Genomic DNA, 288,358 nt, shown 5'->3' with positions numbered 1-288,358 from the left:
GCGCTGTTCAGTACACGGAGGAAACATATTACCGCAACACAGCTCCCCAATGGTGAGCGCTAATGTACGCAAATTTAGACACATCAGCACTGAGCATAACGGAGCTGTTTTGAAGTTAGGGGAAGGATGGCACCTGCGCTGAAGAGTTGTATGTTAAGCGCAGCTCTTTAGCACATGCTCAGAACACCAGAAGGGGCAGGAGGAAGTGGAGCTGTGGTTTGCCCCTTTTGCTATAACAGGGCAACCAAAGGATGCAACTCTGGACAGGAGAGTGGCACCACCCAAGGGTGTAGCTATGTGGGGCCACGGGGGCCTGGGCCCCTGTAGATTTGGCCCTGGAACCCCCTGAGAACGACCTTCTTGACCCCTGCCCCCTCCCGCCATCAACCCACTGTCGCCGTCTGCTACCTTTGCTGGGGGGGGGGGGGGGGGACTCCAACCCTCGCCAGCCGAGGTCCTCTTCTTCCTTTGTTCTGTTTCTGAGTCTGACGTCCTGCATGTTGACCCTACCTGTCCTTCCAACTATCGACCTATCTCCCTCCTCCCCTTCCTCTCCAAGATACTTCGTTCACCGCCGCCGTCTTGACTTTCTTTCATCTCAAGCTGTTCTTGACCCACTCCAATCTGGCTTTCGCCCTCTTCATTCAACTGAAACTGCACTTACAAAAGTTTCCGATGACCTGTTACTGGCCAAATCCAAAGGTTTCTATTCTATCCTCATCCTTCTCGATCTATCCACCGCTTTTGACACTGTTGATCACAGCTTACTCCTTGATACGCTGTCTTCACTTGGATTCCAGGGCTCTGTTCTTTCCTGGTTCTCCTCCTACCTCTCGCTTCACACCTTTAGTGTACACTCTGGTGGATCCTCTTCTACTTCTATCCCTCTACCAATCGGTGTACCTCAGGGTTCTGTTCTCGGTCCTTTCCTGTTCTCCATTTACACTTCTTCTCATGGCTTTCAATACCATCTCTATGCTGACGACTCCCAGATCTACCTCTCTACCCACGAAATCTCAACCATCAACCAGCATCCAGACCAATGTTTCAGCCTGCCTATCTGATATCGCTGCCTGGATGTCTCACCGTCATCTGAAACTTAACATGGCCAAAACCGAGCTTCTCATCTTTCCCCCTAAACCCACCTCTCCTCTCCCCCCCTTTTCTCTATTTCTGTGGATGGCACTCTGTCTCCCTGTCTCATCAGCTCGTAACCTTGGGGTCATCTTCGACTCCTCTCTCTCCTTCTCTGCTCACATTCAGCAGATTGCCAAAACCTGTCGTTTCTTTCTCTATAACATCAGCAAAATCCGTCCCTTCATCTCTGAGCACTCTACCAGAACCCTTATCCACACTCTTATCACCTCTCGTCTTGATTATTGCAACCTGCTTCTTACCGGCCTCCCACTTAGCCATCTCTCTCCTCTTCAATCAGGCCAAAACTCTGCTGCACGACTCATTTTCCGCCAAAGTCGCTATGCTCACATTAGCCCTCTCCTTAAGTCACTTCACTGGCTCCCTATCCGTTTCCGTATTCAGTTCAAGCTTCTCTTATTGACCTATAAGTGCATTCACTCTGCCGCTCCCCAGTACCTCTCCATTCTTGTCTCTCCCTACGCCCCCCCCCCCCGGGGTACTCCGTTCTGTAGATACATCTTATCTGTCCCCTTCTCCTCTACTGCTAATTCCAGACTCCGTTCCTTTTATGTCGCTGCACCTCACGCCTGGAATAGACTTCCCGAGCCTGTACGTCTAGCCCCATCTTTGGTTGTTTTCAAGTCCAGACTAAAAGCCCACCTCTTTGATTCTGCTTTTGAGTCCTAACCACTACTCACTTGTCCTTTTATCCCCACCTCTTTATTCCCTTACCTCTTAGTTCTGTCTGTTTACCTGTCTTATTTAGATTGTGAGCTCTTTGAGCAGGGACTGTCTTTTCGTGTATGATGTACAGCACTGCGTATGCCTTGTAGCACTATAGAATTGATTTGTAGTAGTAGAGTACATAACCGACTTTACACCACTGTTCTGCAAAATGAACGCTTAACTTCTGTCGTGTGCAACTACAAAGGGGGTGTGGCCAAGGGAGGGGGAGGGGCATTCCCAGGATTTAGGCATGGAGTTACAGAATACTTCTTTCCCATGCCTAAACTGATAGGTGTGAGTATTTTACACCAGCCTTTGACGGCCGTAAACGCTTGTGCCGAAGCTTAGGGCAGAAATGGCTTAAGCTACTCCACGCGGAAGTGCCCTCATAGAATTTGAGCTTAAGCCCACATGACCTCGACAACTAACTTTTGCCCTGATGGTCAGAAGCAAACGCAGGCCCTAGAGGCTGTTAGCGCCATACTAGCGCCTGCGTTTGCTACCACCCCAAGATCAGAGCCCTTGAACGCAAATAGCATGCAAATGCATGCAAAACAGGGCTGAGCGCAGATTGCATTCAAATGCATTCTAAACCTATTCATCCCCAATAATCAGCGACCAGTGTGCCAAAGATTGGCACACTGGCTGTGGCAAACCCTATGCCAGCTCGGAGTTGGCATTAGGGGTTTGCAGACCATTGGGGAGGAACGGTGAGCCCTGTGCAGCATGCATTTGCATGCTAGCAGGTCCCCATTTCCCCCCAATGAAGTAACCCCCTTCCCCCCCTCCCCAGCGACAGGGGGCTGGAGGTCCAGTGGACCTCTGGACCCCCCCCCCCCGAACCAGGTTCAGGGAGGGCTGGAGATCTGGTGGGTCTCCAGCCCCCCCCCCCCCAACCCTCCTCCCTGCATTAGCAAGAAGTCCCTGGTGGTCTGCTGTCAATCCCCCCTACCTTGAGTTGGAGAGGACTCCCTTATATGGTGTGAAGCCTCGCCCAGCACATCCCAGGATACACAGAGTTGGGTGCTGCCATTTTGCAGGCAGCATCGAAGGAAGAGGATGGAGACCACCTCCCTCTTGCAACTCAAGGTAGGGGGGATTGACAGCGGCCTACTGGATTACCAGGGACCTTGCTAATGCGGGGGGGGGGGTTAGGGGGGGACTAGAGACCCACCAGATCTCCAGCCTCCTGTTGCTGGGGGGGGGGGGGGTCATCGATCGCCCACTGGTCCACCAGGGACTTAGAAATGCTGCAGGGGGGTTAGGGGGGCTGGAGACCCACTGGATCTTCAGCCCTCCCTGAACCTGTGTCGGGGGGGGGGGGGGGGGGGGGGGGTTGAGGGTACTGGAGGTCCGTCAGACATCCAGCCCCTGTTTTGCCTTGCTCGGGGCAGGGGTAGTTGGGGTCTGGTGGTCCCATGGACCTCCAGCCCCTGTGTTTGACAGGACTGGGCTTTTGACAGCTCAGACCAGTCAAACAAGTGTGGGAGAATCCTCCCGCACTTCTACCCCATGATCAGAGAGAATTGCGTGCTTAAATTTGCATGTCGTCATGTCTGATCATAGGTCCGATAACGCCCTGCGCTGTTCCAGCACTAGTTGGAATATCACGGGGCTTTTGATCATCTGTTTGAGTATCATTTATTGAAGCTACTCCTCAGTGGGCTATTTGGTGATTTATCCTCTCTGCAGATAGTAACATAGTAGATGACGGCAGAAAAAGACCTGCACGGTCCATCCAGTCTGCCCAAGAAGATAAATTCATATGTGATACTTTTTTTATTTGTACTGTCCTCTTCAGTGCACAGACCGTATAAGTCTGGCCAGCCCTATCCCCGCCGCCCGGCACAGACCGTATAAGATGAAAGAAATGAATAAAATCAGGGGCATAGTTAGGGGGCTGGTCCCCCCCCCCCCCCCCAGGGTTGCCAGATGGATGGTTTTCTGCAACCCGCTGCAGGAAACTTTTGCCCGCGTCAGGTTGCGTTTTTTTGGGCTTGCTTTTTTTTTTCACGCGGGTTTTGGGCGGTTTTTCGGCCGGCAGGGGGTGGGGCTAACGGCGACAGAGGCGGGGTTTGGTGACGTATTGGGCGGGGCGATGACGGGGGCTGGGGTGATGACGGAAGGGGCGGGGTTGATGGCGGGGGCGGGGGTGATGACGTCGGGGGTGGGGTGTGTGCGGTTTTGGGTGGGAATTTTTTTTTTTTTTTTTTTATATGGCAACACTGTCCTCCCCTCCCCCCCCCCCCCGGCAATATTGTGGTCATAGCTGGGAACAAGGACCTCTCATGTGATCCAGGCATCTTCCTGTCTTCCTTACTCCTCCTGCATAGCTGTGGCTGCAAAAACACTGGCCTTGGCATTCAGGTGCTCTGCCCCCCCCCCCCTCCCCCCAACCCAAGCAACAGAAGTGTGCACCGTAGGGGTCAGGGCAGGCAGAGTCTTCCAGAGCACCTGGATTTAAAGTTGAAGTCAGGATGGAAAATCTAGAGAAAATGCTGAGAAGAGAAAAAAAAAACCAGGAACAGAAGAAAAACAGACTATGGTAAAAGCATCTCTCCTGCCACCCAGATTAATACCAAGGACTCCAGATTTTCAGCAGAATTATGTGGCTAGTGCTACTGAAAAATCCTTTCAGAATAGATAAAAGACCAGCATGGGGCGGGGGGCGGGGGGGGGGGGGGGGGGGGGGACAAAGAGCATCAAATTTATCTGAAGAGCTGTTACATTTCAGTGCCATTATTCACGAACTATCCGGATTACTTGCAGTGAAAAAGCTGGCTTAAGTTATCTGGATAACGCTGGCATTCACTGCCATTTCGGGATATTTAGCGCTACTATCCGGATGCTGGTTGTCGCTGAATATTTGAGCCTGTGTTTAAATCAAAACACAGACCATGGAACTTAAATATTGACCTCTTAGAAATAAGAGGGGAGAGAATGTGGACAAATGAGAAACTATAAGTGTTTATGTGGATGACAGGCCTGGGGAGGAGGGGGTGAGAGAGAAGCAGATATTAGCTATGAAAAGGAGAGGAGAAGTCCCCCCCCCGCCCCCCCCCCCCCCAATAAAGCAGTCAGATTCTGCCTCAGGATAAAATGCTCAGCCCGTTATTTTGATGGCTGTGGGGCTGTTAGAAGTGACACTTCAGCCTGTTTTCCTGCACTGCGCTGTGTCGTTGCTTGTCACTTCAGCCCCTCCCACACCAATATTGCTTTAATTGCAGTCCCCAACCACGGTCTCCCTGCCCTTTTCCTTGTATTTTTATTTATCTGAGGAGGTGGCACGGAAATCCTCCCCAGAGAATCATTTGTGCCATCACGTTCTGGTTGCTAAGAGGTTTCTGGGCTCCTGCCACATGGCTCCTGGATGTCCGCATTCCAGCTCATGTTGCGCAGATAAAATTCAAAGTGGAGGTAAACAGGGGGAGGCGGGGATGGAGGGAGCCTGAGTTTTGGTGTTCACATCCTGGGGCTGCCTTAATGACAGCAGCTCCCTCCAGCCCAAAGGACTGGTTAATTAGGGGGGAGAGAGACTCCGTTCAAGTGGGATGGGAAGGGGCAGTGAGCCCTGGCGACTCGGGATTCCCTTAGCCAGCCTGGAGTTGTGGCCGGAGGACCAGGAGTCTCCCCAAAAGACACTGAGCTTAATTATTGGAGTGAAGCCGGTAGTGAAATCTGCTGTCCTGCCTTTTTGTCCGAGGCAGTCAGTGAGGGTTGCTTTAATTCTGCCTCTTCCCCCCCCCTGATCTTTAATGCTGCGCTAACTTTACTGAGGTTCTTGAAAGCATCCATGATGTGTCGTGTCTCTCTCACCCCCCTAAAACTGCCTGTTCATGTGGGTTGCTGAAAGGAGCTGTGATCTGTCTGCCCTCTCGACTCCCCTAAGCCCCCCCCCCCTCCTGTGGATGTCAGCAGAGCTGCTTTTTAGAGACTCTGGAAAAGCTTGACCCTGTCACCCCATCTTTTGGAGGCTTTTCGACAGCCAGACCCACCTCGGGACACTGGTTCTAGCCTCCCCTTTCTCCTCATAGTCTTGTGGTGTTTGTGTATGACTTTGTTTATAAAGGGGACAGGAGCAGTTACAGAGGCTCGTAGGCGCAGGGTGGCTGTGCTGAGTGACAGCTTGAGCTGACAGCAGCTGCTATCTATACCCATGACTCAGTTTTTGGAAGGTCTTCTCCAGATTGCTTCCATCCCACCTTGTAGGCCACATGGTAAAAGGATGTAAACAGACCTACAAGTAGTTTCAGGGAAAGCCTCCACCCCCTGCTTGCTGGTGTCACTTGTAAATACTGGGTGCAAACCAGGGGTGTAGCCAGACCTCGGCAAGGGGGGGGGGCACATTTTAGCCCCCCTTCCCCAGCCGCCGACCCTCTCCCGCCACTTTCAACCCCCGCCAGCAAAGGAACCTGGCAATGCCGGCGAGGAAAGGCTCGGCGGTGGTTGGAGGAGGGGGGTCGAAAGTAGAGGGGGCCAGGGCTAAATCTGTGGGGGCTCATGCCCCCGTGGCCCCACCTAGCAATGCCCCTGGTGCAAACTGATGATTATGGAGAGTTTCTTGCATTCCTTCTCTGGGAAGGGTCGGATCCTTTATCAAGGGGCAAAGGAGGGAACCCCCCCCTTCCTTTAGGAAAGCTGTGCACTAGCAGGCATTCCTGTTCATCCTCACCCAGGCAGGAAATATTTTTAACCTGTACAGAAGGGTCAAACTTCATCCAGTTCCCCCCCCCCCCCCCCCATCATGGTAGGGGAGGTTTGGATCTCATTTATTCTCCCCACTTGAGAGGTTGGAACCTTCTCGTTTCCCTCACTAATACTATCAAAATGGTTGTTGTAAGTGGTTTAAATAAATTCTTATAGAAAGACATTTTGATGGCAGTAAAAAATTTAAAAAAACTGCACTAGGATGCTTCTTAACCTTTTACTCAGTTATCTCTTCCCATGGGAAGGAAGCGTCTGACTCCCGCTCATGTTCATCCCTCATCCTGTGGGCAAAACACACGCCCCCCCCCCCCCCCCCCCCCCCCCATCTTTCTCTTTTAATCTGAAGGAGAGGGTTGGTCCCTTGCTTATCCCACTCATCTCCTTGATAGGGAAGGTTTTAGTTCAATTGGATCATATTTTAGTCTCAAATTTTTTAATGCAGCGACTGGACAAACACCTGTTTTTTGTTTTTATTTTTTGTGGTGGTATCTAGCTAAGGGCTCATGGTTATTTGAGGTGTAGCCAGGGCCGCCGAGAGACTGGGCCGGGCCCCTTCCACCCAAACCCCCGCCAGCAGAAGTGCTGTCTTCTGACTCCGGCGTGCGTGGCCCACACAGACATGCTCCTCTCAGCTGATCTTTGCTGTACTCTGCAGGGCTTCTGTGCGTCTGACGTCCTGCACGTCAAACGCACAGAAGCCCTGCAGAGTACAGCGAAGATCAGTTGAGAGGAGCATGTCTGTGTGGGCCACGCACGCCGGAGTCAGAACAGAAGACAGCACTTCTGTTGGCGGGGGTTCGGGTGGAAGGGGCCCGGTGGTGGGTGGGACTGCGGCGCCTGGCCCCCTTGGAGGCCCGGGCCCCGGGAATTTTGTCCCCCCTGTCCCCCCCTCTCGGCGGCCCTGGGTGTAGCCCACAGTTTTTAGGTGTTCCAGAGCCAGATTTTGGGATTTCTACGTGCCCACCTGCTTTGGGACAGCTGTAGGCCAGGTAATAGCGGCAGGAGACCACATAGGACTGAAGAATGCAGCCCCAGCTGAATAGAGGGACTCTTCGCTATCAATTAAAATGTTCTGTTACGTACTGTGTTGACATTGTGAGTAGTATACTGTGCCATACTTTTTTATCGTTGTTTTAATATGTTTACTGCTTTAATTGCCTATTGCTTGTGTTTGATTTATTCTTACTGTACACCGCCTTGAGTGAATTTCCTTCAAAAAGGTGGTAAATAAATCCAAATATATAAAAACCCCCTACATCAAAGCTCGGCTTGAATCTGGTTGTCACAGTAATACAGATGTCTGCTTCACAAAGCAGTCGGTCAACACAGACAGGAACGCCACGCAAGGATCAGGCCTCGGGAGGTTACGCTGTGGTGCTATGTTGAATATGGCTAGGTTGTATCAGATTCATCTTTTAAAAGGCAGCGTGTGAAGGGCAGCCTGGTCGTGGTGTGTGACAAGACAATTTCAGTCTTTGGGTGCCTTGCTTTTCTTGGCAGAAGAAAACACTCCGCAAGCCAAATGGGGAGGGAGGGAGGGAGGGACGAGAGCGTGATAATGAAGTACGTCACTGCTGTTTGCTTCATAGTCTGAGCAACTGCAGATGTCACAGGCAGGCATCTGAACACAGGCTGTGAAGACGTGGCCCCCACCTTCCAAGACACAGGCGGATGGGTCCATGGAAACCCACCACACCATATATGTGTGTGTGCGCTGTCATGTGTTCAGAACTTGCCGTTCTGTCTTTCACACACTGTTCTTCCCGCGGTAAGTATCCTGCACGCATTTCACCGGAAAGCAGTGAGCACTTCATGCGTCATATGAAGTACTTCGTGGTTTAGTAAACCGAAGCGTTTGTCTGGCAGGTACACAGTGCAACTACATTCAAAGCGGTTTACATATATTCAGGTACTTATTTTGTACCTGGAGCAATGGAGGGTTAAGTGACTTGCCCAGAGTCACAAGGAGCTGCAGTGGGAATCGAACTCAGTTCCCCAGGATCAATGTCCGCTGCACTAACCACAAGGCTACTCCTCCACTCATTCCACCAATAAGAGCCAACCTCATCAGTGATGTCACAATGGCTTGATTGCCCAATACTTGACTCACTTCTGATATTGTGATGTCATAAGGGAAAGGGGGAAAGGGAAATGGGACTTGATATACTGCCTTTCTGAGGTTTTTGCAACTACATTCAAAGCGGTTTACATATATTCAGGTACTTATTTTGTACCAGGGGCAATGGAGGGTTAAGTGATTTGCCCAGAGTCACAAGGAGCTGCAGTGGGAATCAAACCCAGTTCCCCAGGATCAAAGTCCGCTGCACTAACCACTAGTCTGTTCACCCTGTATAGCTGCCATAGGGTTTCATCTCTGAACTGCATGGCATCCCCAAATATTATGTCAAGGGCAGAGGGAATCGGGACCACTACAGTGCAGGCAGAGAATGTGTGAGTGATAAATACCAGCTCTTAAGGGAAATGGGAATTACGTATGAGAAGACAGAGCCATGCATGGCGGGGAATGAGGATGGGGGTGGAATATAATGAGATGAGATGTGAGGTTATACTCGAAGCAATTCACATGCAGAGGCGGATAAAACAGACAGCCAGATCAAGGGTATGGGATTAGTAGGTAAGCAGAATAAGGATTGGGGGGAGGGGGGGCTAGGAGATGAAGGAAAAGGGGATGACAAGGTAACCATGGATAAAAGACAAAAATAAGTGAGGTAGGAACTTCGTAGTGTAGATTTAGATCTATCAGTATATATTTGCTCCTCCAGCTCATTGAGATGACGTATGGAGAACATCTGTGTTCCTACGTTGTTGGGGGTTTTTTTCTTCAGTAATAGGTCCTCATGATTGGAATGACCAGGGTTGCCAGGTGGAAAATTTTTTCCCCACCCAAACCCTGCCCCCGCCGTCATTAACCCTACCCAAAACGCCACTAGCCCCGCCCCCTACGGCCGAAAAAACCACTTAAAAAACCGGCCAAAAGACCCCAAAAAACGCAACCCGCCGCAGGCAAAAATTTCCTGCGGCGGGTCGCGGAAAACCGCCCACCTGGCAACACTGGGAATGACCTCCCACCAGGAGAGCCCTGAGCCAGAATCACGCCCCCTAGGGCCTATGCCCCACCCACTGCATCATGGCTACCGCAAGGGGACAGGGAGTGTCTTTTATTATTTTTTTTTTAGCATCCTGTGTGGTCACACAGCTCCATGTATAGCTCTTTGGATTGCTCTGCCTCCTATTATGTTATATGGGGAGGGTAACTTGTAGACTTTTCATATGAAGCTGGAAATCCCATTTTTTTTTCTTTAGAACTTCTAAATCTTTGATTGTGGATGTTTAGGAGTTTATTACGTTTAATGTATGTGTACCCAATCACGTATTGATGAGTTTTGTGACTTGTCTAGTAATGATGCACATAGGTAAGTTATTAAAAAAAAAAAACAACAAAATCAAATGACAAGGAAATGGATTTTAAAAATGAATTTGCATTGATATATTTGACACCATCGAGAACTAGAATAAGGGGGGGACTGGGCAAAGGAAAAAGCATTCTCCTGTCTAGCGCTACGTTTGCGGAATGATTATATCTAAAGACGTGCAGAAATAAATTTTTAAAAATTTTAAGGCTAGGCTTATAACTTTATTTTTGTCTGCTGCTGTTAAATGAATAAACCACCATAATGTTTTCAGCAAATTACCAAGTTAATAAAGTTAACAGTGGTGTGACATTTTCATTTACCAACTCATATAACACATTCTAGCTGAGTCAGTATTCAGGTTTTAGTCAACCTCACCTACAACACTTGATCGTATTAGTGATAACCGATGCAGAATATAAGTACATAAGTAATGCCATACTGGGAAAAGACCAAGGGTCCATCGAGCCCAGCATCTTGTCCACGACAGCGGCCAATCCAGGCCAAGGGCACCTGGCAAGCTTCCCAAACGTACAAACATTCTATACATGTTGTTTCTGGGATTTTGGATTTTTCCAAGTCCGTTTAGTAGCGGTTTATGGACTTGTCCTTTAGGAAACCGTCCAACTCTGCTAAGCTAACCGCCTTCACATTTTCCGGCAATGCATTCCAGAGTTTAATTACACGTTGGGTGAAGAAAAATTTTCTCCGATTTGTTTTAAATTTACTACACTGTAGTTTAATCGCATGCCCCCTAGTCCTAGTATTTTTGGAAAGCGTGAACAGACGCTTCACATCCACCTGTTCCACTCCACTCATTATTTTATATACCTCTATCATGTCTCCCCTCAGCCGTCTCTTCTCCAAGCTGAATAGCCCTAGCCTCCTTAGTCTTTCTTCATAGGGAAGTCGTCCCATCCCCGCTATCATTTTAGTCGCCCTTCGCTGCACCTTTTACAATTCTACTATATCTTTCTTGAGATGCGGCGACCAGAATTGAACACAATACTCAAGGTGCGGTCGCACCATGGAGCGATACAATGGCATTATAACATCCTCACACCTGTTTTCCATACCTTTCCTAATACCCAACATTCTATTCGCTTTCCTAGCCGCAGCAGCACACTGAGCAGAAGGTTTCAGTGTGTTATCAACGACGACACCCAGATCCCTTTCTTGGTCCGTAACTCCTAACGTGGAACCTTGCATGACGTAGCTATAATTCGGGTTCTTTTTTCCCACATGCATCACCTTGCACTTGCTCACATTAAACGTCATCTGCCATTTAGTCTCCCAGTCTCGTAAGGTCCTCTTGTAATTTTTCACAATCCTGTCGCGAGTTAACAACTTTGAATAACTTTGTGTCATCAGCAAATTTAATTACCTTGCTAGTTACTCCCATCTCTAAATCATTTATAAATATTTGTATTTATTTTTTATTTTATTTGTTGCATTTGTATCCCACATTTTCCCACCTTTTTGCAGGCTCAATGTGGCTTACATTATTCCGTAACGGCGATCGCCATTTCCGGAATGAGAAATGCAAAGTGGTATATTGCATTAAAGTTCATAAGTGACCAGAGTAAATTAAGCAGCCAAGTATAGAGAATGCTCTTAATTGCCTATTACTCATGTTTGATCTATTACTGTACACCGCCTTGAGCGAATTCCTTCAAAAAGGCGGTAAATAAATCCTAATAAATCAGATCTTTCTGCTTCAGATATTTCAAGCGTTGCAATAGTTGCAGACTGGTAAAGGATGCTTATACAACTGTTGAAATATTTCATGTTAAATATTGGTTCTAAACCCAGTCCTCGCATTAACACCGAGCGACTTGGGTTTTCGGGATACTCCACAATGAGTGTGCATGAATTAAATGCCTTTGATTCCATTGTATGCAATTTTCTTGCCCATATTTATTGTGGATATCCTAAAAACCTGACTGGGTGTTTCCCAAGCTTTGGGTTGAGAACCTTTGGTCTAATACAGGGCTAGGCAACCACAGTCCTAGAGGGCCCCACCCCAGTCTTTTTTTTTTTTTTTTTTTTTTAGGAATTACCCAATGAATATGCATGAGATCTATTTGCATACAGTGGAGGCAGTACATGCAAATAGCTCAATCATATTCATTGGGGGAAGCCTGAAAACCCGACTGAGGTTTGGCCCTCGGGACTGAGGTTGACCACCCCTGGTCTAATGCCCCTTAACAGTTTCAAAGAAGCACTATTAGGACAAACTCCCGACTCTATTGAACCCAAGAGCTACTATTTTTCCTGGGATTTAGCTTATGTTAGAAGCCAACAAGTCCACCACACCAGTCAAACTCAAATTCAGAGTCGGTATCCCCACTAGAAAACAAAAGTAAATGTCAATAGTAAAAAAGCAAAAAACAAACAAAAAAAAAAAACCCCAAACATTAAATTTCTGAAGTTAAGTGGCAGAGTGGACTTAAAATGTCCGTTATAAAAAGGGATAATACTGAGTTCTGTGGGACCCCACAAGGAATCCCAACAGGAGTCCAGCAACTGCCTTTCCAACAAATCATCTGACCAGGTCAGCAACCCTAACCTCCACACAAGGTGCTGAAGAAAGCAGTCCATGGTCTGTGTTGAAGGTTTCAAACAAATCCAAGTGCACCAGCAAAGAATCTCTGTCCTTGTCCACAGCCATTTTCACATCATTCTCACTGGACACAAGATCAATCTCAGTAACATGGCAGCATCAGATCCCAAATGTTACCAATAGATCAGTTTTTCAAACAATTCTTCCCAAGGGAAACTTTCTGTAACATAATTCAAACAATGGTACTATCACATGTTGACTACTGTAACGCCGTATATGCGGGATGCAAAGAACAGATCTTTAAGGAAACTCCAGACCACACAGAACCCGGCAGCTAGACTCATTTTCGGAAAGACAAGATTCGAAAGTGCTAAACCCCTACGCAAAATACTGCACTGGCTACCAATCAAGGAACGAATAGCCGTCACAAAATAATCCTTGGTCTGGCCCCAACCTACATGACTGAACTTATCGACTTACCAACTAGAAACATCATTGAATCATCAAGAACGTTTCTAAACCTGCATTACCAAAACTGTAAAGGACTAAAATACAAATCAACATATGCATCCAGCTTTTCCTACATTTGCACCCAGCTCTGGAACGCTTTACCTAGAAACATTAGAACTCCGAACACCCATCTAAAATTTTGAAAAGACCTCAAGACTCGCCTCTTCTGGAAAGCCTACCCAGCAGACCTAAACTAACTCATGATCAATGCATCACATCTTTCGATCTAAGAAATGAACAATACCCCCTTCCACATAATCCTATTCAAACTGTACGAAATTTACTCCAGTTATAATTAAGTGTACTTCTACCCTCACCCTACTCTGTATTGCTCACTAGAAGTTGTAGTCCCATCCCCGGAGACTATCATCCTCATTTGGATTACTTCTCTGTATATGCTGCTATATATTCGTCCCAGAGTTGTATTCTCTTTCCCGGAACCTTATCAGCTTCCTTGCAGCTACTGTTACTCTGTTTTCCACTCTGTATATATTCCCGGAGTGGTAGTCTTCCTCTCCGGAACCTGTAAGCCATATTGAGCCAACTGCTGTGCGGGAAAATGTGGGATACAAATGTAATAAATAAATATTGTCCTGCAGTGGGCCTTGGTCTGGTTCCTGCCTTGCTTCCAGACCTTGCCTTGCCAAGCTCCAGTCCACCATCTGGTCCCAGCCTTGTCTGTCTTGTCTCTTGTTTTGTCTGGTCCTGTTCGGTCCCATCCAGATCCAGTTCTAGCCCCATTGGCTTGTCTTGCCTGGTCCTGTGTGGGTCTAGTTCTAGCCCCGTTGACTTGCTTTTTCTTGCCTCGTCTAGAACTGGTTCCTGTTTTTTTTTTTCTCTTGTCCTGCTTTGGTTCCAAACTTGCTTCAAGGGCTCATCTCCCCTGAGTTTTGTGAAATATATATTGTGTTTCCCATCCTACATCAGTATATTTTTCCCTCCACCTTTGGTACAATATTAAAAGCTAATACAAAAAAAAATACATCTTAAACAATCTTTTAAAAGCCTTAATTTTATTTCTGCATGAATATTCTTTGGAAGGTTCTTCCAAAGCATTGGGACCAACCCCCCCCCCCCCCCCAAAAAAAAAAAAATGCACCGCCTCCCGCCAAACCCTAGAAAAGTGTGGCAGCAGTAATCTAAAATCCCGCAAGGACCTAAGCATCCTCTCGGAAGTAGAAGGAACAACTAAAGATATTTGGGGGGGGGTCATCTCATAATAAGCTCTATAAACTAAAGTCAAAAACCTTAAAATACAGAATTGTACCAGTAACCAATGAAAAGTCTAAAAAGAGGGGTAATAGGATCATATTCATCTTCCCCAAGAACCTCGGAGCAGTATTTTGCAAGGCATGACCATTGGTGCCACGTCAATGGCAGGTATAAACGGGTTCACCTACATGCGCCAAGTGATACCCTTAACTAATAGTATTCTATAAGTTGTGTGTCAATTGAAGATGCCCATTGCTCTGCCTTCGTGAACGCCCCCCCCCCCCCCCTGCAGTTACTCGCTACCTGTTTGCATGTCAAGTGGTGCTTAGGTGGCGACTCCTGGCTGTATCAATAAGGCCGGTGCTGTATGGTCTGAGTCCCACATATAGCAGTCCGGTTTAGGATGGGCTGGAGAGAGCTTCGATAGAAACTCTAGTAATATGGAAAGTGAGGACAGGGCCGGGCAGACTTTACGGTCTGTGTCCCGCAAATGACAACAAGACTGATAGGCTTTGACAGCAACTCCAGTAGTTGGAACATAAGAACAGAGCCGGGCGGACTTTTACGGTCTTGTGTCCCAGAAACACCAAAGAAAGACCATGATCAAGTATATAATATGTTAATTGCTGATTTACACCAGTGGCATAGCTACGTGGGCCCCTCCCCCGGCGTCGCCAACCCTCCCGGTTCACCGTTGTGGTAGCAGTCGTACCTGTGCTGGCGGGGTTCCCCAATCTCCGCCAGCCGAAGTTCTGTGTCTTCAGCCCGTCGCTGGGCTAGCGCGTTGCTGCAGCAGCTGATCTGATTCTGCCAGCGGGAAGCCGATTCTCTTTGCGTGGTATGAATCGTCCTGAAGTCGCGCTCATCTATTTTTTTTTTTTTTTTTTTTTTTTTTTGATAATACGGTTTGTGCCGGGCAAATGCATTGGATTTGTGCGGATTTGAGCTGGGCGGTTTCGATTTTCAGCGATAATGGAAACTGAAGGCGCCCAGCTCTAAAACGAACAAAGCCAAGGCATTTGGTCGTGGGAGGGGCCAGGATTCGTAGTGCACTGGTCCCCCTCACATGCCAGGACACCAACTGGGCACCCTAGGGGGCACTTGTAAAAAGTAAAAAAAAAAAATTAAATACCTCCCAAGTCCATAGCTCCCACCCCTTGGGTGCTGAGCCCCTCAAATACCCCCCCCCAAAACCCACTGCCCACAACTCTACACCATTACCATAGCCCTTATGGCTGAAGGGGGGCACCTACATGTGGGTACAGTGGGTTTTGGGGGCGGTTTGGAGGGCTCCCATTTGCCAGCACAAGTGTAACAGGTAGGGGGGGATGGGCCTGGGTCCACCTGCCTGAAGTGCACTGCACCCACTAACAACTGCGCCAGGGACCTGCATACTGCTGTGATGGAGCTGGGTATGGCATTTGAGGATGGCATACAGGCTAGGAAAAAAAGTTGTTGGTTTTTTTTTTTTTTTTTAATGCTGGGAGGGTGTTAGTGACCACTGGGGGAGTCAGGGGTGATCATCCCCGATTCCCTCCGGTGGTCATTTAAGGTACACTTGTTAGTGAAAAAAAAGGGTAAAAAAAAAATGACCCAAATTTGCGGTAAAAACGCCTTTCTTTTTTCGATTATCGGCCGAGGGCGCCCATCTCTCCTCGGCCAATAACCACGCCCCAGTCCCACCTCCGACATGCCCCCGTCAACTTTGACCATTTCCGCGACAGATTGCAGTTGAAGACGCCCAAAATCGGCTTTCGATTATACCGATTTGGGCGCCCATGGGAGAAAGGCGCCCATCTCCCGACATGGGTCTAAATCTGGGCGCCCATCACTTTTGAAAATAAGGCGGCTAGTAACATAGTAAATGACGGCAGATGACACCCTGAATGCTCCATCCGGTCTGCCCAACAGTCACACGTTATCAATTCATGATTAAACCAACAATGAATGTGATAGAAAATGCTGAACAAGGTAGCCAAGGTTTCAGAAGTACGAACAGGGTTGGGTGTAAGTCGTGACTGACTAATTCAGTGCTTTAGTGCGTTTCTTCCAGGCAGATGGGGGTGCACCTTACAGATTAGGCTCGAAAGATCTCACCCAAGCCAGTTTGCAGCCAAAAACATGGTAGGACATTAGCAAGGGGATGGGAGATCAGATTCCAGTTAAATTGTACTAGCTGTTCTGGTCTTGGCAACTCACTTGCTGAAAAGGAGTGTAAGGGGTGCTGAGGAGGTTTTTTGGATAAGAAGCACCTGGGGGCTGATGGTGAGTGTTGCTTCAATTAAACTCAGGACCCTGATAGAAAGGGATAGGCCTGGTTAAGAGACTTTTGCAAAATGCATTTACTTACTCATATTACAAAATACAGGAAGTCATGGTGAAGTCAATGTCTTTGAAAGGGGTTGCGGTCAATCAGACCATACAGAACAAGTATAGTTGCAATGTGTTTCATGTCATAGACATGCAGGAAGGTGTCTCTGGATGAGAGCCAACAGCTAATGAAGGTTGATGTCTCCTTGCCATGGAGAGCTGTCCTCAGTGTCTGCGTTTGCAGATATGTAGGTATATACTGCTGTGACCTGTTCATCTACTGGTAAATGTGTTAAAGTCAATAAATGCAAATAGGGCATATGAGAGGGAGGGAAAGTGAGGAAGGAAGGCCGAATGGAAACGAGCATAGGAGCTATGCTATGGGTTCAGGAGCACCCCTAATATTGAGCAAACTCTAACTTTAAATATGTCCAGGGAGGGGTAAGCTTCTAGGGATGAGCAGCCAGAACATTTTGGTTTCATAACATTTCCTGTGTCATTTCCAGGACTGTTTGTTTTATTTTACTCAGGTTTCATTTGGCAAAAAACATTAATTTTCATGTTTGTTTGTTTGTTTTTAAAGTTTAATTTACATAAGTACATAAGTAATGCCACACTGGGAAAACACCAAGCATCCATCGAGCCCAGCATCCTGTCCACGACAGCGGCCAATCCAGGCCAAGGGCACCTGGCAAGCTTCCCAAACGTACAAACATTCTATACAATCAAGCCATTGTGACATCACTAATGAGGTTGGCTCTTATTGGTGGAATGAGCCACTATGACATCACAATAGGTTAAGTCACTGCTCTATGTAATAAAAGTGAGCCAAGTAGAGGACAAAAGTACATACGTAATGCCACACTGGGAAAAGACCAAGGGTCCATCGAGCCCAGCATCCTGTCCACGACAGCGGCCATGTTATTCCTGGAATAACATGTTATTCCTGGAAATGACACAGCCATTGATTTTATTGATTTTCAATACAAACATAAGTAAGAGCTCACAACGTAGCAGCAAGTAGCATTGTACAAAGCATGGCAATACCGGAGCTCACAATTAAGAGAAAACTAACCACAGCCAAGTACAAAGTGAGTGGAAAAAAAAAGATAGAAAAGAGGGCAAAAAAAAAGGGGGGGGGGGGGGGGCTGGAGGATACAAGCCATAGAATAAAGCACGCATAGGCCTGAAGATACATCCAGTTTAGTGCTTAACTCTGTACAGTGCCAAAATAAGAAACAAGTGGTAGCCATTTCTCTCTCTATTTAGCAAAGCGAGAAGATTTTGGGTTTTTTTTTTCCTGCTTATGACGTACAGTGACATGGGATATGTTTAATGCGACAACAGTAGCCTGTATCAACAAGTGGTGGGGGTGGGGGGGGTGGGGGGGGGTGGGGAGGAGGAACTGCAGTAGCCAACTGGCTTGGGAGGCCGCCCTGCTGATGGTCTGGGCAGAGTGGGCACATCGCGGGAGACCTCAACGTAGAAGCCAACTTTCTCAGTTGTCATACTTTGGACCCCAGCGAGTGGGAGCTGTCTGCAGAGACGTCCCAACTGGTGTTTTATCGTTGGGGTCTCCTTTGCCTGGACCTTATGGCCACGAAGGCCAATGCCAAAGTTCCACAGCTCTTCAGCCGCCGCAGGGAACAGGATTCCTTGGGTCTGGATGCCGTACTTCAGTGGTGTGTGTCTTCCCTCCTTGGCTAATGCTGGGCCGACTGTTGAGAAGGGTGGCGGCCCATTGAGGCTGAGTGATCCTGGTGGCTCCAGGCTGGCCCAGGTGTCTTTAGTATGCCAACCTCGTCAGGCTCCTGGACTGCCAGCCACTCCGGCTTCCTCAGGAGAGGGGTCTGCTCCATCAGGGCCCGGTGGCCATGGAGGATCCCTCCCCCTTTGGTATTATGGCCTGGCCCTTGAGAAGGACAAGGAATGGATCCTCAGAAGCTTAGCGGAGATTGGGTGGCAGAGCCGGTGGTGGGAGGCGGGGCTAGTGATTGGGAGGCGGGGCTAGTGCTGGGCAGACTTCTAAGGTCTGTGCCCTGAAAATGGCAGATACAAATCAGTCAGGTATACACACAAAGTAGCACATATGAGTCTATCTTGTTGGGCAGACTAGATGGACCATACAGGTCTTTCTCTCCCGTCATCTACTATGTTACTTCCTATATTTTTGCAAGCAAATGCCCAGCCCTAGTAATTTCCATTGGGTTTGGCACCTGCAACCAGGGCCGGGCCTAGGGTCCCTGGCGCCCCCCCCCCCCCCCCATGAAGACTGTTGGCTCGCATGCGTGTGCCCCCCCCCGCCCACATCTCCTTTCTCTCTTCTCCCACCCTGCCTCTGTCCAGCGATTCTCCTTCGCCCCCATCCCCCTCCCATTTATGGCCACCTGCCCGCCCTCTTCTCCCACCCAACATCCCCCTTTTTCTTCTTGCCACCCTGCGTGGTTTTAGTCTTTTTAAATTTACCTCCGTCCCAGCAGCCCTGTCTCTAGCCTTCCCTCCCTTCGTGAGCTTGTTCCCTCAGAGTCCTGCCCTCGAGGAAATGACGTTAGAAGGTGGGACTCTGCGGAACGAACTCGCAAAGGGAAGGAAGGCTAGAGACGGGGCAGGGCTTTGAAATGACGCGGCTGCTGGGACGGAGGTAAATTTAAAGATTTAAAGCCCCAAGGGCAGTGTGGTGTGGCGGCGCAGCGGCGCCCTTGAAGGCAGGCGCCCCCCCCTGCGGTGCTTACCCCGCTTACCGGGTTTGACCTGCCCTGCCTGCAACCATTTTGAAAAGTTGGCTTCTAAGGAAGCAGTGTTAACTGGGAGAGAGCCACCCATTCATACAGCCATGAAGATTCCTAATGGTTTTAAAAGTGAATAAAATGGGTCAGGGAGAGAGGGGAAGGGAAAGCAGCAAGTTCTCAGTTAGATCCTTCCTTAGAACTGGTGCGCCCTTGGTGTGGAAGGAGTCCCACTGTTCTTGCTGCAGATCCCCTTGCTGCTGTTTCTCCTCTCACGGTTATTCCCTTGCCTCCCTAATAATTGCTGCCAGTCACACAGGAGGCCCCCTTTTAAGTTTCCAGAGAGCAGCCTCTCTGTGTCACATGATGGACGTGATATAATGAAGCAGCTTTTGGCAGAGGAGTGCTGGGCAACCCAGGGCTAAAGCGACAGAGCGCTGGGCTGCACTTGTTCCTGCGGGATTCAAGAGCTCCTCTGCAACTTCTCCAATCCTCACCGCTCCAGGGAGCACGGAGGAGAGGTCGCCAAACTGTGAGTCCTGAGGTCGCCCTCCTCGTCACTTTCTTTATGTTCAGGATTATTGTATGGTGCTGTTTACTTTTAAAACGTCACCCCTGAGGATAAAATAAGTAATGGCATGAAATGCTTGGCTTGTTGTGGGGATGCTTGTGAAGGGATTGTTAGCAATCCAGTTGTTTTCAGAGAGCTGATTGTTTTCCTACGCAGTGCTGCGTATGCCAGAGCTGTTGCTGTCCACCCCAGTAGTACCTCATTCGCAGTCCCCCATCCTTGTCTCCTGCCCTTTGCCTTCAATTCCACTTTATCTGAGGAGGTGGCACGGAAATCCTCCCCGGGGAATCATTTGTGCCATCGCGTTCTGGTTGCTAAGAGGTTTCTGGGCTCCTGCCACATGGCTCCTGGATGTGCGCATTCCAGCTCATGTTGCGCAGATAAAATTCAAAGTGGAGGTAAACAGAGGGAGGCGGGGACGGAGGGAGCCTGAGTTTTGGTGTTCACATCCTGGGGCTGCCTTAATGACAGCAGCTCCCTCCAGCCCAAAGGACTGGTTAATTGAAGGGGAGAGAGACTCCGTTCAAGTGGGATGGGAAGGGGCAGTGAGCCAGGGCGATTCGGGATTCTCCTAGCCAGCCTGGAGTTGAGGCCAGAGGACCCGGAGTCTCCCCACACTCTAGTATTTGGAGATGCTGATCCTTATTGGAGGGAAGTGGATAGGCAACTTGCTTTCCTGCTCTTTCCAAGGAAGTGGGAGTAAGGATTGTTTTATCCCTCCTTCCCTTGCTCTTTAATGCTGCGATAAACTTTACTGAGGTTCTTTGAAAGCATCCCTGGCTCATTCCTTCTTCATCTCCTCCCACCCATGCAGGTTCCTGTGCACTACTTATGCTTGTGAGGTCCTGAAGATAACTATTCTGTGGCTCTTGATTCTTCTCCCCCCCCCCCCCCCTTGGAGGCTGTGGAAGGCAAAGACCTTCCAAAAGATTACTGCTTTTCTGCTCATACTGTTCCACCTCTTCCCCGCCCCCCCCCCCTTCCCCAAAAGTTTCCACAGTAATCTTAGTGTATATGTGTGTTTATATTTGTGTTTGTGGCCACATGGTTCTGCCTTGAGGTTATAGAGTTAGCAGGAGCTGAAACAGGTAACCAGAGTGGCTTTGCAGAGTGACATGTGAAATTATCATGCCAGTAAAGACGTTTTAATCCGGATCTGACGGCTGCAGCCAGCAGTGGCTGCAATGCTCATAATTAAGGGTTTAGGGAAGGCTCCTCTAGACAGTTTCCATCCTGTCTTGTGGCTGTATGACAGACCCAATCACCCCCTATACACCTACCTGCTGGGATAGCCTCGAGCCCCTGCTTGATGGTGTCGCATGTAAATACTGGTCCTACAGTATCTTGAGGGGGAAGGAGGAACAGGCGACTGGACCCAACCTCAATTCCAAGTTAGTGTATCAAACTCCAGAGAAACTGATGGCTCCAGTGAGGTTTTTGCTTGTTCCTTCTCACAAAGGGCTGGGCTCCACTTTCTCACCCCACCCTGCTCATCACATCCCATAGGAAAACATTACCCCCCCCCCCCCCAATCTTACCTTCAGATGGATTTTCACTTTCTCACCTTACTCCCCCCCTTGAGTGGAGGAGTAGCCTAGTGGTTAGTGCAGTGGACTTTGATCCTGGGGAACTGAGTTCAATTCCTACTGCAGCTCCTTGTGACCTTGGATAAGTCACTTAACCCTCCATTGCCCCTGGTACAAAATAAGTACCTGAATATATGTAATCCACTTTGAATGTAGTTGGAAAAACCTCAGGTGGTATATCAAGTCCCATTTCCCTTCCCTTTCCCTTCTCTTCCTCCTCAGATGGATACCTGGTTATCCCTTTACCCCCATTTGGAAGGGCAATGTCACCTGCTTATTTTCTTCTACCCCCACCATGAGGAAGGGTCAGACAGACTCCCATTCTGTAATAACAAATGGCCCCTGTCGGTATATAATCTGGGTTACCACCTCCAGTTTGCCAGGTCCTGGTGTTTCAGGACCAGGTTTTGGACCTCTCTTTGTATTCATCAGCACTGAGGGTTGGATAATGACGGTAAATCTTATTAGGACTGAAGTCTCCGACTATGCTGAATGGGGACTATTCCTTGGTCCAAGGCTCCTTACGATGAAGTGGAAAAAGAGCACATGCCTTAGCTCCAGTTTGTCGCAATACATGTGCCCCGATTCCCAGTGCACAGCCAGTAAACGGTCGAGCATGTCCATGTAAGAGTCAGGCCTTGGGAGGGCTCATGGAGGTAAATGGTTCTAGTATTGGTGTGCTGAATGTTACTTGTTTGAATCGGATTAGTGACGTATGGTAGGATGTGAGTGGAAACTTCATCAGGGTGCGTGACACTACCATGTTGAAGTGCTGCCGTGGAACATATGGCTCGGATCTTCTCCCTAAGTTGGAAAGGCACGCCTGTAGGCTCTGCTTTGTTCCAACTATGGCCCCATTGAGCAACTTCCTTTTGTTTCAAAATTAACTGAGTAAATCGTTCATTTGCACTTGGAGGAGCATCTTTAACAGCGTTCCGTGCTCCACCCCCACCAGACGGGGTTTAGAAAACCGCAGCGCACATACTGCCCTGATCTCGTTAGATCTCTCTGTGGCATTTGATAGTTGATCAGGGCTGCTTTCTCGACTGTTCAGGGCCTTGCTTTACACTTGTTTCAGTGAGTCCTCTCCAGCAGGCCAAACCATGTTTACACTTCCACCTCTTGTACCTTATCTTGTGGCATTCCCCAGAGCATGGTCTTTGGGGGGGGGAGGGGGCCCGGGGGGGGGGGGCCCTGCTATTCAAAGTTGTTAAATTACAAGAGGACCTTACCAGACTGGGAGACTGGGCATCCAAAGTGCATAGGATCTAAGAAGAGGAAGGGTTAGTAGATGATATGGATGAGCAGACTGGATAGGCAACATGGGACTAGATTCAGTAACTGGCACCCCAATTTGGGTGGCAAAAAAAATGAGCACGGAGTTCTATTGTATAGACGCTGTTTTTATAGAATAGTGCATAGCGGTGGAACCCACGCCCAACTTCAGGCATGAGGATTTACACCAACGGAAAACTGGTTCAAATCCTCGTATGTAAATTAAGACACGGATCCCCCAAAGTCTGTAATACTGCGTGCATCTTTAGTGAAAGCCCCTGACACACCCATGGCCACGCGCCCATTTCAGTTGCATGCTAAAACATTTACCCGCACATCTTTATAGAATGGCTCGTAGCAAGATGTGTGTGTAAATACAAATTGTTGCCAATTAATGCAATAATTGGCACTAATTGGCTCATTAAATTGCATGCACAAATTGGGTGTGTGCCCAAATTTGTGAGTGCAATTTTGAGTGCTATTTATAGAATTTGGGGGATGGTCTCTTATCTGTTTAATTTTTTTTTCTGTGCAATGTGTCTACTGGTATCTGTAATAATTAGAAATAATTAATGCTTTCTTGCAGATTGGCAAGTCTTATGTTGGACTGTTTTTTGTTTGTTTGTTTTGTTGCCTGTTTGGGCTGAATTGTTGATTGGGACACCTGAAACAAGATGTCTGTCTCTGCAAAAGGCAAACTTGAAATATAAGTATAAATGTCAAACCCGTGATGTAGACATTCTCCATACCAAAACTAATGCACGAGGCACTTTTATATGTTTGAGATTTACTTGGTTGTACTTATATTCACTCAATGTGTAATTAAACTCTGGAATTCGTTGCCAGAGAATGTGGTAAAGGTGGTTAGCTTAGCGGGGTTTAAGAAAAAGGTTTGGATGATTTCCTAAAGGAAAAGTCCATTGCCAAGTGTTTGTGACCTGGACTGGTCACTGTTGGCAACAGGATGCTGGGCTTGGTGGACTTTTGGTCGGTTCCAGTATGGCAATATTTATTTATTTTATTTATTTGTAGCATTTGTATCCCACATTTTCCCACCAATTTCCCACTTATGTACTTAACTTTTTCGTACTTGACGTGGGTACGTTGCTGAAGCTTTTCCGTGAAAGTTTGTCCTTTGTGACAATGTATAACCATCATCAAGGAATTGACTCGCTATATATTTATACGGACCAGAATTGTTCAATCCAATTTGTTTGCTTTTGCTGGTATCTGGGTGCATTTTATTTTTGTTTCTCAAAAAGGCAGACAGCAACCAATACAGGGTCCCTAAAATTATGCAGCACAGTTCTCTTTCTTGTGGGAGTTTTATAATTTTTTTTCTCCTGACTGTAAAAAGTCTGCATCTGTCCCTTCCTTCCATAGCAGACAACCTTGATCATCTGCATAAGGCATGACATGCCAGACATCTATTGGGACAGGCTTATTTAGTGTAGAAATGGCACAGAATATTTGGCATGTCTTGTTTTTCACTTGTCTTGAATTTAATTTATGCTCAGAAACTGATGTAACAGTTTGTCGCAGGTTTGCAATGTATTTGTAATGGCCTGTGAAACAAGGTGGTAGCTTGTTCTGCATGTAAAACACAAAGACTTTTATGTTTGTCTAAGCATTTTTTTTCTTTCATACTTGACTGAAGCTAAGATTGTGATGTCCTAAGTGAAAAATAGTTTGTAATATTTTCTGGCATAACTCGCGAACGGAACTATTTTTAAATGCTCAGTGTTCCTTCTTGAGCAGCATAAGGGGGATGGAACTTGAGGTTGAAAAGGGACTATTCTCTGAGCGGAGTTTGGAGACCCTTATTAAAATGATGCAAGTTGGTGCAGTGGTATATCATCTCCTTTGTCTGATAACGCTGCTTAATGTTTTGTTTTTTTACTGAAGCTTTTATTGAAGAGTATAGAATTTATTGCACACCGCTCTAGGGAATTATTGATTTTGACTTAGCTGTTTTTCTAAGATTTTTTTTTTTTTTTAAATTAACAATCTTGTAAGAGCGAGATTAGTTCCCCCTACACATGTTTAAACTAATCTAAGATGAACTGACTTGGTCTAAATTTAGAAATCATGAGCCACACTGTTTCTGCATTTCTGACCATCTGCACTTCCGCCTTTTCCTGTGTGTACGTCTGCTTTTTAAATAAATAAGCGAAGTTAGGCCTCTTTCCATGCCTACTTCCTAAAAACCGTATCACGTTTTTACAGTTCAAGTCTTACAAGTGTCACTCTGTACAGTCTAAAAATGGCAAAAGTGCTTGCAGGCTATCATTAAGATGTTACTTTCATGTTAACCCCAGTTATTAGTAACTAGGTCTCATTGCATGAAATGGGACCTGTGCTAAAATAGCATGAGTTAATGGTAAAATATCCCGTCTTTAACAGTAGCCCACGTTGATAACTCCCCCCCCCCCCCCCCCCCCCCCCCCCCCCCCCCCCCCCCCCCTTTAGTGTGAAGAGTTTCAGTTTCTGGTAACCAGAGCTGATATTGTGATGTCATAATGCCTCATTCCACCAATGCCTAAGAGCCAACCTCCTTAGTGATGTCACAATGGCTTGATTGTCCTGTACTTGGCTCACTCTTATTACATTTCAACTTCTAGACACATTTGTTTTTTTTCTTTACGGGGGGAATTATCAATGTGGGCTACCATTAAAACATGTTATTTTACTGTTAAAGCCAGTAATTAGTAAGTAGATCTCACTGCATAAAATGGCACATGTGCTAAAATAGCATTAATTAGTGGTAAAATAACATGTCTTTTAACATTGATAACTTCCTCAGTGTGAAGAGTTTGTCTCTGGTAACCCGAGCTTATATTGTGATGTCATAATGCCTCATTCCACCAATGCCTAAGAGCCATCCTCAGTGATGTCACAATGGCTTAATTGTTCTATACTTAGCTCACTTCTGATATTGTGATGTCATAATGCCTCATTCCACCAGTGCCTAAGAGCCAACCTCCTGATGTCACAATGGCTTGATTTATACTTACCTCACTTTTATTACATATAGCAGTGATATCTAGAGACATTTCTTTTTTTTCCTTAAGAGAAGTTATCAACGTGGGCAACTGTTAAGACGTGTTATTTTATTATTAACCCCATCTATTTGTAACTAGATCTCATTGCATAAAATATGGAACCTGTGCTAAAATAGCACGCGTTGGTGATAAACTAACACACCTTAACGGAAGCCTATATTGCACTACACCCTATGCAAATTTTATGTAACACTGTCAAAGGATGCAATAAAAAGTGATGATATGGCTAATGTAAAACTTTAGAATTGTGATTTTAATGGGAAAGGAGGACACATCTCTGAAACATTTATTACTGTTTCTGTAATATGGTATACCAGTGTTTCTGAACCTAATCCTAGGGGCACACCCAGCTAATTGGGCTTTCAGGATATCCAAAATGAAGCAGAGTATGTATTAGAGGGATTCGCATACTGAGCAATACATGCAAATCGTATTCCATTGGACCGGATTCAATAAATGGTACCCAAATGGGCACTGGAAAAAAATCGACATAGAGCGCTGTTCTATAAAGGGTGTGCCGAATTGAGCTTTATGGGATAGCGCATAGAGCCCATTCCTGCGCCCACATTTGGGTGCCGGTATTTACGCTAACTGAAATCTCATTTAAATTCTGGCGTGGGAATGGCACTATTCTATAACTCCACACACAATCTTTTTTTTTTTTTTTGGAACTTCTTTGCTCTGCTCCCTAGCCACGCCCCTCCCCCACTTTTCAGTTGCACGCTAAGGGATTTAGGCGCACGGGGTTATACAATAACACCCAGGAATTTGCACGTGCATATATTCAATGTCTATTAACTGTAATAATTTATGCACACAAATTAATTGATGTTACTTTTTGATCAGCACCCAAATTTGGGAGCCATATATAGAATCTGGAGGTTAGTGGATATCCTGAAAACTTGGACTGGCTGGATGTGCCGTGAGGACTGGGTTGAGAAGCACTGTTATACTATAACAGGACGCTTTCCTGCTTTAGTTTTTAGTTTTACATATGCAGTAAAAGCTACAGACGTTCAGGAGGAAGCTGTGTTAGTGGATGTGAACAACATTCTAATTAGCAGCAGACTGTAACGTGTGGGCAGATGCAGGATCTCCTAAGTCCAGCAAGGTTAATGGCATGAAATCTCCTCCTCTCTTCCCTCCTCCGCTTCCTTATTCTTTCTCTCCCACCCCTTCAGTGTTGCCAGGGTTTTCAACACAAGATACCCTGCTGTACTAGGCTTTTGCAAGGCTGTTCTAACCTTGTGCACCAAATCTGGAAAGCCTCTGAGGTTCCTGCAGTTAGGATATTTATTTGTCACATTTGTACCCCACATTTTCCCACCTATTTGCAGGCTCGTGAAGAGAAGAACAAGTTATGAGTATGTTAAAACAAAGATTTAATAGAGTGGAGGAGTGGCCTGGTGGTTAGGGTGGTGGGCTTTGGTCCTGGGGAACTGAGTTTGATTCCCACTTCAGGCACAGGCAGCTCATTGTCACTCTGGGCAAGTCACTTAACCCTCCATTGCCCCATGGAAGCCGCATTGAGCCTGCCATGAGTGGGAAAGCGCAGGGTACAAATGTAACAAAAAATAAAATAGATACTATTGGAGATTCTACATGGAATGTTGCTACTATTGGAGATTCTACATGGAATGCTGCTATTCCACTAGCAACATTCCATGTAGAAGGCTGCGCAGGCTTCTGTTTCTGTGAGTCTGACGTCCTGCACATACGTGCAGGACGTCAGACTCACAGAAGCAGAAGCCTGCGCGGCCACATTGGTGATCAGCAAGGGCCGACTTCTACATGGAATGTTGCTAGTGGAATAGCAGCATTCCATGTAGAATCTCCAATAGTAGCAACATTCCATGTAGAATCTCAAACAGTAGCAAAAGTGGAGGAGTGGCCTAGTGGTTAGGGTGGTGGACTTTGGTCCTGGGGAACTTAGGAACGGAGTTCGATTCCCACTTCAGGCACAGGCAGCTCCATATGACTCTGGGCAAGTCACTTAACCCTCCATTGCCCCATGGAAGCCGCATTGAGCGGTAACTGTTCCTGGTAGAGGGAAGTGAATGAATTATTAGTTCTTCACCCTCCCCTCTCCAGCGGGAACTTAACCTTGCTCCTCAACCAGTGTGCCATGGGTGCCCCCAGGTGTGCTGTGGGAGTCTTGCTATTCCTGTTCCGTCCCCAGCCAGCGACCCTGCATGATAACGACTCTTCTGTAGTCGGTAGCAGTGGGCAGCCAGTCAGACAGCCTGCTCGTGCCAAACCCAGAGTCTTCTCTCTGACGTGACTTCCCGCTTCCGCGTAGGTGGGAAGCGTCAGTGAGAAGGGCTCGGGGTAAGCATGAGCAGCCTGTATAGCTGCTGTCGCCACTGACCACTAAGGGAAATACACAGGCTACATTTTTTTCAGTTTGTGTACCCAGATACCATGAGGAAGTTAACGGAACCACCATACATTAACTGGCTCAGTTATAGTGAATCCTTGAGTTTGATGTGTGTTCCTGTGGTAGTTTACTAGTTTTCATCAGGGGCTTAGCCAGACTTTGGCGGGAGGGGGGGGGGGTCCAGATCTCGAGGTGAGGGGGCACATTTTGACCCCCCCCCCCCCCTTATCGGCCGCCGCCAACCCTCCCACACCACCACCGTCGGGTACCTTTGCTGGCATCAGGACGTCAGACTCACAGAAGCCTTGCAGTTCAGCAACACGGCCGCTCCAGAGAAGAGGACTTCGGCTGGTGGGGGTTGGGGACCCCCGCCAGCAAAGGTACCCGACGGCAGCAGGTGGAAGGGGGGGGGGGTTGAAGGGGTTGGCGGCAGGGGGCCCAGGGCCAAATCTATGGGGGCCCATATCCCCGTGGCCCCACGTAGCTACGCCCCTGGTTCTCATCACAAATTTTGACCAGATTATATAGTGAAAATTGTGAGACATTCAGATTGTGTCCATTTGGTATGATCTCATTACTTTGTCATTATGGGGATAGTTCTATATAAGGAGGTTTAATGATGGGTGATGGCATGACATCAAAAAGCTGAAGCTGTCTCCCTCGGGCTGCTGCCATATTGGTGTACTTCAAACAAACGTATCAGCTAACTGTTACCGAGAAGAAAAATCCAAATTCCTGACTCCGCAAACATGAAGAATAGGTACAAAAAAAGAGAGAACATCTATAACTACCCGGATGAGACGCTGCCTTCATTTATTGCCACCTAAGCACTTTTCCTTCTTGCCTCCAAATCGATGCGTGGCACCTCGTCCAATTTGAATCTTCTGTCCCAGACGCTCAGGTTTATAGCTGAAATGCTGACAATTTTTTTTATGCTGTTTTAGTGATTTTTAAATCTTATTTCATGATACGTATGGGAAGCTTTAAAAAAAAAAAAAAAAAAAGCTGTCAATAAAAAAAAAACACACATCATAAGCATTTTGCTATTGTTTTTATATAGAAACTAGTAAAAAAGCCCCGTTTCTGATGCAAATGAAACGGGGGCTAGCAATGTTTTCTTTTGTGTGCATGTGGGAGTGTGTGTGTCCCTGCCCTCTGGCCTCTCTCCCCTCCCCCCACTGAGTCCTTCACTGTTACAGAGCCAGCGATTTGATTTTGTGCTCTGCTGTTTTCCTTCACTGACTGTGTTACAGAGAGGGCGGGGCAGACACTCATAGGGAAACCGGATATCTCGCCCCTTCACACTTCCGGCTGGAGGCTTCATAGAACGTTGGTGTTGCCTTTTATATAGAGAGATGTGTGCATGTGGGAGTGTGTGTGTCCCTGCCCTCTGGCCTCATAGAACGTTGGTGTTGCCTTTCCAATAGTGTCTGCGAATGTTTGGGATGTTTGGGATCACTCAATATGGCGGCAAGCTCCGCCCACTGCCTTCAGCCCAGATAATGGCAATAAAACCTCCTTGCTTCTATAAGAGGGGGGGGGGTCTTTTACTAAAGATTAGTTTTTCATTATGTGCAGCCGGTCCCATTTTATTCCTGTGGACCCTGCTGCAGATAACTCGAGCTAATCTTTAGCAAAAGACCCCCTAAGAGTGTTGTTTTGTAAAATAATTTAAGCCTACAGAAACTCAAATGCGTAAAACCATTCTTCCCGAGGGAAATATTTCGTAACCTGGTTCAAGCCATGGTATTAAGCCACGCAGATTACTGTAATGGAATCTATGCGGGATGCAAGGATCAAATCATAAACTTCAGACCGCCCAAAATACAACAGCCAGGCTTATATTTGGAAAAACGCGTTTTGACAGCGCCAAACCACTCAGAGAAAAATTGCACTGGCTACCAAACAAAGAACGCATCACTTTCAAAATCTGCACGACTGTTCACAAAATTATTTACGGCGAGGCACTGGGATACATGACAGACCTCATCGACCTGCCGACCAGAAACATCACAAAATCTGCACGATCATATCTAAACCTCCACTACCCAAGCAGCAAAGGACTCCAATACAAATCCACCTATGCATCCAGCTTTTCCTACCTAAGCACACAACTATGGAACGCACTGCCAAAAGCAGTAAAAACTACGATCGACCACCTAAATTTTCGGAAAGCACTAAAGAAAGACTTGTTCAGAAGAGGATACCCCCACCGACCCAACATAAAAATACCGGTCACTTGCGACACAACATAACCAAAGACTGCAACGGACATTACCTGACTCTTCTTCCCCCTTTCCCTCTCTAAGTTCCCCCCCCCCCAACTGTTTCCTACCATACATGTACCTCATTATACCGCAATATCACTTTGTATTCATTCATACTATGTATTTGTTCAAACCGTAACCGGCTAACGCCGTCAACGGTTATATGTAAGCCACATTGAGCCTGCAAAAAGGTGGGAAAATGTGGGATACAAATGTAACAAATAATAATAATACTAATAATACACATCGGATGCAGTGAAGGGATGTGTGATCACCACCAGCACTGTGGGGATGGGTATTTGCTTTAATAATAATCATTGTTGAATGCGTTTTCTTCAGTAAAAGTGCACCTCCTCAGTGTTGCTGTAAGTTGAAAATCACTGATATATTCAGCTAGAAACTTAGGTCCTGTCAGAGGTGTAGATACCGAAAAGGAATTAAGCTACTTTAAAACAACCCTAACAGGGAAAGATAAAACTAGAACAAAAGGTAATATATGCTATTGCTGTTTATTTGTACATATAGGGATCGATTTTATTCAAAACTAGTGGAACCCAGCCCGTTTCCTCAACAATGAAACGGGCCCTAGAAAGGCTCTCTTGTAAGCGATTTTTTTTTCTCCCCTTTCCTCCCCTCCATGTCTAGCGATTCTCCTCTTCCCTGCCCTCCTATCCGTGTCCCACGATTCTCTCCTCTACTGTTCTCCCATCCGTGTCCCACGATTCTCTCCTCTACTGTTCTCCCATCCGTGTCCCACGATTCTCCTCTGCCCTGCCCTTCCCTTCCTCCCTCCCTCCCTCCCCTCGATGTCTTGCAATTCTCTCCTCTCCTCGATTTTGTAGCTGAATGTTACTGGCTGGTGCTGGCTTCTGTTCCATTCGTAACATCCCTCCTGACGTCACCTCGCCTCCAGCGTTCCCTTCCCTCTCACTGTCCCGCCCTCTGATGTCATTACGTTTTGACGCGTGAGGGGGAATGGAACACTGGAGGCTGGCTGCCGTTATCAGATGTTACGAACCCAGGCAGCCAGACAGCGATGGAACGTTGGAGGTGTAAATTGATTATATAGGATGATCTAAATGGCCAGGAGAGGCTCCTGGCTGTTTAAATCTCTAGTCTGGAGCTAACCAGCCATATTTAGTGGCATTAAAGGGTATAGTATAGGGTATACCTCGGACACTTTTGAAAATACTCGGTGTCACACTCGATCGCAACCTTACCCTCGAGAGCAACAAAGAAAATGTTCTATTCAATGTGGAAGCTCAAACGATTAAAACCTTTCTTCCCAAGAGCAACTTTTCGATACCTAATATAATCAATGATCCTAAGCCATGCGGATTATTGCAACGGAATCTACGCGGGATGCAAAGAACAACTCATAAAAAAACTCCAGACCGCCCAAAATACAGCAGCCAGGCTGATAATCAGCAAAACATGCTTCGAAAGTGCCAAACCCCTCCGAGAAAAGTTGCATTGGCTCCCAATCAAAGAATGGATCATTTTCAAAATCTGCACCTTAGTCCACAAAATCATGTACGGCGTAGTCCCAGGATACATGACAGACCATGAGGCATATTTTCAAAGCACTTAGCCTTCCAAAGTTCCATAGGTTTCTATGGAACTTTGGAAGGCTAAGTGCTTTGAAAATATGCCTCTTTATAGACTTACCAACAAGAAACAGTCAGATCGTCCAGATCCTACCTAAACCTATACTACTCAAATTGCAAAGGACTGAAATACAAAACAACTTACGCAGCCGGCTTCTCCTACAAAAGCGCACAACTATGGAATGGACTCCCAAAAGCTGTGAAAACAATCCACGACCACTTGAACTTCAGGAAATCACTAAAAACCAACCTCTTCAAAAAGGCCTACCCCAACGACCCCACGTAACCCTCTTCACCTACCAACACAGCATGACTATGATCGAACAGGACAACACGCAATCTTCATCCATTCTGACACCAATGACCCCACGTAACCCTCTTCACCTACCAGCACAGCATGACTATGATCGAACAGGACAACACGCAATCTTCATCCATTCTGACCCCAACGACCCCACGTAACCCTCTTCACCTACCAGCACAGCATGACTATGATCGAACAGGACAACACGCAATCTTCATCCATTCTGACCCCAATGACCCCACGTAACCCTCTTCACCTACCAGCACAGCATGACTATGATCGAACAGGACAACACGCAATCTTCATCCATTCTGACCCCACGTAACCCTCTTCACCTGCCAGCACAGCATGACTATGATCGAACAGGACATCACGCAATCTTCATCCATTCCGACCCTCCACTTATACCTCATACGATCACTATACAACTTTGTATTTGTTATCCACCGACTGGGCAAACGCCTTTGACGGTACTATGTAAGCCACACTGAGCCTGCAAATAGGTGGGAAAATGCGGGGCACAAATGCAACAAATAAATAAAATTAAATAGTACTGCTGATTGTATCTATTTAAGCACCTAAGACAAAACCAGGTAGTTTGTGGGTGTTCCGGGGTGATGTTGGCATCCAGTTAAGTGCCGCTAGGTTCAACACTTACCCAGATAAGTAGGAATGAATATCACCCTTAAACTGGGCAGGGACGTAGCCAGACAACAGATTTTGGGTGGGCCTAGGCAAGAAGTGGGAGGGCACCAAGTGTTCTCCACCACCACCACCAAAACAAAAATAGCTGGCGAAAACGCTTCTTTCCACCTTGACAGTCTGCAGTAGGCATGCGCTGAAGACTGAGTATGCGCAGCTGCCAGTATCAAGGAGAGTAGCGTTTTCATTACCATCAGGGGGAGGTCTTTAGCTGGTGGAGCTGGGGATCCCCACCAGCTACCACTAAACGTGTGCTACTGTTGGGTGGGCCTGAACCGTATGTGGGTGGGCCCTGGCCCACCCAGGCCCACCTGTGGCTACGCCACTGGCATGGGCAAAGGCATTCCAACTAAAACTCAACAATGAAAAAAACACACTGTCTCATCCTCTCATCCCAGTACAGCACAGACAACCCCACAACCATCAGCATCCTGGATCACACCCTCCCAATCTCAGACAGCCTGAAAATCCTTGGTGTAACATTGGACCGCTACCTAACACTGGAGAACCAAGTAAAATCCACAACAAAGAGAGTGTTCTTCACAATGTGGAAACTCAAACGAGTGAAACAATTCTTCCCGAGGAAACTATTTCGCGACCTGATACAATCAGTGGTGCTAAGCCATGCTGACTACTGCAATGGAATCTACGTGGGATGCAAAGAGCAAGTCTTAAGGAAACTTCAAACCGCTCAAAATATGGCGGCAAGACTCGTCTTCGGAAAAACACGTTTTGAAAGCGCAACACCCCTTCGCAGAAAACTACATTGGCTCCCAATCAAAGAACGCATCGCCTTCAAAATCTGCACTGTGGTTTACAAGATCATCCATGGTGAAGCACCGGGATATATGATGAACCTAATCGACCTACCAACCAAAAACACATCCGCATCAGCACGACAATACCTGAACCTTAACTACCCAAGCTGCAGAAGACTAAAATACAAATCAACCTACGCATCCAGTTTTTCCTACATCAGAACGCACTACCAAAAACCGTGAAAACCACCTATGACCACCTCCAGTTCAGAAAAAATCTGAAAACCCACCTGATCCAAAAAGCTTGCCCCCCCTCCCCTGACCCAACTTAAATGCCTGAATCAGCGACACTACACCACCACCAAACAATCTCATCTGTTCTTACTATCCTCTATACGGCCCCACCACACGTTCCTTCATGTGGTCCCTACCCTTCCCACCCCAACTTAACCATTATCTGTATTTGCTTTACTCCGGAGTCTATTAACACCTCTCCGGTATCATGTAAGCCACATTGAGCCTGCAAATAGGTGGGAAAATGTGGGGTACAAATGTAACAAATAAAGAAATAAATTCATGCTATCACACGGTCTGTTCCACACCGACAAAAGCAAAATGTTAACTCCAGCTGCATAGGGTATAACTGTTCTTTTTTGGCTGGCAGGTCTTGCGAATCCCTGCCAGCTCAAGTATTTTCTTTTGGTTTGGGGGGGCACGAGACAGATGAGGAGGGTGGAGGAAAGATTAATTTTTGGGCTCAGGCCCATCCTAAAATCAGTACTGCCATCTCCATTCTATACAAATCTGTTTCGTGCATATTCATCGTCAATATCCTGAAAGCCCCGACTGGCTAGGTATATCCCGAGGACTGGGTTGAGAACCCCTGCTGTAGGCACTTCGCCTCGAGACAAAGGCTAGTTTTTTTTTTTTAGCCAGCTTATGTGCATTTTGACGGTATAAAAAGCGTATGTGGACGAATAGTTTCATCATGTAGAAAGCAACATCCACCCCTCTGTGGGTACTTTCTGCAGCAAAAAGGGATGGGTTTAGCGGGGCAGATGTGCAAAGGAGATATAACATCCACAGGTAATGTACACCTTACAGGGACTTTCGTTTTGAAGTGGAACCTGTGCAGAGTGCCGGATTCAAATCTGGCCGATGGACTGTGCAGGTCTTTATCTGTCGACATTTACCATGTTACTATGTGCTTGTGGGTCCAGGGGAAGTAATCCGCAGGTCTGTACACCCCCTGCATGCTACTGCCCCATTTGAGTACATGAAAAATCTCAGTACATTGGCTACATAAGGGCTTGTGATCTGCTCTCTATGCCTTAAATTGTGTCTAGACCATTCCTTGCATAAGAAGTATTTCAAAGGAAGTAAGTTATGTAATATAAAATCAAGCCATTATGTAAGAAGCCACATGGAAAGGATCTAATTTCCTATCCTCACTAAATCCACATGTTTCCACTATAGCATATCAAATCCATCCTGAGGAAAACTCAGTTTCATAAAAGCAAACTTTTCTTGAAAGATGATTATCCAATAGTCATTTTTAATATGTCTCGGTTGTGATTGGCAAGTTACTGTCTTGAATTCAGGCCACCATTACTACCAATGTGGATTCTCTAAAAAAAACAAAAAAACAACATTCCTAATACGTGCTTTTTTTTTTTTTTGTTACATTTGTACCCCGCGCTTTCCCACTCATGGCAGGCTCAATGCGGCTTACATGGAGCAATGGAGGGTTAAGTGACTTGCCCAGAGTCGCAAGAAGCTGCCTGTGCTTGAAGTGGGAATCCAACTCAGTTCCTCAGGACCAAAGTCCACCACCCTAACCACTAGGCCACTCCTCCACTGTTGCTACTATTTGAGATTCTACATGGAATGTTGCTATTCCACTAGCAACATTCCATGTAGAAGTCGGCCCTTGCAGATCACCAATGTGGCCGCGCAGGCTTCTGCTTCTGCGAGTCTGACGTCCTGCACATACGTGCAGGACGTCAGACTCACAGAAACAGAAGCCTGCGCAGCCTTCTACATGGAATGTTGCTAGTGGAATAGCAACATTCCATGTAGAGTCTCCAATAGTAGCAACATTCCATGTAGAATCTCCAATAGTATCTATTTATTTTTGTTACATTTGTACCCCGCGCTTTCCCACTCATGGCAGGCTCAATGCGGCTTACATGGGGCAATGGAGGGTTAAGTGACTTGCCCAGAGTCACAAGGAGCTGCCTGTGCCTGAAGTGGGGATCGAACTCAGTTCCTCAGTTCCCCAGGATGGAAAAAAGGAGTGTTTCACTGACTCCCTCCTGCCACTCATCCATTTTGTTTTTAACTGATTTGGGGGTACTTTTACTAAGCTGCGGCAAAGTGACAGCACGTCCTTAAGCAGGTCTTTTCCGCACACTGAGGCTGTTTTTTCTGCAGCCATAAAAATGGCCCGTTTTCCATTTTGTTTCACTAATGGCAATGCACTAGGGTTGCTATTAGCTTTCAGCCATTTTGTCAAATTACCTCATGTGCTCTTAACGTCCATTTTGTAGACGGCAAGGCATCGCACGCAGTAAAGTAGCTGCACTAACTGGGTAGCACAGGAATGCCCACTCTCTCCGTCTGACACCCCCTCACAAAAACATTTTAGCGAATGCCACAGGACGCTACAGCTCGACCTACGATATGCCATTTTAAGCTGCATTTTGCGTCCATGATGTGAAAGCTGGCTTTGATTTCATTAGTGATTTCTGTTAGGGTGGATCTGTTAGGAATGTAAATAGTAACATCGTCTGCATAGATGAAAGGGTTAAGGCCATGGTTGGATAAGGTCTTGGCTAATGGGGGGTCATCATTAGGTTGAAGAGGATTGGCGATAGTGGTGATCCTTGTGGTACTCCACAGTCTGCTTTTCCTCATCTCCCCTTAAGTCCCTACCCGTAACCTCCGCTCTCAAGACAAATCCCTCCTTTCAGTACCCTTCTCCACCACCGCCAACTCTAGGCTTCGCCCTTTCTGCCTCGCCTCACCCCATGCTTGGAACAAACTCCCTGAGCCCATACGCCGGGCCCCCTCCCTACCCATCTTCAAATCATTGCTCAAAGCCCACCTCTTCAATGTCGCCTTCGGCACCTAATCACTTCATCTCTTCTCAGGAAATCTCATCTACCCCAACTTGACATTTCGTCTTTTAGATTGTAAGCTCTTCTGAGCAGGGACCGTCCTTATTCGTTAATTTGTACAACGCTGCGTAACCCTTGTAGCGCTCTAGAAATGTTAAGTAGTAGTAGTGATATGCTTGCTTTTGAGTTTACTTGATATGTTCTCTTGGTTAGGAAACCTTCAAGCCATTTGAATGTTTCCTCCAATCCCGATCTTGTTGAGTAGCCTCAGTAGTATGTTATGGTTTACCATGTCGAATTGGAGGAGGAGGATGCTATTGCCTATTGCTATTTGCTGTTTGAATTTGGCCAGGAGAGTGAGGAGTACTGTTTCTGTGCTATGTACAGGGTGAAAGCTTGACTGTGATTCATGAAGTATTGAGAACTTGTTTATGTAGTCTGTAAGTTTGGTCACCATGCTCTACATCATTTTGACTGCCAGCAGTATTGTTGCTACTGGCCTGTAGTTGGTGACTTCACTTGCTTTTTTTCGAGGGGTCCTTTGGAATTGGGGTGAGTAGGATATTGCCATGTTCTCTTGGGAAGGGACCGTGCTGGAGCATGTAGTTTAGATGGGATGTAAGGTCTTCTGTGAAGCGGTCAGGGGCGGATTTCAGTAGATAGGGTAGGTATCTAGTTTGAATTTCAGGTGACGTGTATTTTGTTCAATGAAGGTTGTTGGAGTGGTTTCCAGTAGGTATCTTGGGCAAGTGTCTAGCGTGCAGTGAGTTGTGGAGGAGCTTTTTCCTCTGTTTTGGTTTTGTTCCATAGTTCGTCTTTCCTTCTGTATATGCTTTTTAGTTTGCATAGTTCTTGGTTTGGAACTTGTACGGAGGGCAGTAGTGGGACAGGTGGTGGTGTGAATAGCTCGGGTCTTGGGGGGGGGGGGGGTGAGGTTGTTAGATTAACATATTCTGTTCAATTTCATTTTGGCACTTGCAACAAGAGAACGTATGAACAAAGCAACTAGTTAGCTAGTCCCATATGGATGAAGCAACTAGTTAGCTAGTCCCTTATACAAGGACTGACATCAGCTGCACATGTTGAGCAGGACTTGCTTATCCACTCCTGCTCTAGCCAAAATCATTTTCCTGCACCTTATCTGACTTCATGGGCAATTTTTCTTAAATTTAGTCACCCTTATCTTCTGTCTTATCCAGTGGTGTAGGCAGAAACTTTTAACAGGAGGTGCAACCCTCCCCCCCCCACCACCCGTACTTTAAAATAACACTCATAGGCTGCCTGCACCAGAACGTCCTCTGTGAACAGTCCCTCCCCTTCTGACAGCTTCCTGGTTTGTGAAGGGCGGGACAGTTCAGAGTCCCAGTTCAGGCCGCAGGCAGTCTGAGTGCCACTTCTTCTAAATAATGGACCTTCGGCCTTTCAAAAACTAGGTCCAGAGGCCTGAAGCTGTCAGACCTAATCATTTTGGCCACTGTGTGACCCAGAGTCTCATGAGCTCTGGTGACAGGCGTGCAGAGAGAGGAACATGAAGCAATTTTCCGTGCAAGGTGTTTACTAAAGAATGTGGTTTAGGGGCTTCTTCTGTTACCAGGTATGGAACAAATGGTTGCTGGTGAAATGGACCATGCTAATCAGTATGATGTTGCTTTAGCCCTGTCCAATAATCTCGATCAAGTGTGGTCGAAACTAATGTTAGAGAAATGTTTGAGCTGCGTAATGGTAGAAGAGTATAAAAATGACAGCTGGCAAGACAAAATTGGAGATGTACTCAGAGATAGCACACATGTGCTGCGTTGTTGTAACTCTCTCATGAGAAAAGAATGTCTGTTTTCTTGCTTGGTAAGTAATACAGGGAATATTTTCTCATCTCTACGTGGCCTCCACTTCTTCTCTCCCTAACTGTATGAGTGTGTGGGTTGGGGAGGGCAGAAGGTTAAACATTCTGCAGTCCGGGCAAAGCCTGGAGGGAGATGATTTTAAGGCATGGGTGGTGGTGATGAGGGCAGTCTGAGAGGGTGCGTACGCAACACACACACCTGGAATAAATACACTACTGGTCTTATCTATGTGTTTCACCTCAATTTACACCCTGTGCTATCTATTAAGATGTTTTAATGTGTAGTGTTGACATTGTAAGTGGCTTGTTGTGCTATAATTTGGCCTGTTGAATGTTTACTGCTGTAACTGTTTATTGCCTTTGTCTGAGTTATACTTGCTGTACACTGCCTTGAGTGAATTTCTTCAAAAAGACAGTAAATAAATCCAAATAAATAAATAGCAGGGTATGATTTAATAATACAAGACAGAGAAAATGAAATTCAAGGGAAACAATTACCACCATTTAGCCCAATATTGGGGAAGAAGGAAACCAAGGCAAACCCTCGAGCTGGGTATAAACACCAGAAGGAAAGTTGTTGGGTTGTTTTTTTTTTTAAAGGAAATATAGAGATAATCCAGCATTTAAATAACACCGCCCAAGCTCAGACTCAAGAGTTTAACCCAGAGGACCCTAAAAATGTTGTAGCTTCTTGGCATTTAACAAACAAAATTTCTCAGGCTCAAAAAAATACACACTTAGTACTGGCAAATATTATAGCATATTTACAAGGCAAACACTACTACTACTACTTAACATTTCTAGAGCGCTACTAGGGTTACGCAGCGCTGTACAATTTAACAAAGAGAGACAGTCCCTGCTCAAAGAACTTACAATCTAATAGACAAGTGAACGGTCGGTCCGATAGGGGCAGTCAAATTGGGGCAGTCTGGATTCACTGAACGGTAAGGGTTAGGTGCCGAACGCAGCATTGAAGAGGTGGGCTTTAAGCAAAGACTTGAAGACGGGCAGGGAGAGGGCTTGGCGTAAGGGTTCAGGAAGGTTGTTCCAAGCATAGGGTGAGGCGAGGCAGAATGAGCGGAGCCTGGAGTTGGCGGTGGTGGAGAAGGGTACTGAGAGGAGGGATTTATCCTGTGAACGGAGGTTACGGGCGGGAACGTAAGGGGAGATGAGGGTAGAAAGATAGTGAGGGGCAGCAGACTGATACTAGTAATACTAGTAGTGATACAGATTTGGACACACATATCTAATCTCTGCACTTTTACGTGCATTTAAAGCCTGTACGTCTAGCTCCATCTCTCCCTGTTTTCAAATCTATGCTGTAATTTATCCAGTTGCAAACTATGCCAAAATATTTCACAGGACCCCAAAGTCATCCACAAAGGAAAGATATTCAACATAAAGGGATCTTTCACTTGCTCATCTTCCAATGTGGTATATATCATTCAGTGTAAAAAATGTAACGAAGGATGCTATATTGGAGAAACAGGCCAGATGCTTAAGACAAGATTCAATTTACATAGACATCACATGAACAATACTGGTGCCAGTAGGGCTCCCACCCCTGTTGGTCAACATTTTACAGGACCAGGACACTGTACCAGTGACTTCACAGTGAGAATCCTGAAAGGTAACTTTAAAACCATACAAGAACGTAAGACCTTTGAAGTCAGAATGATTGAATATTTTAACACCCAACAGAAAGGACTTAACAAGGACCTGGGGTTCCTAGCCCCTTATAAACCATAAAGCTGTATGTCTCTGTTGATCACCCCACCCCTCACCTATCCACACCCATTCCTGTTAGAATATCAATGATATGCTTTGATGTCCCCATGCATACCTCCGACCCACCCCCATCCTCCCACCCTGTCAGACTGTCATAGTAATGCTTGAATGTTTTCACTTATACACTGTCAGCTAGCACATTTGCTTATTTCCGATCTAAGGAAGAAGGGCAACCTTCGAAAGCTAATCAAGAAATGTATTAAGTTATGTCCAATAAAAAGGTATCATCTTATTTTCTTTCCCATGTTTTATTTTGTTTGATTTCTATTGATAACCTTAAGAGTGGACTAACATGGCTACCACACTCCTCTACAAATCTATGCTGAAAACCCACCTTTTCACTGCTGCTTTTGGCTCCTAACCACTACTCAATTCCCCTATCCTTGTTCCTTCTCACCCAGTACTTCCCTCACCCTCAATTGTCTTGTCTGTCTGTTTTTTAGATTGTAAGCTGTATTGAGCAGGGACTGTCTCTCTGTGTCGGGTGTTCAGCGCTGCGTGCGTCTGGTAGCGCTATACAAATGCTAATAATAATAAAAGCAACTGCAGTTCTGAAAACCATCACTAGGTGGAAACAGAGACCACATTGTAGTAGCATTAGTATCTTACAGTGATCTGTGATGTGTGTTTCTGTATGTGATTATCACATTGGAACAGAATTCTTCAGAAAACAATTTGGACTGTTTTTATACTAGTGTTTTTGAAGTGTTACGGAGTCAAACATTTTATAAATCTTTCTGTGACTGTGACCTCGTTTGTATAGCCATAGAGAGTGTGGGTCCCCTGGTGCAGGACATTGATATTCTATGGGTGGACAACATATATGTGCCCATCTGTGGGAAAAGGTGACTAAAATTTCTAGAAACAAAAAATGAGGCTCTAACTCTGTTTGAGCAACCAGTTTGTAGTACAGTAGCCCCAAACCGCATCCTTTTTATATGGAAAAAAAATAAACAAGTTACAGAAAGTTAGACATGTAACGTTTGCAGACTGCTTATGGACCCATGACATGAAAAAATCAGCCGTTCTCAATGTTTTAGATCTAGACTTTAGTCATCTTTTCCCAGAGATGGTCACATATTTGAGGTGGCAACCCCCAGTTTGGGAAACGCTTCTTTAAATAGTGGGAAAATTATCCGTATAAAAACATGACTGCAGATAAAGGCCATATGACCCATCCTCTGTAACCCCTAATTATTCCTGTTCCTAAGCGATCCCACATGCTTATCCCATGCCTTTTAAAACTCTGGAACAGTTCTCGACTCCACCACCTCCACTGGGAGGCTATTCCACACCTCTACCCAGTGGTGTTCTAGGGGGGCTGACACCTGGAGCGGATCGCCGATGCGCCCCCCCCCCCTCCGGGTGCACGCCGCTGGGGGAGGTGCTGCGCGCTTGCCAGCTCTTCGTTTTCATGCTCCCTCTGCCCTGGAACAGGAAGTAATCTGTTCCGGGGCAAAGGGAGCATGAAAACGAAGAGCCGACAGGCGCGCGGCACCCCCCCAGCGGCGTGCACCCGGGGCGGACCGCCCCCCCCCCCCCCCCCCTTGGTACACCACTGCCTCCACCACCCTTTCTGTGAAATAATACTTCCTTAGGTTACTCCTAAGCCTATTCCATCTTAACTTTGTCATATGCCCCCTCATTCATTTGAAAAAGGCTCTCTTCCTGTACATAAATGCCCTTGAGATATTTAAACGTTCCTATCGTGTCTCCTCTCTTCCAGCGTATACATGTTGAGGTTCTTAAGCTTGTCCAATTTTTGCATTCAAGACCGCTTACTGTACGCAAACACCGGAGACTTATACAACGGCACTATCACCTCCTTTTTCCTGCTGGTCATGCCTCTCTTTATGCACCCAAGCATCCTTCTGGCTTTGACCGTCACTTTTTCTACCTGTTTGGAAGCTTTAAGGTCATTGGACACAATCACCCCCAAGTCCCGCTCTTCCTTCGCACACTGAAGCACTTCACCCCCTATACTGTATCATTCCCTTGGAGTTTTGCGACCCAAGTGCATGACCCTGTATTTTTGGGGATTAAGCCTTAGTTGCCAAATATTGGTCCATTCCTCTAGCTTTGCTAGGTCCCTCTTCATGTCATTCACACCCTCCAGGGTGTCCACCCTGTTGCAGAATTTAGCATCATCCGCAAAGAGACAAACCTTAACAGACAGCCCTTCCGCAATATCGCTCACAAAGACGTTAAAAAGAGCCGGCCCTAGGACCGATCCCTGCGGTACTCCACTGACGACATCCTTTTCTTCAGAGCAAGCTCCATTTACCACCACCCTCTGTCAGTTACTGTAGGTCCCACACCGAGGGCACTCAATTTATTTATCAGTAGGATGTTTCAGAAGTTGTACAGCGAGTGATTTAGTTAAGAATTTTTCTGTACTCGCGTATGGTCAGCCAGAGCAGGTGCAAAGACAGGCAGGCTTACGCACACCAACAAACACTCCATAGATTTAGGGGGGCTGATAGACCCCAGCCCAACTGTCCTGTGGAAGTCCTGGTTTGGATCAAATCTGTTTAATCTACTGTAGAATTGGGCAGCGTTAGTGGTTCATTTTCAAAATAAATAGTCCAAAACGTAAGGTGGCAGAAGGATGCTTTTCTCTCAAACGTCCAAGTTGCAAAATCACAAGACATCAGTGATTGCAATTGATGTAATGGAGCGTAGTTTTGCACTGCGTGCGTCGCATATGAAGAGGATTTCTGGCGCAAAACGTTATGCGACATGAAAAGTAGCTTTGATTTTATACGATAAGCAATTGGCAACCGCTTCAAGCTTTTCAAATGGAGTGCAATCCGCTTAAGTGCAAGGGTCTGGGACCAAAGAAATACACGCAGTTAACCGGAGCGTGCACTTAACCGTTGTGACCCAAAGAAGCTTGACATCTGATAAACATATGTACAGTACTGTTTATTATACGTACAGTATACAGTCTCCGTTGACTGACGTTAGGCTTACTTGACATAATCAGTCATAGTCCTCTGTACACTCTTGTGTCTGGGAGTTCCATAGACTACGTCTGCCAGACGGTAAAAACTTGTCATAGCACTGACATCCAGTGGCCTCCAGATAGGTCCGCATGGTGTTGAGACTGTCCAGCGCTCTTGCAAAAGTGACAGGAGGTTGTTGAATTTCATCAGCATGTGCCTCGCTGCTCGTTTCATCATCTTTGATCATCAGCCGTTGCCTGTGTGTAGGCGCATATCTGGACATCAGTGCTGTCATCAGCTGTTTGTAGATCATAATCAACAGCTATGTAGTGATGAATCTCCTCTTCAGTAACACCAGCTGGGATGTCAATAGCCTGTTCATCTGACGCGTTTGCAACAGCTGCATCTGTTTCACCCCTCTCCACATCCCTAACAAAGCTTGCCCGCTTGTAGCAGTTCACAATGGTTGCCTGTGTAACATGATTCCAGGCTTCTTTCTGCATATGTAGGGAATCCAACAGTGTTAGATTATGAGCTAGTTCAACAGCACGTTTATCCTTGCCAGTCTGGTCATCCATAACGCTCAACAGATGACGTAGCACAAGAGCCCGATAATATTGTTTGAAATTGGCTGTTATGCCCTGATCCACCAAGTCCATTTTAATAACGGTTATTTTCATCATCGTCACACAGTGTCAGTTCTGCTATCACAGTTTTCTAGCAAGTTTTGACGGGTTCCTTAAAAACACTGCATTTCTAATAAAAAGCCCTTTGGCCACAAACCAGTTAGGAAAAAGGAGGTTAATAGTGATAGTTTTGTTATAAGTCAGGCCCTCCGCATTGCAAAGTGGAGGAGTGGCCTAGTGGTTAGAGAACTGGTCTTCGCATCCAGAGGTGGCCAGTTCAAATCCCACTGCTGCTCCCTGTGATCTTGGGACAAGTCACGTAACCCTGCCGGAGAAGGTAGTGACGGCAACCGGCCTTGCTGAGTTTTTAAGGGGGTCTGGACAGATTCCTGAAGGGAAAGTCCATTGATCATTATTAAATTTGGGGGTTTTGCCAGGTTCTTGGGGCCTGGATTGGCCGCTGTTGGAGACGGAGTGCTGGGCTTGATGGACCTTTGGTCTTTTCCCAGCGTGGCAGTGCGTATGTACTTTATGTATTGCTTCATGTACAAAATTAGATTGTGACCCAGTGTACCTGAATGTGTAGCTCGCCTGCTGCTGCTGCTACTACTGAAAAAGGTGTGAGTAAAATCCAAATAAATAAATATCAGTGCGTACATTTTACTCTGTGCTGGCCAAGGCTCGGAGGAAAAGTTGAAAGAGAAGTGCATTTGCATAGAACCGAGGTTCACTACATTTAGATATCTTTCACGATTATCTGTCGCCAGAGTGAAACAGACGTAGAACAGTGCATCATAAGTGGTGTTGTCAGATCTTTCTCACTGCCTGTAACTTTTTTTTTTTTTTTTTTTTTTTTAAAGCCACCTTCCTTGTTTGATGTCGTTTTGTTTTCTACAAATCTGTAGAAACAACTGAAAATGGCAGCGTGTGAGAATACAAAAGCCCGTTGTACTTTGTAGAGAGCCAAATAACAGGGAAACTGAAAATTGTGAAATATGGTGGGGGTGAAAGGTAGAAAGTAACTTAGCAGGAAGCAGTTGTACCTGCTTGAGACAGGGAGAGACTTTAACGTTTGGCATTTGTAAAAGTCTTTTTTTTTTTTTTTTTTTTTTTTAATAATTACATTCACATTTATCACATAAATGTAAGGAAATACAGAAATCAGTATAAAAAGGAAAACATTTTCTCTCAACAATATATATTTACATAATTGTCCACAATTGGAAGATCCAAGATCAGGAAAACAATCTTAAAATAAGAAAACCTCAAAATGGTTGATCTTACACTTCACATTTTCTGAGGGAGGAAGGTTAATCGGTTATTGCAGCCGGTACAGTGGTAACTGAAGGAAGTTGCTGCAGAGGATTCTTCGTCTGTTTCCACAAACTCTTATAATTTCTTAGGTTCAAACACTTACAAGGGAATCGCGCTAGGAAGGTCCCACCTGGGGCAATGATTCCTGGCTGAAAAGCCAAGACTTCACACCTCCCAGTCTGCGATTCCCTTGATGTGTCAGGAAATATATTCATCTTTAAACCCAAAAAACTATCAACCATGTATCGGAAATACAATTTCAAAACGTTGTTCCTATCTAAATCCAAGACGAAAGTCACTAATAATAACTCTATCTATAACTTCTGAATTTTCCAAAATGTCAGTTAAACTTACATCTCTTTTCTCTGATAAAGAAGATTTTAAAGGAAATATAATTTTAGGCACCAAAAGGTGGCTATCAAAAGGTATTAGCAAAGTATCAGAGAAATATTTCTTCAAGAATTCAGTAGCTGATATTATAGGTAAATTTATCATTCTCAAGTTATTTTCCCTTAATTGGTTCTCCAGAAATTCCAATTTTTACAAGAAAGATAATTAGTAAAAGTTGTTTACAGCAGACAAAAGCAGGACACGTAGAAAGAGCTTTTGCTGATGAGCCTTGCTCATCACAGGACTTGTAAATATTGGAGCAGCGGCATAGCGAGGCCGGCTGACACCCGGGGCGGGTCGTCGCTACCCCCCCCCCCCCCCCCCCCGGAGTGCTCTTTACCGCTGGCGCCCCGCCGAGTGCACGTCGTCTCTGGGAGCTGCATCGGCTCCGTTGGTTCCCTGCTTTCTCTGCCCCGGAACAGGAAGTAACCTGTTCCGCAGCAAAGAGAGCAGGTAACCAGCGGCGCCGACACCCCACCGCCCCCCCCCCCCCTTACTACGCCACTGTATTGGAGGTACCCACTTTGGGTTAGTTTCTAATAGCATGAACATTGCAAGGGAGGGGGGGGGGGGTCTATCACTTTCCACCACAAGTGTAATAGAGTGGATTATGGCAGTGGCATAGACACAGGTGGGCCTGTGTGGTGGGCCAGGGCCCACCCAACAGTAGCACACGTTTAGTGGTAGCTGGTGGGGATCCCAAGCTTGGCCAGCTGAAGACTTCCCCCTTATGGTAATGAAAACGCGACTCTCCGTGATACTGGCACCTGCGCATGCTCATTTTTCAGCGCACACCTGCTGCAGACTGCCAAGGTGGAAAGAAACGTTTTCCCACCAGCTGAGATCTTTTTTTGGGTGGTGGTTGGGGGGGGGGGGGGGGAGAACACTTTGTGCCCACCCACCCACTTCTTGCCTAGGCCCACCCAAATCTGTTGTCTGGCTACGCCCCTGGATTATGGGTCTGGGTCACCTTCCCTTCTCCACAGTGCGCTGACCACTAGGCTATTCCAGGAACCTGCTCGTTGCTCTATTAGGACAGGCCATAACATCTGAAGCCAGTGGCTTTCCTAGGGGGGCTGACACCCGGGGCAGATCGCCAGTGCGACCCCCCCCCCCCCGGGTGCATGCCGCTGGGGGGGGGGGGATTGTCGCACGCGCCTGTCCTTCGTTCGTTCCATGCTCCTGCTCTGCCCCGGAACAGGAAGTAACCTGTTCCGGGGCAGAGGGAGCATGGAACGAACAACGGACAGGCGCGCGGCGCCCCCCCCCCCCAGGAACGGCACTGTCTGAAGCTGTCATAGAGGCTGGTATGTACTGTTTCATTTACATCTTTCTGGGGTGGGAGGGGGTCAGTGACCACTAGAGAGAGTAAGGGGGTGTCATTCCTTTATTCCTGCAGAGGTCATTTAGGGAACATTTTTGTGGCTTATTAATAAAAACAAGTCTAGACCAAAACGTCCAACTTACAGCCCTGGATATTTTTTGTTTGGTTCAGTTATGGCAGAAAAACATCCAGACATGCCCCCTTCTGGTTTGAACGTACTTCTGATGGACTTCATAGAAAATCATCTAAAAATTGGTTTCCAAAAATACCAATTTGTATGTTTTTGTGAGAAAAATTTATGGCCAAATGCAGATTTATGGCACTACTTGGATGTTTTTTCACTTTTGAAAATGAGCCCATTAGTCTTCTGCAATGGGGGAAACTCCCCAGGCAGATGTAAATGAATTGAGCTGGAAAACGAGTTGACTTCCTCTTTAAAGGAAGGATTCGCTTATATGCTGAACAGAAATTCAGAATGTCACATATTTTAAGCAAATGTGCTCAACCTGCACAAGTTTAAAATAAGACCTCCAAGTTGGTTTTAAAATGGTTTTAAGCTGGTCCTCCAACATGAAAGTATTCCCCATTTCATGTGAGCATTTCTGCATGTGCTCCTTAACGGTACTGTATGGGATACAGTGGGAAAAGCGTTGGGGGGTTTTTCTCTCCCCCCCCCCTCCCCATTTTAAACATTGAGTTGCTTATCTTCAAATCTCTTACGCTATTTCCATGCTGTAAGCATGGAAATGGGAGTGGAGGAGTGGCCTAGTGGTTAGGGTGGTGGACTTTGGTCCTGGGGAACTGAGGAACTGAGTTCATTTCCCACTTCAGGCAGCTCCTTGTGACTCTGGGCAAGTCACTTAACCCTCCATTGCCCCATGTAAGCCGCATTGAGCCTGCCATGAGTGGGAAAGCGCAGGGTACAAATGTAACAAAAATAAAAAGGATACTATTGGAGATTCTACATGGAATGTTGCTACTATTGGAGATTCTACATGGAATGTTGCTATTCCACTAGCAACATTCCATGTAGAAGCCTGCGCGGCCACATTGGTGATCTGCAAGGGCCGACTTCTACATGTAATGTTGATACCACACCTCTCTCCATGTAGAATCTCAAATAGTAGCAACAGTGGAGGAGTGGCCTAGTGGTGGACTTTGGTCCTGGGGAACTGAGGAACTGAGTTCGATTCCCATATCAGGCACAGCTCCTTGTGACTCTGGGCAAGTCACTTAACCCTCCATTGCCCCATGTAAGCCGCATTGAGCCTGCCATGAGTGGGAAAGCGCGGGGTACAAATGTAACAAAAATAAAATAAGCATCATTTATGGTACCATTTGATACTTGTCTTTTTCCTGCTAAGTTGAAATATCTTTACCGACTCTTTCGTTACAATGGAATTTGTTAGCGTGTAATAAGTTGATTTATATCAATCACTGGCATGTGAGCTGTGGTACTTTACCATTGCTTCTTCCCCCCCCCCCCCCCCCCCCCATAGTAATAGCATTAACGTTCAAAATCACAAAAGGTGTGTGCAATACAGTGACGTTTACCATGTTTTGAGCGTTCCAGCTCTCCTTCACTCGAGTTTTGTGACAAGTGTAAATTTCACGCTCTGTGATGAAATAATTATTTTCGTAACGGGGTGCTTAGGGTGTGAATTCATACAGGCGCTTACGTTGTATCTATTTTGTAAAGGTGAAACAAAATCCAAAACTCCCTAATACCAAAAAGAGCTTATAAATTAAGTTGCACGAGCAAGTTCTAAATATCTGTTCTCAACGGCATAAAAAATATATTTAAGGAGCTTTATGTAGAACTAGTAAAAAAAAAAAAAAAATGCCCGTTTCTGGAGCCAATTAAACGGGCGCTAGCAAGGCTTTCCTGTGCCCCCCCCCCCCCCACCTGTCGTCGATGTTTGTGAATTGCTCCGCCCTCAACGTCATAATGTTTGACGTGCGGGCGGGGCCCAGAGACTGTGAGTTTCGAGGCTTCAGAGCTTCGAACATACGAACCTTGGCTTCAGTGACGTCAGAAGCCAATAGAAAGTTGAGGGTGAGTTTTATATATATATATATAGATCACACTAGAAGAAATACCTCTTACATGTGTGATTGCAAAGAATAATCATCAGTGAAAATTCAAATGTAAAAATGTCTCACATTTAACACTCAAAATATAACATGACTGTTTGCAAACTCTGATTAATAAATTTTCATTCTGTTTCAAAATATTAAAACTTGGGCTATTATGTTAAAGTTTTACTTATCTCTCTCGCCGCATATCTTAACAGACAGGACGTTATGTTTTGAGACTATAACTCTGCTTCAGGGTTAACTTTCCATTTATGGCTGTAAAGTTGGGACATGTTTCTCCTGTTTTCCACAGTATGGTGTCTGCATGTTTGGTTGGTTGTTTTTTTTTTTTTTTTTTTTTTTAATCTCGCATTATAAAGAAGAAAAAAACAACCCATAAGAAATCAGTATCGCAGCCTGGCCAATCCAGAAGCAAACGGTTTAAATTTGACACTTCTAGTCCAAACAGACCAAATCTTGAAACGGATTGGCCATCGCTAACATTGTCTGTTGCTGGATTAGCCAGGCTGTGATGCTGATTTCTTATTGGTTGTGTTTTTCTTTAGAATGGAAAATAAAATTGCTGACACCATATTGTTGAAGGACGTGAAGAAGAAACTTTAACTAACTCTGCTTCAGGGTTAACTTTCCCCCCAACTTTACCGCATTAGTAACATGTCATGTCAGTTGAGTAAACATGGGCTAACATATTGTGTAAAGTTTGTATACTTTGAGAAAAAAATGAAAATTTAAGTTCACAAAGAAAGGGTCATGTTATGTTTTGAGACTTCGATTTGGGACATTTTTATGCTTGAATTTTCACCAAAATAAAGTGAGGGTGATTTTTATTTTCTGGTCCGATGCTTGATTATACTTTGAGATCACTCATAAAGAGGTGTTTACCTATATCAGGGGCGTAGCTAGACACCCAAGTTTGGGTGGGCCTGGACCCAAGGTGGGTGGGCAGAACTCCATCTTCTTCTACAAGTGATTTGGTTTCTCCCTCTCTCGCCTGCATGCCATATGGTCTTTCAAACATCCCCTCTCCCCCGTATACCTTTTAAATAGCAGATTTTCACCAGCAGCAAACAGTTGTTGGGAGTTTTTGGCTGGTGGGGCTTGGGGTCCCTGCCAGCCACTTTATAGGTGTGCTGCTACTTGGTGGGCCTGAACCTAAAGTGGGTGGGCCTGGGCCCACCCCAGCCCACCCTTGGCTACGCCACTGACCTTTATGAAGTTGCTTACATACATGTTTGTATGCCATTGAGAAGACATATTTAGTTGCTTACTATTGCTTTTTGTAAAGGTAACATATGTACCTGTGTAGTGAGGTTACAAATATAGCATCCAGAAACAGTTGCAGTTTTTCCCGATCCTACTTAAATTTACATTACCCAGATTGCAACGGCCTTAAATACAAGTCTACCTACGCATCCAGCGTCTCCCTCATAGGAACACTTTGGAATGCACTACCCAAAAGCTTAAAATCAACTCGGAACCATCTAAATTTCAGGAAATTACTGAAGACCACCATGTTTATGAAGGCTTACCTTCCTGACCCAACCTAACGTACCTCTTCTTTGACACAGCTAAATCCATAGACATTATCATCTTTTTCACTTTTATTATCTTTGTTGTCCTATTTGATACCTATATGTTTACTGTTTTACTATTACATTGTTTAATTGTATTTTTCTGAACTGTAGCCTGCCCTACGGTCTTGTGAAAGCCACATTGAGCCTACAACTAGTGGGAAAATGTGGGGTATAAATGTGTTAAATAAAATAGCAGATAAAAAAAAAAAAACTATCAAAGTTTAGAGGGTAAATTTGGGCAACTTCCATTTTAATGTACTAGTCAGTAGAAAGGGACTATGCAAGTTTTTTTTGTTTCTCCCCCCCCCCCCCCCCCCCCCCCCCCCCATAACTTCCTGTGGATTACAGGTATAGATGTGTTGGGTTTTGCTGTTTTTCAAATGCATTTTTCTGACAAAGATTTTATCATGTTTCACATTTTTGAATAATACTCATACAAACGGCTATTATTTTTCAGCTACTTTTTGGATATCCACATATAATCAAAAGTAATCACATATATCCAACTACAGATAATTTTGTATATAATTTCCAAACAACACCTCTTCCACTTAGATCACAGTTCATTCATTCACAATTCAGACTTTATATTTAAATGACCTCAGCGATGTCCGTTGCCACTTTCATTCTTGTAATGGCAGCGTTAACAACATCCGTCATCTTCACAGGTCAACTATAATGACTGATTTATTATCTCAAAAACTTTTAATAAAGTCTATTGAACTTATCTTTTAAATATCCATCTCTTTTCAAACCCAGGGGTTGAAGGATGTCCGACGTATGTTTCGCCCAAAACCGGGCTGTCTCAAGGACCACCCCCTGAGAGTTTTTTTTAGCGCCAGCTCTGCCTCAGCCCGCCAGCCTACCCGTTTGGCCAGAAATCTGGACAAACAGGCAGATTACTAGCCTCCCCTCCCCTTTACTACTGCCCTGGTGGTCTAGTGACCTCTTCCGCCTTCGGGGCAGGATAGAGCCCCCTCTTTCCTGCCCGGAGGGCTGCCCTGCATGCTTCCTTCCTGTTGCTGATCTCAGTGCTGATTCAAAATGGCCACCGAGAGTTCAAGTCTCGTGAGGTCACTTCAACTCTCGGCGGCCATTTTGAATCGGCGCCAAGATCAGCAACAGGAAGGAAGCATGCAGGGCAGCCCTCCGGGCAGGAAAGAGGGGGCTCTTTCCTGCCCCGAAGAAGTCGCTAGACCACCAGGGCAGTAGTAAGGGGAGGGGGGGGGGGAAGAGGAAAATGTAACAGGGGGCGGAGCGAGGGCATGAATGGAGCAGGGTGGGGTGAGAAAGGGGGTGGGCTGTGTGGTGGGGGCCAGGGCATGTGTCCTCCCTTTTTGGGGGACAAAATATGGTAACTCTGTGTTTTGGGGACCATTAGACTGGGTGGGCCTGTGTCCACCCATAGCTACACCATTGGATACGATCACCCCCAAGTCCTACTCTTACTTTGTACACACAGAAGCACTTCACCCCCTAAACTGTACAGTTCCGTATAAGTTTTTGCAAATAGGGCTTCTGAAATAACCCCCTTAAGCTTATGAGCATAAGACAGTGTTGCACCACAGAAATACTCAATTTAGCTTCAGGATCTCTTCTTGGTAATTCACCAGTTATTACTTAAAAAATTGAGTGGGGCCTTCTTTTTCCTTTTGAGGTTTTAAGCTTGAGCAGAAAGCATTCATAAGTGGTCTTGTCGGTTTTTCTTTGGAACTGAATATCTATTTTTAAACATCTGTTCGTCTATCGATTGCCAGATTCTTTGAGGGTTAGGTGTAACCATTTATAGCTTTTGCTCCGATTCATTTTCCCAGCGACTTTAGTTTTATTTTTCAGCTTGGTTGTTTGTGTGCTCCAGCTGCTGAAACGCGCAGTATTTTCAAAAGTACAAAAATTGAGGAACTGAATGGCACGCAGTTTTAAAAATCACACTAATGAAAATGTACCTATTTTCGCACATAAACACAAATTAAATACATATACACAGAATTTTTATAACAGGGTGTTTAAAAAATATATATATATTATATATATATATAATTTTTTTTTTCTTAGTGGCAGATCCTAATAAATTAACAAGACCCACAACACCAGCATTATATGAACTGAGCATGTGTGGAAGTCCCAGCATCAGTGCGTTGCCGACTTCCTTCTGCTCAGGCATGGGCAGGGCTCCGCCAGCGAACCCCCTCAGCTGATGGGGTTTAAGCACCCGTACCAGCCATGTTTTGGCTGCCTCAACGTTTCAGGGGGCTTGAGCCTGAAAGAGGGGGTCAGGTCCCCGGGCCCCCCCCCCCCCCCCCCCCCCCCCCCCCCCGTGGCTACACCACTGGTGTGTACTTTTGAAAAATATGAAAGTACATGTGTTCAGCTTCATCACCAGGGTGCCCTACCTCCCCCCACCCCATATGCAGTGTTGTGCTGTGTGTACTTTTACTCACATACAGGATAATTTTTTCTTCACAGAAACCGCATTGAAGATTTCCCTCTTGCAGTCCAAAAGGAAACACATCTGTGAGGTCTCGGTGAAAATATGTATCGCACACTGCCAAGACTGAGCAAACATTTACATGGAAATCAGATGCAAGCCGTGGTGCCAAGAGAAATAGCCCTGTCGCACACACTAAGAAACACTCCTGCATTCGCAAGTTGCTTTGCATAGATTGGGAAATATTACCCCCCAAAAAACAGTTTGCCACTTAAAAAAAATTTTTTTTTTTCTTATCCAGTACCCTGATAGCTGAGCAGAGGAGATGTGGAAGTTTTTTTTAATTTTTGTTACATTTGTACCCCGCGCTTTCCCACTCATAGCAGGTTCAATGCGGATTACATATTTATATACAGGTACTTGTTTGTACCTGGGGCAATGGAGGGTTAAGAGACTTGCCCAGAGTCACAAGGAGCTGCCTGTGCCTGAAGTGGGAATTGAACCCAGTTCCCCAGGACCAAAGTCCACCACGCTAACCACTAGGCCACTCCTCCATAACTTTGTATAGGTCATTTAGGCAGGAAAATGGAAGTTTAGGTTTCATGCTTCTTAAAACTAGACTAATGGTTTATAAATGGCTCAGTGAATGTGGAGCGACATTTCAATACACCTGATTCTTTGGTGGTGGTTATAATCACCACCAAAGAATCAGGTGTATTGAAATGTTGCTCCTGAACTTTTCAAGTGCCTTTTTCACTAGGTATCAAGGGTACCTCCTGCTGGATGCTGGGAGGAAGTAGGAGGGATGGGGGACTTAGTACTGACCTGGCAGGGCATTTCAGAGGGAGGCTTGGTGTTGGGTGGCAGGGTGGTCTTAGGGAGTGATCTATGCCTACGGAGGGGGGGGGGGGGGTGATGGATCAGAGAGGGGATCCCCATGCCCTCGTTCTGTCCTTGTGTATATCAGACTTGTGAGTTCTTGTACCAAGTAGAGCGCTGCTGAGCCTGGTACTTGGACCAGGTTCTGCTTGGCGGCTGGACAACACCGGGTTTCACCTGAGCTGACCGCCGTTCCCCAGAGGTTGAGCCCCTAGGTGCAGGTGGCCTGCAGGACTTGCGGGACTGAGCTGGAAGCGGGGTGATGAATGTATTGGCCAGGCAGGCAGCAGGTCAAGAGATTAATCCAGGTACAAGTGGCACTCAGTAGGCAGGCGGCAGGCAAGAGAGTAATCCAGATGCAGGTGAAAGTCATGGGCCTGATTTGCATCTTTCCATTGATGTGGCAAGGAATGCAAGCTTTTCCCAGGTGCATCAAGATTTATATTTACCGTGGTCATTCCTGAAGTACCACAAGTTAGCAACTTGCGCAGTAAATATTGTTACGGTAAAATGTGATATTTTACTTAACTTTGGTGGCACTTTTAACTAATATGTGGTAAGTATTTTGCATTTACTGCAGCTTAAATGCAAAACTTAGGGGCCCTTTTTCTAAGCCACGTAAGCGTCTACGTACGTACGCCAAAATGGAATTACCACCCGACTACCGCTTGGCTCTTGCGGTAATTTCATTTTTGGCGCACATCCGATCCGTGCATCTGAAACATTTTTTATTTTCAGACGCACGTAGGTCATTACCACCCAGTTACTGCATGAGTCTGTACCGCTAGGTCAAGGGCTGGCGGTAAAGTATCGGACCCAAAATGGACGTGAGGCAATTTTCATTTTGCCGCACCTCCATTTTTGGCAAAACTAAGAAAAAAAGGCATTTTTTTGCAGGCGCGCTGAAAAATGGATCGGCACCGCGCCTACACTACTGCAAGTCATTTTTCACTGCGCCTTTGTAAAAGGACCCCTTAGTGTGGTAAATGCATGGAGCATGATCAGCATCCGCCCTCCCTGCGCTATTAGCCAGTGCATGTAATGTGGTGACCAAACTTGACATACTAATACTTATCATTTCTATAGCGCTACTAGACGTACGCAGCGCTGTACACTTGAACATGAAGAAGACAGTCCCTGCTCGACAGAGCTTACAATCTAATTAGGACAGACAAACAGGACAAATAAGGGATAAGGACAAAGAGTAGCAAGATTCCGGAATCCCAAAGAGTAAAAAGATTCCAGAATCCCAAAGAGTAACAAGATTCCATGCAGAATCTCAAAGAATAGCAAGATTCCGGAATCCCAAAGTGTAACAAGATTCCATACAGAATCTCAAATACTACTATTACTACTTATCATTTCTATGGCGCTACTAGACATACGCAGCGCTGTACACTTGAACATGAAGAGACAGTCCCTGCTCGACAGAGCTTACAATCTAATTAGGACAGACAAACAGGCCAAACAAGAGATAAGGGAATATTAAAGTGAGGATGATAAAATAAGGGTTCTGAAAAAGTGAACAAGGGTTAGGAGTTAAAAGCAGCATCAAAAAGGTGGGCTTTTAGCTTAGATTTGAAGACGGCCAGGGATGGAGCTTGACATACTGGCTCAGGAAGTCTATTCCATACATATGGTGCAGCAAGATAAAAGGAATGGAGTCTGGAGTTAGCGGTGGAGGAGAAGGGTGCAGATAAGAGAGTTACCCAGTGAACGGAGTTCCCGGGGAGGAATGTAGGGAGAGAGGAGAGTGGAGAGGTACCGAGGAGCTGCAGAGTGAATGCACTTATAGGTCAATAAGAGGAGTTTGAACTGTATGCGGAAACGGATAGGAAGCCCCCCCCCCCCCACCCAAATCCAGATCAGAATCCCATCCCCCTTGATACGAATTCCCCTGGTTTAAGCGCACCTCCCCCGCATCCTTCGCCATGCTTGGCTTCAGTCTGGTAGTCTGACGGGCTGAGGTGGGAGCAGACGCCACCCCCCCCCCCCAATTCCCGCCCTCAAGCAGCTGGGCTTCAAAATGTTGCGTACTACCCCTTGTAATAATCGTGCGCTATGACTGCTAAGGGTCAGCCTGCCTTATAAGTGGTCATAGCATTAGACTGCCACTAGGGCTCCAAAACTGCCATTTTGAACCTTGGCAATTCAGAGTGGCAGTGAAGGGGGAACCACTCCCACCCTGGCCCACTAGACATAACAGAAGAACTGCCATACTGGGTCAGACCAGAGGACTTTCCGACCCGGCATCCTGCTTCCAACAGTTGCCAAGTCTGGTCACAAGTATTTGGCAGAATCCCCAAAAAGTGATGATTGATGTTTAGACACCAAAGAAATGGAGTTTCTGACTTTTATTTTGTACTTTTTAGAGTTTTTCTAATTAATACTTGTTCACCATTGTATTTTTTTTTTGTGTGTGTACGTGTTTAATAACATTATTTACCTTTTCTTTTTGGACTCCAGATGTAGGGAGATCCTGGCTTACATTATTCACCACTAGTGTTGAGTGCAAATGTTTTCTGTACCAAATTGTTTTAGATATTATTTTTATTTATTGCATCAGCTTTTGAGACTGGGAACTGATCATGTGATATTTTTGTTTTGTCAATTTAGACAGACTCAGAAGCTAATTGTATATAAATACTGTATCTTAATAGAAGGTTAATTTTGTTCTTGTGATACTTAATGTGTATTTTCTAAGGCAAAATCTGTCTCAATATGTATCAGAGGGCTGCTATCTTTTTATTAACCGCCTTTTATGAAGAGGTTCACCCAAAGCGGTATACAGTTTAGCTGGCGCTTATCTGGACTTCACCGGTAGAGGGGTCCAGAGCCGAGGTGAGGGGGCACATTTTAGCCACCCCCCCTGCCGCCAGAACCACCTCCGTGGCCTGCCTGACGACCGTCTCGACCACCGCCCGCTCTTGCCTACTTTTGCTGGCGGGGGACCCCAACCCCCGCCAGCCGAAGCCGTCTTCCTTCATTGTTTCTTCTTTCTGAGTCTGACCCTGACATCCTGCACGTGCAGGACGTCAGAGTCAGACTCAGAAAGAAGAATCAAACAACGAAGGAAGGCGGCTTCGGCTGGCGGGGGTTGGGGTCCCCCGCCAGCAAAGTTAGGTGACGGGAGGGGGGGTTGCGAGGGCCATCGGTAGGGGGGTCCAGGGCCAAATCTACGGGGGCCCTGGCCCCCGTGGCCCCATTACAGATACGCCCCTGGTTTAGCACATAAGCACCGCCATTCTGGGAAAAGACCAAAGGTCTTTATTTATTTTTTGTCTATTAGATTGTAAGCTCTTTGAGCAGGGACTGTCTTTCTTCTATGTTTGTGCAGTGCTGCGTACGCCTTGTAGCGCTATAGAAATGCTAAATAGTAGTAGTAGGTCCATCAAGCCCAGCATCCTGTCTCCGACAGCGGCCAATCCAGGCTTCAAGAACCTGGCAAAACCCCCCCAAAAAAATCAAAAAATAACAAATTTGTAATAATGTTCAATGGACCTTTCCCTCAGGAATCTGTCCAAACCCCCTTAAACTCCGTAAGGCCAACATTTTTGAAATGACCAGATATAAGCGTAAACAAAATCAATGAGTTAAATTTGGAAACCCACAAATTTCATGACCTCATAACTGGAGTGAACTTCGAAGACGGCTTCAGAGGTTGGCAAGTAAGACCTATGCTGGGCCAGCCTTCTACGGTCTGGCTCTTGTTAATGATCGAGGCAGCAGTGGGGCTTCGATGGCAACTCACGTAGTCGGGACTGGTGCCAGGCAGTCTTCTGTGGTCTGTGCCCCAGAATTGGCAGGAAGTGAGATGAGTACATTTTCAATATGACGTCTAAATCAGATTTTAAACCCAGCTGCACAAACTGCTTTTACCACTTCCTCTGGCAATGAGTTCCAGAGCTTAATTGTGTGTTGACTGAAAAAAAAAATATTTTCTCCTATTTGTTTTAAAGCCTTAACTTTAGTCTTTCCTCCATATGAAAGTTCTTGATCATTTTAATCACCTTTCTCTGTACCTTTTTGTAATTCTACTGGATTTTATTTTTATTTTTTTTGAGATTTGATGACCAGAATTGCCTCTTATCACACCCTAGTGCAACCTCACCTTGGATATTGTGTGCATTATAATAATCTTTATTTTATGGTCTTTCTTAATTCTGAGTATTCTGTTTTGCTTTTTGGCCACTGCTGCACACTGAGCAGACGTCAAAGTATTGTCCATGATGACACCTAGATCTTTTTCCTGGGTAGTGTCTCCTAAAGTGGAACCTAGGTTCATGTAGTTATAATTTGGATTTTTCTTCCCAATGTCCATTTATTTATTAGGATTTATTTCACTTTGTGCTTGTCCACATTAAATTTCATATGCTATATATATAGTGGAATTAGAAAAGGTACAGAGAAGGGCGACACAAATGATAAAGGGGATGGGATGACTTCCCTATGAGGAAAGGCTAAAGCGGCTAGCAGCTTGGAGAAAAGGCGGCTGAGGGGAGATACGATAGAGGTCTATAAAATAATGAGTGGAGTGGAACGGGTAGACGTGAATCACTTGTTTACTCTTTCCAAAAATACTAAGACTAGGGGGCACGCAATGAAGCTACAAAGCTATACATTTAAAACAAATCTGAGAAAATCTTTCTTCAATCAACGTGTAATTAAATATTCGTTGCCAGAGAATGTAGTAAAAGCAGTTAGCTTAGTGGGGTTTAAAAATGTTTGGCTGGTTTCCTAAAGGAAAAGTCCATAGACCATTATTAAAATGGACTTGGGGAAAATCCTCTGCTTATTTCTAGGATAAGCAGCATGAAATATGTTGTACTTTTTTGGGATCTTGCCAGGTACTTGTGACTTGGATTGGCCATTGTTAGAAACAGGATGCTGGGCTTGATGGACCTTCAGTCTTTCCCAATATGGCAATATTTATGTAAAGTAGGAGACCTACTGGACCTGGGAGAGGGGGGTTGAGGGAGGAGAGCTGATGGACTGGGGGGGAGGGGATAGATGTCATTGGCACACACGCAGGTTGGTGTAATGGCCTTGCGTGGCATCAGGGCTGGCAGAACATGGTAAGCATAGCACAGGACACTGACATCGGGGGGGGGGGGGGGGGGGTGCTATATGCCAGGCCATGGTTCAGTGCCATTTGTCCCACCCCTTTTGACAGGAAGTTGTGGGGCGGAGGGGGGGCACACAGCACTAGAGTGTGGGCATTTGGAGGAAAGGCTCAGATGGGGAGGGGGAGGAATGCCAGCAGCCCTAGTTCTGTCCTTGTGTGTATCAGACTTGTGAGTTCTTGTACCAAGTAGAGCGCTGCTGAGCCTGGTACTTGGACCAGGTTCTGCTTGGTGGCTGGACAACCCCGGGTTTCACCTGAGCTGACCGCCATTCCCCAGAGGTTGAGCCCCTAGGTGCAGGTGGCCTGCAGGACTTGCGGGACGGAGCTGGAAGCGGGATGATGAATGTATTGGCCAGGCAGGCAGCAGGTCAAGAGATTAATCCAGGTACAAGTGGCACTCAGTAGGCAGGCGGCAGGCAAGTCAGTAAGCAGGTGGCAGGCAAGAGAGTAATCCAGATGCAGGTGAAAGGCAGGCAGCAGGCAAGAGAGTAATCCAGGTACAGGCGAAAGTCAGTAGGCAGGCGGCAGGCAGAAGGGTAATCCAGGTACAGGCAAAGTGAGCAACAAGGGACCAGTAGATAAGAAGCAGACTACAGAGTTAGAAACACCTACCAAAGTAGAAGCCAAAGCATGGAGTCCAGGGAGAGCTCAGCTGATAAAGTGCTGGCGTCTGACATCAGCAGGGAGAAGGGGCACAGCCATAGGACAAGAGCAGGGGAAGGAGGATCCGGAAGACCAATAGGAGAGAAGCAAGGGAAACCAGGCAGAGGAAGAGCAGAAACAGGTGCATGGAAGCAAAGCAATCAAGGAGCCTCAGCCAGAGAAGAACTACACACACATGGCTCAGGCAGTGCCAGTCAAGTGTGTGTGTCGACGGGACCCCGTGCAGCCTCAGGATGCCACTTGCGTTGAGGTAGGGGACATGACAGTGTGTGAAGACATTTGTCACCCCTCATTCAGCCCTTTTGGACCCAGAGCAGCCCCAACTTTAGTTAGGGGAGACCATTGATAACGGAGAGCATTTTGTATTTAAGTCCAATTTATTTCCCTTTCCATATTTGTGCAGTTTTTCCTGTTTTGTCAAAGCAACTTAGCAATCCATCACCAATGCATCTTTCATTAGAGGACAAAATGTTCTAAGACAGGTCTTAAGTACAGTTAAAATTTCACCTGAAGGTTGCTGTAATTAGAGTAACAAAACTCTTCTCATGCAGATCCCACTGTAGCCGTGTGAGGTTGCGACACCTACCCCCTGTGTGCGAGCAACAGCTGAGTATCAAGCTTGTTGTTTCCCCCTGAAACCAAGTAATATGCTGCTTCGTTTACAGTGTGAATTAGTTGCTATAAATAAGGATTTTGCTGTAGCTCATTTGTTGTTTGCCTTTTTTTTTTTTCTCTCCCATTGTGGGATGAGATGGAAAGTGTGGAAAAATGAGGGCCAGTCTAACTGGAGGCCTACAACTGTGTTGTTTACCAGAGGCACAAGCACATTGTATTGGAGTGGAGGAGTAGCTCAGCGGTTAGTGCAGTGGACTTTGATCCTGGGGAACTGGGTTCCATTCCCACTGCAGCTCCTTGTGACTCTGGGCAAGTCACTTAACCCTCCATTGCCCCTGGTACAAAATAAGTACCTGAATATATGTAAACCACTTTGAATGTAGCTGCATAAACCTCAGAAAGGCTGTATATCAAGTCCCATTTCCCTTTCCCTTATGACATCACAATATCAGAAGTGAGCCAAGTATCGGGCAATCAAGCCATTGCGACATCACTGATGAGGTTGGCTCTTATTGGTGGAATGAGTGGAGGAGTAGCCTAGTGGTTAATGCAGTGGAGTTTGATCTTGGGGAAGTGAGGTCAATTCCCACTGCAGCTCCTTGTGACTCTGGGCAAGTCAGTTCCCTTTCCCTTATGACATCACAATATCAGAAATGAGCCAAGTATCGGGCAATCAAGCCATTGTGACATCACGTGGAGGAGTAGCCTAGTGGTTAGTGCAGTGCACTTTGATCCTGGGGAACTGAGTTCGATTCCCACTGCAGCTCCTTGTGACTCTAAACCTCCATTACCCCAACACACACTCTCTCTCTCTCTCTCTCTCACACTCACACTCACACTCTCTCTCTCTGTGGGTGTATTTTTGTTTTCTTGCAGTAAAAGTACAACACAGCCCCGACTGCTCTTCCGCCCTGATTCATCTACAGTATCAGACACAACGAACGCCCGAGGGCTTCATTTTTATTTATCATCCTAAGAGCCAAAAGGCAGTTACCAGTGTCACTCTGCATCGCCCCCCCCCCCCCCCCCCCCCTCCTGTCACTCCAGCTCCAACAGATTCTTCTGAAGGAAAGCTGACAATGCCTCCATCCACGAAACTAAACACCTCTGGACAACAGAGGATATACTTTGCCTCCCCCCCCCCCTCCCAACACCATCGCATTAGGCTTGGAGAAGAAGGGATAAACCAAAGGGAGGGAGGGGAAACATGAATTACTACTAAAAACATTAGAAAAACCTGGCCTCATCGCCTGCTCTCTCTTGGATCCAGCTCGGTTCGGCTCTTCCTTTCAGAATTGTAAGGCCACACACACACACACACACACACACTCACTCTCTCATCAACTTTTAAATTACATTTCAGAAATAAAAAAATCTTGCCCGTTTTAATGGGCTTAATGGCTTTGTACATATATTGTACAACAGGAAATCTTAGGACAACCCATCTATACATTGTCACCATCATTTGTCCACACATGTTTATCCTGCCCGTCTACTAGAAACTTCTCTCCTACCCGTACCCGAAGAGAGTCTTCTTCAGCGCCCGAGTAGCGCCTGCACGGTGCAGGACGTAAGGCGTCGAAACAGCTGATCGCAGGAACTTCGTTGAACGAAGACGCTACTCGGGCGCTGAAGACTCTCTTCAGCCGGCAAAAAAGGTATCTGATGCGGCGGCGGGGCGGGTGGCGACGGCAGGGGAGAGTTGGTGGCTGGAGGGGGGGTTCAAGGGGATCGTCGGCAGGGGGGCCAGGGCCAAATCTACGGGGGGCCCAGGCCCCCTCAGGTCCCACGTAGCTACGCCACTGATTCCTCCCCTTCACCTTTTGAGTTGCTCCCTGCTGGCTTTCCCAGTACAGTCTTTCAGTGGTTCCAGCTTTCTCGTTCTTTTGAATTAAGCCTAGCTAGCTCAGGGGTGGCTGCCCTCCCATGTGGATGCTCTGACTGGCCATTAAGGAGGCTGCTCCTCAGTGTGTTCTAATAAGCCCCTCTTGAACTTCTTACAGCACACCTCCTCTCACACGGGCACGTCTGGGATGAAAAAAAGGAATACCCCTAACCAGGGCCACCGAGAGGGGGGGGGGTGGCAAATTCCCTGGGCCCAGCCTCCGAGGGGGGTCACGGTGCTGGCAAACTGCTTCTGGGTCTCTCTCTTGTGTGCCGGTCGGGACCCGGATGATCGCATTAACGTGATAACCCGGGTGACTTAGGATATCGCGTTAATGCAGTCGTCTGGGTCCCGGCACATAGGAGCAGGAGCAGTTGGACACAGAAGGTCAGGGAGCGGGCAGCCCGAATGTGGGGGGGGGGGGGGAGCCATCTTCCCCAGGGCCTGGCTTTGTCTCTCGGGGGTTAGTCACTTGAGGTGTTAGAATTGTTGAGGGCTGGGTGATAAAGTGATGCCTCATCAGGGACTGAGAGCAGAAGATGTTACATGGTCCCATAATGAGTCATGAATTTGAATGTGTTGCTTTTTAATTTAATATTTCTGTTATGTTAGTCTTTCCGTATGATTTTGAAAATGGCCTTAAGGACTAATTTGGATAACTTGCAGGGGCAGCAGAACACCTTCTTGGTAAGGGGCGCAAACAAACCAATCTCTGCCCCTTTTCTTGAAGTTTTTTCGTTGCTAATGCTGTATAGGAAAAAGTTGATTAGGTCATAGTTCAAGTAGCCCATCTCATTCCAATGCTTTTTGGCGTTAGCTTGGCAGAGTTTAAAAGGGGGTTAGACGGTTTCCTAAAGGACAAGTCCATAAACCACTACTAAATGGATTTGGGAAAAATCCACAATTCCAGGAATAACATGTATAGAATGTTTGTACATTTGGGAAGCTTGCCAGGTGCCCTTGGCCTGGATTGGCCGCTGTCGGGGACAGGATGCTGGGCTCGATGGACCTTTAGTCTTTTCCCAGTATGGCATTACTTATGTACTTATGTAGATGCCGAGTCCTGGTTAGAGCTGCCGTCCCACAGATGTGCTCGTGAATTATTCTGGCTTTTGGCCAGCTTTTTATTTTTTTCCAACCCAGCTGAAGTTGGAAAATTATACAAAAGGGGTTGAGAATGTCTGTCCATAGGGGGCAAAAATAACCCTGAAATTTTAATGGAATGGGATGAAACTTGGGCATGTGGGGAAAAACTGGTAAGAGGACACATCTGATTTGAAAATGGACCAAGTCGGACCAGTGATTCCAGAGAAATAAGCCTCCCAAAAATGGCCCAATGCCATTTCTATGGGAAAAGGAGTTTGTAACATAAAAATTTACATTGAGTGAAACATAGCAGTTAGGGAATTCCGCTTTTTTAAACTTACCCTTACTCTCCCAAATTCAAACTGCCTTGCCCCCACACCTAAAAACTATCCACCTACAACTGCCCCACCCTCAAAAACTACCTCCTGCAACTTTTGCATTACCATTCATGCAATTTCACACCCACAAATATCCCCTGCAACGGCCACAACACCCCTAAAGGGCCGTTACCCCTTAAAACTATTCTGTCAAACTGCCCTACCCTAAAGACTAGCCTCCTCCTCAGCTGACCCTATAAACTTCCCAACTCCAAAAACTATCTGCCCACAACTACCCCACTACTCAGAACTACCTTATCTGCATCTGCCCCAGTCCCCAAAACTACCCAATTGCAAATTCACCACCATTCCATAAGCTGATTCTACTCCCCAAAACAAACTCTTGACAACTGCTCCACCCCGCCCCCCCCCCCCCCTGCCCATACAGCTATCCTCCTGTAAACTTCAACATACACACTGGTTGGAAAGAATTCCATGATTTGCATTTGGTGGGGTTTTACTACATTGCTGGGCACCCCTGTTGATACCAATGTTGGGAATTCCCATTCTACTGCATTTTCTAGAAATGAAATGTTATTTTTCCATCACTGTGATCATATCTGAAGAGGTTGTGAGATCTGAAACGTTTGTGTGCTACATACGTTTTTATTGCGCCTTGAAAAACCTCACAACCTACAGACTCCCAGGACCCTACTGTATGTAATCTGGAACTCTACAGAATTGGTGATTTCAAAAAGATTCCTTTGGGCTCCATTCTTTACCACTATTGATATTTCTGAGGGAATTTCCCCAAGATGTCAGGAAATTCTAATTCATGTAGGGGATTCCCACATTCCCTTTATTCAAAATTTTCAGTTTTACTTTGAAGCTTACAAATTTTGAAATGATTTTAACACTGATGAGCCAGCAACAGTACTGGACATTCTTGCAGAAGTTACAGATTAACTTTTTAATGCCATACTTGAGCCACAAAAGGCTTACGAGGGCTCATGCAAGCTGACCCGTGACTCATTATCCATTACCCACCCACAATATATTGAATATTTATAAATGACCTAGAGATGGGAGTAACTAGTGAGGTAATTAAATTTGCTGATGACACAAAGTTATTCAAAGTCGTTAAATCGCAGGAGGATTGTGAAAAATTACAAGGGGACCTTACGAGACTGGGCATCTAATTGGCAGATGACGTTTAATGTGAGCAAGTACAAAGTGATGCATGTGGGAAAGAGGAACCCGAATTATAGCTACGTCATGCAAGGTTCCACGCTAGGAGTCACAGACCAAGAAAGGGATCTAGGTGTCGTCGTTGATGATACGTTGAAACCTTCTGCTCAGTGTGCTGCTGCGGCTAAGAAAGCAAATAGAATGTTAGGTATTACTAGGAAAGGAATGGAAAACAAAAATGAGGATGTTTTATAATGCCTTTGTATCGCACCATGGTGCGACTGCACCTCGAATATTGTGTTCAATTCTGGTCGCTGCATCTCAAAAAAGATATAGTGGAATTAGAAAAGGTGCAGAGAAGGGCGACGAAAATGATAAAAGGGATGGAACGACTTCCCTATGAGGAAAGGCTAAAGCGGCTAGGGCTCTTCAGCTTGGAGAAAAGGCGGCTGAGGGGAGATATGATAGAGGTCTATAAAATAATGAGTGGAGTGGAACGGGTAGATGTGAAGCGTCTGTTTACGCTTTCCAAAAATACTAGGACTGGGGGGCATGCAATGAAGCTACAATGTAGTAAATTTAAAACAAATCTGAGAGAGTTTTCTTTACTCAACGTGTAGTTGGACACTGGAATTCGTTGCCAGAGAATGTGGTAAAGGCAGTTAGCTAAGCGGAGTTTAAAATGGTTTGGACGGCTTCCTAAAGAAAAAGTCCATAGACCATTATTAAATGGACTTGGGGAAAATCCACTATTTCTGGGATAAGCAGTATAAAATGTTTTTGTACTTTTTTTGGGATCTTGCCAGGTACTTGTGACCTGGATTGGCCACTGTTGGAAACAGGATGCTGGGCTTGATGGACCTTTGGTCTTTCCCAGTATGGCAATACTTACGTACTTTTTCAATCAATGACAATTCTGTAACTGTTGAATAAGTTGCCTGGAATAGACTTTTTGAGCTAGTAGGTCAAGCTCCATCTCTGGCCTCCTTCAGATCTAGACTAAAAGCCCACCTTTTTGATGCTGCTTTTAAATCCTAACCCCTATTCACTTGTACAGTACCCATGTCTGTTTTATCATTCCCCCCTTAGTAATTCCCTTATCTCTTGCTTGTCCTGCTTAGATTGTAAGCTCTGTCGAGGGACTCTCCATGTTCAAGTGTCCAGCGCTGTGCAAGTCTAGTAGCACTATAGGAATGATGAGTAGTAGTAATACTTCAGCTTGTTCTTGTATCCTTCAAGGACACTTGTCGGTTCTTACGCAGTTTCTGAATGCATCGTGTTGTGTTGGACCATAATATTGCGAGCATTGAAGCCACTGAAATGCCATTCACATTCCGCAGACAAAGCAGGGCATCATGATTGTCCTCCTGGCATTGTCTGAAAGTACGGGAAATCTGTCACTGTGCTTACCCCACCATTGATATAATATTTAAATTTGAGTTTGACTAGGTAGGCCCCCTACTTTAAAATGATTGGGTCACGTTTTGAATGTATAGACCCAAGACCCATCTGACTCATCCCATCCTGTCCTATTTGACTCACTAACCAATTGCTTCTCCGATCTAGGGGTAGGCAGCATGGAATCTATCTACGTTTTTGGATTCTGTCAGGTACTCGTGACCTCAGTAGGCCACTACTGGAAAAAGGATATTGGGTTTCATGGTCTGATCCAGTAGGATAATTCTTAACGTTCTGTTAGTCTATAACTCATTGGCAAGATTGAACTTGCATAGAGGAATTTGAAAGAAACCTTGGCATGTGCCTGTTGGCCAGTGTTCCAGAGCTGAATGACTGCTAGAGATTCTCATCAGTTAAAGCAACAGCACCAGTTTAAAAAATAAAAGGCTGAATGGTTTATTTATTTTATTTTTTGTTTTATTTATTCATTGTTCTTGATTATACGGCATGAAAGCCAAGGAGCATACACACAATAAAATCAAAAGCTGAAGGGAGAGAAGAGGGTAGAGGGGTACCAGGGAGACAGGTCAGAACACTACTTGGAGACAGCGGAGCGGTCAGGTTGGAGATGATCTAAAGCAGTCAATAAAAAGATGTTTTGAGTAGCGTGCTAAGGGTACACAGTCATGTTTGGTTTCAGTTTATGGAATTCTCTTCCTCCACACCTCAAGTTCCAATGTAACAGAAGGCAGTTTCCTCTGAGATATTGAGTCAGAGGGAGGGGAGATAGAGCAGGTTACGTGGTGGGTTATAAGGGATCAGTCGTTTGGTAATATAGGCTGGAGCTGTGGGAAGGTGGCCCTTAAAGACAAGCAGAAGAAGCTTGAACTTGATGTGGGCAGAAATGGGGAACCAATGCTCAGAGTGAAGGAGGAGGGTGAAATTGATTGAAATGATGTGCACTGTGACGTTTAACAGCAGAAGACTGAATAAGCTGCAATCTTTCAAGGAGTGTAAGGGGAGACCAACATAGAGGGAATTACAGTAATCTCTGTGGATAACACTCTCATCCTCCCTATCTCATCAGCTCATAACCTTGGGGTTATCTTTGGCTCCTCTCTCTTTCTCTGCACTTAGCCAACAGACTGCTAAAACATGTCGTTTCTTTCTCTATAATATCACCAAAATTTGGCCTTTTTCTTTCAGAGCACACTACCAAAACCCTCATCCACACTCTCGCCTCTCGCTTATACTATTGCAACTTGCTTCTCACAGGTCTTCCACTAAGCCATCTCTCTCCCCTTCAATCTGTTCAAAATTCTGCTGTTTGATTTCTATTCCGCCAGTGTCGCAAATCTCGTATTAGCCCTCTCCTCAAGTCACTTCACCGGCTTCCTATCTGTTTCTGCATACTGTTCAAACTCCTCTTATTGACTTACAAGTGCGTTCACTCGGCAGCTCCTCAGTACCTCGCCACTCTTATCTCTCACTACACTGCTCCCCGGGAACTCCGTTCCTTGGGTAAATCTATCTATACCCTTCTCCTCCACTGTCAACTCCAGACTCCATTCCTTTTATCTTGCTGCACCTTATGCCCTGGAATAGACTTCCTGAGCCAGTTTGTCAAGCTCCATCTCTGGCCATCTTCAAATCTAAGCTAAAAGCCCACCTTTCTGATGCTGCGTCTAACCTCTGTTCACTTGTACAGTACCTGTGTCTGTTTTATCATGCCTACCTTAGTAATTCCCTTATCCCTTATTTGTCCTGGTTAGATTGTAAGCTCTTTCATGCAGGGACCGTTTCTTCATGTTCAAGTGTATAGCACTGCGTATGTCTAGTAGTGCTATAGAAATGATTAGTAGTAGGAAAGGAGGGAGTAAATATGGTGTAAGGTGAAAAAGAAGGAATGGCAGACGGCGTCAATCTATGGCTTGAATGCAAGTTTTTTTGAATCAGAGAGAACCCCCGAGTATTTTAACATTCTTTGAAAGGAAGATGCTTATCAATGACTGGAAGAGAAAGGGGGGGGGATGTATTGGGTTTAGGGAAAAGAATGGTTTCACATTTAGAGGTCTTCAGAAAATAAGAGTTGGCTTTAAGCCAATGAGAGACTTGACAGAGATGAGCGTTAAGAGAATGTAGTGGTGAGGCATATCAAAGTGGTACGCAGCCCTGCTCCTGAATAATGGTGAGAAGTGGTGCTAGAAAGGTGTTTGAGAAGGGTGAGGGAAAGAGTGGAACCTTGTGGGATGCCAGAGTCAAGGTGGAAGATAGTTGAAAGTAGTTTGCAGCTTAATTGGTCATGGAAGAATGAGGTGAGACAGCTGACAGTGAGGGGAAAAGTTACAATTTAATAACCAGTTGGGTAATGAAGAAACAGTGGCGTAGCTACGTGGGTCCACGGGGGCCTGGGCCCTCGTAGATTTGGCTCTGGGGACCCCAACCCCCGCCAGCCGAGGTCCTCTTCTTCCGGCGCAAGGCATCAGACTCACAGAAACAGAACAAAGCCTTGCGCCGGAAGAAGAAGACCTCGGCTGGCGGGGGTTGGGGTCCCCCGCCAGCAAAGGTAGGCAGTGGGGGAGGGTTGTTGGCAGGAGGGGGGTCGAGAGGGTCGTCGGCAGGGGGGGGGGTCAAAGTTGGTGGTGGCAGCGGCGGCAGGGGAGGTCGGCAATGGCGGGGGGGGGGGGGCGGCGGCGCTTGGGGGGGGGGCTAAAATGTTCCCCCTCACCTCGGGCTCTGGACCCCCCCTCCCGCCAAAGTCTAGGTACGCCCCTATAATGAAATTAATGATTTTCAGCATCAAATAGGTCATTATTTTTTTTATTATTTATACATTTGTACCCGCCTATTCCCCAGGCAGGTTACAATCAAACATACACAGTATAAAAACAGAAACAGACAAGAGGCTCTGCTTTCTATTGTAATCTAACATGCAGAAAATTAAATAAAAATCAAGTAAAAAATGCCAGTACAAACCAGTGACCTTAATAGCCAGGACTGCACTTTATATGTTTAAAATGTTATATTTATAAAAAAAAAAGAAAAAAAAAAAATCAAGCAAACACTTGTACAGAAAAGTGACTAAAAGTAAGAAAAACAAAATACAATTATACTCCTACAGATTCTTAAGAAACATTATTGTCACTCAAGTCCACGTTAACCGGATCCAGGATTTAAAGGAGGAGAATAATAAGAAGCACCTGAAGTGTTATGGACTTGCCATCAACTTAAAATGACGAACTAACATCTATTCTCCTGACACTTCTTTGGTAACTGTCTGGCGGTTCGAAAATACATATTTATTATGACACTAGTAAAAGAAGCCCGTTTCAGAGGAAATGAAACGGGCGCTAGCAAGGTTTTCGTCGCCAACACCCCCCTCCGTCCCTGGGCAACCCCTTCGTTGTTCTGGCATTGCTCCGCCCCCAACATCATGACGTTTGAAGCGAGGGCTGGGCCCGGAGCGATTCCCCCCCCCCCCCCCCCCGCCTCCCTCCCTGCCAACCCCTTCGTTGTTCTGCCATTGCTCCGCCCTCGAGGGCGGGGCCCGGAGCGATTTCCCGCCTCCCTCCCTGCCAACCCCTTCGTTGTTCTGGCATTTCTCCGCCCCCAACATCATGACGTTTGAAGCGAGGGCTGGGCCCGGAGCCATTCCCCCCCCCCCCCCCCCCCCTGCCTCCCTGCCTGCCAACCCCTTCATTGTTCTGCCATTGCTCCGCCCTCGAGGGCGGGGCCCGGAGCAATTTCCCACCTCCCCCTGCCTCCCTCCCTGCCAACCACTTCGTTGTTCTGCCATTGCTCCGCCCTCGAGGGCGGGGCCCGGAGCGATTTTGGTGGCTTCACCACCACGAACCTTCAAACCTTTTTGAAGGAAGTCAGAGCTTGGCTTCACTGACGTCAGTGTCCTCAGAACGTTGAGGGTGAGTTTTATTATAGTAGATTTGGATCCCGCATTATCCCAAACGGAGTTCAGGTTCAGTGTGGCTTATAATCCAAATATAAGCAAGTTCTCTGTCCCTAGAGGGCTCACAATCTTGGGGTGGGGGGGGGGGGTGGTTGTACTTGAGGCAATGGAGGGTTAAGTGACTTGCCCAAGGTCACAAGGAGTCACAGTGGGAATTGCACCCAGGATGCTGGGATCAAAGGTCCACTGCACTAGCCATTAGGTCACTCCTCCACTCTGTGGAATAAGTAGGTGATGAGTGCACATTGGGTCCTATTCCTCAGAGTTATATTGGTGAACAAAATGTAGTAGTGGGGAGGGGGGGGGGGTTAGCTCCAATTTGACGTGCACCTGGTTTTAATTCCCTAAGGTGCTGTAGGCAGTCTTTGTTCTCGATACAGCTGCGTCTTGAACTCTAAAAGGGTTTTCTCTCTATTTTTAAAGTACATCCTCAATCCAGAACTGCATTTTAAACTACAGCCTATATGCAACCAGAACTTCAGGCCTACCGTCAAGAAGGAATAGTCACAAATATGTCTTAAAGATAGTGGCAAACCACTCCATAAATACGAACCGAGATGACAAAGGTGCAGTATGATGGTTTCAGATGAATTATTAGGTGTTTTTTTTTAATGTGCATAATTTTCATATTATACAATCCAAGATGAATCAGAAAACAGAACCGTCACAAAACAAAGGAATAGCTTACATACGAGGAAAAAGAAAAAAATAATTTACTTATGTTCTGTATTATGAGTCCACAATAGAGAAGGGAAGTGAGGCAGAATTCCAGGAAAAAAAACTTTTGTAATATCAGAATGCACACACGAGAAAAAACAGCTGTAAAAATACTGTGTACAACGGAGTAGACATTAACTGAGTTTCAGTTGGTATATGAAAGTGCGAAACCACTAAGAGAAAAGCTCCACTGGCTACCACTCAAAGAACGTACCACGTTCAAGATCTGCACATTAATTCATAAAATCATCCACGGAGATGCCCCGGCCTACATGTCGGACCTTATCGACCTACCACACAGAAATGCAAAAAGATCATACCGCACATTCCTTAATCTACACTTCCCCAGTTGTAAAGGACTGAAATACAGACAAACACATGCATCCAGCTTTCCATACATGGGCGCACAGTTGTGGAATGCCTTACCACATAACTTAAAAACAATTTACGAACTAACCAACTTTCGCAAATCTCTGAAGACACATCTCTTCAACAAGGCTTATCACGACATTAATCAACCATTGTAAATGCAACACATCACCACTTCACCTGATAGTTAACTGTTCTCTTTCTATGCCTGTTATCCTTTTCTGTTTACAACTCCAAATGTAACTTTCTACTCGGGAATGGCGAATGCCATAACCAAACATTGTAAGCCACATTGAGCCTGCAAAAAGGTGGGAAAATGTGGGATACAAATGCAACAAATAAATATCTCGGAGGATCCTGTTGGTCTGGAACTCAAAAACACAATTGAATATTCAGGATCGTAAAACACATTGCACGGAATAGTTTAATCGCATTTGAATGCATAGTCGAGTTGTATAGCTCTCGATCTTAATAACAATTACTTTATAACCCTAGCAAATTCTGGATAGATTCTAGCCTTACCATCTACAAATAAAGCATCTTCATGGCAGAAGGAAAGTTATAAGAATCCAGTCTTTTGATCAGATTCCAAAATGGTTAGCGATCAATTTTCTAAAGTCTTCCTGCAAATTTTCAAAGTCTAGGTCAGAATGGATCTTTTTATTTTCTGGTTTTTATTTCAAGGTGAATTCATGAGGGTTTTTTTTTCTTTTTAATGGGGGAGTGCTTTAAGATGCTATACACTCCTTCAGGGACACTCTCAGAGAGCAGATTACCTAGACCTGATGGGATCAATAAGTTTAAACTGGCAACCCTAGAAAGCAGAGGCTGAGAACCACCAGAGATTTAGAGCTGAACAACCATGGGGTATTTAAGGACAGACGCCTATGGATTCTCTGGTAAAGGATGTTCACTGATTGGCGGCAGCGTTTAAGGGGAACCAGTGGGATACACCTTTATTGGAACGCCATCAGAACCTCTGTTTGTCTGGTCTTGGTACCTGCTGTATGCCCAGCTTCTTGGTTCCTGCAGTATGTCCATATAGCCTGTTCCAGGTAGTGTCTTTACTTCCTATACCACGCAGTGGGTTCTGGTTATATGAGTACAGAAGCATCACTATACTGGGACAGACCACAAAGGTCCATCAAACCCAGTGTTTCCCACATTGGCCAATCCAGGTCACAAGTTCTTGGCAAGATGGCAAAAGATTTCCCCAAGTCCACCTTAACTGCGTATGGCTTTTCTTAAAAGGATTTGTCTAAACTTTTCTATTTTTTTAAATCCTGCTAAGATAACAGCTTTTACCATATTCTCTGGCAATGAATTCGAGTTTAATTACATGTTGAGTGAAGAAATATATTCTCTGATTAGTTTTAAATGTATTACTTAGTAGCTTTATTGCGCGCCCCCTAGTCCTTCTATTTTTGGAAAGAGTAAACAAGTGATTCACATCTACCCGTTCAACTCCACTCATTATTTTATAGACCTCTATCATATCTCCCCTCAGCCGACTGTTCTCCAAGCTGAAGAGCCCTAGACGCTTTAGCCTTTCTTCATAGGGAAGTTGGTCCTATCTTCTTTATCATTTTCATTGCTCTTTTCTAATTAGGTGCAGTCTAGATTACAAAGATTTACCGTATTTTTCGGACTATAAGACGCACTTTTTCCCCCCCCAAATTTGAGAGGAAAATGGGGGGGGGGGGGGTGCGTCTTATAGTCTGAAGGTAGAGATTTCCCGCCCTCCCTCCCCCCGAGTTCGGGATCGCCCTCCCCCCGGCCCTGTCACCACTTCTCCCTACTCACGTCACACGATCTTCCCTGGTGGTCTAGGTCTAGTGATGTCGGGGCAGGAAAGAGCCCTCTCTTTCCTGCCCAGCGCGCTGCTCTCCGTCCTCCTGTATGCAGCCTGACGGTCTCGGCGAGATTCAAAATGGCCGCCGAGACTTCAATTCTTGGCAGCCATTTTGAATCTCGCCGAGACAGGCAGCATACAGGAGGACGGAGAGCAGCGTGCTGGGCAGGAAAGAGGGGGCTCTTTCCTGCCCCGACGTCACTAGACCACCAGGAAAGATCGCGTGACGTAAGTAGGGAGAAGTGGTGACAGGGCCGGGGGGAGGGCGATCCAGAACTCGGACAAGACGCACCAGAGCACCTAGGTTTTAGAGGAGGGAAAAAGGAAAATTTTTTTATTCCTATTTCCCTCCTCTAAAACCTAGGTGCGTCTTATGGTCCGGTGCGTCTTATAGTCCGAAAAATACGGTATTTATTAGGGTTTATTTACCACCTTTTTGAAGGAATTCACTCAAGGCAGTGTACAGTAAGAATAGATCAAACATGAGCAATAGACAATTACAGCAGTAAAAATATTCAAATAACAAGACAAAGTATGGCATAGTATACTACTTACAATGCCAACACAATACGTAATAGAACATTATAATTGATAGTGAAGGGTATAAGCAAAGATGGAACATATAGATTAGGTAAGAGTAAGAAGATTTAGAAAATAAGGTGACTGATTTAAAGAAAGTTGCACATGAGGTCAGAGAGATGGTTAAATACTATCTCAGCTAGGGTAGGAGTGGATAAATATGTCCTGTTGCAGTATGTGCAGCCCGAGTCTTCCATTAAAGGCCTGGTTGAAGAGCCAAGCTTTCGCCTGCTTCCCGAAGTAGAGATAGTCTTGTGCAGGGCCGCCGAGAGACTAGGCCGGGTCTGGGGCAAAGCTGTCCCGCCCCCCGTCGCTCCCTCCGTCGCTGCAGTCCCCGGTCTCACCTGCCTGCCTCCACGGCTCCGGGCCCCCTGCATTCGAAGCGGCAGTCGCAGATCGCCTCTCTTCTGGCCTTCCCTCCCTGTATCCCACCCTCATCTGATGTAACTTCCAGTTTCCGCGAGGGCGGGGACACAGGGAAGGAAGGCCCGAAGGGAGGCGATCTGTGACTGCCGCTTCGAATGCAGGGGGCCCGGAGCCGAGGAGGCAGGCAGGTGAGACCGGGGACTGCAGCGCCGGCAGCCCTGCTCTTGTGTTAAGCAAAGCCTTTCAGGCAGTGCATTCCAGAGTGTGGGGGCTACTCCGGAGAAGGCTTGCTTGCAGGTATCACATCGTGTATTGTCTTTTGGAGAGGGTGTGGTTAATGATAGTCCTTGAGAGGACCTTAGTGTCCTTGGTGGTGTGTGGAAGATCAACCTGTTCTTCAGATACTCGGGGCTATTTCCTTTCAGGGCCTTGAAGATCAGATGTTTATTCAGCTAACAATCGCATTCTGTCCTGAAGATTTTGTGTGCATATAGACTCTAGTCTGGAAGCACTGGAGCAGAACTTAGCTTCCTGCAAGTGGTCCTGCAGAGAGCGTGGTATAGATGACTGTGTTGTACGTGTGGTAGGACCAGTGGTGTGCTGGAGCAGGCTCTCACAGGCTCGCAAGAGCCGGTTGTTAAGTTTTTAAGAATTTTGGGAGCCGGTTGTTAAAGTAGGGCCCTCCATGGCTACTTTAACAACTGGCTCCCAAAATGTGGGCTTGGGCCCCCTGCTGAATTATCTTTTACTTTGCTGGTGAGGATGCTGAGCCCTGCCAGCCAAGTAAATAGACTGGTGCTGCTCCCCACTCCTTGTTTCCAGCTCTGGGCAGCAGGCTGGGATTTCTTGTGAGAGAAGTTACAGCATGCTGCTCAGAGCAAGATGTTGGGAGTGGTGACAGTCCGTTTATTGGCTGCCAGCAAAGGTATGCCTAGCGTGCCCGCACGAAGGGAGGGAGGAGAGAGAGGCAAATGTTGCTCCCCCTCCCCCCCGGCCACCCCTGCCCCTTCCAACTGCAGAGCTGGCTACTTCTGGAGAAAGAGCCTGTTTAAAAAATTTAGCAGCACACCCCTGGGTAGGACCATCCTAAAACTGTTCAATTATGAAAATGCCATGGTAACTTACACAGAACCTTCGGGATCAGGGTCTTACTTTGGGACGCCTGGAGACTTTGTTCGAGGGCTTTCAGTAGTCACTAAGACTAGAAGAAGCTTGCTGTGCTTCAGTGGCATCTCAAGGGAAAGGGGAACAGTCCACCAACTTCTTACTAGGTTGCAAGGGCTTATGATGAGGCCTCCATGGAAATACTCAGAAAAAAAATGCAATTTATTTTGTAATTCTTGAGTTTCTTTGCTAGATGATGTGGGTTGACCTGCTGCAGATGTCTTTGTCAGTTTCTTATTTGTTTTCCTGTTTGATCATTTCCTTTTCTTCTCTTCTGATATTGACTCATTCTCTGATTAATCCACTGTTGGGACAAATTACTGTTGAATTCGGTTAAAAATGTTGGTTGGTTATCAATACAAGCTTAATTTGCTTGTTCTTTTGCGAAGCAACTTCATTTTGAGGTACATGAGGTCCCCAGTAATGTGCAATTACACTAGCATACTGTTTGTTAGACGTAAAATTTTTGAAACCTCATTTAGGCTGGTATGATTTCTGCATCTCTGCTCTTCAGTTACTGTGGAGTGAATTTATTACATTGTTCTTGTAGCTATATTAATATGGCTCTTCTGTAAGATAAATACAAGGGTGTCCCTGGAGTACCTTGTACTAGGATGGTATGTGTCCTTGTGTAGGGTTACCATAGTTTATCCCCCAAAAAGGAGGACACATGCCCTGCCCCCTTTCACACCGTCGCTCCGCCCCCTGTCACATTTTCCCCTCCCCTCTGGCAACACACCCCGTCACTCCCCTCCCCTTACCTTACTACTGCCCTGGTGGTCTAGTGACCTCTTCGGGGCAGCAAAGAGCCCTCTCTTTCCTGCCCGGAGCACTGCCCTGCATGCATCCTTCCTGTTCCTGATCTCAGCGCCGATTCAAAATGGCCGCTGAGAGTTGAAGTCTCGTGAGGTCACTTCAACTCTCGGCGGCCATTTTGAATCGGCACCGAGATCACGAACAGGAAGGATGCATGCAGGGCAACGCTCCGGGCAGGAAAGAGGGGGCTCTTTCCAGCCCCGAAGGCGGAAGAGGTCACTAGACCACCAGGGCAGTAGTAAGTAAGGGGAGGGGAGGCTAGCAATCTGCCAGTTTGTCTGGATTTGTGGGCGTCCCGCCCACCAGCCTGCCCGTTTGTCCAGAAATCCGGACAAACGGGCAGATTGGCAAAACCTGCCTGGTTGCCCGGACATGTCCTCAAAAAGAGGACATGTCCGGGTAAATCCGGACATATGATAACCCTATCCTTGTGGAACAACACCTATGAAGTCTGAGTAAGGCTGGTGTTTCAAATGGTGCCTAACTTTGTGTACACAAATGCAGGTTTACGTCTGTATTCCAAAATTACGTCTGTGCGCGCAGCTGCTGTTAGAATTGATGCTCAGTGTGTGCCGTCGGCGCACCTAACTTACATCACCAAATTATTGAGTTTTGTTTGTGATTTATTTTGGTTAGTAAGTACTTTATAAACATTTGCGATGACGCCTAACTTTGTGTATTCCAAAATTAGGTGCTGCTGTTAGAATTGACGCTCAACATGCGCCATCGGTGCACCTAACATACGGCACCAAATTATTGAATTTTGTTTGTGACTTTTTTTTTTGGTTGGTTAGTGTTTTATAAACATTTATAGAATCTTGTTTCTCTGCTAAAGGTCCAAGACTGTGTTGCTGCCTGCTTTGACGCTTGAATGCGGAGGTCAGATCAGTTCTTGCTTAAATTGGAAAATCCTTCCATCAGCCTGGATAACATACCAAGGACCAGGAATTTGTTATCAGAATGAGGAAACGCCGCCTGGAAGAAAAGACCAGCTTTTTTAACACCTGTGAATCTGAAGGTAATAAACTAGAACTGGCCTTTTGTACTTATGAGTGTTGTATAGTCCGATAGACAGCAATAGTTCTGTGATGTGGTTCCCATGTTTATAATACATCATTGTATAATTTTTATTAAGTTCTGTCTGATAATAAGGACCACAGTCTGCTGGTTAGTGAGCAATCCTGGAAGAATCCTGTCTTTCGGATGTGGCAAGTTCAATAGATAAGTACATAGAGTATTGCCATACTGGGACAGACGAAGGTTCATCAAGCCCAGCATCCTGTTTCCAACAGTGGCCAATCCAGGTCACAAGTACCTGGCAGAAACCCAAATAGTAGCATCATTCCATGTAGAACTGCAAAGAATAGCAAGATTCTGGAATCCTAAAGAGTAACAAGATTCCATGTAGAACCCCAAAGAGTAGCAACATTCCATGTAGAACTGCAAAGAATAGCAAGGTTCTGGAATCCTAAAGAGTGACAAGATTCCATGCAGAATCTCAGAGTAGCAACATTCCATGTAGAACCCGAAAGAATAGCAAGCAGGGGTGTAGCCAAACTTCGGCGGGAGGGGGACACATTTTAGCCCCCCCCTCCGCCGCCATTGCCGACACCCCCCCCCCACCGCCGCCAGCACCACCACCAACAACTTTGACCTCCCCCCTGCCGACGACCCTCTCGACCCCACCCCTGCTGTCGCCCGCTGTCACCTACCTTTGCTGGCGGGGGACCCCTACCCCCGCCAGCCAAAGTCTTCTTCCTTTGGTTTCTGAGTCTGACGTCCTGCACGTACAACGTGCAGGACATCAGACTCGCAGAAACAGAAGGAAGCCCAACCGTATTATCGAAATGAAAGATGGCCGGCCATCTTTTTCCATAACTGTTCGGGACTGCCCCTCCACGTTACTATGTCTATTTTCGGCAAAAAAAGTCTTTCAGCACACCTAAAAAAAAAAAAAAAAAAATAGGCCTGTGCACATCCATTACATGTGTTCTCACCAGTGCACCTTAGTAAAAGGGGACCCCTAAGTTTGGAAGTTAGGGTGCCTAACAGAGGGTGTGGCATGGGCAGAGTGCGGGCATGGAAAGCATCGACTAGGAGCAGGGATTGTGGTGAAATCCCACGTTTAGGTCATGGTAACTGTAGATTTTACTGTATTGTAGTGGAGGAGCCCATTAGTTACTTAGAGCTGATGTTCAAGAATAGTTTCTGAATTTTGGAAGCTAAATCTAAGCAAATTACTAATGGCCCTTATTTTAGGGATCCTAAAATTTAGACACTTTCAACTGAAGAGGGTCTAATTTTGGTTGGTAATGTGCTGAATTTTGGGCTGTAGCCACTGGCTTGTATTGAGGGAATAGCGTACGTTGTAGACCCTTTACACAGGTGCACTAGCGTTTTTAGTGTGCGCTAAAAATGTGGGTTTAACGCTACAGACGCCCATATATTCTTGTGGGCGTCTCTAGCATTTAGCGCACGCTAAAATGCTGCCGTGCCTTATCTACTGGCACATGTGTGTGGTAACCTCCACGTGCAGCTGGCCTATGCGTGTGTCGGTGCGAGCTTTGCTGCAGCAGCGGGGGCAGGGAGCAAGCGTGGCTGCGCTGAATTATTGAAGCAAGGACTTGTGTAATGCCACTTAACCATGGTTTGCCACCAAAGCAGTAAGTGTGAAAATAATGCTCCGGGAGTTAAGCTCGGCACCAGTGCCGATCGAGTAACTAGACTAGTCCTTGATAAATCCTTTCAAACAAATTTTACGATATAAAATCAGATTTTTGAATTGGTCAAAATAGGAGAAAACAGTGAACAAAAAACACCTGTGATGTTTGCTTGCCAAGTTTGAGACAAGTTTGGTTTGCATGAGGCTTCACTTTCTTCTATCCTCTGTAAATTAAAAAAAAAAAAAAAAAGAGAGAAAAAAAAAACACATTTGACACACACACCCGCTACCACTCCCCTGCAGGACGTCAAGAGTCGGTACTCACAGAAACAGATCAGCGAACGCGCCGGAGACAGGCGCTGAAGAAGACTTTGGCTTGCGGGGGAAGGTACCTGGCGGAGGGGGGGGGTCGAAAGTAGAGGGGGGCCAAGGGCTTAAATTGTGGGGGCCCATGCCCCCACATAGCTACGCCCCTGGTCCAATGTGAGGCGAAGCAGCCGCACTGGGCAGACAATGCGGCAGAGAGCAGCGCTGGAGGGAAGGTTTCTGCTGCCGGGGCTTGGGGACCCCCCCCCCCCCCACCAGCCTAGGCATGTGGAGTTGCAGTGGGGGGGGCAAGGAGGTGGGGCAAATTGTGCCCCCCACACACACACATACTTTGGTCTCCAGATCCCCCAATCTGTTCTGTCTACATGGTGTCTGGGGGGGGGGGGGGGGGGGGAGGGGCAGCAGCAATGGCGGTCCTGCCCCAGTCCCGGCTCAGTCTCTCCGCAACCCTATCTGTTTAGAATTTACATGGCCCTGATGGGGAAGGTGCTTTGGGATTTGGGAGTGGTCTATCATGATATTTGCATTATTTGTTTCCTGTGCAAGGTCAATGGGAGTCAGTGTGTTCAACAGCTAGTGTCTGGAGAAGGTTGGGAGATGTATGTGGAGATGACCAGTTGGAATTGAATGTGGAGAAATCAGAACTTATGCTGGTGGGTAGATGTATAGATTGGGAGGTGCTAAAGGAGTTTGGGGTTCTGGGTACACTGCTTCCTGTGAAGAAATGTGTAAAAATGTTGGGGGTTGTATTGGACTGAGGATTATATATGAAAGAACTGATGGACAGATGATAGGTTCGTCTTACCAGCTCCATCTGCTGAGCAGATTGAAACCGAAGTGGACAGGTTATGACTTTAGGATTGTAGTTCAGTGCTCAGTAAGTTGGATTATTGCAACGAAACTTGGAGAAAAGACGGCTGAGGGGAGATATGATAGATGTGTATAAAATAATGAGTGGAGTGGAACAGGTAGACGTGAAGCATCTGTTTACTCTTTCCAAAAATACTAGGCCTAGGGGGCATGCGATGGAGCTACAAAGTAGTAAATTTAAAACGTATCGGAGGAATTTTGTCTTCACTCAATATGTAATTAAACTCTGTAATTTGTCGCCGAATAGTGTGGTAAAGGCAGTTAGCTTAGTGGGGTTTAAAAAGTTTTGGATGGCGTCCTAAAGGAAAAGTCCATAGACCGTTATTAAAAGGACTTGGGGAAAATCCACTGCTTATTTCTGGGATAAGAAGCATAAAATGTTGTTTTGTACTTTTTTGGGATCTTGCCAGGTATTTGTGACCTGGATTGGCCAACAATGTTGGAAACAGGATGAACCTTTTGTCTGTCCCAGTATGGCAGTACTTACTCACATAGTGCATTATACCTGGGGGTTTCTGGCGCTCACTGCAAGGCTTTGCAGGTCATTCAAAATGCTGCAGTACGTTTGATTACTGGAACCTCTGGGTACATACGCATAACTCCAATACTGAAGGAGCTTCATTTTCTGCCGTTGCCTTGTAGGATTTCATTCAAAGTCTTGACTCTCGTATACCCAGCTATTAATGAGACAACTCCCTGGTATTTTTCACAGATTCTGAAGGTGTCAACCAGCACATACTTTGCGTTCAGTGGATGCAAAATATTTGGAAATTGTAAATCTGGGGAAAGTGTCTTATTTAGAGACAAGAGCTGCTGCATTATTTATTTTATTTTTTTAATGAAAACTTTTCATTGTTACAATTCTTATTTTATTGCATGCATATTTAATCTGAATGTTTTTAACTGATACTGATTTGATATTACATTTTATTGTATTACTAGTAAGAAAGGCCCGTTTCTGAGGCCAATGAAACGGGCACTAGCAAGGCGCTTTCGTTCCCATCCCCCTCCCCTTGTTGCTGGACTTACCCTCCGTGCTTCAGGGTGGTCGTGGGCACCCCGCCCCGGCCAGCGACCCACCCCACGACATAGAGAGTGGCTGGCTGGCTCCCTCGCTGCCTGTGACCTACAGCCTGCCTGGCTCACTCCCTCCGTTCGTCCTCGCGTAGTAGATCGATGTATGCCCCGCCCTCGCATCAAACGTGATTACGTTGAGGGCGGAGCGATATGATTGGTCAAGTGTCATCACCTTTGACGCGAGGGCGGGGCAAACAATAATGGGGCTAAATTCCGATCTCTGGCACCTCACAAACCGGAAGTTGCAGCTTCATTAGAACGTTGAGGTAGCAAATTATGTGCGGAAGGGGCGTGGCTGTGGGTGGGTCTATCAGTGAGAGTGAGTGGTGCATGAGTGACAGTGAGTAGTGAGTGGTGACAGCCTAAGTGCAGGGCTCCAGGGTTTCCCTGCCACAGAGTGAGCTTCAGAATGTTTGAGGTGAGAATTATTAATATAGATGTTTTTAGATTTGATCTGTTTTTATCTTATATGATTTGATTGTGGTTTTAGATGTTTTATTATAAAATATACAATGTGATGTTTGTTTTATTCATTATGTAGTTTTTATTTTGTAGGTTTTTTTTGTACCCCTGACACAGCCTGAGGACGAAACGTGGTCACGTCGGGGGTAACTTGTAATAAACCACTTCTTCTGTTACCCTCCTGTACCATTTTTTTTGTCTTTTTTTTTTATCTGCTTTTTTTCTTTTGGTTTGCTATTTCTGTGGCAGATCTTTGCCTTTTTTTGTTTCTGATTGTTACAATGAGACATAACCAGAAATATGCATTAAAGAAAACAAATGGAACGTAAGTTAGCAGAAGAAAAATAGCATATAAGGCCACTTTATGGAGAACCAACAGCTCATATCAGAGAAGTCCAAACATAACTAAAATGTCAATAAGTAGGAAGACTGCAAAAAAAAAAAAACCCCAAAAAATCCAAATAACCTGCAAAAGAAATAACACATCAACAAACTTCACGTTTTCTCAAATCTTTTCAAATGCACGAGATCAAGGAAAATATAAGAATTATTCCCCAACGTGATCAGACCTTAAAGAAAATGTGAGGTTTATTAAAGTTTCCTGGTAGTTCCATTTCATTTGTGGAATAGTTTGCCAGGGTACTTAACATCTGGCCATGAAGGTGACCCAGTTTAAGAGGTTATTGAAGATTTGTTTGTTTCTGTTAGCATATCCTTTGGCGTAATTTGAGTACAGGTATAGTTTGGAACAGCTTTTCAGTTTTTGTTTAATGTCAAATTTTATTGTTTGTATAGTTTTTATGGATGTCTTATTGTGATACATTTAGTATTTAGGTGGAAATTTAAATAACCCCCTCTTTAGATGATGATGTGCAAATACCATGTTACCCTTCTGAAATTAACTCCTTGATTTAAGGGTTTTGGATGAATGACAAAGTATTTGGAAAATATTTGGCTATTTACTACTACTACTACTATTAAACATTTCTATAGCGCTACTAGACTTACGCAGCACTGTACAAATTAACATGAAAAGACAGTCCCTGCTCAACAGAGCTTACAATCTAAATTGGACAGACGAACAGACAGCTAGGGGTGGGGAAATTGCAGTGGTAGGGGTGATAAGTGAGGGCGTTGAGTAAGAGAGTCATGGTTAGGAGTCGAAAGCAGTAGCAAAGAGGTGGGCTTTAAGCCTAGACTTGAAGACAGCCAGAGACTGAGCCTGACGTACTGGCTCAGGGAGTCTATTCCAGGCATAGGGAGCAGCTAGATAGAAGGAACAGAGCTGGGAGTTAGCAGAGGGGGAGAAGGGGGATGACAGGAGACATTTACCCAGCGAACGGAGTTCACGGGGAGGAGTGTAGGGAGAGATGAGAGCGGAAAGGTACTGAGGAGCTGCGGTGATTTAACCAGAGCTGACACTGTGATGTCATAATGCCTCAGTCTACCAATGCCTAAGAGCCAACCTCATCAGTGATGTCACAATGGCTTGACTGTCCTATACTTGGCTCATACTACTACTACTACTATTAAACATTTCTATAGCGCTACTAGACTTACGCAGCGCTGTACAAATTAACATGAAAAGACAGTGCCTGCTCAACAGAGCTTACAATCTAAATTGGACAGACGAACAGACAGCTAGGGGTGGGGAAATTGCAGTATTTCCATTACGATTTATAAATTTCCACCAATATAACAAATGTTATAGATCCAGTAGGTTGATATGCAGTGTATAGACAAATTCCCCTGTTTTATTTACAGAAAGTTTTTAGTTATTTAAATTATGGAGGCTGGCTCATAAGAGATCTGATAGACACACTGTAAATATGTTATAGGAAATTCCCCTTTATCAACTGCAGATCTCATTTCAGAATTTGGCAAGTGTCATTACTTAGAATAATCTGCTTTCAAATATGCAAAGTAAAATTAATTTAGGATTTTATCAACTGGAGGAGTAGCCTTGTGGTTAGTGCAGTGGACTTTGATCCTGGGGAACTGAGTTCGATTCCCACTGCAGCTCCTTCTGACTGGGCAAGTCACTTAACCCCCTCCATTGCCCCTGGTACAAAATAAGTACCTGAATATATGTAAACTGCTTTGAATGTAGTTGCAAAAATAGTTGCAAAAACCTCAGAAAGGCGGTATATCAAGTCCAATTTCCCTTTCCCTTTCCCCCTTTATGAAGATTCATTCAAGGTGAAAGGGTCATGGATTTGATATAATTCCTTTCTGTGGTACAACCAAAGCAGCTTTATGCATATTATATTCAGGTACTTCCTCTGTACCTAGTGGGCTCATGTACCTGGGGCAATGAAGGGTTAAGTGAGTGACTGACTTATCCGGAGTGTCGAGGATTTGAACCCAGTTCCTTGGTTTTCATACCACTGCACTAACCATTAGGCTATACCTTAACAGTGTAGCGTGATTGTAACAGCCTTACATTATGTTAACAGCATAATAATATTAAAATGACAAATTTCAGTGTAAGCTACACTTATTTATGAGCGCTTATCCCACATTATCCCCAACAAGTTTTTGAGTTCAATGTGGCTTACAATAAACAGTACAGGATACATAACCAAGAATAATGCATAAGAAAGTAATTTGTTGTAAGAATCCAATTTTACAATACAGTATCATAAACATACCGGGATAACTAGGGATGTTTAACATTTAGAAAATCTATTATGAATGAGAAATTGTACATGAAATAAAGAGAAAGTTAACGATGACTAGAGTAATAACCAATTGAGATAATAATTAGTTGTTTGAGATATGGTTGTTCTTTGTGAGGGTTTGTTAGAATACAGACGATTTGAGGATTTTGCGGAACCTAGCATATTCCTGTATATTTCTTATTTTGGGTGGGAAGGAGTTCTGCCTTTTGGTTCCTAGGTAAGTGAAGTCTGCAGAGCGGACAGTTTTTTCTAGATCACGTTTTTGCAATTTGGGAGGTGTAGTCTGAGACCTTGTGGTGTAATCCAGTAGATTTTACTGCATCTGTGACATGAGATCAAATCCTGCCAAAAAACTGACAAGAGGTTGGCCCTTGTTAGCGATACTTGCATACAGGGGACCTACCTTCACATTATAAGTATAACCACGGCTTTTTTTTGAGGGGGTACTTGAGGGTACTGAGTACCGGCACCTTTTTCCATTGTCTGCTAAAATTGACCCATGGAACCAGTGGTGTGCTGAAGCAGGCTCTCACAGGCTCGCAAGAGCCGGTTGTTAAGTTTTTAAGAATTTTGGGAGCCGGTTGTTAAAATAGGGTCCTCCATGGCTACTTTAACAACTGGCTCCCAAAATGTGGGCTTGGGCCCCCTGCTGAATTATCTTTTACTTTGCTGGTGGTGATGCTGAGCCCTGCCAGCCAAGTAAATAGACTACTGCTGCTCCCTGCTCCTTGTTTCCAGCTCTGGGCAGCAGGCTGGGACTTCTCAAGCATGTGAGAGAAGTTTCAGTATGCTGCTCAGAGCAAGATGTTGGGAGTGGTGGCAGTCCATTTATTGACTGCCAGCAAAGGTATGCCTAGCGTGCCCACACGAAGGGAGGGAGGAGAGGGAGGCAAGTGTTGTTCCCCCCCCCTCCCCCGGCCACCCCTGGCCCTTCCAACTGCAGAGCTGGCTACGTCCGGAGAAAGAGCCTGTTCTTAAAAATTTACCAGCACACCCCTGCATGGAACCCAAGTTTTAATGAAAGAGCTCAGGCTCTACACACCAATTCTGTCTTGTCATAGATTCTATGACTGGTTGCAGGTGGCCTGGCTCTTATGGGGTGGGTCCCTCCGTGATTACCCCACTCCTGAAGGGTGGCCTAGCATTTGAGTACCGGCACCTTTTTTGCTAGAAAAACAACACTGAGTATAACGTACAATGAGGAAACTTGGAATTGGGCAAATCAAATCCTTGTAAATAGCAATCACATAATTCAGATGGAAATCCCTATGGGTACTTTTTCCTGACGTTTTCAAAAGCAAAGACTTCTCTTTAAAAACTGATGCAAAGTGCACAGGCAGACATATCCACTGTTTTGTTTTGTTTTTTTCCTAATACTCCTCCTCCACAGATTTTAGAAAAAATTTCCCCCGAGGGGTAAATTTTCTAACTACTGATACACTGGCCAGAGTTTCAAAAGCGAAAGTACACACATACTTTCACTTTGAAAATTGATCTTGTGAGATCTACCCGCACATATTTCCATCCGCTAATTTTGTGTCGGCAATTTTTCAGAAAAAAATGTATGCATACTTGAAAATACAAAAGGTATGTGTACACCTGCCTAGTCTCCTGCACCGAGTCAGATACTCCTGCTTGCGATGGACATATGCCACACAAAATCATGAAACTGACCTGGAACATGGAAGGCTTTGAGCTGACCACTTCGTTTCTTTTCAGCACGTACTCAACCGCAAGTAGCTTTGAATCTCACCTCTGCTGTGGGACTAGCAGGCAGGAAGGTGTCAATGGTGAGATATGAAAATGTTCATAGTTGTGGTGAGGTCCGAGGAGTGCTGCAGAGGGGATGCAGTTGGGGCCAGGGCATGGGCAGAATGGGGCGGGGCATGATTGGGTTGGGAGAGGGAGCCAAAATCTCCTGCTGAAAGATGTCTCCCCATTGGCTTCTCTGTATGCATGCAAGTGCACTGTCTGTGTGTTGCTCAGTGCTTGTTTTTCTCTTAAAACAAGCCGGTCGGACAGCGCTCAGGAGTCTTTCGAAGGTATCGCTGCTCTGTTTCCAAATCCTTTCCCTGTAGAGAGTGTGTTCAGGCCAGTGGCGTAATTACGTGGGGCCATGGGGGCCAGCCCCCCCCCCCCCCCCAGTTTTCTGTGGGCCCCTGGTTTAGCTGGCGGGTGTCCCCAACCCCCACCAGCTGAAGCGTTGGCCAGCGCCAGTCTCCAGCGCCGCCGCGTTGCCTGCCCTGCTCTGTCTTCCCCTGATGTCTGGCACACTCCTTTTACTGAAACTGATCACTTGACTCCTTTTACTAGTAAGTTTTGCTACAAATACATTTTTATTCGTAAATTGGACCTACAGTAAAATAGCAAATGTTAACAGCGTTCATGTATTTAATGCAGGAGCACATTTTTATTAAATCTAGCTCTAAGTTTGCAAACATTTTAGATTCCAAAAGTTGTTACGGTGTTTTCTTTGACACCATCGTCGCGTTTAACAATTCTCTTAGTGATTTTTTTTTTTTTACTGATTTTCCTTATGATACGAAAATATACACGGACAGAGAGTGGTTTTGTCAAATAGGAAAGCTGAGTTTTATTTTTTATCCTTCAACCTTGTGGATTCATTTGCAAATTTATAATGCAAACGAAATGGCTTTCTACCGAGTGTTCCATATTTGACATGGAAAAAAATCTAAGCTTTCTATAAAAAGTTCAGATAGTTGCCAAGAGGCACAGATTACTGCAAATGCAAGCTGTCGCTGGAATGATTTGTCCCACCAGTGAATGTTGTCGGTTTTTTTGGAGGCTGAGAGCTTGAGCTGTGTACTGGAATTTGGCATTTATTTATAGGGTGTATGATTCCAAGGAGATGATTTGGAAAGTGTTAAGTATTGTGCTACTTCCAGTAACTTGTCATAGTTGAGAGTTTTAAATGGAAAAAGAGTTAAGTGATTGATTGGATATGTCATAACCCAATCATAGTAACATAGTAATTGACAGCAGATAAAGACCCTGGGAACTTTGGTCGTCCCCGCAATGGAAAGCAAGTTGAGGGCGCCCAAAATCGGCTTTCGATTTATGCCGATTTGGGTGACCCTGGGAGAAGGACGCTCATCTCCCGATTTGTCGAAAGATGGGCGCCCTTCTCTTTCGAAAATAAGCCTGAAAGCCAGCTAAGGAAAATGACCCCCCCCCCTTTTTTTTTTAAAGGTGGCTAGCTCCTGACCGGTTAAGATAATATTCAGACTTTATTGGCCATGAGTTAGCGGATAAAGATAGGACAGCTATTTTTGTGGTCTTATCTGCTAAACCTGGTTGGTTACATCAAAATATTGGGATAACTGGACTCCACCCCCAGAACACCCCCAACATAGCTGGCTTGAAGTTCAGCACTAAACAGTGATTTTCAGTGGCACTAACCGGTTAAGTGCTGAGGGTAATGACTGGATAGCCGTGAACAAGCGAGTTAACTGGTCGGCAGCTGTTCCCAACTGGTTAACTTGCTTTGAATATCAGCCATGTAATTCCTTTACAGAATTAAGCACATAACTATAGGGTAGTATTGAGAGAGATTTCAAATCAGAATCACTAAGTGCAAAATGAATTTGAAATCAAATCAGTAAGCCAGTTGTGATTTTCAAATCAAAATCAGTCAGCAAATGATTTCAAATCAAAAATCGGCAAAGCAAGGTACCACTATTAAATGTAATTGTCAAAGGGCAGGATTATAGACTAATCCATCAATATTGATAAGCATAGATGTGCAAATTACAAGTCCATATATGGCAAGAATTAATATATAAATAGGGTTTATGGACTTTGGTAGCGTAGGCTCGTGTTATTGACCATCACAGTAATAAATCCATGAATCCTAAGATTAAATCAACATCCATCAACAAATCATTTTTGATTTAGTAACTGAAAAAGATACAAAATCACTTGAATGTGATTTCAAATCTAAAATCAATATCGGGGTAAAAGTGATTACAAGTAAAAATAAAAAATCATAGAAAACAATTTTAAATTGTCTTTTAGATTTTTCTTGATTTGAAATCATCCAATACAGACTATGGAGGGTAATTCAGAACACCTAAATGCACACACTTTGATATACATGCGTTTTTTAACATGTTTACCCTTGCCCTGGGATTGGTAGCACAAAATGTGGCTACTATTTGGGATTCTGGAATGTTGCTACCCTTTGGGATTCTGCCGGGTGCTTGTGACTTGGATTAGCCACTGTTGGAAGCAAGGTACTGGGCTAGGTGGACTTGTAGTCTGACCCAGTATGGCTCTTATGTTATGTACTTAGTACTTATCCCTTATCAAATTACTCCCTAAGAGTGTAATTTTTATAGCAGAGCACCTATGCTGTGAAGGCGTATAGCATATGCATTTTACATAGCATTACATAATAACATAGTAGATGACAGCAGATAAAGACCTGTACGGTCCATCCAGTCTGCCCAACAAGATAAGCTTATTGTATGCGCTGTTTATATGTATCCCTGGCCTTGATTTGTCCTTATCCTACATCATAATTCTCACCTCCAATGTTCTGACTTGCCTGGGACCGTGGCATTCCGAGTTGGTCTGCTAGGCTCCGTAGATCAGGCTGACATCACCGTAGCCATTATGATGTCAACTTCAGAACCCGGGGGGGAAAAAATGTGCCTCACAGCTGATCCATGTCCAGAGGAGGGTCAGGGTAGAGAGGAGGGTCACTGGACACGGGTGGCAGGAGGGGGGCAGGGGGAGAAGAGGGTCGCTGGACATGGGTGGCTGCAGGGGAGCCGAGGAAAACCTTGCTAGCGCCCATTTCATTTGTGTCAGAAATGGGCCTTTTTTACTAGTAATAGTATAAAATGGCTCTCAAACATCTGCTGATACACACTCACAGTTGACCACAAAAGTAGACTATAGTGTTCTCTTGAATGTGTTAAAGTGAGAAGGATACGTCTCACATCACTGGGATATGCCGCCATGCGGTGGTTTTAAACGTAAACAAATCCCACTCGTGGTTAAAATACTCATAGACCAACAACCCCTCCTCCCTTGATCTGTGCACTTGTATCAAAACAAAATTTTTATAGAACTTTTTTCACTTTTTTTTTTCCTATGTGAAGATACTTTATCCTCTCTTGTGCTCAAAAATAAAACCAGAATGACCAGCAGTTTAGCATGAAAAGATATAATCACACTTATCCGAGAGCTCAGTTGATCCCGACAGGCACCCATTTCGCATTCTCTTTCTCAAGAGACCCGAGCTAGGAAATGCCGGGTCGGTAGACGTGCACAACATGACAGCTGTGAGTATTTGGCAATGATATTCCGAGGGCTAATCCAATCCTTGTTCTCCATTCCAGACAAGTTTCTCAATAAAGAAATTAGTCCTTATATTCTATACAGAATCAACCCTTCGGGTCTCATGGATGGAAATCTCTCGTATGAATATTCACTAGATATCCGAGAAACCTGCCTTCAAGACCAGGTTTGGGAACCACTGGCTTAGAGGGAACAGTGAACCAGACATTTATACCGTAACTTGAAACTCCATCCCAGCTCTGTCCAACATCTAAGTTTACCCAGTAGAAATACATGTTGTGTGTCAGCAATATGTACTTTGGGCAATTATTATTTCATATAAAATGTTGTTTTATGTACAAAACAGACTATAAAGTTCTCCACTAACTGACAGAAAATTGATGCCAGACCTGCACATTATCTGTTTTTCTTCCACATCCTTGTGATAATTTTTTCTGAGGCAGGCATTTAAATTTAAATGTATATTTTAGCCTACTGTAGGAAGCCATTCGATGCCTCGTTTCCGTTTCACATGCTGCAGTAAAGTTCACATAGCTGAGGGCAACCAGTGATTAATTCTCAGTTGGCTGCAGAGGTGTTTTGTTTTGAAAATAGGGCCCGTACAATTCATGGTAGGTAAACCACATATTTGACTATGATACAAGATGTTCCATTTATTTCACTGGCGTGTCTTTGGATTATTTTAACTAACGGAGGCCTCTACAACGTTGCATTTCACCTTATCGACATACGTCCATAGATGAGGGTTTTTTTTTTTTTTTGAGATTTCATGTACTGCGTTATGGCATTCCATTCAAAACGTTGATAGCTATCGGTGAAAGTCAGCCAAGGTACAGACAGATGGGCATCATGTTACTTGTGGAAATTTCTGACCCCTGGTCTTTCCTAAGTTTCCAAGAGCTCTGACGCCTTAACTACATTTTCCCATTAAAACCATATTTCTCTTCTCTTCGAGAATACTGCTCAAGTAACAATTCAGTATTGTTAGACATCATTGAATTTTATTCCTTATCTTCCCCCCCCCCCCCCCCCCCAATACGTCACAGCTACCCTCATGCCTATAAACTAGAGCCTCTTCAGGCAGTAACAATTGAGTACCAAGCTCAGCACTTTTGCATCTGCTGATCTTAAGGTGGCCAAACAAGTAGAAAAAAGCAGTGACAAAAACCAGAATGAAGCTTGGTTGCATTGGGAAAAGAATGGCAAACAGGAAAAGTGACAGGGGCCTCTGCAAACGTCTCAAGTGAGACAGTATAGAATACTGTGTACAATGCTGGAGACATAGAAACATGACGGCAGATAAGAGCCAAATGGCCCATTCAGTCTGCAAACAGATGAAGAGGAATCCAGTTAAACTAATATGGAAATATAATGTTTAATGTTTACAAAATATTTCTAAAAAGCAAGGAAAAGACCTCAAAATGCCCAACCGCTTACTTTGTTTTCAGCTGTTTTAACGGGGGGCATGGTGTTCATCACTGGTCGTAAAAACCTTGATTGAGACAATTACTGCCATTTTTAAATTTATTTCCCCCCCCCCCTCAAATTTTTTTAACAAATGTATTCTCTTTTATTCTTATTTTAAAAATATATATTTTTAAGTATATTGCCAATCTCAATGCTGACTTTAAATCTTATTTGGTTCACAAAAACCTTTACTAATTCTTATGAAATGCTATGAAGCAGCTATTTTCAAACATAAACTAAAGTCGAGCACTTATCTGTTTGGTGACCTTATGCTTTGGAGTCCTTTATGGTGATCCTCTTACCACTGTCCATCGGCAGCAACCCCTGTCTCCTCCTTTCCCTAAGAATCCCACGTGGATGGCGTCGGTTCAGAGGGTGACTACTAAAATGGTTAGTGGTCTTTCTCATAAAGCTTACGGGGACAGACAGAAAGATCTCAATATGTATACTTTGGAAGAAAGGTGGGAGAAGGGAGATATGATGGAGAGGTTTAAAAATACCTCCATGGCATAGGAGCCAACTTTTCAAAATTTTTGGGAGTGCTAAGCCCAGTGCAAATAACCCCTCCCTGGACACATATAAGGACTTTTCTCAATATTGGGGGTGCTCAAGCACCCACAGAGTCAGCTCCTGTGCTCCATGGTACAAACACAGAGGTGAGTCATTCAGTAAAATGGAAGCTCTGGAATGAGGGAATAGGATGAAGGTGAAAAAGGACTCTGGAGTAAATTAAGCAAAGGGTGGTGGATGGGTAGAACAGCCTCCTGATGGAGGTGGTGGAGATGGAGACTTCATCTGAATTCAAAGAAACATGGGACAAGCACCTAGGATCTCTAAAGGAGAGGAAGTGATAATAGATGGTATGGAAAATCTCTTCTGCATTGACAACCTGCTAGCTTTCTACATTAGGCTTATGAGCAGAGAGAGAGACTATGGTAATGAAACAAGAGTTGATTTGAGAGGGATATTCAAGTGAAGGTGTGTAGGAAACCAAATAAGCAGTTTGGAATGCATAACCCACGGGCATCAAATGAACAGATCTTTGTTCTAAGTTGAGTTTGGCAGATCTTCAATTAAGAAACAATTACAGACAAAACCGCTCTTAACAAACCGCTCACATTGTAGTATTAGGGTTTGGTGTTTCAGAGAATGTTCTTCATCTGACCCTGGCAACTAGTTTACCTGGATAAACCACATTGGTGCATTGGCCAGGAATCATTCCTAGGTCAACTGCTTGGAAAGCAGCTGTTTTTGTCGGGATTCATCCCTAGTCGCAGGACATCAAGAGGCTATTAGGCACTCGAAGAAGTCTGGGTGGGGAGGGGCAGAGAGCCAGCCATGAGAGGATCCTTTTTCCGAAGGTGGCTTTGCCCAAGGGAAGGGGACACCCACCTTTAGACCTGTGGCTGTACCTTCCAATGACGTAAGAGCAGCTGCACAAGTTAGGTCGTACTACCACTATAGTGACAGTGGTGACAACCCCATGATGTCACTCTGGCAGGCGTCAGCATTGTTCACCCCTGCTTGTGGCTCTGGCTGTTCGTTTTCTGTACTGGAAGATGTATACTTCACTGAGAATGAGAAGCCTGGATGTACGTAGTAACAGGGCATAGCCAGACTTCAGTCGGAGGGGGGTTCAGAGCCCGAGGTGAGGAGGCACATTGTAACCTCCCCCCTCCCGCCGCCAACCCTCCCCCACCGTTGCCTACCTTTGCTGGTGGGGGACCCCAATCCCCGCCAGCCGAGGTCCTCTTCTTCCGGCGCAAGGCTTTGTTCTGTTTCTGAGTCTGACGTCCTGCACACAAAGCTTCGTTCTGTGTCTGAGTTTGACATCCTGCACAGAATGAAGCCTTGCGCCGGAAGAAAAGGACCTCGGCTTGTGGGGGTTGGGGTCCCCCGCCAGCAAAGGTAGCCCATGGCGGGGGGAGGGTTGGCGGTGGGAGGGGGGTCGATAGGGTCATCGGCAGGGGGGTCCTGGATCAGATTTACGGGGGCCCAGGCCCCCGTGACCCCACGTAGCTACGCCTCTGCGTAGTAACATAGTATATGACAACAGATAGTTCCGCATGGTCCACCTAGTCTGTCCAGTAAGGTGACCAGAGCTGCTATGCTAAATATACTTCCAATGGAATAGAAGCATATACCTGGAAAGTAATCTAGGCTTAAAGCCCACCTTTTTGATGCTGCTTTTAACTCCTATTGTCTTCAGTACCATGTCTGTTTTATCATTACCACCTTAGTAATTCCCTTATCCCTTATTTGTCCTGTTTGTCTGTCCTAATTAGATTGTAAGCTCTGTCGAGCAGGGACTGTCTCTTCATGTTCAAGTGTACAGCTCTGCGTATGTCTAGTAGTGCTATAGAAATGATAAGTAGTGGGATTGTGGAATCTTGCTGCTTTTTGGTATTCCGGAATCTTGCTCTGCCCTTTTCCTTTTTGTCCTGGTTGTCTGTCCTGATTAGATTGTAAGCTCTGTTGAGCAGGGACTGTCGCTTGATGTTCAAGTGTACAGCGCTGTGTACGGCTAGTAACGCTATAGAAATAAGTAGTAGTAGTAGTAAAACAGAAATATTAGAAAAAGGATGTGCTACAAGTACTCACAGCACTATAGTCCTTTCTTCATTCAGTTACGGGAAATATACAAGTAGAGGAGTGTGGTAGCCGTGTTAGTCCACTCTTAAGGTTATCAATAGAAATCAAACAAAATAAAACATGGAAAAGAAAATAAGATACCTTTTTTATTGGACATAACTTAATACATTTCTTGATTAGCTTTCGAAGGTTGTCTTTATACAGCTGTTGTATATGTTTTTTAATTCTATATTCCTGAGCCAGGTTGAACAGTTAAAACAAACTACATTTTCAGAAATTAAAAAAAAAGTAGCCACTGCACAGCTTTTACGTGTTGTGCTCCTTGATGAAAACAGGGCTTTTCTCCTTTGATCAGGCCTTGAAAATTTGTGCTTTGTTTCTAAGACTTGGGATCAGTGCGATGGCAGCCTTCTTGCCTCCAATGTCAACATAAATCCCAAGATGCACCTGTCTCGGGGATGTCAGAGTGCCATTTTCTCTGCAGCGTTTATCGGAAAGCGTTCTTGGTGGCTGCAAGTTTGTGCAAGCATTTCTGTTATTAATGTTGGCATTTCATAGGGATAATAATTGTGATTTAACAGTGTATTTTCAAACTTACAAGCCATGTTCTTGCATTGCTTTTAAAGAGCAGGATAGAAATTAAACTAAAGTGACTGGGAAGAGTCGGGAATTTGTAGATAGATTCAGGGCGACTCTTATAACAGTGTGTGACTATTCAGGCGTTTTATTTATTTATTTAGGCTCAATGTGGCTTACAATTCGTCGTGGATACTGGAAATAGAAGAGAATATACATTTGGTTTTACTGAAGGTTTTGGGTTACATGGTGGTGAAATACATGGTTGTATTAAAGCAAAAGACATTATAAGACATTCCTATATATATGAAAGATTGTACAGTTACAAGTGTTGATCTTTGTGATATATCTTGTCGAAGAGAAGTTTTCAGTAGTTTACGGAAGTTGGTCAGTTCATGGACCGTTTTCAGGTTACGTGGTAGTGCGTTCCATAGCTGCGTGCTCATATAGGAAAAGGTAGATAGATGCGTGCATTAATTTGTATTTCACAGACCTTTACAGTTGGGAGGATGAAGGTTAAGGAATGTGCGAGAAGATTTTATTGCATTCCTGGGTGGTAGTTCAGTTAGGTCTGACATGTAGGCTGGGCGTCTCCATGGATGATTTTATGGACTAGGGTACAAAGTTTGAACATGATGTGTTCTGTAAGTTTTTAGAGGGCACCTTTCAGGCACCTCTTCAATAAAGGAAGGTAGACGCCTGTTTCGCTTCACAGAATACTAACGTGTACTGAAAAGCAAATAGTCTATGGGCTCCGAGGGCAGTGGTGTGGCTGGGGGGGGGGGGGGGGGGTATGAGTTCAGGGCTGCCTGGAGGAACCATGACCTTCGCTTTCCTTCTCTTCCCCTCCCTAACGGACTTTGCTTCAACAAAATGAAGCCACGCCGTCTTCCTCAATCTCGAAGGCCCAGCTGTTCTTCTTTTATTTTACATTTTATTTATTTTATTGCACTTGTATCCCACATTTTCCCACCTATTTGCAGGCTCAATGTGGCTTCTAGAGACCTGTTATGGTATCGCCATATCAGGGTACAAAAGATACAATTGGTGTTACAAAGATATCAAGGATAACAGGATAGTAAGTCAATCTATTCAAGCAGTTATACAAGAGGACAGTCATAATGAGGGATGAGTGGTGATTTGTTGTAATTAGTTATGGATTCACGTAACAGGCTTTGGTGAACATTTTTCAGCCCAGTATTTAATAAATGAAAACTTTGCTGCTGGAAGTTAAAACTGTGATCTTCCCCCCATCTTCTCTTTGGAGAGGGTCAACATTTTGCAATATACTTGAGGTTCCTATATTGAGTAAACCGATGCGACGTAGAAAATGATGACAATATGAGCTTTCTGTAAGGAGCTTTAAGACTGCTTTGAAAATTCATTATTTTACACAGGCTTTTGTTTGTTTTTGCATAAAGATTTTGTCCACTAGTCTTGGAGATTCTCTTTTATGATCCGTAAGAAGACACTGAGAGATTCTGGATGAAGATTGAGGGGGGGAGACGAAGAGGTGCTGGACGGAAGGGCAGAGAGAATGGAGTGGAACAAAGGAGGGAAAAGGAAGAGATGCTGGAAGGAGAGGGAGAAAGGAGGTACTGGATGAACCAAGAGGATGGAGAAATGGGAGGTCCAGGGCGAGCAAAAGAGATGAACCCATTAAATAGAGGGAGATAGACTTAATAGAGAGTGAAATTTGAGCGGATAGAGAAGCAAAATTAAATAGGGGAAAAAAGGTGAAAGGGAAGGATCAATGAAAATAAGGGAGGAAGTGAAAAAGACAAGGAACCTGGAATTAAGATGGATGAAAGCAGAAATCGGAGACTGGGGCCAACAGGATTAGAAAAATATGGCCAGACCTCAAAGGTAGAATTTATTTTTAATTTAGTGATGGGACTATTTGTTTGAAATTTACATCTTCCATCTTTACATTTTGCATGGTACAGGGGAACTCAACACGGTTCGCTATTTATCTGGTGTTGCACTACATGCAGAGTACGGGGTTTCAACTTCACTTTTGTCTTTATAGAATACTAGCTTAAGTCGTTTTTGCGCCTAACAAGGCACGAGCATTTATGCCTGCCAAAGGCTGGTGTAAACGCCTTCGCCTAACTGCTGTCAGGTGCAGAAATAGAAGTATTCTTTACCTCCGTGCTTAAATCCTGGGAACACCCATGACCTTCCTTTGGCCACACCCCTTTTGTAGCTGCATGCGAGAGAAGTTAGGCGCTCAGTATATAGAATAGGGGCATAAGTCAGTTGCACGTGCAACTACTAATTAGTGTTAATGCTAATTATTGGTACCACCAATTAAGTGCCAATTTAGCATCAATTAGCTAATTGTTAGATGTGTACCTGATTCTGTTCTATAGCTGGCAGCAGCGAAGGGGATGTACACGTGGGTAGAACATGGACGGGCCATTGGCTTGTTACCAAGCGATAAGCACAACTTATAGACTACTATTGGTGCAGTTAGATGCACCAACATATGCCATCCATTGACCTGTCGCAAGTGAACACACTTAAATTTTGTTGCGCCAATGTGGCTTTGTGCTGTTATTCTGTAATAGGTGAGGTGAGCCCTGAGGTCGTCAATTGGAACTAAACGTGTCCCATTGTGGCACTTACGTTGGTGCCAGGTTATACAATTGCCCCTATGTGAAGGGTAGAACTGGCAATTTGAAAGTTTTTAAGGTCTCGCTTCGATCTCTCCATGCTCTCCTTTGATCACGATGCATGTTCAGTCTTCTTATTTCTAGAACTTCCTGCCAAATTTTGAAAGACGGTGAGTCATTTGAGATTGTGTAATCACAGTGAGTCATGGACTAGCAGTAGGTAGACGTTGAGGGTAAAGCTTCGCCTTGTTTACTCACCATGCAGTTGCAGCTTGCGAAAGGATGTGTGCTCTAGAATATATGACATTAGTGCTAATCTGACTTGGTTGAGCTGGAGATCACTCTATTGCTGTCAGCTCAGAAAACAAATGGAATTAAAATGTGCTGGCATTTGAACGGCAACGGTAGACCTGGTCAATCTGAAGGATGACTCCTCGCACGGAGAGCATTTGAGAGAGGCGGTACGTGTCGAGTATGGCTTCAGCCTTCAGGGACTCGTGAGGACTTTGGCTTTTGTTGAAGGTTGTGCCAAGAAGGCGACTCATTTAGTAAAGCTTGAAGAGAATAGCTGAGGCTTAGGTAAGAAACACCATGTGTCGTTTATAATTTATTATATTCACAAAAAAGCTAATACAGAAAAATTGTAACCTGCCTGCTTTTTTTTTTTAATTATTTGAAAGCTTGATTTTGTTATCAGATAATTGCTACATAAGAATACATTGCACTGTTTTATAACAGTTTAAGATTAATGAATCTTTGTGTATAAATGAAAGCATGCCTTCATTTTTCATTATACTATTAACAGTATTTCTCGTGACTCAGAAACCTCTCAGGTCTAAATATAACTGTATCTAGACGATAACAGCATTTAATGTAGATCTTTCTCCCTTTGTACGCACTCGCGCATTCTCTTTGTGCCACTTAAAAGATTTGGACTGTGATTCAGAGGTCTCGAAACGTGTCTTTTGCACTCCCTTTAGCTGGTGACTGTGACCTTCTGCAAGGCACTTTTTTTTCCTCTGTATCGCAGGGATACAGTTGAAAACAAAGCGCTTGATTTATTTGGGGAAATCCAGGTTAACAAATAAAATTGTTCATTATGATATACAGATCAAGATCCGGGACATTTAACCCACCCTATATCTCGTTTTCTATAGGCTGTGACTTGACTGTTAGGAGCTGTTTTTGAAATTACGAACCATTTCCTTTTAATGAGTATCGAGTCTAACAAAACAGATTATAGGTGACCCCCACCTGACTGGACCAGCTCAGTACATTTCTGACTAGCTTTCAAGAGTTCTGCTGCCTTCGGCAGGTCACTGTGATCTTTCTGTTCACATTCCTAGGCGGGCTATCTTTTAGCAAGAATTACCTTTGAAAAGTGCACCTGGATCAAACTCAAGAATTTGACTGGAGCCATCTTATTCAAAAAGTAGGTGTGGCGGTTTGAACTTTGTATCGTGCATAGGTTCTCGCAGACTAGAGATGAGGTAAATGTGTATTAAGAGTGTTCCTGGACAAGCTATACTCAGAGGTCCATATTAGACCTTTTGAGTGCAATAGAAAATTGCCCTACCCATCCCTGGTATCTCTAGATGGAATGAACAGGCTCTCCCCGACCTTTTTGAAGATGAAGAAGGCTTATGAATTTGTCTAAGTATTTGCCCCTAATAGCTTTTGTGCTTCATGTCATGTCCCACCCACGCCAAATTCAGAGCTGCCAAAGGGGATCAGCCTCCCGAACAGGAGATTTAGGGCCTGCCCATAGCTCCGCCCAGGTCCAGCCACAGCTCCACCCCTCCACAGCCTCCCTTTCCAGTGACAGCAGGAGACGCCTTGTAAAACACAATTTCCTGCTGCCGTGAGACCTGGGCGGTGGGAGTGCGGGAGATGACCCGCAAAAGCCGGGAGACTTCGCAGGTCTGCAAACTTTCAGGCTGTGACAGAAGTGTTCTCAGATCCATGCATATCTGTGGATGCACATGCCCTGGAAAGGAACGGGGGGAGGGTTAGTTCTGGGAGGACCTTCCCAGTTTGCTGCTGCCTATCTCCAACCTACCATCCAAACAATCTACATAGTTTCAAGAGAGAACCAGAAGCATAGCCAGGTTGAAGGCACGGGGGGAGTGGAGAGCGGACTGGCGCATGTTTTAAATGCGATGGATCACGTTAAAAATAGGCGTTGGCGGAAGTCCATTTTGGTCGAGCTACTGCTCCCCTGGCGCCCCCCCCCCCCCCTTAGCTACGCCTCTGGAGAGAACAGTAGAACAGTTATCTTCAAATGTGTACAAGGCGAGCTGTTCTTATAGGCAGGAAGGATAGGAAAATGCGGTGCGATTATACACTTCCTAAATGTGTCTGTGGTAATATCGTGTGTGCCGCGCATCTCTGTGAAGATCTGATACTTAATTGTAGTCAGGTAGCTTCCCTCCACTCCTATCATTCGGCATGCCAGAACCAGGAAGCCATCTTGAATTCCTACAGAGAAGAAATCAGCCTGGGGCTTCCTAACGTGTACAGTCAGAGTTCTGGCATGTCACATAACTCAAAAAACAACAACAAAAAAAAAAAGGGGGCAACTCCTTTCTTTCTTTCTTGCATGAATGAGGATGTTTTGGAGAGTGGGAGGACGGCATCTGATTTGCATTTCCTGTAACTACAGTCTACTATTTTCAGTAAATGACTGAATAGAGAAGAATTTATTTTGTGTGTTTTTCATTTTAGTGGGCTGCTGTGAACTCGGGCTGCAATCTTGTGGGTTGCAGAAGGCAGTAGCCTTCTAAAATGCATTCACAGAAAGCCAAAATAAAATGGGCATTTTTGTAAGAGTTCTAGTACTCCTTCAGTGTACCATATAAACGGAGAGACGATTTTATTCAAAGGCGGCATCAATAGCGTGATTTGACTCACTATAAGCCAACTGCATAAGCTATAATTATACTTACGTTTGATACTATAAAAGAATTTACAATTGGCAAGGATGAGGAGAAAATGCAGACGCTTCAGCGGGTTTATTTTGAAGCAAACTGTAGTGTATTATCACTGTTGACGTGACTGAACAAAATGGTTCTCTCCCTGTGAGCCACGTTACGTGTTTTGCATTGAATAAGGCCTTCACAAAATTGATTTTTTTAAAAAATTCTTTTTAGCTTTACCATGTTGCTTTCCACCTTGCCTCTAGTTCCAGTCTGAATTCACACTCTTTTCTAATGTATTTTGTAAGTGAAGGATCAGTAAAGTAATCACACGAGAGACGTCCATTTCTGTTGTTCAGTCATCAGGATTTGTAACACGCAGCATTCACACCTTTTTGCAAGGGCTACAGTACTTGATCCCTTACCCCATGGCGTTAGCTACTTAAGTAACGGGGAATCAAACTGTACCACAGATTGGACAAGGATATTCAGTTTCAAACTGATTTGATTTTTATGTTTTTGACAGTTATGCGTTGGGGGGAGGCTGTTCCCGCCCCTCCCCTCCTCCAACCATGAATGGTGCACTTGATCAGTTGCAAATTAAGCTTCCGTTATATGGTCTACATTGGCCGCAGTCCTTACTTTACGTAGACTTGACTTCTCTCTAGGCAACCACTGCCACTACCCTCCACCTCCATCACCAACTAGGTGCTGCTAAAACCAAGGAACGTGCCAGTTAATGAAGAATTCATTTTTAGTGCTTTCCTTGTTAACGATTAGGAATCATGACGTTTCATAAAAGATTGCATTCAAGCAGGAGTTGTTGGCATAGAAATGTTTATTATGATAAAAGGATGGTATGGCTTATAGACTTAGGAAGCTATCCAAACCTTTTTTAAACCCCGCTAAGCTAACTGCTTTTAACACATTCTCTGGCAACGAATTCCAGAGTTTAAATTATACATTGAGTGAATAAATATTTACTACTTTGTAGCTTCATCACATGCCCCCTAATCCTAGTATTTTTGGAAAGAGTAAACAAGCGATTCACGTCTACCCGTTCCAGTCTGCTCAGTATTTTATATACCTTTATCATATCTCCCTTCAGCCGTCTTTTCTCCAAGCTGAAGAGCCCTAGCCGTTTCACCTTTCCTCATAGGGAAGTCATCCCATCCCCTTTATCATTTTTGTCGCCCTTCTCTGTACCTTTTCTAATTCCACTATCTTTTTTTTTACATGCAGTGACCAGAATTGCATGCAGTATTCGAGTTTGACTCAGAATGCCTGGAGGGCCGCAAGTTCTACTTGGTGCAGGGGAGGGAATCTGACTCACCGCCTGAGACTGCGTTGTGCTGAGCTTGTGCCAGTTGGAGTGGATGGTGACTCAACGCGGAGGCAGTTAAAACGGTTTTATCTCTGTGGGACCCTCTGGCTGGTGTTGGGGCATTGCAGTGTGTGCAGGATGAGAATCTTGTGGGACATGGTTGAAATTCATTCAGTTTTAGCCGAAATAAACTGAAACCAGCGTGTCCCCCAGGCTAGGGTTACCATATTTTGTCTTCTCAAAAAGAGGACACATGCCCCGCCCCTGCCCCTTCCGCATCCTCGCCCTGCCCCCTGTCACATATTCTCCTCCCCTCCCCTTACTTACTATCTACTGCCTTGGTGGTCTAGTGACCTCTTTCCTGCCCGGAGCTCTGTCCTTGCCCTGCATCCTGTTGCTGTGACGGTCTCAGGATTCAAAATGGCCACCGAGAGTTGCAGTCTCACGAGGCCCCTTCAACTCTCGGAGGCCATTATGAATCCCGAGACTGTCACAGCAACAGAATGCAGGGCAAGGGCAGCGCTCCGGGCAGAAAAGAGGTCACTAGACCACCAGGGCAGTAGATAGTAAGTAAGGGGAGGCTAGGACAGGCCCCCCCCCCCCCCCCCCCCCCCCGCCCGTTTGTCCAGAAATCCGGACAAACAGGCGGACTGGCAAAACCCGTCCGGACACCTGGACATGTCTGGGTAAATCCGGACATATGGTAACCCTACCCCAGGCCACCCCCTCCCCCGACCTCAAGCTGTGCCCTCCCACCACCTGTAGGCCCTCCCTCTGCCTACCTTAAAAGCCCTGGTGGACTACTGGCCTCTTCAGAGCAGGAGCAATTCCCAACGTCTCCTGCCCACACCGGCTCCACAGTCAAAATGACTTCCCGCAGCTTCCATTCTGTTCCTGCATTTTAAATTTATATCCTGCCTATTTCAGTATGAAAATCAAAGCGGGTCACAAAATTAAAACCTACTTATCACAAACTACTTACTGAAAAAATAATATTATAAAATCAAAGTACTTGTTAAACAAGTCCAACAGTTTTTGGAATAACATGTAATTAGGCGTAGTCCGTGTCGATACATGGAGAATGTTCTACAGCCTACTAGATTGATAGCTAAATGAGCTTTCGTGAAATCATGTAAGTAACACATTCTTAACTGTGGGAAAGCCTAAACTTAATATGGAACTAAGTCGAGATATAAATCTAAAAGAAAGAATGGATGTTAATTGAATATGAGAACTTGGGCATCTCTATATATAAAAGGCACCACCAACGTTCTAAATGAAGCCTCCAGCCGGAAGTGTGAAGGGGGAGAGATATCCGGTTTCCCCATGAGTGTCTGCCCCGCCCTCGCTCTCTCTGTAACACAAACAGTGAAGGAAAACATAGCAAAGCACGAAATCAAATCGCTCTCTCTGTAACAGTGAAGGACTCAGAGGGGGAGGGGAGCGAGGGCAGAAGCCCTCACTATCTCTGTAGCACAAACACAGCACAGCAGGAAACAACACTGAAGGACTCGACTCCGAGGGGGAGGGGACAGACAGCACAGGGGAAGGGAGAGAGGGCAGAGACGCACACACTCCCACATGCATACAGAAGAAAACCTTGCTAGCCCCCGTTTCATTTGCATCAGAAACGGGACTTTTTTACTAGTAAGCCATAAATAATGTTAAAGACCGTGCTTTAACTGCTAACAATGCAAATCTCTCGACAATGGTGTAACTGTCAAACCTAGCCCCAAAGATCAATTTTGCAGCCGTATTCGGCATCAGTTGCAGTCTATGTAATAATTTTCTATGAATTCCAGCATATAAGACGTTACAATAACACAATTCCCACAGCAGCCTCGCAAAACTGCCGAGGTCGTTGGTGCAGCCATTTTGAGATTACAACGAATATGGACTTCTGAGATTAGCCCGGGGAGGGCCTATGGGTGGTGGGAGAGCAATGCTTACGTATGTGGGTCAGAGATCGGTCGGTGGGGGGGAGTGGTTTGAGCCAAAAACACATTGGCATTTTCAGACAAAACCATAGCATGGCCAAATCCAAATTTTGGGCTGGTCTCGGTGGCGAAACAAACCAAAATTCAGTCGGCCTCTAAAGTGGTGCAGCAGAAATGTTGAAATTTGAACGGATTGAAGGGGAGAGAGATGGTTTAGTGGGACATTTGAGAAGAGCAAGTTGGTAGTAATCCTTTTAAGCATCGACCTCTTGGTAAGCATGGGTTTCGATGGGATAGGCAAGATGATTCGGTGGTACCAATGCTTATTGTCAATTCCAACGGCAGGCGTCTGCCTCCTGGGCCAGCTGGGGTTGGGTTTGCTGCTGGGGCAGCGTTCACAGCCTTTTGCTAGACTCTACCGTTGTATAATGCCAGCATCTACTGACCAGACTTGGGGTCCAGGGAGTCCTTCTCTGTAAGCCTTGAGCAGGGACACTGACTGCAGTGGTTGAGGTGGGGGGTGGGCAGTTATGGGTAGAAATTGTAAGTGAAGGCTGATGCTACCCTTATCCAAAAGTCACTAGAGCTCATTGAGCTGAAAGCCCAGAGGAGCAGGAGGAAGCTGCCAGGTCCCCCCCCAAAAAAAGTGATTTGAAATTTGCAAATTATACTTTGCAGATTGGAAAAAGGCAAGAAGAACTTTTTTTTAAATTCTTTATCAATTTTAACATTCATAATTTATACTTATGAGTGATACCAGTGCTTTTTTTGTAGAAAAAAAGGTGCCGGTACTCCTTATGGGCGGGGTCACCACATATGGCTCCACCCCTATGATAGCCACACCCACATTAACCACACCCCCTATACCAGCCATGGCGCATATAAACAGACATCATTGAAAATATTACAGTACTATAGGAGAAAAAAATAATGTGATTTTTTTTCATTATAAATAATCTCTGTAAGCTCTTACAGCTCCAGTATACCCAGTGCAAAATAAGACAGTCAATGTAAATTCTCAAATTGGACATATTACAAACACTAAAATGAAAATAAAATGATTTTTTTCTACCTTTGTTGTCTGGTGACTGTTTTTCTTTCCATATTGGTCCCAGTCTGTGATTCTGCTTTCCTTTGTTTTCGCTTAACTCTTCTGTGCCATTTGTCATTTTTGTCTCCTTTTTCATTGCTTTCTTCAATATTTTTCAGGCTCTCTCTCTGTCCAGATTTAATTCATTCTTACTATCCATTCTTTAATTTCCTTCATCTACCTGTGGCTTTTCATCTTTTCCTCACCCTTGTTCTCCCCATGCCCCTTCCTCTTATTCTCCAGTCTTTCTCTATTCCCCTTTTCCATCCAGCAGCTCTGCTTTCTCTCCCCATCCTTCCAGTGTCTCCCCTATTTCTTTCTGCATTCTTCCATCCAGCGTCTTCCCTCTTTCTCTCCCCATCCTTCCGTTTTCCCTCTCTCTCTCCCCATCCTTCCATCTGTTTTTCCCCCTCTCTCTCCCCATCCTTCCATCTGTTTTTCCCCCCCTCCCCCCCGTGACACTCCGGGCGAGTCCTGCACTTAGTTTTTTTTTTTAAGACTCAGAACGTGCGAACGATGCAGCCGGCAGCGATTGAAAGAGGCTGTCTGGGCTGGCGTCTGCGTCGGAGCTTCCCTCATCCTCTGCGAGTCCCGCCTTCGTTGTTACAACTTCCTGTTTCGCAGGACTCGCAGAGGGTGAGGGAAGCTCCGACGCAGACGCCAGCCCAGACAGCCTCTTTCAATCGCTGCCGCCTGCATCGTTCGCGCGTTCTGAGTCTTAAAAAAAAAAAAAAAAAAAAAACTAAGTGCAGGACTCGCCCGGAGTGTTGCGGGAGGGGGGGGGGCGGGGCGGGCAAAAAAAGGTGCCGGTACGCCGTACCGTTGTGTACCGGCACAAAAAAAGCACTGGATAATACACAGCTCTGAAAAATAAAAAACAAATAGACCCTGCAAATTAACATTGCGCAATATTATTCCAAACTAACGCCCACAATTTAGGTAATCAATCCAAGACATTAAGAAATATGATACAGTACTAAACATTAAGCACACAAAAGAAAATTTTTTATATCAAAAAGAACAGCTTGATTCCCGAGCGGCCAACTCTGCTCTGCCATACAGTGTTGCATATGTGACTAAACTTGTACATTAACCTCTTCTCTGCTTAATAAAAAATCCTCCAACTGTTTTGGGTCAAAAAATTGGTATTGCTTAGACTGAACTTTTATCCTACATACACATGGAAATCTTAAAAGAAAATCTGCGCCTATAGCATTTACTCTAGGACGTAAAGATAAAAATATCTTGCGTCTCTGTTGAGTATCTCTAGCCAAGTCAGGAAAAACTCTAATTTTTGAACCCAAAAACTGGGAGTCCAAATGTCTCAAAGAAAGCTTAAGGACTGCATCCCTATCCATCAGGCAAGAAGAACTTAAATGAGGAAGAAATGCAGTAAGGTTCTTTTTCTCCAGACTTCAAACTACAAATTGTCAAGACCCATAAAAGCTCAACGTCATCAACTTATTTATAGAAACTAGAAATACTGCAGTCAAATTTTAATGCTGCCATAAGATACTATCTGCAATTTTGCCATGGATACAGAATGTTGAAGTCATTGTAAAAAGAAAACCATAAACTATCTTTAAATCAATCATAAAGTATTGTCTACAGTTTTCTTTAATTCCATTTGGAAAGTGTTTTCCCCCCAAAAGCTGCAATTAGGTAGATTTGTGAACAGAAAATATTTTTGCACAGAAAGGGTATTGGATGCCCAGAATGTCCGCAGAGATAGTGGAGACAAAATTGGTGATGGAATGAATGCAAAATATATGGGATAAACATAAAAATAGCCATACCGGGGTCAGACCAGTGGTCTATCCAGCCCAGTATCCTGCTTCCAACAGTGGCCAATCCAGGTCACAAATACCTGGCGGAAACCCAAACAGTGTCAACATTCCATGCTACCAATCCCTGGGCAATCAGTAGCCTTCCCCATGTCTGTCTCAATAGCAGACTATAGACTTTTCCTCCAGGAACTTGTCCAAACCTTTTTTTTAAACCCAGATACTCTAACCGCTGTTATCCTCCAGCAACGAGTTCCAGAGCTTAACTATTTGTTGAGTGAAAAATATTTCCTCCTATTTATTTTAAAAGTATTTCCATGTAACTTGAGTGTCCCCTAGTCTTTGTACTTTTGGAACGAGTAAAAAAAAAAAAAAAATCGGTTAAGTTCTACTCATTCTACACCAATCAGCTGTCTCTTTTCCAGGCTGAAAAGCCCGAACCTCTTTAGCCTTTCCTTATATGGGAAGAGTTCCATCCCCTTTATCATTTTGATTGGTCTTCTTTGAACCTTTTCTGATTCCCACTGTATCTATTTTTGAGATACCACGGCCAGAACCGAATGCCGTACTCCAAGGTGAGGTCGCACCATGAAGTGATACAGAGGTTTCGGTCTTATTTACAAGAGAATCTCTAAATGAGGGTGGAAACCAAGCATTGGACACTTCAGCCCAACACGATGACGACGTTTTTTTAAAATGCATTTCTAAGACAGGAAGCGGCCGTTAAAACAGTGGCGTAGCCAGACAGCCAGTTTTGGGTGGGCCTGAGCCCAAAGTGGGTGGGCACAAAATTTTCTCTGCTCCGCCCTACCTCCACCTCAAAATATAAATACTTTAGCTAATGAGGATCCTCAAGCTCAGTCAGCTGAAGACTTTCTCTGAAGGTGGCCAGAACTCTCTTTTACCAAGCTTGGCAGGCAGCAGCAATGACCCTAAGCCACTGATGCCAGCACCCCACACATGCTTAGCTGTCGATGGCTCAAGGATGCTGTTGCCAGAGCTTGGTAGAAGGGAGTTCTGGCCGCCTTTGGAGGAGGTCCTTAGCTGGGGATGTCTGGGAATCCTCACCAGCTATACTGCAAGGGTTAGGAATGGTGTTAGACCTACTTGGCCCAGGTCAGAAAATAAAGGAGGGCTCCCCGCCCTGATTCCCTCTCCTCTTTGCCTCCCCTCCAATTTCCCACCTGCCATTACTATCACACCAACAGAACCTCACCAAACACAGAACAAGGGATCACAAATTAGAAATAAAAATATTTAGACAAAAATTGAAAAGGAACCCCAAGAAGTTAAACATAGCATTACTGCAACACTGGAGACACAAAACATGCATTTCCTTTTCTACAGAACACAATACAAAGACATTTCCTATGCACGTTTCCAAAAGCTAACATATTCCATTTAAAACATTCAAAATAAAATGCTTTGTTTCTACCTTTGTTGTCTGGACATTTTATTTTTCCATCTTGCTGGTTCCAATTTCTCTTTTCTGCTTTCCTCTCTGTCATCTGCTAATTCTTCTTCAAGCGGCTGTAGTCCATTTGTCTTTTCTCCTCTATCCTGTCTGTTCCCTCAATATTCCTGCCTCTGACATGTTGGTCATTCCTTTGTAGCTCTTTTCTGCCTCTCTCTCACCCTTCTTTGTCTCCTTTTTACTTTTCAACTACCTATCAAATTTCCATCTTCTTCTTTCACCCACTAGCTCTCCCATTCCCCATCTTACTCCTCCCCATCCCTACTTTCTCTTTTATCTTTAATCTACTCCCTATTACCATATTTCTACCCTCTGTAATCACTATCTCTCATTCATTTCCTTGCCACCCCCTCCTCCCCCTCTTGCCCTCTCCCACAGGGTTCCACCATTCCCATCATCTTCTCCCTCCATCCTTCTAACCAGCATCTGATCCCCTCCCCACCCCACCCCACCATGGTAGCCTTATATTTTCCTGCCCCTTCTCTCTTCATTCCTGTTAAATAGTAATAGTAGTAGCCCTCTCCCCCATGGCCCAGCATTTCCCCCCTCACCACCTACTGTGTACCTCTCATCCACCCCCATGTCTATCTCCCCCTCTCATTCCCACTGTCCAACGTCTCTCTCCCCTTCCCATACAGCATATCTACCTTCCTCCCCTCTACCAGCATGTCTAACATTTTGCCCTCCTCTCCACCCCTATGTTTAACATATCTCCCCCTCTCGCCACCTATCCCCTCTCTATGCAGCATGTCTCCCTCTCCTCCACCTCATATGCAGCCAAGACTTCTCCCTTCCTGACCCCTCCACCCCTTTAGTGGATCTCTCCCTTCTTCCCCATGCAGCTTCTCCCCACCCACCATGCCTCATCATTCCATCTTCCCTCCTCCCTGTGCAGCATCTTTCCTTCCATCTTCTTCCCTCCCCCATCATCCCTTGCCCCGTTGCGTGCCACAACTTTCACCCCCATCTTCCCTCACCCTCGCAGGCCCACCCAGCAGCGATTCCGATCGCAGGCAGCTCCTTCGGCTCGTACACGCTGCCTGCCGGCTGCCGCTCAAATCTCCTTGTAGCTACTAGCAGCGCTAACCCGGAAGCCTCTCCTCTGAGCTTCCGGGTTAGCGCTGCTGGTAGCTGCAAGGAGATTTGAGCGGCAGCCGGCAGGCAGCGTGTACGAGCCGAAGGAGCTGCCTGCGATCGGAATCGCTGCTGGGCGGGCCTGCGAGGGTGAGGGTGAGGGAAGATGGGGATGAAAGTTGCGGCACGCCATGGGGGAATGGATGATGATGGGGACCGGAGCCTCCGGAATCGCTGTGCTGCTGGGCGGGCCTGACCCCAAATTGGGTGGGCCCAGGCCCACCCGTGGCTACGCCCCTGCGTTAAAACCCTAGACAAAGACGTGAAGGAGATATCAACATACACAGACTAGCAGTTAAAAACCTTATTGGGCAGAGTGGATGGCATTTCGGTCATATAACAGGAAGATGATTTTTTTTCATGTAGGCTTTTTTTTTTTCTTCTTGGAAATCCTCTTAATTCTTATCCTGTGTTCTGTTTGTCTGCCAGTTTTAAATGGTTTTATGCTTTTTACATTTCTATGGAAAGGTTTGGCTGACAGCGTTCATATTGTTACCATCCTTGTAGATTACAAGGTGAACTTTGCTTATTTTATAAGAACTTTTGCATGATTTGGGATATGGGAGTGGCGAAACTTGGCAACAGCATGTAAATGGTTTCGGCCTTCTTAACTCCCGTCCACTCAGTCAAACCATGTTAAACATTGCTTCTCGAGCTGTATCCTACTGTTAATCTAGTAAAATGTTCACCACAGGTGAAAATGAAGCAAAGAGACTTACAAACTTTTCTTCTAAGTAACCAGGGGTTTAACCTGGATCCGGGATAGTGACTGAACACGCCCACACGCTGGCATTGTTTAAATAAATAATAAAATCTTAAGATAAATCACTGGTATATACGTGCACTTATGCAAAGGGAGATTGCTTGAAAGAGGGAAGAGACTGGGGCAGAGTTTGTGGTTTGTTCTGATTATTCGGAGGGTTTAACACAATTTCCATCTCTGATTACACCAGATATCTAGACTTGAGAGCCCACCTCTTTAACATTGCTTTTGACTCGTAACCACTCGCCTCCACCTACCCTCCTCTCTTCCTTCCCGTTCACATTAATTGATTTGATTTGCTTACTTTATTTTTTTTTTCTCTATTAGATTGTAAGCTCTTTGAGCAGGGACTGTCTTTCTTCTTCTATGTTTGTGCAGCGCTGCGTACGCCTTGTAGCGCTATAGAAGTGATAAGTAGTAGTAGTAATGTAGAAGCCTGCCCTTGCAGATCAGCAACGTGGCCGCGCAGGCGTCTGTTTCTGTGAGTCTGACGTCCTGCACGTACGTGCAGGACGTCAGACTCACAGAAACAGAAGCCTGCGCAGCCGCGTTGCTGATCTGCAAGGGCAGGTTTCTAGATGGAATGTTACTAGTGGAGGAGTAGCCTAGTGGTTAGTGCAGTGGAACATGGGATGTTACTATTTGAGATTCTGGAATGTTGCTATTACTTGAGATTCTACATGGAATGTTGCTACTATTGGAGATTCTACATGGAATGTTGTATTCCACTAGTAACATTCCATTTCAGATTGTGAGCTCTTTGAGCAGGGACTGTCTCTTTTTGTGTACGGTGTACAGCGCTGCGTATGCCTTGTAGCGCTATAGAAATGCTAAATAGTAGTAGTAGTAGTAATATCTGGCTCCATTATTCTGCACATCTTTAGCACTGTCGTACTGGGAGAATGAATGTGAAAAAAAAAGGAAAGCTGAGGTTTGTTTCCCTCCCCCCACCCTTCGCATACTAGTAATATTTGATATTGATTTATCACAAATGCCTGCTGCCCGGTATTGGATTTTTGAGAGTTTTTTTATAATTCAAAATTGAAACGCAGCAGATGATTACAGAACAACAAAAGTGAAACCTCCTGTTTAAGGTTGGTTAGTTTTTATTTATTTATTTGTTACATTTGTGCCCCACATTTTCCCACCTATTTGCAGGCTCAATGTGGCTTACGTAGTACCGTAATGGCATTCGCCAAGTCGGTTGATAACAAAATCAAGGTTATATTGTGGTCGCAAGAGGTAGGTGTTATTTCTTAACCCTTTAGTGTCCAATGTTCCCATCAATCTGTTCCCATACTGCTTATTACGGGAACATTGGACACTAAAGGGTAAATAAAAAAAACCAAGACATATCTTCCCATTGAGTTTTTATTGTATGAACAGCAAGAAGGAATGGGCTGTAGGGGGAACAGTAAAAAATAATACAGAAATTTTTTTTGTTTTAAAATATCTATCCTCTCCCCACCTGCCGGTTACATGTTTCCAATGGCCACTTAGTAACAAGAGTCTATATTCAGCCGGCAGTGGTAAATATATTGCCAACCGCCGCTGGTGTTATTGCAAGATAATCGATGCTGGGTTATTTCCGGGTTTCGGCATTTGAATATCCAGTTTATGTGGCACCAGCTAAGTTGCTATTCAGAACTTAATTGGCTGTGGGTTAACGCATTAAACACAGGACTGAGATGTCTATATGGTCCCATTTACGCGGTTTAAGCACCAACCATTAATATTCAGCGGCAATAACCGGTTAACGGCCGCTGAAAATTAGCAGATAGCCCCGAACAAATGACTTAAGCAGACAGCTAAGTCGTTTTGAATATTGACCAGGTAGTAACATAGGGGCCCATTTACAAAGCATCAGTAAGCCAAACACAGGCATACCACACATTATCGTGTTTGGGCCGGCGGTAGGTCCGGCTGGAGCAGGCACTGGAAAATGTTAAAAAATTTAAGTCATCAGGCATTGCCGTGTGCTGCCGGGTTACCGCGGGAGCTCTTACAGCCACATCACTGGGTGGCGGTAAGTGATTCCCCCCCCCCCCCCCAACATGGCCACGTGGTAAGAGTACTCTTACCACATGGCCATTTTGTATTTAGGGGCTTTTTTTTTTACCTGCTGCGGTAAACAGGGCCCAGGCACTACCGCAGGCCCCTTTTTCCCCGCAGCTTAGTAAAAGGACTGCACAGTAAATGTTGGCAGATAAAGGCCTGCAAGGGCCATCCAGTTTGCCCAACAAAGTGACCAGAGTTGAACTCTGCATAGGCTCTACTTCTTTATTAAACTCTGGTATCCTTCATCTCTCTGCCCGTTCTGGAGCACTGGTCCTGCTTCCCAACTACTGGAATTGCTGTCGAAGCCCGCTCCGGCCTTCAGCCTTGATCTTGGTCTATCTTTTTTTTTCTTCCATTTACGAGATCCAGACCGTAGAAGTCTGCCCGGAATGGGTCTGTCTTCCCTATCTCTGGAGCTGCCGTTGAAGCTCACTCCAGCTATGAGGCCATTTAACTCTTGTTTTAATTGGATTCCAACCTTTTTCTATATTAAGATCCTCTGTTTATCCCATGCACTTTTTGTCTTCATAACTTCCCCCAGAAGGGCAGTTGTAGGCACTCAACATCTGTTTAAACTAGTCTGCCTCTGTTTGGGCCAATGCCGTCATGACCTCGTCTCTTGGAATTAGTGCATTTCTGTTGCAAGGTTACCCCTATCGTAGAATTAAACCTTGATATTTCCCGTCATCTTCTGGCTAAATGGTCCAGTCTCTAATCAGAACCTACCCTGCTTTGGTAAATTTTTTTTTTTAAACCTTGTTTGGCTTTTCCAGACTTCTATTTTTGTGTTTTCTTTCTTTGCTGCTGTGTCATTCTGTATCTTGGTTTCCTACACTTAGCACTCACGGTTGCTATCCAAAGATAGATTCTCAGAGGTTTGACGTCATTAATGCAGCTTGATAAGAGCAGGGTGAAGCCAGGAGTCCGGCACAGTTTAACTGATTGATAGAATGCCAGGGAAAGAGAAATTCAAGAACGGAACTCGGGGCAACAGAGAAACCCGCCAGTTCTTTTCCTCTTTACGGAGTGCAGATAGTGTACAAATCCAGAGGACCAGATTACTTTGTTTATATTTGTCACGGGCAAAAATTTGACATATTTGAAATGTGTTCGTTCCTCTTAAATTTTGGCAGTAATTATGGTTGAAAACGTGTGTTAAACTCTGCCTGTTGCATTATTTGCTTGATCATTCTTAGCTCTCTCGCTCCCTTGCTCTCTCTCTCTCCCCCTCTCTCTCTCTCGCTCTCCCCCTCTCTCTCTCTCGCTCTCCCCCTCTCTCTCTCTCGCTCTCCCCCTCTCTCTCTCTCGCTCTCCCCCTCTCTCTCTCTCGCTCTCCCCCTCTCTCTCGCTCTCTCTCTCTCCCTCTCCCTCGCTCTCTCTCATTTTATTGATTCCTTACTGAAATGGAGTGGAGGAGTGGTTAGGGTGGTGGACTTTGGTCCTGAGGAACTAAGTTCGATTCCCACTTCAGGCACAGGCAGCTCCTTGTGACTCTGGGCAAGTCACTTAACCCTCCATTGCCCCATGTAAGCCGCATTGAGCCTGCCATGAGTGGGAAAGCGCAGGGTACAAATGTAACAAAAATAAAATGGATACTATTGGAGATTCTACATGGAATGTTGCTACTATTGGAGATCAGGGGCGTATCTGCGTGGGGCCTCAGGGGCCTGGGCCCCCGCAGATTTTGCCCTGGCCCCCCCTACCGCCATCAACCCTCCCCCATGCCCGTTCTTACTTTTGCTGGCGGGGGACCCCAACCCCCGCCAGCCGAGGTCTGCTTCCACCTGCCGCTGCCTTCAAAACTTCTTCTTCAGCCGGCGGGGGACCCCAAACCCCCGCCAGCCGCCCCGCGCTGTTTAAAATTCATCTTCGGCCTCCGTGGCCGTGCTGCTGGGATAGGCGGCGCTGTTGAAATCCACTTCGGAGTCTGACGTCGTTGTACGTTGTACGTGCTGCGACGTCAGACTCCGAAGTGGATTTCAACAGCGCCGCCTATCCCAGCAGCACGGCCACGGAGGCCGAAGATGAATTTTAAACAGCGCGGGGCGGCTGGCGGGGGTTTGGGGTCCCCCGCCGGCTGAAGAAGAAGGTTTGAAGGCAGCGGCAGGTGGAAGCAGACCTCGGCTGGCGGGGGTTGGGGTCCCCCGCCAGCAAAAGTAAGAACGGCAGCGGGGGAGGGTTGGCGGCGGGAGGGGGGTGGAGAGACTAAGTCATTGGTGGCGGTGGGGGCTCGGCGGCGGGGGGGGGCGGCGGGGGGGGGCGCTAAAATGTGCCCCCTCCCTCTGGCTCTGGCCCCCCCTACCGCCGGAGTCCAGATACGCCCCTGTTGGAGATTCTACATGGAATGTTGCTATTCCACTAGCAACATTCCATGTAGAAGGCTGCGCAGGCTTCTGTTTCTGTGAGTCTGACGTGCAGGACGTCAGACTCACAGAAGCAAAAGCCTGCACGGCCACATTGGTGATCTGCAAGGGCCGACTTCTACATGGAATGTTGCTAGTGGAATAGCAACATTGCATGTAGAATCTCAAATAGTAGCAACAGTGGAGGGGTGGCAGACTTTGGACTGAGTTCGATTCCCACTTCAGGCACAGGCAGCTCCTTGTGCCTCTGGGCAAGTCACTTAACCCTCCATTGCCCCATGTAAGCCGCATTGAGCCTGCCATGAGTGGGAAAGCGCGGGGTACAAATGTAACAAAAAAAAAAAAAAATCAGCCTGAGAACTGAACTGTACACTGTGGGCACCTGCTAGTTACAGTCACCGGGTGACTCACAGAAACCTTGAGAGACATGAAAGATGTCCTTTGTACTGGTGAAGCAGAATTAAAGCTTTTCTACCGAGGCCTGCCCTCCTGCTCCTCAAAGAGCTTCAGTCATATACAATAAATCATTGCGATTACTCACGTAGCCTGTTCCTTACTAAAATAAAAAAAGGCAGGAAATTACTGAGGTACTTAATTACAGGTCACTTTGTAGTTTTATCAGTGATTCAGCCAAACTGAAAGCTACATTTATTTTAATGAGTGACGTGATGACCTGAAATCACTGCAGTACTTTCAGATGCCTTGAATCCGAAACTATTTAAAAAAAAAAAAAACTTTATTACTTAAGGGGCCCTTTTACTAAAGAGTGTTCAGCACTTAACGCACGGTTAACGCGTGAAAACGGGCTATTGCAGAAACACATTCAAGCAAGTTGCGGTATCTGTCTTGTTTGGGTGGTAAAACCATGTGAGTGGAGGAGTGGCCTAGTGGTTAGTGCAGCGGACTCTGAACCTGGGGAACTGTGTTCGATTCCCACTGCAGCTCCTTGTGACTCTGGGCAAGTCACTTAACCCTCCATTGCCCCTGGTTCAAAATAAGTACCTGAATATACTATGTAAACCGCTTTGAATGTAGTTGCAAAAACCTCAGAAAGGCGGTATATCAAGTCCCATTTCCCTTTCCCCCTTTCCCTTATGACATCACAATATCAGAAGTGAGCCAATTATCGGGTAATCAAGCCATTGTGACATCACTGATGAGGTTGGCTCCTATTGGTGGAATGAGTGGAGGAGTAGCCTAGTGGTTAGTGCAATGGACTTTGATCCTGGGGAACTGGGTTCGATTCCCACAGCAGCTCCTTGTGACTCCGGGCAAGTCACTTAACCCTCCATTGCCCCTGGTACAAACTAAGTACCTGAATATAATGTTTTGTATGGGGAGGAATCTTTTATATTTGAAGCAAGCAGTGCAAAAATATGGTCCGTCTCTCCCATTACTGCCTGCTTTAATTAAATCAAATACGTTTGGACACAACTAGAAGAGGAACTTTTTCTGTAACTGGACCGTTGGAGTAGAATAAGTTGCCAAGTGGACTTAAAAATGAGCAACATGTACAAACATTTAAGCGACAGCTGAAAGCATGCTTGTTATGCCTAGCGTGTTACATGCCTGCTGGTGCTGCTTTTCTTTGTGTATTATAAAGAATTTGTTTTGTAATTGTTGATTTTTGTAATTGTTTTTGTGTGACTTTGTGTTTGATTTTTATGTATGTATTTTTTTTTTTCACCGCCCTAGATAAGGGCGGGTTATAAGTAATAAATCAATCCAATGTATGAAGGTACTGTGTACACAGGGTGTGATCCTACATATGACTTATACATATATGACACGGGCATTCCTGGAGGCAAAATTTGCACAGTATACATGCATAACCCGGCTGACATACATGTGTGTATTTATGCCTGCTCCACAGCTGCTGACTGAAACATAGAAACCTAGAAAATGACAGCAGATAAAGACCATATGGCTTATCCCCGCACTTAACCAACTTTTTCCCGGCTCTGACTTCAGGGTCCTCCTGACTCCACCGATGTGCCTCATGATGTTCCTGTGTACTTCCGGCTAAGGTTTGCTGGGTCATGACCCCAAACATGGCATGAGCCCAGGCCCTTAATCCAGTCTGCCCTTCCACACTAACTGCTCTACAACCTCTTCTGTCTTTCAGAGGTCTTCTGCTAGTCCCATTCTTTCTTGAATTCAGATATTATCTTCGCTGGGACACTGTTCCACAACCGCACATTTACTACCCTTTCTGAAAAGGAACTTTCTTAGATTCATTCTGGATCTACTCCTTTTCACCTGTTACCCCTCGTCTTGTGATCACATAGTACGTATAGGCATCGGTATAGAATTGTTCTTGGTGCAATCCTCGTGTCTAGGCATCAGACTTATGCTTGCTGAAACCTGGTATAAACCTGGGTAACTCTCTGCACCCTTCTCCTCCACTGCTAACTCCAGACTCCGTTCCTTTTATCTTGCTGCACCATATGCCTGGAATAGACTTCCTGAGCCGGTACGTCAAGCTCCATCTCAAATCTAAGCTAAAAGCCCACCTTTGTGATGCTGCTTTTAACTCCTAACCCTTATCCACTTGTTAAGAACCCTTATTTTATCATCTTCACTTTAATGTTCCCTTATCCCTTATTTGTCCTGTTTGTCTGTCCTAATTAGATTGTAAGCTCTGTCGAGCAGGGACTGTCTCTTCATGTTCAAGTGTACAGCGCTGCGTATGTCTAGTAGCGCTTTAGAAATAACAAGTAGTGGTATAAATGCTGGCACCCAAGTTAAGCGCGCTTACCGAGTATTCTATAACTGCGCTCGCAACTTTTTGGAATGCGCAACATGGCCACACCCCCTTTTGAGATTCACGGTACGAGAGTTAGGCGTGCAGCCAGATGCATGCGCAAATTTTAATGAGTGCTAACATTTAATATTTGGTTGTTGGCACCCAGTTGTTGATGGTTACAAATTAATTAACCAGTTTGTGCGCACGTTTTTCAGCAGTGCGCCCGCATTTGGATGCAGAAATGCAGGCGCTATATATATAGAATCTGGGGGTATTATGTACTTTTTTCTTCCTAAAATCTCCGCCTTTTATACATGAATCGGCCACATCCGTTTATTCCACTGGGTCTAAAATTACATCCTATATCTTACGAGTTGAGATATCTAGAAAAATGCAACAGATGTGTTCGGTTTATTTTGTGCTCACCAAATTCTTTCTGGAGGAAGTGATAGAGCAACGTCCAAGTTTTGCCATTTGCGGGAGAAAACATGAGGGAGAAGAAATCATTTTTTTTAAAGATTTTTACCTGGTTACTTGCATTCTGGGCCTGTAGATGGAGAAAATGGAGATCGGGTGGCGACGCCGGTAATTGGGGAAACAAAATGGGAGCTGGGCGGACTTCTACGGTCTACGCCCTTATCGTGACTGAATAGATAGGGATGGGCTGGAGTGTAAATTTTAAGGGGCTTCGACGATTAGCTTCAAAACGTTTAGTACAAGAAGAGTGCTGGGCGGACTGCTACGGTCTGCGCCCTGAGAATGGCAAGGACAAATCAAACTCGGGTATATATATATCAAGTATCGCATTTCAAGTAAATCTTGTTGGGCAGACTGGATGGACTGTTCAGGTCTTTATCTGCCGTCATTTACTATGTTACTACGTTACTCTTTGCGGTTCTGTATGGAATGTTGCTACTAATTGGGATTCCGGAATCTTGTAACTCTTTAGGATTCCAGAATCTTCAGAACTTTACAAGGAGAGTGCTGGGCAGACTTCTACGGTCTGTGCCCTGAGAATGGCAAGGACAAATCAAACTCGGGTATACATATAAAGTATCACATACCATGTAAAATGAGTTTATCCGGAATCTTGTAACTCTTTAGGATTCCAGAATCTTCAGAACGTTTAGTACAAGAACAGTGCTGGGCAGACTTCTACGGTCTGTGCCCTGAGAATGGCAAGGACAAATCAAACTCGGGTATATATATATCAAGTATCGCATTTCAAGTAAATCTTGTTGGGCAGACTGGATGGACCGTACAGGTCTTTATCTGCCGTCATTTACTATGTTACTATGCAAAATTGAAAACTGCTTTGTCAGTATTCTCTAAGGCGGTACATCAAATATTTTTAATAAACTTGAAAAAGAAAAGATTATTCAGTACGGGAAAAACTGACCCCTTCATTATTTAGCCACAGCAGTCAGTGATTCTGAAGCCGCCCCTGACCACCACAGACTGATCCAGACCTGCCCGGGCACCGGGACTGAATATCCAGGTCATTCGTGGACCCGGGTGCTGGCCGACATTCAGTGCTGGACTGAGTAAAGATAGGACTGTTTTGCCATCCTCTCTGCCCACTTAGCTATGTGACTACTCCCACTGAATGCCAGTGCCCACATAACTGCCAGCTGCTCCCTGCCTCTGCCCATGGGCCCTCCACAGTGCTGTGATGGTCAGAGGGGATAGTCTGTGGCACTTTTGGATAAGCGCTGCTAAATATCTGGGGATGGCCAGCTGAATGGGATTTAAGCGGGCAGGAGCATCCCCCTACCCACTTAAAACCCTTTCAATACCTACCCATGAACAATATTTCTGCCCTGGAGAGAGAGGTGGTAATACTTTTGGGAGATTTTTATATTGGTGCATTTGGAATAATTAGTTTTGCAGATGAGTTGCAATACTGTACATAAGTATTGCCATACTGGGAAAGACCAAAGGTCCATCGAGCCCAGCATCCTGTTTCCAACAGTGGCCAATGCAGGTCGCAAATACCTGGCAAGATCCCAAAAAAGTACAAAACATTTTATACTGCTTATCCCAGAAATAGTGGATTTTCCCCAAGTCCATTTAATAACGGTCTATGGACTTTTCCTTTAGGAAGCCGTCCAAACCTTTTTTAAACTCTGCTAAGCTAACCACCGTGCCACATTCTCTGGCAATGAATTGCAGAGTTTAATTACACGAGTGAAGAAATATTTTCTCCGATTCGTTTTAAATTTACTACATTGTAGCTTCATCGCATGCCCCCTAGTCCTAGTATTTTTGGAAAGCGTGAACAGACGCTTCACATCTACCCGTTCAACTCCACTCATTATTTTATAGACCTCTATCATATCTCCCCTCAGCCACCTTTTCTCCAAGCGGCAAGGGCTCTTCAGCTTGGATGCTTCTTCAGCTGTAGCGCGGGATGCTTCTTATAAGAACCTTACATATAGGAAAATTCTTCGCACACGGGTGCATTTCAAAACAATTAGGGGCTCAAGCACAATACAGATTACGCCTCCCTAGACAAAGTGAAGGAGCTTGCTCAGTATTGGACTTGCTGAGCACGTACACAATTGGCTGCCATGTCAGAAAATGGATAGGAAGGTGGGAATGGGGGAAGGAATATGCTTGCGGAAAAGGGCAGACTGGATGGACAGTGCGAGTCTTTATCTGCCGTCATCTATTATATTATTATGTAAAGGGTGAGAGGAGTTTCCCCAATTGTTATGGGCCCTAAAGTGACTGGGTTAGGAACTGGTTGAGTGCAGTGGCGTAGCTACGTGGGGTCTGGGGGTGCTGGGCCCCCTCAGATTTGGCCCTGGACCCCTCCCCCGGCATCGCCAACCCTCCCCCGTCGCCGTCGAGTACCTGTGCTGGCGGGGGTCCCCAATCCCCGCCAGCCAAAGTTCTGTGTCTTCAGCCCGTCTCTGGGCCGGCGCCGTTGCTGCAGCCTGCAACAGCTGATCTGATTCTGCAAGCGGGAAGCGATTCTCTTTGCGTGGTATGAATCGTCCTGACGTCCTGCATGTAGGAACGTGCAGGATGTCAGGACGATTCATACCACGCAAAGAGAATCGGCTTCCCGCTTGCAGAATCAGATCAGCTGCTGCAGCAACGGCGCCGGCCCAGAGACGGGCTGAAGAGTCTTCAGTGAAGACACAGAACTTTGGCTGGCGGGGATTGGGGACCCCCGCCAGCACAGGTACTCGACGGCGACGGGGGAGGGTTGGCGATGCCGGGGAAGCGGTCAAAGATGGCGTCGGCGCGGGGGGGGGGGTCAAAAATGGCGGCGTGGGGGGGGAATGTGCCCCCTCACCTTGGGCTCTGACCCCCTCCCGCCGAAGTCTGGCTACACCCCTGGTTGAGTGGAAGGCGACAGAAGGTAGTGCTAAATGGAGCTCATTCTGAGGAAAAGGATGTTACCAGTGGTGTGCCTGAAGGTTTGGTTCTTGGGCTGTTTTGTTTTGTTTTTAACATTTTTGTAAGCAATATTGCTGAAGGGCTGTCTGGTAAGCTTTGCCTCTTTTGTGGAAGATAACCAAAATCTGCAATAAGAGAGACATCCCTGATGGGGTGAATAAAATGTGGAAGGATCTCAATGTGTAAAATCTCTGTTTATCTATGGAAATGGCTTAAAAACTTGCCCTCGGTGTATTCCAGAAAAACAAGTTCTAGGAAACCAATGAATTGCTAAAGCCATGATAGAAGTGCCTGTAGGAGTCAGACACAGAGTACAAGATGTTCGGTTGGAGAGTAACCTGGGGGACTTCCCAGGATTGAACGTCATTTCCCCCTAGTGATCCCTGCCAGCAAAGGATGTGCTGGTAACAGGAAGGGTGAATTAGGTGCATGAAATAAATAAAATATTCCTATAAAGAAATGTAATAAAATTCATGCTGTATAAGTAAGCACTTCCTTTCTGATTTCCCAATTTCTGGGGAATCGTATCTGACATTTTAGAAGAGCTGAGCTCAGTTTTGAAAAGCACTTTCACGATCGACAGCTGGTACAGCTTAAATTCTTTCTTTTTTTTTTTCTTTTGCTAGTTTTAAAGACATCTTTGTTAAACATTTTGAGTTAGATTCTAGATAAGGCGCCTGAAAATTCTGCGTGGGGAAAAAATACGCCCAAGCATATTTTTCAAAGCACAGCTCTTATTTTATAGAATAGGCTTAAATTTCCGCGCGGTATATAGAATGCACCTCGCCGTGTGATCAAATGTAATCATGGCCATTTACGCCAATGTGGCGTAAATCCCGACACCTAAATTAGGCGCAGAGCAGGTGCATTCTGTAACAACCAGGGGCTTAGCCAGACTTCGCCGGGAGGGGGGGTCCACTACTACTACTACTACTACTACTTAGCATTTCTATAGCGCTGCCAGGGTTACGCATCGCTGTACAAGTTTAAACATGGGGAAGGACAGTCCCTGCTCAAGAGAGCTTACAGAACCCGAGGTGAGGGGGCACATTTTAGACCCCCTCCCCCGGTGCCACCGCCCCCAGCCCGCCATTACTGACTTTCCCCCCTCTCGCCGCCAACACTCATTTTTAGCATATCACCTTTATATTTGTTTCTCTACCGATCTTGGCGAATGCCTTTATGGTACTATGTAAGCCACATTGAGCCTGCAAATAGGTGGGAAAATGTGGAATACAAATGTAACAAATAAAAAATGCTAACGCATCTTAGTAAAAGACCTCCTGTAAACGAAATTCTTTAAAAAAAAAAAAAAAAAAAAAAAAAGACCCCTAATTTTCCCATTAGCATGTGGCCATTGGTGCCCCTGCTGCCACCTGTTTTCGTTTTTTTTTTTGTCCAATCAGGATGCGTGAAACTGTCACGAGACTATCAAGTTTAAAGGGTGAGCTAGACGCCGCTGCCACCATTTATATGGATTTCAAACTGAATTGTATTCACGGCATCAATCGGATATAAAACATTGGCCATGTTGGTGGTTTGGAAGATTAAGCGACGTGCGAAGTTTGAGCTCTAATTTTTATAAGCTGAGAGAGAAAATGTGCTTAAAATGTTCAAGAATTATATTTTAGCAATAAAATGGTTGCAAAGGGAGTGTGGCATGCATATGGTTTTTCTCTACATCCACTAGACCGGTGCTTTCCCAAGTCCAGTCCTGGAGTACCCCTTGCCATTCAGGTTTTCAGGATATCCACAATGAATATGCATGAAAGAGATTTGCATATAATGGAGGCAGTGTATGCAAAGCTTTAATGCTGAAAACCTGACTGGCAAGGGGGGTACTCCAGGGCTGGACTTGGGGAAGCACTGGCATGGGACAGGGAGGTGAATTTCTTCTCACCAGCTCTCTCCTTAGTTTCACCTTCTGAAAGTTGTTTCACTGGGTGGTGGTCACACTGGCTGTGCTGCACCTCAGAATAATCGAGCAGGGATCTGGGCTACGTGTCACCGCTGCCTGTGGCAGTTCGGCTGGCGGCCCTCCACATAGTACAGTACCTGAAGCAACTGCCCTGTTTCTTAACCCTAAAGTCAGCGTGAATTGGAGGGGGGCCCAATGTGCTTGATTGGCGAGGGCCCACCAAAAGGGTTAATGCTGCCCTGGTTGCATTGTTCCTTGGATTACAGACAGATTGTACTACAAACTTTTAGACAGGACGAGTAGACTTTGATTTCTAGAGCAAGCCTCAAGCAAACTGAAGATATGAGAGTGTATATTGGTTTCAGAATTAGAGTACAAGTGAAAAATGGGAGTGTAGTATTTGATAAGATCAATACTGTTGAAACGCTCCCGAACCAACTGCTCCCTGGATCAATGCCCAAAACACCTACTCAAATCCATCCCTACGGAAGCAGTAAACTGGTTACTCAATCTCAGTGAGCGGTTAAAAAACTGGCTCTCTTCCCTCCTGATAATGGCCAAAATTGTTCACTCCACTACTGAAGGGATCTGGGCTAGATTTTTTTTTTTGTTTTGTTACATTTGTACCCTGCGCTTTCCCACTCATGGCAGGCTCAATGCGGCTTACATGGGGCAATGGAGGGTTAAGTGACTTGCCCAGAGTCACAAGGAGCTGCCTGTGCCTGAAGTGGGAATCAAACTCAGTTCCCCAGGACCAAAGTCCACTCCTCCACTGTTGCTACTATTTGAGATTCTACATGGAATGTTGCTATTCCACTAGCAACATTCCATGTAGAAGTCGGCCCTTGCAGATCACCAATGTCGCCGCGCAGGCTTCTGCTTCTGTGAGTCTGACGTCCTGCACGACGTCAGACTCACAGAAACAGAAGCCTGCGCAGCCTTCTACATGGAATGTTCCTAGTGGAATAGCAACATTCCATGTAGAATCTCCAATAGTAGCAACATTCCATGTAGAATCTCCAATAGTATCTATTTTATTTTTGTTACATTTGTACCCTGCGCTTTCCCACTCATGGCAGGCTCAATGCGGCTTACATGGGGCAATGGAGGGTTAAGTGACTTGCCCAGAGTCACAAGGAGCTGCCTGTGCCTGAAGTGGGAATCAAACTCAGCTCCTCAGGACCAAAGTCCACCACCCTAACCACTAGGCCACTCCTCCACTGCAAACTACCGTCCAGTGTCAAGCAATCCCCCTTTTTGCTAAAGCATTAGAAACCTACATTAGTGAACAACTCTTTTTATCTGGAAAAATGTTCTATTTTACTGTGGTCACAATTTGACTTCAGATCATCACATATTACGGCAATATTTTCTAGTTCTTACCACATATGGCAAAACACCTATGCAAAGGTGACCAAGGAGGGGCATAATCGAACGGGGCGCCCAAGTTGTACTGAGGGCGTTCTGGCAGGACGGCCCTGTAAAGGGGTGGGGCAACCCGTATTATCGAAACAAGATGGGCATCCATCTTTCGTTTCGATAATACGGTCGGGGACGCCCAAATCATGAAATTTAGGTCGACCTTAGAGGTGGTCGTCCTTAGGTCATTTTTGACATGGTCCTCCCCGGTTTTCGGCGATAATGGAAACCAAGGACGCCCATCTCAAAAACGAGCAAATGCAAGCCCTTTGGTCGTGGGAGGAGCCAGCATTCATATTGCACTGGTCCCCCTCACATGCCAGGACACCAACCGGACACCCTAGGGGGCAGAGCAGTGGACTTCACAAATTGCTCCTAGCTGCATAGCTCCCTTATCTTCGGTGCTGAGCCCTTCAACCCCCCCCCCCCCCAAAACCCACTCCCCACAACAGTACACCACTACCATAGCCCTAAGGGGTGAAGGGGGGCACCTATATGTGGGTACAGTGGGTTGGGGGGGGGGGGTTGGAGGGCTCAACATTTACCACCACAAGTGTAACAGGTAGGGGGGGGGATGGGCCTGGGTCCGCCTGCCTGAAGTGCACTGCTCCTGGGACCTGCATACTGCTGAGATGGAGCTGGGTATGACATTTGAGGCTGGCAAAAAATGTTTAAAAATTTTTTTTTGTTTGTGTGGGAGGGGGTTAGTGACCACTGGGGGAGTGAATTTATTAGGTCTGCCATCTCCATTTGGGCAGTGGAGACATGGCCCTTTTACTACCCTGGACAAAATTGCCTATCCCCTCTAGATACTTAATTACCCCAACCCTGTGTCTGCTCATGACAGTTTTAAACAGTCTAGGCAGTAGCAAACACTCCAATTAGAAAGAAACCCAGTATTCAGTAGATATAGTAAGATAGTTTATTAGCATCAGTATCTTACCCAAAGATAGTACAGGCAGATCAGGCATTTACATGATGGGACAGCACTTCACGACACGACTACAGCCCTCTGGAGTCTTCTGAAGTCTTCTGCACTAATACCCCTCAGACTGCCCTTTTTATACCATTTTGACCCCATAGATTCCTATGAACATTTTACTTTCCCACCTGCACTTTCGTGATATTTGGCACATACATCCAATTATGACCAAGTCTCAACTTCAGAGAGTTTGCTTAGCTCTTATCCAGTTAGGACCAAGTTTCAACCTTAGTAAGTTTTCTTATCTCCAAGCTTCGCTCATCCTTAAATTTAACTTTTCTGCACCTGGCCCAATTATTTTTTTATAGTTTCTCAGTATGCCTACATCCAGCTATGCACAACCCTTGCCAACTTTGTAACTCTGCCAAGGTTAAGCAGGCTGTCACGTTTCTTCAGTGAAGTATCAGGACAGAGAGATGCTATGATTTTAGAGGCCTAGTTTACTTTAGAAAGCCTGAACCTGTTTTTCACTGCTTTCAATTTGTGACAATTATTTACAGGAGTAAGGGGGGGGGAGGTCATCCCCGATTCTCTCCGGTGGTCAGTTTGGGCACCTTTTCAAGACTTGGTCGTGAAAAAAAAAATGGTCCAAGTAAAGTCGGCCAAATGCTCGTCAGGGACGCCCTTCTTTTTTCAAGAATTGAATTGAATTGAGTTGTTAAAGTGATTGAAATGCCGTGCTCCCCCGTTTGTAAATTTGAGTTTCCTTTCATGCCTGAAGAAATATTAACGTTTGGAGATAGGAATAGTCCTCTCCTTTGTAATGGGTGGCTGTCGAGGTGTGCAGTCGGGCTGGGATCACATTTTTTTTTAGCAGACTGAGCATTTGTATTTGGCGTGGAAGTACATTCATATCCGTGTCATCCTCTCTACCCTCCTTGCGTGTTAAAATCCGTCTCCAACGAGAGGTTTTTCTTCTCAGTCTGCTCCTTCCATTACCAGAGCAACCTTGAAAATACCAAACCGCAATGAAATGCGCATAAATTAAACTTGATATCAGGGGATTAATTTTCATTTCTGGCTATGTCAGTATATATAAATAGAGCAAGTGATTGGTTTCAGATGAGTGATTTGCATAAATTAGATTACACGGCCTAACCAAAATTTATGAGAAACATTTCATGCCTGGTCTCCATAATAAGTTGACAAAAAGGGCTGTAGCCAGCCTCAGACCAGCAGGGGTAAAATGCTGGAGCTTTGCCCTCGAGACATTTTGTAGCTGCACTAACCTGAAATGGGAGCAGAGAGGACTTTCCTGCCAACTCAAACTCAGACCTGCAACTAGGACCCTGAGGATCTAAATTGTTGTTCCAGGATTTATAGGAGAATTGCTGGGAACCAAGCCGTGTTGTCCCTGGTCGTTTCATGGCTGTAAACCATGCTGTGGACTTTGAATAATGGATATCTGTAAGTGAGCTGAATTTGCTGGAGCGTTTGCAGTATCTGTGGTGTGTGTTTGTGTAGCCTTGTGGCAGGGGTCTGCAGTATCTGTGGAACTTCACTGGAATCTTACGATCTTCACAGGCTGATTTTGAGGTCTCCGATTTACCTGTTATATTAAAGCACTTGGAAGTGTCTGCACGTCATACCTTTTGAAGAGAGTCTGTGCTCTGCTCCATTTAACAAAGGGGACTGTTACTAAGCTGCAGAAGCGTTTTTACCTTGTGGTAGAAATCAGCCAGTGGTAAACGCTGGGATCTTGCCAGGTTATTTGTGACCTGGATTGGCCACTGTTGGAAGCGATGCTGGGCTTGGTGGACCTTTGATCTGTCCCAGTGTGGCAATACGTATGTAATCCTGGAGGAATTCTGGAAAATTTATGAAAATTCTGCCTTGCGTAGAGAGGTGTGGTAGCCGTGTTAGTCCACTTTTAAAGGTAATCAGTAGAAATAAAACAAAATAATTGTCACTGAAATGCTTTGATGTCTCACTTATATATACTTATAAACTAAAAATATTAGTAGGGAACTGGTTCGCTCAAATAACTCTTCCTATATAAATACAGAACTCAGTTATAAAGTGTAAGCATACGTCATTCAAAAAGGAGGAAAAAACGCCTCGAGAGAGAGCTTCTCCCACAGCTGTAAATGGGACAAAAGCTACCATTTCATCATCATGGGCGATACAAAAAACCTCCTAAATTTAATTATTTATTTTTTATTTTATTCTTGCTTTTACTATTCCTTTTAGTACAAAAGAAAATTCCACCCTGCCATCCAAATTGAAAAGTTTTACTTAACTTGGGCAGACTATAAACTCTCTCCTCTTTCTGACCGAAATCAAACTGTGGTCAACGGGTCCCGTTTCACATTACGCTGCTTCAGGACCACAGCTGTTCAATTATATATTTCAACGGTCATCTTTCCTAGAAAAAGGAGAAAGGAGAAGGATAAACATAAAAAGGTTTTGTCTTATCTACTCATTCTCTCAAATATTGACTATCCTTACAATCCGTTCATTATGCCGACAGTCGCACGGCTGGCAACTCAAATTAAACATGGCGGCCCTCTAAATAAAGGACGTGACGTCACACGCTGTCAGCAATGTCCAATCACATTCTTTCAGTCCAAAGAGGCACTGCCTCAATACTATATGAAAAATCAATCCTTCTGACATTTATTATTTTCTCAAAAGAAATGTATCCACTCGATCTTCCCGTTTAAACCAAGAGGAGTCATTGGCTTTAATCGAAAAATCCATTGTTGTTCTTTTCTTAATAGCCACAATCGAGCTTCTTCATTCTTTAAACGCCAATCAACCTGTTGTAAAACAAAACAGCTAAGAGAATTGAAGTCATGCAGAAATTCTGTACAGTGTATGGCCAATGGGGACGTGGTCTTTTTTTGTTGAAATGACACTTCTGTGTTCTACAAGTCTAACATACAGTTGTCGAATGGTTTGTCCAACATAAATCCTATCACAGGGACACTTAATACAATACACAACTCCCTTAGATTTACAAGTAGTGTTCGTAAAGAGAGTGAATTTCTGTCCTGTGCTTGGATTCACTTATATATACTGTCATCTACCAAGATTTGCTTATTTCCGATCTGACAAAGGGCAACCTTCGAAAGCTAATCAAGAAATGTACTAAGTTATGGCCAATAAAAAAGGTATCATCTTATTTTCTTTTTCGTGTTGTATTTTGTTTTATTTCTATTGATTACCTGAAAATTCTGCAAAATTCTGTGCTGTTTTTGTAGACTTATATTTTTAACAGAATTTTCCCATCCTAAGGCTTGAAATTTCCTCCACACATTCTCATTCTTCTGCCCCATCTCCCTTCGTTGTACTCCTAAATCTCACTCCCCTCCCACACACAAAGATTGTACAGTAGGGGGAGGAGGAAGTGAACCACTGCACATCGGGTCACTTCCTTCTGCTGGCTTAGATTTGACTGCTTATGTGACTTGCAGGACCCCCCCCCCCCCCCCTCACCGCAGTTCACATAAATATTCTGGTCTAAACCGGCAGAGGAGAGGAGGAAGTGACCTGATGTGCAGCGGTTCACTTCCTCCTCCTTCTGCTGTACGATCTGTACGGGGGAAGGGTAGAGACCCAATGCCGTCACTGAGCAGAATTCTGCTCAGTCGCAGAATTCAGCACATTCTGGGGGGTGGGGGTGGAATTCTGCGCTGTGCAGTTGCACAGAATTGCCCAAGGAGTAGCACTTACACGCTACTTGTCTGCGGCGTACCAAGGACGGGGTGGTGGTGGGCGTTCCACCCCAGGTGGAAGATAAGACGTGCAGCCAGAGTTCTGAATGGACTGAAGGGGGGGATAGATGGCTAAGTGGGAGGCCAGTGAGGAGTAGGTTGCAGTAGTCAAGGCGAGAGATAATGAGAGAGTGGATGAGAGTTCAGGTGGTGTGCTCAGAGAGGAAAGGGCGAATTTTGCTGATGTTATAGAGGAAGAAGCTGGTTAGTGGTCTGAATATTGCTGCTAACCGATTATTATTATTTGTTATATTTGTACCCCGCATTTTCCCACCTTTTTTGCAGGCTTAATGTGGCTTACAAAGTACCGTAAAGGCATTTGCCATTACGGTTGTTAACAAATAAGATTGTGTTGTAGACAAATTAGGTAGATGTGGTTCAGGCGTCATGGGGAATGAGGATAGTAGATTGTCCAGTACGATCATTGATTATGTTGTGTTGCCGGGTGTGGGGAGTTAGGTTGGATCGGTGGGATAAGCTTTTTTGAAGAGGTGGGTTTTAATGATATCCTGAAGTTTAGGTGGTCATGTATTGTTTTCACTGCACGCGGGAGTCTATTCCATAGTTGCGCGCTTATGTAGGAGAAGCTGGATGCATAAGTTGTTTTGTATTTTAGCCCTTTGCAGTTTGGGTAATGTAGGTTTAGGTAAGATCGTGCTGATCCGAATCTGTTTCTAGTTGGTAGGTCTATGAGGTCTGTCATGTATCCTTTTATCAGATACAAAGAAGCCCTTCTAGTTGTGCGGTTGAAGGTGTAGCAACCCATTCTTCCTGCAAATATAAAAGTACGCTAAAACGTAATTTATTATTTATTTTTGTTACATTTGTACCCCGCACTTTCCCACTCACAGCAGGTTCAATGCGGCTTACTTAGTAGTAGGATTACAAAGTAAAGTTTAGAGAGTACAGGCTAAGCTTAGCAGAGTAAAGGAGGTGTAGAGTAATGGAGAGGTGTAGGTAGGTAATAATATGAGGAGAAGGGGTAAGGTGGTAGGGGGAGGTGCTAGTTTTAGGCTAGATAGAGATAATCAGGGGATAGGATCAGGGTAAGCATAGTGAAAATTGAAGGAGACGTGGTCTGAGTCATTGTCGTCGTTGCAGGATCAGGTCATGAATAGATGGATTTGTAGAGTTAGGACGTGGCGTTTGGGTAAGCTTCCTTGACTAGATGGGTTTTCAGAGATTTTCTGAAGGGTAGGCAGTCTTTAATAGAGCGGATGGGTCTGGGTAGGGCGTTGCAAAGTTGACTGGCTTTGAGGGAGAAGTTGGAATCAAACGAGGATTTGTACTTGAGACCTTTGCAGTTGGGATAGTGCAGGTCAAGGTAGTTTCGAGAGGATTCCGAAATGTTTCTGGCGGGTAGGTCGATCAAGTTGGTCATGTAGCTCGGGGATTCTCCATGGATGATCCTGTGAATCAATGCGCGGACCTTGAAGCTTATTCGTTCTCTTATTGGGAGCCCGTGTAGCTTTTCACGAAGGGGTGTTGCACTCTCAAATCGTGATTTACCAAAAATGAGTCTGGCTGCTGTGTTTTGGGCAGTCTGAAGATGATATGAATCCCCAAAAAGCGAGGTTTGTTTAAAAAAAAAAAAATTAGTTTTGTCTTGAAAATTTCAGAATTATGGCGTTTTGAGGCACCTTTTACCTGTTAGGGATTAACTGTTTATCCAGCATCACTATTTGGTTAAGTGCTGCCAAATATTGCTGGTTAGCCCCAAGTGATTTAAATGGCCAGGAGCCTCTCAAGGCCATTTAAACAGCTTTTGAATGTTTAGCCCACGGAGGTGGAACTTGCAAAATGCAAAGAATAAGTGAATAACAGACATGCACAAGTGCCTGCTGGTTCCAGTTGCAAAATTGCTTCTTTTTAGATGGGTAGGTTGCAGCCAGTGCATAAGTAGTGCCACACTGGGAAAAGACCAAAGGTCCATCGAGCCCAGCATCCTGTCCCCGACAGTGGCCAATCCAGGTCAAGGGCACCTGGCGAGCTTCCCAAACGTACAAACATTTTATACATGTTATTCCCGAAATTGTGGATTTTTCCCAAGTCCATTTAGTAGCGGTCTATGGACTTGTCCTTTAGGAAACCGTCTAACCCCGTTTTAAACTCTGCCAAGCTAACCGCCTTCAATACATTCTTAAATTTAACTCCATAATATCATAAAATCCCAGGATTGCTTGCACAAAACAGTGTTATGCTGAAAATAGAGGAAGTATTTTAAGAGCCTAAAAGGTAAATTCCTTAGCGTCCCTCTGGACCGGCCCAGAATGTGACCGATGGATTGTGCACACCTTCCAGTCAGTGGCATAGCAAGGTCGGCTGCCACCTGGGGCGGATCGCCACTGTGCACCCCCCCCCCCCCGGGGGCAGCACGACGCCTCCCCCCCCCCCCCCCCCCGGGTGCAGAGAGCTGCCGCGTGCCTGTCGGCTCCGCTGGCTCCTGGCTCCCTCTTCCCCGCTCTTCCTACGCCACTGCTTCCAGCAGGTGGGCTGGTCCGGAGGAACTAAAGGAAAGCAAATTAGCAGGTAAGGCCTAATTTCTGCTTTATGAGTGCCAGTGTAATTAACTTCCTTTTGTTTTGTCTCTGCTCATTACCTGTAAGGCACACCAATGTACCCTGTAAAGGCAGAAAAAAGTCACCAGGACACATTTGCGGGGAAGTAAGTTCGAATGGCAGGCCATCTGGTGGCAGCAACGAAAATCTCAGTGTACCCTACAATGCTACAAAGCCCAGCCAGTGCTCGATAATATCAAAAAATGTTTTCCTTTCTGCAGAAAGAACACGCTGTTCTCTTCATGTGAATAACAACTTCGAGGAGTTTGTAGTCGAGAGTTAAAAGAATAAAACTGAAAGCAAGAGAGGGAGAGAGACACAGCCTGATGCTCTACTCGCTCCAAGCCAGCGGTGACATTTTGAGCTAGGGTTTTTTTTTTGTAAAGAATAGAAAATCGCTATCGTTTGTAACAGGTTTCTTTGAAGACCCACAGCGACTCTACTCCGATTGCAAATTGAAACAATACCAATTAAATTTATCAAAGTGCAGAAAAAAAAGGACCTTGGTATTTTAGTCTATGCTCTTCACTTCACTACTACTACTACTTAACATTTCTAGAGCGCTACTAGGGTTACGCAGCGCTGTACAATTTAACAAAGAGAGACGGTCCCTGCTCAAAGAGCTCACAATCTAATAGACAAGTGAACGGTCGGTCCGATAGGGGCAGTCAAATTGGGGCAGTCTGGATTCACTGAACGGTAAGGGTTAGGTGCCGAACGCAGCATTGAAGAGGTGGGCTTTAAGCAAAGACTTGAAGACGGGCAGGGAGGGGGCTTGGCGTAAGGGCTCAGGAAGGTTGTTCCAAGCATAGGGTGAGGCGAGGCAGAATGAGCGGAGCCTGGAGTTGGCGGTGGTGGAGAATCCCTGAGAGGAGGGATTTATCCTGTGAACGGAGGTTACGGGCGGGAACATAAGGGGAGATGAGGGTAGAAAGATAGTGAGGGGCAGCAGACTGAGTGCATAAAAGCATTGCAGGCCAAGAAAAAAAAACTACACCTTATTAGTACATAACAAACAGAGTGAAACGCTGTAATCGTACAAACAGGAAAACAAGAAAAGCTACTAAGAATTGTACTGTAGCGGAGTTTTTTTCTTGACCTACGATGCTTGTATGCCTTTAGCTCGATACTTGAATAAGGAATGTAGGCTTAACTACTGAGGTCTTTTTTTTTTTTTTTTTTTTTTTTTTTCCCCCCTCCACTTTTTGATACATGCTGGCAGGGGCATAGCTGCTATGGGGCCACGGGGGCCTGGGCCCCCATAGATTTGGCCCTGGACCCCCCTGCCAGTGACCCTTTTAACCCCCCCTCCCGCTGCCAACCCGTCGCCTGCTACCTTTGCTGACGGGGGACCCCAACCCCCACCAGCCGAAGTCTTCTTCCTTCGTTTTATTTCTGACTCTGACGTCAGAAACAGAATGAAACCCTGCAGATCGCAACGCTTTGTTCTGTTTCTGTGAGTCTGACGTCCTGCAAGTTGTACGTGCAGGACGTCAGACTCGGTCAGAAACCAAACGAAGGAAGAAGACTTCGGCTGGCGGGGGTTGGGGGCCCTTGCCAAAAAGGTAGGCAACGGCGGGTGGGGGGGGTCGAGAGGGTTATCGGCGGGGGGGGGGAGGTCAAAGTTGTTGGAGGTGTCGGCAATGGCGGGCGGGGGGGGTCGGTGTCGGCGCTGGCTGGCAGTCGGGGGGCGCCGGCGCCCGGGGGGGGGGGGGGGTAACTAAAATGTGCCCCCTCACCTCGGCTCTGGACCCCCCTACCGTTGAAGTCTGGCTACGCCCCTGCATGCTGGTGTTATTTTATTTGCAATCAGTCACAGTGGAGCTGCTGTGAATCTTCAAAGGAACTTGTTTATAACTATTGTGATTTTCTTTCTTTTTTTTTTTTTTTTTTAACAAAAACCCAGACCTACTAGTTCAAACTTACAGAATAGTTTAGCTTATTGTAGCTTAATATACCGTCTTTCATGAAATCAAAGTGATTTACAATCGTGAAAAATATGACACATTGGAAAAGGACAAGGTGGAGGACCATCGTGCACGGAGCCACCAGTAACATCTCTTCAACAAGGCATACCACAATGATCCATAATAGGAACTGCAACGCGTCACCGCTTAACCTGATATTCTGAATGTTTTCTCTCTTTACCTGATTGCTTAATTTTATTATGTTTATCCATGTTCTTTATGTAATACCAATTGTACCTTTTACTCTGGAATGGCGAATGCCATGACGGAAAATTGTAAGCCACATTGAACCTGCAAATAGGTGGGAAAATGTGGGATACAAATGCAACAAATCAATAAATAACATGGCGTCTTGCACCCAGTCCCCAGCTGAGGGGGAGGGCGAGCTGCGATAGGCGGGGAGCCGTAGCGACAGGAAGAGAATTTTCACGCCACGAGGGGCTCCCTGCAGGGAAAGAGGGGCTGGAGCCGTGGGCTTAAAGCTCACAGAATTACTGCGCACTCCCTCTTTCTTCCCTGAGGAGACAAACAGGAGCAGCCCACCCCCCCCACCCCCCACCCACCTCTTGCTCTATTTATTGTTTATTATATTACGCGTGTCGCAGCTTGGAGGGCGGGAATACCTGAGTCTTAGTGATTGCAGGAGCGCTAATTCATCAAGTTACGGTTTGGTGCTGATGGGTTCACCGCACCCGGGTTGGATGCACCTTGCTGGGTGGTGGGAGAGTCCTGTGTAGTGCGTGTTGCGCATTTGTCAGTCTTCCTTGTGGCGGCAGACTCCAGGACCCCCTTTTACTAAGGCGCGCTCATGTTTTTAGCGTGCGCTATAATTGGGCATTCGCTAAACTTTAGAGACACCAATGTAATCCTATGGGTGTCTGTATCGTTTAGCGCGCGCCCCAAATTTTAGCGCACACTAAAAACGTGAGTGCGCCTTAATAAAAGACATCCTAGATGTGGAGGAGTGGCCTAGTGGTTAGAGCACCGGTCTTGCAATCCAGAGGTGGCCAGTTCAAACCTCACTGCTGCTCCTTGTGATCTTGGGCAAGTCACTTAACCCTCCATTGCCTCAGGTACAAACTTAGATTGTGAGCCCTCCTGGGACAGAGAAATGTCCAGAGTACCTGAATGTAACTCACCTTGAGCTACTGCTAAAAGGTGTGAGCAAAATCTAAATAAGTAAATAAAGATTCCATTTAGAATCTCAAAGAATAGCAACATTCCATGTAGAACCCCAAAGAAAATCAAGATTCTGGAATCCTAAAGAGTGACAAGATTCCATGCAGAATCTCAAACAGTAGCAAAATTCCATATAGAACCCTAAAGAATAACAAGTGGAGGAGTGGCCTAGTGGTTAGAGCACCAGTCTTGCAATCCAGAGGTGGCCGGTTCAAATCCCACCGCTGCTCCTTGTGATCTTGGGCAAGTCACTTAACCCTCCATTGCCTCAGGTACAAACTGATTATGAGCCCTCCTGGGACAGAGAAATATCCAGAGTACCTGAATGTAACTCACCTTGAAGGTGTGAGCAAAATCTAAATAAATAAATAAAGATTCTAGAATTCTAAAGAATAACAAGATTCCATGCAGAATTTCAAAGTGTAGCAACATTCCATGTAGAACCCCAAAGAGTAACAAGATTCTTTGGGGTGGAGGAGTGGCCTAGTAGTTAGAGCACCAGCAATCCAGAGGTGGCCGGTTCAAATCCCGCTGCTGCTCCTTGTGATCTTGGGCAAGTCACTTAACCCTCCGTTGCCTCGGGTACAAACTTAGATTGTGAGCCCTCCTGGGACAGAGAAATGTCCAGAGTACCTGAATGTAACTCACCTTGAGCTACTACTGAAAAGGTGTGAGCAAAAATCTAAATAGATGCTTTCATTGTACGTTTTCAAGAGCTTACAGCGTGGCTCGGGTATCCTGTTTTGATTGTCTGTATTAGTTACATCTTCCAATAAAGCTGCGGGCCAAGTCGTTCCCGCTTAATCCGCCGCGGGCTTACCGTGCGCCAATCTGGAGCTACCGCCGGCCCGACGCAGGTGCCGGTGGTAGTTCCGCCCCAGTGCACTGCATTTATGGTGCTAGCGGAAATATTAAAAGAAATATCTGCATGGGGTTAACGCGGGAGCTCTTACTGCCATCTTATTGGGTGGCAGTAAGTGCTTCCCCCTCCCCCCGCAGTAAGAGCAATCTTACCGCATGGCCATGTCTTTTTCGGTCTTTTAGCCCGCTGTGGTAAAAAAAGACCTCGACATGCAGCAGAAACAGCCCCCACCGCTAGTGTCTTTATTTATTTATTTATTTATTTATTTATTACATTTGTATCCCGCGCTTTCCCACTCAAAGCCTCTTCTCCTCTTCCCCCACTTTCTGTCTCTGTTGACAACGCCCTCATCCTCCCCGTCTCTTCAGCCCGCAATCTCGGAGTCATCTTCGACTCCTCCCTCTCCTTCTCTGCCCATATCCAGCAGACTGCTAAGACCTGTCGCTTCTTCCTCTATAATATTAGCAAAATTCGCCCATTCCTCTCTGAACAGACCAACCGAACCCTCGTCCACTCGCTCGTTACCTCTCGTCTTGACTATTGCAACCTTCTCCTCACTGGTCTCCCGCTTAGCCACCTATCCCCCCTTCAATCTGTCCAAAATTCCGCCGCATGTCTTATCTACCGCGTGAACCGATACTCTCATATCACCCCTCTCCTCAAGTCGCTTCACTGGCTCCCGATCCGCTACCGGATACAGTTCAAGCTTCTCCTATTGACCTTCAAGTGCACTCAATCTGCAGCCCCCCCATTACCTCTCTACCCTCCTCTCCCCGTATGTTCCCACCCGTAACCTCCGCTCTCAGGACAAATCACTCCTATCTGTACCCTTCTCCACCACTGCTAACTCCAGACTCCGCCCCTTCTGCCTCGCCTCACCTTATGCCTGGAACAGACTTCCTGAGCCCATACGCCATGCGCCCTCCCTGCCCATTTTCAAGTCCTTACTCAAGGCCCATCTCTTCTCCCTTGCTTTTGGCGCCTAACCACCTTCCTTCCTGATACCTACACTGACTACATTGTTTTTACCTTTAGATTGTAAGCTCTCTTGAGCAGGGACTGTCCTTCCCCACATTTAAACTTGTACAGCGCTGCGTAACCCTGGCAGCGCTATAGAAATGCTAAGTAGTAGTAGTAGTAGAAGTCTGCCCTTGCAGATCAGCAACACGTACGTGCAGGACGTCAGACTCACAGAAACAGAAGCCTGCATGGCCGCATTGCTGATCTGCAAGGGCAGGCTTCTACATGGAATGCTGCTAGCGGAATAGCAACATTAACATTCCATCTAGAATCTCCAATAGTAGCAACATTCCATTTAGAATCATTCCTATGTGTCCTTCTACCCTTATCCTTATTGGTCCTGTCAGTCAGTCCTGATTTAGATTGTAAGCTCTTTTGAGCAGGGACTGTCTTTTCTTCATGTTCAATTGTGAAGCGCTCCGTACGACTGGCAGCGCTGTAGAAATGATTTGTAGAAGTAGTAGTAGTAATGAGTTCATAAGATTTGGATAGGCTTGCTTGAATAAATGGGTTTTTAGTGCTTTCCGGAAGGGCAGATAGTCACTGATTGATCGGATGGATCTGGGGAGGGCATTCCAGAGTTGGCTGCCTAGGAAGGAGAAGTTGGATCCATAGTACTTCGTGGGTGTGGCTTGGATCTCTTTCAGGGAGAGAAAACTAACAACTTACAGCAGCAGCTTCAGAGAGCATTTTCCATCTCACAGATAGGCTGCGGAGAATACCTTCTCCTGCTTTAGACTTTGCCCCGCCCACCCTACCCCTCTACCCACCCACCCCTAGAGTGACATGTCTTATATAACCTCCCTATCAACCCACTCATTACTTTTACCTCACCCATTTCTATTCTTCTATCACCTTCTCCCACTACTCCAACCAGAGTTACACCTAATCACACTGACCACCCTTCAACATCTTCAGTCCTTCTGTGACTGTTCTCTTGTGCTTGACTGCTTAAATATTTTAAATGTAAATGCTTTACTTTTTGTCTATTAGATTGTAAGCTCTTTGAGCAGGGACTGTCTTTCTTCTGTGTTTGTACAGCACTGCGTACACTTTGTAGCGCTCTAGAAATGTTAAATAGTAGTAGTAATAGTAGGTCTTGTACTTGATTCCTTTGCAATTGGGGTAATATCGCGAACATTCAGACATGTTTCTGGTAGGAAGGTCAATCGCGCATTAACCATGCACGTGCCTACAATATCCCTATAGGCACCTATACGGTTAGCCTAGGGGCGCTAAAAACATTAACGCACCTTATTAAAGAGGGCCCTGAGTTTGTAGGAAACTTTAAAAGATCTGTAGCTGCCATAAGTATTTCACTGCTTAATTTTTTTCCCTTTTCATTCAACTCTGAAAAGTCACAATACAGATAAATTCATCTGTAAGAGGTTTTTTTTTTAATCCCATTTTTACCAAAGAAAAACAGATTTAATGTGTGTATGGTTTAGAAAATATTTCTCTGGTCTCTTAAATCATCTTCTGTAAGAACATCTGTTGCACACGGAGGGTGCAACACCGTATCCTGCGGCTCCCGAAACTAGATGTGAAGAATTCTGGAAGCCGGCCGGGTCATTGAGAAGGAACTTGTGATCTTGGGTGACTAATTTCCTTCTCATGAAAGTGACAGATGATTCACTGCAGAAGCCGCCATACGGATAAAACATTTCCAGTGAAAGAAAAACATTCTTAAATCAAATTTCGAACCTGCCGTCCAAGAGATTAGACTTGGAGACGCTGAAAGTTTTACAGCATGTCAGAGGGGAATGCAAGTGAAAGGAAACCGTTCATGGCGAGTCATCTTGTGGTCAGGTGACTCAGGGGGGGTGTCCTGCTGTTAGTGGTCTCAGAAGCACGTGTACCCCCGGCACCAGACTGCTGTTCGAGATGAAAATTCCCTCTAAATTTAAAACAAGCCTTTCTGATGCTTCTTTAATGAATCATTTCCAGAGTTGGATACCAGCACCCAATGGAATGACTATTGTGAAATTCCTCAATTTATAACAAACAGATTTGTCGGTTGGTGACTAACTCTCCACAGACCAAGCAGAAATCAAAATGAAACTCTCAGTCAAGTTTTTACCATAGTGAATTTCCTTTCACTAGTGTACCGATGGGGAGAGAAAGCTTGTGCATATCGGAAGTAGCTGCTTCTTGGAATAAGGCTGGCTTGGCACTGGCTGGTGATTTCCTGTCCTTTTTTTCTGAGCTGTAAGAAATGTTTCATCCTTGTTCTGTGATGTGAGTAGGTGGCACTGGTAAGTCCACCGAGCTTGTTGTGAAATAGGCTGCAGATAGCATTTTAAAAACACGCATCTGTAGTCGGGGATTAGGCAGAGTGGTTAGAAACAAGCAAGTCTTTTAGAATGTGGCTCTTAAGGAACGAGACAGAAATAGACGTGGTGAGAATAGATTTTGTAAACCTTGTCTTTATTCCCAGCCATAATTGTAGAGGGCACTGGTATGAGGAATACATACAATATTTTTTTTTTTTGAAGGCAGGGGGGAGGAGCTTCACCTGGTAATAGTTTTACAGCTCATTTCCTCATTACCTCTAAACAGAGAAATTGAGCTCTGCGTGGGAACAGTCTGTATGGCACATGGAAGATGATGAATTCTCTTTGATTTGCGAGTGTCCTGTCGCCACGTGTGTGGCATTAACCAGGGAAAGACCCAGATCACTGCTTTGTGTGGGTCTGCAGAACGCATCAGACCTACAGGTTAAAACTGGAAAGGGAGAAACGCTATTTTTTTTTTTTTTTTACTGGACTCGAAAGGACCAGCATTGGATATGTTCTCAGTTTTCAAGATGGATAAGTTGTGAACCGCTGACTCGCCGAAAAGGAATCGGGGGGGGAGGATACAGCTCACTATGGGTTTTCCTTCCTGATTGCAGCAAAGAGGTTCGGAAGCCCAGTTAGAAGAGATGTGGCTGGTTCCAGGATTCTGAACTCATTGTCTTGGGGGAAACTGTACGTTCCAAAGTGGAATTCGGAGCAGAGCTGAACTTCATCGTGCAACCTGCCTCTCCTCCCATCCATTGTGTAAGTTTATACTGTGTGTGGATGTTGGCTTTAGTCTCCTAATCGACCTCGTGCTCCTCTGCTTAGTTTGCAGAAGGAATAAATTGAGTTAAAGTAGAATTTTTTTTTTTTTTTTTTTTGAAAATAATCGGCCTTTGGTAACTTTGGGGCAGTTGTTTTTCCATTGTTTTTAAATGTTTTTCATTCAGATTTTCTGGAGGTTGTAGTTTTATATTTACTTACAAGGACACATATGAGATTAATTTTAGTAACATTATTCTTCAGGATGCTAACAGCTTTTTAATAGACATTTCTACAGAGGCTGTGTGCATGTGAGATTTCTTTTTGTGACCTGTTTCTCTTGTCTTATAACCCTCAAGGATCTTATAAACCTGGTGGGTATACAAAGCTACTTATTGGTTTCCATCTAAGGGGCCCTTTTACTAAGGCTTAGCGGGGCGTTAACACATGAGTAAAAGGGACTGTAAGTTTTGGTGTAAATGCAAAAGAAAGGTGTATTGCATGTATGTGTAGTACATTTAAAACAAATAGGAGAAAAAGTTTCTTCACCCAACGTGTAACTAAACTCTGGAATTCGTTGCTGGAGAATGTGGTGAAGGTGGTTAGCTTGGCAGAGTTTAAAAAGGGTTTGGACGGTTTCCTAAAGGATAAGTCCATAGACCGCTACTAAATGGACTTGGAAAAATCCACAATTTCGGGACTAACATGTATAGAATGTTTGTATGTTTGGGAAGCTCGTCAGGTGCCCTTGACCTGGATTGGCTGCAGTCGGGGGACAGGATGCTGGGCTTGATGGGCCTGTGGTCTTTTCCCAGTATGGCATTACTTATGTACTTAATGTTTAGAAGTTATTAATGTGGGCTACTGTTAAGACGTGTTATCTCACCCTTAAGCTCCGTTATTGGTAACTAGGTCTCATTGCAGAAAACGGGACCTGTGCTAAGGTAATATGAGTTAGTGGTAAAGTAACACATCCTAACGGTAGTTCACAATAACTTCCCCTTCCTTAAGGGGTTAGGGGTCCTTTTAAGGTGCTCTGCAAAATAGCCTGCGGTAGTGTAGACACGTGTTTTGTGCACGCGCAGAATCATTTTTCAGTGCACCTGCAAAAAATGCCTTTTTTTTTTTTTTAATTTTTGCCAAAAATGGCCGTGCGGCAAAATGAAAATTGCCGTGCGCCCATTTTGGGTCTGAGACCTTACCGCTAGCCATTTACCTAGCGGTAAAATCTCGGGTGGTAATGACCTACTTGCTTCAAAAGCCGCTTGGCACACGTCCAAAAATAATTTTTCAGACACGTGTATCGGGCGCGTGCCAAAAAATGAAATTACCGCTAGAGCTACATGGTAGCTGGGTGGTAACTCCATTTTGGCGCACGTTGGGCGCACGTAGACGCTTACGCGGCATAGTAAAAGGGCCCCTTATTCATTTTGACTGATGTATTTATGCGTGGGATAAACATAAAGGAATCCTGCTCAGAAGGAAGGGATCCCCAGAAGCTTAGCCAGTGGTGGGAGGCAGAGTTGGTGGTTGGGAGGCGGGGATAGTTCTGGACAGACTTATGCGGTGTGTGCCCTGAAAAAGACAGGTACAAATCAAGGTAAGGTATACACAAAAAATGGCACATGTGAGTTTATCCTGTTGGGCAGACTGGGTGGACCGTGCAGGTCTTTTTCTGCCGTCATCTACTATGTTATGTTACTATGTATAATGTGGTGGGTATTATTTGAATTGACTAGGAGAGGAAAAATATTGTAAATTCTTAGGAATCTTAATGGGGACAGGTTCATTCCCATGGATTCCAACCTACTTAATATTTCTTTTTTGCATTTGAATTCTAAATTGTAGTGAGGATCCTGGAATTTGGTAGTTAAAAAAAAAAAAATAAATAAAAAGTTGTAGGAGGAAATAATCCATTGTGATTGTGAAATCTGGACATTAAGGAAGTTGAAACGTGGAACAAGCATGCCACCATCGCTTTACTGAAGGACCTTCTTGTTGGGGAGGCAAAGAAAAGGATTCAAGCACTTTCTAGTGAACAGGTTTGTCGGAGGAGGCTGAGTCAAGGTCAAAGAGAAAGTTGCTGGCGGTGGTTGCTACGTGGGTGTGAAAAGCCCAAGAAAAGGAAGGGGTGGGGGAATATAATCTGTTACACGAAATAGCAGAGACAGTGCAGTTCCTGAAATCTTGTTCTCTCAGAATATGCAACGTCTCCCCAGGAATTAAAGCACCTATCGACCCAATAATCACTGTAAATTTATAAACGTGTGCTTTTGAACAGCTAGTGGTTACTGTGGGTTAAGTACGAGTGTTTGGATAGAGGATGTGGTAGGTGGCTCTGGCACCCGAGATGCGTAACTGAAAATTGAGGAATACCAGACCAAACTCCTTTAAACCAGGCAGCACAGTAGACAGTTTACTCAGAAGTTTCTAACAGACTTCATAGAAAATCCAGACTATTAGCGTTGCTACTGCCCACCTGCATCGTAAGTTACAAAGACACGAGCGGTGCAGTATTAATGTTTTATATTCATTCATAGCAGGTCTACTAGCAAACTTTATAAATTTCACTGTTTTATTAACAACTAGTAAAAAAAATGCCCGTTTCTGTGAGAAATGAAACGGGCGCTAGCAAGGTTTTGCTGTCCAGCGACCCTCCTGTCCCCCGGTGACCCATGGCCAGCGACCCTGCTCTCCCCCTGCCCCCCCCTGCGGCCACCTATGTCGTGCGACCGTCCTCTCCTCCTGCCCCCTTGCAACCACCCATGTTCTGCAACCCTCCTCTCCCCCTGCTCTGTTGCAGCCACCTATGTGCAGCGGTGACCCTCATCTCCCCCTGCCCCCCCCCCCAGCAGACACCCATGTCAAGAGACTCTGCTGTCTCACCTGCCCTTCCATCCACTGCGATTGTTTTTTAGGAAATGTCTGTGGCAGGCAGGAAAGATCTACGTTCCTGCCAGCCCGCGGCTGTTGCTGGCGCTCCGTGATGCCAGTTGCCTGTTGAAAATGGCCGCCGAGGGGCAGGGTGAGATCGCGATTTGTCGAGTGTCATTGCTCCGCCCTCAACGTCATCACGTTGTGACGCAATGGCGGGACAGACACTCATGGGGAAACCGGATATCTAGACCGCTTCAAACTTCCGGCTGAGGCTTCATTCGAACGTTGGAGGTGCCTTTTATATATAGAGATAATTTCTTATACAGCCTTTACTTTAGGCAGTTTACAGTCTGAATAAAATAAACCAACAAGGAAATAAGAAAGGAAAGTAACAACAATCATTCTATGTGTAATAAGAAAAAAGTACACATTTCATCCAGAAATAAACCCGAGTATATTATTGTTAATCAAACTACTACTACTACTACTTAACATTTCTAGAGCGCTACTAGGGTTACGCAGCGCTGTACAGTTTAACAAAGAGAGACAGTCCCTGCTCAAAGAGCTTACAATCTAATAGATAAGAGTGAGACAAATATAGGACAATCAAGCCATTGTGACATCACTGATGAGGTTGGCTCTTAGGCATTGGTGGAATGAGGCATTATGACATCACAATCTCAGCTCTGGTTAAATCACTGCTATATGTAATACTACTACTACTACTTAACATTTCTAGAGCACTACTAGGGTTACGCAGCGCTGTACAGTTTAACAAAGAAGGACGGTCCCTGCTCAGAAGAGCTTACAATCTAAAGGACGAAATGTCAAGTTGGGGCAGTCTAGATTTCCTGAATAGAGGTGTAGTGGTCAGGTGCCGAAGGCGACATTGAAGAGGTGGGCTTTGAGCAAGGATTTGAAGGTGGGCAGGGAAGGGGGCCTGGCGAATGGGCTCAGGGAGTTTATTCCAAGCATGGGGTGAGGCGAGGCAGAAAGGGCGGAGCCTGGAGTTGGTGGTGGAGAAGGGTACTGAAAGGAGGGATTTGTCTTGAGAGCGGAGGTTACGGGTAGGAGCGTAGGGGGAGATGAGGGTGGAGAGGTAGGGGGAGGGGCTGCAGATCGAGTGCATTTGTAGGAGAAGCAAATCAAAATGCAGTATCAGGCATGTGCATTTGTTAGTGCAGATTTCATTGGTTTCTATGCACTAAAAAAATGTAATGCACATTAGGGGAGGTAGTTATTAAGGTCTATTACAGCAATAGCAGACATTATTTCACTGGACAAATCTCTCTTGTCGTCCCCCTTCTCCTCCACTGCAAACTCCAGGCTTCACTCCTTTTCTCTCGCGGCACCTTATGCCTGGAATAGACTTCCTGGACCTATACGTCTAGCTCCATCTCTACCTGTTTTCAAATCTATGCTGAAAACCCACCTTTTCACTGCTGCTTTTTAGCTCCTAGCCACTACTCAGTTGCCCTCACCCGTAACTGTCTTGTCTGTCTGTATTATTTAGATTGTAAGCTCTTTTGAGCAGGGACTGTCTCTTTGTATCAGGTGTTCAGCGCTGCGTGCGTCTGGTAGCGCTATACAAATGCTAATAATAATAATTATTATTATTATTATTTGCCCCTTAACGCATGTTAAACAGGAATAATGTGTAATTTTACTGTACAGCACATAGGTTTCCTTGGGATGTATAATAATGAAATACTATGCATGCAAAACACCTCATGTGAATTGAATAATGCTCATAGTGATTCCCAGTTGCTCCTGCCTCTGGCATCAGGCTTAAAATGGCACCAGTGACCCCTAGCTAGGGTTACCATATTTTGTCCCCCAAAAAGGAGGACACACGCCCCGCCCCCACCACACACAGCGCCCGCCCCCTTTCACGCCCTCACCCCGTCACATTTTCCCCTCCTCCCCGTCACCCCCCTCCCCTTACCTTACTACTGCCCTGGTGGTCTAGTGAGCTCTTTGGGACAGGAAAGAGCCCCCTCTTTCCTGTCCGGACCGCTGCCCTGCATGCTTCCTTCCTGTTGCTGATCTTGGCGCGAGTTGAAGTCTCGCGAGGCCACTTCAATTCTCGGCGGCCATTTTGAATCTGTGCCGAGATCAGCAACAGGAAGGAAGCATGCAGGGCAGTTCTCCGGGCAGGAAAGAGAGGGGGCTCTTTCCTGCCTCGAAGGCGAAAGAGGTCACGACCACCAGTGCAGTAGTAAGTAAGGGGAGGGGAGGCTAGCAATCTGCCCGTTTGTCCGGATTTCTGGACAAACGGGCAGGCCGGTGAGCTGGCCGTCCTACAAACGGGCACATTGGCAAAACCCGCCCGGTTGCCCGGACATGTCCAGGTAAATGTGGACATATGGTAAGCAGTCTCAGGATAGGCTAAGGGTCACCAGCAGCAATCTGAACCCAGCGCCAGCAGGAGCAGGAATGACTAGGTAACGCCTCTTCTCTGGACACCCCTATACACCAGGGATTAGGAGAGACAGGCCTAGTGGGGCCTACAGGAGGATGGGGGTCTTTGGGAAGGGGATTGTGTTAGGGAGGAAGGAGGCACATTCTTTTTACATGTGCTCTCCCCTAGAAGATGTCACCAGTATAAATAGTGCAGCTTTCAAGGTTGATCACAAGGTATAATATTCATGTCCCACTGAAAATTCGCTGCTAGCCGGTTATGGGGCATTCAACCGGCCAGATGCCGATCCTGGCCGATTAAATGCTTTTGAATATTGGTGGGGGGGAGGGAGGAATTTTAACAATGTCCAGATCTGTAGCAGATTTATCATCCCTAAGGTCACTGCTGATTGTGGGACTCCCTTCATATAACTGCCTCTTGTGGCCCCTGCAGAGCCATACGGAAAACCATAGTCTAAGCTGCAGTGCTACTGTCCCCTGTTCGGTCCCTCAGGAATTGAGGAGCCTGAAGGGGGAGGGTTTGTTTGTGACCAGCATCTTGTTGCATGGAAGTGCCTCAGAGCTCACGAGGGACCTGGGCAATGCTTGGTGCCTTTTGATGACACATTGGCTGTAGAGGCGTACAGTAGCCTCCTGATAGACTGGCATGTCGGTCGGATGAGGTAGTAGAAGTCGGGGTGTCCTGCACAGAAAAATCCTGATCACGGTACTGGTTTGGGCATTTCTCAAAAGCTAACTGTACAGAATTTAAAAAATGAGTGCGATTAACATGAAGGAATGGATCCTCAGACGCGTAGCGCAGATTGGGTGGCAGCACCGATGGTTGGGAGGCGGGGCTAGTGCTGGGCAGACTTCTACAGCCTATGCCCCGAAAATGGCAAGGATAAATCAAGGTCAGGTGTACATATAAAGTAGCACAAATGAGTTTATCTTGTTGGGCAGACTGGATGGGACTGTTCAGGTCTTTATCTGCCGTCATCTACTATGTTACTATGTGAAAGGAGGTCTGGCAAGTGTATAAAACTTGAATGCTACTAAGGATACCCCAAGGAGTGGAGGAGTAATCTAATGGTTAAAACAATGGACTTATGAACCAGGGAAGCCCAGGTTCAATTCCCGCTGTTCCTTGTGATCTTGGCCAAGTCACTTAATCCTCCATCTCCTCTGTCATAAGCCTAAATTATGAACCCTCCGGGGACAAGGATCCATTCCTTCTGCACAGGATTCCTCTATGCATGTTTGAACTCCGTTACCGTTTTCATCTCCACCACCTCCCGCGGGAGGGCATTCCAAGCGTCCACCACCCTCTCCGTGAAAAAATACTTCCTGACATCTTTCCTGAGTCTGCCCCCCTTCAATCTCATTTCATGTCCTCTCGTTCTACCGCCTTCCCATCTCCGGAAAAGATTCGTTTGTGGATTAATACCTTTCAAATATTTGAACGTCTGTATCATATCACCCCTGTTCCTCCTTTCCTCCAGGGTGTACATGTTCAGGTCATGTATTAGGTTTCAATTTGCTGTTTTTAAAGAGATTCACCGCCTTGGGTGAATCTCTTCATAAAGGCGGGTAATAAATCCCAGTAAGTAAATATTCGGCGGTCCTGCTCGATTGAGTGCTGCTGAGTAATCAGCAACCGGCCCTCTTGGTATTTAAGAGGACAGTAACCATCTCTTGCCTGCTTAAACCATGCAAAATATCGACCCCTGAATTTTCTAATCCTTTGGTATTATTTGGCCTTTCTCCATACAGTGAAGCCATGTGAAATATTGCACAAGGCAGGCAGGGGGAGGGGTTTTTCCTTGTCTTCTCTGATTTTTTTTTTTCATAGATACCGCTCCTATGGTTTTTCAGTGTAGTGTGTGAACTTCAGACTGACAATCTGTAAACACCAGTGTTTCAGTGGCTTTGATCTGTCTACCCTGCAGGCAGGTGTTTTGTAGGGAAGAGGCAGGCATGGGCATTGCTTTTCCAAGGTCCTGGTTTATTGCATTCTCTAAAGCACAGAAATGAGAATGGAAAAACAGGATTATAAGGTGTGGTCATACTTTCAATTTCTAACGTGTTTATATCTCTGCCCCCTTATTTAGTGCTGAAGACCATCTCTGGCAGTTGTGGAAGAGTTTGTTAAGCTGAAAATCTACCGTTTATATCTCCTTTTATTGCTTTCTGTGCGAGATAGTGATCTGATTTGGGTTAGGTCAGACTGTTCTTACTTCAGGCGTTAGCTTCCAGGAAGACGAGATTACGTGGGAACCAATTAAATAAACATGGCTTGTTTTTGTTGCTGTTCCTAAGAGCGATGGTTACACAGCTTCAAAGAAACGTAAAACGTTGCTTTATACATTTTTGATCTGTAGGTGGCTTTAAAAATAAAAATGAAAACCCTTGCTGGGCCTCGTGATACTGTAACGTCTGTGTGCATTTCCATATCAGCGGTAGCCGTTACAACGATCGGTAAGCATGCCTTTTCTCTGGTAAAAAGCGTGATGGATTTAAAGTTCCATATCTTAATAATCATTCTGCTTCATCTATAGAATAGGCACGTTGACGTTACTGATGACAGTGACACTTCGGGGAGAATAGTGTTTTTAGTGCGTGTTTCTACATTATTTTCTCTACTTGTTGCTTAATTTTTGCAAGTCTTATACTGCTGGCTAGTGAATGGAAGGCGGCTGGTAGCTGTGTGTCAGGGGCGTAGCTACGTGGGGGCCCACGGGGGCCTGGGCTCCCGTAGATTTGGTCCTGGACCCCCCTGCCGATGACCCTCTCGACCCCCCCCACCCCGCTGTTGCCATGGGCTACCTTTGCTGGCGGGGGACCCCAACCCCCGCCAGTTGAGGTCCTCTTGCTTCCCACGGAAGGCTTCGGTTGGTTTCTGACGTCCTGCATGACGTCAGACTCACAGAAACAGAACTAAGCCTTGCGCGGGAAGCAAGAGGACCTCGGCTGGCGGGGATTGGGGTCCCTCACCAGCAAAGGTAGGCGACGAAGGCGGCGGCAGGGGAGGGTTGGCGGCGGGAGGGGGGGTTGAGAGGGGTCATCGGCAGGGGGGGAGCAAAGTTGGTGGTGGCGGCGGGGGGGAGGGGGTCGGCAGTGCCGGGGGGGGGGGGCTAAAATGTGCACCATCGCCTGGGCTCTGGACCCCCCTCCCACCGAAGTCTGGCTACTCCCCTGCTGTGTGTGTCGTGCATGCAGCCCGATTCACCAGCTCACAAATATTTTTCTTTTGCCCCTCTTTTGTGTATTACACTTCATGTTCACAATGGCCTTTTCTTGTCACTGTAAAACTAGAATCTAGTTTGACCTGCGACGTGAGTGGAGGAAGTAGTCTTGTGGTTAGGAGCCACTGGGCTCCTTTATGATGAGTAAATGGTTTTTTTCTTTTCCCGCAGTTACAAACATGAAGGGCAGCTCTAGAACTGAGGGTGTGTTTTACTAAGGCGCGCTAAAATTGTAGGTGCTCTAAACGTTAAGAGACGCCCGTAGGAATGCATTGGCGTCTCTATCGTTTAGCGTGCCCACAATTTTAGCGCGTGCTAAAAACCTGAACGTGCCTTAGTAAAAGACACCCTGAGTGTGTAGTCAAGCACACTTTGCACACGTAAGCGCACGAGAAAACAGCACTTACACAAGTGCACTACGTTGCTATTCTATAAGATAGCACCTAACTGAAAGGGGGGGGGGCATTCATATGGGTGGGACACGGGCACGCCTCCCACTTACACATGCAATTTACAGCATAGGAGCCGACTCTGTGGGTGCTTGAGCACCCCCAATATTGAGAAAATTCCTTGTATGTGTCCAGGGAGAGATTATTTCCACTGGGCTTAGCACCCAGGGGCGTAGGCAGACCTGCCATTTTGGGTGGGCCCAGAGTTAACCTGGGTGGGCCCTTCCCAACCCCATCCCTACCCCTGTACATACATACAATATAGTATTTTTTTAATGACCCAGCGTCTGCCTGTTTCTTTGTGAATCCCCTCCCCCAGTCTTACCTCAGATCCTGCCTGTCGCAATTCCTATAGGCACCAGCCCTGCCGGCTTCTCTCTACCATATTCCTGCCAAAGAAACAAGAAGTGACATCATTGGGGGCAGGACATGATAGAGAGAAGCCTGCAGGGCTGGCGCAGGACCCCTATAGGAAGACGCCAGCAGTAGCTCTGAGGTAGACTGGGAGGGGGGGGGGGGGGGGGTTCCAGAGAGATGTGAGCAGATTGCCAGGCCATGACTGGAGAAGAGGGAGAGAGAATAGCGAGGAACCACCACTGAAGAGTTTTGGGTGCCTCATGGGCTGCTGACTGGGTGGGCCTGTGCCCACCCAGGCCCACTCTTAGCTATGCCACTGTTAGCACCCCCAATAATTTTGAAAAGTTGGCTCCTGTGGTTTGCAGCATACGTGTGACATGTTGCATTTAGGCACACCCGTGTACATCTGCCCTTGACCAGGCGTAAGTGAACGAGCCTAACTTTAGGCGTGCCAGTGCAGGTTTTCTTAACTCTTTCCAAGTCTAATCAAGAAAATACAGCGGAACCCCGATATAACGCTATGATTGCGATCCATAAAATATCATTACGTTAAGTACTGGGTCGCATTGTAGCGCAGTCAATAGAACATGAACACAATTGAGCCAAAAAGTGATCTGTTGCAAAAGGAGCTGTATGTGAAAAAAATAATGGGGGGGGGGGGGGGGGGCGGGGGGAGGCAAAACATGATCACGTTATATGCAGATTCATATTTATTTATTTATGGTTTGCTTATATCCCACATTTTCCCACTCATGCAGGCACAATGTGGCTTATAGAAAGTTACGTAAAAATTACAAAGTTGAAAACTTAGGAAAGTAGACAAGAAGCAAATAGGGGGAGTAGTTTCTAAGAGTGCGAACTAGGCAGGGTAAGGGTTAGGGAGGGTGCATCAATCAGCGGCGTAAAGTGGGGAATATGTCTTAGCAAAGAAGTAGGTCTTTAACAACTTCTTGAAGAGGGCATGGTCCGCTTGAGTTTTAAGGTGGTGCGGTAGAGCGTTCCAGTGTCTGGGACTCCAGTAGCGGAAGGACGAGGTGAAGATCTTCTTGTACTTGACACCCTTACAATTCGGGAAGTGGAGGTGGAGATAGGACCGAGCAGCAGGGTTGGCATTTCTAGGCGGAAGGTCGATCAAGGGGAGCGTGTAATCCGGGGCAGCCCCGTAGATGATTTTGTGAGTTAGGGAGCAAAGCTTAAAGGCAATGCGCTCCTGAACAGGCAGCCAGTGGAGTTTAAAGCGCAAGGGTTCGGCGTGGGCAAAGCGTCGTTCTCTAAGGATGAGTCTCACGGCAGTGTTCTGAACTGTTTGGAACTTTTTTCAACAATGAGGCCTGGCAGCCCGCGTAAATTCCGCTGTAGTAATCCAGATGGGAGAGGACGAGCCAGTGGACAAGTGTACGGAACAAATCTTTAGTAAGGAGGTATCTTATCCGCCGAAGCCTCCACATTGCGTGAAACATTATTGTGGGGCGTGTTGTATCCGGGGTTCCACTGTATATTGGATTTGAAAGTCATCAATAAGACTTGCACAGGGATTGATCTGGGCAGTTTAGATGGAGATTTTACTAGTTCTTAAGCTCAATGGAGCTCTTTTAATCTATGCACTTTATCCTCGCTTAGCCAAAGTTTATCTTTGTGTGAACTGGATCCTATTCCATCCACCTGGACTAAAATTCCAAAACCATGGTTTGGGTCCTTTTGCTGCCGATCAATATGAATTTAGCTACTGGCATGTTTTCATCTTCTTGGAAATACTCTCTAAATTCATCCTATTTTGAAAACTTAAGCAGCTATTTCAGATCCCCCAAATTATAGGCCAGTTGCTAATTTGATATTTCCAACTAAAGTTATGTTCTCCGCCTTACGGTGTCCAGTTAGAGTTGCCCTCCACGGACTGGAAAGTACCTGCTGTCCCTGAATGTAACTGATCTTGAGCTACCACTGAAAAAAAAGGGGTGAGCTAAATCTAAAATCCCTTCCCTAACCAACGCTTGAGTTGCTGCTCTTTGGGATTCTGCCAGGTACTTTGCGTTCTCCGAGGACAAGCAGGCTGCTTGTTCTCACGACTGGGTGACGTCCGCGGCAGCCCCCACCAACCGGAAATAAGCTTCGCGGGACGGTCGACACGCAGGGCACGCCCACCGCGCATGCGCGGCCGTCTTCCCGCCCGTGCGCGACCGCTCCCGCCAGTTACTTTTTTTCCGCGACTGAGAGAGTTGTGTTTTCCCCTCTCTCTCGTTTCAGCCGCCGGATTTTTTCGACCGCGTTTACGCGGATCGTCGCTTTTGGCCTGTTCGGCCTCTTTTTCTTCTTTTTCTCTTTTATTAAAAAAAAAAAAAAAAAAAAAAAGAATTTTGCGCGTGTGGAGCACGCGCTCCTTCTTTTCCCTCGCTTTCTAGCGGGGACGCCTCGTTGCGGCCTAGTGGCCGCTCGGTCGGTTTCAGTTTTCGTGGTGTGATTTTAGCCACCATTGCCGACTTTGACTTCGCCGACGCGATTTTTCCGTCGATGTCCTCGAAGGTCCCGAGTGGATTTAAAAAGTGTGGTCGCTGCGGCCGGCCGATCTCGCAGACCGACACCCACGCTTGGTGCCTCCAGTGCCTCGGGCCGGAGCACAATCTCAAGTCGTGCGTTTTGTGTCTCGGTCTCCGGAAACGGACTCAGGTTGCGAGGCAAGTTCTGCGGGACCGTCTTTTTGGAACTTGCGCCGGCCCCTCGACGTCGACCTCGACGGCATCGGTATCGAAGACCGGTTCTTCGGTACCGGTATCGATGCCCGAGACATCGGCACCGATGGCAGCGACCCCAGGAGAACAGGTCCCGTCGGCCCGCCGGTCCGCCGGCGAGAGTGGGGTAGAGAGACCGCGTGGGCAGTCGGCCCCGGTCACTCCCTCAACTCGTGAGCCACGGGACCGAACCCTGTCGGACCCGGTACCCCGAGACCGAGGGGGATCGACCTCCTCCTCCTCCATGCCCTCCGGCACCGGTGACGTGCACCGGAAAAAAGACAAGAAGCGCCGTCACCGGGAGCCCTCGGTGCACCCTGAAGAGGAGTCGACGCCGAAGCGTCATCGCAGAGAGGAGAGATCTCCGTCGGTGGTGGAGGTACCGACGCGTCGGGGTTCCGGCACCTCGGTGCCGTCTCCTGGCCCCCAGCAGCTTCCGGCACCGACACCCTTACCGGCCCCACCGCCTTTCCCGGCAGCGGGCCTGGACGAGTGCCTCAGAGCCATCCTTCCGGGGATCCTGGAAGGGCTGATGCGCCAGGCTGTGCCGGCGCCGGGGGTGCTTGCGCCCTCGGCGCCGATGACTGTGGCGCCGGCGAGCTCTAGCCCGGCGCCGGGGCAGTCGACACCGCCGCCGCTTGCGGTGCCGGTCTCGACAGCCACGCAGGTGGAGTCCCCGTCGACGTCGATGGAGGGAGCTCCGTCCCCGCCGGCGCGGGAGTCCACCGCTCGACGACACCGAGACCTCGGTGCCTCGACGTCGAGCCGGGCCCGGTACCGGACGCAGCTACATGAGCTAATGTCCGATACCGAGGATGAGGACTCGTGGGGGGAAGAGGAGGACCCGAGATATTTCTCCTCAGAGGAGTCTACGGGCCTTCCCTCGGACCCCACGCCGTCACCGGAGAGGAAGCTCTCACCTCCTGAGAGTCTCTCCTTTGCCTCCTTTGTGCGGGATATGTCTATAAGCATTCCCTTTCCCGTGGTCTCTGTGGAAGAGCCGAGGGCCGAGATGCTCGAGGTCCTCGACTATCCATCACCACCTAGAGAGTCCTCCACGGTACCGCTGCACAATGTCCTGAAGGAGACGCTGCTCCGGAACTGGGTGCGACCACTAACTAATCCCACCATTCCCAAGAAAGCAGAGTCCCAGTACAGGATCCACTCTGACCCAGAGCTCATGCGGCCCCAGTTGCCCCATGACTCAGCGGTCGTGGATTCTGCTCTCAAGAGGGCACGGAGTTCGAGGGATACCGCCTCGGCGCCCCCGGGGCGGGAGTCTCGCACTCTGGACTCATTTGGGAGGAAGGCCTACCAATCCTCCATGCTCGTGACCCGCATCCAATCTTACCTGCTCTATATGAGCATTCACATGCGGACCAATGTGCAACAGCTGGCGGACCTGGTCGATAAGCTCCCGCCGGAGCAGTCCAGGCCTTATCAGGAGGTGGTCAGGCAGCTGAAGGCGTGCAGAAAGTTCCTGTCCAGGGGGATTTTTGACACCTGTGACGTGGCATCTCGCGCTGCGGCCCAAGGTATAGTGATGCGCAGGCTCTCATGGCTGCGTGCCTCTGACCTGGACAACCGCACCCAGCAGAGACTGGCTGACGTCCCTTGCCGGGGGGATAACATTTTCGGTGAGAAGGTCGAGCAGATGGTGGACCAACTGCATCAGCGGGAAACCGCTCTCGACAAGCTCTCCCACCGGGCGCCTTCAGCACCCGCCCCCACGGGTGGGCGTTTTTCCCGGGCACGGCAGGCTGCACCCTATTCTTTTGCAAAGCGTAGGTACAACCAGCCGGCCCGAAGGCCTCGCCAGGCACAGGGACAGCCCCAGCGCGCTCGTTCTCGTCAACAGCGTGCGCCTAAGCAGCCCCCTGCGCCTCCACAGCAAAAGCCGGGGACGGGCTTTTGACTGGATCCACGGGAACATAGCCGCCCTACAAGTGTCCGTACCGGACGATCTGCCGGTCGGAGGGAGGTTAAAATTTTTTCACCAAAGGTGGCCTCTCATAACCTCCGACCAGTGGGTTCTCCAAATAGTGCGGTGCGGATACGCCCTGAATTTGGCCTCCCTGCCTCCAAATTGTCCTTCGGGAGCTCAGTCTTTCAGCTCCCTTCACAAGCAGGTACTTGCAGAGGAACTCTCCGCCCTTCTCAGCGCCAATGCGGTCGAGCCCGTACCACCCGGGCAGGAAGGGCAGGGATTCTATTCCAGGTACTTCCTTGTGGAAAAGAAAACAGGGGGGATGCGTCCCATCCTAGACCTGAGAGGCCTGAACAAATTCCTGGTCAAAGAAAAGTTCAGGATGCTTTCCTTGGGCACCCTTCTGCCAATGATTCAGAAAAACGATTGGCTATGTTCCCTGGATTTAAAGGACGCATACACTCACATCCCGATACTGCCAGCTCACAGACAGTATCTCAGATTCCGCCTGGGCGCACGGCACTTTCAGTATTGTGTGCTGCCCTTTGGGCTCGCCTCTGCCCCACGAGTGTTTACAAAGTGCCTCGTGGTGGTGGCGGCGTATCTACGCAAGCTGGGAGTGCACGTGTTCCCATATCTCGACAATTGGCTGGTCAAGAGCACCTCGGAGGCAGGAGCCCTCCGGTCCATGCAGTGCACTATTCAACTTCTGGAGCTGCTGGGGTTTGTGATAAATTACCCAAAGTCCCATCTCCAGCCTACTCAGTCTCTGGAATTCATAGGAGCGCTGCTGAATACCCAGACGGCTCAGGCCTACCTTCCAGAAGCGAGGGCTACCAATCTCTTGGCCCTGGCTTCGCAGACCAGAGCGTCTCAGCAGGTCACAGCTCGGCAGATGTTGAGACTTCTGGGTCATATGGCCTCCACAGTTCATGTGACTCCCATGGCTCGTCTTCACATGAGATCTGCTCAATGGACCCTAGCTTCCCAGTGGTTTCAAGCCACCGGGAATCTAGAAGATGTCATCCGCCTCTCCACCAGTTGCCGCACTTCACTGCTCTGGTGGACCATCCGGACCAATTTGACCCTGGGACGTCCATTCCAAATTCCGCAGCCCACGAAAGTGCTGACGACGGATGCATCTCGCCTGGGGTGGGGAGCCCATGTCGATGGGCTCCACACTCAGGGTCTGTGGTCCCTCCAGGAAAAGGATCTGCAGATCAACCTCCTGGAGCTCCGAGCGATCTGGAACGCACTGAAGGCTTTCAGAGATCGGCTGTCCTGTCAAATTATCCAAATTCGGACAGACAATCAGGTTGCAATGTATTACGTCAACAAGCAGGGGGGCACCGGATCTCGCCCCCTGTGCCAGGAGGCCGTCGGGATGTGGCGTTGGGCGTGTCGGGTCGGCATGCTCCTCCAAGCCACGTACCTGGCAGGCGTAAACAACAGTCTGGCCGACAGACTGAGCAGAGTCATGCAACCGCACGAGTGGTCGCTCCATGCCAGAGTGGTACGCAAGATCTTCCGAGCGTGGGGCACCCCCTCGGTGGACCTTTTCGCCTCTCAGACCAACCACAAGCTGCCTCTGTTCTGTTCCAGACTTCAGGCACACGGCAGGCTAGCGTCGGATGCCTTTCTCCTCCATTGGGGGACCGGCCTCCTGTATGCTTATCCTCCCATACCTTTGGTGGGGAAGACCTTACTGAAGCTCAAGCAAGACCGCGGCACCATGATTCTGATCGCGCCCTTTTGGCCCCGCCAGATCTGGTTCCCTCTTCTTCTGGAGTTGTCCTCCGAAGAACCGTGGAGATTGGAGTGTTTTCCGACTCTCATTTCGCAGAACGACGGAGCGTTGCTGCACCCCAACCTCCAGTCTCTGGCTCTCACGGCCTGGATGTTGAGGGCGTAGACTTCACTGCGTTGGGTCTGTCTGAGGGTGTCTCCCGGGTCTTGCTTGCCTCTAGGAAGGATTCCACTAAAAAGAGTTACTTTTTCAAGTGGAGGAGGTTTGTCGTGTGGTGTGAGAGCATGGCCCTAGAACCTCGTTCTTGCCCTGCACAGAACCTGCTTGAATACCTTCTGCACTTATCAGAGTCTGGCCTCAAGACCAACTCAGTAAGGAATCACCTTAGTGCGATCAGTGCTTACCATTATCGTGTGGAAGGAAAAGCCATCTCTGGAGAGCCTTTAGTCGTTCGATTCATGAGAGGCTTGCTTTTGTCAAAGCCCCCTATCAAGCCTCCTGTTGTGTCATGGGATCTCAACGTCGTCCTCACCCAGCTGATGAAACCTCCTTTTGAGCCACTGAATACCTGCCATCTGAAGTACTTGACCTGGAAGGTCATTTTCTTGGTGGCAGTTACTTCAGCTCGTAGGGTCAGTGAGCTTCAAGCCCTAGTAGCTCATGCTCCATATACCAAATTTCATCACAACAGAGTAGTGCTCCGCACCCACCCAAAGTTCCTGCCGAAGGTGGTGTCGGAGTTCCATCTTAACCAGTCAATTGTCTTGCCAACATTCTTCCCCAGGCCGCATACCCGCCCTGCTGAACGTCAGTTGCACACATTGGACTGCAAGAGAGCATTGGCCTTCTACTTGGAGCGGACACAGCCCCACAGACAGTCCGCCCAATTGTTTGTTTCTTTCGACCCTAACAGGCTAGGGGTCGCTGTCGGGAAACGCACCATCTCCAATTGGCTAGCAGATTGCATTTCCTTCACTTACGCCCAGGCTGGGCTGACTCTTGAGGGTCATGTCACGGCTCATAGTGTTAGAGCCATGGCAGCGTCAGTGGCCCACTTGAAGTCAGCCACTATTGAAGAGATTTGCAAGGCTGCGACGTGGTCATCTGTCCACACATTCACATCACATTACTGCCTCCAGCAGGATACCCGACGCGACAGTCGGTTCGGGCAGTCGGTGCTGCAGAATCTGTTTGGGGTGTAAATCCAACTCCACCCTCCAGGACCCGAATTTATTCTGGTCAGGCTGCACTCTCAGTTAGTTGTTCTTCGTAGGTCAATTTCTGTTGTTTCCTCGCCGTTGCGAGGTTCAATTGACCTGGGTTCTTGTTTTGAGTGAGCCTGAGAGCTAGGGATACCCCAGTCGTGAGAACAAGCAGCCTGCTTGTCCTCGGAGAAAGGGTATGATACATACCTGTAGCAGTTGTTCTCCGAGGACAGCAGGCTGATTGTTCTCACCTTCCCTCCCTCCTCCCCTTTGGAGTTGTGTATTTCATATTTTTTGCTAGTCATTCAACTGGCGGGAGCGGTCGCGCACGGGCGGGAAGACGGCCGCGCATGCGCGGTGGGCGTGCCCTGCGTGTCGACCGTCCCGCGAAGCTTATTTCCGGTTGGTGGGGGCTGCCGCGGACGTCACCCAGTCGTGAGAACAATCAGCCTGCTGTCCTCGGAGAACAACTGCTACAGGTATGTATCATACCCTATATGGAATGGCAGTAGTTGGAAGCAGAATACTTGGCTAAATGAACCATCGGTCTAACTCAGTATGGCTAGTCTTACGTTCTTGTGTTCTAAAAAAAGTACATTTTTAGAGGTTAATGATCTTTCAGCTAGTAGGCAAGCAGGATCTTGAATTAGTATTTGGTACCTAGACCTTACTGGCAGCAGTGTTAGATCAAATATTACAATTTGGATAAAGGTATTTTGGTGTTACTTAGTGTTAGACTTGGTGGTGGTCTTCGATTTGGTGGACACAACTATGTCAGTGGAAAGGTGTAATAGTTAAAGATTGGGGTGCTAGTACAACGGATTGAGTCATTTAAGAAGGGTAGATTTTATTTGCATCTCATAGGGGGAATAGGCAGTTCTGTGTTCTTTTTATGCATGTGTGGATGACGTTCAGCTTTTACTCCCTGTTGAGGGGAATCGGTTTTGTTATGGGACAAATAAATTGGTGCTTGGTTACACAATAGCGGTTTGGTATTGAACGTGGAGAAGAGTAGTTGAGAATGGGGGATCTGCAGAGAGAAGACTTGGAAATAATGCCAAGGGTAGAGGTGGAATCGGTTAAATCTTTGGGAATTGTTGCCAAACAATGGGGAATCGGTCATAAGTACATAAGTACACAAGCATCGCCATGCTGGGACAGACCAAGGGTCCATCGAGCCCAGCACCCTGACACCGACAGCAGCCAAAAGAACAAGCAATTTGTCCCGCCCATCCTAGAAATACTGTGTTCAGATTCTATATGTGAGGAAGAATGCCTTTTGCAAAATGCAATTGTTGACTTACTACTACTACTACTACTTATCACTTCTATAGCGCTACAAGGCATACGCAGCGCTGTACGCCATACATGAAAAGACAGTCCCTGCTCAAAGAGCTCACAATCTAAATATGGAATGTTGCTATTGGAATAGCAACATTCCATGTAGAATCTCAAATAGTACTACTACTTAACATTTCTAAAGCGCTACTAGGGTTACGCAGCACTGTACAATTTAAATAGTAGCAACATTCCATGTAGAATCTCAAGTAATAGCAACATTCCAGAATCTCAAATAGTAACAACACCCCACGTTCCACTGCACTAACCACTAGGCTACTCCTCCACTAGTAACATTCCATGTAGAAGCCTGCCCTTGCAGATCAGCAACGCGGCCGCGCAGGCTTCTGTTTCTGTGAGTCTGACGTCCTGCAGGACGTCAGACTCACAGAAACAGAAGCCTGCGCGGCCGCGTTGCTGATCTGCAAGGGCAGGCTTCTACATTACTACTACTTATCACTTCTATAGCGCTACAAGGCATATGCAGCGCTGTACACCATACATGAAGACAGTCCCTGCTCAAAGAGCTCACAATCTAAATAGGACAGACAGAACAACTAAGAGGTAAGGGAATTAAAGAGGTGGGGTTCAGGGCAAGTGAGTAAAGGTTAGGAGTCAAAAGCAATGTCAAAGAGGTGGGCTTTTAGCCTGGACTTGAAAACGGCCAAAGACTAATACAGGCTCAGGAAGTCTATTCTAGGCGTGACCATGTTTGGAAGATAAGTGCACTGTGGACAGTGGTACAGACTTTTGTGCTGACTGGTTTAAGTTATTGCAACATGAAGGGATGCCAGAGGAATTTTATTAGAAACTTAAGACGATTCAGAATGCAAGTAGTGACACAGAGGACTACAAGACAGGAGAATATCCAACCTCGGCTGAGGACTTTTTACTTTGGCTCCAGGTTAAGGAGTGTCGCCTTTTAAAACTTGTGGTATTGACTTTTCAAGTTATAAGGAATCGGAGACCAAGTTACCTGGTGGGAGCACCTTAGTAGCATATCCAAAGAGGGTTGTGATCTTTCCAGAGTGATTATATGCAACTGAGCTGGAAATCTGCAATAAACTGCCGGGTGAATTGAGTTCTGCTTCTGGTTTGTGGCCCTTCAGAAAGGGGCTGAAATTGTTAGGCTAAAGTTAGGTGGGGTGATGGGACAGCTGGAATGTCTGCTTTTATTGATACTTGTTTGTGGGTTTAGATTGCTTTTTACATGATTTTGTTCTTGGTTCATTATAGTCGTATGGGTATTGGAATTTAATCATTTGCACTGTATATATATATATTTTTCTCCTATGACTGTTCTTTGAATACTGCGTAAAATATTTTGAATGATATTTTTTCTAGAAGATGATATATATAAAATGTTTTATAAATAAAATATACATTTGTATTGAGTTTATATAGTTTATATTTTATGTACCGGATGTAATTTGCAGGTTATGCAGTCTGAGTTTCTGATTGGCTGTAGCAGCTTCCAATGTTTCTCTCTCCCCTTCCCCCAGGCACTCCAGATTTTATTACTTGTGAAATTTAGAGATCCCTTTTCCTGCCATCTCAGATCAGGAGTGTCGCAGATGCCAAATGCGCCCTGTGCGACACGCCCCCAACTAATGTGGTGCTCTCTTGCCCCACCCATTTTGATGACATTGGCGCAAGGGAGGCCACTGGCTGGATGGGTGAGGCGGGAAAGGGACGGGGTAGGGCTTAATGGGCGAGGGGAGAGAGGGATGAGGTAAGGCTGGATGAGCGAGGGGAGAGAGAAAACAGTAAATGAACTAGGGAATGGAAGGTTCTGGATGAAGGAAAGATAATGGAAGGCTGTAGGTCGATGCAGTGAAAAAGGTTGGTTGAAGACTGGATAACAATTAGAATTCAACCTAATTATCTGAAATTTCACAAAATACTGACATCATTCCTCTTCAAAAAATTTCTATCAAACGTATGGTTTGCTAATACACAGCAGTTTTGTTCAGCACAGTGCGGGAAGCTTAGAGTTGGCGATCTTACTTGCTCCTGCATTGCCAGTTTTGGTGTTTTTCAAATGAGCATATTTGTCTTTATTTATTTTTTTAAGATTACGGTGTTTCTTGACTATGGATGATTGATCTGCAGGGCTTCGTTCTGTTTCTGTGAGTCTGACGTCCTTGAGTCTGAAGTCCTACATACAGTGCAACGTCAGAGAAAGAGAAACAGTGATGCATGTCCCGCTGAACTGTGCAAAATTTAAAGATGACAGAAAAAACTGACATTTCTACTTACCCACTGTATCTATGACGTTTATATCCCCACGTTATCCCAAACAATCTTGGGATCAACGTGGCTTACGATGAGCAATTTTAAATCAAGCATATAAAGCAGGGGCATAGCTGCTATGGGGCCACGGGGGCGTGTCGGAGGCATGGCGAAGGTGGAACTGGGGCGTGGTTATCGGCCGAGAAGAGATGGGCGCCTTTTGCCGATAATGGAAAAAAAAGTATGCGCTTGTAGCTAGAATTTAGGGCACTTTTCCTGGACCCTGTTTTTTCACGAATAAGGCCCCAAAAAGTGCCCTAAATGACCAGATGACCACTGGAGGGAATCGGGGATGACCTCCCCTGACTCCCCCAGTGGTCACTAACCCCCTCCCACCACAAAACATGTTTCACAACTTTTTTTCACCCTCAAATGTCATACCCACCTGGCAGCAGTATGCAGGTCCCTGGAGGAGTTGTTAGGGGGTGCAGTGGACTTCAGGCAGGTGGACCCAGGCCCATCCACCCCCCTCTACCTGTTACAATTGTGCTGCTTAATGCTTAGTTGTCCAACCCCCCCAAACCCACTGTACCCACATGTAGGTGCCCCCCTTCACCCCTTAGGGCTGTAGTAATGGTGTAGACTTGTGGGCAGTGGGTTTTGAGGGGGATTTGGGGGGCTCAACACACAAGGGAAGGGTGCTATGCACCTGGGAGCTCTTTTACCTTTTTTTTTTGTTTTTGTAAAAGTGCCCCCTAGGTTGCCCGGTTGGTGTCCTGGCATGTGAGGGGGACCAGTGCACTACGAATCCTGGCCCCTCCCACGAACAAATGCCTTGGATTTATTCGTTTTTGAGCTGGGCGCTTTCATTTTCCATTATCGCTGAAAAACAAAAACGCCCAGCTCACAAATTGTCGAATAAAACATGGACGTCTATTTTTTTCGAAAATACGGTTCGGTCCGCCCCTTCACGGACCCGTTCTTGGAGATAAACGCCCATGGAGATAGACGTTTTCGTTCAATTATGCCCCTCCACGTTTACTATCATAGGTGTGCTGCTACTGGGTGGGCCTAAGCCCAAATTAGATGGGCCTGGGCCCATCCTTGGCTACGCCACTGCTTGTACGTTTTTCATATTTTTGTGTCTAAAGTTAATGTAAGAACATAAGAGTACCAATACTGGGTCAGACCAGTATCCTGTTTCCAGCAGTGGCCAATCCAGGTCACACGTACCTGGCAGATACCCAAAGAGTAGCAACATTCCATGCAGAATCCCAAAGAGTAGCAACATTCCATTCTACCAGTCCTAGGACAAGCAGTGGCTTCCCCATGTCTGTCTCAATAGCAGACTATGGACTGTTCCTCCAGGAACTTGTCCAAACCATTTTTTCAACCCAGATAAGCTAACAGCTGTTACCACATCCTCTGGCAAAGAGTTCTAGAGCTTAACTGTTTGTTGAGTGAAATAATATTTCCTTTTCCTTTGTTTCAATTCAAAATACATTAAAGTAGGCATGTATTTCACTGTTTCTACACAATATACTCTACACTTTCAACATGGAAGAAGAATTCTGGAAATATTCCAAAAGTAATTACAGATGGGCATTGTATGTAATCACAAGTAATGATGATTTTCTTAGATCACCTTTCCATTCTCCCTTTACAGCTATTTTGAAGAAATGATGAAAAACAGATTCACTGCTTTATTTTGAACACTGCATTTTGGTCTCATTTGATAATCAACTTTCCGATACTTAAATAAGCATCTCTCTTAAACCCTTAGGCCGAAGTCCATTGGATGCTTGAACGTGCGGAGGGGATTCCCTGCACTTCAGAGATTTGAATGGAAGCTCCTCAGTTTCCTTATTTCTTCTCCGGCTGAGTTGCCAAGTAACAAAGGGTAAATTCCTGCTCAGGAGGGGAATTTGGAGGTTGGTAAGTTAAAGGGTTTTCTGTGGAGAGGTTAAAGTTGTTTTTTTTTTTTTTATAGTGATGGGAATCTGGTGGTTTCTCAGAAACTAGAGAAATTGCCCTCCCTTTCCAGCCAGCCTATCTGTCTCCCCCATCATTAGGTCAACTTGATTGTGTTTGCTCTTCCCCAGGGGCAGACTGACCGTTCAGACAACCAGTCAGTGCCCGAAAGTCCAGAGGCTCTTCTCTCCTGCTCCCCCTCCCCACTGCAGCAAACTACAGCCCTCCGAGCCTCAGTGGGCCCACCCTGGTGGTCTAGTGACATCTGCGGGGGCAGGAAAGAACAACACTCTTCCTTCCCTCTGCCCGGTTCCACCGTGTTTTAAAAATGGCTGCCGAGACTCCCTGCAGCAATCTCACGAGACTTTTGAGACCTGAGAGACTACCACGGGAAGTCTTGCCACCCATTTTGAAAAACGTGGCTCTGGGCAGAAGTGGGCATGAAAGAGTGGGGTTCTTTCCTGCCTCTGAAAAAGCCAATAGACCACCCAGGGCCCTTCGAGGTAGGACCGGGAAGGGCCCACTGAGGCTCAAGGGACTGTAGTTTGCGGTAGGGGGGGCAGTAGGCAGTGTGCTGGTGGTGACGGCGATGGGAGGGGCGGCAGGCAGCAGCCAGAGGGACCCAGTGACCTTTATCATTTTGGGGGCCCAGATCACTGTCAGTCCATCCCTGCCCTTCCCGCATAATCTGATCACGGCAGACGTGGCTCACTTGAAAGGGAATTCTACAGAGAACATGACAGGCCTGGTGAGTGATCAGAGCAGTCTGTCCTTAAAACATGTATCGCTTTATGTACATTCAGTTCTTAGCTGGGGGTGTTGTGTGAAATTGCTAAGTTAAGATATTTGGAGTGGACCATCTGGCAATTTTTGAATCATTATCTTCAATTTCCAAAATTTCTGTAGTCAGAGTGAAATTCATATGTTCCCCATGTGTGTCGCAACAGTGCCAGCACGTGTGTTAGGAAGCCACCACAATGGGAAAGGTTTTATAGGAATTTGCATTTTAAAACCTTCTTTAATTTGGCCTGCAAAAAATGGCTTAATTAATGTAGTTTTGCACCTTTGTGAATTGACCTTAAATTAATGGGACTTCATTAATTAACACATGTTAATTCCCATCAAAGTTAATTCAGAAATGTTCAATTTAGTGTGGGTTAGAACATTTTAATGAACAGGGACAGCGCTTTTTTCTGTAATGTCTGGTCCGTCTTTTTTTTTTTTAGGTTCATTTTTAAAATTTCAGTACTATTAATGCCCAAGTTTCTGCTTCTTAAAGATATGACTTGATTTATTATGAGTTATTTTGCTGAGCTGTGATTAAAAAGTGGCCTTATGCTGGTTTTTCCCACACACTAAGGCCTCTTTTTCCCTCGCTCATAAAAATGCCCTTTTTCTATTTCTTATTAATGTTGCCATCAGCGCAAGGCCATTAAAAGCAAAAACAAATTTAGTGCATGCGCTCTTATCACCATCCATTTTGTAAGCGGTAACGGCTCACGCAGTATTCCTGTACTGATCAGTGAGCACGCGGTAATGTAGCCGCACTAAGAGGTCCCTTGTACTAAGTTGGGTTAAATGTGGTCTGCGGTAGTGTGGATGCGTGAAATTGGGCGCACACTGTGCAATTTTTTTTTTACCGCAGCTGGGAAAAGGTCTTTTTTTTTTTTTTTACATGGGGGCAGTAAATGGCCGTGCGCTAAAATCAAAAGTAGCATGCGGCTATTTACGGCCTGAGCCCTTACCGCCTCCCGTTGACCTAGCGGTAAAGGCTCACATGCTACTCATGTGGTAATCGAGCAGTGTGCGCCAATGTGGCCGCACTGCCGTTTGCCGTTGGGAATGCCCCCTCAAGGTAGAAAATAGAAAATTGATTTTTTCCCACCGGGAACAGAGCGTGCGCCAACTTCAAAACGACCGCAGGGTGACCGCGCTACCCCTGCGGCAGTGCCGATTTGGCACACAGTATCCACACGTCAACCCTACCGCTGCTTAGTAAAAAGGCCCCTCGCTGATTAGCGCAAGAATGCCCGCTCTCTGCCCCCTAAAAAAAAAAAAGTAAAAATTTTTTGCAATCAGCACACACACACATCTGGCACTTAACTGCAAGACACCTCAGTGTGTCCGTGGTTTGCCCTTTTAAGCTGCGTTAGACGTTCTTTAGCGGCGGTGCAACTTACTAATAGGGCCCTAAGTGAGTAGACAGTATTGCATCTTAAAATGATCCAGGTGCTTGAGAAGTGCTTTTGTATCGCTCAATGGTGCGACCGCACCTCAAATATTCTGTTCAGTTCTGGTTGCCACATCTCAAAAAAGATATAGTGGAATTAGAAAAGTTGCAGAGAAGGGCGACGAAACTGATAAAGGGGATGGGACGATTTCCCTATGAGGAAAGGCTAAAGCGGCTAGGGCTCTTCAGGTTGGAGAAAAGGTGGCTGAGGGGAGATATGATAGAGGTCTATAAAATAATGAGTGGAGTTGAATGGGTAGACGTGAAGCGTCTCTTTACGCTTTCCAAAAATACTAGGACTAGGGGGCATGCGACGAAGCTAGAAATTAGTAAATTTAAAACGAATCGGAGAACTCTGGAATTCATTGCCAGAGAATGTAGTAAAGGCAGTTAGCTTAGCAGAGTTTTAAAAAGGTTTGGATGGCTTCCTAAAGGAAAAGTCCATAGACCATTATTAAATTGAACTTGGAGAAAATCCACTATTTCTGGGATTAGCAGTATAGAATGTTTGTACATTTTTGAGATCTTGCCGGGTATTTGTGACCTGGATTGGCCACTGTTGGAAACAGGATGCTGGGCTTGATGGACCTTTGGTCTTTCCCAGTATGGCAAGACTTATGTACTAAGTTCTATTCTATTCCTGTTTTTATATCCCACCTAAATCAACCTGGAATCAAAGCGGGTTACATCCAAATAAAACAATTAATATGGCATCAAGTATGTTCTACAAATAAATTTCCATATATTTGCTAAATAAGTAGGTTTTCAGTGCTTTCCTAAACATCATACAATTAGGAAGTGTCCGTATCTGAACTGGAATAGAGTTCCATATCCTGTTAGACTGGAAGTTAAACGAACTTTCATGAATGCGTTTTATAGCAAGGTTGGCTTACGAAATGACTATCCAATCTTATTAATGATCCAAAGCAGTGACGATCCTAGGTTGGCTGCCACCCGGGGCAGATCGCCGCAGCGTCCGTCCCCCCAGGGTGCAGCACAACACCCCCACCTCCCCCACTCGGCGCTTCAACCCCATTGCACATAGGAACGTGCAGGACGTCAGGGCTCACAGAAACAGAATCCAGATCAGAAGAGGGCCGCCGATGGAGCCGAGGGCAGGCAGGTGGAGACTGGGGACTGCAGCGCCGGTGGCCTGGGAGCAGGAGAAGGAGAGAGACCCCGGTGCCGGGCCCCCCCCCCCCCCCCAGCGGTCCTGCATACAACAGAGGGTATGGATTTTTTCCAGATGTTACAAGAGTAACCTAGGAAAGTTGTGCATGTTTCTTGCTATGCACCAAGAAACGTTTGGTCGCGTGGCTTTACTTTTGTGGTCTTCAGATAAGTGGCTCTAGATACTTTGCAGAACGAAGGCCAGAGAGGGTATTACAGAAGGAGTCAAGTGCGGCAAAACTAGATAGACATTATTAGGGTCCTTTATCTATTTATTTTATTTTTTACATTTATAACCTGCTTTAATTTCAAAGCCTTATACTTACATCACTTAGAGGCATATTTTCAAAGCACTTAGCCTTCCAAAGTTCCATAGGTTTCTATGGAACTTTGGAAGGCTAAGTGCTTTGAAAATATGCCTCAATATAATACAAATAACTTCCCCACCATATCTACCCCAAACTTTTCCCTCCCCGTCTCTAACACTCTTGGGGAGTTACCATAGATCGACATCTCACACTTGAAAGCCACGTGAAGAATACAACTAAGAAAATGTTCCACTCCGTGTGGAAACTCAAAAGAGTAAAACCTTACTTCCCAAGGGCCATTTTCCGAAATCTGTTACAATCGATGGTACTAAGTCACCTGGACTACTGCAATGCACTTTACGCTGGATGTAAAGAACAGATTATCAAGAAACTTCAAACCGCCCAAAACACCGCAGCCAGACTCATATTTGGAAAAACAAAATATGAACGTGCAAAACCCCTAAGAGAGAAGTTACATTGGCTCCCTCTTAAAGAACGTATCACGTTCAAGATTTGCACGATAGTTCATAAAATCATTTACGGAGACGCCCCGTCATACATGCACGACCTAGTGGACCTCCCACCCAGGAATGCCAAAAGATCTGCCCGTACTTTTCTTCAGTTGCACTTCCCCAGTTGCAAGGGATTAAAATACAAACTAATACATGCATCCAGCTTTTCTTACATGAGCTCGCAGTTGTGGAATACACTACCAAAATACTTAAAAACAATTAATGAAATAACCAACTTTCGCAAATCACTAAAGCTTACCATGAGAATCCATAACTAACCACAACATACCACCAAGAGTCCTTGACTATGACTGTCTCCTTTCTATAACTGTTTGATTATATTGACATGTGAACCTTGTTATTCTTATTATCTTTGTAACACCAGTTGTATTTTGTACCCTGAAATGGCAATGCCATTACAGGTATTTGTAAGCCACATTGATCCTGCAAACAGGTGGGAAAGTGTGGGATACAAGTGCAATAAATAAATAAAGCGGGTTACATTAAAACAATTCATTAAAAATCACAAAATACCAGATTATAATCCAACACCACCCCCAACAAATATTATATATTGCAGGAAGGGCTGTAGGGACAGTCCAAAGACTAAATCTCTATAAATACCTGTACAAAATAAAGGCTTTAAAAATTTCTTAAACTTTGCTTTGCTAGGGCATAATTTTAAGTAACCAGGTAAATTATTCCAGGTAAATTGATCTGCAAAACTGTCCACTCTGCAGACTTCACTTACTAGGAACCAAATGGTGGAACTCCTTACCACCCAAAATAAGAAATATACAGGAATATGCTAGATTCCGCAAAATCCTCAAATCGTCCGTATTCTAACAAACCCTCACAAAGAACAACCATATCTCAAACAACTAATTATTATCTCAATTGGTTATTACTCTAGTTACCGTTAACTTTCTCTTTGGTTCATGTACAATTTCTCATTCATAATAGATTTTCTAAATGTTAAACATCCATAGTTATCCCGGTATGTTTATGATACTGTATTGTAAAATTGGATTCTTACAACAAATTACTTTCTTATGCATTATTCTTGGTTATGTATCCTGTACTGTTTATTGTAAGCCACATTGAACTCAAACTTGTTGGGGATAATGTGGGATATAAATGTCACAAATATAGAACAGGAAAAGTTCTCTACGATGACGAATCACAGAAGGCAAAAGTAGAGACTAATAGACGATTCACCACTGGAGACGTGAGTCCAACAGTCTTTATTATATCAGAGATAACGACCCGACACAGGCCGTGTTTTGACGCTAAAAAGCGTCTGCATCAGGGGTCAATAAATACACCAAGTAATGAATGCAAAACGAAGTTATAATAAAGACTGTTGGACTCGCGTCTCCAGTGGTGAATCGTCTATTAGGATATAAATGTCACAAATAAATAAATTCCACAATTTTGCAGCTGCAATAGGGAAAGATTGTTTTCGTGTGTTGGAAGTGGCACGTCGTAACGCATAATTGCTTAGCCATTTCTGAACCGAAGAGCTTGATTTGGTCGATTTATATGGCCAAATTGTCATTACAATATTGAGGCATCATATCATATGCTCACTGATAGATTAATACCTTTTCCAGAGACGGGAAAGTGGTAGAACTAGAGGACGTGAATTGAGGTTGAAGGGGGGCAGACTCGGGAGTAAAGTCAGGAAGTATTTTTTCATGGAAAGGGTGGAATGCCCTCCCGCGGGAGGTGGTGGAGATGAAAACGGTAATGGAATTCAAACCTGCGTGGGATAAACACAAAGAAATCCTGTTTAGAAGGAATGGTTCTGCGGAATCTTCGTGGAGATTGGGTGGCGACGCCGGTAATTGGGAAGCGAAACCATTGCTGGGCAGACTTCTACAGTCTGTGCCCTGATCTTGACTGAATAGATAGGGATGGGCTGAAGTGTAAATTTTAAGGGGCTTCAACGTTAGCTTCAGAACTTTTAGTACAGGAACAGTGCTGGGCAGACTTCTACGTCTGTGCCCTGAGAATGACAAGGACAAATCAAACTCGGATATACATATAAAGTATCACATACCATGTAAAATGAGTTTATCTTGTTGGGCAGACTGGATGGACCGTTCAGGTCTTTATCTGCCGTCATTTACTATGTTACTATATAATACTATCGTTTTGAATAATATCTGAAACTTTGAAGACTTTTTAAGGTCGGCGTAACATGTTCTGACTTTTTCTGTCTCGTTAGTACATAAGTAATGCCACACTGGGAAAAGACCAAGGGTCCGTCGAGCCCAGCATCCTGTCCACGACAGCGGCCAATCCAGGCCAAGGGCACCTGGCGAGCTTCCCAAACGTACAAACATTCTATTCATGTTATTCCCAGAATTGTGGATTTTTCCCAAGTCCATTTAGTAGCGGTTTATGGACTTGTCCTTTAGGAAACCGTCCAACCCCTTTTTAAACTCTGCTAAGCTAACCGCCTTCACCACGTTCTCTGGCAACAAATTCGAGTTTAATTACGTGTTGGGTGAAGAAAGATTTTCTCCGATTTGTTTTAAATTTACTACACTGTAGTTTCATCGCATGCCCCCTAGTCCTAGTATTTTTGGAAAGCGTGAACAGACGCTTCACATCCACCTGTTCCACTCCACTGATTATTTTATATACCTCTATCATGTCTCCTCTCAGCAGTCTGTTCTCCAAGCTGAAAAGCCCTAGCCTCCTTAGTCTTTCTTCATAGATGTACAGCTGCATTTTGAATAACTTGCAGATCCCCCCCCCCCCCCCCCCTAGCTGTTGACAATCTACCCGTAGGTTCTCTGTTTAACAACCTCCCTTCTGTAAAAATAAATTGTTGAGAAGCAAGTGAAAGAGAGAATGAAAAACATGCTAAGAACATGCTGTTCCTTCACTGACTATAACATCACTTGGCTTCTTCGGACATCTGACCGCAGTAAAGGACTTTAGTAAGTAATGCAGAGGAAAGGAAAGAAAAAAAAAAACCCAGTACTGAAGTAAATATTATGATCCTGATGTAACGATTAGTCATGAATTGTGCCAGCGTGAATATAGACAATTCCACTGGGCTTCAGACTGTTCCAAAAAGTAATTTCATAGAAACTGCATCAATTATGCAGTTGGTTTTTTGTGAACCCCCCCCCCCCCCCCCCCCCCAGTGCCCCTGAGAACGGTCGAATGTATGCAGATATTTTTCAAATGGAAGACTATTGCTCATGTTATGTTCCTAAAAATAAGTCTGTGTTTTAAACGCACCAACTTTGGAAAGGAATGTATGCAGAGGAATTCTGTTACTTGGAAATGGAAAAGTAACTCTTACGCCACAGTTAAAGCCCCCATTCCGTGTTGCTAAGCGACACGCAAAAGTATTATGGGGTCCCTTTACAAAGCTGTGCTAGTGGAGTGGAACAGGTAGACGTGAATCGCTTATTTACTCTTTCCAAAAATACTAGGACTAGGGGCACGCAATGAAGCTACAAAGTAATAAATTTAAAACGAATCGGAGAAAATATTTCTTCACTCAACGTGTAATTAAACCCTGGAATTCTTTGCCGGAGAATGTAGTAAAAGCGGTTAGCTTTGCGGGGTTTAAAAAAAGGTTTGGATAGCTTCCTGAAAAAAGTCCATAAGCCATTATTAAGATGGACTTGAGGAAAATCCACTGCTTATTTCTGGGATAAGCAGCACAAAATGTTTTGGAATCTTGCCAGGTACTTGTGACCTGGATTGGCCACTGTTGGAAACAGGATGCTGGGTTGATGGACCTTCGGTCTGTCCCAGTATGGCAATACTTATGTACTTAAATGCTAGAGATGCCCATAAGAATATACGATAAGCGTACTTGCCTCCTCTTTGGCTAAATAATTCAATGAGCCAGGCATACAAATAGGGGGCGGTACCGCAATCCTCATCAACCCAGTTTCAAACCATTTAATGTTAGTCCTTGTTTTATTCTCAAAAAATTCTTTAGTAATATTTTTTATTTTTTTTTCAAAAATATCCTTGTCTTTCTTTGTGTGTTTCATTTCTAAAGAAATGACATATCTCTTTGATTAAAAAAAAAAGTACTTGGCTTTTAGCTACGATCAGCAATACATGGTGGAGACCAGTTGTCACCGACATAGATCCATGTTTCGCTTGTGAGCTGTCTCAAGGTAGTCTCCTACAAAATGAAATAATGATACAGGATTAGTCCATAAATTCTGACAGAGCTATCATGCCCCAACTTAAGGCTAACCAACACTGACCATAGATTACATCCAGATATATGAGGTTCTAGAAAATAGGCAAAAAATATGGGAATGATATTTTTAAGTGGCTAGTCATATAATTGTATGTGAGCTGTACAATTCAAGCTCTTCTTGTTGACCTGTAAGTGCATTCACTCTGCAGCCCCTCACTACCTCTCCACCCTCATCTCTCCCTACACTCCTTCCCTAGAACTCCGTTCACTAGGCAAATCTCTCCTAATTGCACCCTTCTCCTCCATCGCTAACTCCAGACCAGTCCTTCTATCTCGCCGCACCTTATGCCTGGAATAGGCTTCCTGAGCCATTACATCTAGCTCCATCCCTAGCTGCCTTCAAAAATCCGGGCTAAAGGCCTACCTGTTTGATGCTGCTTTCGACTCCTGACTTGTAACTTTTATCTTACCCTTGTGTGTCCTTCTGTCTGTCCTTCCCTTATCCTTTTTGGTCCTGTCAGTCAGTCCTGATTTAGATTGTAAGCTCTTTTGAGCAGGGGCTGTCTTTCTTCTTCATGTTCAGTTGTAAAGCGCTGCGTACGACTGGTAGCGCTATAGAAGTGATTTGTAGTAGTAGTAATGGCTTCTAAAATGGTCGCCATACTTTTTTAAGGAGGGCTTTATAGCCGATTCAATTCTTCACGTGGTATATATACGAAGCGCCAATCTAAACTCCAAGACCAAACAGCTGATAGCTAGTAAACAAAACGTCGGATCAGTGTCAACCACTCAATTTCACGATTTAAGTCCATGCGATTTTACAGCATTTAGAGTAAAGATCCAGAATTGCTTTCTAAAGTTAAGCATTTTTTTCCTGAGTCACCTCCCTCCCACCCTTCTCTTACTTGATCTATTATCCGCCATCGAAAGTCCGTTATCAGATGTTGGACATTCGGCCCAATGTTGTACTAACAGGGCTTCCACTTTATTAGCAAGGATTCTGGACTTAAGTTCTGTAAGGCATACTTTTATCGCTCTTATACTTCTCCCTACATATATCTTATTACAGGGACACTGAATAATAATATACTGCCTTTTTTGTAGTTCAATCCGAATCAGTTAGGAGTAGACATTTACACCTTCCGGTGCTTAAAGTTAGGTGTGTAAATACGGACTTGACGCTAGTATACTGCGGAGTCCCAGGCTACATGACAGCAGTGACGTAGCTATGTGGGGATTTCATCCTGGACCCAACTCCCTATGACCCTATCGATCCCCCTCCCCCCGTGAACCCTCCCCCGCCTACCTTCGCTTTTGCTGGCGGGGGACCCTAATCCCCGCCAGCCGACGTCCTCTTCATCCTGCAGTCAAAAAAAGTCTTCGTTCTGTTGCATGCTGACGTCCTGCACTTTGTACGTGCAGGATGTTGGACTCAGAGAACAGAACGAAGCTCATTCTGTTCTCTGAGTCTGACGTCCTGCACGTACAACGTGCAGCACGTTAGCATGCAACAGAACTAAGACTTTTTTTTACTGCAGGATGAAGAGTCGGCTGGCGGGGATTGGGGTCCCCCGCCAGCAAAACCAAAGGTAGGCAACGGCGGGGGAGGGTTCGCGGTGGGAGGGGGGGGTCGAGAGGGCGGGAGGTTGTGAAACCTGGCGGCGGGTCGGCAATGGGGGGGCTCGGCAATAGCGGGGGGGTCAGCGGCGTCGGGGGGGGGGGGGGCTAAAACGTGCCCCTTCACCTCGGGCTCTGGACTCCCCTCCCACCAAAGTCTGGCTACGCCCCTGCATGACAGACCTCATAGATCTACCAACCAGAAACAGAATCGGATCGTCACGATCATACGTAAACCTACATTACCCAAATTGTAAAGGCCTAAGATACAAAAGAACTTGCGCATCCAGCTTCTCCTACATAAGCGCACAACTATGGAACAGACTCCCAAATGCCGTGAGAACAATCCATGACCACTTAAACTTCAGGAAATCACTAAAAACTCACCTCTTCAAAAAGGCCTATCCCACAGATCCAACGTAAATCCTCACACCCAGCAACACAGCATAACTAATGATTGTACTGGACAATTTATAATCTTCACTTTCTTCGACCCCCATGACGGCTGATCCACACCTACCTCATCTGACCACAATATAACTGTGTATTTGTTATCAACCGAATTGGCAAACGCCACTACGGTACTATGTAAGCCACATTGAGCCTGCAAATAGGTGGGAAAATGTGGGGTACAAATGTAAGAAATATTCTATGGGGCTCTTTTATTAATCCACATGTCAGTTCTGAGTTACCACCCGGCTACCGCATGGCCCGTGTGGTAATGTCATTTTTGACGTGCGTCTGCTACACGCGCATGAAAATATATTTTATTTTCTGTCTCGTGGCGAAAATTGGGCCGTAACTCCAACTTGACACGCGTAGGCAATTACTGCACCGTTACTGCGAGAGACCTTACCGCTAAGTCAATGGCTGGTGGTAAGGTCTCAGACCTAAAATGGGCGGGCACCAGTTTTCATTTTTTGCCACACGTCCATTTTCGGCAAAAGTTTTAAAAAGGCCTTTTTTACAGGTGCGCTGAAAAATGGATCTGCACGCATCCATAACACGTGCCTACACTACCATAGGAAAGAAAGCCAGCAGATCAATGTCACAACAAAAAGATTTTATTGAAGATACCGTGTATGAACAAATCGCCCTACACTACCATAGTCCATTTTTTCAGCGCACCTTAGTAAAAGGACCTCGGTTTGTTTATTAAAAACTTGCTATACCATATATTCCCAACTCGGGGGATCTACTACTACTTAGCATTTCTATAGCGCTGCCAGGGTTACGCAGCGCTGTACAAGTTTAACATGGGGAAGGACAATCCCTGCTCGAGAGAGCTTACAATCTAAAGGTTTACAAACTATGTAGTCAGTGTAGGTATCATGAATGGGGAAGGTGGTTAGGCATCAAAAGCAAGGGAGAAGAGATGGGCTTTGAGTAAGGACTTGAAAATGGGCAGGGAGGGCGCATGGCGTATGGGCTCGGGAAGTCTGTTCCAGGCATAAGGTGATGCTGGGCAGAAGGGGCGGAGTCTGGAGTTCACAATTAAAACAAATAAAAAGGAAAGTAACCACATTGTAAAATAGAAAAAATTAAACAAAATCAGAGTTATACAACCCAGTTAGATGACAATTATGCCACTAGAAGGTGTAGAGGCCAACCAGCAACCGAGACTCAATAGGATCCACCCTGGAATGTCAAAAAGCAATAATGAGCTTTAAGGAGAGGCTCGAATCGAGAAAAAGTGGGTTCAGACCGAATTTGAACAGGAAGAGAATTCCAAAGATTAGGGGCAATGAAGTAAAAAGCAGAGCGACAAGTGGATTCTAAACCAGTGGCGTAGCTACAGGTGGGCCTGGGTGGGCAGAGGCCCACCCATTCTTGGCTCAGGCCCACCCTGTCTGGCCTCCAAAACAGTTCAGCAGAAGCTGCCTCACTCCCCTCTCACCCTCTCCCTCCACCCTTGGACTTGGCATTATGATTTGTTCTATTCAGTAAGCCCGTTTTTTTTTACTCTGTCGGCTATATTAATTCATGTTCCTTTACATTGGCTTTCCACATTATAGTAAGCTTCATGCAATACACATTCGTCTTGGATGACTATATATTATATTATTATATTTTGTATTATATGTTTTATATAATTTTATAATTCAATAATCAGTATTTTAATGTATATGTATTTTTTTTAACTCTCATGATTTTATATGTGTAATGTTTTTATGTATTGAAATAGTGTGTCTTTTTTTAAATTTGTAGACTCCTGAGGCAGGCATTCTCCGAAACACGACTGTCGTCTTATTTATTAATAAAGCATCTTTTTTTTTTTTCACCTTTCGTCTCCCCGGTGTTTTGGAAGTGTCGTGTTGATTATGCTACTTTTGTCTTTTATTTCTCCTCCCGTAGCGGATCCTGTTTCTCCACTTTTGTGGTTTTCCCCTGGTTCATTTTCCCCCCCGCCCACAGCTCGGCAACACTCCCCTTTCTTGTTCGAACTCCGCAATTTTCTCAGCAGCAGCAGCGATGCAATCTGCTACCTGTTCCAAACTCACAGTCTTCCCTTTGTCGCATCCTGCCCTCGATGTCACTTCCTGTTTCCTGTCTGCCATGATGCAGCAGAGGGAAGCCTGCAGGGCTGGTGCAGGCAGTGGATGTACATCACTGCTGTTGCTGCAGTCGAAAGTACTAAGGTATGGGGGTTGTTTCAGATAGAGGTATTGTTAGACTGAGGGGGGGGGGGGTGAAGTGCTGGATCTGGGGGCAGAGGACAGGGAGATAGATGCAGGACAAAAGGGGGGGTGATTTTAGAAGGCCCACCCACTCAACTCTTGGCCCACCCAAAGTGACAGGTCTGGCTATGGTCTACTGAGGCTTAGGAAGGGCCATGTGATTTTCATCGAGAGGTCGACATGCGTGAGTATATAGAATAGGTCAGGAAGAGAGTGAGGCAGGAATACCCGAGTGGAAAGCGCGCAACTGCCGTTACAGAATCCGCACTTGGCGCACCTCATCCCGGCGTTAACTTTAGGCAGTCTAGAGAGAATTGCTCCCTAAATGTGTACTTGCTTCTTACTTACCTCTCCAAATAAAAATTGTGATACATGATGATTTTTGTTGTCCACGAAAGAGTGAGATGAAAGCCACAGTTGAAGGGCACTGAGAAGACTTCTGTATTTAAGTTCTGCTAGTCTAAGCCTGTATTGCACCTCCTACACTAGCCCTTCCCATCCTTCTCTTCTGTCTGTTTCCAGTTAGCAATTAGTTTGTACTCTCTGGTTTGATTAATCACAGTGTCAACAAGCCATATTTGCACAGTAAAATTTTGAACTATTGACATGTACCGGAGTATGCCTTGTACCTGGCAGAAAGCAATTTTCTACATGTGTGGTCAAATCATGGTGGAGCCACTGTATTCAAACCTGACCAAAGCTCACTGACTTGTCAATTTATTTTGAATGAGTGGTATTTTTCGTGGGTGGGGGCTTGGTAGTTCTCTCCTTTTAGAATTCCATATCAATTGGTACTGCCTTCTGTTGGGCTGCAGTCCTGTCAATCTCTGTTAACTACTGTCTCCCATTTTTAATCACGCCCTCCGCATAGTTTAGCCATCTCCAGAGCCTGGTCTGCTCACACCCCAAGTCTGGCCACCAGGTGTCACCACTAAGCAACGCCTAAGATTCTATTCCCCAAGAGGCTGTGAATCCTACCTCTGCAGTCTGGCCACTAGGTGTCACCAGTAAGCAACATCTGAGATTCTATTCCCCAAGAGAGGCTGTGAATCCTACCTCTGCAGTCTGGCCACTAGGTGTCACCATTAAGCAACATCTGAGATTCTATTCCCCAAGAGAGGCTGTGAATCCTATCTCTACTGCATCCTGGCCTCAACAGGGACAAGAAGAAACCGGGATCAGGAATTAAGACCAGGGTAAATGGTGCCTACTGTTAGATGCCGTTATGATCTGTGCTAAGATAGTATTCTGTGCAGAGCATCCTTTACAGAACACTATCTTAATGTGCTTCTTGTGTGCGAGCACTTACGCCTGCCAGAAGCTAGCATTATGGAACTCGACCTCGATATTTAAGGTTGGTTCTTAACCCCAATTTTGAGGACTTTCGAAAACATACCCTTTTGAGCAAGCTTTTGTCAATACACAAGTCTGGCTGTTTTGTTGGCGGAAGGTAGAAGGACCCCAGTGTAGTTGCAGAATGAATGTGTGTTCTATTAATTTCTTGGACTCAGGAGTGTAGCCATTCCTGCCATTTTGGGTTAACCTGGGTGGGCCTTAACCACCCCCGTACATTGTTTTTTTTTTTTTAACCTTTCTCTCTGCCACTGCTATCATCTTTCTTCCACAACCCCCCCCCCCCCCCCCCCCCCAACCCAACATCTGCCTGTCTCTTTCTGAAACCACGCTTTCCCTGGTCTACTTCCGTCGTGTCAGCGATTCCTGTATGCAACGTGCACCAGTCCTACAGGCTTCCCTCTACGACATCCCCGCCACTAAACAGGAAGTGATGTCATTGAGGGCGTGTTTGTCCTGTTTGTCCTAATTAGATTGTAAGCTCTGTTGAGCAGGGACTGTCTCTTCATGTTCAAGTGTACAGCGCTGCGTACGTCTAGTAGCTCTATAGAAATGATAAGTAGTAGTAGTATTTGAGATTCTGTATGGAATCTTGTTACTCTTTGGGATTCCGGAATCTTGCTATTCTTTGAGATTCTGCATGGAATCTTGTTACTCTTTGGGATTCTGGAATCTTGTTACTGTTTGGGATTCTGCACGGAACCTTGCAACTCTTTGGGATTCTGGAATCTTGCTACTCTTTGTCCTTATCCCTTATTTGTCCTGTTTGTCCTAATTAGATTGTAAGCTCTATCGAGCAGGGACTGTCTCTTCATGTTCAAGCGTAAAGCGCTGTGTACGTCTAGTAGCGCTATAGAAATAAGTAGTAGTAGGGCTGGCGCAGGAATGTCGGAGAGATGGGCAGCTGCCATGAGAGAGAGAGGCACTGCTAGTGAGGTGCTTTGGGAGCCACTAGTCTGGGTGGGCCTGAGGCAAATGAGTGGGCCTGGGCCCACCCAGGCCCATCCGTAGCTGCACCACTGCTGGGATTGTTTGTGACTTTCCTGTTCAATATATTTATTTGTTACATTTGTATGCCACATTTTCACACCTATTTGCAGGCTCAATGTGGCTTATATGGTACTGTAGAGGCGATCGCCAATACCAGTTATAACAAATACAAAGTGTGGTAGTGGTAAAGTAAAGTTCATGTGTGACAAATACATTATATGGAGTTCTTTTCTGTAAGTCTCTCTTTTATTTGATTGTAGACTTTCGTTTGTTTGTTTTTTTACAAGTTAGGCGCTATATCAAGTTTTAATAAATGATAAATACTCGTGCCTAACTGATAGCAAGTATTTTGTAACATCATGCCTAATTTCTGGGGATGCCCCTGACCTTCCCATAGCCATGCCCCCGTTGTTTCACACTGACATTTAGGCATGCATGTTATAGAATAAGAGTAGAGCAGATGCACACGTGTAACACCTAATTGGTGCCAATTAGCTCCTAATTTTGACTAATTAGTTTACATGTGCATCTGGGTCTACTCCCAAATTTGGGTGACTTCTACAGAATCTGGGGGTAAATGATCTGGCATTGAGAATGAGTGAGATCAAATTATTCAAAGCTGGTCAATCACATGCAGATCGTGAGATGTTGCAGGTCAACCTTGCGAGACTGAGAGACTGGGCAGATGGTATTCAGTGTGAACAAGTGCAAAGTGATGCACATAGGGAAGAATAACTCAAGTTATAGCAGCCCATTAGGGAGTTACCACCTAGGAAAAAGATCTAGGCCTCATTGTTAGGGTTACCATATGCCCGGATTTACCCGGACATGTCCGGGCAACTGGGCAGATTTTGCCAATCTGCCCGTTTGTCCAGAAATCTGGGGCAGATTGCTAGCCTCCCCGCCCCTTACTTACTACTGCCCTGGTGGTCTAGTGACCTCTTTCCTGCCCGGAGCGCTACCCTGCATGCATCCTTCCTGTCAGGGGCGTAGCCAGACAGCAGATTTTGGGTGGGCCTAGGCAAGAAGTGGGTGGGCACCAAGTGTTCTCCACCCCACCAAAAAAAATATCTCAGCTGGCAGTCTGCAGCAGGCAGGCGCTGAAAACTGAGAATGTGCAGGTGCCGGTATCGTGGAGAGTAGCGTTTTCATTACCATGAGGGGGGAAGTCTTCAGCTAGCAGAGATTGGGATCTCCACCAGCTACTGCTAAATGTGGATTACTGTTGGGTGGGCCTGAGCCCTATGTGGGTGGGCCCTGGCCCACCCCATCCCACCTGTGGCTACGCCACTGCTTCCTGTTGCTGATCTCAGCGCTGATTCAAAATGGTCGCCGAGAGTTGAAGTGACCTTGCGAGACTTCAACTCTCGGCGGCCATTTTGAATCGGCGCCGAGATCAGCAACCGGAAGGATGCATGCAGGGTAGCGCTCCGGGCAGGAAAGAGGGGGCTCTTTCCTACCCCGAAGAGGTCACTAGACCACTAGGGCAGTAGTAAGGTATGGGGAGGGGGGGTGATGGTGGGAGGGGAAAATGACAGGGGGCAGAACGAGGGCGTGAAAGGGGCGGGCGGGGCATGTGTCCTCCTTTTTGGGGGACAAAATATGGTAACCCTACTCATTGTAGACAATATGTCAATCTTCCGCTCGATGTGCAGTGATATCCAGAAAACAGAATGTTGGCTATTATTAGGAAAGGAATAGAGAATATTGTGTTTACTCTCTTAAGGTAGGCCTGGGGGTATGCCGTATGGAATCTGGCGAACTTTTGGGATTGGCCACTGCTCCTTCGCTATTTTCTCCCTTCTTTTCCTGAGGCACCTTTAGCCCCTTACTCTACTCTTCGGTCACTTGGTGGTGGCGCATTGGCTTACCCAGCCAAACTAGACTGGCACTGTAGTAGTATGGGGTCTTAGCCAGCCAAAAACTGTCTCGTTTTGGGATGACCTAGTGGTTAGGGTGGTGGACTTTGGTCCTGGGGAACTGAGGAACTGAGTTCAATTCCCACTTCAGGCACAGGCAGCTCCTTGTGACTCTGGGCAAGTCACTTAACCCTCCATTGCCCCATGTAAGCTGCATTGAGCCTGCCATGAGTGGGAAAGCGCGGGGTACAAATGTAACTAAAATAAAATAAAAGGAAAGCCTTCCTAAATGTGGAAAGTGTTTGGGTTTTTTTTGTGTATGTTTTATGCAATAGTACAGTGGTGTGCTGGTAAATTTTTAACAGGCTCTCTCCCCGGTCCACCTGGCCCCCCCCCCCCCCCCCCCCGTCCACCTCTGCGCCCCCCCCAAAATTGCAGAGCTGGCTATAGCCAGTGGGTTGGGGGGGGGGGGGGCAATGCATTACTCTCTCCAGGAAAAAAAAAATTAAATGATCCCAGGTTCCAATCTAATTCATGTTTAATGTGGGATAAAATGCCATAAATAAGTAAATAAATATAAACTTTTAATGTTGAGCACCTGATTCTCAAAGGGAACATATTCCAAACACTATAATGAAAATAAAATGATTTTTTTCTACCTTTGTTGTCTGGTGACTGTTTTTCTGATCATGCTGGCCCAGTATCCGATTCTGCTGCTATCTGTCCTCTTAACTCCGTTTCCAGGGCTTCCTTTCCATTTATTTCTTTCCTTTCCTCCTTTCTTCTTCATTTCTGGTCCTCGGCTTCTGCCTATTTTCTTCATCCATGTGCAGTTTTTCTCCTCTTCCTTTTCCCTTATCTTATCTCCTTCCTCACTCTATCCTCCCCTCCATCCATGTCCAGCATTTATTCTCTCTCCCCTCCTCTCCCCCTGCCCTCCATCCACCCATGGCCAGCAGTGACCCTCCTCTCCCCCTGCCCTCCATCCACCCATGTCCAGCAGCTCCCTTCTCTCCCCTGCCACCCCCTCCCGACTTGTTTCACAAATCCCCTGCTTCCTCCCTCCCTCCCTCCCGATCCAGTCCCTCACCGACCCTACCTTGGCCATCAAATTCTTCGGGGCAGGCAGTGTTTCCTGCCTGCTACCATCGCTGACTTTCCTCCGCCGCCCGATCGCGCTTCAAAATGGCCGCCGAGACTTACAGAAGTCTCGCGAGGCCGCCTCTGGAAGTCTCGGCGGCCATTTTTAAAGCGCAAACAGGCGGCGGAGGAAAGTCAGCGATAGCAGCGGGAAGGCAACACTGCCTGCCCCGAAGAATTCGATAGTCTGTGAGGGACCGGATCTGGAGGGCGGAGGGAGGGAGAGCCGGTTCGCCCTTTCCAACAACCGGCTCGCAAGTCTGGCCAAAATTTAACAACCGGATCTTGCGAGCCAGCTCCAGCACACCACTGCAATAGTAGCTCATTGACGTGAGAGACATACTAAAGGTTTTCTACACCTATCAGGGCTGGCCTAGGGAAATCTGATACCCTAGGATATCCATGTTTCTCCCTTCCCTTGGGGTGGCTCAACACTCTACCTGCATTCCCCCTTCCCTTCCACCCCCAGTCCAGCATGTCATCTCCCCTTCTTACCCCCATCTTGTCTAGCATCCCTCTCCCTCCTTCCACGGCACCGCTGCTGCCCTACCTCTTCTTGGGCCGAAGTTGCAAACGGATTCGGCGCTGTCACAAAATCTTTCACATAAACACAGGCCTGTGCTGAAGCATTGCCGTGCCCCTCTGCCTTCTGAAGCAAAATTTTCTGTAGGGGGACGTGGCAGCGTCTGAATTTGTGCCTGTATCTAAAGGTCCTGCACAGAATGCTGTCTGTTTACAACTTCAGCCTGGGAAGAGGTAGGGCAGTGGTGGCAGCAAGGAAGAAGAGGGGAGATGCTGGACATGGACTGTGGGTAGGAAAGGAGAGAGGGGATGCTGCTGTTTTATAGCACTGCTGCCCCAGGTGCATGCTTAGTCTGCCTAATAGCAAATCTGGACCTGACACCTATGTTCAGTGTTGGCCAATCATCAATCCCATTGTAGAGAGTAGATTTTTGGATGAATAAAGGGTAATTATTCTTTTCTATCTTAATAGTTACATAGTAAGAGATGGCAGATAAAGACCTGAACACTCCATCCAGTCAGTCTGCCCACCTGTCACTCATTATCAATTCATGATTAAATAAATAAGAAGTGGGAAGTGGAGCAATAACTCCAGAGACTGGGACAACTAAGTGGAACAGAAAAAATTCATTACAGACTCGGCACAGATCTGTGTTTCGGCCACAGGCCTGCCTCAGGAGTCTTTGTAGTATTCGTACGGGTATGAAGCAGCTGTACCGAGGGGGGGTCTTGAAAAAGACCTCTGCACTCAAGGAACGTCACAGCACGTAAAGTAGCTGAATCAACAGTTTAAAAGTAAAGCGCTTTACTTTTAGTTGGTTCAGCTACTACAAAGACTCCTACATTTTATGTGTTGATATCCGTGGGATTTCGTTGTTCATCCACCCTGGTGGATTACCTACCTGTCCCAATTCATGATTAAAACATCAGTGACTGTGATATAAAATTCTTGATCATGGTCTTTCTTTGGCATTTCTGGTTCATGTTGGTTGCGGGTCTCTGTGCAAGTTTTAAATTTTTACAAAAAAGTTCTAAATATTGCTAAATATGATATAAGAGAGTACATTTGTGTAAGACCAATGAGGAAGGGGTAAGCCATAGGACTGTGTTCCTATGTGAAACGAGCTACCGCTGAGGTCTTGAAGGTTCTTTAAGATGTTTATTCAGATTGAGGTTTAAGGGTGGTGATACTGTTGAGCTGTTAGCATTGACCACATTCTGTGGCAATAAATTCCAGAGTTTAATTACGTGTTGAATGAAGAAACTATTTCCGTCAGTTTGTTTTAAATTTACTACTTAGGCTTTGAGGTATTTACAAGGACTTAGGGCTACACAATGAAACGCAGTCATTCCTATTGTCACGTTAGCTGTGACACCAATAGAAGGTACCACTAGTGGGATTTGAACCCTCCACCCCTGAATAAGCCACTAGACTACCTAATAGACTTTAGTGAAAGGATCCATAAGCCCTTTATGTATTGTTTGCACACTGTTTTGTGAACATGGTACCATACCTAGGGTTACCATATTTTGTCCCCCCAAAAAGAGGACACATGCCCCGCCCCCACCACACACACCGCCCCTTTCACGCCCTCGCTCCGCCCCCTGTCACATTTTCCCCTCCCCCCTGTCACACACCCCATCGCCCCCCCCCCTCTCCTTACCTTACTACTGTCCTGGTGTTCTAGTTACCTCTTCGGGGCAGGAAAGAGCCCCCTCTTTCCTGGCCGGAGCGCTGCCCTGCATGCTTCCTTCCTGTTGCTGATCTTGGCGCCGATTCAAAAGGACCACCGAGAGTTGAAGTCTCGCGAGGTCACTTCAACTCTCGGCGGCCATTTTGAATCGGCGCTGAGATCAGCAACAGGAAGGAAGCATGCAGGGCAGCGCTCCGGGCAGAAGAGGTCACTAGACCCCCAGGGCAGTAGTAAGTAAGGGGAGGGGAGGCTAGCAATCTGCCCGTTTGTCCGGCCACCAGCCAGAAATCCGGACAAACGGGCAGATAGGCAAAACCCGCCCGGTTGCCTGGACATGTCCTCAAAAAGAGGACATGTCCGGGTACATCCGGACATATGGTAACCCTAACCATACCTGAGGAGAGAGCGGTCCATTGTATTTCCAAGTGAGGTAAAGTTCTGCATTGGAGATTAAGTTTCCTGCTCATATGCAATATTTATGTGCTGGTTTAGTAAGGCCAAACCTGACACAGGTGTGTAAATTTAGAACTCAGGGCCATCAATTATTAAAAACCTGACTGAATCTGTTTTTATTTTTTTTCAAAGGAATGTGGAAATGTCTTGATCTAGAACCACGGTTACAAGAAACGTTCCTTCAGACTGAGAAGTGTTTGTGGGCCTAGACTGATGTTAAATCTTCTCCAGGAAGCTGGTTTCTTGTGGTGGTTTAGATTTAACTGCTTGTATCTAGCACCATATGAAATCAGTGTTCTTGGAGAAAGAATGGCAGCATTCTGCGAAGCGCTGGAAGTAAATGAAGGGGAGAGCTGAGTCTCTGAAGCAACTGAAACAGTCTTCTGGCTTCACTCGTGAAATGTCTCGGATCTGATCGCACTGGGAACGCGTCATATTTCACCTAATGAAGATCACCCATGATTCCGATGTGCCATAACCATGTTTTATTCCTTAAATATCATTCAGACATACTGTACTGTCTAATGAAGTATACAGTTGATTTCCTGGTTAATTCCTTTTTATGCTTATCGACGCTTCTGTGGACCCTCTTAGAATGAAAGAGCTGTACTGAATTATGTGTTCCAATTGTAAAGATGTTGACTGTGCAGCCCTTTGCATTGTACTCTGTCTGAACATTGGAGCCAAACATTAGAACAGATGAAGTGCCCAGTTATTCTCTGAAAAATAGTGATCACCTTATTTCTTACAACTGATCTGTGTTTTAATTGTAGAGTACCATATAAGTAAGCCTTGGGGTTTCATTGACAGTCTTGACATATCACCCAACGCAATCTGTTTTTCAGGATGTGTATTAGACATATTTGTGTATATGGAGATGAGGTAGCTCTGTAGTTGAGTCTCCGAATTTGTGTGTACTGTATTTTATTATGTATGTAAACCATTTTTGGTTCCCTTGTTGAACAAAGGTAGTCTGTGACTGAAATAGGAATGGAAAAATGTGAGCGTCCTGAAAAACAGATCAGTTGTGCGAGGCTTGACAGCTGTGCTGGGACCTACTGGCCAAAGCCAATCTTCCTCCTTTCCTGATGGACGTTCACTACCAGAGATAACGTTTATCTTACTTCTTAGCTTTCCTTTATCATTTAAGATAGGACTCACTCTTCGACTGCCTAGTTTTTTTTTTTGGGGGGGGGGGGTTCTCCCCCAAACAGAGTTCTCCCCCAAACAGAGTTCATCCTGAAAAAGTAAATGAAGATCAGCACAGCATGGTTACGATGGAAACCCCTTTAAAGGATGACCGATTTCTTTTGGTGTTCAGAGTCTATATCATTTTCTAGCACCATTTGAAATCGGTTATAATGATTGGGGAACTGCACAGCCGATATTCCCGTGTCTACCGGATGAATCTGGAATATCACCAACAAGAGCGGAGCAATAGCCGGCGTTGCACCTGCCTTAGCGGACTTTCATGGCATGGCCTTCTCAAAGCTCCTTCGGTCATGACTCTCAACTCATTGCCAAAGCAGTCAATGGAGGAATTGCCAGATAAGAGAATCCATTATAGGTCCATGAAGCTGCAATAAAATTTTATTGTTACTGGATGTTAGTTGCAAAATATAATGCCGGGTAATCAAAAGCCTCCGTGTTGAATTCTGGACACATGCCCAGCAGTTTTCTGTACAGTTGATGTAGGGACAATACCCTTACAGGGCAATTCTGTTAACAGTTTGTGTGCTGATTATATGTGTAATTCATTAGAAAAATGGTTTGTACCCATATATATTAAGCCTTAAATTGTTTGTCCTTGTACTGGTAAATATGTTTATATTTACCAGTAATTTAGATCCAGGATACATACACTCTCTATATATCTATCTACCTATATATAAATGATAAGTTTACCATGTATTATAATGCAAGTTTTTTTTATTTTGAAGATTGTGAAAAAAAAATATTTTAAAATTGCCATATTCTGCTTAATGATGTTTCTGTGTGTACTACAAACCCACGGTATACGCAAGACTTAAACACAATGAAAAAAAAAAAATCCTGTAGGCAATTGGAACAAGGGTAGTTAGTGGGGTTCCTCAGGGGTCTGTGCTAGGACCGCTGCTTTTTAATATATTTATAAATGATTTAGAGATGGGAGTAACTAGCGAGGTAATTAAATTTGCTGATGACACAAAGTTATTCAAAGTCGTTAACTCGCGACAGGATTGTGAAAAATTACAAGAGGACCTTATGAGACTGGGAGACTGGGCGGCTAAATGGCAGATGACGTTTAATGTGAGCAAGTGCAAGGTGATGCATGTGGGAAAAAAGAACCCGAATTATAGCTACGTCATGCAAGGTTCCACATTAGGAGTTACAGACCAAGAAAGGGATCTGGGTGTCGTCGTCGATAACACGCTGAAACCTTCTGCTCAATGTGCTGCTGCGGCTAGGAAAGCTAATAGAATGTTGGGTATTATTAGGAAAGGTATGGAAAACAGGTGTGAGGATGTTATATTGCCGTTGTATCGCTCCATGGTGCGACCGCACCTTGAGTATTGTGTTCAGTTCTGGTCACCGCATCTCAAGAAAGATATAGTAGAATTGGAAAAGGTGCAGCGAAGGGCGACTAAAATGATAGCGGGGATGGGACGACTTCCCTATGAAGAAAGGCTAAGGAGGCTAGGGCTATACAGCTTGGAGAAGAGACGGCTGAGGGGAGACATGATAGAGGTATATAAAATAATGAGTGGAGTGGAACAGGTGGATGTGAAGCGTCTGTTCACGCTTTCCCAAAATACTAGGACTAGGGGGCATGCGATGAAACTACAGTGTAGTAAATTTAAAACAAATCGGAGAAAGTTTTTCTTCACCCAGCATGTAATTAAACTCTGGAATTCATTGCCGGAAAATGTGGTGAAGGCAGTTAGCTTAGCAGAGTTTAAAAAGGGGTTGGACGGTTTCCTAAAGGACAAGTCCATAAACCCTACTAAACGGACTTGGAAAAATCCAAAATCCCAGGAATAACATGTATAGAATGTTTGTACGTTTGGGAAGCTTGCCAGGTGCCCTTGGCCTGGATTGGCCGCTGTCGTGGACAAGATGCTGGGCTCGATGGACCCTTGGTCTTTTCCCAGTATGGCATTACTTATGTCCTTATGTAATCCTGGATGAACACCCAAGAGCCACAGACTAGGGATCGCTGGAGAAAGCAAATCAGGAAATACAAACACATGATCCGAACAGAGAAACAAAGACACTTCTCCCACAGAGTTTCCAAAAGTAGTAATTCCTCCTGAATGCTTTTCCAACTAATAATCTCTCTTACAAAAATGCTACACTGTCTCAAGAAAATACAATTCATGAACTACTTCCAGGCCAAAGTGAACAAACTTCTCGATTCCAGACCAACAGCTCCCACAAAAAAGAAGAAGAAATTTCCAATCACCAAGAATGATATTCCAGGTCCTGCTTCAACACCTTAGATCCCCAGGATTTTAAATCAACACTGCACAAATTCGCCAAGGGTTCATGTACCCCTTGACCCCTTGCAAAGCAGAACTACTCAAGGAAGCCCCACTACCCATAGTAGAACACATGAAATGGACAATTGGAGCATGCTAACCACAGGTTCATTCCCCAGCGAGATAAGAAGCATTGTTCTATCCCCACTCCTAAAGGCTGAATCCCTTGATAGATCACTACTAAATAACTATAGCCCTGTGGCTAATATTACCACACTAATGAAAATAATGGAGTCAGACGTAGCTTCTCAATTCTAGACCAGCACGTCCTTTTAGACTATTCACAATCAGGCTTTTGCCTGAACTACAGTACGGAGACAGTAATAGCTGGCCTCATATCGGAATCCCACCTCTATTGATAAAAACCAACAAATCTTCATAATGCAACTGGACCTATCATTGCATTTGATTTGGTGAACCATATGTATCTACTTGAGATGTTAGCTGATGTAGGAATCACTGATATAGTCCTTAGTTGGTTCACAGGATTCCTCCATCGCAGAACAGTCCAAGTAAAATGGCATCATTCATTATCTCATCCCTGGACTTCCGAGATGTGGAGTCCTACAACGATCCCCTCTTCAACTTGTACCTAAGAGACATAGGGACGGTGCTGGAACCATTTGGGATCAAATATTTCTCTTGCACCAACGACATCATTCTCCTCTTCCCACGGTCGGACCTACAATCAGTTTGCTCATTGATGAATGAGGTCTTCAACACTTTGTTTGAATGGTTTTGTGAGCAAAGTCTAAAGATAATCCCAGACAAGACCAACATGCTATGGTTAGGAAAGTAGAACCACAACCCAGCACTCCTCCTTCCAAAGTTTGCAGGATCCATGATTGCTATAAAAACACAAATAAAGCTACTAGGAGTCTGGATAGATTCCCACCTAACCATGTCAGTGTAAATAAATAACTCAAACTTCTCCTCCATTTCAAACATCAACTACTGGATGCCAAACACTTCCATATCATCGTCCAAGCTTTAATCATAATGGTCCCAGCCTACTGCAATGTAATGTACCTAGGTCTTCCAGACAATCAATTGAAGAAGCTTCAAGTAACTCAAAACGAAGCAGCCAAACTATTCGAAGAGGAAAATGGAGAGGGGGGGGGGGGGTGGGCCTGGGTCCGACTGGCTGAAGTGCACTGCGCCCACTAAAAACTGCTCCAGGGACCTGCATACTGCTGTCATGGAGCTGGGTATGATATTTGAGGCTGGCAAAAAATATTTTTAACATTTTTTTTGAGGGTGGGAGGGGGTTAGTGACCACTGGGGCAGTAAGGGGAGGTCATCCCTGATTCCCTCCTGTGGTCATCTGGTCAGGTCGGGCACCTTTTTGTGGCTTGGTCATAAGAAAAAAAGGATCAGGTAAAGTCGTCCAAGTGTTCATCAGGGACGCCATCTTTTTTTCCATTATGGGTCGAGGACGCCCATGTGTTAGGCACGCCCAAGTCCCGACTTTGCTACGCTTCCGACACGCCCCAGGGAACTTTGGTCATTCCCACGCCAGAAAGCAGTTGGGGACGCCAAAAATCGGCTTTCGATTATGCCGATTTGGGCGCCCCTGGGAGAAGGATGTCCATCTTGCAATTTGTGTCGAAAGATGAGCATCCATCTCTTTCGAAAGTAAGCCTGTTAGTCTTAATTATAATGTTATTCCCTTGTGTACCAACATTTACTTTATGTTCTGTGTATCAATATTTACCTTGTTTTCATTGTAGTAAGTTATGGTTTAATTGAGTTTCAATGTACCAATTGTTCTGCTTAATTTGGATTTGTCATCTGCCTAGAACTACAAGGTTAAGCGGACTATAAATGCCACAATTATATTAAAACTAGTAAAAAAGCCCCGTTTCTGATGCAAATGAAACTGAGGCTAGCAAGGTTTTCTTCTGTGTGCATGTGGGAGTGTGCTGTCTGTCCCCTCTGCTCTCTGTCCCCTCCCCCCTGGGAGTCGAGTCCTTCAGTGTTGTTTGCTGCTGTGCTGTGTTTGTGTTACAGAGATAGTGAGGGATTCTGCCTTCTCTCCCCTCCCCCCTCTGAGTCCTTCACTGTTACAGAGAGAGCGATTTGATTTCCTGCTTTGCTGTGTTTTCCTTCACTGTTTGTGTTACAGAGAGAGCGAGGGCGGGGCAGACACTCATGGGGAAACCGGATATCTCTCCCCCTTCACACTTTCGGCTGGAGGCTTCATTTAGAACGTTGGTGGTGCCTTTTATATAGAGAGATACTTTCCCTGGTCACAGGGGCTGCCTTAAAATTCAATGGCGGGCCGCAGGTTGCCCACCCCTGAGTTAACAGGTAGTGAATTTCTATGGGTTAACTGCAAGGTGCTGTCCCCGCCCCATTTCATACTATGCAATTGTGTCAAGCTGCTGGGATACCTATTACTTTTGCATTGATTACAGTGTTAACTGCTTAAAATGGCTTAGTAAAAGGCCCCTCCCTATGTGTTGTGAAGTTTCATCTGATTTCCAGCTGTGGCTGTGCCTGTTGGTAATTGTCATTGTGCTATAGTAACCTGAATGAAAAAGAGGCAAAGCTTTAAAATTTTTAAAATTAGGATTGCAGTTTCTTATGTATTTGTGTGTTTTGTTACATTTGTACCCCGTGCTTTCCCACTCATGGCAGGCTCAATGCGGCTTACATGGGGCAATGGAGGGTTAAGTGACTTGCCCAGAGTCACAAGGAGCTGCCTGTGCCTGCAGTGGGAATTGAACCCAGTTCCCCAGGACCAAAGTCTACCACTCTAACTACTAGGCCACTCAATGTGGCCACGCAGGCTTCTGTTTCTGTGAGTCTGACGTCCTGCACATACGTCCTGCCACGTCACAGAAACAGAAGCCTGCGCGGCCGCGTTGCTGATCTGCAAGGGCAGGCTTCTACATGGAATGTGGCTAGTGGAATAGCAACATTCCATGTAGAATCTCCAATAGTAGCAACATTCCATGTAGAATCTCCAATAGTATCTATTTTATTTTTGTTACATTTGTACCCCGCGCTTTTCCCCCTCATGGCAGGCTCAATGCGGCTTACATGGGGCAATGGAGGGTTAAGTGACTTGCCCAGAATCACAAGGAGCTGCCTGTGCCTGAAGTTGGAGTCAAACTCAGTTCCTCAGTTCCCCAGGACCAAAGTCCACCACCCTAACTACTAGGCCACTCCTCCACTGTTGCTACTATTTGAGATTCTACATGGAATGTTGCTATTCCACTAGCAACATTCCATGTAGAAGTCGGCCCTTGCAGATCACCAATGTGGCCGCGCAGGCTTCTGCTTCTGTGAGTCTGATGTCCTGCAGGTACGTGCAGGACGTCAGACTCACAGAAACAGAAGCCTGCGCAGCCTTCTACATGGAGTGGAATAGAAACATTCCATGTAGAATCTCCAATAGTAGCAACATTCCATGTAGAATCTCCAATAGTATCTATTTTATTTTTATTACATTTGTACCCTGCGCTTTCCCACTCATGGCAGGCTCAATGTGGCTTACATGGGGCAATGGAGGGTTAAGTGACTTGTCCAGAGTCACAAGTAGCTGCCTGTGCCTGAAGTGGGAATCAAACTCAGTTCCCCAGGACCAAAGTCCACCACCCTAACCACTAGGCCACTCCTCCACTCCGCCATTTACCAGTCAATATTCAGCTGGCAGTAGCGAGCGGTTTTTTTTTTGTTTTTTTTTTGGGGGGGGGGGGTTAATGCTGATTGTTGGCTAAATTAGACCCAGATATTTATTTATTTACTGCATTTGTATCCCACATTTTCCCACCTATTTGCAGGCTCAATGTGGCTTACATTGTTCCATCATGGTGATCGCCATTCCGGAGTGAGAAATACAAGAGGTATTACATAAAGATCATGAATGACATAGAGGCATATTTTCAAAGCACTTTGGGAGGCTAAGTTCCATAGGTTTCTATGGAACTTTGGGAGGCTAAGTGCTTTGAAAATGAGCCCGATAGTAGATTAAGCAATCAGATGTAAAGAGTTCACGTTCAGAATAAGTGACAGAATGGTATTCCATTAAAAGTTCATAGGATGGGTTGTTGGAGTATGTCTTGATGAGGACATAGTAGATTCAAATTCGGAATGGGAGATAAGGCGGTATTGTTGTCTTATTCAAGGACTGGCACTGAATATCCAGGGTGATCCGGGCCGGTGCTGGCTATTGATTCTTAGGCTAGTTCCAGCCAATACTCAGCGGGGACCCACAAGACTCGTATGTGGGGTGCGCCTGAAAATCCCCCTCCCTGGTTCCAGTCTTCTGCCATAGGCCCCTTATCTTACCCTCCTACTCAGGATCCCCTCCCCCTTCCCATTCTGACCCTCCCTACTCAAACCCGAGAGCCTCCAGGAGCTATCCATGGAGAAGTCAGGAGCGCAGTCCACTTAGGCTACCACCTGCTCAGTTCTGGGGGCAAAATGGTGCCTTTGGTTCCAGGAACCCAAACGGTACTGCCGCTAGGGATCAGCCATCCAAATGAAGACAAGACATTTGAGGACAAGGATAACTTAAGGTTGATAGCGAGTAAAATGTCAGTTTGGAATGTTGTTTGATTGCTGGTTTAATCAAGTTTTGACAATGAATGTGATGTTCCTATAACCAAAATTATAAAACTCTTCCATGATTGCATCAGATATAACTGCCTCTGTGGGGTCGGCATTGTGTTCAAATTGCTGACTGCTCTTTGGTGCCAGCATTTCCTCGTGAAGGAGTGTAACGTGCATGGAGTGGCAGGAGTGGCTCTGGCCATCTTGTTGAGCAGACTGGATAGACAGTTCGGGTCTTTACCTGCCATCATTTACTGTATTACGATGAAAGACCACTTCTTAGCCGTACTGTAAGTGATGTAGTAAAATGTCCTTCCTTAACATCACCATAAAATTCTTTATCCATTAAAAATACATTTCAATCAGAAACTCTCATGCTGTAAACCATTTTAAAGGTGGCTAAAGCATAAGGAAGAGGGGTGGTTAAAATTTAGTTCTTGATGACCAACAGAGGATATGACTCATCCTCTTAAAAACCAAAAATCATACTTTCACTGAATACTAATCCATAACCACAGGCGGCTGGGATTTGGAAAACAGCAGTCTGAAGTTCAATCCATTTTTTTTTTAATCATGTTGCAAGAGTAGAAACTTGATTTCTATAGCCACCGGGAAAGCAGGTTCCCCCTCATACCCTGCTCTATTCAAGTGGCAACAGCAGCAGGGCAGCCTTTCACTGGCTGAGCACAGCCTTAGACGAAGACTTAAAAAAAGAATCACAGACTTTCAAAACAGACACATTTTCCAAAATTAGAGCGCCCTGTGGTGATGTAATTAATTTACAGTAATGTTTTTTAAAAAAAAATATCGCCGGGCTTCCTATTATCTCGAAATAGAGAACTTAGCAGACAAGAAAACTGCAGTGTGTTAACATTAGTCTGCAACTTGTGTTAATAAATATAATTTGTTCCTGAGATGTCCTCATTTCTCCACTTCTGTGGTAAAGCAAATGAATAATGATTAACGGTGAGCTGTGTCCATTGTGCCTACAGCCGTTCGGTATCATCTGTTGAAGTTTCTTTCAGTTTCAGGATAATTCACAAGAGTCCCTCTGTTTGGTTATTCTTGAGAGAACATAAGAGTAGCCGTACTGGGTCAGACTAATGGTCCATCTAGCCCAGTATCCTGTTTTCCAAACAGTGGTCAAGCCAGGTCACAAGTACCTGGCAGAAACCCAAATCGTGGCAACATTCCCTATAGATCCCCAAAGAATAGCAAGATTCTGGAATCCTAAAGAGTGACAAGATTCCATGCAGAAATTCAAATAGTAGCAACATTGCATGTAGGACCCCAAAGAATAGCAAGATTCTGGAATCCTAAAGAGTGACAAGATTCCATGCAGAATAAAGAGTAGCAACATTCCATGTAGATCCCCAAAGAATAGCAAGATTCTGGAAGCCTAAAGCGTGACAAGATTCCATGCAGAATCTCAGAGTAGCAACATTCCATGTAGAACCCCAAAGAATAGCAAGATTCTGGAATCAAGAGTAGCAACATTCCATGTAGAACCCCAAAGAATAGCAAGATTCTGGAATCCTAAAGAGTGACAAGATTCCATGCAGAATCTCAGAGTAGCAACATTCCACGTAGAACCCCAAAGAATAGCAAGATTCTGGAATCCTAAAGAGTGACAAGATTCCATGCAGAAATTCAAATAGTAGCAACATTCCATGTAGATCCCCAAAGAATAGCAAGATTCTGGAATCCTAAAGAGTGACAAGATTCCATGCAGAATAAAGAGTAGCAACATTCCATGTAGATCCCCAAAGAATAGCAAGATTCTGGAATCCTAAAGAGTGACAAGATTCCATGCAGAATCTCAAAGAGTAGCAACATTCCATACTACAAATCCCAGGGCAAACAGTTGCTTCCCATGTCTTTCTCTGTCTATTTGATTGATATGGTTGATTTGGTGAGGGTGATATTACAGTGAGGGAAATTATGCAGTTGAATAGTGTGCTGAAAAAGAAAGAACAGATTAATATCAATGAAAGCTTTAGGGCAGGAGTCCTCAACTCTAGTCCTTGAGGTCCACAAGCCAGGCCTGGTTTTCTGGATTTCCACAAGGAGGGAGGTGGTAGAGACAAAAATGGTGATGGAATTTGATAAGGTGTAGGATGAACACAGAGGATCTCTAATTAGAAAATGGATGGTATTATAAAAATAAAACCCGAAACTTTAAATGGCTGCATGGGTGTGGATGTGTCGAATGGCACTTAGATGGCGACTCGACGCTGGGCAGACTTTTGTACAGTGTGTCCCATATATGACAATCTGGTTTAGTATGGGCTGGAAAGGGCTTCGAAGGCAACTTCAGTAGATGAAATGTGAGTACATGGATAGGCAGACTTTTACAATCTGTGTCCCACAAATGACAAGATGGATTCAGATAGGCTGGAGTGGGCTTCGACGTCAGCTCCAGTAGTTGGAACATAACGATAGGGCCGGGCGGACTTCTACTGTCTATGTCCCAAAAACAACAAGAAAGACTGTGATCAAATATTTTATATCACATTCACTGTTGATTTAATCATGTGTCATTCTGGAAATGAACTCTGTACCTGACTTCTTAATTTACTCTGTCACTTATGAACTTTAATGCAATACATAGTAACATAGTAGATGACGGCAGAAAAAGACTTGCACAGTCCATCCAGTCTGCCCAACAAGATAAACTCATATGTGCTACTTTTTGTGTATACCCTACTTTGATTTGTACCTGTCCTCTTCAGGCCACAGACCATGTAAGTCTGCCTAGCACTATCCCTGCCTCCCACCACCAGCTCTGGCACAGACCGTATAAGTCTGCTCAGCACTATCCCCGCCTCCCAACCACCAGCCCCGCCTCCCACCACCGGCTCTGCCACCCAATCTTGGCTAAGCTCCTGAGGCTCCATTCAGTACTCCTGAATGAATACCATCCGGTCCAGGTGATTTGCTGCACCACTTTGTATTTCTCATTCTGGAAATGGCGATCGCCATTACGGCATAATGTAAGCCACATTGAGCCTGCAAATAGGTGGGAAAAAGTGGGATACAAATGCAACAAATAAATATATATATATATATATATATATATATATATATTTGGAAAGAGTGCTAGATGCATGGAACAGCAGAGGAGATGGAGATGAGAATTTAAGAACATATCTGAGGGAGAGGAAGGGATGGTAGAGCATCTGCTGGGTGTGGGCAGACCTTGTTCACTGTTTCAAGAGACAATGTAAATCACTTGTGTTAGATAAGATAGTTGCATAGTAGATAAAAGCAGATAAAGACTAAAAATGACACATTTCGTATATCCTTGTTAGATAGTGGGGTATAAAATGGTGCTGCTGACTGCAGAGCACAATGTGGAGATGGGAGTTTGAGTTATTAAACAAAGCAATTACCAGTTTCCAGGCCTCTTAAGACAAGGAAAGTCTGACTCAGAGGTTGAGCATCAAAAGGTCCTTCAGTCGCTGAGAGACCTGAACCCAGTTATTATCACATTATTGTGTGGGTCTGAACTGTGTCTACACAATGCAAATCCTGTTATGGACAGAAGCACGAGGAACGTGGAAATTGCTACTACTACTAATAGCATTTATATAGCGCTACCAGACGTACGCAGCGCTGAACACTTGACATAGAGAGACAGCCCCTGCTCAAAGAGCTTACAATCTAGGTAAAACAGAGAGACAAGGCATTACAGGCAAGGGAATTACAGGGTAGAGTGGGTCGCAATATAGGCGTTTTTCTCTTTCGATTATAAGCAGGATAGTAACATAGTAGATGACGGCAGAAAAAGACCTGCACGGTGCATCCAGTCTGCCCAACAAGATAATTTCACGTGTGCTACTTTTTGTGTATACCTTACCTTGATTTGTATCTGCCATTTTCAGGGCACAGACTGTAGAAGTCTGCCCAGCACAAGCCCCACCTCCCAATCACTAGCCCCACCTCCCACTGCCACCCAATCTCTGCTAAGCTTCTGAGGATCCATTCCTTCTGAACAGGATTCCTTTATGTTTTCATCTCCACCACCTCCTGCGGGAGGGCATTCCAAGTATCCACCACTCTCTCCATGAAAAAAATAGTTCCTGACATCTTTCCTGAGTCTGCCCCCCTTCAATCTCGTTTCATGTCCTCTCGTTCTACCACCTTCCCATCTCCGGAAAAGATTTGTTTGCAGATTAATATCTTTCAAATATGTGAACGTCTGTATCATATCACCCCTGTTTCTCCTGCAAAATCCCATATTAAAATACAGCTGCAGAGACATTTAACAGCTGTTTGAAATCTGCAGGGGTACCAGCTTGTTTCTGGCGCAAAGGTCTCTGGGCTCTGTAAACAGGTGTTGGGTTGCTGAGTTGGCTGGCTCAGGCAAGATGTATTATTATTGGGTGATTTTTGTTCCCTATCCACGACTCGCTCTGTTAATTTTCACAATTTGCAGTCTTATTTTGTCAAGGTGTTGATAGGCTAATTAGCAAAATCTAATCTGTTTCCCTGATAAGGTGAAGAATTTGTAATTTAATTAATACTGTAAAATTAGGAACCGTCAGAAAATATTTTAAACCTGAGGTGTTCGGGATCCTGGTACAGTCATTAGTATTATCAAGACTTGGCTATTGTAATCTCATCTTAGTTGTTTGTTCTAAATTATTTATTAACATAATATAACAAAAAGGAAAAGTGGGGGGGGGGGGGAACCCCCCCACATGGATATACAGCAAGTAGGCTGGAAGCAGAGAGAGCTGAGGACGAGAGGGTTGAATGAGCTGGAATCGTGCTAGAATCAGAGAACATTGCACTGCCAGTGGTCAACCATGTCGTCGGAATAGGTTAAGGGTCACGAAATTTCATTGGGTCGTCCAGAGCACTGCAATTTGGACCGTGTTTAAATTATTCCTGCCTGAATTCTCTCAAAACTATATTGAACCTATAAAGGGCAAAAGACTCGGGGGCTGATGCTCAAAGGTCGCCGTTAAATACGGCAGCTGGGGTTGAATTTAGCGATTTTCTAAAGAGCTACTGATGCACATGCAAATGAGGTGCACGGAAAATCTGCAACGCGACTAGCACATGTGCAGAACAGTCCCTTGGTAAGAGTGCAGGAATCAGTTTCTCCTGAGCCCCTTTCCCCTGTGGTGTGTTCAGCTTACTTGCTTTGGCTGCCTCCCTGATTACTCCCTTGGTACTCTCCTTCTTGCTTAAACCCCCCAGCTGGCATCATAGGGCTTCCCCCCACCCCACCCCCGCAAATAGACACACACACACTGGGAAGAATAAGGAAGTTTTCTGCGGTGGCCAGCTGATTCTGTATCATGAAGAAGAAAGAGGCTGATTCATACATGGGGTTTCTAGCTTTGATTCAGTGGCTCAGCCAGAGTGCAATTTTTGGGAGGGACGCAAGGTCAGCGTGAGGGGACATTTGGCATGTCCTCATCTCCCCCACCCCTCACTCACTTATCTAGCGGTGGCAGAAGCCTGCCCCATTTTCCCTTGCCCTGTCTCCCTGTTATGTGGAGCCAGCACACAAACCTCGTGGCCCACGTGCCCTGCCCATGATGTTGCCAGGTAAGGAATGGGGTGTGCCGCCTGAGAGGCCCCGACATGTTGGGCAGTGCCAGCTGCACATTGCAAGGAAGAGCCTGTGGAGCGGATCAGCTAGCAGGCCTGGAGTTCCCGGCTGTGAGCCAGTGCTAGATTCCCTCCAACTCCACCCATGGCTACATGGCTATTTTGATTGTCCCATTCAGTTTATGGTGGCAGCAGAAATGTGTAGTCTTCTTTCAGTCCTGTGTATTCAGGCTTTCTCCCTCACTACAGAATTTCGATGCAGCCTCCAGCCCCACTTGCACTGTTTCTTTCTGTGCCTGGCACTGCACCAGAGCGATCTACGTTTTAGAATAGGGTTACTGTAAACCCCCTAGTCGTGGAGCGGGTAATTGCAATAATTGAAGAAATAAATATATAGGAATGTCACAGTATATACCGGGTGACCATGTCGGTTATAATCAGAATAGTTTCAACCCCGCTATCTTCTGGTTCCAGAACTGTGAAATCTAGTGCAAGGACTTCTAATGGGTATCAAGTCTTGAAACAATTTAGAGGGACCTTCTCTCTGGGTGCCACACATTACCATATGGCTCCAGAAAAAGGAGGACACATTGATCCAGTCCGGGTTACTGCGGTGGACTTTGATCCTGGAGAACTGGGTTCGATTCCCACTGCAGCTCCTTGTAACTCTGGGCAAGTCACTTAACCCTCCATTGCCCCTGGTACAAAATAAGTACCTGAATATATGTAAACCGCTTTGAATGTAGTTGCAAAAACCTCAGAAAGGCGGTATGTCAAGTCCCATTTCCCTTTCCCCCTTTCCCTTATGACATCACAATATCAGAAGTGAGCCAAGTATCAGGCAATCAAGCCATTGTGACATCACTGATGAGGTTGGCTCTTATTGGTGGAATGAGTGGAGGAGTAGCCTAGTGGTTAGTGCAGCGGACTCTGATTCTGGGGAACTGGGTTTGATTCCCACTGCGGCTCCTTGTGACTCTGGGCAAGTCACTTAACCCTCCATTGCCCCTGGTACAAAATAAGTACCTGAATATATGTAAACCACTTTGAATGTAGTTGCAAAATACCACAGAAAGGTGGTTATATCAAGTCCCACTTCCCTTCCCTTCCCCTTCCACTGAAAGCAATGGAAGTAAAACCCAGACTGGCTCAATCTGTCCTCCTTTTTCTGGAGCCGTATGGTAAACCCTATTTTAGAAGCAATGATCCACAGACACAGGGCCACCGAGAGACTAAGCTGGGCCCGGGGCAAGGCCGGGCCCCCCCGCCAATGCCCTCGCCGCCGCTGCAGTCCCCAGACTCACCTGCCTGCCCTCAGCTCCCTCTGCCACCGGGCCCCCTGCATTAAAATCGGCAGCGCCTCAACTCCGTTTGGAAAGGCAGATCGCCCTGTGTCCCGCCCTCGCGGAAACCGGAAGTTACATCAGACGAGGGAGGGACACAGTGAGGGAAGGCCCGAAGGGAGGCGATCTGCCTTTCCAAACGGAGCTGAGGCGCTGCCAATTTTAATGCAGGGGGCCCGGTGGCGGACGTTTTTGATGCGTGTCGAGGCCCCCTTTTACCACAGCAGATAAAAGGTAGGTCTTTCTTTTCTTCAGGAAATGGTTGTGCAGCCATTTCGGGGGGGGGGGGAGCCCTTACTACCACCCATTGAGGTGGTGCTAAGGGCTTCCATACTAATCTGGTGGTAACCGGGCAGTGTGCGGCACTGCCCAATCACCGCCGGGAACACACCGGCGCTACAAAAATAGAGTTTTGTAGCACCGGATATGACAGCACGCTGGGGGTGGGAACTATCGCCGGGCTGCTGCGGTACGTCCTTTTCAGCAAGTGGTAAGCTTACGTTGGGCTTACTGCTGCTTTGTAAAAGGGCCTCCAGGCCTTTGGTCTTCACTCTCAGTCCTCGAGGGCCACCAACAGGTCAGGTGTTCAGGATATCCTTCATGAGCACGCCTGAGAGAGACTTGCATACAACGAAGGTGAAAGGTTTACAAATCTGTCTCGTGCATATTAATTAAATAAGAATCTAGTGACCACTTTTACCATTTTCATTCACTTTATTATAATCCTCACCAAATGATAGTGGTTGAATGGAAGGATGCAAGAAAACCATAAAAATAAAAAAAAAATATTAGATTTTTTATAATATTTTGGTGAGGATTATAATAAAGTGTATGAAAATGGTAAGAGCGGTCACTCGATTGTTATTTAATTCAGAAATTGCGCCTAAAATGAAATAAGGGCTGCTCATACAAAGGGAATCATGCATATTAATTAGGGGTATCCTAAAATCTGACCCATGGCAGCCCTTGAGGACTGGGAGAGGAGACCAAGGCCAGCGGTTATATGTTTTTAAATAACAGTTTTTATGTAATATGTGATTATAAAGAATTTACTGAATTGCTGGAATAAAGCGATGACTAATATTTAATATGTAATGTACAAAACCCAGTGTTTTCTCCGTTTTCTGTAGCCTTGTTTGCTGCAGGCAGCCTCTCCTCGTCTCTCCAGAGAAGAAGCCGCACCCCTGTTGTGGTTGTTAGAAAGAGGCGTTGGAGGCTGTCGTGTGGCTGATCAGAGAAGGCTCAGTCGTAGCAATGATGCAACGTAGTTTTAACCTTTCCATTGCTCCCAGTTTCCCACGTCAAAGGCGGGGCTCAAGAGAATACATAGCGCAGAATTCATTTCATGGCATGTTCATCTGTTTATCTATTGCATTTGTACCCCACCTTTTCCACCCTAGTGGAAGGTTCAGTGTGGTTTACAGATTATGTGTTAAGTCGTAAGGTGTAACTGTGCCAAGTTCAGAGCTGTTCAGGTTAAGATCAGTTCGAGTTCATGGCCAAGGAGTGTTGACCTGTTAACTGATAGGTTAACAGCTCCTGATTTTTCTCATGCCTGGCTAGGTGGGGCCACAGGGGCCTGGGTCCCCCTGTTTGCTCTGGGCCCCAGGTTGGTTGCTAGGGGTCCGAACCCCTGCCAGCTGAAGACTTCGTCCAGCGCTGGTCTCCAGTGCCGCCGCATTGTCTGCCCTGCTCTCTCTCTCTCTCTTCCCCTCACGTCGGGGTTCCCCGCCAGCTGAAGGAATATTTTTAAAGGCAGCGGCAGGAAGAAGCGGACCTTGGCTGGCGGGGGTTGGGGTCCCTCGCCAGCAAAGGTAGGTGACGGTGGCGGGGGGGGGGGGTTGGTGACGGTGGTGGGAGGGGGGGCCATAATGTGCCCCCTCATTCTGGCTCTGGCCCCCCCTACTGCCGCAGTTCAGATATGCCTCTGATACTGCCTTGCTGTGGTACAACCAAAGCGGTTTACATTTCTTATATTCAGATCTGTTCTCTGTGTGTACCCACATATTTTATAAAGTACACAGATAAATCATGAATCTGCCCCAGCCCCACACAAATTATGCCCCCTAGGAACACCTATACACTACATGGTCCACATTTTATACTTGCATGCCCACTCCACACTTGCAGACTGTGGTTAACATATTTAATCCTTTGTGGTAATAGACCAGAGTATTTGTTTAATAGGATCAAATGGTATATTTATAGTCGGAGGAAGATCTGTCAGGTTGGGCAGGGCCAGCCAAAGGGTATCTAATGCCCTAAGCATACCATCAACCATGCACCCTTGCCCTGCCCATAGTCCAGCATCTCCTTCCCTTCCCTCCCCCAGGTCTCTAGTGTTTTCCCTTCCCTACCTTTCTGCCCAGGTGTCCAGCATCTCTCTCCTTCCATTCTTTCTAGGTGTCTAGCATCTCTCTTCTTCCCTTCCCCTCCACCCATCTAAAATGTTCAGCATCTATCTTCTTCCTTCCTCCTCTAACTTATTTGGCATCTGTCTTCTTCCCTGCCACCCCAAGCTGATCAGCATCTCCCCACCCCAAGATCTCTAGTGTTTTGCTTCCACTTCCTTCTTCCCCAGGTGTCCAGCATCTCTCTCCTTCCCTTCCTCTTCACCCCTCTAAAGTGTCCATCATCTCTCTTCTTCATTTGCCTTCTTCCCTGCAACCCCAAGATATTTACCATCTTTCCCTCCCCCACGACGTCTAGCATCGCCCCCCTCTTCTGAGCCTACCACATGGAAGAGAAACACAGTGGTGGACCTTTTAGCATTCCACATGTGTGCGCTCAAGGACTGCCACGTCCCACCCCCCCAGGGGTCCCGGTATAGCAGGCTTTGAGTGTGCACACACAAAGCCTGCCTGATGGCAGCTGTAAAAGACTGTTCTGCCACCCCCTGAAGTTTGCTGCCCTAGGCAGCGGAGATTGCACAGAGTTGCTGTCTAAAGGGAAATCCCCAGAAGCCCACCCACAGTCTTCAGGAGAAGTCATTAGATTTTCTTCTGAGGAGGGATCATTACATCAGTTTGTTCAGATACTTCTAATGGGAAAACCCGGGGTAAGTCCCCTCCAAAGAGTACCTTTCCTAGAGCATGGTTAGTGATGAAAGTGATGAACAGAGTTTATTGCCTGTAAATTTAGATTGTTCTGTGATTTTCTGTGTGGATTGCATTAGATGTTAACGTACCGTTCTCCAAATAATTTATCTGGATCAAGTATAGCTCGTCCCCCAACAGATTGGGCTGAGGGTGACACCTGGGGCAGGTACATATACTGTTCGTAGTGTCTGCGGCTGAAATGTCAAAATCTCCTTCATCATTCTCTTCCCAATGGATGGGCCCAGACTTAACTTTAATGGGCCCTTCCACACCCCCCCCCCCCCCCCATAAATATCTTCCCAGAGATATTTTTTTAAAATACAGATTTTTTTTCACCTCTCCTCTTCTCCGCGGTGTCCCGGCATCTGTGTTTCTGTCTCTGAACCCCGTTCTTCTCCAGAGTACCATACAGGGATCCTCAGCACCTGCAGCGATTCATTCTCGCTGCTTGCACCGGCCCTGCAAGCTTCCATCCGCTGCGTGCCCTTGTCCCGCCCTCGCTGACATCATTGCCTGTTTCCTGTCTGACGGGACACAGCAGATGGAAGCCTGCGGGGCTGGCGCAAGCTCGAGAATGAATTGCTGCAGGCGCTGAAGATGCCTTTATGGTACAGTGGGGGAAGGATGGAGTTCAGAGACAGAAGCGCAGATGCCGGGTTGCGGTGGAGGAAAGAGGGGAGAGAGCAGCGTGGTGCTGCTGCTGGATGGGCCTGAGCCACGAATGAGTAGGCCGGTGCCCACCCAGGCCCAACTGTATCTACGCCACTGTTCCCAAGCACACAAAACAAGTATACAGGGTCCCTGACAGCTGGCTGAATATTCACTGCCCAGTCTCTGGACAGACACATGCAACCCACACTGAAAAAATAACTTAAGGGAGGCTGGAGAGGATGTGCATAAAAGCACCCATATACTGGATCCTCAGGTGAATAAAAATATACAAAAGCAGAGCAATGAAAACATTAAGGCAAGTGAAGGCCAATTTTATAACTGGTTCATCCACAATTAGTACATAAGTATTGCCACACTGGGAAAGACCAAAGGTCCATTGAGCCCAGCATCCTGTTTCCGTGGCCAATCCAGGTAACAAATACCCGGCAAGATCCCAAAAATGTACAAAACATTTTATACTGCTTATCCCAGAAATAGTGGATTTTCCCCCAAGTCCATTTAATAACGGTCTATGGACTTTTCCTTTAGGAAGGCCTCCAACGAATTCCAGAGTTTAATTTCACGTTGAGTGAAGAAAAATTTTCTCCGATTCGTTTTAAATTTACTACAATGTAGCTTCATCGCAAGCCCCCTAGTCCTAGTATTTTTGGAAAGCGTGAACAGACGCTTCCCATCTACCCGTTCAACTCCACTCATTATTTTATAGACCTCTATCGTATCTCCCCTCAGCCGCCTTTTCTCCAAGCTGAAGAGCCCTAGCCGCTTTAGCCTTTCCTGATAGGGAAGTCGTCCCATCCCCTTTACCATTTTCGTTGCCCTTCTCTGTACCTTTTCTAATTCTACTGTATCTTTTTTGAGATGCGGAGACCAGAATTGAACACAATATTCGAGGTGCGGTCGCACCGTGGAGCGATACAAAGGCATTATAAAATCCTCATTTTTGTTTTCCATTCCTTTCCTAATAATACCTAACATTCTATTTGCTTTCTTAGCCGAAGCAGCACACTGAGCAGAAGGTTTCAAAGTATCATCAACGATGACGCCTAGATCCCTTTCTTGGTCCGTGACTCCTAACGTGGAACCTTGCACTTAAATGTACAGAACACCAGCACTTTCACGGGTAAGTGTACACTTATGCATTAAGAGACAGCAAAGCCACTGTGCTATTCTGTAAGGGCGCTCCTCAGTGGTAGAGCCTGAAAATGCAAGGGAGATGTTCACATAGGTGGAGCATGAGAAGGGTATCGGCAGCACTGCCACTTGCCCATGCAATTTATGGCATCCAGTACATCCTGTGTGCCTTTACCATTTAAGCACAAAGGGCCTGAAGCCTACCCTGAGTGAGAGCTAGAGGGAGAGACCGCAGCTCTAGCCTGCCTGGAAGTTTCACTGAGAAGAGAGGGAATGAAAAGTAGTAAAGGAACTACAAGGAAAACTTGGCAATATTTGGTTGGGTTGGTTGTTTGATAATGGGCTCCTGAAGAAGGTGGTCCAGGTGAAATGGACAGTTCTCCCGGCACATAACAGCACTGGAGCAGGAAACAACGGAGCGAGGGAGCACGGCAGCAGGGACTCAGAAACAGAAAGCTACCGGTGCAGGGGCTGGTGTGCAGTGGTCCAGTCTTGCCCCAGGCCCATCTGTGACTCTCGGTGGCCCCGTGTGAGAGAAAAAGAAAGACCTCAAGCAAAAAAAGTACAGGAGGAGAAACAAGGAAGTGTATGTTATGAGTGTTTCATAAGCCAGGGCCTGGATAACTATGTGCTGGATTCTTTCTGTTAATGTTCACACTGCTACTACTACTTATCATTTCTAAAGCGCTACTAGACGTACGCAGCGCTGTACACTTGAACATGAAGAGACAGTCCCTGCTCGACAGAGCTTACAATCTAATTAGGACAGATAAGGGATAAGGACAAAGAGTAGCAAGATTCCGTGCAGAATCTCAAAGACTAGCAAGATTCCGGAATCCCAAAGAGTAACAAGATTCCATGCAGAATCTCAAAGACTAGCAAGATTCCGGAATCCCAAAGAGTAACAAGATTCCATATAGGATCTCAAATACTACTACTACTACTTATCATTTCTATAGCGCTACTAGACGTACGCAGCGCTGTACATTTGAACATGAAGAGACAGTCCCTGCTCGACAGAGCTTACAATCTAATTAGGACAGATAAGGGATAAGGACGAAGAGTAGCAAGATTCCGTGCAGAATCTCAAAGACTAGCAAGATTCCGGAATCCCAAAGAGTAACAAGATTCCGTGCAGAATCTCAGACTAGCAAGATTCCGGAATCCCAAAGAGTAACAAGATTCCATTTAGGATCTCAAATACTACTACTACTACTTATCATTTCTATAGCGCTACTAGACGTACGCAGCGCTGTACATTTGAACATGAAGAGACAGTCCCTGCTCGACAGAGCTTACAATCTAATTAGGACAGACAAACAGGACAAATAAGAGATAAAGACAAAGAGAAGCAAGATTCCAGAATCCCAAAGAGTAGCAAGATTCTGGAATCCCAAAGACTACTACTTATCATTTCTATAGCTCTACTAGACGTACGCAGCGCTGTACACTTGAGCATGAAGAGACAGTCCCTGCTCGACAGAGCTTACAATCTAATTAGGACAGACAAACAGGACAAACAAGAGATAAGGGAATATTAAAGTGAGGATGATAAAATAAGGGTTCTGAACAAGTGAACAAGGGTTAGGAGTTAAAAGCAGCTAACTGTAGCTAGAACAGAGGCAGGCATGAAACGAGCATCTGCAGCTCAAGTACCAGCATGGCTGCAAGATGCTGTGGGCACGGCCCAGGGCAGGCGCTGGTGTGGTCCTGAGCCTCTGAAAAGTCTGACAGCAACAGCATGATTGCCACTGCACCTCGCTTCTCTGGCTGGGAAATATTGACCTTGCAGCTCATTGAGTGTAAGCTGTGTCTGCCACCTGGTGGTAGAGGTGCTGAAAAACAGCTCCTGAAATGGCCGCTGTTTGCCTTCCAAAAGAATTACGCAGTAGGACTTAAGAGAAGCTATTTCAAAAAACAAAAGAACGGTGCAGCTTTTGGAAGATTCCCTTTAACGCTGGACCTTCTGACCAGAAGAGCCACAGGTTACCACAAATTAACATCCCTCTGCAATTTTCTATTTTGAAGAGGTTCAAAAGAAAAATCAGGAATAATTACCATTCTGGGCATCGTCACTCTTTTAGTAGTTGTTAAAAAAAAAAAAAATCAACAGAGCCAACATGATTCAAAAAAATGAATTTTCCTACCCTCTTTCCCTCTCCAGACATTCCTGAAGGATTTTTATGCTGATGGCTCCCAGATCTACCTCTCCACACCAGAAATCTCAGCAGGAATCCAGACCCAAGACTCTCAGCCTGCCTGTCTGACATTACTGCCTGGATGTCTCACCGCAATCTGAAACTAAACATGACCAAGACTGAGCTTCTTGTCTCTCCCCCTAAACCCACCTCTCCTCTTCCCCCATTCTCTATTTCTGTGGATAACACTCTCACCCTCCCTGTCTCATTAGCTCGTAACCTTGGGATTACCCTTGACTTCTCTCTCTTTCTCTGCACATATTCAACAGACTGCTAAAACCTTTTGTTTCTTTCTCTATAACATAACCAAAAGTTGTCTTTTCCTTTCTGAGCACGCTACCAAAACCCTTATCCAGTAGTGGATGCTTGGAATGCCCTCCCGCGGAAGGTGGTGGAAATGAAAATGGTAACGGAATTCAAGCATGCGTGGGATAAGCATAAAGGAATCCTGTGCAGAAGGAATGGATCCTCAGGAGCTTAGTTGAGATTGGGTGGCAGAGCCGGTGGTGGGAGGCGGGGATAGTGCTGGGCAGACTTATACAGTCTGTGCCAGAGCCAGCGGTGGGAGACGGGACTGGTGGTTGGGAGGCAGGGATAGTGCTGGGCAGACTTATACAGTCTGTGCCAGAGCCGGTGGCGGGAGGCGGGGCTGGTGGTTGGGAGGCAGGGATAGTGCTGGGCAGACTTATACAGTCTGTGCCAGAGCCGGTGGCGGGAGGCGGGGCTGGTGGTTGGGAGGTGGGGATAGTGCTGGGCAGACTTATACAGTCTGTGCCAGAGCCGGTGGCGGGAGGCGGGGCTGGTGGTTGGGAGGCAGGGATAGTGCTGGGCAGACTTATACGGTCTGTGCCAGAGCCAGTGGCGGGAGGCAGGGCTGGTGGTTGGGAGGTGGGGATAGTGCTGGGCAGACTTATACGGTCTGTGCCCTGAAGAGCACAGGTACAAATCAAAGTAGGGTATACACAAGCACATATGAGTTATCTTGTTGGGCAGACTGGATGGACCGTGCAGGTCTTTTTCTGCCGTCATCTACTATGTTACTATGTTAGCCACACTTTTATCACCTCTCACTTAGACTATCGCAACTTGCTTTTCACAGATTTTCCACAAAGACATCTTTCTCCCCTTCAATCTGTTCAAAATTCTGCTACACGACTTATATTACATAAGTACATAAGTAGTGCCATACTGGGAAAGACCAAAGGTCCATCTAGCCCAGCATCCTGTCACCGACAGTGGCCAATCTAGGTCAAGGGCACCTGGCACGCTCCCCAAACGTAAAAACATTCCAGACAAGTTATACCTAAAAATGCGGAATTTTTCCAAGTCCATTTAATAGCGGTCTATGGACTTGTCCTTTAGGAATCTATCTAACCCCTTTTTAAACTCCGTCAAGCTAACCGCCCGTACCACGTTCTCCGGCAATGAATTCCAGAGTCTAATTACACGTTGGGTGAAGAAAAATTTTCTCCGATTCGTTTTAAATTTACCACACTGTAGCTTCAACTCATGCCCTCTAGTCCTATTATTTTTGGATAGCGTGAACAGTCGCTTCACATCCACCCGATCCATTCCACTCATTATTTTATACACTTCTATCATATCTCCCCTCAGCCGTCTCTTCTCCAAGCTGAAAAGCCCTAGCCTTCTCAGCCTCTCTTCATAGGAAAGTCGTCCCATCCCCACTATCATTTTCGTCGCCCTTCGCTGTACCTTTTCCAATTCTACTATATCTTTTTTGAGATACGGAGACCAGTACTGAACACAATACTCCAGGTGCGGTCGCACCATGGAGCGATACAACGGCTTTATAACATCCGCACACCTGGACTCCATACCCTTCCTAATAACACCCAACATTCTATTTGCTTTCCTAGCCGCAGCAGCACACTGAGCAGAAGGTTTCAGCGTATCATCGACGACGACACCCAGATCCCTTTCTTGATCCGTAACTCCTAACGCGGAACCTTGCAAGACGTAGCTATAATTCGGGTTCCTCTTACCCACATGCATCACTTTGCACTTGTCAACATTGAACTTCATCTGCCACTTGCACGCCCATTCTCCCAGTCTCGCAAGGTCCTCCTGTAATCGTTCACATTCCTCCTGCGACTTGACGACCCTATCCGTTTCCGCATACAGTTCAAACTCCTCTTATTGACTTATGAAGTGCATTCACTCTGCAGCTCCTCAGTACCTCTCCACTCTCATCTCTCCCTACATTCCTCCCCGGGAACTCCGTTCACTGGGTAAATCTCTCTTATCTGCACCGTTCTCCTCCACCGCTAACTCCAGACTCCATTCCTTTTATCTTGCTGCACCATAAGCCTGGAATAGACTTCTTGAGCTGGTAGGTCAAGCTCCATCTCTGGCCGTCTTCAAATCTAGGCTAAAAGCGCAACATTTTGATGCTGCTTTTAACTCCTAACCCCTATTCACTTGTTCAGTACCCATGTCTGTTGTATCATTCCCACCTAAAGTAATTCCCTTATCTCTTATTTGTCTTGTTTGTCTGTCTTGATTAGATAGTAAGCTCTGTCTAGCAGGGACTGTCTCTTCATGTCCAATGTACAGCGCAGCGTACGTCTAGTAGCGCTATAGAAATAAGTGGTAGTAGTAGTCTTTGGGATTCTGGAATCTTACTACTCTTTGGGATTCTGCATAGAATGTTGCTACTCTTTGGGATTCCGGAATCTTGCTACTCTGTCCTTATCCCTTATTTGTCTTGTTTGTCTTGATTAGATTGTAAGCTTGAGAAGGGGCTGTCTCTTATATGTTCAGTGTACAGCATTGCATACGTCTAGTAGCGCCATAGAAATTATAAGTAGTACTAGTATATGTGCACACATAGGTGTGTATATGTTGGTATTTAGGCCACTTGTGTGCATAATTAATGCGTAAATGTTCGACTCTGTAGGATTATCCCCTTAAACAATATTTAAAAATTGATATTAAAGCACATTAAACTCCTAACTCTATAAACGTTGCTACAAATTGTATGTGCAAGTTTGGGTGCAGGCACAAATGAATTGAATAACGAGCTTATTTATTTATTTTGCTGCATTTGTATCCCACATTTTCCCACCTCAATTGGTGCAGATAATTGGCTTGTTAATAAGCAATTATTGGCAATAATTAGATTTAATTGGAACTTACATGCATAAATTGAGGGGTGGGATCTGTGCCTAAATTTTATGCATGAGTTCAAAATGTGGGTACGGAAATGGGAGGGTCATGGGTGGAACAGGGGGTGTTTGATTCCCACTGCAGCTCCTTGTGACTCTGGGCAAGTCACTTAACCCTCCATTGCCCCTGGTACAAAATAAATACCTGAATATATGTAAACTGCTTTGAATGTAGTTGCAAAAACCTCAGAAAGGCGGTATATCGAGTCCCATTTCCCTTTCCCTATTTGAGATTCTAGATGGAATGTTGCTACTATTGAGATTCTGTTGCTACTATTTGAGATTCTACATGGAATGTTGCTATTCCACTAGCAACATTCCATGTAGAAGCCTGCCCTTGCAGATCAGCAACGCGGCCGCGCAGGCTTCTGTTTCTGTGAGTCTGATGTCCTGCATGTACGCAAGGGCAGGCTTCTACATGGAATGTTGCTAGTGGACGAGTATTCTAGTGTTTAGTGCAGTGGACTTTGATCCTGGGGAACTGAGTTTGATTCCCACTGCAGCTCGTTGTGACTTTGGGCAAGTCACTTAACCCTCCATTGCCCCTGGTACAAAATAAATACCTGAATATATGTAAACTGCTTTGAATGTAGTTGCAAAAACCTCAGAAAGGCGGTATATCGAGTCCCATTTCCCTTTCCCTATTTGAGATTCTAGATGGAATGTTGCTACTATTGAGATTCTGTTGCTACTATTTGAGATTCTACATGGAATGTTGCTATTCCACTAGCAACATTCCATGTAGAAGCCTGCCCTTGCAGATCAGCAACGCGGCCGCGCAGGCTTCTGTTTCTGTGAGTCTGATGTCCTGCATGTACGCAAGGGCAGGCTTCTACATGGAATGTTGCTAGTGGACGAGTATTCTAGTGTTTAGTGCAGTGGACTTTGATCCTGGGGAACTGAGTTTGATTCCCACTGCAGCTCGTTGTGACTTTGGGCAAGTCACTTAACCCTCCATTATCCCTGGTACAAAATAAGTACCTGAATATATGTAAACCGCTTTTTAAAGCTGCAAACAATGCCAAAACATTTCACAGGACCCCACAGTCATTCACAAAGGAAAAATATTCAACATAAAGGAATCCTTTACATGCTCATCTTCCAATGTGGTATATATCATTCAGTGTAAAAAATGTGACGAAGGGTGCTATATTGGAGAAACAACCCAGATGCTAAAGACAAGATTTAATTTACATAGACATCACTTGAAGAATGCCAGTACCAATAAAGATGTCACGCCTGTGGGGCAGCACTTTACAAAACCAGAACACTGTACCAGTGATTTCACGGTAAGAATCCTAAAAGGTAACTTTAAAACAATACAGGAACGTAAGACCTTTGAAGTCAGAATGATTAAATATTTTGACACCCACCAGACAGGACTTAACAAAGATCTGGGTTTTCTAGCCCATTATAAACCATAAAAATGTACTGCTTTGTTTGTCACCCTCCTGTCTCCATGCATCTCTCCCTGTCTCTCACCTATCCACCCCATCCTGTTAGACTGTCACTGAAATGCGTGTTTCACTTATATATACTGTCATCTACCAACATTTGCTTATTTCTGATCTGATGAAGAAGGGCAACCTTCGAAAGCTAATCAAGAAATGTATTAAGTTATGTCCAATAAAAAAGGTATTATCTTATTTTCTTTTCCATGTTTTATTTTGTTTTATTTCTATTGGTTACCTTTAAAAGTGGACTAACACGGCTACCACACCTCTCTACTCAATGTAGTTGCAAAAACCTCAGAAAGGCGGTATATCAAGTCCCATTTCCCCTTTCCTAGCTTCGTAGCTTTTCTTTGCACCGCTTCCAGTCTTTTTACATCCTTAGCTAAACTCAGCCTCCAAAACTGAACACAATACCTCTATATTGTTGTATATTGATCATAGCATTTCAATATTAGCTGCAGCCACAAGATGGCAGTCAAGAAGCATATCTTCTGCAATATACCATGCTGTTTTGACTGCTTGCTGCAAGGTGCCTGTTATCTGGCCTGTCGGACACCTGTGCCTGTGCCCCTAATACATGCCAGTCTGGAGCATCTGAAAGAATCTGTGCAGTTTACACCTTCTGCCCATCCTGATGTATTCTGGCTGCTGTTCTAGTAACCACACGATCTTGAAGACCACAGAATCTGAGTCTGAGAGCCCGAAGTACAAAGCTTACTGTGTTTGCAATGTTTGCTTTAGACTGGTTGTAACCAGTCTAAAGCAAATGTTATTTAGGGCCAAATTCAATAAATGGTGCCTTAAAATTCAGCACCAAAAAACCATGTGCTTAGCGAGATTCTATAAGCTACGCCTAAAGTTAGGCTACGTTTATAGAATACAGTGATACCTCAGTTTCGTCGATAAAATCGGCGAAATCCGAAAACCGATGAAAACCGAGGCAATTATTTCCATATGAATTAATGAGCAGGAGAACGCGTGGGTCGGCCTTTGTTTTCGCAAAATTAGCAGCGAGGTCACGTGAGCACGCAGATGAAGTCCGAGATAAATTTTTCACGTAAAAAATCGACAAAAACTGAAACAGATGATAACCGAAGTCAACGAAACCCCAGGTATTACTGTATGCTTGCACGCTGTTCTTGCGACTAAAATTTAGGTACAGCCGTTTAGGCCACTGAAAACCAGGCCAACCTGCGCCTAACCTAGGTTCCGATTGGTGTATTTCATAAGTGTGCATAGTTTTTTTTGAACGCCTACAACCTGCCCATTCCACGTCCCTAGCCACGTCTCCGTTTCAGCTGTGCGCATTAGAATTTATGCGCAACTTGTTATAGAATATGCCTAGAAAGTTCTGCGTGTAAATTCTAATTAAAAGCCAGTTGTAAAGTACCAATTATCGGTGCCGATTGGCTTGTTAATTAAATTGTGTGCGCAATTTGACCGCATGGCCAAATTAGTGCTCACAACTTAAGGCACCATATATAGAATGTGGGAGTTAGCGTCTAATGCACAAAGGGATTTTGCATCCCTTTTACCATAGCAGCTACCAATAGCCGTATGCAAATATATTACAACAAGCTTATTAATATTAAAATGAATACTCTGAGCCATGCACAGACATTTCCATGCACTGAACTCCTCATACCTTTAACGTGCAAAATTTTCCTGCACATCTGGAGCTGTGGGTGTGTGGGGACAACCTGGTGGAGCAGTCTGCTTTGCACTACAGTTTGCTGGATGTAGATACGTGTTAAATTGGCCAGCCCTTGGCAGGCAAGGGCTAGCAAATGTAAACAAAGCAACAAACAACCCTGCCCCCCACAAAAAAACCACTTAAACTGAGCAAAAGATTCAGGGACAAAGCATTTTCTTTGTAAACTTACCCCCACCTCCTGCCCCCTCCAAAAAAAAGTTTGAAGTTACTTCAATTGTTTTGCAATAGCCTTTTAAATGAAATAAACAAGCTTAAACACACACAGACTTTTTACGTTTTAGCTAGTCATGTGCGCCGTAGGAGTGGAAAGCCGAGCTTTGAGGGTGGAAGCGCAGGCGCAGAACATCAACGCTTACCGAGAGACTGTTCTGCGCATGTGCTGGGTGCTTTCCCTACCGAGCCGCTTACAGATTTTCCGTGCATCTTGTTTGCTTGCAATTTCATTTGTGCATCAGTCGCTGTTTCAAAATCACTAAGTTCACTGGCGGATAAATATAAGCTTGCACGACGTTTAATGGCGAGTTTTGTGCATCATGGCCTGAGTCGACTATACAACCATCTGTGGAATCAATGAAAAGTACATGGTAGCTTTAATAATAAACCTTGTGGTGTGTTTCTTTGATAAGACTGAATTTCTCTAGCTAATGCTTTATCTCCTATAGTCCACACCCTACTCTTATTAACAGCTCACGAAAGCTGAGTTAATATGAGTTCCTTCCAGGGCCTATCTGGAAAAAGGCAGGTCCAGACCAGTGCGAACAATGCTACATTCAGGATGTTTAGATTAGAGTACAAAACACTTTTACTTAGTAATCTAATCACTTTTATGCTCTTTCTGCCTAACCACAGCCCTAGAAAAGATTATTTGTGTGGCCTGAAGACAATAATAATTGCAGTTTAGATATGATCTTTCGTTTCCCAGGTCACTTTATGGTTTATACATACAGCCGCCTCTTGATTGGATATCCTCACGTGACCTGGCCAGACAGCACATGTCCTGCATCTGGACAGTATGATAGTCTCAAAAGGGTAAGGGTAGAAAGACAGTGATACCAGTGGTGTGCTGGAGCAGGCTCTCACAGGCTCGCAAGAGCCGGTTGTTAAGTTTTTAAGAATTTTGGGAGCCGGTTGTTAAAGTAGGGCCCTCCATGGCTACTTTAACAACTGGCTCCCAAAATGTGGGCTTGGGCCCCCTGCTGAATTCTCTTTTACTTTGCTGGTGGGGATGCTGAGCCCTGCCAGCCAAGTAAATAGACTACTGCTGCTCCCTGCTCCTTGTTTCCAGCTCTGGGCAGCAGGCCGGGACCTCACGAGCATGTGAGGGAAGTTTCAGCATGCTGCTCAGAGCAAGATGTTGGGAGTGGTGGCAGTCCATTTATTGGCTGCCAGCAAAGGTATGCCTAGCGTGCCCGCAGGAAGGGAGGGAGGAGAGAGAGGCAGGTGTTGCTCCCCCACCCCCTGGCCACCCCTGGCCCTTCCAACTGCAGAGCTGGCTACGTCCTGAGAAAGAGCCTGCTGTTAAAAATTTACCAGCACACCCCTGAGTAATACCAAATATTATATCCATATGACCTCAATGCAACTCTTTTGCCTAACAGTTGCCCAGTTAGTGGACAAGATGGTTTCCTTTTGTAATCCTGGGGACTTCTCCTAAGTGGGATATTCTTTTCAAATTATTACTTTTTTTTGTTTGTTTATTTTGGACTTTATCGATGATTTGGGGGGCATTTTTTTGTTTGTTTCAATCTTTTTATTTTTTTGTTAATAAAATGTTTTTAACATGTGGAAATTGACTTTACACATGTTAATTTTGTAAATTAGTAAGCATTCTTTTGTACACGCTCATTTCTTAACATTTACTAATGAACTGAATCAGTGGCGTAGCCAAGGGTGGGCTGGGGTGGGCCCACGCCCAGCCACTTTAGATTCAGGCCCACCAAGTAGCAGCACACCTACAATATGGCTGGCAGGGACCCCAAGCCCCACCAGCCAAAAACTCCCAACAACTGTTTGCTGCCGGTGAAAATCTGCTATCTAAAAGGTATACGGGGAGAGGGGATGTTTGAAAGGCCATATGGCATGCAGGCAAGAGAGGGAGAAACCAAATCACTTGTAGGACAAGGCAGAGTTCTGCCCACCCACCTTGGGTCCAGGCCCACCCAAACTTGGGTGTCTGGCTACGCCCCTGAACTGAATGTGTGCTAAAAAAAAATGCAGATCCCTATGAAATAATGTTTCTGGATTACAAGAAAGGCACAGGCATGGAGTGGAAGACTGCGAGACAGTGTTTTCTAGAAGTGCATGCATGCTATAGGTCATACCAGCAGCAGAGATGGTACTGTAGTAGGCCACGTTGGATTGAGGCAGGAAATTGACAGTCTGGCTTCAGTCTCAAACCCTAATCTTTGTAGTTCTACCACTAAGGATCAAGCTGCTGTATAAGGGCCCTGTTTACTAAGGTGCGCTAGCATTTTTAGCGCATGCTAAAATTAGCACACGCTAAATGCTAGAGAGACTCGTATATTTGAGCCTGCAAATAGGTGGGAAAATGTGGGATACAAATGCAGCAAATAAATAAATAAATATATTCCTATGGGCATCTCTAGCATTAGCGTGCATTAATTTTTAGCGAGTGCTAAAAATGCTAGCGCACCTATAGTGCAGCTTAGTAAACAGGGCCCTAAGAGTGAAAAAAAAAGGCCCTTATACAGTAATTTGACTCATAGAAGTAGTACCACAAGACTACCACTAGATGTCACCGATGCCATTTTGAACCTAGTGCTGGAAAGGACAGGAGAGAGTGGGGATCGCTCGTTCCTCAAATTCACTAGACACCAGGGATTTAGAAGTTGGGCCCAGGGATAAGGGGGGGGGACTAAGGGAGGTTGGAGTGCTTTGGCTGTACTTGGGAATGTTTGGGGTGGGGAGATATCAGTGAGAGTCATGGGAGGGGTATTCAGGGCTTGGGGGGGGATTGGCTTGGGGTAAAAGTGAAGCAATTGGAGGAGTCTTTATAGTGGGTGACCTTCGCCTTCTGTTATTCTGAAGGGGAAGGGGGCAATGTTCCCTCTAAGTGCATATAAAAATTATTTGGGGGTGGATTCTGCATGAAGTCCATATTCTATAAAGAGCACCAGATCTTAAAGAATACTAGCAGAGCATACAGATCGCACCTAACTTATGCCTGATTCTATTTATTTATTTATTATTACATTTGTACCCCGTGCTTTTCCTCTTAAAGCAGGTTCAATGCGGCTTACATAATAATATGGATTACAGAGTATTGATAGAGAAAATATAGGTTAATAATAGCAGAATAGTAAAAGAGATTGGTAGGTAAAGATGGGGAAGGGTGAAGGGAGTAGGAGAGGACTGAGCAAGGGGTATTGGAGGAGGGGTAGAGGGGGCGGGAGGGGGATGAGACAAGGGAAAAGTATAGGGAAATTAGGTGGGAGATGTAGTATGAGTCATTGTCGTTGTCTTCTGCATATGAGTTGGGTAGGAGGGATCCTAGGATTAGATTGGTTCATTTGGGTAGGCTTGCTTCAACAGATGGGTTTTTAGTGATTTCCAGAAGGGTAGATAGTCGCTATCAGATGTAAGTTCGGTGACCAGAGTCAGGTGTGGATAGGAACTATTTTAAAACGTGCCTAACTTTTGGGAACGCCCATGACTCGCCCAGGCCCCTCCCACACCCACACCCCCTTTTGAATTGCGTGCAGGAGAAGTTAAGCAACATATTATAGAATAGCGTGCAGAGGAGATCCGTCTGCAACTCCAATTAAATGTTTAACACCAATCAAGTGCTTAATTGATGCTTATCACTTATGAATCAATTGAGATGCACAAAGATCTCAGATCCACGTGCAAATTCCAGCACCCAACTTTGGGCAACCATGGGGTTTGTGTGCAAGTTTTCAGTCTCAGCTCGATGTGTGAGGTACAGCCTATGTTCACGATAAAGAAAGCCAGCAAATGTTTTCTGCGTACAGTTGCTAGGCGTGTGCTCCCACACATGTGCCCAGCTTAGAGGGAACACTGGAAGGGGGCAGCTTCTCACTGCATAATAATGAACTGTTTGACTTGTATTTTACATAGTAATGAGTTGTTTTGCATGAGTTTGCATCTCATTACTATGTAACTTTATCTAACATGCATGTGTTATGGCCATAGCGCATCTTAAAAATTTAGGGGTCCTTTTTACAAAGGCGCACTGAAAAGTAGCTTGCGATAGTGTAGGCGCGAGTTTGGGGCGCGCACAGAATCATTTTTCAGTGCGCCTGTAAAAAAGGCGCTTTTTTTCCCCTGAAAATGGATGTGCGGCAAAATCAAAATTGCCGCGCGCCCATTTTGGGTCTCTGACCTTACTGCCAGCCATAGACCTAGGGGTAAAGAATTTTGGGGCGGTAAGGACCTATGCGCATCAGATGCCACTTGGCGCGTGTCCGAAAATAAAAATTATTTTTCAGACGCGCGCCAAAAATGAAATTACCGCAAGAGCCATGGTAGTCCATTTTGTCGTGCATTGGGCGTGCTTAGGTGCCTACGCGGTTTAATGAAAGGGGCCCTTACTCCTTTAGTGTCAAAGTCTGCAGCAGAAAAGTGCTTATTCCACAGACAGAAGTATTAGAAATCACAGAACATTATTGTGTTTCTTGCTGTGTTGATTAATAAGCCTGTTGCTTAAGGAAGTGATTTATGGAATGGGCGGGTATTAGTACTGTGTATGACTGGGGGAGCTAATGCCTTCCTTGAATTACGACCAGCTCCCTGGTAAATGCTGTGATTCTGTTTGCTGTGTATCCTCTCTTCTTCCAAAGTACGTATGCTTCCTATTGTTAATAAACCTACTCTGATTGACTTGAAGGATATTTACGCAAGGTTGCTATGCGGAGCAGTTTGTTTCAATGACTTAACACTGTTTTATAAAACCAAGGCAAGGCATTTTAGTAACCAAAATACAGGAGAGTCCATGAGAGGGAGAGAAAAAGTGAGAACATGCACAACGGCTCTTTCGGAATAAACTGTGCAGCAGGTGGAGAGTGGGATGAAAAGGAAAGACACTGCCACTTGAATGTCCTTGAGTGACCATATCCCCGAGATAATTTTAATTACTTCAGCACCCGGTTGAACTGGAATATTGAAGGCCTGATAATGAAGCCAATAGCTGAAACAGCAGGTGAGCTTCAAAAAGAGATGGATGGGGGGAGGTATGATTGAGGTCAACAAAATCCTGAGTGGTGTAGAACCAGTAGAAGTAAATCGATTTTTTACTCGTTCCAAAAGTACAAAGACTAGGGGACACTCCAGGAAGTTACATGGAAATACTTTTAAAACAAATATTTTTTCACTCAACGAATAGTTAAGCTCTGGAGCTCTTTGCCGGAGGATGTGGTAACAGCAGTTAGTGTATCTGAGTTTAAAAAAAGGTTTGGATGAATTCCTGGAGGAAAAGTCCATAGTCTGCTATTGAGACAGACATGAGAAGCAACTGCTTGCCCTGGGGTTTGTAGTATGGAATGTTGCTACTCTTTGAGATTCTGCATGGAATCTTGTCACTCTTTAGGATTCCGGAATCTTGCTATTCTTTGGGGTTCTACATGGAATGTTGCTACTCTTTGAGATTCTGCATGGAATCTTGTCACTCTTTAGGATTCCAGAATCTTGCTATTCTTTGGGATTCTACGTGGATGTTGCCATGATTTGGGTTTCTGCCAGGTACTTGTGGCCTGAATTGGCCACTGTTTGCAAAACAGGATACTGGGCTAGATGGACCATTGGTCTGACCCAGTATGACTTTTCTTATGTTATGTTCACACACCTCTTATCACTTCTAACTCCTGCTGTAAGGAATAGATGATCTCTTTCTGTTCCAAACTCCTCTCTCTCTTTCTCTTTCTTTTCCCGAGGTTTTACATTTCTTCCATTTCTATTCTTCGATCCGTCGAGCAATCGTTGATCTTGTGCTGATTTTCATATTCAGTGAGAGGGGCACCATCTAAGACCGGCAATAATTTTTAAAAAGGGCAATTCGCCCCCTTCCATTTAGCTTTTTGTCATTTATTTAAATTTGCTCAGTGTAGTTCTGGGATTTCTGGTTTTGTTTTATGGAAAAAAAAATTCTGGGTACGGGAGGTTTTTTTTTTTTTTTTTACTTACAGAGACAGGTTAATGGCTGCGGCCTGAATTAAGCAGTCTTGAAAAAGAGAGAAATGGGAGTGAAAGAATTTGAATATCTGAGTATCAACATGGGACACGTGAATAAAGAAGGTGACATCTCTTTGTAATTAACACTTCTTTATCACAACTCCAATTTGCACTGCCTGATGCGATATACAACATGCACCTACATAACAGAATAAAATCAAAGACAGATACAAACCATTTCTGCAGAATGATTCTAATTAGATTTGATTCAATTTTCCAAAACAATACACGTGAGCATTACTTGCTATTATAATGGGTACATTTTTGAATGAAAGATAAAATCATGAACATTTTGTTTCGAAATTGTAAATTGAAACATTAGTCATAACTAATTATATATTTTTTTAAATATGGATTTAGTTCATGCCTTTTTTTACTAGTAGATCAAGGCAAGTTACATTCAGGTACGAGAAGTATTTCCCCATACCAAAGGGCTTACAATATTCCCTTCCCTTTTCCCTATACTGCTCCTGCAGGTGCATTGAACCCTTCTTAAGGGGAAAAAGGATGGGATTTGATAGAGACAAATACCTCATGAATATTCATTGTCAACCATCAAGTAACTACCTCACTCTGTATTGAAAATTTCTAAAAAAATTGTTATTGAAACCTATCAACATTAAAGTACTATAAAATCTAATATATATCTTCTAAATAATATTATCTCAACACTCCATCTCATCCTCATCATTCATTCCTCCATTCACCCAAGTGGGTTCAAAGAACCACAAAGTTCTTTTAACCTCAAATACTTCTAATATCTACTCCCATGAGGGTATTCCTCTATTCAAATACAAGTAATACACTTTTTGTCAGCAATGATCACATATGTCATCTCGTTATAAGTGTCCATCATATCTCAGTTCTATACACTAATGTCCACTTATCTTCATTGCTTTATTTCAGTGATTGTGATTCCCACATGTATCTCCAAACGACGTGTCCGAATCTCAAATGGCGTCTTATCCAAAACAATGTTCTTAATGCAGCAACAACCAATCCGCCATTCCCTCGATTCAGTTCTTCTCATACAGTCACAGAATTGTCTGCTTCTGGAAACATCATCAAACCCTACACAAATCTGTGTTTTACTGAACGCGCCATCAGGGGGCCTACCTAACATATCTAGAAAATGTTTTTTTAATACTTCATACCTTGTAATTTTGGAAAAATGTTTTGGCCGCACTGCCAGAGCGAACTTCCAACTGGTTTCGGGAGCAATGGTGCAAGAGTTATGTTAAATTCAAAGAAGGGCCCAAACAAGCTCACCCCAACAAAGAAACGACAACTAATAAAAGTCCACACAACACCAAACACAGCAGACCCACACCTAACAATCCAAGTGGGCTACATCAATGCCAGATCAGCAGTAAATAAAACAATGATTTTAACGGACTGGATCTTGACAGAAGACCTTGACCTCCTCTTCATCACCGAAACCTGGATCCACAATCAGAAAGACCCCATAATCCTAGACCTATGCCCCCCCAGGATACAAAATCATACACTGGACCAGAAAGGGAAAAAGAGGTGGAGGCATAGCACTAATCTATCGATCTCACTTTAACATCGAAACCACGGCCGAATCAATGACACCCCAACTTGAAATCGCCTCAATCAGAATCCACAACAAAACCCTATGCGACAACCTGAACTGTGTCCTGTTCTACAGACCCCCAGGTAATTGGAACGAAGGTCAGACTAACCTAATGGATTTCATCTCAAACACATGTGTAACCAATTCCAATGTACTAATACTAGAAGACATCAACCTCCATTTAGAAGACCCAAACTCAAACAACGCTCGAGAATGTAAGGAGTTCCTCCACCTATGGGACCTCAAATGGCCATGTATGCAAGCAGCTCACATTAAAGGGCATATACTAGACCTCATCTCACACAAAATTGCTATAGACCAGAACCTAATAATAACAGATACTAAATGGACAGAAACTCCCTGGTCTGATCATCATAAACTAAACCTATCCCTACACTGGCGGAAGAAGGGAGAACACCAAACCCAAGAATATTCAACATACTCAACAAGAGGCCATGTAGACATGAAAACATTTTGGCAATTGATATACAACAATGAATGGTCAGCACAAACAGAAACCACAACCGCTGACCTGCACATGAGTGGGTAGCCCATCCAGCCCTAAGGCCGTAGCCAACTAGCTACAGTGAAGTATAGAAGAGAGTTATGGCTACCCTAGTCAGAAAAATCATTTAGAAGATACCTAGGAGAGAAGCCCCTTAAGCTCTGCCCTGTTACTGGGGAACAGAGAACCCACTGTACCCACTCCTGGGACAAAGAAGAAAGGGAGAAGCTGGGCATAGATGTAAATTTTCAGCATGGCACCTGGACCACCTTTCGTCTCTTCAGGATACTGGAACCTCTCAAAGGGATGAAGAAATAAGAAGCTCTTACAAGATCAGGCCACCTGAATCGCCACTTTGGAACCTCAGAATCCCTTAGTCTCTCAGCACCGCTAACAATAAGTGAAACTCTTTTGAAACGGAGTTTAAAAAGGGGTTAGATAGATTCCTAAAGGACAAGTCCATAGACCGCTATTAAATGGACTTGGAAAAATTCCGCATTTTTAGGTATAACTTGTCTGGAATGTTTTTACGTTTGGGGAGCGTGCCAGGTGCCCTTGACCTGGATTGGCCACTGTCGGTGACAGGATGCTGGGCTAGATGGACCTTTGGTCTTTCCCAGTATGGCACTACTTATGTACTTATGTACTTATGAAACTAACTATACCGTATACTATAGCCATTATCAGGATATTAAGGGCATTCGTAAACGCAGGTGCTAATCTGGCCTCTAGACCATTCTAATCAGCCACCTATACTACCTAATAGGTAATTCTGTCCCTGAAAACAATCTGTTCCAAAAAGGTTAGCAAAATGCAGAAGTGTGACCTTTGAGCAACATTTTGGAAATGTGTTAGACCGCAGACATATTGGTCAAGGAACAAAAGCAAAAAGCACCGAAGTCAGACTCAGAAACAGAACAAAGCCTTGCGCTGGAAGAAGAGGACCTCGACTGGCGGGGGTTGGGGTCCCCCGCCAGCAAAGGTAGGCGACGGCGGCGGCGAGGGAGGGTTGGTGGTGGGAGGGGGGGTCAAAGTTGGTGGTGGCGGGGGGGGGGGGGATCGGCAATGGCGGGGGTGGGCGGTGCTGGGGGAGGGCTAAAATGTGCCATGTGCCCCCTCACCTCGGGCTCTGGACCCCCTCCCGCCGAAGTCTGGCTATGCCCCTGCTGGGGGAGTAAGAGGAAGTCACCCTTGATTCTTTGCAGTGGTCATCTGTTCATTTAGGGCACCTTTTTGTGCCTTATTCGTTATAAAAACAGGTCTAGCTCAAAACGTCTTAGTGTTAGTCTTGAACGGTTTTATTCTGTTCCATTATGGCTGAAAAATGTCTAAGTGTTAGGAATGCCCAAATCCCACCCTTAACATGCCCCTGACACGCCCCCCTTGTGATTTGAACGCATTTCTGACGGACTTCATAGAAAAACATCTACTTTTTGGACGTTTTTCTCTTTTGAAGATGAGTCCAATAGTAACATAGTAAATGACGGCAGATAAAGACCTGTACGGTCCATCCAGTCTGCCCAACAAGATAAACTCATTTTACATGGTATGTGATATTCTCAGGGCACAGACCATATAGAAGTCTCTTATACTAAAAGTTCTGAAGATTCTGGAATCCTAAAGAGTTACAAGATTCCGGAATCCCACTTAGTAGCAACATTCCATGTAGAACTCCAAAGAGCAACATAGTAAATGACGGCAGATAAAGACCTTACGGTCCATCCAGTTTGCCCAACAAGATAAACTCATTTTACATGGTATGTGATACTTTATATATATACCCGAGTTTGATTTGTCCCTGCCATTGTTCATACCAGTAGATAAATAGATACGATAGATTAGTATAGGTAAATTTAAAACGAATCTGAGAAAATTTTTCTTCACCCAACGTGTAATTAGACTCTGGAATTCGTTGCCGGAGAACGTGGTACGGGCGGTTAGCTTGACGGAGTTTAAAAAGGGGTTAGATAGATTCCTAAAGGACAAGTCCATAGACCGCTATTAAATGGACTTGGAAAAATTCCGCATTTTTAGGTATAACTTGTCTGGAATGTTTTTACGTTTGGGGAGCGTGCCAGGTGCCCTTGACCTGGATTGGCCACTGTCGGTGACAGGATGCTGGGCTAGATGGACCTTTGGTCTTTCCCAGTATGGCACTACTTATGTACTTATGTAGATATACAAACCATTTACATTTGTTGTTTACTGGTTTTTCATTTTTCTGACAGGTGAACCTCACAGTCCACACAATCAGAAGCCCCAAACCCCTTTCTGTCGTCCCGGGAGCCCGTTTTCTGCATTATCAAGCCTGAATCATGAAGTCTATAAAAATGATTTGACATGTATCCAGGAGCCGGTCAATGAAGAAGAGGAAAGTGAACTTGTGTTGGTCACTGAGGAGAGAAAGGAGAATGAGGATGATGAAGATGAAGAGGAGGCACCCATGTATGTAAGAGAACTTTACAAGTGAGTGCAACAAATTATTCATTCACTTGAAATAATCAGTAGACAAGGTGTGTGCATTTGTTTTTAAGAGCAGGGGATGAATAAGATCGGCATTTATTGACCTTTACCACTAGATTTGGCTACTGGAATCCATGGAGAAATTGTGTCTCGCTTTCTCCAAATATTTTTCAAAGTTTTGTTTAATGAAGACACAGTGCCATCAGCTGTGGATGTAAGTGGGCAAGCTATGGAGGAGGTAGATGCATGATTCTTCTATCAAACTTAGAAGGTTTTCTAATCTTCAGGGCTTTATGTTATCCATTAGGATAGAATCCAGCCAACATGTAATCTAGTAAATGACAGCAAATAAAGACCTGAATGGTCCATCCAGTCTGCCCAACACTTACACTCATTATCAAGTCATGATTAAACTAACGATGACTATGATATAAAATACTTAATCATTGCCTTTCTTTGGCATTTCTGGGATAAAGACTGTTGAAGTCCGCCTACCCTTGTCCTTAGGTTCCAACTACTGGAGTTGTCATCGAAGCCCACTCCAGTCTATGAAATCCATCTTGTCATTCGCGGGACACAGACTGTAAAAGTCTGGCTGGCACTGTCCTGATGTTCCAAATTACTGGACTTTTCATCGAAGCCCTCTCCAGCTCATCCTAAATTGGATTGCCATATACAGGACCCAGACCGTACAAGCTTGCCCACCACCGGCCATAGTTCTTCAGAGCCAGTCATAGGCACCAACTTTTTTAAATGATTGAGGGCAGAGGCGCCAACTCTGTGGGTGCTTGAGCACCTCCAATATTTTGGGGCCTGACATAAGTACATAAGCATCGCCTTGCTGGGACAGACCAAAGGTCCATCGAGCCCAGCACCCTGTCACTGACAGCGGCCAAAAGATCAAGAAATTTGTCCCGCCCCTCCTAGAAATAGTGTATTATTCCCTTGTCCATTCAATAACATTCTATGGCCTTTTTCTCCAGGAAGCCGTCCAACCTTTTTTTGAAGTCTGCTAAGTTAACCGCCTTACCACTTTTTCCGGCAGCGAATTCCAGAGTTTAACTACGCGTTGAGTGAAGAAAAATTTCCTCTGATTCGTTTTAAATTTACCATACTCAGCTTCATTGCATGCCCCCTTGTCCTAGTATTTTTGGAAAGCGTAAATAGATGCTCCACATTGACCCGTTCCATTCCACTCATTATCTTATAGACCTCTATCATATCTCCCCTCAGCTGCCTCTTCTCCAAGCTGAAGAGTCCCAGCCTCTTCAGCCTTTCCTCATAGGGAAGTCGTCCCATCCCCTGTATCATCTTTGTCGCCCTTCTCTGCACCTTTTCCAATTCCACTATATCTTTTTTGAGGTGCAGTGACCAGAATTGAACACAATACTCGAGATGCGGTTGCACCATGGAGCGATACAATGGCAGAATAATATCCTTATTTTTGTTTTTAATCCATTTCCTAATGAAACCCAACATTCTATTTGCTTTCCTAGCCGCAGCAACACATTGAGCAGAAGTTTTCAACGTATCATCAATGATGACACCTAGATCCCTTTCTTGGTTCATGACTCCCAACGCTGAACTTTGCATGACATAGTTATAGTTTGGGTTCCTCTTTCCCACATGCATCACTTTGCACTTGTTCACATTAAACGTCATCTGCCATTTACACGCCCAGTCTCCCAGTCTCGTAAGGTCCTCTTGCAGTTTTCACAATCTTCCTGCGATTTGACGAATTTGAATAACTTTGTGTCATCGGCAAATTTGATTACCTCACTAGTTACCCCCATCTCTAGGTCATTTATGAATATGTTAAAAAGCAGCGGTCCCAGCACAGATCCCTGAGGGACCCCCCTAACTACCCTTCTCCATTGCGTGGCAGTGGCACAGCAAGTGCAACGCTCCACAGAGAACTCAAGGTAAAGTTACACCAATTTATTTGTAACATTTGTATCCCACATTTTCCCACCGATTTGCAGGCTCAATGTGGCTTACATTTGCCGTAATGGCGGTTGCCATTTCCGGGTAACAGAGTACAAAAGGCATTACATTAAGGTGCATACATACATGGTAAGGAAGAATGCATTGTGGTAGTGTGTATTGGTTCCTGCGTGATAGATAGGATTGTAACATACATTAGGTCATCGGCTGTAGAGAAGCCATATTCAACATAGGGTTAAAGTGAAAGAGGTTAGTCTTTCACACTAATGGATTCACAGATCAAATGCACATCTTTGAAGGGCAAAAATAAAGCCAGATTCTTCCAGCTTTGTGAGTTGGGGGCAGTCAAGATGAATAGAAGTGCTGTCCTTACAAAATTGCTCTGTTATCGCGGACCCTGAAGCAGCTAAGCGAAATACTGGCCACCGTTGGTCTGGGGGCTTGAGGAAAGCTGGAACAACACCCATTCTGTTAGAATATCAATGAAATGCTTTGATGTCCCCATGCATACCCCCACCCTCCCACTCTGTCAGACTGTCAAAGTAATGCTTTGATGTTTCTCTCATATATACTATCTGCTAACACATTTGCTTATTTCCGATCTGACGAAGAAGGGCAACCTTCGAAAGCTAATCAAGAAATGTATTAAGTTATGTCCAAAAAAAAAGGTATCATCTTATTTTCTTTTCCATGTTTTATTTTGTTTGATTTCTATTGATAACCTTTAAGAGTAGACTAACACGGCTACCACACCTCTCTAGGAAAGCTGGAAGAATTTGGCTTTCGTTTTGCCCTTCAAAGAATGTTTGTACGTTTGGGAAGCTTGCCAGGTGCCCTTGGCCTGGATTGGTCGCTGTCGTGGACAGGACGCTGGGCTCGATGGACCCTTGGTCTTTTCCCAGTGTGGCATTACTTATGTACTTATGAACCTAGAAATAGAACTAACATAGTACTATACAGGGTTGCCAAGAAACACAGGCGGGCCATGGACAAGACTGCCCCCCAAGCTGGGCCGCCATCGTGCCGCTACCCACATTTGGGCCGCTGCCCCCACCCCCTTACCTTCCTTAGTCTGTCTCCTGCTCCTGTGTGCCAGGAAGGGGACCCAGATGATTGCATTAACGTGATAACTCTGGTCACCCAGGTTATCATGTTAATGCAATCATCCAGGTCTTGACACGCAGGAAAGAGACAGACCCAGAAGAAGCTTGTTCCTCCTCTCAGTGGCCTTGGTACAGTATCAGAAATATTAACGTTAAACAACACAGTAGAACAGTCATATAATAGGAAAATGATAAATCTCAGCAGACTACAAATGATGCCATAATAGGCAGCATGGAAAGAACATTCAAATTACATGTGGTAAACATGATGTCAACAGTGTAGAAATGAATATGTCTTCCAGGAGGAGACGCCTAATGGTAGAGCAGTAACATGTTCATCTTTGCTGACCCTTCCGAAATGTCCATGGCACCCCATGCTGTTTTTCTGTTCTGTTTAATTAGTACTGCACTTTAGGGTATGCATAGGAGATATGAGATGGTCATAAGAAATCCTGCTTCTTGGATCCTGAGAACATCAACGCAACTTGACTTCCCCAGTTAATTATTGTTACTCTGTAAGAAAGCTTGACGTGAGATTAACTTAGTAATCCTATGATATGGAGATTGTGTATTTTACTATTATTAGGATTTATTTACAATCTTTGTGAAGGAATTCACTCAAGGCGGTGTACAGTAAGAATAGATCAAACATGAGCAATAGGCAATTACAGCAGTAAAAATATTCAAATAGCAATACAAAGTATGGCATGGAGGGGCATAATCGAACGATAACGCCTATCTCCATGGGCGTTTATCTCTGAGAACGAGTCCGTGAAGGGGCAGAGCCAACCGTATTTTCGAAAAAAATAGACGCCCATATGTTATTCGCTACTTTGTGAGCTGGGCGTTTTTGTTATTCAGTGATAATGGAAAATGAAAGCGCCCAGCTCAAAAACGAATACATCCAAGGCATTTGTTCGTGGGAGGGGCCATGATTCGTAGTGCACTAGTCCCCCTCACATGCCAGAACACCAACCGGGCACCCTAGGGGGCACTTTTACAAAACAAAAAAAAAAGGTAAAAGAGCTCCCAGGTGCATAGCACCCTTCCCTTGTGTGTTGAGCCTCCCAAATCCCCCTCAAAACCCACTGCCCACAAGTCTACACCATTACTATAGCCCTAAGGGGTGAAGGGGGGGCACCTACATGTGGGTACAGTGGGTTTGGGGGGGTTGGACAACTAACGCATTAAGCAGCACAATTGTAACAGGTAGGGGGGGGATGGGCCTGGGTCCACCTGCCTGAAGTCCACTGCACCCCCTAATAAGTGCTCCAGTAACCTGCATACTGCTGCCAGGGAGGTGGGTATGACATTTGAGGGTGAAAAGAAAAAGTTGTGAAACGTCATATTTTGTGCTGGGAGGGGGTTTGTGACCACTGGGGAAGTCAGGGGAGGTCATCCCCGATTCCCTCCAGTGGTCATCTGGTCATTTAGGGCACTTTTTGGGGCCTTATTCGTGGAAAAACAGGGTCCAGGAAAAGTGCCCTAAATTCTCGCTAAAATCGCATATTTTTCTTCCATTATCGGTGAAAGGGCGCCCATCTCTGTTCGCCCGATAACCACGCCCCAGTTCCGCCTTCGACACGCCTTCGACACGCCCCCGTCAACTTTGTCCGCATCCGCGACGGAGTGCAGTTGAAAGCGTCCCAAATTCGGCTTTTGATTATACCGCGTTATTCGTTTTTGTGAGATAAACGCCCATCTCCCGATTTAGGTCGGAACTTGGGCGTTTTTCTCGTTCGATTATAAGCTGGATAGTATACTACTTACAATAGAACATTTTAATTGATAGTGAAGGGTAAAGCAAAGATGTAACACATAGATAGGTAAGAGAGTAAGAAAAGTTAGAAAGTAAGGTGACTAATTTAAAGGAAGTTGCACATGAGGTCAGAGAGATGGTTAAATATTATCTCAGTTAGGCTAGGTGTGGCTAAACATGTCCTGCTGCAGTATGTGCAGCCTGAGTCAATCCTTGTGTGTGTGAGTGAGACTATCAAGTTAGTTACTTCTTCTATTAAAGGCTTGGTTGAAGACCCAAGCTTTCACCTGCTTCCTGAAGCAGGGGCGTAGCCAGACCTCGAGGTGGGAGGGGGCAGTGGCGTAGCTATGTGGGGCCAGAGGGCCTGGGCCCCCGTAGATTTGTCCCTGGACCTCCTGCCAACGACCCTCTCGACCCCCCCTTCCCCCGCCGTCGCCGTGGGCTACCTTTGCTGGCGGGGGACCCCAATCCCCGCCAGCCGAGGAGGTCCTCTTCTTCCCGCGAAGGCTTCGTTCTGTTTCTGACGTCCTGTGTGTTGAAAGTGCAGGACGTCAGACACAGAAACAGAACGAAGCCTTCGCGGGAAGAAGAGGACCTCCTCGGCTGGCGGGGATTGGGGTCCCCTGCCAGCAAAGGTAGGCGATGGCGGGGGAGGGTTGGTGGCGGGAGGGGGGTCATCAAAGTTGGCGGCGGCGGGGGGGTCGATAATGGCTGGGGGGTCAACGGCACTGGGGGGGGGGGCTAAAATGTGCCCCCTCACCTCGGGCTCTGGACTCCCCCTCTGGCTGAAGTCTGGCTACGCTGCTGGGAGGGGGCCAGAGCCCAAGATGGGGAGGCACATTTTGGTCACTGCCCCGCCACCCCCCCCCCCCCACCCACTGCCGCCGCTGTATCATCTTGGCTGGCGGATGTCCCAACCCCCACCAGCTGAAGCACTGCCACCGCAAATACCTTTGCTGGCAGGGGTTCCCAACCCCCGCCAGCTGATGACTTCATCTAGTGCTGGTCTCTGGCGCCGATGCATTGCCTGTTCTGCTGTCTCTTCCCCTCAAGCCTGGCATGCTTCTCTTAGTGAAACTGAGCATGCTCAATTTCACTAAAAGTAGCGTGCCCGACATGAGAGGAAGAGAGAGCAGGGCAGGTAATGCGGCAGTGCCGCCGCAGACCAGCGCTGGATGAAGTCTTCAGCTGGTGGGGGTTGGAGACCCCTGTCAGCCAACCAGGGGCCAGAGTAAATTTGGGGGGCCAGGCCCCCATGGCCCCACCTACCTACGACACAGTCCTGAAGTAGAGATAGTCTTGTAGTAAGCGGAGCCTTTCAGGCAGTGCATTCCAGAGTGTGGGGGCTACTCCGGAGAAGGCTCACTTGCGGGTATCATTTTATTTTATTTTTATTTTTGTTACATTTGTACCCCGCGCTTTTCCCACTCATGGCAGGCTCAATGCGGCTTACATGGGGCAATAGAGGGTTAAGTGACTTGCCCAGAGTCACAAGGAGCTGCCTGTGCCTGAAGTGGGAATTGAACTCAGTTCCCCAGGACCAAAGTCCACCACCCTAACCACTAGGCCACTCCTCCACTCCACGTAGGCCTCTGTTTTCGACTGTACAATGGGCAATTCAAGCCAAATCACAGACCAAATTGCACTCTTGTCCAAACTGCAATGACCATAGTATTCAAAAAGGAGAGAGAGAGGCTGCAGAAGTTATCCCTTTAATGTTTGTTGGCAAAACGTGAAGAGCGGTATAGTAGCATTGCATTCTTTACTCACAAACGTATTCATTTCCTTCCTGCCCTTTGCCACTGAGTCACCTGAAAGGTCACTGGTTCTGTATCTATGCTCACAATGGGCTGGAACTTTCATTTAATGCAGTGGTTTGAATACCTCAGTCTACTTTATAAGTGTAGAAAGACATCAGTAGACAAGGATTTATGTCATAAATGCGGAATCAGAACTGGCTTAGAACACTTCACAACCTTCCGTTGGAGCATCTCCAGGTAACGCCACAAGCAGACCCTTATATAAATATCAGCCCTAGCGGTGAGGCCTATGCAAGAAACGTGAGCCCTGTGTGTTTTCTAGACAGGCTCGCTAGGCACACTCGTTTTTCACACTCCTCCTAGAATTGTTATGGCTAGGAGCAATATTTTGAAGGTAAAGTATTATTTACTGTTTTAGTTTAATTCCACGTATTTCTAATGTGTTCTGTGGGGGATGGAAGTAGGAGAATTCTGTTATTTGATTAAAAATTAGTTTTACCAAAGTTTTTTTTAATGTATTATTTTGGCATTATACGTTTCCCCAAAATATATAAAGCCAATGACAAGCTAAATGAAAAGGGAAGTTTATTTTTAATGTTTTGGTGTGAATTCTCAAGAGACTTCCTCAAGGATGAATAAAGGAGGATTCCTTTATTGAGATGAGATAAATAATTCTTGGAGTCACCATTGATCGACACCTAACACTTGAGAATCATGCGAAAAACATAACTAAAAAGATGTTTCATTCAATGTGGAAACTAAAAAGAGTTAGACCATTTTTTCCAAGAACTGTCTTCCGCAATCTGGTACAATCATTGGTACTCAGTCATCTGGACTATTGTAACTCACTCTATGCCGGCTGCAAAGAGCAAATACTTAAAAAAACTCCAGACAACACAGAACACGGCAGCCAGACTAATATTCGGCACATCAAAATACGAAAGCGCGAAACTCCTACGGGAAAAATTGCACTGGCTCCCACTAAAAGAACGCATCACGTTCAAACTTTGCACCCTAGTCCATAAAATCATCCATGGTAACGCCCCAGCCTACATGTCAGACCTAATAGATCTACCACCCAGGAACGCAAAAGCATCTTCTCGCACATTCCTTAATCTTCATCCTCCCAAGTGTAACGGTCTGAAGTACAAACTAATGCACGCATCTACCTTTTCCTATACGAGCACGCAGCTTTGGAACGCGTTGCCACGTAACCTGAAAACGGTCTATGAACTGACCAATTTCCGTAAACTACTGAAAACCTATCTCTTCGACAAGATATATCACAAAGATCAACATATGTAACTGTACAATCTTTAAAACTTCCAGAATTGTCTTTAATGTCTTTTGCTTTAACACTGTCATGTATTTTACCACCATGTAACACAAAACCCTCTGTAAAACCAAATGTATATTCACTTCTATTTCCAGTACCCATGAAGAATTGTAAGCCACATTGAGCCTGCAAAGAGGTGGGATAATGTGGGATACAAATGCAATAAATAAATAAATAAATAAAATATATAAAATCTCGCAGGTTTTTGGCTGTTAAAAAAGAAATTATTGTGGATATCCACTGAGATAATAGTCCTGTATGGATGAGTTGTCAGTATGTGAGAGTATGTTTGGGATGAGTTGAGAGAAATTTTATAACAATGTGCTATATTAGAAGTAAGTATAGTTATATTTAATTGTGAAAATAAAGAATTTTGTTTATAATATAATTACAGTTGTTGATATTTTGATATTAATTTGATACGACTAATTATTGAGTGTGAACCTTGATTTTTTTTTTTTGTGTGGTTTGCGAGGATGAAGAATGGGATAACCATAGGGAAGACATGTCTATAAATGGCAAATTAAAAAAACAGAATTTGAAAACACACTGAATAACCCGTAGGATCCAATTCGCTAATCAAGAGAAACAGTATTCGAGAAAAAAAGCTTAAACAATACAATGGTTTAAATCTATTGCAAGAAAACGCCTGAGATATTTCTTAAGAGCTTAACAGCTGGAGCTGCAGCAACAGAGATCTGAGATGGAGCAAATTTTGCATTAAGAAAAATAGACAAGTTACTAAGGTTCAAAAAAATATGTATCCTGTCCCTTGGTATTTGACTAAACAGTTGCAAGGGAAATAAATGCCCACCCCCAGGCCTACCCATAGTTACGCCATTGTGGTGGCTGTTGCCAGAAGGATGCTTCTCTGTGTAGAGAGAGGCATAACCGGCAGAAGAAAGGAAGTGTTGATGCCCCGTCCGAGTCGTTGGTGAGGCCCCACCTGGAGTATTGTGTACAGTTTAGGAGACCGTATCTTGCTAAGGGTATAAAAAGACTTGAAGCGGTCCAGAGGAAAGAAACAAAAATGGTATGGGGCTTAAGCCAAAAGCAGTGGTGTACCAAGGGGGGGAGCGGTCCGCCCCTGGTGCACGCTGCTGGGGGGATGCCGCACGCTGGTCAGCTTCATTCATTTCCATGCGCCCTCTGCCCCGGAACAGGAAGTAACCTGTTCCGGGGCAGAGGGAGCATGGAAACGAACGAAACTGACCGGCACACAACACCCCCCCCCCCCAGCGGCGTGCACCTGGGGGGAGGGTTCTTTCGCCTGGGTGGGGGGGTGTCCTTTCGCTGGGGAGGGGTCGCGCTGCACCGGGGGGCGGGGCGCATCGGCGATCTGCCCCGGGTGTCAGCCCCCCTAGGAACGCCACTGGCCAAAAGACATGTGAGAAGAGACTGGAAGACCTGAATATGTATACCCTAGAGGAGAGAAGGCACAGGGGAGATAGTAACATAGTAGATGACGGCAGAAAAAGACCTGCATGGTCCATCCAGTCTGCCCAAGAAGATAAATTCATATGTGCTACTTTTTTATTTGTAATGTCCTCTTCAGTGCACAGACTGTATAAGTCTGGCCAGCCCTATCCCCGCCTCCCAACCACCAGCTCTGGCACAGACCCTATAAGTCTGCCCAGCACTATCCCTGCCTCCCACCACCGGCTCTGGCACAGACCGTATAAGTCTGCCCAGCACTATCCCCGCCGCCCAACCACCAGCCCCGGCACAGACCCTATAAGTCTGCCCAGCACTAGTCCTGCCTCCCACCACCAGCTCTGGCACAGACCGTATAAGTCTGCCCAGCACTATCCCTGCCTCCCACCACCGGTATGGTACAGACGTTTAACTACTTGAAAGGTATTAATAAAGAAACAAATATTTTCCAGAGAAAGGAAAATGGTAAAACTAGAGGACATGAATTGAGGTTGCAGGGTGGTAGACTTAAGAGTAATGTCAGGAAATTCTTTTTCACAGAGAGGGTGGTTGATGCCTGGAATGCCGAGGTGGTGGAGAAAGAAACAGTGACGAAATTCAAAAAGGCGTGGGATGAACATAGAGGATCTCTAATTAGAAAATTAATGATATTAAAAAAAAAAAAAAAAAATGTTTGCATGTGTGTTTGCATGTCAAGTGGTGCTTTAGATGGCAACTCTGGCTGTGAAGAACTAAGCGCCGGTGCTGGGTAGGCTGGTACCGTCTGGGTCCTGTATACGGCAATCCGGTTTAGGGTGAGCTGGAGAGGGCTTCGACAAACTCCAGTAATTTGGAAGGTGAGGACAGTGCCGGGCAGACTTTTACGGTCTGTGTCCCGCAGTTGAGAAGATGGATTGGGATAGGCTGGAGAGGGCTTTGACGACAACTTCAGTAGTTGGCAACTAAAGACAGGGCCGGGCGGACTTCAACGGTCTATGTCCCAGAAATGCCAATGATCACGTATTTTTTTCAGTGTGTTTTTCCTAGCCATTACCCAAATGCTAGGCCACACTTCAGAGGTAGGGTGATCACTGAGGGACCCCACCCCACAATAGTCAGGCCCCCTGCAACCAGTCACAGAATCTATGACAAGGCAGAATTGGTGTGTAGGGCCTGAGCTCTTTCATTAAAACTTGGGGTCCATGGGTCAATTTTAGCAGAGAATGGAAAAGGTGTTGGTACTCAGTACCCCCGAGTTCCCCCTCAAAAAAAGCCCTGGGTATTTTATATCACATTCATTGTTGGTTTAATCGTGACTTGATAATGAGTGTGACTGTTGGACAGACTGGATGGACTGTTCAGGTCTTTATCTGCCGTCATTTACTATATGTTACTACTATCACTGGCTCTGGGGAGGCTGGTATGTGTTTTCACAGTTCCTGCATTCTGTGTTGTATGTATATACTTTACTGGACAACAGCATTCCCACCAATCTTCCAAATCTCTCCTATCTGCCTGCTGTGGTTCCAGTTGTCTTGGGCTTATAACTTTGTGAGGCTGGCAGGTCCCCTACGATAATGATGAGGCTGTCCCCCTCCATGCAGCTCAACCTGTGAGTAGATGGAGTGGCACAGGCATGCAGACGGGCATCTGAGGGCCTCCGTCCAGGCGAGTGGGGACATTTCCAGACAGTCCTGGATGTTCTGGAATCTTCTGTTACTCATTTCTTTACCTTCTCAGAGTTTCCCTATGTACTTTCTGACAGATTTAATCCGAATCAAAGAAGGAACAGGAAAAACCTCTCTGTAGATCAGAACAAGCTCCAAGGAGTTGAGGTTGACACTCAGCTTCACACCTATAAGGAGAACATAAATCCTTTATTCAAAGCACCAAACTTGACCCAACATGGGTTCGTGTTTAAGCAGACAAAACTGCTTCAGGAGGTCAGATACAATTCTGTATACAGAAAGAGCAAATAAATAATTAAAAGCAGAAAAATACATAATACAACAAATGAAATACCTATTTTTAAAAAAGTCTAAAAATAAAAAAAAAGCTAAGAACAATAAATCATCAATAAAACAAATGTGGACTAGTAGTAAATCATCAATATGTTCTTGGTAATCATTAGCAGACAGACATACCAACTATATTAAACGTACACAAGAAAGGCAACATAGTGGAGGAGTGGCCTAGTGTTTAGGGTGGTGGACTTTGGTCCTGAGGAACTGAGTTCGATTCCCACTTCAGGCACAGGCAGCTCCTTGTGACTCTGGGCAAGTCACTTAACCCTCCATTGCCCCATGTAAGCCGCATTGAGCCTGCCATGAGTGGGAAAGCGCGGGGTACAAATGTAACAAAAATAAAATAGATACTATTGGAGATTCTACATGGAATGTTGCTACTATTGGAGATTCTACATGGAATGTTGCTACTATTGGACATTCTACATGGAATGTTGCTATTCCACTAGCAACATTCCATGTAGAAGGCTGCGCAGGCTTCTGTTTCTGTGAGTCTGACGTCCTGCACGTGCAGGACGTCAGACTCACAGAAGCAGAAGCCTGTGCGGCCACATTGGTGATCTGCAAGGGCCGACTTCTACATGGAATGTTGCTAGTGGAATAGCAACATTCCATGTAGAATCTCAAATACTAGCAACAGTGGAGGAGTGGCCTAGTGGTTAGGGTGGTGGACTTTGGTCCTGGGGAACTGAGGAACTGAGTTTGATTCCCACTTCAGGCACAGGCAGCTCCTTGTAACTCTGGGCAAGTCACTTAACCCTCCATTGCCCCATGTAAGCCGCATTGAGCCTGCCATGAGTGGGAAAGCGCGGGGTACAAATGTAACAAAAATAAAATAGATACTATTGGAGATTCTACATGGAATGTTGCTACTATTGGAGATTCTACATGGAATGTTGCTACTATTGGACATTCTACATGGAATGTTGCTATTCCACTAGCAACATTCCATGTAGAAGGCTGCGCAGGCTTCTGTTTCTGTGAGTCTGACGTCCTGCACATACGTGCAGGACGTCAGACTCACAGAAGCAGAAGACTGCGCGGCCACATTGGTGATCTGCAAGGGCCGACTTCTACATGGAATGTTGCTGGTGGAATAGCAACATTCCATGTAGAATCTCAAATAGTAGCAACAGTGGAGGAGTGGCCTAGTGGTTAGGGTGGTGGACTTTGGTCCTGAGGAACTGAGTTCGATTCCCACTTCAGGCACAGGCAGCTCCTTCTGACTCTGGGCAAGTCACTTAACCCTCCATTGCCCCATGTAAGCTGCATTGAGCCTGCCATGAGTGGGAAAGCGCAGGGTACAAATGTAACAAAAAAAAAACCCCCAGTATATATATATATAAAAATGTAAAATAAACTAAAAATATTTCCAGCAGCCTTTCTTCCTATAGCACCACATATAAGAGCATTGTTATTTAGAGGTGGGTTACTTGAATGCGGTTCCCTGTGGCAAAGACAAATCAAGGCCAGGTAATACCTATAAAGTATCATATACAATGAGTTTATCTTGTTGGGCAGACTGGATGAACTGTACAGGTCTTTTATCTGCCATCATCTACTACGTTACTATGTCTTCTGGTTTTATCATCATATAACTTTCTGCCAGTTCCAATGGTCCTTACCGATATATAGATTATCTTTAGTGTTCATTATTTCTTGTTATGTGTTGTTATCAACGTTGATAGCTTGTTAAGCCAACTAAGTTACATAAGTTGTTATGGAATACGCTTAGATTTCAGCACAGAACGCTGTGGGGTCCTTTTACTAAGGCTAGGGTTACCATATTTTGTCCCCCCAAAAGGAGGACACGCCCCGCCCCACCATACACCCCGCCCCACCCCCTTTCACGCCCTCGCTCCGCCCCTGTCACATTTTCCACTCCCTCCGTCACACACCCCATCACCCCCCCCCTCCCCTTACCTTACTACTGCCCTGGTGGTCTAGTGACCTCTTCGGGGCAGGAAAGAGCCCCCTCTTTCCTGCCCGGAGCACTGCCCTGCATGCATCCTTCCTGTTGGTGAGCTTGGCACCAATTCAAAATGGCTGCCGAGAGTTGAAGTTTCGCAAGGTCACTTCAACTCTCGGTGGCCATTTTGAATCGGCACCCAGGTCACCAACAGGAAAGATGCATACAGGGCAGTGCTCCGGGCAGGAAAGAGAGGGCTCTTTCCTGCCCCGAAGGCGGAAGAGGTCACTAGACCACCAGGGCAGTAGTAAGTAAGGGGAGGGGAGGCTAGCAATCTGCCCGTTTGTCCGGATTTCTTGGAAAGTTCAAAACTCTCAAATTCAAGTGTCTGGAGTGATTTTCAAATTGTTCCAGTTTCCTGTGAATTGCAATGTTATCTTGAATCACAACATTAATAGAGGATTTAGCTTCCTTCGTATCTTTTTCTACGGTCTTTCTGTCCTTGAAAGATGGTCTCTTTCTAGGCCCTACTGCCTATGCCTGTACCTTTTCTATGCTCCAGAGCAGTTAAGATCTTTTCTTGATTCAAAAAAAAGCTTCCGTCCCACTGGCAGAACCGAAACCTTTGTTAGAGACGGGAAAATAATAGGGAACGTAGTAACTTTAAGGGGTCCTTTTACTAAGCCATGGTAAAAAGTGACTTGCGGTAGTGTAGGCGCAGGTTTTGGGCACGTGCTGAAATATTTTTCAGCGCCCGTACCAAACATGCCTTTTTTTTCCCCAAAAAATGGATGTACGGCAAAATCAAAATTGCCACGCGTCCATTTTGGGTGTCTGACCTTACTGCTAGCCACAGAGCTAGCGGTATGGAATCTGCGCGGTAACGAGCTACGCACGTCAGATGCCACTTGGCGCGCGTTCGCTACGCATGGCAGAAAATAAAAAATATTTTTCAGACGCGCACCAAAAATGAAATTATCACAAGAACCGCGCGGCAGTCGGGCGGTAAGTTCATTTTGGCACGCGTTGGACACGCGTAGACGCTTACGCAGCTTAGTAAAAGGGGCCCTAAGTTTTGCCTTATTTTTTTCTTCATGATTATTCCACAGTTTTTCTTCTCTTTCCCCTTGAATAATGTTAATTTTCCTTTTCTGTATGTTTTTCTCTTCCTCCCTATCAAATTCTATAAGCAAGTTGATACTTGTATATATTTGAAATTTTTCAATATGTATAAAAGTTTTTTTTTTTGTAAACTTCATCATTTAATAATCTGCAATTTATTTTTCTGTCAGGTTTCTAGGTCCGGATTTGGCTGAATATTTCCTTCACCCCACTTCAAAGGATTTAATCACGTCATCACCAAAGAAAAAACTGTTTCAAACACCCACAGGTAGGCTTCTGGACTATTTGAATCCACAGGAAGGATCAGGGCCGCCGAGAGACTAGGCCAGGCCCGGGGCAAGGGCGCCCCGCCTCCACGGCTCCAGGCCCCCTGCATTCGAAGCGGCAGTCATAGATCTCCTCTCTTCTGGCCTTCCGTTCCTGTGCCCCGCCCTTGTCTGATGTAACTTCCGGTTTCCGCAAGGGTGGGACACAGGGAGGGAAGGCCAGAAGAGAGGAGATCTGCGACTGCCGCTTCGAATGCAGGGGGCCCGGAGCCAAGGAGGCAGGCAGGTGAGACCGGGGACTGCAGCACCGGCGGCCTGACCCCGGCGCTGGGCCCCCCTTGGAGGCCCGGGCCCGGGGAATTTTGTCCCCACCCCCCACCCCCCCTCTCGGCGGCCCCGGGAAGGATACATTTTCTGAACTGGAACAGAGAGAAACCCTAAGGATGATTTTGCCTGAACATACCAGCAAAAACTGTTGGTAGGTTTTTAGAGTCAACGCTACAAAGAACTTACTGACAGAAGCCATAAATAAATGATTGACATTAAGGTGCCCTTTTACTAAGCCGCGTAGGCGTGTACGCGCATCCTACGTGTGTCATTTTGGAATTACTGCCCGGCTACTGCGTGGCTCGGGTGGTAATTTCATTTTTTTACGTGTGTCCACTAAGCACATCAAAGAAAACAGCAAGGCAAACGATCTGCAAACTCCAAGATGGAAAGACAAAAAAGCAGATCAGTAAAAATTTTTTTTTATTAAATGACAACCAAATAGTCAAATCTGTTGGATTATTTGTAGTAAATAATTAGCAGATTTTAGTACACACAGCTTCAGCTTTAGAAATGTTAATTTCTTTCTTCATCTCTCTCTCATTCACCCCTGAATAATTCACTGCTGAGTCACTTTAAAGTTGAAGTAACAAAACATCTGTTTACTCACAGTTTGTAGTTAGATTATAATCAGACAGGCTTATATATACATATTATTATACATTTGTCTTATCAGCTCCTTCCATGTGCTTAGATGGTAATGGATGCTCACACCACCATAGATCCTCTCAGGTTAGGAGAGATCATGAGCTCCATGTGCTCCATGTGCTGCATCTGCTGTGTCTGCCCCCACAGGAAGTTGCATAGCTGTGTGACCTCTCTAAGTAACTCACATCAGAGGTCACAGAGTAATCACAGAGAAATAATAGGTGACAGGCAATGCATGTAAAATACAATTACGTTCCAACAAACCCCTTCTCATGCATAACTGTCATGCAATTATTTATTCATACAAAGTCCAAGCTTTATACGAAGATTCACAAAATGTTCTCTGGGTAACGGTTTGGTCATGATGTCAGCTGTCATCTCACTGGTGTGACAATAGTGTAGACTGATGACCCCTTCTTTCGCCAACTCTCGCACGTTGTGGTATTTCGTTGCGATGTGCTTGGTGCGTGACTGAACCTTGTCATTCTGTGACAGTCGGATGCAGCTCTGATTATCTTCCATTATCTGGATTGGTCTCTTTTCAGCTATTCCGAAATCCAGCATAAGTTTTTCAATCCACATCAGTTCTCTGCACGCTTCCGATACGGCCACATATTCAGCTTCTGTAGAAGACAAACTCACAATACTTTGTTTATGACTGGCCCATGAAATGTGTACATTTCCATACATAAACACATATCCACTTGTGGATTTATAATCAGAATGATCCCCTGCCCAATCTGAATCACAGTAACATATTAGTTTTGGATTACTATTGGCTGAAATCTTTAATTTACAATCAATGGTACCCTTTAAATACCTTACCATCCTTTTAACTGCAGTCCAATCTGATTTGGTAGGTGAGCTGACCCTTCTGCTCAAAATTCCTACTGCATTTGCTATATCAGCCCTGTATGTGGTAGCTAGATATAAAAGCTTACCTATGGCTGATCTATATTGGATGTTATCTGGTAAAGGTTCTCTTACTGTTTCATCCTTCAGAAAATCAGTGATCATGGGAGTGCTTACAACTTGGGCATCTTGCATACCTAAACTTTCAATAAGCTCATTTATTTTCTGCTTCTGGCTTAGAAGATAAGAACCATCATTTTGTTTCTCAATTTCTATACCAAGATAGTATGACACATTACCAAGTTCTTTTATCTCAACATTGAGGTTTAAACACTTTACAATGTCCTTGTACTCTTGCTCATTTTTGCTTGCAATGAGCAGATCATCAACAAAAGCTAAAATGTATGCATATTGTCCATTTGTGCACCTAGTGTACAAACATTTATCTGCTTCACCTTGCTTAAATCCTAAATTTGTCAATATTTCATCCAATTTGTCATTCCAACATTCTGCACTTTGCTTTAATCCACAAAGACCTTTGTTTAATTTACACACTAGCTGTCTTTGTTTTGTATTTATGAAACCTGTTGGTTGTTCCATGTACAAGTCTTCAGTTATTTCTCCATGAAGAAACGCTGTTTTCACATCAATGTGTTTGACTTGCATGCCTTTTGAGACTGCAATGCTCAGAAGTGTTCTAATTGTCGTGTGTTTCACTACAGGTGCAAACACTTCATCAAAATCTTCTCCATATTTTTGAAGATATCCCTTTGCCACTAATCTGGCTTTATACCTTTCCACTTTTCCTTGTGCATTCCTTTTTAACTTGAATACCCATTTGCATCCTATAGCTTTCTTGCCAGGAGGTAATTTTGTAAGAATCCAAGTATTATTTTTATCCAATGCATCAATTTCTTCTTGTGCAGCTTTATGCCATTCAGCAGCTTCTTCTGCTGGCATTTTCTCAATCTCATCCCATGTTAAGGGCTCTTGAGCTTCTGCTGACTTTGTTAGGTAAGACAGTCTTGGGGGTGGAACACCTTTGTTTTCCCTGGATGAGCGTCTGACTACAGGTTGGTCTGACCTTTTCGCATCCTCTAAATCTGAGAGTCCTTCTCCAATTGATTCCCCTTCTCCAACTGTACTGTCTTCTTCAATGATCCTTTCTGTGTCTGTTTCCTCTGCCTGTTCCTCGTTAGATACAGGTGAGTTGCTTTCAGACATCTGCCTTGGTATGGCATTTATATACACTGGCATGTCTATTATGGTTCTAGTTTCATATTCTGGATGATAAGGCTCATCTGGGATAATCCAGCCTTTATCAACCCTTTTGTTTTCATCAAAATATGTAACATGTCTTATGCCAACAATGCCAGTTTTCAGATTCAAAATTCTATATCCTTTGTGTCCTGGAGCATAGCCAACTAAAATGCCCCTTTCTGTTGTGGAATCCAGCTTATGCCTTCTTTGCTTTGGTATATGAGCATATGCTGTACTTCCAAATGTTCTTATGTGTGACAGGTTTGGCTTCCTACCATGCCATGTCTCATGTGGTGTGCGCTCAGCGCCTTTAGTTGGCATTCTATTTTGTAGGTACACTGCTGTGAGAATGGCTTCCCCCCATAGTCTTTTAGGGAGATTGCTATCTGACAGCATACATCTGGTCATTTCCACAAGTGACCTAAATTTTCTCTCTGCAACAGAATTTTGCTCTGGTGTATAAGCTACTGTTGTGATATGCTGAATGCCTTCTTGTTCTAGAAATGTGCGCATGCTTTGTGAAATGAACTCACCACCATTGTCGGTCTGAAGAACCTTTGGTTTTCTTTCAAATTTATTGCTCACCATGGCTACGTATTTCTTCAGCATGTCTGTGACTTGACTTTTTTCTTTCAGCAAATAGGCCACACAATATCTAGAGAAATCATCCAAGAATATTAGCACAAATCTGTTATTTCCCAATGATGGGATATTAAACGGTCCACATAAGTCACTGTGTATTAAGTCCAGCACTTTATTACTCCTATTTCCTGTGTATGCAGGAAATGAGGGTCTCACACCTTTTTGAGTAACACAGTCTATGCATTTCTCCATTTTACCAGTATTTGCACTTATCTGAATGCCTGTGGCTAGTTGCCCACTGCGAAGATCCTGGATCACCTTAGAATCACGATGTCCCAGGCGGCGGTGCCAGATTTCCAGACTACATTTACCATCATTCTTCCTTACTTGCGCCATATGTGAGGCTTCACCTGAAATGTTCAGCTTATAAACATCATTATGCATAAAAGCTTCAGCATACACTTCATCATTTTTAGAGATTGTGCACTTACTGTTTTCAAAATGAATCGCAAATCCCTTCTTATCTAATGTAGATACACTAAGCATATTGCAAACTGCTTGGGGAATATACAAGACATCACTTACAGGAATTTCTTTAACTTCATTAGACACTTTGCATTTTAAGAATCCAATACCTTTTGCTTGGATCTTAGCAGTCCCTGCGTTTGCAGTTTTAAGAATACCTTCCTCTGGACACATTTCCTGAAAGAAATCTTTACAATTGGTTAAATGGCATGTGCTCCCTGAATCCAAAATCCAAGTACTTTCATTTGAATTATTATTTACCATAGTCAAAGATTTTTCTGCCATTAGAAAGCCCTTGTGTTTATCTTTGTCCTTCATACATTTCCTGGTTTGAAAATTCTTTAGTTCCATTGGCTTAGGTGAGCTAGAGGGAGTGTTTTGTGTTTCCTTACACCATTTAGATACATGTCCCTCCTTTCCACATGAGTAGCAAATCAGCTTGCCCTTGGGTGGAGTTTTCCCATAGCTCCGCCTTCCTCTGTTCTTTGCCAAGAAATTTGTTTCATTTCTCTCTGACTTGCTTTGAGAACAGATCTCCTCAGAATCATTTATTATGCATTCCTGCCTTAGTTTTGATGTTGCCTGTTCAAAAGATTGCCCTTCAATGGCCTCATTTACAGACCTAAAAACATCAAACTTCTTTGATAGTGAGGTAAAAAGAAATGCTCTTTTCAATGCATCACACATGGGAATTCCAGAAAGTTCTAACTTTTGAAATGAAGACATAAGATGCATAATGTGATCATTACATTTACTTTTATCCCTTAATTTGGTTTCATTCAACTCTGCTAGCCAAATTGGTTGCTGCTTTGCATATGTAGTTGCATACATAGTTCTCAGTTTATATAAAATGTCCTTTGGTGTATCTTTTCCCTCCACTAATATGGCTTGTTTCTCTGAGAGAGCTTCCAAAAGCATGCACTTCACATAATAGTTTGCATTGTCCCATTCAGCCATATTTTCAGCTGTTCTGTCTTGGTCTAAGCATATATTTAATCTTTTTGCTCGAAGGAGACATATGAATCTTAGTTCCCACTGCTGATAATTAAACTCAGTTAATCTAGGCACCTTGAGAGAATAGAACAATGGTGAATTTCTTCCCTCAGCCATTTTCTTAGCCTTCTGTCTGCTGTGTGGGGGGAGAGAGAGACAGACTGAATCTTTCCTTTAAAACTTAAGAGAAAAAATGTGGCCTTTTTTTCTGCCTGGTAATATTTCTCTTCTTTTTCAATTCCTGACCCTGGGCCCATAACCCTTTTGTTGGATTATTTGTAGTAAATAATTAGCAGATTTTAGTACACACAGCTTCAGCTTTAGAAATGTTAATTTCTTTCTTCATCTCTCTCTCATTCACCCCTGAATAATTCACTGCTGAGTCACTTTAAAGTTGAAGTAACAAAACATCTGTTTACTCACAGTTTGTAGTTAGATTATAATCAGACAGGCTTATATATACATATTATTATACATTTGTCTTATCAGCTCCTTCCATGTGCTTAGATGGTAATGGATGCTCACACCACCATAGATCCTCTCAGGTTAGGAGAGATCATGAGCTCCATGTGCTCCATGTGCTGCATCTGCTGTGTCTGCCCCCACAGGAAGTTGCATAGCTGTGTGACCTCTCTAAGTAACTCACATCAGAGGTCACAGAGTAATCACAGAGAAATAATAGGTGACAGGCAATGCATGTAAAATACAATTACGTTCCAACAAAATCAGCCCGACCCTGGCTGTGTTTTGCCTGACTGGGCTGCGTCAGGGGCTACACAATGTTCTTTAAAAGTTGAGATGACAAATGTACGGAAGTCTGAAATCATGAATCTTCCAAAATACAATAAAAAAACCTTCACAATTTTATGTTTTTTTCCCAGCATTTTAGAATTGTGAAGGTGCAGGACGGTACTCACGTCACTATCTTTTATGATTCATTCGGTTTATGCTGTTTTTTTTACTGTGTTTTGGAAGATTCATGATTTCAGACTTCCGTACATTTGTCATCTCGACTTTTAAAGAACATTGTGTAGCCCCTGATGCAGCCCAGTCAGACGAAATACGGCCAGTGTCGGGCTGATTTAAATATTTGGTTGTCATTTAATAAAATTTTTTTTTTACTGATCTGCTTTTTGGTCTTTCCACTAAGCACTTCGGAAATTTTCCAGCACATGGTGCTAACCGGGCGGTAATCAGCTTTGTACGCGCATAGACCATTACCGCCCAGTTAACGTATGAGACCTTACCGCTAGGTCAACGGGTGGCGGTAAGGTCTCAGGCCCAAAATGGACGCACGTCAATTTTTATTTTGCCGCATGTCCATTTTCGACCCCAAAAAAGGCCTTTTTGTGCAGGCACGCTGAAAAATGGACCTGCACACGTCCAATACATGCGTCTACATCAGCGCAGGCCATTTTTCGGCGCACCTTCATTAAAAGGACCCCATAGGATGTACATTTGGTTTCTGTATTGGGTTCAGAAAATTTCACTCACAAAAAGAACGCACATGAAATTGACTTTATGTGCATAAACCGCCCGGATTCTATATAACGTGACTTAAGTTGCACGTGCCACTTAATTAGTTAACAAGCCAATCAGCACTGATAATTGCCACTTAAGCAATTATTGACGCTAATTGGCATTAATTAGAATTTACGCACAAATCTGTATAAGCGTATTCTATAACTTGAAGCGCGTAAACTCTAGGTTGCATAGTTGAAAAAGGACATGACCGTGAACGTGGAATGATCAGGTTTTGGGTGTTACTAAAATCTATGCGCGTTGTTATAGAATACATCCAGTCCAAGCGTAATTTAGGCGATGGCATTTACACCAAGTTTTACTTGGCGTAACTGCCCGCAACTAAATTTAGTTGTGCGGATGGGTGCTTGGCGTATTCCATAAACCGCATGGAAATTTAGGCTTATTCGATAAAGTAGGCCTAAATTTAGGCCTACTTTATAGAATACGCCTAGGTGTATTTTGTTTTGGCACCAATTTTTTAGGCGTGATATATAGAATCTAGCTCAAAACCTCCAAAATGAGGTACATAAATTTGATTTACATATGCATTTTTAGGTTATTAATCAGATTTTACAAGCATTAATTTCTGAAGTGATCTGAAAAAAAAAAAAAGGCAGAAAATCGACTAAAGGGTGTAAAAATGATGCAGAACAAACTACAGATTTTTTACATGCATGTCCTTACCAAACATAGGTTAAAGAGAGAAAGATGTGAAGGCTCATTTTACACAGAACGCAGAGATTGGCGTTGAGGCATTCAGGTCAGGGCATGCTCAGTTCTGGCAGTATTCAACAGGCTCTGCTGCTTCATATTTCCCAGCATACACAGCAGTAGCGGCCATTTTAGAAATACACAAATGAGTGGCGTGAACTCAGCAGTTTCCAGGTGGAAGTGTTCATTTCACGGCTTCCACATGTAAGTGGTATGTAAGTGCTGCCAATGAAGTAATGAAGTCACAATTTTAATTTGCTTTCATTTTGGAGGTGGCAATAAACGACAGGGGATTAAGGAGAATGACCCCCTGGTCAAAACAAGCACTTAAAAAAAAAAAAATCTGTGTGTGGCTCTGGGTTGGTGTAAAACCCGCCAGGGATATTTTCACCATAGATGTGCATTCTCTTTGTGACATGGGGAATATATTTTTACTTTGCCCAAGACCTGCCCTATCCAAACCCCGCCATGCCTCCTTGAAATCTCAGCATGATGTGGGTCTCCCATGTGTAAAGAGCGGCTTTCCAAATTTTGCACATGTATTTGCATACGTATGTCATGTGATCTGTAGATATAAATGCCGCTCCTTACCTGTGGAAATGCTTCTACAATGGTCTACTTCCACAGCATATGGATAGCTTAAATATCGTTCTACAATTTGTAGCCTAATAACAAATACTTTACCTAACATTCCCCGCAACCCTTTCTCCCCCTGATATCCATGAGGGGGCGCATTGCAATTGCTATTGTCTCTTGCTGTGAATCCAGGCGCAGGAGATCTCTGGAAGCTTCTGAGGAAAAACTCTCAAAGAAAGCTGTCGCGGGAGGATTCAAAGCTGTCAACAACATCTAAAGTAGGAGGCCTTATTATTTACTCTCTTTTCTCTGGTCTTGTCTTTCTCTTGGACAAGGAGTTTGTAACACTCAAATGACTCTTGGGATAGAAAGAATGGGGACATATATTTAACCCTATTTTGCCCAGTGAACACCAGGTGGGGTTACCTTTACTAAAATGTAAGAGTTTGTAGGAAGAGGTCAAGACCGGAAACAGCAGGAACTGAGAGGCAGCTGGAACAATAATCTGCTTTCTCAGTACTGTTCGTTTATCCAATAAGTCCGTCCAGACCAGAGTTTGAGCTCTGAACTAAATTTTTTTTTTAACTTGGATGTTTCAGGCAAAACAATGGGACAGTTTTCAGCATAAATTATATACAGGCAGATGTAGAAAAGGTAGGCTGATACTTACAGCCTCTAGTAGGATTCCTTATCGACACTCTTCCCTCTTGGTAGAGGTCCTTGGCAAAAGTCCTTTTTACAACTTTGCTCTTTCTGGGCTCCTTCCCCAAAGGGAATCTGCTCTGTAAGTTTATTTATCTGTTTGTCAGAAAGTATGATTCACAGATGAAAAAAAAATTGAGTCCCCATTGAATTGTATGGACAGCCGATACTATTTAAGATTTGCAAATCTGGGTGGGATTTGGAATTTTCCCCAACGCTACCCAGAGGGCAGAACTACGGTCGGTCAACCTGAGAATCTGACTGATGAGGGTGCCAGATTGAAGTTCCAATTGGTGAGAATAAAGATTATCTCTATCACTTGCTTTCCTAGTCTATGCCTCAATTTCTTGATTGTCTATCTGTTTCTTGGAACATTCTTACACAAATAGTGTTCACATAAGTAAGGTATATTTTACCCCTCAGTACATTATGTGGGAGAATAGATGGCCAAAGATCCACCTAGACACCAGAAATCAGAAAGCCGAGGTCCTGGGTCTTAGATTTAAATTGAGCCTTCTGACCAGTGGCGTAGCCAAGGGTGGGCCTGGGTGGGCCCAGGCCCGCCCACTTTGGGCTTAGGCCCACCCAATAACAGTACACCTATGATGTGGCTGGCAGGGATCCCCAAGCCCCACCAGCCGAAATCCCCGAACAACTGTCCCTCCTGCACACCTGCAGTGACTGATACATACTGTTTGCACCGGCCCCGCAGCCTTCCCTCTGATGTATTCCCGCCTATGAGGAAACAGGAAGTTGCATCAGAGGGAAGGCTGTGGAGACAACATGAGCAGTGTGTATTAGTTTCTGCTTGCTGCCGGTGAAAATCTGCTATTTAAAAGGTATGTGGAGGAGGGGGGATGTTTGAGAGACTATGTGGCATGCAGGTGAGAGAGGGAGAGACTAAATTACTTGTGGGACAGGGCGGAGTTCTTCTGCCCACCCATCTTGGGCCCAGGCCCACCCAAAATTGGGTGTCTGGCTACGCCCCTGCTTCTGACACCCCCTCTACACCTCCGTGTCAAAATGCGGTCCTCTGAAACCCACCCTTCATCCCTGTGGGCAGGGGTTCCCCGGAGGTCTAGAGAGGGGTAATTAAAAACAGGCTCTTGCCAAGTCCTTAGTAGGGAATGGGACTTGATATACCGCCTTTCTGTGGTTTTCGCAACTACATTCAGCGCGGTTTAAATGGTTCCTTCTCCAATTCGGAACTCAGCTACTTAGGTTCTTTGTCTTTATAGATATTGAAGAAGTCTTTTTTTGTTCCCCTCCTGTTCCTTCAGGTTTGATGGTTCAGTAAGTCTCTCCCTTTCTCCTTTGAAGGGTGTGGTGGTGGGTTGATTCCCGATTTCAGTTATCACCTGTGAGCAAGTGCCGCAGCTTTATAGGCTCTGTTGCTGCTCTCCACCCCTTTACTCTGTAGTTGCAGAGGCTGTATTAACCAGATGCCCTCTGTTGACAGACCTTCTTCCCCTTTCTCCAGCCGAGAAACTCTGTCCACTTTCTACAGCACAGTGGTTTGAATATTAATCCAGATGTTTTACTTTGTGGTTTATGCCATAGGGGTCCGGCTTTGTCCGGCTGCCCAAAAGTCGCTTTGAAGAGTCCGTCAATCTCTACAATAAAACCATAGGACTCATGTACAGAGCTGCAGAGGTCAACCAGAACAAGGCATCTCTCATCATGACCAACAACCCTCTGCCGGACCTCAACAGCTGGCAATGGAAGGACACCCCGATGCGCTACCTCTGTAAAGAAGCTTTTGAAAGGGTAAAATTGTCAATAGTGTAATGTCTGGTGTATGTCCATTGATAGCACACGTGCCCAGTTCAGTTGCTAGGGGTGTCTTTATTGTTGCGTTTAAAGGGGTCCCCTACAACAGAACGTGGTATGAAAAGATGATACCCAAGAGTAGTCTTGTGAGAATGTCTCAATTCAAGTTGATTTAACAGTCATTGAAGTGGATCACAGGTATTAGAAAAGTTCATTTACAAAAATAATCACTCCCTGTTCCTGTTATGATTTTCAAAAACCAACAAGCACATCTGGTATTATGCTCCCAGCTTAGCTACTTTTATTTTTAATTCAACTATATCTTTTTTTGAGTTGCAGTGACCAGAATTGAACACAATATTCGAGGTGCGGTCGCACCATGGAGCGATACAAAGGCATTATAACGTCCTCATTTTTGTTTTCCATTCCTTTCCTAATAATACACTACATTCTGTTTGCTTTCTTAGCGGCTGACACACACTGAGCAAAGGGTTTCAACGTATTATCAACGATGACGCCTAGATCCCTTTCCTGATCGGTGACTCCTAATGTGGAACCTTGCATTACGTAGCTATAGTTCGGGTTCCTCTTTCCCACATGCATCACTTTGCACTTGCTCACATTAAACGTCATCTGCCATTTAGACGCCCAGTCTCGTAAGGTTCTCTTGTAATTTTTTACAATCCTCTTGCGATTTAACAACTTTGAATAACTTTGTGTTATTAGCAAATTTAATTACCTCACTAGTTACTCCCATCTCGAGATCATTTCTAAATATGTTAAGTAGAGGAGTGTGGTAGCCGTGTTAGTCCACTCTTAAGGTTATCAATAGAAATCAAACAAAATAAAACATGGAAAAGAAAATAAGATGATACCTTTTTTATTGGACATAACTTAATACATTTCTTGATTAGCTTTCGAAGGTTGCCCTTCTTTGTCAGATCCTCACCTTCCCCACCCCTCACCTAACCACACCCATCCTGTTAGAATATCAATGATATGCTTTGATGTCCCCATGCATACCTCCGACCCACCCCCATCCTCCCACCCTGTCAGACTGTCATAGTAATGCTTGAATGTTTTCACTTATATACACTGTCAGCTAACACATTTGCTTATTTCCGATCTGACGAAGAAGGGCAACCTTCGAAAGCTAGTCAAGAAATGTATTAAGTTATGTCCAATAAAAAAGGTATCATCTTATTTTCTTTTCCATGGTTTATTTTGTTTGATTTCTATTGATAAATATGTTAAAAAGCAGCGGTTCCAGCACAGACCCCTTACGAACCTCACTATCTACCCTTCTCCATTGAGAATACTGACCATTTAACCCTACTCTCTGTTTTCCGTTCTTTAACCAGTTTTTAATCCACAATAGAACACTTCCTCCTATCCCATGACTCTCCAATTTCCTCTGGAATCTTTCATGAGGTACTTTGTCAAACTCCTTCTGAAAATCCCAGCTCCCCTTTATCCACATGTTTATTCACCCCTTCAAAGAAATGTAGTAAATTGGTGAGGCAAGATTTCTCTTCACTAAATGCCTGTTGGCTTTGTCTCATTAATCCATGCTTTTAAATATGCTCTGTAATTTTGTTCTTTATGTACTCAATTGCATATATTGACGTGGAATTGGATGCTTAGAAAATGCCCTTGAATGCCTCCCAGAAGGGCTTAGAAATGGCAGCATGACACCACATTCCCCGCCCTCTGCTTTATGTTTGTAATTCATTCAGGGGCCCTTTTACCAAGCAGTGGAGTGGTAGGGCTAATGTGCGAGTGCCAAATCAGCACTGCCGCCAGGGTAGCGCAGATGCCTGGCGGTAATTCCGAAGTTGGCACGCACTGGCTCCTGCAGTAGAAAATCAGGGCCACCGAGGGGGGGGGAAGGGGGGGACAAAATTCCCCGGGCCCAGGCCTCCAAGGGGGGCCCGGCGCCGCAGTCCCCTCCACCCGCCCCCCTCTGTCCACCACCGGGCCGTGCCCCCTGAATTCAAATCATAGCGCCTCACCTCGACCTCGCTCCATGTGAAAGAAGCGCAGTAGTGGCAGTCTGCAGATCGCCTCCCTTCGGGCCTTCCCTCCCTGTGTCCCGCCTTCATCTGACGTAACTTGCGCGAGGGCGGGACACAGGGAGGGAAGGCCCGAAGGGAGGCGATCTGCAGACTGCCGCTGCTGCGCTTCTTTCACACGGAGCGAAGTTGAGGTGAGGCGCTATGATTTGAATTCAGGGGGGCCCGGTCCGGTGGTAGACGGAGGGGGGTGGCAGAAACGACGACCTGGGGGGGGGGGGGCGCCCTTGCCCCAGGCCCAGCCCAGTCTCTTGGCGGCCCTGTAGAAAATAGTTTTCTATTTTCTGTCATGGGGATCATTCCCGGTGGTAATCAGCAGTGCGCCCTCATTGGCATGCGCTGTGTGATTACCACATGAGTAGCACATGAGCCCTTACCACTAGGTCAATGGCTAGCGGTAAAGGCTCAGACAGTAAATGTGCTTTTTCTAGCAAAAAAGGTGCCGGTACTCCAATGCTAGTCTACCCTTCAGGGGTGGGGAGATCACGGAGGGACCCACCCCACAGTGACCAGACCCCCTGCAACCAGTCACAGAACCTATGGCAAGGCAGAATTGGTGTGCAGAGCCTGAACTCTTTCATTAAAACTTGGGTTCCATAGATCAGTTTAAGCAGACAATGGAAAAGGTGCCGGTACTCAGTACCCCCAAGTACCCCTCAAAAAAAAGCCCTGCAGACAGTAAATAGCCACGTGCTGCCTTTCATTTTAGCACACGGCCATTTACTGCCCAATTGAAAAATGCCTTTTTTTCCCCAGCCACAGTAAAAAAAAAAAAAAAAAAAAAAATGGCCCAGCGCATGCCAAATGCAGGACAGGAACCCCAAACTCAAGCAATCCACCAGCCTCAGCCTCCCAGAAGCAAGGATTCCAGCGCATGCCAAAAACACATGCCCACACTACCGCAGGCCACTTTTTTACTGCAGCTTAGTAAAAGGACCCCTCAATTGTCACCATTTCTCCAATAGAAAGCCAGGAGTGGCCCTGCTGTCATGCGCCATTGCACCAGCCACGGCCAGGGCCACTGAGAGACTGGGCCAGGCCCGGGACAAGGCTGCCCCCCGGGGACCCCCACCCGAGGTCGCCGGGCCCCCCACCACCACCACCCGCCACCGGGCCGGGCCCTATCTCCACCCCCAGGCCCTCTGCACTGACCTTAAGCGCCTCACCTTTGAAAGCACAGCAAGCAGCGGCAGACCACTCCTTCCTTCCGTGTCCCGCCCTAACGGAAGTTACGTCAGGTGAGGGCGGGACACGGAAGGAAGGAGTGGTCTTCCGCTGCTTGCTGCACTTTCGAAGGTGAGGCGCTTCAGGGACCGACGGAGGGCGGGCGGGCCGGACTGTAGTGGCGGCGCAGGGCCTCCCCTGGAGGCCCGGGCCCGGGAAATTTTGTCCCCCTCTGTCCCCGCCTCTCGGCGGCCCTGGCCACGGCATTCTAGAGCATTTTCAGTGCTACAGTGTTTCTACCTGGAATAAAGCACCCATCTAATTTTTCATTTCTTCTTTCCTCTAGAAGTCAAGTGATTCCAATAAACATTTACATTTACCTCCTTTGAAATTCCACAAGAATCAACTGACTGGGATAGCAAGAAAAGCCTCAAATGTGAACACTGGGTCTACGAAGGCTGGCAAAAGGACCTACAGGTGTTTTACCACAACGGTTGCTGGCTATTTATTTATTTTATTTATTTCAGGTCATTTATACCCCGCCTTTTGCCGCAGTTTTGCAGCCCCAAAGCGGCTTACAATGAACTAATTAAAGTAAATACATTACAGTTACATTTCAGTAGTTAGGGCGGGAGAACAAGGTAAGAAGGGAAAGGTACGGGAGGCAAAGATGGGCGGCAGAAGTCCAGGCGGGCCAAGAGGGGTGATGAAAATCCAGGTGGACACGAATAAGTCCAGCAAGTTGATCCCCACACGGGGTCTGCAACAGGGCCCAGGTGGAACAAATGGAACACTGAAGAACCAGCAAACAGCATGCAGAGGCCGGACAAAGGTGGACCCCTCCGTGTGAAAGTGGCTGTCCTCTATATTGGCTGTAGTGGAGTGGTTCCCAAGCCTGGTCCTGGAGGCATCCCAGCCAGTCAGGTTTTCAGGATATCCACCATGAATATTCATGAGATAGATTTGCATGCAGTGGAGGCAGTGTTTGCAAATCTCACTCACGAATATTCATTGTGGGTATCTGGAAAACCCTGACGGGCTAGGGTGCTGCCTCCAGGACAAGGTTGGGGAACCACTGGCACTGTTCATGGAGCGGCATCTTGCCACCACAGCCAGCTGGCTGGCCAACCTAACCACTTGCATCTCTCCTTCCTCCCGGGCTGGCATCGCTCCTTTCCAACCTCCTCACGGGTCACAGTCTGGCTTCTCTTTCTTCCTTTCTCAACCCCCTTCCCTGAGTCTACCTTCTTTTTTTTTTTTTTTTTCAAAAATCGCCGTCGGCAGCGATTCCCATACGCTGCCCTGCCGCCAGCCCTGGCTTCTTCTCTCTACTGTGGTCCACCTGTCTGATGTAACCAGTGGCGTACCAAGGTGGGGGTGGTCCGCCCCGGGTGCACGCTGCTGGGGGGTGCCGTGGCGCGCACCTGCTCCTCCGAGTTCGCTAAACTTTATTCATTTGCTGCAGCTCCCTCTGCCCCGGAACAGGTTACTTCCTGTTCAGGGGCAGAGGGAGCTGCAGCGAACAAACGAAGTATAGTGAACTCGGAGGAGCAGGCACGCGCCGCGGCACCCCCCCCCCCAGCGGCGTGCACCCGGGTGGGGTGTCATTTCGCCAGGGGGGGGGAGTTGTCATCTAGTGGGGGGGGGGTGTGTGCGCTGCACCTGGGGGGGCGCATCGGCGCTCCGCCCCGGGTGCCATCCAGGCCAGGAACGCCACTAGATGTAACCTCCTGTTTCCTCAGAAGCAGGCCGCAGTAGAGACAAGAAGCTGGTGCCGGCGGCAGGGCAGCGTATGGGAATCGCTGCCGACGGCGACTTTTGGAAAACAAAAAAGGAAAGTAGACTCAGAGAAGGGGGTTGAGGAAGGAAGGGGGGAGATGCCAGACCATGGCCAGGGGAGGGGGTAAGAGGGAATTGGAGAAAGAGCAAGTGTGAAGGGAGAGATGTTAAGTACATAAGTAATGCCATACTGGGAAAAGACCAAAGGCCCATCGAGCCCAGCATCCTGTGTCCGACAGTGGCCAATCCAGGTCAAGGGCACCTGGCGAGCTTCCCAAACGTAAAAACATTCTATACATGTTATTCCCGAAATTGTGGATTTTTCCCAAGTCCATTTAGTAGCGGTCTATGGACTTGTCCTTTAGGAAACCGTCCAAACCCCTTTTTAAACTCTGCCAAGCTAACCGCCTTCACCACGTTCTCTGGCAACGAATTCCAGAGTTTAATTACGCGTTGGGTGAAGAAAATATTTCTACGATTTGTTTTAAATTTACTACACTGTAGCTTCATCGCATGCCCCCTAGTCCTAGTATTTTTGGAAAGCGTGAACAGACGCTTCACAGCCACCTGTTCCACTCCACTCATTATTTTATATACCTCTATCATGTCTCCCCTCAGCCATCTCTTCTCCAAGCTGAAAAACCCTAACCTCTTTAGTCTTTCTTCATAGGGACTTAGAAGGGGCAAGGGCGCCATCTCATCCCTTGGCTCAGGCAGCAGATTGCCTTGGGCTGCCCCTGCTTACTGTCACTTATTTTGTAGGCAGTAAGGGCTCACCCGCATGGGTGCGCATGCACATTTGAAAATTACCATGGGATGCCTGAGTGCACCTCACGGTAAGTCCTTTTAAGTTCTACTACTACTACTTATCATTTCTAAAGCGCTACTAGACGTATGCAGCGCTGTACACTTGAACATGAAGAGACAGTCCCTGCTCGACAGAGCTTACAATCTAATTAGGACAGACAAACAGGACAAACAAGAGATAAGGGAATATGAAAGTGAGGATGATAAAATAAGGGTTCTGAACAAAGTGAATAAGGGTTAGGAGTTAAAAGCAGCATCAAAAAGGTGGGCTTTTAGCTTAGATTTGAAGACGGCCAGAGATGGAGCTTGACGTACCGGCTCAGGAAGTCTATTCCAGGCATATGGTGCAGCAAGATAAAAGGAACGGAGTCTGGAGTTAGCGGTGGAGGAGAAGGGTGCAGATAAGAGAGATTTACCCAGTGAACGGAGTTCCCGGGGAGGAGTGTAGGGAGAGATGAGAGTGGAGAGGTACTGAGGAGCTGCAGAGTGAATGCACTTATAGGTCAATAAGAGGAGTTTGAACTGTATGCGGAAACGGATAGGAAGCCAGTGAAGTGACTTGAGGAGAGGGCTAATATGAGCATAACGACCCTGGCGGAATATTAATCGTGCAGCAGAATTTTGAACGGATTGAAGAGAAGAGAGATGGCTAAGTGGGAGACCTGTGAGAAGCAAGTTGCAATAGTCTAAGCGAGAGGTGATAAGAATGTGGATGAGGGTTCTGGTAGTGTGCTCAGAAAGGAAAGGGCGAAATTGCAGTAAACACTTTTCTAATCCTTGCTACAGCTTTAGCAAAAGAACCCCATCCTGACATTTTTTTTTTGCAAGTGTGTTTTTAGTATCAGTTTTCTGAGATTTTCGTGCATGTGGTTTCTCTTTATTTTGTCCTAATTCTATTTACATTGTACGTAATTCATTTGAGAGATAACATCGCAGTGATTTTCATGAATGACCCTGGAGCAATGCTTTTAGTCTGCTCCGTAACTAAGCAGCATGTGGGGGAGTGAGGGGGCAAGCAGGGACAGTGTCTCCTTTCATTTATGTTTTCCAGACTCTATTTTTTTCTAGCATTTCTTCTCTTTAACTCTGTTTGTATTTTCTATTTTCTCTTTTCTTTTCTTTTTTTTTTGCAGGACGTCAGACTCACAGAAGCAGAAGCCTGCGCAGCCACATTGGTGATCTGCAAGGGCCGACTTCTACATGGAATGTTGCTAGTGGAATAGCAACATTCCATGTAGAATCTCCAATAGTAGCAACAGTGAAGGAGTGGCCTAGTGGTTAGGGTGGTGGACTTTGGTCCTGGGGAACTGAGTTTGATTCCCACTTCAAGCACAGGCTGCTCCTTGTGACTCTGGGCAAGTCACTTAACCCTCCATTGCCCCACGTAAGCCGCATTGAGCCTGCCATGAGTGGGAAAGTGCAGGGTACAAATGTAACAAAAATAAAATAGATACTATTGGAGATTCTACATGGAATGTTGCTACTATTGGAGATTCTACATGGAATGTTGCTATTCCACTAGCAACATTCCATGTAGAATCTCAAATAGTAGCAACAGTGGAGGAGTGGCCTAGTGGTTAGGGTGGTGGACTTTGGTCCTGAGGAACTGAGTTTGATTCCCACTTCAGGCACAGGCAGCTCCTTGTGACTCTGGGCAAGTCACTTAACCCTCCATTGCCCCATGTAAGCCGCATTGAGCCTGCCAAGACGTTCAAATCGCTATTTTCAATATCTATTTTGCAGACGTTTATCTATGCAGTTCATCTGCAGTACGTCTAAATCACAAGGGGGGGGGGGGTGTCGGGGTGGGATTAGGGCATTTCTAAACATGTGGATGTTTTTTTTTTTTGCCGTAATGGAACAAAACAAAAATGCCCAGGACTAAAGCTAAGACGTTTTGAGCTAGACCTGTTGTAATAACGACGAAGCAAAACAGCAGAAGTAGAGGCTGACAAATGCGCAAACCAATAGGGAGATAATATTTTAAAAAAACAGTTTATTCAGAATATTCATATCAAGGACCCGACACGGTCCGTGTTTCAGCGCCAAAGCGCCTGCCTCAGGGGTCACAATCAACTTTCTCTGAGAAGAAGCTGATAGGCTTGAATAATTCCTTTATGTATGCAAGTTAATCCACGGAGAGAACAAAAGAACAGCCAACCGATCAGCAAACACCATGTGACAGGGTCCTTGATATGAATATTCTGAATAAACTGTTTCTTGATATTATCTCCCTATTGGTTTGCGCATTTGTCAGCCTCTATTTTTGCTGTTTTGCTTTGACTCTCCGTGGAGGCTCCTCCTGTCTTCTTGGATTTGGTAATAACGACTAAGCCGCATAAAAGTGCCCTAAATGACCAGATGACCATTGGAGGAATAAAGGAATGACCCCCTTCCCTTTATCCTCCCAGTGTTCACTGACCCTCTCACATCCCACCCCAAAGATGTGAATTAAACAGTACATACCAGCTTCTATGAGAGCTTCAGATGTTACAGCCAGTCCTTTTGAAGCAGGTCCCTGGAGTAGCCTACTGGTCAATGCAGTTCACTGCAGAGAAGGGGACCCAGGCCCTATTACACTTGTGGTGGAAAGTGTCAGCCCACCAAAAAACTACTATACCCACATATAGGTGACAGCTGCAGCCATAAGGGATATTGTAGTGGTGTACAGTTGGGTACAGTAGGTTTTTGGTGGGTTTCGTAGGGCTCACCACACAATATAAGGGGGTAACGGTGAGATGTGTACCTGGGAGCTTTTTTGTGAAGTCCACTGCAGTGTCCCCTAGGCAGGGCCACCGAGAGACTGGGCTGGGCCCGTCCCCACCACCACGCCCCCCTCCGTCCGCCACCAGGCCGGGCCCCTGCATTGAAATCACAGCGCCTCTCACCTCCGTGAAAGCAGCGCTGCAGGCAGCAGGGCAGCAGATCACCTCCCTTCGGCCCTCCTTCCCTCCTTGTGTCCCACCCTTGCAGAAGTTACGTCAGATGAGGGCTGGACACAGGGAGGGAAGGAGGCCCGAAGGGAGGCGCTCTGCTTCCCTGCTGCCTGCAGCGCTGCTTTCACGGAGGTGAGAGGCACTGTGATTTCAATGCAGGGGGCCCGGCCCGGTGGCAGACGGTCGACGACGGAGAGCGGGTGGGACTGCGGCGCCAGGCCCCCCTTGGAGGACCGGGCCCGGGGAATTTTGTCCCCCCTGCCCCTAGGGTGCCCCACTGCTGTGCTGGGATAACTGTGTGGCCTATCTACTAAGACTGCTGGCCCCTCGTACATCCCAATGGCTTGATTTTGTGCATTTTTCACTTGCAGCAGTTTTTTTTTTTTTTTCAAAATGGACCAAAAAGGTAAACGCACAGAGCACGCAAACATCTAACAAATGGCATTAAAAAAAAAAAAAAAAGATAGACGTTTTGCTGTTTCGAAAATTGTTATATTCGCCACTTGGATTCTGGATTTTTTGAGCAAAATGTCCAAAAGTCAGACTAAAATTTCATACTGAAAATGCCCCTCTTAGTGAACCAGGGTGCAGTCTGGACTAAATACAAATGTCTTGTTTTCTGATAACGAAAGACCTTTGGCAACCAGCTTTGTTGTAATTGTCTATAATGAAAGTTAAAGAGAAGGGGAGCAGTTCTGAAGCAGAAAAGCCTCTGGACAAAGTCCTTTCCCTGTTAAAAAAAACAGGAATTTTGCACTGACTGGTCCAGAACACCAATTCACTAGACATTTTGAAAAAAAAAAAAAACCAATGTTGCACCCCCTTGTGGACGTCCCTGGGAACAAGGCCAACCTGGCTGGAGATCCTTTGGGCAGGCTCCTTTGGTCCCTAAATGAGTGGCATCTGGTGCTTCCACCTGAGAAAGACAGGGTGTTAAAGGGTAGGGGAGGATTTCCCTTCTCCACCCCCCCCCCTCCAAAAAAAAAATCCAGAACAAGTATGACTGTGATTAAGATTAGGTGGCACTATTTAAAAGTTTTTTTTCAAGTTATACAACTATAAATTATTTCTATATACATTTATAGCAAGAGCCAACATGGCAATTAAACAGTGGTGATATTTAACTGTATGAAACATAACCATTCTTGTGCCAGGGCTCCTACCGAATCTTCAGCTTGGAGAAGAGACGGCTGAGGGGAGACATGATAGAGGTCTATAAAATAATGAGTGGAGTGGAAAGGGTAGACGTGAATCGCTTGTTTACTCTTTTCAAAAATACTAGGAATAGGAGGCATGGAATGAAGCTACAAGGTAGTAAATTTAAAACTAATCTGAGAAAATATTTCTTCACTCAACGTGTAATTCAACTCTGGAATCTGTTGCCAGAGAATGTAGTAAAAGCAGGGTTTTAAAAAGGTTTGGAAAGCTTCCTAAAAGAAAAGTCCATAAGCAAGAGGCGCAGCAAGGGGGGGGCAGGAGGGGCGGTCCGCCCCGGGTGTCAGCTCGGGGGGGGGGGGTGCTCCCTGCCAGCTCCCCCCCCCCTCGGCGCATCGACACCCCCCCCCCAGTGCCCACCCTCCTCTGTCCAACCAGCTCCCCCTACCTTTAAAAAAAATATCGGAATCCGAAGCGAGGCGCAGCGCCTCGCGCCTGCACGTAAAAGAAATGTGCAGCGTCTCATCTGGCCTTCTCTTGCTCTCCGCCCTTGCGGAAATAGGAAGTTGCGTCAGTGGAGGGCGGGACAGACAGAGAGAGGGAAGGCCCGATGAGACGCTGCACATTTCTTTTACGTGCAGGCCCGAGGCGCTGCGCCTCGCTTCGGATTCCGATATTTTTTTAAAGGTAGGGGGAGCTGGTTGGACAGAGGAGGGTGGGCACTGGGGGGGGTGTCGATGCGCCGAGGGGGGTATGTCATCGTGCTGCACCCGGGGAGGGGGGTGCAACGGCGAACCGCCCCGCCTCGGGTGGCAGCCCCCCTTGCTATGCCACTGCCATAAGCCATTATTAACATAGACCTGGGGAAAATCCACTGCTTATTTCTAGGATAAGCAGCATAAAATGTATTGAACTTTTTCGGGATCTTGCCAGGTATTTGTGTCCTGGATGGGCCATTGTTGGAAACAGGATACTGGGCTTGATGGACCTTCAGTCTGTCCCAGTATGGCAACACTTTTGTACTTGGGATTCTGAATGGAATCTTGCTACTCTTTGGGGTTCTACATGGAATGTTGTTACACTTTGAAATTCTGCATGGAATCTTGTTATTCTTTAGAATTCTAGAATCTTGCTACTCTTTGGGGTTCTACATGGAACATTGCTACTATTTGGGTCTCTGCCAGGTACTTGTGACCTGGATTGGCCACTGTTGGAAACAGGATACTGGGCTTGATGGCCCTTCAGTCTGTCCCAGTATGGCAATATTTATATACTTATAAACGACTGAAACGCTCTTCTTTCCACAAGACAGACCTATGAGGATACTGGTTGATGATTTCAGAAATCTGGATCACTTGACTGAACAAGTGTATAAAAAACCAGTACAGTAAGGACAAGATGGAAAAAAAATCCACAAGTTACAAAAAGATACAGCCAGTGGCGGATATGTCTCACATAACGAGACCAGACGGTCTTGGATGTGGAATGATTGGACAGACCAAGATGTAACTACTATAATCTGCCATCTCTCAGCCTGGCCTTCTAAGGCTACTTGGCCAAGCTTATCATGAGATTGCATATAAATATAGCTCATGCATATGCACGATAGGCAGTGGCATAGCCACAGGTGGGCCTGGGTGGGCCAGGGCCCACCCACTTAGGGCTCAGGCCCACCCAGCAGTACCACACGTCTAGTAGTAGCTGGTGGGGATCCCAAGCTCAGCCAGCTGAAGACTTCCCCCTAATGGTAACGAAAACACTACTCTCCACGATACCAGCACCTGCGCATGCTCAGTTTTCAGCGCATGCGTACTGCAGACTGCCATGGTGGAAAGAAGCATTTCCCCGCAAGTTGAGATATTTTGTTGGTGGTGGTTGGGGGGGGGGGGGGGGGGGGAGAGCACTTGGTGCCCACCCACTTCTTGCCTAGGCCCGCCCAAAATCTGTAGTCTGGCTACGCCCCTGACGATAGGTATCCTGAAAGCCTCACTTGGAATCCATGTTAGGTCTGTCCTATTTATAATAATGGAGTTCCTTGCTACAAAACTATATGATTTTATTGTAAACCCCCCCTTGATCCGATGAGGCCAGAACGGCTTTCTTGGGCTCCTTAACTAGAGCTTGAATTTTCCAGAAGAATCTTCCAATCCTCCTGGTTGTAATCCTGTGAATTATTTAATTACCTGAGCTCAGATGGCTGTATTTTCTGTTTGAAATGACAGGTTTGCGTCAGAAGACTCTTTTAAAGGCACGGGGCAGTTCTCCAAACGCTGCGCGGAAAGGAAGGAACAGAACCTAAGGCCAAAACAGTTCTATGCCACTAAAGCTGTCCCCAAGCCAGTCGGCACAGGAAATGGTAAGTACTGGTTTCCAAGCCCTGTGTTCTAATAACTTTTCATCTCAGGATCAGACTGGAGCTGATTCTTACCAAAATCAGCAACTCCAGTTAAGAGAATTAATTAGCAATAAAGCACGGCTGCTGCTGATTTCCAGTCAGGGCTGAAGGAGGAGTTACATCTTCTAGGAATTCACTGTGATTTTTGACTTGCAAGGTGTTAAACTTCACAGGTGTTCTTCAGTTTGTGGCCCGTCTTTATTTATTGGACACATTTTGCTGTCAAATTCATTTTAAAATCAGCACTGGTAGAGGTTGTGGGCAATGGATGGTCATCTCTGTCCTTTTCTGTGTAAGTTCTGACTCCTTCTACTGCAGTAAGAAAACACCAACATAACTTTACCACCTTAAGTTCTGACCTCTGTGTCCACAGCCTATTTTTACAAAGCCCGCCACAAGCAAGCAGATGTTACTGTATATAGGTACAAGGTGTTTCCCTCCGGATTCTATATATGGCACCCAAAGTGGCATGCCAAAACTTGGGCACATGTGCCCAACTTAATTTATTAACAAACCCTTAATAATTGGGTGCTAACAACCAAGTAATTGCAGTTAATTGGCATCGAGTAGGCTTTGCATGTGTAACCAGCTGCGCTCTATTCTATAAGGCTCAGGGCAGTGGCGTAGCTATGTGGGGCCACGGGGCCCTGGACCCCCCCTGCCGACGACCCTCTTGACCCCCCTTCCGCCGCCAACCCTCCCCTGCCGCCGTCTGCTACCTTTGATGGCGGAGGACCCCAACCCCCGCCAGCCAAGGTCCTCTTCTTCCGGCGCAAGGCTTCGTTCTGTTTCTCTGAGTGTACGTGCAGGACGTCAGACTCACAGAAACAGAATGAAGCCTTGCGCCGGAAGAAGAGGACCTCGGCTTGCAGGGGTTGGGGTCCTCCGCCATCAAAGGTAGGCGACGGCGGGGGAGGGTTGGCAGCGGGAGGGGGGGGGGTCAAAGTTGTTGGTGGCGGCAGCGGCGGTGGCAGGGGGGGGTCAGCAGCAGCGGGGGGCTAAAATGTGCCCCCTCACCTCGGGGTCTGGACCCCCCTCCCGCCAAAGTCTGGCTACGCCCCTGGCTCAGGGGCCCTTTTACTAAGCTGCCTAGGTGGTGCGTATGCACGTCCTACATGCGTCAATTTGGAGTTACCGCCCGGCTACCGTGTGGTCTGGGCGGTAATTTTTTTTTTTTTTACGTGCATCTGCTACAGGCGCCTGAAAACAAATTTTATTTTCCTATGCGCAGCAGAAACCAGGTGGCAATCGTCAATCTAGACGATTAGCACACGGTTATCACATGAGGCCTTACCGCTAAGTCAATGGGTGGCGGTAAGGTCTCTGACCCAAAATGAACGTGCGCCAATTTGCATGTCCATTTTCGGCAAAAATGTTTTAAAACGGCCTTTTTTTTACAGGCGCGCCGAAAAAATGGATCTGCGCACGCCCAAGACACGTGCCTACACTAGCGCAGCCCATTTTTCAGAGCACCTTAGTAAAAGAACCCCTCACTGCCTAACTCTTACAGGTGCCCTTTTACTAAGCTGCGCTAAAAAGGGCTCTGTGCTAGCGGTGGTGGCCGTTTTTGCCGAACGCCAGGGCCCCTTTCACCGCCGAGGGTTAAAAAAGCCGAAAAAAGAAACGGTCGTGAGGTAAGTTCACACTTGCTGCACGGCCATTTCAGGGGGGGCACTTATTGCCACCCATCGAGGTGGCGGTAAGGGCTCCGGCGGTAACCGGGCAGCACACAACGCTGCCTGATTACTGCCGGGTAATCCTCTGCGGAAATATTTTTAAAATATTTCTGCTAGCGCTGGAAAATGCAACACGTTGGGAGTGGAACTACCGCTGGCACCCGCGTTGGGTCGGCGGTAGTTCCGTGTTGCCGCGCAGCAACCCTTTAAGGGCCCCATAGTGTATATCTGAAAAGGGGGCGTGGTCAAAGGGTGTGTAGCATCACAGAACACTGCTTAACCACACCTAACTTGGGCGCCGGCATTTAAACCAGAATTTAGCAGGCGTAAGTCCAGCGCCCAAAAATTAGACGCCGGATCTGCGCTAAACGCTATTCTGTATAAGTTGCACGCCCTTTATAGACTAGTGCTTAGTGCTGAATTTTTTCAATGCCCAAATTACAGCTCCGTTAATAGAATTCCCTCCTTTCTGTGTACAAAGCCGATAACATTACAGATTTGTTTCTCTGCAGTCCTCAAATTGGTGGTTACTTATGATACCACTGCTGGCATGTCCTAGAATCTGGTATTTTCTTGTATACACGACTCAGAGGATCACAGATCCATTCCTTAAGAGCTACAAACAGGCTTGGTTTTCCGGATAGCCATGCTATTCAAAATAACTTTGTTTTCAAATCAGTGGCGTAGCTACGGGTGGGCCTGAGTGGGCACAGGCCCACCCATTCTTGCCTCAGGCCTACTCAGTCTAGTGGCCCCCAAAGCTCCTCATTGGTGGTGCCTCACACCTCTCTCTCTCGCCTTCATGGCAGCTGCCCGTCTCTCTCTAAATCCCCCCCCACCCCCCCACCCCATCTACCTTTGAGCTATCGCTGGCAGCGATTCCTGTAATCAACCTGCTCCAGCCCTGCAGGCTTCCCTCTACCGCGTCCCGCCCTCTATGTCATAATTTCCTGCTTCTTCACTGGCAGGGACGCGGTAGAGAGAAGCCTGCAGGGCTGGCGCAGGCTGCTTACTGGAATTGCTGCCGGTAACGACTTGGAGGTAGACCAGGGAGGGAGAAAGGAGCAGATGCCAGCGGGGAGAGGGGGGAAGGAAAGAGAGGAATGGATGGCGAAGGGTGGGGGGGGGGGGAGAGAAGAACGGATGCTGGCTGGGGGGCGGGGGAGGAGAAGAATGACGATAGCAGGGGCAGAAGAAAAGTTTAACAAAAAAACTGTATGTATGGACAGGGGTGGGGGTGGGAAGGGCGAACCCCGGTTAACTCGGGGCCCACCCAAAATAACAGGTCTAGCTACAGTCTTGTTTCAGATGATAGATATGTTAATATACTGAATCAGGATTTGAATCTTGGATTTAATTGTTTGCTTTTCCAAACCCACGCTCAAGGTGATTTACAATTCAGGTACAGTAGACAGCTTGGAAGCCCTCTCTGGGAAAATGATGTAAGATGGTGGCTGGAGTAGGATGAATATTTATTGTGTGTAACATGAAAGTTAGCCTTCTGCCCCCCCCCCTCCCCCCTCCCCCCAGTAATCTTATTACAGAGGTTGCTCAAGATATATTCCTTTCCATCATGGTCCACAGCGAATAGAATGTTGGGTATAATTAGGAAAGGTATGGAAAACAGGTGTGAGGATGTTATAATGCCGTTGTATCGCTCCATGGTGCGACCGCACCTTGAGTATTGTGTTCAATTCTGGTCGCCGCATCTCAAGAAAGATATAGTAGAATTGGAAAAGGTGCAACGAAGGGCGACTAAAATGATAGCGGGGATGGGACGACTTCCCTATGAAGAAAGACTAAGGAGGCTAGGGCTATTCAGCTTGGAGAAGAGACGGCTGAGGGGAGACATGATAGAGGTATATAAAATAATGAGTGGAGTGGAACAGGTGGATGTGAAGCGTCTGTTCACGCTTTCCAAAAATACTAGGACTAGGGGGCATGCGATGAAACTACAGTGTAGTAAATTTAAAACAAATCGGAGAAAATTTTTCTTCACCCAACGTGTAATTAAAGTCTGGAATTCGTTGCCGGAGAAAGTGGTGAAGGCGGTTAGCTTAGCAGAGTTTAAAAAGGGGTTGGACGGATTCCTAAAGGACAAGTCCATAAACCGCTACTAAACGGACTTGGGAAAAATCCACAATTTCAGGAATAACATGTATAGAGTGTTTGTACGTTTGGGAAGCTCGCCAGGTGCCCTTGGCCTGGATTGGCCGCTGTCGTGGACAGGATGCTGGGCTCGATGGACCCTTGGTCTTTTCCCAGTGTGGCATTACTTATGTACTTATGTACTTATTGTCCTCTCACTTGCCCGACTGAAGATAGTCTCAGAGTGCACTGGAGCTGCCCCTCTGTGTCACCAGGCACTGCTAGTGCTACCCTGTGTATCCCAGTGTATGCAAATGAAGGTTACAATAGGACCAGCGTGTGACATGGTTCTAGAACCTGATTGCACAGAACCACTTACTTCCCAGGGCTCACTTTTACAACCACTGTCCCTATGTTTTCTTGGCAACAACTGGACAGGTAAACGGGTCATCCTAAACCTACGGAAAGGCAACTCTAGCTGACAACATTTAGGGGCCCACGCGGCACTGGGCTTGCTGTGCGCCAATCTGGAGCTACCGGAGGAGCCCGGAGGTGGTTCCAACCTCCAGTGTGCACCATTTCCGGTGCTACCTTAGATGATGTGAAGCCCCGCCCAGCACATCCCAGGATGCCTGGGCAGGTTGGGTGCCACCATTTTGCAGGCGATGGGGGGTTGTGGAGACCCATGTGGTGGTGGTGGGGGGGTTACTGCAAACCGAAAAAGTTTGGGAACCCCTGACCTAGGAGGTTTTCTTTTTGTGAAGGCTATTACAAATGGCCCCTTTGAGTGCCCCCCCCCAGTGTGCTGCTATGATGTCTGTGTGGCCAGTCAACTAAGAATGCTTGATTGTGTGCGTTTTTCACTTGGTCCATTTTTTTTTTTTGGGGGGGGGGGGGGGGGGAAACAGCCAAAAAGATAACACTGAGCAAGTTATTTTTGCTGGTCTGAAAGCAGGGGCGTATCTGAAAGTCGGCGGTAGCGGGGGCCGAAGCCAGAGTGAGGGGGCACATTATAGCCCCCCCCCCCCGCCGCCGTGGGTACCTTTGCTGGTGGGGGACCCCAACCCCCACCAGCCGAGGTCTGCTTCCTCATGCCGCTGCGAGGTTTTTTAAGTTCTTCATTGGGATTCGTCCTCCGTCACTCTGTGCTGCTGTTCAAAGAAGCTGCTAGCTGAATGCAGTTTCGGACTGAGTCTGACGTCGCTGCTGCACGTTGTACGTGCAGGACGTCAGACTCATGTACAACGTGCAGCAGCGATGTCAGACTCAGTCCGAAAACTGCATTCAGCTAGCAGCTTCTTTGAACAGCAGCACAGAGTGACGGAGGACGAATCCCGATGAACTTAAAAAACCTCGCAGCGGCAGGAGGAAGCGGACCTCGGCTGGTGGGGGTTGGGGTCCCCCGCCAGCAAAGGTACCCACGGCGGCAGTAGGGGGGTCCAGGGCGAAATCTGCGGGGGCCCAGGCCCCTGTGGCCCCACGCAGATACGCCCCTGTTTGAAAGTCACTATTCACCACTTCTGTTCTGTACGTTTTGAGCAAAATGTCCACCGATGGACTTAGATGCCATATCAAAAATTCCTCTCCCCTTATTTCAGATGTAAATTGGGTGGGAGATCACAGCACCCCACCTATCACAGATGCAATATGGAATCTGATATAGAAGCGACAAGTGTAATATCCATTATGAAGAGTGGGGGGGGGGGGGGTGCGGAGAGATTACTGTAAAGAATACTGCTCTGATTAATCTATACCTCTCCCTCCTATTCCTTACAGCTGATGTAAAACAGGGGTGTTCGGATGACTCTCTGGAGAGCAAAGCTTCGTGGGAACGTTTGTCTTATTCAACAAACTCCGGCTCAAAACACTCTGTCTCGGTACCAGGAGACGGAGACTTCAGACACGGAAAAGCATCACAGTGGCTTTTTAAATAGCTCTGTTGTAAATAAGCACCTTAATTGGAAACGAATGGAGATGTTCTAAGACATGAATAAAACCTCAGTAACAACTTCCATCACTTACAGTAGTAGATAGAGCAACCATCCCGGGCTATCAACACCCACACAAACAGCAAACACACCAGTAGCGTAGCCAGAGTTTAATTTTTAGATGGGCCTGGAGGTGGACTGGGTGGGCACAGGCCTTGCATTTCCTCTCCACCCGCTATCCCCCCCCCCCCCCCCCCCACTTGACAGCCCCCTGCACATGGTCAGTTCTGGTCATTTTTACTGACCTGAAGCGCCGTTCTCCCTCCAGCACCGGCGATTCCCATAGCCAGCCTTCTGCCAGCGCGCATCGTTGGAGCCTCTTAGACGGGTCCCGCCTACTCTGCAACTTCCTGTTTTCCACAAAGGTGGGACGCAGGAAGTTGCAGAGTAGGCGGGACGTGCCTGAGAAGAGGCCCCGACGACGCGCGCTGGCAGAAGGCTGGATATGGGAATCGCCGGTGCTGGAGGGAGAACGGCACTTCAGGGCAGTAAAAGTGAGCAGACCACGCGGACGGAGAGTGGGCAGAAGTGGCTGGGCCTGGGCCCGTCCAGGCCCACCCATGGGTAGGCCCCTGATACACACATTTAAAATGAGCATTTATTATATACTTTCTTTATCACAGTGTACAGTGTATGACATCTTTAGCTTGGGTACCGGATTAATATCAAATCCTGTGATACTCAAAATAACCATAGACAGCAGGGTTGTTGTTTTTTTTTTGAAGAGTGGCCTAGTGGTTAGGGTGGTGGACTTTGGTCCTGAGGAACTGAGTTCGATTCCCGGCAGAGGCAGCTCCTTGTGACTCTGGGCAAGTCACTTAACCCTCCATTGCCCCATGTAAGCCGCATTGAGCCTGCCGTGAGTGGGAAAGTGCAGGGTACAAATGTAACAAAAATAAAATAGATACTATTGGAGATTCTACATGGAATGTTGCTACTATTGGAGATTCTACATGGAACGTTGCTATTCCACTAGCAACATTCCATGTAGAAGGCTGCGCAGGCTTCTGTTTCTGTGAGTCTGACGTCCTGCACGTATGTGCAGGACGTCAAGACTCACAGAAGCAGAAGCCTGTGCGGCCACATTGGTGATCTGCAAGGGCCGACTTCTACATGGAATGTTGCTAGTGGAATAGCAACATTCCATCTAGAATCTGAAATAGTAACAACAGTGGAGGAGTGGCCTAGTGGTTAGGGTGGTGGACTTTGGTCCTGAGGAACTGAGTTTGATTCCTGGCACAGGCAGCTCCTTGTGACTCTGGGCAAGTCACTTAACCCTCCATTGCCCCATGTAAGCCCCATTGAGCCTGCCATGAGTGGGAAAGCGCGGGGTACAAATGTAACAAAATTAAAAATAAATTAAATTTCAAAAATACAGCAACACAAAAAGCAGTGCAACAAGATAAAACACACGGTACAATACACAAAGCCGAGTTTCAAGTCATAAAATTAGTCCTTAGCGGAGAGAAAAAGGACTAAAGATTTCCATTTCTGAATAGCAGTTTTAGGACCAGACATGGAAATTACTGTCGATTGCTCATACTTTTTGTATAGCAGAACCCAATTCCACCACATTTACGTGGGAATTATCTTTCCAGTGCGAAATGATCAGTTTCAGTGCAACTGAAACCAAAAAGTCAAACAATAACTTATGGTCTGTAAAGAGAAATGAGATATAAACTGATTTCCAGATTACGTATTTAGGTAAAAAAAAGATTCTTGGAATCCAAAAATCTCTTTCAATTTTCAAGGTAGACAGCAGGTTTCTTTGACATTTAAAATTTCTATTCTGCTTAAATCCATTCATAAACCTGATCCTAGAGACACGCCAGCCAGTCAAGGTTTCAGGATATCCACAATGAATATTCCAAGAGAGAGATCTGCATGCACTGCCTCCACCGCAGGCAAATCTTTCTCATGCATATATCCTGAAAACCTGATTGGCAAGGGTGCCTTCAGGATCAGGTTTGGGAACCAGTGGCCTAAGTCAATGGTTCACAAACCTAATCCTAGAGGCCCCCCCGGCCAGTCAGGTTTTCAGGATATCCACAATGCATTTTAATGAGAGATTTGCATGCACTGCCTCCACTTTGATGACATCAAAGTTAATTAAGTTTAGGGGTTGATAAAGACCCATGAGGAGTAAAGGTGAATCATGGCTTGTTGGCTCATGTGAAGTCGCCACTGATGGGCTTTTGATGTATATATAAAAAAAAAAAGATATTGAACATATAGAGAGCGCTGGGGTTATTCATCTTAACGTAGTTACTATGTGCCTCCACTATTAAGAACACTCTTCGTCACATTTAATTGAGAAAGTATCATTAAACTGCACCTATGAAGAAGGTAGATCATGAGATAGTGAGTGACTAATGGGCTCATTTTCGAAAGAGAAGGATGTCCAAATCGGTATAATCAAAACCCGATTTAGGACGTCTCCAACTGCACTCCGTCACAAGGATGGCCGAAGTTCAAAGGGGGGGGGGGGCATGTCGGAGGCATAGTGAAGGCGGGACTTGGGCGTACCTAACACTTGGACATCCTTGACCCATTTCAAAAGAGAAGGTCGTCCAAATCAGTATAATCAAAACCCGATTTAGGACGTCTCCAACTGCACTCCATCGCAAGGACGGCCAAAGTTCAAGGGGGGGGGGCATGTAGGAGGCATAGCGAAGGTGGGACTTGGGCGTGCCTAACACTTGGATATCCTTGACCCATAATCAAAAAAAACAAGGACGTCCCTGATGAACACTTGAGCGTTTTCACCTGGACCTGTTTTTCTTACAACTGAGGCACAAAAAGGTGCCCGAAATGACCAGATGACCACCAGAGAGAATTCGGGATGACCTGTTACTCCCCCAGTGGTCACTAACCCCCTCCCACCCTCAAAAAACATCTTTCAACATATCTTGTGCCACCCGCAGATTTCATAGTCAGGTCCATATGACAGCGCATGCAGGTCCCTGGAGCAGTTTTAGTGGGTACTGCAGTGCACTTCAGACAGTCGGACCCAGGCCCATACCCCCTCTACCTGTTACATTTGCAGTGGGAACAGCGAGCTCTCCAAAACCCACCACAAACCCACTGTACCCATATATAGGTGCCCCCCTTCACCCGTAAGGGCTATGGTAGTGGTGTACAGTTGTAGGTAATGGGTTTTGGGGGGCTCAGTACACAAGGTAAGGGAGCTATGTTCCTGGAAGCAATTTATGAAGTCCACTGCAGTGCCCCCTAGGGTGCCCAGTTGCTGTCCTGGCATGTCAGGGGAACCAGTGCCCTACGAATGCTGGCTCCTCCCATGACAAAATGGCTTGCATTTGGCCGTTTTTGACATGGACGTCTTTGGTTTCGAAAATCACCGAAAGTCAGAAACGTCCATGTCTAGGGACGACCAAATCTAGGGCCGTCCAAATTTAAGGAATTGGACATCTCTGACGGTGTTTTTGAAACGAAAGATGGTCGTCTATCTTGTTTAGAAAATACGGGTTTCCCCGCCCCTGGATTTTGCCATTTCGCAAGGACGTCCAAATCGCAACTTGGGACGTCCCTTTCGAAAATGCCCCTCTCTATGACCATAATCTCAGTTTTGGATAGATTCTGAGGCAAAAGGATGGTAGCCATCTAGTCAACAATACCAAAGACAAAAGCGCAGCTTGGAAATAATATTTGCCTATGAACAATTAGGTGAGAAAAACAAAACCATGTCTCTCCTATAATATGCTTTAAAAAAAAACCTGACAGGAGTAGAGCCAGTTAGAGATCCATGAAGGACAAAAAGGCAGAGCCCTGTAGAACCCCAGTACACAATGGATTGAGGGCAAAGATTTTTTTTTCCAAACAGATCTGCAAAGAATCTTTAAGGTACAAGATGAATCATTAAAAAAAAAAAAACGTCTGGCTACCGAACCCACTTCAACAGCAGCAAATGGTTGATGGAAGCAGCAGAAATGTGAAGTGCAATGATCAAAGACCTGCTGAATGGTATCACTGTATCTGTTTCTGAAGGCATTTGATTCTAACATCCCTGTATAGCTGTAACCTTTGGCATGGGTGGGGGGGGGGGAGGGGGATAAAAGGCAAGGAGTCCCTCTCCTCTATTAAATTGTAGTTCTCTCTCTTACATTTTGTGCTATCAAATTGTAGACACTGTTTTATTTAGTTATTTTGATCACACTTTTTCAGTAGTAGCTCAAAGGTGAGTTACATTCAGGTACACCGGGTATTTATGTCCCTGAGCCAATGGCAGGTTAAGTGACTTGCCCACGATCACAAGAAACAGCAGTGTTTTTACCGCACGTGTTAACCCTGTAGGCGCCTATAGGGATAGTGGAGGCACATACATGGTTAACACACCTAGAATGCTACAATCAAAAGGCCCAGTATACAGAGATTATAAAAATTAACAGAGAGATTTTTTTTTTTTTTTGGGGGGGGGGGGGGGGGGGGTGGAATCAAGTAAGGAAGAATGATCTGCACTTGAAACTACACAACAGGTTTTTTTTTTTTTATTTTATTTATACAGGTATTTCTCAGGCACAGTGACATCACAGCAGATCTTAAGACCTGTATAGTCCATCCAATCTGCCCTACAGGGTGGCCAGAGCTGCATCCAGCACTGTGGCCCTAGTCACCCACACTGGTTGTGAAGTACCCATCATTCCAACCATAGAGGCAGCCAAACACAATGGAGTCTTGGTTATAACGACATATCATTCCCAAGTACTGTTGACAGTATTCAACTTGCCTATCAAGATGTCTTGCTTCTCCCCCCTCCCCCAAGCTGCACAGCACAAAATAATCTACAGCAGTGATCCAGGAATTATTGACCAGGAAGGCTGATATCGATGCCGGGCAAACTGGTAGAGACAAGAACAAAATTACAGAGCATATTCAAAAGCATGGATTAATGAGAGAAAGCCAACATGGAGTTTAGTGAAGGGAAATCTTGCCTCACCAATCTATTACATTTCTTTGAAGGGGTGAACAAATGTGGATAACGGTGAGCCGGTTGATATTGTGATCTGGATTTTCAGAAAGCGTTTGACAAAGTACCTCATGAAAGATTCCCGAGGAATTTGGAGAGTCATGAGACAGGAGGTACTGTCCTATTGTGGATTAAAAATTGGTTAAAAGAAAACAGAGTAGGATTAAATGGTCAGTATTCTCACTGGCAAAGGGTTGATAGTGGGGTTCCCCAGGGGTCTGTGCTGGGATCGCTGCTTTTCAACTTATTTATAAAATGACCTAGAGATGAGAGTAACTAGTGAGGTAATTAAAATTGCTTATGACTGTACTAGGCTGCGCATTTGCTTTGATAAAAAAAACTTACAAATTCTATCAAATATAGAAAAAATGTACAGGAATTAGAGAGAATTAATTGTCTTTACTCACTCACCCACCATCACAGCATCAAACATCAGTTGTAAAGTTATAACAAAACTTACAAAATCTAACATCAGTGCCTCTGGTAATTATAAGTAATTAGACTAATTATAGAAAGAAGAACGTTTGTTCCTCATACAAAGGTCACAGAACAGAGAGAAAGCAGAGAATAAATGAAAGAGTCATAGCTAGTTTCTATGGGGGAGGGGGGGGAAGAGTACGCCCCCTGGAAATAGGCTGTGACAAGGACATGAAACTCTCCTGCCATCCTATTTCAGAGTCTCTTTAGATGAGCAGTTACTTATATACCCTTCCCATCACAAAGGACCACCTCCTTTATCACCCAATCAGCAATCCTGCAAGTGCATAGGAGACCTGTGATAGGGCCTTAGTGTCCTTGCCACACCTCTGCTTAGTAACAAACAGTTGGGATGTCATGACAACAGGGTGGGGGGGGGGGTGGTCTGCTCAGTTTGTTTGCAACAAGACAGTTGGTTGGGATGTTATGGCAATGGTCTTGTCAGTTTGCGGTCAGCCAGCAATTCCTGTCTTGCCACTCTCAATGGAAACTCACAACAACAAACAGAAATAAGCTGTAAATAAAAAATAAAAAATAAAGAAATAAGCAGACCCAAAAGAAAAGGAAAATTCCAGAACATGACACAAAGTTATTAAATCACAGGAGAATTGTGAAAAATTACACAAGAACCTTATGAGACTGGGCATCCAATGGCAGATGACTTTTAATTTGAGCAAGGGCAAAATGATGCATGTGGGAAAGAGGAACATGAACTATACTAACATGATGCAAGGTTCCATATTAGAAGACACCGACCAGGAAAGGTATCTAGGTGTCATCATTAATACTTTGAAACCCTCTGCTCAGTGAATCGCCTGTTTGCTCTTTCCAAAAATACTAGGACTAGGGGGCACACAATTAAGCTACAAAGTAGTCAATTTAAAACGAATCGGCAAAATGTTTTTACTCAACGTGTAATTAAACTCTGGAATTCTTTGCCAGAGAATGTAGTAAGAATGTAGTTAGCTTAGCTGGGATTTTAAAAAAAAAAGTGTGGATAGCTTCCTAAAAAAGAAGTCCATAAGCCATTACTAAAGATGGACTTAGGGAAAATGAAATCCACTGCTTATTTCTAGGATAAGCAGCATAAGCTGTATTGTACTATTTTGGGATCTTACCAGGTACTTGTAAACCTGGATTGGCCACGGTTGGAAACAGGATGCTGGGCTTGATAGACCTTCGATCTATCCCAGTATGGCAACACTTATGTTCTTATGTTATATGTCTTATGGATAAACTCTACCATTTTTGTCGACTCTCTCTGAACCACCTCACGTCTATGTTCTTGGAACAGATACAGCCTCCAAAACTGGCCACAATACTCCAAGTGGTACCTCAGAGGCATCAATACCTCCTTTCTGCTTCTGGTTACACCTCTCTCTATGCAGCTTAGCATTCTATGGGCAACAGCCACCACATTGTCATTGTCTCACAACCTTAAGATCCTCAGACATTATCACCCTATGGTATTGATCTGTGCATGTCACTCTCTTACGGCCCCCACCACATACTGCTCTTTTGGGTATCTACACCCTAAAGCGCATCACTTTGTACTTCACATTAAATTTTAACTACCCAACAATCAACCATTCTTCTAATGTTTGTAGATCTCTTCTCATGTTGTCTACTTCCTTTGGGGGAGTCTACTTTGCTGCAAGTCTTGGAGTTACCCACCAAAAAGGCAAAGTTTTCCTTCTAACCCTACTGCCATTCATATCAGAGGGACAGGCTAAACTAAATATCAGCAAACTCTCTAGTAGAGATAGATGGCTTGACAAATGATAAACAGCTATGATCTCGCTAACATACCCCCTCCCTGTTTTAAAACGACAGCAAGCTTCTTCCATGAGTAATGTAGTGGACAGCATTACTTGATCAACGCCATAATCCAATCAACCAATCAAGATTCGGTCACAGACACCATCCAACTCACATTCAACAATTATTCAATGACTGAACCAGGAAATATGACTTCATCTGGTGGGGTTCAATTAAAGTTATCTGCTTCACACAAGAGGCAGGTCTTCAATACAACTGCTTAGGTCTAATTTGGGTATTCCAAGGTTCATATCATCCTTCGCAAAGAATTACTTCAAATCATAGCCATGCCGGGGATAGTCAGTACCCACAAAATGTAGGCACAACTGATCAAATGAAGTCCCTTGGCTCAAATTCTGCCCAAAGAGTACCCTAAGGAGCTCCTTAGTCATGCATCTAATTCAGCACACACTCCCTAGCACATTCTGCTTCTGGCGCGAGCCCTGGAAAAAATGGCCATGTGCCCTGATCTCATCATGAAGGACTCTTACACCTAAAACAAAGCAAGAGACAAAGATGGAGTCACAGGCAACCAACCATCCAAGTCCTTGCAAGCTACTGATCAAATAATAAATGGCAGCAATGAGCTCTCTCCAGCATGACCCTGGGAAACTGGAGGACTGTTCTCTTCCATCAATGGAACCCGATTGGAATCTACCACCATAAGCTTTCAGCTGAATTACCCAGACATTTTAATTCCCAACAACCACCAGTGGTGTAGTCGTTGATGCGCTATCTGCTGCTTTGGCAGAAGTCCCCAAGCCCCCCCCCCCCAAAAGCCCTCATGTTCCTGAGCTGATGCACTGCCTACTATGCCCCCCCCCCCATATGTTTGGTTTTAGTGAAAATTGAGCACGCGTGAGAGAGGCTCATTCCCCCCTCCCCCCCCCCCCCCCCCACACATGTGAAAACTGAACTTGCACAGGGGCAGGCCTCCATCATGCATGATCAGTTTTCTATAAAACCAAGCACAGGGCGAGGGAGAGGAAGCAGGGCAGGCAGTGTTGTGGTTCAGGAAAACAAACATTGACTGGAAAAGGACTTCTGGCGGCATGGCTGGGGACCACACCCCCCCCCCCCCCCCCCCAGCAGCCCTAGGTATGTGGGGCTGCTGCAGCAGGGGCAGGGCAAACTTTTTGTGCCCCCCACCCCTCCCAAAACCTAAGTCTGACACAAAAATGCTGTTTTTAACCTCCCCCCCCCCCCATGTCAAACAAACCAAAATATTTCATAACCAGCCCAGGAAACAGTTTTTGACCTGGATCTGAACCTAAAATGTTTCCAAGCACTCAAATTACCTGTTCTGATGTTCCCGGGGGTTGTAGGACAAGTTTCAATGTAACTTGTCCTATGTAAACACTGGAATGAGATCAAATGTGAAAGTCGGCCTCATTTCACATTTACATTTGGATTACAGAACAGCTGTAAAGGTTTTGTTAAATCAATGCCTTGTATAAAATAAAAAAGGTAACAAAAAATACTTTTACAGAAAATTAAACCTCGCTTTTACTTTTGAACAGGAAAACTCCTGTAAAAGGACGTTTCCTTTGTTCTAGTTTGAATATCCAAATTTTAGTTAGGGCTTATGGTTGTCTGAAAGCCTAAAGAGAGCAGAACCGCAAGTCTACATTAAAAAAAAAAAAAAAAAGAAGACCCATATCTGTGGATGTAGCGAGTATAGTAACATAGTAGATGACGGCAGAAAAAGACCTGCATGGTCCATCCAGTCTGCCCAACAAGACAACTCATGTGTGGTAGTTTTTGTATATACCTTACCTTGATTTGTACCTGTGCTCTTCAGGGCACAGACAGTATAAGTCTGCCCAGCACTATCCCCTCCTCCCAACCACCGGCTCTGGCACAGATCATATAACTCTGCCCAGCACTATCCCCGCCTCCCAACCACCAGCCCCACCTCTGGCTCTGGCACAGACCATATAAGTCTGCCCAGCACTATCCCCGCCTCCCAACCACCAGCCCCACCTCCGGCTCTGACACAGACCGTATAAGTCTGCCCAGCACTATCCCCGCCTCCCAACCTTGGTATAGCCTTGGTAAATAAATTGCCCAAAACAGAATTACAGAAGCTGCCCACTCAGCTTATGATAATGCATCTAATCATCGCTCTTATATACACCACATCTACCCTAAGAAAACAAAAGCAGCAAATCTTTTGTTTCACCAGTTAGGAACTGGGGCTGCTTTGGTCAGAAAGTCACCAAAAGCAGATGTTTGTTGAAGTAAATGGAGGTGTTAAATGCAGACAATTTAGGAGCTGCTTCCTGTGCCTTGTGGCCATGGATGACCTAGTCGTATTTCATGAATTTTTTTTTTTTTGTTACATTTGTATCCAGTGCTTTCCCACTCATGGCAGGCTCAATGCGGCTTACATGGGGCAATAGAGGGTTAAGTGACTTGCCCAGAGTCACAAGGAGCTGCCTGTGCCTGAAGTGGGAATCGAACTCAGTTCCCCAGGACCAAAGTCCACCACTAGGCCACTCCTCCACTGTTGCTACTATGTGAGATTCTACATGGAATGTTGCTATTCCACTAGCAACATTCCATGTAGAATCTCCAATAGTATCTATTTTATTTTTGTTACATTTGTACCCTGCGCTTTCCCACTCATGGCAGGCTCAATGCGGCTTACATGGGGCAATGGAGGGTTAAGTGACTTGCCCAGAGTCTCAAGGAGCTGCCTGTGCTGGTAATTGAACTCAGTTCCCCAGGACCCAAAGTCCACCACCCTAACCACTAGGCCACTCCTCCACTGTTGCTACTATTTGAGATTCTACATGGAATGTTGCTATTCCACTAGCAACACTCCATGTAGAAGTCGGCCCTTGCAGATCACCAATGTGGCCATGCAGGCTTCTGCTTATGTGAGTTTGACGTCCTGCACATACATGCAGGACGTCAGACTCACAGAAACAGAAGCCTGCGCAGCCTTCTACATGGAATGTTGCTAGTGGAATAGCAACATTCCATGTAGAATCTCCAATAGTATCTATTTTATTTTTGTTACATTTGTAACCTGCGCTTTCCCACTGATGGCAGGCTCAATGCAGCTTACATGGGGCAATGGAGGGTTAAGTGACTTGCCCAGAGAGTCACAAGGAGCTGCCTGTGCCTGAAGTGGGAATCGAACTCAGTTCCTCAGCTCCCCAGGACCAAAGTCCACCACCCTAACCACTAGGCCACTCCTCCACTCCAAAACGTTCTGCTCAGCAAGTTTTAACCATACTCAACATGTTTTTGCAAACTAAACTTTATTTAATTCCATATACAAAACATTTGCCATAGTTATTTCATTTTGCTTACAGTAAAATAATGTCCAACCCCATTAAGTCAGTTTTTGAGTAGCAGTGCCCTATGGCACTAGGCTATTGCCAGTCTGGTCCTTCCAGCTGCAGGTTCAGATCCAGTGACTAAGGCAAACACAGCTAACAAAGGTAAGTCTCAAGACTTTACAACCATAAGCTGTAACATACTTGCTTCCAGAGTCTACTCTTGTCTTCAGCTATCCGGTAAGCTCCATAACCATTTCATCTACCAATTGCAAATAAATTAGACTCCTTGCCTTGATGTCATACTTTTCAGTGAATTTTTTCCAGCATATACTGGCTTCCATTGTTCAATACTCGCCTTCTATTTCATCTACCCCCTCAGAAGATGTTTCCACTTCTTCATAATCCTTCTCAAGGGCAGCCAAGTCCTCCCTAGCCTCTGAGAACTCCCCTTCCTCCATTCCTTCCCCCACATACCAGTGTACAAAGGCCCGTTTAGAATACATCAGATCAAACTTATGATCTAATCGTGCCCAAGCTTCTGCTATAGCTGTGGTATTGCTCAACATACAGACCGCTCGTTGGACCTTAGCTAGGTCTCCTCCTGGTACCACCGTAGGAGGCTGGTGGTTTATGCCGACCTTGAACCCTGTGGGACACCAATCTACAAATTGGATTGACTTCTTCGTTTTGATTGAGGCTATAGCAGCATTGACATCCTTGGGTACCACATCACCTCGATACAACAAGCAACAGGCCATGTACTTACCACGTCTAGGGTCACATTTTACCATCTGATTAGAGAACTCAAAGCAAGCATTAGTGATTTCTGCAACAGACAGCTGCTCGTGGTGAGCCCTTTCTGCAGATAAAATGGGGGCATAGGTGGCCAAAGGAAAATGGATTCTGGGATAAGGCACCAAATTAGTTTGAAACTCAATAAGATCTACATTCAAGACACCATCAAAGCGTAGAGAAGCAGTAATGGAAGACACCGTCTGTGCCATGAGTTGGTTCAAGTTGACATATAAGGGACGCTCGATATCAAGATTACGCTTGCAGATCTCATAAATGGCCTCATTGTCCACCATAAACACACAATCTGAATGTTCTAGAGTAGTGTGGGTAGTCAAAACAGCATTGTAGGGTTCCACCACCGCAGTGGAGATCCGTGGGGCAGGGTAGACTGAAAATTGCAACTTGGACTGCTTGGGGTAAGTCTTTGAAAACTGCTCCAGTAGCAGGGAAGTAAACCCTGAGCCAGTTCCTCCTCCAAAGCTGTTGAAGACCAGAAAACCTTGAAGGCCACTGCACTGCTCAGCCTACAAGAGAAACAATTATATATCAAACTTCAGAGCTTGAAAAAAAAAAAAAAAAGCTGGTGACAAAATGGCTTCAGGAAATATGGTAGCATGCATTTTATTTACTGCCTTTTGGAAGGAATTCAACTCAAGGCGATGTACAGTAAGAATAGATAACATGAGCAATAGGCAATTACAGCAGTAAAAATATTTTTTTTGTTACATTTGTACCCTGTGCTTTCCCACTCTAACCACTAGGCCACTCAATGTGGCCGCGCAGGCTTCTGTTTCTGTGAGTCTGACATCCTGCACGTACGTGCAGGATGTCAGACTCACAGAAACAGAAGCCTGCGCGGCTGCGTTGCTGATCTGCAAGGGCAGGCTTCTACATGGAATGTTGCTAGTGGAACAGCAACATTAACATTCCATGTAGAATCTCAAATAGTAGCAACAGAATCTCAGTAGTAGCAACATTCCATCTAGAATGTCCAATAGCAGCAACATTCCATGTTGTTGTTACATTTGTACCCCGCGCTTTCCCACTCGTGGCAGGCTCAATGCAGCTTACATATACAGATACTTATTTGTACCTGGGGCAATGGAGGGTTAAGTGACTTGCCCAGAGTCACAAGGAGCTGCCTGTGCCTGAAGTGGGAATCGAACTAAGTTCCCCACAGGGCCAAAGTCCACCACCCTAACCACTAGGCCACTCCTCCACTGTTGCTATTATTTGAGATTCTACATGGAATGTTGCTATTCCACTAGCAACATTCCATGTAGAAGTCGGCCCATGCAGATCACCAATGTGGCCGCGCAGTCTTCTACATGGAATGTTGTTAGTGGAATAGCAACATTCCGTGTAGAATCTCAAATAGTAGCAACATTCCATGTAGAATCTCCCAACAGTATCTATTTTATTTTTGTTACATTTGTACCCTGCGCTTTCCCACTCATGGCAGGCTCAATGCGGCTTACATGGGGCAATGGAGGGTTAAGTGACTTGCCCAGAGTCACAAGGAGCTGCCTGTGCCTGAAGTGGGAATTGAACTCAGTTCCTCAGTTCCCCAGGACCAAAGACCACCACCCTAACCACTAGGCCACTCCTCCACTCCATTCAAAGTATGGCATAGTATACTACTTACAGTGTCAACACAATACATAATAGAACATTTTAATTGACAGTAAAGGTTATAAGCAAACATGGAACATATAGATAGGTAAGAGAGAGTAAGAAGAGTTAGAAAGTAAGGCAACTAATTTTAAAAAAGTTGCTCATGAGGTCAGAGAGATGGTTAAAATATTTTCGCAGCTAGGGTAGGAGTGGATAAACATGTCCTGCTGCAGTATGTGCAGCCCGAGTCACTCCTTGTGCATGTGCAAGCGAGACTAACAAGTTAGTTCCTTCTTCCATTTTGGCAGATAAGGCATTTGAACACAGCAGCACTTTAAAAAGAGAATTACCTGTCAAATGGTGGCTGAGGTTTACGGCGTCTATCGGCGCTTTTAAGCACTGCCCAGAATTAGCAGCCGTCTCTTTCAAGAGTGTTGATCTTACAAACCAAATTGCATCCATCATGCTTCACAACCAGTGTTTTTAGTCATTTCATCAACATCCAATGTTCCGATTGGTTTCATTCCATGGAATAAAAAAGTTACCATTGGAGAACAAGACCATGAAATGATGATGAATTACTGTTGAAAAGTTGAGGGGGGGAGGGTCGGTTTTTAAAGCTACCTATCAAAGTAGCAGTTCCTGCTACCTGGACAACGCTCCAGTCAGCGATATTGAACAGAGTTATCTGGAAAACGCTACTGATCATCATGTCTGACTGCCTTGGCACTGCAGATATTGAGCACAAAAAATAAAAAAATAAAAAAAAAAAGTTAGGACAGCACAAAAGCTTGTTCAGATAAGTTTCCAGGTACCAATACCAAGGTTTTGTAAACCACCATGATCTCTGATGATTTGGCAGTATAACAAAAAAAAGATCACATAAATAAATAAATAAATATTCCCAAGGGTATTAAAAATACAAACAACCCTCCCCCATCAACCCTCCCATGAAACAGAAGCCTGTGCAGCCTTCTACATGGAATGTTGCTAGTAGAATAGCAACATTCCACGTAGAATCTCCAATAGTAGCAACATTCCATGTAGAAGTTGGCCCTTGCAGATCACCAATGTGGCCGCGCAGGCTTCTACATGGAATGTTGCTCTTCCACTAGCAACATTCCATGTAGAAGTCGGCCCTTGCAGATCACCAATGTGGCCGCGCAGGCTTCTGCTTCTGTGAGTCTGACGTCCTGCACGTACGTGCAGGACGTCAGACTCACAGAAACAGAAGCCTGCGCAGCCTTCTACATGGAATGTTGCTAGTGGAGTAGCAACATTCCACGTAGAATCTCCAATAGTAGCAACATTCCACGTAGAATCTCCAATAGTAGCAACATTCCATTTAGAAGTCGGCCCTTGCAGATCACCAATGTGGCCGCGCAGGCTTCTGCGAGTCTGACGTCCTGAACTACCCTCCCCCCCCCTTGGTTAGTTGCCCTAGTTCACTTGAATTAGTTAAGAGGTGGCAGCTATTATCAGGGCCGGTCTTAGCAAGTGCGGGGCCCTGTGCAGACCAATTTGGTGGGGCCCCATCCTAGCCCCGCCCCCACACTAGCTCCACCCATTGATAAGATTATTCCATTTTTAGAAATTTTTTTTATTTATAAAATTTCAAATAAAGACAAATGAAGCTAAACTTGTACAAAAAAACTGATTGAAATAATAAGCACAATGCTATCATCATGAAACCTCCCCTCCCCAGAAATTATTCAGTTGAAGTCCACTACAATTAGTAGTTCCAATTCTCATAACAAAGGAGAAAATAAGGAAAAATATTAAGAAAAGATCCAGCACAGTGCTACAGTGTACAAGGTATGCCAGGAATGCTTTATTTGCCTATGGTTGGAGAGAGGTTGAGTGACTCGATGCGGTCCTGGTCGGAGCAGAGGCACGAGGCAGAGTTGAGGCACGCTGAGCGGGGCCCCCTTAGGCGCGGGGCCCTATGCAGCCGCCTTGGTCGCCTCTGCCTAAGACCGGCACTGGCTATTATAACTAGTTAACGGTTTTTATTTGTAGCGAGGCTTAACAGGGTTGAGAAGGGGCAGTTTTATAAAGTTTATTATGCATGTTGAATGTTTTGTTGTTTTAAGTTGCACTTCCTTTCACCTCAAAGTAATATAAAAACCCCTCTCATAAAAATAAAGGGGTTTACCCAATCCACACCACTTCCCTTACTACTTTCACCCCCTCTCTTCAATCTTCCACCATCTTTATGTACCTTTTCCACCCTGACAGTTGCTCAGATGTTTAACAAATATACATTTTATTCCAGTTAACGGGGAGGGGGGGGGGGAAGAGAACCAGCAATTGTATTTGCACTACAGAGCACCACCAATTTAATGGTACTCTTGAAAAGAAACACCTAAAAATGTATGAAGCCATACATGTGCTTATCAAACACTTATGGATCAATATTTACATCATGGTTCCGCATGGGATTATATATCCCTATCATCCATCTTCTTGGGAAATAGCTTCGTTAAATTGAGAATCTGCTGCTGTGTCTTTCACAATCATTTCTCACCTAATAGTGTACGATTTGATTTGTTTTATATGTAGCGCCCCCCCCCCCCCCCGTGAGAATTGTGTATATGATGGGTTGAAATGTGGGGAGTCTCACAGTATATTAGTGGACGTTTAGTATAAAATCAATATGTTTATGCTCTATGTACTGTTGTCTATATAATACTGCTTGTAACCTACTACAAACCAATTGGGTACGAACTGTTTTTCAATAAAAATGATGATTCAGTAGAGCAGAACTCAAGACCCTTTGTTTCTCCTTACCATTTTCCGGATTCGGTCCAAGACAGGATCATCAACTATTTCCTTCCCAATGCTGTAGTGGCCCCGGGCGTAGTTATTGGCAGCATCTTCCTTGCCTGTAATGAGCTGCTCTGGATGGAACAGCGAGCGGTAGGTCCCGGTCCTGATCTCATCTGTTAAAAATGAAAATGTTGGTTCCGTCAATAGCATTTCTTATTTGGAGGAGTGGCCTAGTGGTTAGTGCAGAGGACTTTGATCCTGGGGAACTGAGTTCGATTCCCACTGCAGCTCCTTGTGACTCTGGGCAAGTCACTTAACCCTCCATTGCCCCTGGTACAACAATAAGTACCTGAATATATGTAAACCACTTTGAATGTAGTTGCAAAATACCACAGAAAGGTGGTATATCAAGTCCCATTTCCCTTATGACATCACAATAGCAGAAGTGAGCCAAGTATTGGGCAATCAAGCCATTGTGACATCACTGATGAGGTTGGCTCTTATTGGTGGAATGAGTGGAGGAGTAGCCTAGTGGTTAGTGCAGTGGACTTTGATCCCGGGGAACTGAGTTTGATTCCCACTGCAGCTCCTTGTGACTCTGGGCAAGTCACTTAACCCTCCATTGCCCCTGGTACAAATAAGTACCTGCAAAAACCACATGGATGGGAATAATCGAACGTCGCCGGCGAAATAGGTCACCGGCGATCTATTTTGGCGGCAGCGCAACAGCTGGCCGGAACCGTATTTTCAAAAAAGATGGCAGGCCATCTTTTTTTTTGATAATACGGTGTGGCCCGGCGAAATGCCTTGGATTTCGCTGGGTTTGAGATCGCCAGTTTTGTTTTTCCGCAATAATGGAAAAAACTGCCGGCGATCTCAAACCCGGCGAAATCCAAGGCATTTGGCCATGGGAGGAGCCAGCATTTGTAGTGCAATGGTCCCCCTCACATGCCAGGACACCAACCGGGCACCCTAGGGGGTGGGCAGCGGGAATGGTGGTTGGGAGGCGGGGATAGTGCTGGACAGACTTGTATGGTAGAGCCGGTGGTTGGGAGGCAGGGCTGGTGGTTGGGAGGTGAGGATAGTGCTGGGTAGACTTATACGGTCTGTGCCAGAGCCAGTGGTTGGGAGGCGGGGATAGTGCTGGGCAGACTTATACAGTCTGTGCCCTGAAGAGCACAGGTACAAATCAAAGTAGGGTATACACAAAAAGCAGCAATAATGAGTTATCTTGTTGGGCAGACTGGATGGACTGTGCAGGTCTTTTTCTGCCGTCATCTACTATGTTACAATGAGGCATATTTTCAAAGCACTTTGGGAGGCTAAGTACCATATGTTTCTATGGAACTTTGGGAGGCTAAGTGCTTTGAAAATAAGCCTCTATGTTACTTCAAACATCTTTTATAAACAACCAAATTAGCTTCCAGGTGCATAGCACCCTTCCCTTGTGTGCTGAGTCCCCCAAATCCCCCCCAAAACCCACTGCCCACAAGTGTGCACCATTACCCTAGCCCTAAGGGCTGAAGGGGGGCACCTACATGTGGGTACAGTGGGTTTTGGGAGGGCTCAACATTACTCATCACAAGTGGAACAGGTAGGGGGGGGGATGGGCCTGGCTCTGCCTTTCTGCAGTCCACTGCAACCAACAACAACTGTTCCAGGGACCTGCATACTGCTGTCTGGGTGCTGGGTATGATATTTGAGGCTGGCATACAGGCTGGCAAAAAAGGTTTGTATTTTAATAATTTTAGTGTGGGAGGGGGTTGGCGACCACTGGGGGAGTAAGGGGAGGTCATCCCCCATTCCCTCTGGTGGTCATCTGGTCAGTTGGGGCACCTTTTTGAGGCTTGGTCGTGAAAATAAAAGGACCAAGTAAACCCGGCGAAATACTGCTTATCGCCGGGTTTTATTTTTCCATTATCCGCGAAAGCCGGCCATCTGGTAGCCACGCCCAAGCCTGCCCATGTCCCGCCTTCGCTTCGCCGCCAACACGCCCCTTTGAACTTTTGCCGGCGAGGCCAAGGGAAAGCGGCGAAGCTATCACAAATGTAGCTTTCGATTATACGCTTTTTGCCGCTTTTGCGAAATCGCCGGCCATATCCCGATTTGTGTCGGGAAATAGCCGGCGATTACTTTCGATTATAAGCTGGATAGGCAATATATCAAGTTCCATTTTCCTTTCCCTATTGGAGATTCTAGATGGAATGTTGCTACTATTGAGATTCTGTTGCTACTATTGGAGATTCTACATGGAATGTTGCTATTCCACTAGCAACATTCCATATAGAAGCCTGCCCTTGCAGATAAGCAACGCGGCCGCGCAGGCTTCTGTTTCTGTGAGAAACAGAAGCCTGTGCGGCCGCATTGTTGATCTGCAAGGGCAGGCTTCTACATGGAATGTTGCTAGTGGAGGAGTAGCCTAGTGGTTAGTGCAGCGGACTTTGATCCTGGGGAACTGGGTTCAATTCCCACTGCACCTCCTTGTGACTCTGGGCAAGTCACTTAACCCTCCATTGCCCCTGGTACAAAATAAGTACCTGAATATATGTAAACCGCTTTGAATGTAGTTGCAAAAACCTCAGAAAGGTGATATATCAAGTCCCATTTCCCTTAACAGAACTGCATGCATTATTCTATGCTGCATGAATATTTTCTCTTATACGACATATATTGCTTTTGGTCACCTTGTAGGAGTGACGAAGTGCTATACAAGCCTAAGGATTGAACAGAACATTTTTGGACTGTTAAAGCAGAGCACATTACCAATGACTGTTGGTTCTAGATCCACAAACACAGCTCTGGGCACATGCTTCCCCGATTCAGTCTCACTGAAGAATGTTTCATATGAAAGAGTCCCTTGTCCGCTTTTCCTGTCTGGAATGATCCCATCAGGCTGGATTCCATGTTCCAGACAGTACAGCTCCCAGCAGGCATTCCCAATCTGGACACCTGCCTGGCCAACATGGACAGATATGCACTCCCTCTGCAAAGGAAAAATAGCCATCAAGTCTCATAAATACCAAAAGATTTAAATGATTATTTTTTCCACCAATTCCTTCACCGTCATTCCATATAATGTGTTAGTATAAAGCTGCATGCCAAACAAAATACAAAAGGAATTTACAACGTCAACATAAATAGCAGTTCTTCATTTAGTCAAAGTGAACTATGACGCTAGGATTCAAGAGCACTTGGAACATTGCAGCACCTCAAATTGGGTTTGTTTTCAAGAAATTCTAGAACTTGCTCCAAAATGATGTGTGTGTGTGTCAAGGGACATAATGGAGGATGGGCCTGGGTGTCTACCACAGCCAAGGGGAAAGGGGGGGGGGTCTTCCCCATCTTGTATTGTTGGAGGGAAAGTCCAAGAAAGCAAAGGGGCAGACGATCTGCAAACTCCAAGATGGAAACTATACAAAGCAGATCGTTGATAAGACAACATATGTTTTATTGATGTAAACCAATTAAAATATGCATACAATAGCCCGACACAGGCCGTGTTTCGCCCAACTGGGCTGCTTCAGGGGCTATACAGTAATTCTCCACCACCAAAATAGAAATATGATGATGAAAGCAAATATACAGTCGATATCCTGAAAAAACAGCTCATCCAGAGATGCAAAAACAATTGGTTACTGATATGAGGTCAAACAGACAGCCTCTTATCTCCAGATGCGCATTGGTTACTGACCTCATGTCAGTAACCAATTGTTTTTGCATCTCTGGATGAGCCGTTTTTTCAGGATATCGACTGCATATTTGCTTTCATCATCATATTTCTATTTTGGTGGTGGAGAATTACTGTATAGCCCCTGAAGCAGCCCAGTTGGGCGAAACACGGCCTGTGTCGGGCTATTGTATGCATATTTTAATTGGTTTACATCAATAAAACATATTTTGGCTTATCAACGATCTGCTTTGTATAGTTTCCACCTTGTTGGAGGGAAATACATACAGAGCCTTGTATCTAGTGGACTGAAGGTTTTTCACTGGAAGCAGCTACCCACAATGGAGTACAGCTGAAGGAGCCTTTTGTGATTCTAGACTGCTATGGAGCAGTACGGCCTGATAGGCCTGGAGGGGGAGGGAGCCTGGCTACTGAAAAAAAGCATAAGGTAGGAGTGCAGACCTAGAGGAGATACTGCACTGAAGTCCCAGGCATGAACCAAATGCCCACTGGATGTGGCCATGTCCACTGCCAACTCACGCCTTAATCTTATCCCCTCTTACTCCGCATTCAACCATGGAAAATATATCCGTTTAGTCTTTCAGTGATCAATACAAGCATGTCCACAGGCAAAGTACCCTCCCCAATGGAAGGAAGCGACTGACTTGACCTTAAAAACTCCTTAGATCCTATAATCCCTGCCAGCTGTCATCCTATTTCCAATGCTCCTTTTACGCCAAGATTCTTGAATAGGCTGTCTTGATTAGTTTTATTCATATTTATAGGTTTTATTGTGAAGTTAATTTTACAGCCATACCAACCAACTGTCCAGGAGAAGCACCGCACCAAAACGTATCTTCTCATGTAGAGTAACGGAAGGGAATTTCTTGAGTCAGTTACAGGTAGCCACCATGGTCTCTGTACATCTCATCGGCTTTCAACTTGGTTGACAAAGCACTTTTTACACAATCTTGGTGTTTGGAACCACTGAAGCTCAATGCTAAGCTCCCTCATCTCAGAAGATTTGCCGAGTCTACCCAGTTCAGGTTTTAGAAGGAAGTATCAGAAGATAATGAATGCTGCTTTTTGAGATGACCAGGGTGCAGGGGACAGACAGACAGTAGAAATGCCCTGAACAGAGGCCCACCTCCATTTTCTCCGTGCAGGTGGCTCTCGGCTACTAAACAAAAGACATAGTTAGGCTCAAGAGAGGTGGCTACAAGGATTATGTACCTCACATCTTGAGCCCATGTGACCATAAACGACATCATCCAGGCAGCAGCAGCGGGAATGAGGTTATGTGCAAAAAGAAAAAAAATCTACCTAGACATAGAGGCAATGCTGTCAGAGGAGCAGTCTTGGTCTAGGGGTATTTAACCTAGGAAGAACTTGCCTTACTGTTTTTGCTTATGGTGCATTCTGAGGCATGGCCGCCCATCTGACACCTTGGTGTTGAATTTGTTTTGACTTGAAAATGTTGCAGCTTTTATTAACAGGGGCACCTGGAGTAGGATCGAGCCTGGGAGGCCAGCCAAGGACAACCGTCCCCTTAGAGGGGGCTTCTGACTAAAGTAAGGCAGAAGTACTGGGCAAACAGGGTTCTAGTTCATTACTTCAGGCAGAGCCAGGGGTGAAGGGTCATGCTGGGATGGAGCAGGGTATTATTCAGTACACAGCAGTTTCATAACCTTTTTATGACTCAGCCCTCTCTGTTCATCTTGTGAAAAATTCACATCTGTGTCTTAACTCAAAAAATGATTGAGAGTTCTCACATAAGAAAAGGCTTGGAATAACACAAAGTCCTTCTCTTCCTCCAACACCTCCAGCAAGATTTCGTAGTCTCCCAAAACGTAAATTTAAGTCGAAAATATATGAAGTTCGTTTATCAAACCATGATCCTGGTCCACACATCTTTTTATATAAACGACAAAATGCATGAGTGCTTTTTTTGTTGTTGTTTTGTTTTTTTTAATAAAGTTAGAGCAGTATTGCATAATACCACGAATTCAAATACAGAGATCGGGAACAGCAGAACATATTTTTATTGGGGGAAAAGAGACCAACTATTAAGAAACACATACAGAAACGTTTTAATATCGGATTCATGAACGTGTTAAAAAAAAAAAAAAAAAACACGAGTCTCTTCAATGCACTTTACAAATCCCCATATATACTCCAACATAAAGACCACTCTCACTAATTAAAGCATTTTAAAAAGCAATAAAAATTATTTCTTCCTGCCCAAAGCAGGAAACACCTCTCACCCCATGTAACTTACCATAACTTGAATACAGATAAAATCCACACACTTCCCCAGCCTCCAAAAATTAAGAAATTCAGTTAAATCTCTCCTCTTTTTACCGACTCTGTCTTCTAATTGTGAAAAAGGGGAAGGTACTTACCTGATTCTTTTTAAAGGGCCAGTGATTGATCACCTGCAAGCTGTAGTTTAGTTTTATATGTTAAACCAATGCAAAGCTTTTGTAAAGTATGTCAGCATTTATCCTGCCTTATTGCAAAGATTCCCTGCTGACTCGTTAGTTTTGACGTTCATACAGCTATTTCTATGTTGTTCCTTTCCGGGTTTTTTTTTTTTTTTTTGGTGGGGGGGGATTACAATCTAGAAATTTGCTCGTCCTGACTGGCACACACTCAGAACGAGGGGGGGGGGTGATTTATAGGGTCGATATCAGGGTTGGTAAAATAAGAAAGAGAAAATTGCTGGCAGTTTGTAAATTGTTTATAGGATGGTGCAACCCAAAAGAATTAATTAAAAAAAAATAAAAACAATAACAACAAAATCCCCACAAAGTTGCCAAGTGACCTGGTTTCTGGACTGAGAACCCAGAACAGTTCTCCCCGTTTGTATTTCGGGTTGTAAACGGAAGCAACCAGGCGAAAAATCAGGTAAGAGTACAATCGGACATGTATACTACTGCAGACAACGAAATGTAATATTTGAAAGTGCGAAGCCATATTATACATTTTTACAGAATGTTCAGTGAAGGTAGAGAGTTGCCCAGTTCAGAAGGAGATTTTTGGGCCAGTCCTGGATTGCTGACCAGCCCATCCTGGTATTATGGGACTTGAAGCACTGATTTCAATGGGCAAGATTAGGCACTATAAATAGGGAAATGGGACTTGATATACTGCCTTTCTGAGGTTTTTTGCAATTAAATTCAAAGTGGTTTACATATATTCAGGTACTTATTTTGTACCAGGGGCAATGGAGGGTTAGGTGACTTGCCCAGAGCCACAAGGAACTGCAGTGGGAATTGAACCCAGTTCCCCAGGGTCAAAGTCCACTGCACTAACCACTAGGCTACTCCTCCACTAGCAACATTCCATGTAGAAGCAGCCATGCAGGCTTCTGTTTCTGTGAGTCTGATGTCCTGCACCAGACTCACAGAAACAGAAGCCTGCAGCTGCATTGCTGATCTGCAAGGGCAGGCTTCTACATGGAATATTGCTGGTGGAATAGCAACATTCCATGTAGAATCTCCAATAGTAGCAACATTCCATGTAGAATCTCAGATAGGGAAATGGGACTTGATATACTGCCTTTCTGAGGTTTTTGCAACTACATTCAAAGCGGTTTACATAGATTCAGGTACTTATTTTGTACCAGGAATTTGGGATGCAAGTTCAAAACCAGGACTGGCTAAAAGGTCTGTAGCCTGGAACTGGGTAGCTTGGTGTCTCTGGCATTGAAGCCTGAAAATAATCGAGTGGAAACTAAGGGTTGGCTCCAGTGTTTGAGTCACCCTTGAGACAACTTTTGCTTATATGCCCCATCTTGAGGACAGTTTTGTGGTGTGAACTGCACCAATGTAAGGGCTCATACAGTGAGAAAAAACCCCACATCAGAAGGTACCTGTACAGTGTATTCTCTGACCATTTTATATTTTTAAGTTTAATAGAGGTTTATACCCTGCCCATCAAGGAATATCTGAGTGGCTTACAATGTAGGGTAGGTCCTGGTCTCTTTTTACCACTTTTTTTTTCTCCTTTTCCAGGATCTCACTTTAATTTTCTGCTTTTTCCTGTTCCCTGTCTTCTTCCCCTTTTCTCCTCTATTAGTCTCATGGATCCGTGTGTTTCATCTTTTATCCTCGATTTCTCTCATCTGCCTTTTTATCTCCTTATAGATGTCATTCCTTTCCTTCTCCCCTTCCAGTCTTCAGTTTCTTTCTTTTCAATGGGCTGCAAAACATTTAGCGCATGCTAAATCCATTAGCACACCTTAGTAAAAGGACCCCTATGCTCTTTACATGACTATTCTGATTGTGTGTTACACTGTCATTTGATCATTTTACTATTGTTATACTGTTACTACAGTGTAAATTGCTGATATCAAGCTATACCTATTGTACACTGTTGGGTGAATTTCTTCATAAAGGCAGTTAATACATCTTATTAATAAATGTGTGTGGGTGTTGTGGGGGGTTGGGAGTGATAGCTCAAGGAAGAATAGGTGGGATAAAGTGTTTTACAACTCAAAGATATACTGTTACTTGAACTGTACATTTTGTTGTATTTTTCCTTTTTACTGTTTGGTATTTTTGTGAGTCATTTTTCATTGGTTCAATAAAATTACCTTTCGCAAATTAAAATAATAATAATAATAAACCAAGGAAACAAACCTGTATGTCAACTGTTCTTGGCGCACAGGACTATTTATTTAGAAATAACAGCAAAAATGCAGATTTTTAAGTGGTTGCAGGTTTGTCCAAAAAAGATTTGAATGTGCTTTGTATATTTGATGCTTCTGATGTTACGTCTGCTCACCTTGCCCTCTGGTGGCCAGAACC

At 45.5% G+C, this 288,358-nt stretch overlaps 2 protein-coding genes across 5 annotated transcripts; one reads left to right on the top strand and one right to left on the bottom strand.

Moving 5' to 3' along the window:
• The first annotated feature begins 77,107 nt into the window (after positions 1 to 77,107).
• Positions 77,108 to 264,136, top strand: LOC115479242 (testis-specific gene 13 protein-like). Of its 3 annotated transcripts, none has more exons than XM_030217078.1 (8): positions 77,108 to 77,277; positions 220,733 to 220,970; positions 235,508 to 235,605; positions 243,794 to 243,879; positions 245,864 to 246,070; positions 249,659 to 249,786; positions 258,209 to 258,342; positions 263,922 to 264,136. In XM_030217078.1, the coding sequence occupies exons 1-8, from the start codon at positions 77,220 to 77,222 to the stop codon at positions 264,077 to 264,079; spliced, it is 1,107 nt and encodes a 368-aa protein (XP_030072938.1). In that variant the 5' UTR covers positions 77,108 to 77,219; the 3' UTR covers positions 264,080 to 264,136. The 3 variants fall into 3 exon arrangements, with proteins under 3 accessions (XP_030072938.1, XP_030072937.1, XP_030072939.1); XM_030217077.1 differs by having other exon boundaries at positions 249,656 to 249,786; XM_030217079.1 differs by lacking the exon at positions 77,108 to 77,277 and adding an exon at positions 215,143 to 215,374 and having other exon boundaries at positions 249,656 to 249,786.
• Positions 264,137 to 274,695: 10,559 nt separating this feature from the next.
• On the bottom strand, positions 274,696 to 285,914 carry LOC115478579 (tubulin alpha-1B chain-like). Of its 2 annotated transcripts, XM_030216045.1 has the most exons (4): positions 285,826 to 285,914; positions 282,644 to 282,863; positions 279,902 to 280,053; positions 274,696 to 276,021 (listed from the first exon to the last, which is right to left on the bottom strand). In XM_030216045.1, exons 1-4 carry the CDS (start codon positions 285,826 to 285,828, stop codon positions 275,047 to 275,049), a joined length of 1,350 nt encoding a protein of 449 aa, XP_030071905.1. In that variant the 5' UTR covers positions 285,829 to 285,914; the 3' UTR covers positions 274,696 to 275,046. The 2 variants fall into 2 exon arrangements, with proteins under 2 accessions (XP_030071905.1, XP_030071904.1); XM_030216044.1 differs by lacking the exon at positions 285,826 to 285,914 and having other exon boundaries at positions 282,644 to 282,884.
• Between the last annotated feature and the right edge of the window lie 2,444 nt (positions 285,915 to 288,358).

The sequence above is a fragment of the Microcaecilia unicolor genome, chromosome 10 (assembly GCF_901765095.1).
Source record: "Microcaecilia unicolor chromosome 10, aMicUni1.1, whole genome shotgun sequence".
In the NCBI taxonomy this organism is placed as follows: domain Eukaryota; kingdom Metazoa; phylum Chordata; class Amphibia; order Gymnophiona; family Siphonopidae; genus Microcaecilia; species Microcaecilia unicolor.
The sequence above is the reverse complement of the archived record's forward strand: the minus strand, read 5'-3'. Positions and strand labels throughout refer to the sequence as shown.

What these genes read in the sequence shown, in the direction of transcription:
- LOC115479242 (XM_030217077.1), top strand. Translation starts at nt 77,220, where the DNA reads ATGAGGAAACGCCGCCTGGAAGAAAAGACCAGCTTTTTTAACACCTGT. An exon ending in TATGTAAGAGAACTTTACAA is followed by an intron (nt 220,971 to 235,507) that starts GTGAGTGCAACA and finishes TTTTTCTGTCAG; the next exon opens with GTTTCTAGGTCCGGATTTGG. An exon ending in ACTGTTTCAAACACCCACAG is followed by an intron (nt 235,606 to 243,793) that starts GTAGGCTTCTGG and finishes CTGTGAATCCAG; the next exon opens with GCGCAGGAGATCTCTGGAAG.
- LOC115478579 (XM_030216044.1), bottom strand. Translation starts at nt 282,884, where the DNA reads ATGGCTATTTTTCCTTTGCAGAGGGAGTGCATATCTGTCCATGTTGGC. An exon ending in TCTAGAACCAACAGTCATTG is followed by an intron (nt 280,054 to 282,643) that starts GTAATGTGCTCT and finishes CATTTTTAACAG; the next exon opens with ATGAGATCAGGACCGGGACC. An exon ending in TGGACCGAATCCGGAAAATG is followed by an intron (nt 276,022 to 279,901) that starts GTAAGGAGAAAC and finishes TTTCTCTTGTAG; the next exon opens with GCTGAGCAGTGCAGTGGCCT.